The sequence below is a fragment of the Vanacampus margaritifer genome, chromosome 8 (assembly GCF_051991255.1).
Source record: "Vanacampus margaritifer isolate UIUO_Vmar chromosome 8, RoL_Vmar_1.0, whole genome shotgun sequence".
Taxonomy (NCBI): Eukaryota; Metazoa; Chordata; class Actinopteri; order Syngnathiformes; family Syngnathidae; genus Vanacampus; species Vanacampus margaritifer.
In genome coordinates, this window is record NC_135439.1 from 21,516,216 (window position 1) to 21,804,573 (window position 288,358).

At 39.4% G+C, this 288,358-nt stretch overlaps 5 protein-coding genes and 1 long non-coding RNA gene across 18 annotated transcripts; 3 read left to right on the forward strand and 3 right to left on the reverse strand.

Moving 5' to 3' along the window:
* Window positions 1-217: 217 nt before the first annotated feature.
* LOC144056894 (retinol dehydrogenase 12) lies at window positions 218-7,451 on the reverse strand. The gene is made up of 6 exons (XM_077574019.1): window positions 7,226-7,451; window positions 5,064-5,303; window positions 4,693-4,782; window positions 3,478-3,666; window positions 3,277-3,386; window positions 218-571 (listed from the first exon to the last, which is right to left on the reverse strand). Exons 1-6 carry the CDS (start codon window positions 7,380-7,382, stop codon window positions 392-394), a joined length of 966 nt encoding a protein of 321 aa, XP_077430145.1. The 5' UTR covers window positions 7,383-7,451; the 3' UTR covers window positions 218-391.
* A 4,262-nt stretch (window positions 7,452-11,713) lies between these two features.
* On the reverse strand, window positions 11,714-24,502 carry tpgs2 (tubulin polyglutamylase complex subunit 2). 5 transcript variants are annotated; one of them, XM_077572937.1, is made up of 9 exons: window positions 24,318-24,502; window positions 24,115-24,194; window positions 23,955-24,042; window positions 23,283-23,423; window positions 23,056-23,169; window positions 22,813-22,976; window positions 21,885-22,132; window positions 17,586-17,716; window positions 15,837-17,480 (listed from the first exon to the last, which is right to left on the reverse strand). In XM_077572937.1, the coding sequence occupies exons 1-7, from the start codon at window positions 24,391-24,393 to the stop codon at window positions 21,914-21,916; spliced, it is 882 nt and encodes a 293-aa protein (XP_077429063.1). In that variant the 5' UTR covers window positions 24,394-24,502; the 3' UTR covers window positions 15,837-17,480; window positions 17,586-17,716; window positions 21,885-21,913. The 5 variants fall into 5 exon arrangements, with proteins under 5 accessions (XP_077429059.1, XP_077429063.1, XP_077429062.1 ...); XM_077572936.1 differs by having other exon boundaries at window positions 17,586-17,644; window positions 23,056-23,172; XM_077572932.1 differs by having other exon boundaries at window positions 23,056-23,172.
* aqp7 (aquaporin 7) lies at window positions 13,408-21,865 on the forward strand. Its single transcript, XM_077572931.1, has 6 exons — window positions 13,408-13,770; window positions 14,403-14,529; window positions 14,692-14,829; window positions 14,909-15,027; window positions 18,463-18,680; window positions 20,527-21,865. Exons 1-6 carry the CDS (start codon window positions 13,603-13,605, stop codon window positions 20,720-20,722), a joined length of 966 nt encoding a protein of 321 aa, XP_077429057.1. The 5' UTR covers window positions 13,408-13,602; the 3' UTR covers window positions 20,723-21,865.
* Window positions 24,503-24,782: 280 nt separating the features above from the next.
* Window positions 24,783-47,560, forward strand: kiaa1328 (KIAA1328 ortholog). 5 transcript variants are annotated; one of them, XM_077573974.1, is made up of 12 exons: window positions 24,783-24,885; window positions 26,300-26,556; window positions 26,641-26,741; window positions 26,851-26,966; window positions 35,570-35,694; window positions 36,421-36,776; window positions 36,904-37,122; window positions 38,218-38,319; window positions 38,431-38,510; window positions 39,087-39,195; window positions 41,970-42,036; window positions 42,111-42,730. In XM_077573974.1, exons 1-12 carry the CDS (start codon window positions 24,831-24,833, stop codon window positions 42,126-42,128), a joined length of 1,605 nt encoding a protein of 534 aa, XP_077430100.1. In that variant the 5' UTR covers window positions 24,783-24,830; the 3' UTR covers window positions 42,129-42,730. The 5 variants fall into 5 exon arrangements, with proteins under 5 accessions (XP_077430100.1, XP_077430096.1, XP_077430099.1 ...); XM_077573971.1 differs by lacking the exons at window positions 41,970-42,036; window positions 42,111-42,730 and adding exons at window positions 26,186-26,220; window positions 47,225-47,560 and having other exon boundaries at window positions 24,823-24,885; XM_077573970.1 differs by lacking the exons at window positions 41,970-42,036; window positions 42,111-42,730 and adding an exon at window positions 47,225-47,560.
* LOC144056873 (uncharacterized) lies at window positions 26,979-28,919 on the forward strand. Its single transcript, XR_013295130.1, has 2 exons — window positions 26,979-27,799; window positions 27,896-28,919. It is a non-coding gene; the product is annotated as an uncharacterized LOC144056873 (long non-coding RNA).
* Window positions 47,561-49,358: 1,798 nt separating the features above from the next.
* celf4 (CUGBP, Elav-like family member 4) lies at window positions 49,359-178,444 on the reverse strand. 5 transcript variants are annotated; one of them, XM_077572719.1, is made up of 14 exons: window positions 177,652-178,444; window positions 143,709-143,791; window positions 80,055-80,103; window positions 73,358-73,483; window positions 72,181-72,260; window positions 71,654-71,794; window positions 70,013-70,151; window positions 69,409-69,561; window positions 67,533-67,643; window positions 65,255-65,317; window positions 64,855-64,935; window positions 61,697-61,840; window positions 58,758-58,952; window positions 49,359-54,578 (listed from the first exon to the last, which is right to left on the reverse strand). In XM_077572719.1, the coding sequence occupies exons 1-13, from the start codon at window positions 177,932-177,934 to the stop codon at window positions 58,825-58,827; spliced, it is 1,581 nt and encodes a 526-aa protein (XP_077428845.1). In that variant the 5' UTR covers window positions 177,935-178,444; the 3' UTR covers window positions 49,359-54,578; window positions 58,758-58,824. The 5 variants fall into 5 exon arrangements, with proteins under 5 accessions (XP_077428845.1, XP_077428844.1, XP_077428846.1 ...); XM_077572718.1 differs by having other exon boundaries at window positions 64,855-64,932; window positions 73,358-73,486; XM_077572720.1 differs by having other exon boundaries at window positions 61,757-61,840; window positions 73,358-73,486.
* Between the last annotated feature and the right edge of the window lie 109,914 nt (window positions 178,445-288,358).

Sequence of the window (288,358 nt, forward strand, 5' to 3'; positions counted from 1 at the left end):
CGTGTGAGTGTGTACTCATTGGTTAGAAACACCTATGAAAAAACCCACGGGTTACCAACCAGAGTCTTTCACTAACCCCAGAAACATCTAAATTCCAACAAATTAAGGAGACCTCAAGACCCCACCGGCCAACAGCCCCCGCTCCCCCCATGAACAAAGCCCCCCCACCCCCATCCACCCGCCACCCACCCCGCCACCCACCACAACCAAGCCCCAGACGCCCCCAAATCCCCAGTTGTGTGGTGCATTAAAATTGGAGGAGAGTTGTATTAATGTATTAATAAATTAAAAAATACAATTGATTGAACCTTATGGTTTAAATGTTACAGCAGTCACTTAACAGCAAGCATATTCAATTGGACCTCTTTCTGTTATCAGCAGGAACATTGTTTCACAGCTTGGACGTCAGTCTTTCACAGATCTCAAAGTCCTTGACGGCGAGGGCTGCGTCCCGGGCCAAGGGGGCGGGGAGGACAATGGAGCAGTCGCTGTCAAAATACTTTCCACTTATGCCTTCTGCTTCCTCTGATACGGCGCAGTAGATGGCGCTGATTGCCCCCTCCTCTGCGGACTGAGCAGATGTGAAAGTATGGTCAGCTAACAATTACACTCACCCATCAGTGGCTGTCGGTTTCCATACATAGAAAATGCATAATGTATATTTTTTCACGTTTCAGACAACACTAGGTATCGTAGATACATATCATATCATATGTTTAATAGATAGACAAACCCTATTATGCATACTTATTGCCCACCCTGTATAATTACAATACAACAATCCAACCCCAACAAATCAACTCAAACATACATTTAATTTCAGAGACATTTTAAATTTCATGTATATATAACTTTGAATGCTGACAACGGCAAGCGTAGTGGTTCTTAACCCTGCAGTTCTGTTTGTTTGAGAGGAACAACCATAATGGCCCTGTTTAGACATCCAAACGTGTCAGAAATGTGCATAATCCAAATTCAATTATTCATTTTAACCAGTGTGTTAGGCTCATTTCTCAGGAACAGCAATAATGTGTCTGGGTCAAAATGATCCGGAGGTATATTTAACTATGCAAAATTGTCGGAAACTCTTTTATTTTTACTAATAACAAATATAATACTTATTTTTTCAACTTAAGTGTTGCATTTGTTTCTCTGGGTTAGTAGTAACATCCTGGGTCAATTTGACCCAGGCTCATATGTAATTATCCAAAAGTATCAGAAGTTTTTGTGTGAGTGTGTAATCCTGCTTAACTAACAAAACCAATACTTAATTGTCATTCTTGTGATTCTCTCTCTTTTTTTTTAAGTAACACAAATGCTTTAACAAAAATGTGTACAAATTCAATTTTTATTGGATATGTTGATTATGCGTAAGCAGAAGTCTATGCCTAAAAACTGCTTTCAACATTTACTTTAACGTTCAAATGGGTCAGTAGCAGAAAGGTTAACTTTATTCGAGGTATTGGACCCTGCAAGTTTCATACATGTATTCACAGAACCCTTTGTAATCAGAAAATAAAACGGGATTTTTTTTCCAAAATTCAAAACACAGTAGATATGTATTTTATTAGTGCACAGAATGAAACCAACAAGACATGTATTTTACAAACACACACTTAACACCCCCCCCCCCCACCCAAATCAATGGAGCTTTTGCTGTTGCCTTACAGAGTCAAGATATGAAATATGTGGCTTGACCTTGGCAAATATCACTCTCATATCATTTCTGCAACAAAGTCTCTCTTTTCTTTTCTTTTTTTTTTTTTTTTTACATGTCTACCATCTTAAAAAAAGGTTGCTTGCAAAAAATACGTTGTATCAAACAATATGAGTATGTCAAGAGCTTTCCTAGCACTAAAAGATTACAGTACAATGTGGCAACACCAAATATTGTGGCCAGCAATGTGGCATGATCAGCTGCAGCCACTGATCGGCGCGTGACATCATGAATTATACAGGTGGTGTGAACAAAACAGACATGTGTCTTGAATCCACTGAACCCCTGAGAAAGACTCACCGAAACCAAGCTAAGAACACTCTAAAAACAGTTGGGTCAAAAGTAACCCAATTATGGATCAAAAATGGACGATCCACTTTATGGGTCAATTTAACCCAACTTTCTGGACTGTTTAATACAAAATGACCCAATTTTTGGACCCAAGTAAAGGATCTGACCGATATTAATGATTTGTTTTACACTAAAAGACCCATTTCTTGACACAAAGTTGGGTCAAATTGACCCAAGTAGAGGGTCGGTCCAATTTTTGACCCATTGCTGGGTTATTTTTGACCCACCTGTTTTTAGAGTAAACCATCGATCGAAATGGAAAAACAACTTTTTAAAAACGAAAACTAACTGAAACTACATTTTATGTTTACAAAACTAAGTAAAACTAACTATAATTATAGCAAAAATGTCCTTTGTTTTAGTATTTGGTAATTAATTTAATGCACCTTTGAGGAAGATTTTAAATGTGATTTTAAGTATATTTATTTAACCGGAATAAGGACGTTTGAAAGTGTCACACAGAAGTGATGTCATCTAGCAGCAGCCAATAGAAAAGCACCTTCAGATGACGTGCTCTGAGGCAACAACAAAATGCAACTCTAGGAATGAAATTAGTTACTTTTCTCATTTTACCATGGTAGTTATTAAATATTGTGCACAAGCAGAGGTAGCAAATCCAGGTCCGGAAAGTAAAAGCCCTAACACAGTTTGGCTTTAAACCACATGCTAGCTAGCTAATTCCCTGGCTAGCTCCCATGGTGCTCGTTTACCAGCTAGGGAGCTAGCTAGCTAACTAGCATCAATGGCTGAAGCCAAACGGTGGCAGGGTTTTTACTCTCTGAACCTGGATTTGCCACCACTGCACACAACTAATACAAAAAACTAAACGAAAGCTAATACTGAAACTAACTAAAAGTATGCATTTTTTTTTTTAAAAACTGATACTAATAAAAACTAACAACCACCCTGAAAACTAATTAAAACTAACTTAAATTAAAAAACAAAACTCAAAACAAAATAAAAACTAACTAAAATTAAAATTCCAAAACTATAATAACCCTGGTGTAAAGTCTGGGCCCATTTAGGTGAACACAATGCTATTAATCTGTCAAATTTATGTCAACAAATGCCATTTAGTTATTCTGCCTGACACAACTTTGTGCGAGGTTATTCCATAATTAGTTGATAAGCATTTGAGAACATTATTCATTATTCTTTCATGACATCAGTGTCAGTGTCAGTCCAAATAAAGTTGACAGTGCACTCACCTTGAAAAAGAACTGTCCAATGAGGCTGAAGATAAAACGAATCCTTAAGGGATAGTGCCTCATCATTCCCGTCATGACAATACCAGGGTGGACTGAGTTGGCGGTGACATCTACGTAATATCAACACACATGCATGCCAACAAAAATATAATGGCAAATTTGCAGGATTAATGCATGGAATTCAAAGAAATTTTAGCCTACCTGATCCTTGAAGCCTCCGTGCTAACTCATTAGTGCAGATGATGTTGTGCAGCTTAGTGTGGTTGTAAACTCGATCAAGATTGTGAGTAACATTTTCTCCATGAAAATGAGAGAAGTCTACTTCACCCTTTTTGTGGTTGACAGAGCTGACAGTGACAATACGTGCTGGAGCTGAACTTTTTATCAGGTCTGAAAGAAACAGTGGGGATCGGGTGGGGTATCGCAGAGTGGATGAGTACTTAATCATGAACAAACATTTTTTTGTGCATGTTTGCTCAGATTATAATCACAGAGATTTTCCACTGAAGTTTTTAAGTGGAAGTCAACCTTAAGCGGCCATTTTGCCACTTGCTGTCGACTGAAGATCAATGTTTGGTCAGGGCTCAGGCAACAACCAATCAGAGCTCACCTGTTTTCTGAAGCTGCGCTCTGATTGGTTGTTACCTGTGACCTGAGCAACATTGATGTCATCTTCAGTCGACAGCAAGTGGCAAAATTGCCGCCCCCTTAGATGGATAAAAATGGCAGGATTTTGCTGCTTAATAATAACTCATATTCCATTCACGCAATATTAACCAGAATGCCATATTTAGACAAACGGGGCCGCATAGAGCATATTAGTGTCAAAAATGTTTGTGGGGTTGACTTCCCCTTTAAGATGATGCATAGCACAGAATCTGTTAAGAGTTTTTAATGACATCTTGCTAGCTAATTACACTGGAGACAATGTGTCTTATCTGACTGCAGCATTCAATACAGTGGACCACAGTATTCTGAAGCACGTTCTCTGAAACAGGTGGGCTTTAGTGGTAGCGCTCTAGAGTGGTTTACTTTATTTGCCAGACAGAACCTTTTGTGTTAGCCTTGCTTGCTCTGAATCCTGCTCTGCCTCACTGTTGTATGGTGTTCCACAGGGTTCAATCATGAGGCCCCTGCTGCTTTTACTGTATTTGCCGCCCCTGGGTTCTATCTATTTAGAAAACTTTATTTCCTTCCATTGCTATATGGATGACAGTCTGATATATGCCATGCTGAGCAAAAAGGACTCTTTCTCATTTGGGCAACTTTTGTCCAGTTTGCTCCATGTAGGCACTTTGTATGCAATGTGCTCTATAAATAAAGTTGAGTTAAGGTTTTGTGGCTCATAGCCAGGTGGAAATGACAGTTATGTAATATTCAACCAATACAATATAAATAAGAGTTCTCTAACCCTACCGAGTAGCAGGTTTGTGAGGAGGAATGGCCCCAAGTGATTGGTTGCAAAAGAAATATCAAACCCATCTTTGGTAATCTGCCGGGGTAAACCTAATGGAAGAAAGGGATACATATTAGACTTGTACTTCCACCCCAAACCTTTGTTTTCTTCCCACAATGTAAACATAATGAATGGGTGTTGACTTATATTATTTATAATACTGCCATGGGAAAACAAAGTGGAATTAAAAAACAACACATGCGTATTGTGGATATGCACTTTATGCAGTATCGGTTTCATATAAAGATTTCCCTGCATTTGATGAATTCTGACACATTCTTATACAACTTACGAATACCACAAAACTAAACTTCAAAGTGAAGTGTATCACCTGACACTGCAGCATTGTTGACAAGGATGTGAAGAGCGCTTTCCTCCTCCAGAATTTTCTCCGTAAAATCTCTGATGGAGTCCATTGAGGAAAGGTCCACCTGATGCACATGGACGTCACTGTTTCCTGTTTTTGCTTGGATTTCTTCCGCTGCTGCTGCCCCACGAGACACACTTCGACAAGCCAGAATGACACGGGCACCCCGGCGTGCAAAGTCCATGGCGATGAACTTTCCGATCCCTAAGAGTAGAGTGGAAGAGAAAACACAGTAGCGCAGTGCGATCAGAAAGTGATATTGTGCAAGAGCTGAAAACAGAATTAGTCTATTGAGCTTGTTAATACAAATGCAAAAGCTCTTTCCTGAGAACTTAAATGATACATGCAATAAATACTGCAGCCTGTATTTAGTATGTCAGAATAACACCTTCCATTAGAGAAAACAAATAAAGTTGTCTTTACACATAGCATTGTCGCATAGTCGTCCTATCCAGCATGTGATAACATACTGAAGTTCCCTCACATCGATTGAATAGGGTGTCCGCAACAAAACAGGTAAGATGAGTGCATAGCAGTTCAATGTAAAATGAGACATTCTACTTTTCATGATATTTGTTGTTTGAGTTACTGGCAACACCAATGTAATATTTGTTAAGATAAAAAGATCTGGGTTTTGAAGTTTTGTCAACAATTCTGTTTGAGATTTAAAAAAAAACAACTCTTAACAGCAGTTTGAAAACAGAAATGGTATTTTGATTAATTTAAACTTGAAAAATGAAAGCAATCTGATTGAAGAATTCATGATTTCAAGAAAGAATACTTCTTAGGGATATTGTGTGGTCAGAATAGTTAATCATTAGATTCATTTGGGCAGAAGAGAAGTCTTACACTACCCACAAAATTATGTTCAATCACAATTTTATCACATGCTAATAACTTGCTAATTTATTATGCTATCATTGCTTAAAATGGTACGAACACGACGCCAGCACCAGCCGTCCACATCAAAAACTGCGGTCATGCTGAGGTCCCTGAACGTACAAAAAGACATTACTAATTCACAAAATCAAATGCCCGTGTTCTTTTTCAAAGATCTTAGAACCCGGAGCGATGTGATACACGAAATAGAAAGCCAACTAACCCCTGTCATGCAGATACAAATCTGCATGGAAAATTACCTCCATTGCTCGCAAGCTTCCTACTGCAACAAAGTATTCAATATATGCGACAGTTATGCTGCACAGTAACCAGAGAGTTAGGGAAGAAGTTATTATTTAAGTAGGGGCAGACCAAAATTATTGATTTGTTAAAAATAAAAAAATAAAAAATAATAAATAAAATAAAAATAGGACTTTGATTTGACAATATTTGGAGAGTGAATATATGTACCTATAATGTTATTTGATATTATTATGAAGTATGTATAAAGTATAAAAAGTATGAAGGAAGAGTTTGCAATTCTTTACACTGGTCAATAGTTATAGGCCTACAGAGTGCTTTTAGAATATTGTATAGAGGCTCCATTCAAAAAATTAATACTTTCAGAATCCAATTCCTACCGCTATCAATTCAAATTAACAATCACCTTGACTGTTTCTTATAGTAATTTCTCAGGACACTGTGGGTTATTGTTAACTGTATGTTATCAAAATGGTGAATGACAATGAAAATACAATCATGAAACTGATCTGAGTTTCACTTTTGGAACTGAACTGCCGAAGCAAATGAAGTTTTAAAGCATACTCAAATTCATTGAAATGCATTTGTAATGTTGACTGTATGATTTTAACAATTTGGCTGTATACTTAATAACATCCCAAATGAAAAAATACGACACATGCATTTACCGCACATGTGATACATATTAACTTTACAATTGTTTTATAGTGGCTATATCATCTTGACCATGACTGTATTATTAATGTCTCATGTTACCCAAATACATTTCTAACTTGGCATAAAATGATTTAAATTAATATTCAAAGCTAAAAATAATCACATTTGCATTTGTAAATATTTCTTGTTTAGTAAATAGTTAATTTTATACACAAGGGGAGACAGAATACAAAGCTTTCAGCTATAAGGGTTTCATTTCTGTGAAATAATTAAATGACATAGAAAAAAAAGCACTGCGATATTGCAGGAAACACAAGACTCAAGCAGACCTGAATTGGCCCCTGTCACTATCGCTGTCTTCCCTCTGAGCTGCGTGGGGCAGGCACGTGGGTCCCAGGACCCTCTCCGCTGCAAGCGCACCACCATCCACAGCAGCATCGTGGTTACCATCCACAGCGGGTGGGCGATCACATCCAGCCAACCCATTGTACTGCCAGTGTGCTTGGAGAACAAGCAGATGAGTCCCGCAGCTGCTAAGTTTGATGTATGACAATGTGAGGCAGTCCACGGCAAGTAGGCGTGACCACTGAGTGCTCATGACCATGTAACCATATATGGTTACTGATTCATCAAGGATGTCGTAATCTATTGCCTTAGACACTGACACTCAACGTGGTTAGTTTGCAAGCTTTTCTGGTCATTTTCATGCCTGTCATTGACCATTATCTTCCAGTACCTGTGGCAGGTCGTTGTTTGTTTATACGGCACCAGTAGTGGAACCTGTTCAGCAAAATGTTTGTTTATTGCTCGCCTGCATGCCACCCTGCCACCCTGCCTACTTGACAAGTTTGCATGATTACACTTTTAGCAACACAACTCTTGTATCATTAAGCAGCACAAAATTAGCCTTTAGTCTTTTTAAATTCTGAGCTAGGTGACTATTTAGAAGAAGAAAGCTACCATCTATGGCCTATGCGGTCTTGTTGTCTTCAATGAGGGCGATGGAGCTACTTTAAAGGTGACTGCATAGTGGGGAGGAATCCTGTCTGCCCCATCTTGCCTTTATCTGCGTTTTTTATCAACAAAGCTAAATATTTTCGCTAACGGGCGGAAATCCTGCAGGCTATGTCAATTTCATATTTTTTTCACAAATCGATTCTATTGGTCTGTCCCCACTCGTTCTGTTATTTTTACACAATATTAACCAATTTAAAGTGGTGAATGTAGCTTAAGAACGAATCAATTGACACTCTTCAAGACTCAAAATGTCTGAGAAACTTTGCATATTTCCTCAATCTGAGTAAAGGCGGAGGGTTTCATTCACGTGGGAGGACCTTGTGAGAGAAAAAGTCACTGGTATGCATACCGCCGCCGTTGGTATGGATGGGAATTACTTCTTGCGCATGCGCTGTGTCATGTCTGGGAAGATCTGGCTTTGGTTGAGGGCCCTGAGTGGGTTCCCGCCCTTCCGCGGGTTGACCAATCCGGGTCCTCAGCCACTTGTGCCTGGCCCCAGGTGTGGCTAATTACCAAATTAGTGTGGGTGTATTTAGTTCCCGGGTGGTGATCAGCCCGTGTGGAATCATTGCCGCTTGTCACGGTCACCCCCGGAGTTCTGGCTGTCATTTTGATTTTTGTACCTTTTCAGTTCCTTGTTTATTTTAATACTAACCAGTAGCCTGGTTAGTGTTTGTTTGTAAAATAAAGCACGCCAGTCTCGCCTGCACTCCTGCTGTGGTTCTCCTGCCTCCCTGCATTTTGGGTCCTCCACTCCACACGTCGACAGACACCATGCCGCTCCGTGACCACACCGTGACAGAATGATCCCACTATAAACGGACCCAGCGGACCAAGAGGCAGGTACCGTTCCAGTTGTGGCGGTTTGCATGCAGCGCCCGCTTCCAGTTTCCGGCGGAGCGTGTGGAGTGCCCGTGGCCAGTTCTGGCGGCGCTCGCGCAGCGCCCGTTGCCGATGTTCTGGCGGCGCTCGCGCAGCGCCCGTTGCCGATGTTCTGGCGGCGCTCGCGCAGCGCCCGTTGCCGGTGTTCTGGCGGCGCTCGCGCAGCGCCCGTTGCCGGTGTTTCTGGCGGCGCTCGCGCAGCGCCCGTTGCCGGTGTTTCTGGAGGCGCTCGCGCAGTGCCCGTTGCCGGTGTTTCTGGAGGCGCTCGCGCAGCGCCCGTTGCCGGTGTTTCCGGAGGCGCTCGCGCAGCGCCCGTTGCCGGTGTTTCCGGCGGCGCTCGCGCAGCGCCCGTTGCCGGTGTTTCCGGCGGCGCTCGCGCAGCGCCCGTTGCCGGTGTTTCCGGCGGCGCTCGCGCAGCGCCCGTTGCCGGTGTTTCCGGCGGCGCTCGCGCAGCGCCCGTTGCCGGTGTTTCCGGCGGCGCTCGCGCAGCGCCCGTTGCCGGTGTTTCCGGCGGCGCTCGCGCAGCGCCCGTTGCCGGTGTTTCCGGCGGCGCTCGCGCAGCGCCCGTTGCCGGTGTTTCCGGCGGCGCTCGCGCAGCGCCCGTTGCCAGTGTTTCCGGCGGCGCTCGCGCAGCGCCCGTTGCCAGTTCTGTCGGCTCCCGTACAGCGCCTGCTTCCAGTTCCGGCGTTGCACGTCCTGCGGCCGCCACCGGTTCCCGTTCCGGGCAGCAGCCCCTGGCATCCTCGCCTGTGCCGCTGCAGCCCCTGGCATCATCGCCGGAGCCTTCATCCGGGTCCCGCTACAGATGTTGACTTTTGTTTGGGACCCGTCCCTTAAGGGGGGGGTACTGTCATGTCTGGGAAGATCTGGCTTTGGTTGAGGGCCCTGAGTGGGTTCCCGCCCTTCCGCGGGTTGACCAATCCGGGTCCTCAGCCACTTGTGCCTGGCCCCAGGTGTGGCTAATTACCAAATTAGTGTGGGTATATTTAGTTCCCGGGTGGTGATCAGCCCGTGTGGGATCATTGCCGCTTGTCACGGTCACCCCCGGAGTTCTGTCTGTCATTTTGATTTTTGTACCTTTTCAGTTCCTTGTTTATTTTAATACTAACCAGTAGCCTGGTTAGTGTTTGTTTGTAAAATAAAGCACGCCAGTCTCGCCTGCACTCCTGCTGTGGTTCTCCTGCCTCCCTGCATTTTGGGTCCTCCACTCCACACGTCGACAGACACCATGCCGCTCCGTGACCACACCGTGACACGCTGAAGGTACGTAATATGGTTATGGAAAACAGGCTGGATACCGGTCCCTGAGGACCAGGGTTGGGGACCTCTGCCTTATGGCATATGTTACTTTCCCCTTTCCCCATTCGTTACAAAGATGGAAGTCAATTTGAATGTCGACGCATGATTACTGCTTTCATGGTTTTCTCTCAGGATACAAGAAAAAAGAAAAGGGAAGCTACCCGGATAAAAGGACAGTCAAGGATCCACATTGGTCCGGATTTCACTTGCTGGTGTGAGCTAAAAAATGATGCAATGCGTTTGTCCTCATGGGAAATGTGGTCTTCCTTCAGGCATAACATTACCGCTTTTGACCATATGGGGCTGCTATAATCAACGTAAACTGAAAGTTCCTTAGTGTTGCTTTAAGTAGACTATATTCAATTCAACTGCTTTAAAGTAAAAATGTACATTCTCTGAAATTTGAGTACAAACATGTTTTCTACTGTCATTTTTTGGGTAACTTCATTCAATGAAAAACAAAAAACAAGCAAAAAAAAAAAAAGTTTGCACACAAAAGAGTTTCCCTCTTGTATTAATGTGCTTGTATTGTGAAAATAAAAGGCTTTTATGCTGGCAAAACAAGGTGTTACCTTGCAAATGCTGTGAACTGACCTAAAAAGACTTACAAAATTAACTAAAAAAGTTGTCCCTCGCTATATTGTAGTTCACGTTTTGCGGATTCAATGCATCATGGATTTTAAAATTGTATTTATTGTGGATTATTTGTTTTAACGCAGGATTTTACAGCAATTAGTTCTCCTCATTTACTGTTTCACTGTTACTGCAGACTCATGAAGCAATAAACGTGAGCTAGGAGAAAAGTGCAAAATGATCATTTCACATTTAAAAAAAGAAGCTAAAGTGCAATGTACTCTTATCCTGTACTTCTGTCCTTATTCTGTGCAATTCCTTATGTAAAAATGACTTTGGTGAAAGTACTCATTCAAATAATTGCTCAAGCAGATGTAATAAAGCGCAGGCCCTAAAATGTAGTTGAGTAAAAGTAAAAAGTATATTTTTACTGGATGTTTCCTCCTCATCAAATAAATAAAGTAAAATACAGAACAGTATGGTAACAATGTATTTGTAAATTGTTCACTTTTTAGCACTGAATTTATTGGGTTATTAAAAGGATCTTTCATTTTTCTCTTTCTGAATTGTTAGATAGGATGACCTCTGCTGTGTTATAAAGCTACATACAGTATTCAACTCAATGCTGCTCCCTAGTGTCGACCACAGGGGCATAAAACTCATTTTATTATCAATTCAGTGGCCACATTTGCCCCACTTTGATCTCTAGTGGTCCAGACCACTACACTCATCTAATAAGCCATAAATAGTGACAAACCCAATTATTTAATTTTATGTGGTGCAAATAACTACAAGTAAATTTGGAAAATATTCACACTTATTGATTAATATAATGTTGCTTCAATTCATAAAACCAATCTTAATAAATTTCACGAGTGCAATTTCAACAATATGTGAAATGTCCTGCAATATATAGTCCTTGTGGGTCAACAAAATTAAAATTAGGGATTCATATATTTTAATGCTACACTAATTTCCCTTTAAATTTGTCACGAGTGGGTGGTGTTTGTTGGACCCCAAAAGAAAAGAGCAGACCCAGCCAGGGCGAAAGTCACTCAATTTTAATAAACCAACAAAAAGCGCACAGCACGTGGACAAAAGGTTGCTCAACAAAAGGCGACGACGACAAAAAGGTGTACGTCGTGGGCAAAAACACAAAATCACCCCGGAGGGCGGATAAACAGAGAGGAGTGTAGCATACAAAGTAGATTAAAGAAAAAAGCTACTAGTCTAATTACGAGTGGTGTCCACAACACCAAGAAAGATTGCCGCTAGAAAGGTAGCACTATCAAAACGTCAGGTATGGTGAGTAGCGTCACAGAGCAATAACCCGACACTCCTCTCTTTTGCTGCCAGGCTTTTATTTTGGCCTGATGACCTAATGGGCAGCAGGTCTGTTGGCAGGATCCGTCCTCCAGCTGTTTCCCCAGCAACTGCAAGGGAGAAATCAGAAACAGCTGAAAACCAAAGCATAACAAAAATAATAATACATGGGCATACCTCAAAAACTGCTGAAGTTAGAGCAAATTTAATGTTACCATGTTGAAATCACTGGCCACTTAAAGAAAATGTCAATATTCAACAGTTTTTTGCATTCAAGCAATATAACACTTATTATGCAAATTATGTTTTTCTCAGATTTTTATAAACAGTCTTTGCAAATGGAACACAGCATAATTTTCGAGTCACCAACTGTTGGAGAATAATTTTAAGATTTTTAAACAGACCTGACAATGAATGATAATGGTATTTTTTCAAAATTCAAAACGTAGTTTTTGTAACTTCAAATTATTATGCACTGCAGTGTTCCAGTAAAGAACTGAAAATAGTCATTTTGCAGCATTAGAAGTTTTGTTTTTGCTGAAAAGCTATTTCAATTAAAAACATCTTCTTAATAGGTCAAGCTATTTCAATTAAAAACATCTTCTTAATAGGTCAAGTTACATTTGAACAAAGCAGCACTTATTTGATAGCAGCTTTGCAATTTTCTCTCTTCATTGAACTCGTGAGTTTTTGGGACAGCTTCTGCTTGAATTTCTTTCCATGATGTCAGAACAGCCCCCTAATAAAGTCTATAATCAATAAAATCCTATATGCTGAGGCTGTGTGTAGTGAGGGATGTCATGAATGTGCAGATTGTAACTGAAGCATTTAATTTTATTTTTTTACATTGACACTAAAAAAATAGAAGTTAGAGCAACCATAAGAGACTTAGAGTCATTTAAATGTTTTAGTGTAATCAATGCAAAGCACTTCTTGTCCAATGATGTTAAACAGATGTTTTAAATAACACTTTCTTCATTGGTCAAATACTGTCTCACAAAGCAAAGCCATTGGAGGATGCAGCTGTCTGTGTGCCAGTTTTGCTCAGCGCCGGTGGGAGGGAGTTTATGTCCCCACTATAAATGTGGTCCTAACTGGAATGTGTAACAAAGAGAGCGAGAGATGAGAGAGAGAGACGAGAGAGAGGAGAAGAGAGAGAGAGAGAGAGAGATGAGAGAGATGAGAGAGAGAGAGAGAGAGAGAGAGAAGAGAGAGAGAGAGAGAGAGAGATGAGAGAGTGAGAGAGAGAGAGAGAGTGAGAGAGAGAGAGAGGAGAGAGAGAGAGAGAGAGAGAGAGAGAGAGAGAGAGAGAGAGAGGAGAGAGAGAGAGAGAGTGAGAGAGAGAGAGAGAGAGAGAGAGAGAGAGAGAGAGAGAGAGAGACAGAGACAGAGAGAGAGAGAGAGAGAGAGAGAGAGAGAGAGAGAGAGAGAGAGGAGCACACTGGAAGCGTGAAATTAGATTAGAGGACAAAGGTGCCTGTTGGAGAGACTAGCATTTGGATTTTTGGACTATGTGGGCAGCATGTTAGTTCTTCAAGCCTGAACTCAGGATCTATTTGCATTAGCTTTACTCTTAGTTGTTAAAAATAGCCTTGCAAGACAAAGAGGCCAAATGAGAGAAATTGTCAAACTCCAAGAAGAAGAAATGAAGGATTTAGCACAATCAGTAGATCAAGGGGTCTCTCTGCGAAAAGCACCTCTTGTAACCCGATCTTATCGATTAAGGAATGAAATTGTTCGTGTGGGACTTGCTGAAACTCTTTGCACATATGTAATGATGGTAGAATAATTTCTTGGTGATAAAATTGACATACTTTGGCAACAAAATTGAAAAACAAAATGGTCTGTCTGTGAACTTTGCTTATATTTAGGCTTATTAAAGCATTAAGGATGAATATTATTGCGCCTGTGTTCTTGATAAAATGCCTTCTACCCCAAACATGTTTGTTCTCACGTGTTTGTGGTAGTGGGAGAGGATTTAACCTGAAGAAGTGTCAGCCAGTGGGACACGTGGAGAGGGGTCGCGAGAGTCACATGTTTGTCTGCTGTTCCAATCGATCCCATATTTAGAACGGGAAGAGACAAACATACAGTGTATGCAATGCATGTAATAAATTGGAACAACACATCTTCCCATCTTAGACTTCAGACATTCTGCTTACTTTTTAACTTCTAGGGTACATGATTTGTGGAGGCGGAACTACCCATTTCTGTTTCCTGAATGAATAGTTCAGTGTAAGCCTTTTTTGCGAGTTTGCTTCAGAAATGAGACTTTCATTTGGAGCAATTCGAATGTGAGGAGTGTCTTTTTTTTCCGTTTACATATCCAGTCTGCTGAAGACTTAATCAGATGTTTTGTCTGTCTTTACTCATCACCCAGGCTGTGACGTTAGCAGTGTATTCTGTGTCCAGGTGTTTGGCCTTGGCTCCGTGGCACAGGTCGTGACTGGACAAGAAGCATTTGGACATTACATAAGCATCAATCTGGGCTTTGGGCTGGGTGTTGCAATCGGGAGTCATGTTGGAGGGAACGTTTCAGGTATAAGAGCTGGAATTGTTTTTAAATCATAAAAGATAAATGTTATCTGTGCTACGATCTGCTGTGTCAATGATCATAAACGATAAACGTTATCTGTGCTACGAACTGCTGCGTCAATTATCATAAAAGATAAATGCTACCTGTGCCACAATGTGCCACCAGGTGCTCATATGAACGCAGCGGTGTCCTTCGCCATGTGCGTGTTTGGCCGTCTTGCATGGAAGATGCTCCCCCTCTATTTTTTTTCACAGCTGTTGGGCTCCTTTTTGGCCGCAGGGTCAGTCTATGCTGTGTATTATGGTGAGGACACACTGCACAAACAATTTGCACAGTTTCTTCTTTCACACAAATATTATCATTGCATATTTTATGTTTTCAGAGGCAATACATGACTATTGTGGGGGGAATCTGACTGCAACTGGTGTAAAGGCAACTGCTAGTATTTTTGCCACGTATCCCGCCCCGTACCTCTCCTTAATGGGGGGATTCATTGACCAGGTACAGTATGCATTCGTTAAATACACTCGCCATAAAAATGTGTTGAACTTTTCACGTGTAGCATTCCGCACGCAGTAGGGTTAATTTTATCCACCATTTAAAAAAATTTTCTGTTTTACTCCAGTTTCAATCATGCTTGTTAGTTTTCATCAGTTAGTCAACCTCATCCCGTTTTTATTTAGTTAACTTTTAGTCGACTATAAATCTAGCATTTTAGTCTTTATTTTAGTCCAAGAAAACATAATTTTATTCGTCTAGTTTTAGTCAATAAAAACTGTCGACGTTTTAGTCAGGACAATCATTTTACCCCTGTATTTTTTTGCCAGCAGATTATGTTGAACAATTCAGATCTAAAACTATTTCACATCAAATTTCCTCTCATCTTTTTGTTGAAAAACAACTTCACACACAATTACAGTATATCAACAAGTGGCTACTATTGCGCCATGCTATGAACTAGTAAATTAGCCAGCATTAGTTAGCGGTCGGATTAACATTATTGTTGGAACGTCATAGCCGTTGGATCAATTTATATTTTTTATTAACTGTTCACCGTGAATCCACCTCCTGTCTGTCCCATGTGCTTGTGAATGTTGCACTCGCTAGCTGCAGATTTGAAAGGGGGGTGTATTACATGTCCCATCATGACAGTGTCACAGTGACAGATTCATACCTGTCAACCTCTGCCGATAACTGCCCTTATAAATGATTATGATTCCCCTTACAAACCCCCAAAAAACCTTACAAACACCGTACGACGCATGTTTACTCGCGGTAACCAGACAGTGTAATAGAAATAACAAAGGTAATTTGCATACAAAGTCTTTTATTCAATTTAAAAAGTTTACAATGCAATAAACTGTGCCTTCAGTGCTTCCTATTGTAAGCCAATGTGCATGATTTAGCAGACTTTATCTGCTCTAATGAGGGTCTCACTTGTGAGCAACACTTGTCACAGTTCAATTTCATCTGTAATAAAGAAGTAAGAGTGTCTGTTCCCATTGTCTTTCTGTACTCTGTATGAATTTTCCTCACATGGCTGAAAACCCGCTCGCTATCAGCATTACTGTGAGGAAGGCTGAGTAAAATTAGATACATCTTTCTCATCAGTGGAAAGCGATCCAGCCCCAAACCAGTTTTCATTTTGAACACATGAGGCCAAAATGTCTCTGGACAAATTGGTTGTCCATCCTGACTTTTCTGAGGGAGAAGATCATCAGGTATTAGTTGATAGTCTTCCCATTCATCTTTTAATTGTTCCTGATCAAAGTCTGGTGTAAACCTGTTTGCAAGCTTAACAATACTTGTGTAATCCAACATCTCTCTCTTTCTTGGGTCCAACACCACCAAGTCACTCAGTATTGTATTCTCAAATGGAAATTTTTGTATCATTTTAATTACAACAGCCTCGTAGAAGGAGCGAACAGAGGAAAAAAAAGTTGCTTGCATGGCTGGTGTGATGCTTTGCCTGATTTCATCCTCCTCATTGGTGTCTTGGAAGAGGGCCCTGGTGCCCAAGCCAACAGCAAGCCTGCTATCTTCATGCTGCAGGCATCTGTTTGTATAATCAACTGCCAGCAGGCTATCAGCAGATTTGACATGTTCCATTTGCACAAATTTCACCAAGAGTTTCTTTAAGAGTCTTTCCATTTCTGGTAGCAAATCTCCAATCATACATGCCTCTGTTTGGAACACAATATTGAATTGATTTATTTGAGGCAGGATGAAGCTGAGGAAGTGGAGTGTGAGGAGAGTAACAGGGTCTTGAAGTCGATCATGGATGCTTTTCACTTTACCTGCCCTTTCAACATCCGCATGGCTAGCAAAGTAGCTTTTGAGTGCTTCGTACTGAGACAATGTTCTTTCAACCACTTTTTGCAGAGACAACCATCGTGTCGGACAATGCTTTAGGATTTTTTCTTGCTCGGAATTTGTAAAGTCCTGAAACTCTTTAAAATCCTCAATTCGTTTGGAACTATTTTTAAAAAAATAAAATATATCCACCAGCAAGTCATCTATGTTTACTGGCAATGTCTTCAGTCCATCTTTGACACACAGATTGCCAAGATGACAAATGCATCCAACACTAAAAACAGCCCCATTTTTTTATTTTATCCTAGATAAGACAGAGTTTTTCTTTCCAACCATGGTGTTGCAATTGTCGCTTGCAATGGAATGTCATTTTCTTGTAAAATGTTGTCAATAACGGCAAAGATTGATGCTGCTGTGCCTGATGCCAACTCTGGTAAATCGAGGAGTCTGGTATTTGTGTTCTCCCCATCAAAGAAGTGAGCTAACACAACAAGTCGCTTTTTGGTAGCACGATCATTGCTTTCATCAATCATGAGGGTAAATGGGTGAGCTCTGCAGTACTGAATGACGTCTTGGGTGTAGCCACGTGCAAGGCTCTCCTTAACAATCATCGTAGCCTTGGTCCTCCGACATGCAAACTCCTGCAAAAATATAATATTAAAATATAAAATTTAAATTTTTGACACGGTGCCATAAATGCTGATTCATTGTAGATATGAATGATACTAATAATAATAAAAAATTACCTTAGCTGTCTGTGAATCCGGAAACATAACTTTCACCAAATCCGAGAAGTGGTCCGCAGCTGTGAAAGCAATGTTGTGCTCAGCAAGAAAATGGCAGAAGAGAATTTCCGCATTTGTCATTTTGTGGGATGCTGCAGGATTTGCGGTAGAGACGAAGTGCTTGGTTAATGGGACATGTGAATTGTTTTTTTTCACATTCTCCACGTGTCCAGCAGTTTTAAAGTGGCTCTTCAGATCGTAAAATCCACTCGCAGCAACTTTCACGTCTTTATTGCAAGGGACACAGAATGAGAATTGAGTGCCTCTTAACGATGCTTTAATCCAGCCAGCATATTCACCTTGAAGTAACTCCCATTCTTTCTGGTGTCGACCCGATCCTTGAGTTCTTCGTTTCTTACTAGGTGGCTCCTCCATGCTTGCTTCCACGATATTTACTCTATGTATATCTACGCATGCGCATGTCAGCGCATTTTTTTTCCCCGTACAAAAGTCGGTGTACGGCGTACATGATTTGAAATGGTAAAAAAACGTATAAAATACGTATAAAACGTACAAGTTGACAGGTATGCAGATTAGCAGAGACAAGATTTTACAAAATCATATAATATTCGTCTCGTTTTTGTTCATGAACTAAAATGTACATAGATTTCAGTCCAGTTTTTATTAAGTGAAATACTTTTTCGTCTCGTCTTCATTAGTCAACGAAAATGCATACTGATTTAGTCGCAATTATTGTTTATTAATAAGGGTTTTAGTCTAGTCTAGTTTTAGTCCGGTGAAAAATGCGTGTTGACCAAATGATTTTTGTTTAGTTTTCGTTGACGAAATTAACACTATTCTGCAGGCATTGTCATGACTTTAATTGTGTTGTTGCCAGGTTTTTGGTACTGCTATGCTCCTGCTGGGCCTAATGGCATTGTCCGACCAGAAAAACAAACCAGCCGCAGCAGGCAGTGAGCCGACCATCGTGGGTCTCTTGGTGTTGTTAATTGGCATTTCTCTGGGCAGCAACAGTGGCTACGCGATCAACCCCACCAGAGACATTGGACCAAGGCTCTTCACAGCCATTGCAGGCTGGGGGGTTGATGTGTTCAGGTATGGAGGAATTTGACACTACAAGGTCCTCAAGCTCTAATCCAATAATTCTTCATCTCTCTTGATGCCCTAGTGACATTCTGAAAAGAGATTTCAGAGTGAGGAGACTGCACACCTTTCTCACACAGAGATTCTGTAGAGTTGGCAAAACAGCAATAACAATAGATTGGGCAATTCTGTGCCTTTTGAGATCCAAGCAAATTGGAATATGGCCACATGGATGCGTGCTTTCATAGAGCTACACGACATTCTGCAATTAGCCAATTCGATACATGACAACGTCCGTGTAATGCGCTCCCATCCAAAACTCCTGGAACAGTGATGCGGCCAATTCCTTTATTTGTGGCTGTGGACCGAAATGATTTGGGTTTGACCGCCCCTTACTCGGAAAGCCTATACAACGCAGCAGACACGTTAATGTCAACATTTTGCAATAATAAATTTAATAATAATGCATATATTTGTGGAGACTGGGGTCAAGTTGTATTTGACTATTTTGAAACTGTGCAGAATTTCATAAGTTACGCCATCTAGTGGCAGAAAAATGACCTCAACACAAATCAATATCACACGTTTTTTTTTCTTTTCAATTTGAACTCAATTTTATGAAATATTATGAAATTACTGTATCAATGGCTAAAAGATGCAGCCATATTTCTATTAGTTTAACATTTTTTCCACTTTTATGTTAACAAGAATATGAAAACATATAAAAAATTCAAAATATTTTATTGTACATCTAGAACAGATATAAAATGTGCAATTAATCGTGAGTTAACTCTTGAAGTCATGCAATTAATTATGATTAAAAAATTTAATCACCTGACACCCCTAATTAATACATGCAATGTAGAGACCCCAATTACGCTTTGATCGGGAATCAAGTCGGCTGGGTTCATTCTCACAAACTCAAACGGCCATTCCTAACTACGAAAATACTGTACCACATAACACAATAGCATGGAAATAGGGGTCTTAATGTCCTGAGTTTCCAAATGCTTATTGACTGCAACAAAAAGGAAAAATGATGCAACACAGTGGTATTCCATGACCCCGTACTAGCTGTTTCGGAAAGTCATAAATAAATAAATGAATAATATAAAAAAAAAAAACTAATACAAAAATTAATAATAAATAATTCATGTATATATTTACATAGAGTATAATATATACACATATTGGCTTGAAGTTGGCGGCCAATGGAACTGGTTCCCTTGTACTTATTGATGATGTGACTGCTGAAAAGCATCAGCATCAGAATGAACTCTGAAAGTGTTTTGGGCAATATTATTTGCTATCATTCAGCTAAATGCTTCAGAACTCATTGAACAGCGCTTCATAGTGCAGATGGACAATGACTTGAAGTATATTGCGAAATCAACCAATCAGAGAGAAACGCAAAGGCCAAATAAATCCCCTGACCTGAATCTGCATGTATTTCACTTGCTGTTCATTCATCTCATTACTTTTTTTCCCTAGGAGATTCATGTACAAATGGTTATAAATTCTCATCTTGTTTGATTTCAAATCCATTGTGGTGGCGTTTAGAGCCAAACATATGACAATTGTGTCAATGCCCCCAATAATTATGAACTTCACCGTACATTTGTAACACAGCAACAACTGCTTTCAACCCAGCAGTATGGGAGAATGAAGTATCAGTTTGTACTCTACCCATACCCTGACACACAGCTGGTTTCCTGCCTCTAATAATACAGCTGAGGTTGGGCAATTTACGGCTTGTGTCCCAGAAGAGAGAAATAAAAACATGCTTGATGCTACCAGTACCATGTAAAAATTATTTGCTTGTTGACCTATCAGTTTTGTATTTTCTTTATCTGTGCAGGGCTGGAAATGGTTGGTGGTGGGTGCCCATTGTCGCCCCTATGATTGGAGGTGTACTTGGTGCGGGGCTCTACATGGTCTTGGTGGAACTTCACCATCCTTCACTGTCTGAAAATTGTGCTGGACTAAATCAAACATTAGAGAAGGAGACTGAACCACTGGAAAAACAGAACACTGACAACGATTTGTGTGTGTGAGAGGCCCCTAACTAATAAGATGTATGGAACATGCCGTGTTACACATGCGGAGTGGACACATTCCAAGATTGCTCTGATTGGATGATCCGCAAAGATGAGACTTGCGTGTATGTATCTTGATTACAATTTGCATCACTTGTTTAAGCTTCTTATTGTAACTGAAGGAAAAAGGGCACTCGGCTAAGGTTAAAGACATACTCTTATTATTTGCAAATGTTCAACACCCTGTGCGCTATACTAACTGTATAACAATCCTACCTCCTTTAAAGGGATACTTGACTCAGTGAGCCATTTTCAGAAGTAAAAAGTTAATATTTTGTCGAGAATGAATTTGCTAACTTCATGTACAATTAATACCTCTAAAAACTATTTTTTCCACTTGCTGTCAACTGAAGATGACATCACCTGTGCTGAGGAAATAGTTAACGACCGATCATGGCTCAGTTTGCTGAGCAAACCCAGAAAACAGGTGAGCCGTTACCTACTTCCTCAACACAGGTGATGTCATCTTCAATCGACAGCAAGTGTAAAATTGTATATGAAAAATAATGAAGTTATCAAATTCATTCTGAACAAAATATCAACTTTTTACTGCTGAAAATGGCTCGATGAGTCAAGTATCCCTTTATGAGCCTAAAGTAGTAACTTTAATATTATGCAGAGAAATAGGTGCTCATCTATTATTCATTCAGGCAGATGGCAAAAAGTGAAAATATGACCTTGATGTTAGAACAACTTGAAAACTACTTGAGCCTAAAGTTGAGCCACGAAGTCTAATCACGTGTATGCGGCCATACTCAATGGGCATTACACTTCAAAGTGAATCATCATCTTCGCCGGGAATCATTGGAGCATGAATTTATTGAAGGAAAGATGACTTTCTTTTTCTATGGAGTTATAAATAGGGGATACATTAGCAGCTGTAAAATTGAAAATCTGAAATTGTGAGATCCATGGTGTCGGGTGTCAACCATGTGATCAAGGAATAGCAGCCAAATTTTATTTTCAGTCTTCACAGTATATGCATATCTGTGTCACAATATATGCACATCTGTTATGTTGCATCATAATTGATAGAATACATTCAAAACTGTAATATTTACAACAACAACTTCACTCTTTGTAAAATAAATATGCAATAAGAAATTTAGTGATCACTTACACTACACTGGTTGAAAGAAGCGGATTGTTTTATCGCTTCACTACGCCAGGTCTTCCACTGCTGCCCGGGCTTTTGGCATTGCTCGCAAGGCTGCATGGTGCGGATGGCTTCTTCTTAGGCGTGGGCACCTTGGCTTTGGCTTTAAAAGCCTTTGTAGGATCTAACTTGTTGAGGTGGGAGTCTCCAGCAGAATGAGTCAGGCTGAGCTCACTTGTGAAGGTCAGCGGCTGGTACAGCGATGCCCACTGCTGTGGAATGAATATGTGTTAGAGAGTTACCACAAAAACAAAGGAGAACATGAAAACAAGCAACATTTAGATTTTTGAATGCAAATCATTTTTTTTTGGGTGTGTTCATGACTTTGAATGTTGTGGCTTACTTGAGTTTTAACTCATTCACTGCCATTGACGGTTATAGAGGTCAAAAATTAATTTGAACTATTTCTATTAGTTTAACTTTTTTTCACTTTTGTTAACAAGAGTATGAAAACCTAGAATTTATTTGTGCATTTAGAACACATATAAAATTTGTGATTAATCATGAGTTAACTAGTGAAGTCATGCGATTAATTACGATTAAAAAATGTAATCGCCTAACGCCCTTAATTTTTTGTAATCTTTTTTTAAATCGTGTCAGGCGATTTAAATTTTTGATTATGATTAACTGCATGACTTCAATAGTTAACTCATGATCAATCACACATTTTTATATCTGTTCTAAATGTACAGTATTTTTTTCTTCTAGGTTTTCATACTCTTGTTAACAAAAGTGGAAAAATGTTAAATAGAAATAGTTCAAATGAATTTTTGATGTCTATAGCCGTCAATGGCAGTGAATGAGTTAATATACAAACACTGCACGTATGCTATCAATTTATTTTTTACATCAAGCTGATATAAAGTATTTAGAGAAGAACTCTATTTGCTACCTTGGCTTGTGGACTGGGGCCATAAGGTGTAAAAGAATATTGCCACTCAGGCAGGCCCAGGTGAGTGATCATCAGGCGGTAGTAAGAGGAGAAAGTTGTTGTCAAGAAATGCCAGCAAAGCGAGCGATCGAGAAACCAAATTTCACTCTGCTGGGCTACCACACCTGGATTGAGAAAATAATGTAAGTAAATTGGTGGCAGTCAAATCTATTTTTCTTTTTTACAAAAGAACTCCTAAAGCACCTGGGGTGGAGTTTTTGTATGCCAAGCACACCTTGCCATTCCCACCACTTGAATCCAACTCAAAAATTCGGCTCCGAGAATCAAAATGTGGAGGAGTGGAAGCATTTGCCAACCCTGCTGGATCACAACGATGAATTTATCATATTTTTTTGTGAATTCTACACAACCCAGATAGCAACTGTTGATTTTGCTACAGATGTGTAAAGAATTTCAATGATGAGCTTTACCACATTCAGCACTGCTCTCCTCCCAGTCTAGGTCAGCCAGTGATGGTGCATTTGGCAGAGAGAAAACTCGTGTTGGCTGGAGAAGAGGCTGCAACCTTCCGACACTGTTAACTGTTATGCATCCTAAGGGAACAGATTCATCTGAGGGAGACACATACCAAAAAAAAAAATAACACATTGGAAAATATAGCTGTTTTCATTGCAAACGTTTAATGTTAATTCAGTACATGTTCTGCTACAGTGTTTCCCAACCAATAGCGACACCACCAAACAAAACATATCAAAAAGTGTACACTGTACTGCATACTAAAATAATGATGGGCTTGTTTTAATTACATAGGCCTACTCAGTGTGGAATCTAGCTCTATTTAGCAAAACACAAATTTATTACGGATTTCAAGAGATGAATGCACAAGTTAATTGGACCTTTTGTCATTAAAAATAGCTAGATAAAATAGCCTTTATTTGTTATAGAATGGAGACATCTGTACATTTGTCATCTCGCATTGCCAAATCATATTTCTTCACTGACATAGATAGATCAAGAGAGATAAATTATTAATAGTAAAAAATGAATTATTTTTTTGTTGGATAGTTTCCTACACACCGGGTTACTTCCCGTAGGAATGTTGGAAATCACTGTGTTAGAATATTAAAAATAGGTTCACTTGCTGTCTAGTTTGACGTTCCAAGTAAGTGTAAAGCCATCTGTTGTCAGATAAAAATCTCGTAGGTCCTCTGGTAAAATACAATTGTTTTTCTGAGGAGAGGAGGAAACAGATGGTTTGTTAATTGTGACATTTGATTATCAACAGGGATGGGTTTCCTTCACCTGTTCCCATGACAGCAGACTCATTTTCTCTGCAGGCTCCCTCTCTGCGAGCAGCACATCGACAACACCAGGCATGTTCTCTGGCACAAAAATATACGATTTTGAGTTTACTGTATTCAAGAAGTGCTACAAGATTAACATTTTATCTTGCTAAACTAATGTTGCATTTGTTGCAAGCTCCAACGCTGAATCAAAATACTCACCAAGGATTCGAGTGATGCCGAGTGTCAGTCTTTCAGGCACACATTTAAACGCCAGGCTGTCTTTTGTACCATCCATTCTTTTACGGATAAATTAGATTTTGTTTATCATCAGAAGAGCACCCCCTTCGGATTATGACTGTCAGTCGCCAAGGAAGCGGGTGGCAGCGCTTCTTCTTCGCGGATTGTTTATGATGTTACATCACTCTGCCACCTTGCGGTGTAACTTTACTTACACATTCACACATACCATGTTAGTCAAAAAAGTTGATCACAATTGTTTATTATGTCAAATTTTAATATCATCGTATTACTATGAAGTTATTACTCCAACTCCGTGCACGCGCTCCTGGAAGGGTGTGCGTCTATGGGGAAAAATACATAAAAAATGTTTAAGCCAATCGAAAGCTCTATTCTTGAAAATTTACCAATCAGATCTTCAGATTTGACTAAGAGGCGGAACTACAAGTTCTTAGCAAGGTTTGGTTCCTTGTCACTTAGGGCGGTTGTTTGAACATGGCGGCAGCTGAAAATGGGATTGTAAAATCTGGAATACTTTGGATGAACAGTGGTATGCTTTATTTATTTCTTTATTTACTTACTTACCTCACCAGTCCGTGTGGTCTCATCCAACATTTTTCCATGATGAAGTGTCTTTGCAGTACAGCGGCGACGTACTTCTTATTCAGTAGTCAAGTCAAGTATACAAAGAGCTAGCAAACAACTCGAGCTACAGTTTTGGAATACTGTACTTATTATTTTTAAGTATGTTTTTGCCTTTCTAACATTGTGTGGATCTTATTTACACTTGTCCCCTCAACACTAAAGAGGGTAAAATATCAAACACTTGTCATTGTAATGCTCTGGTTATTTATCTTGCCTTTTCTATTCAAAACTAAGCATTGTTGTTAAGACAGTTTTGGAATTAATATCTTGTATTGTATTGTATTGTGCAAGATACTATTGAATTTGGTAGCTTGCTGCTTGCTGCCATCAATTTATTACCACTGTGTTTTGAATGCACTTCATTTTATTTATTTTGTTGTTGTAATTACACTCATTTATTTGACACATTTGGACTTAAATCAATCACAGTAGCTAATCACACACCATAAGCGACACTTGAGAGCAGAGAAAAGGTTAGTCAGTGCACAGGGCGCAAATTTTGGTGTCAGGTGTTTTACTCTAGACTAGAGAAACTCAATCAGTCACGTGGTGACACAGGCGGGGTACACCTTGAACTGGTTGCCAGCCAATCGCAGGGTCCACACAGACGAACAATCATTCACATTCAACAATCACACCTAGGCACAATATAGTTTTTAATTAACCTACCATGCATGTTTTTCGGGGTGTGGGTGGAAACCAGAGTACCCGGAGAAAACCCACCCAGGAAGGCCGGAGCCTGGATTCGATCTCATGACCTATGCACTAAGAGGCGGACTTGTTAACCAGTCTGCACTGTGCCGCCCAAATGGATGATTATTTTAGAATAAATGCTAACTAATAAAATTACCACATAGCTCTTTTTACAACGCTTGGTCATCTGAGGCAATTAGCACAAATCCGGGACCTTTTTTTTTTTTTTGGTCGGTTTTGTAACATCACACGAGAGTGCTTCAAGCAAGGTAAGAGAACTTCTCTACACAAAGAAAGACATGCAAAATTCCACATCCCAATCCATCATATTACAATGTAGATAAGATAATACTTCAGTTTTTGAATTTGGACTACAGAGAAGAAACAGCATTTGAAGGGCGTTTTCGGATGCCTGTGTACATTGTACAGTTAAATTCGAGTGTGTGTTATTCAGGAAAAAAATGCGGATCTTTTTAAAAGTAATTCCACTGTCTCTGTTTACATCGTGGCAGATGAGGTATGGTGAGGTCTCTGGCATTTATTTCTGGTGAGCCAAAATGATACAGCCTGGAGAACATTTCTCAGACAACATTGTCAAACTTACTGTGTTTTGTCTCCCATCTCAGATGAAGACGAAGTGGTCTCTTGTAGGTCAGGTAACATAAATACCTCAAGTAAAAAAAGCACCAAGATGCAAGCCAGACGCACCTCTGACTGCAAGATTGACACACCATTAAGGAGAGGTGGCAAAAAACAGAGCTATGTGCAGAAGGATCAATATAGTTTTGATGTGAAGGAAAATGCGTCAGCCTTCGCCAGTGCATCTGTAACCACTGAGAACTCTCTTTTCCCAACGCTTGGTGCTATACCCTCTGTATCACAAGTAAGACTTTTGTCATTATTTTTTATCATATTTGTAAATCATATGGATGAAGAAGAGGATGTGAAATTAAATCATATTTCCTAGGTAATATCTGAACGTAGCAGTGCGCAGAGCCAAGTCAGTCTGAAAGACCTGTGTCCTGAAGATAAACGACGCATTGCAAACCTCATTGAAGAACTAGCCAGGTAGTTAGCTCACCAATCCCTGAAAGCCATTATGCCTTTTGCTTGCTTGCTTTGCTTTTTCGCTTCTTCCGCCCATTTGTATAAAAATGTTTTGTCCTTTTTTCCCTAGAGTGAGTGAGGAGAAAGACCAGTCGGTGAAGCTCCTTAAAGATGAACACGATAATTTTGAAAGCAAGATCCAACAACTCGAGCAACATAACTTGGTCATAGCACATGAAAGGGAAAGTATCCTTTCAGATATTGACAAAATATCAGTGCAATAGTAAATCTGAATTCTCCACATCCTCATTAACCAAAATAGTTCACACATGTCATAGAATGCATTGAATGAGGCAATTTTCTCATTTGCAGCAGGTTACACATCAGCTTTTATTGCATCTGATCTGATGTGAAAAAAAAATGTTAAGCCTTTTTGTGGCAACTGTCAATCTTAAACTACAGGTTTTCTATATTAGTTTCTAGTAATGAACTGTGGAACTGGTTTGGCAACGTAGTTTACACATCAGGACCATTTTGATTATGTTAATTAAAAAAAAAACAACTATAAACGGCTTGCCACTCGAGGAACGGAGGAATTGCCTATGGGCTCAAAACTTAAAGCGAGTTTTGACCAAAGGCTAATTAATTATTCCCAATTACTGTAACACATCCAGTTCAATCTGTATTATTATTTGAGGAGCATAATGTAGGCTAGCTGAGTGAAGTGATGCCTTGAGATATGAGTTTAATTCAGTGACTATGCTCAGAACTCCAAATACTTGTATCTCAATCTATCATCTTTCTCCATTGAAACAAATAGAAATACCATTAATCCGTGCCAGCCTCTCCCCAAAAACAACAAAAATATTTTTTTGATGAGGAACACAACACTTTATATAATTGTACTTTATAGAGAGTAATATCATAATCAAATAGAATGCCCACAAATTAACACTGTGTATTATGATTTAATACTTCAATTCATTTCATTGTGGTGTTCCCCGTGGTGTGCCCGCCTTGGCCACAGGGAGGCATGAAGACAGATGAAAAAGATTAGCCTTTTTCTACTGCTATTGCAGGTAACTCAGTAAAAGGCTGTAAGAATATACATATATATATATATATATATATATATATATATACATAACATGTAATTGTCTTTGTTTTATGTTTAGTTTGCCAGTAAACTTCAACGGGTGCTGGCATTGAACAGGTCAAAGCCTCTTTAGTAATTGTTCACTATTTACCAAACTTGTTTCTTGTGAAGTGAGTCAAATCAAGTTCACTGCCACCATACAGAGCTCAGCTCATATGTCAAGTTTGCCATTTGCAAGTTAAAGCACAAGCTCGGCAAAATGATGGGTGGTTTCTCAAAACTAGGGTTGTGTCACAAGGAGCCACTGTACATTATATTTGGACACTGCAATTGATATGTTACGGTATTCTTAAAGAAATGTAATACTGTCCTTGAAATCATCTCTTTATCATCATTAGATCCTATACTTCTACACAATCTAATGTGGACTGACACACAAGAAAATTACTATTTTTTTTGTGTGTGAATGCATAATTAATAGAGTCTACAGGCTTCTTGTCACATCACATTGTGCTGGTGTAGCTAATCATGGTGGATGGACCAGTCTCTGGCTGCTGTATGTGGCCATATAGAAGGAAGTCAACAGGGGGCACTGTTGTCTTAGGTAAGGTGGAATCTGGAATTCCTACTCGAGGCAGACAAATGGGGAGATTCATTTCAATTTTTTGACGCCTGCCACAGTTGTCTTTTGTAAATGCTTGCAGCTTATTTGCTTTTGTGCACAAAATCAATTTCACGGTTGGAGCAATGGCCCAAACTCGAAAGCATCTATTAAGTTTGGTATTTACTAAGAAGACTGTTGTGTGTCTTTTCAATATGTTTTTGTAACCTTTCCCTTTGCGCATTGGATGCTAGTTCCTCTCCACAAAGTGAAAACCAGAATATTCTTTATTCACTAATTTGAGGCTAACAATGTTATTATGTTTGTGTGCACCCTGTTGCCTTCTTTAAAATTCCACTCAGGTTAACCCACGGTAATCAGTTGAGCCTAAATTGCTGCAAAATATGAAGAGTAATTGACCCTGCTGGTAAATTGTATGATTGGAAATGGAAGTGCGTTAAATTAGGATGGCACAGCTCAATTAAATGTGCTCTGGCTTGCAGACTTGGCATTTACACCAAAGTTCTAAACTCCATTAAAAGGTATTTGAGAGAGAAAAATGTTAGGTTCCCAGCACCTCAGGGGGGATAACATAGTCTTTTAAAGTGTGAGCAAGAGTCACGAACGCACTTCTCGGGGATAAGGTTCCTGCACTTCACAGAAAGGTTAAGGAGACACCAAAGGCAAACACACTGAATGAGAGTCTTGTCAAATCTAATTCCATTACGCCTTAGCTTATCTTATCTAACCAAGGTTCAGGGTTGACAGGGTATAAGAAATGTTGGGCTATACTTTAGCTCTAAGCCACCAAGGATGAGGGAAAAAAAGTAACCTTGATATTTGGGTGTTCAGCTGACATTTCAAATTGAAATGAATTAGTTTCAGAAAGAAGCGATGGTTTTGTACATTTAAACGTGTTGTTAGGTGCGGAGGTCATCGTGGCGATAGCGCTCAACAAAGCCCAGCAGGAGCCACAACTGGAGGAAATTCACAGGCCATCGAAAGATGGGAGGCCTTGCTTGGATATGCCACTGTTCCCAATGAAAAAAACAGTTCATCAAGTTGTTTTACTTACAATATTCTATGGGAAGTCAAAAAGTAATTAATCCAATTTACTTTAACTTACTAATAATCAAACTGGTTTTCAGAAATGTTTACGGTTTGTAGTGTGAATACTTTTTTGAAGCTTTATATAAAAAGGTTTGTTTAAGCATGCCTTCTCACTGTCAGCCATTTTGTAAATCTGACAAAAGTAAAAACACATTTACACCCAAACACCCTTACTATCGCTAAAAAAACAATTCTTGTTAACTGGAAAAATAAACAAACTCTGAATATCGACCAATGGTCTAACCTCCTCATAAATCACATTTTAATGGAAAAAATATCTGCCTCAAATAAAAACCAAATATCAAAATTTATAGAAACATGGTCTACGTATATAGAATTTTTTAACCTAATTCCGGTTACTTAATTCTGTCTGTTAGCGAGAGCCACTACATCGTGATAACTTACATTGATGTTTCTGCATCTGGCAATTTATTATTATATTATATTATTAGTATGGGATTTTTTTTTAATGGGCTTTAGGTGAACTGATGAATACACACACGCTCGCACGCACGCACGCACATACACACACACACGCACATACACATACTCACCCACATACAAAAAAAAGGGTATATATATATATATATATATGTGTGTATATATATATATGTATATGTATTTAAAAAAAAAAAAAACATTTATTAAATTTTTTTTAATTGATTTGTTGGATTTTTAAAAAAAAAAGGAGAGCAATGATGATGTCAAATCGAATGAACAATACTGAGCTCTCCTGTGAAAAAAGAAAAAAAAAAGTAAAAACACATTGAAAAAAAATCATAAATTAACCAATGAAAATCAGATATTTCTTTTGAATTGCAGTACAACATAATTATTAAAAAAAAAAAAACTCATGAAATTAGCTTGAAAAAAAAAAAAGACTTAAAGACTTAATTTTTTTTTACACAACCTTTTGAGGCAATCGATTTTTGTGACTTTTACTGCGTCTGCACCTCTCAGCAGTTATTTTGGTCCACAGTTCATGAGGAAAGTGCTCCAGTTGTCTCAGGTTTGAAGGGTGCTTTCTCCAGATGTCATGTTTCAGCTTCTTCCTCAGATGTTCAATAAAATTTAGATCAGGTTTAGATTTCATTGTACCATGCACAGATTGAAAACACCCTGTGCCAGATGTAGCTAGGTAGCCCCAGAACATAACAGAACCTCCTCCATGTTTCACAGTAGGGGCAGTGTTCTTTTCTGGGTATGCTGAGTACATCTGTGAACATAGAGCTGATGGGCCTTTCTAAAAAGTTTCAGTTCTGCCTTGCCTGTCCATAGGACATTCTCCCAGAAGCTTTGTGGTTTGTCAACAGGCAGTTTGATAAATTCCAGTCTCGCTTTTATTGTTTTATTCTCAACAGTGCTTTCCCTCTTGGTTGTTTTGCATAAAGTTCACTTTGGCTCAAACGACAATGATGGTGCAATCTGACACTGATGTACTGTGCCACAATAACCTTTGAGCTGATCTTTAATTTCTTTATGGGATCTCTTGTTACTATTCGTGTTATGAGTCGCTTTAGTATGTCATGAATTCTCCTTCTTTTATTTGTGATATTTTAGGGGTTTTTCATTGTTTTGGTCAAATTAATGTTTTAGTCATTACAGTTGCTTTTTATTCGTTAGTTGTGTGTATGCCAAAGACTCTGAAGTCTTTTTTTTTTCTCAGTCCAGTTACATGTACAAAGGAAAAAGCCTTATTCCAATTTCCCATTTATTTAAACTTTAATGTCATATTCATGACTGAACTTAATATGACCCCAAATCAAATTGTTATGATATTTGGTGCACTTTAATGTATTGTTTTATGTGGCTTTAGTCTTGGACAGTGGTTCTTAATCGGGGTTTGATCGAACCTCAGTGGTTCAGTGAGTCAGTCTCAGGGGTTTGGTAAAGGTCAAGACACACACCCGACTCAAATGATTTGTGATGATACGCGCCACTTGGCCATCATTGGCTACAGTGCTTGGCCTATCTGTGCTGTGGGCATTCCGTCAATATTGACGGAAGGTCTGCCAATCCGTCAATGACGGACACCCATTTTGTTGACGATTGACAAGAAACTTAAAAAATTAACGCACTAAGCATTGACGGAAGGGGGGTTTTCATGCGTCAATGTAATCGCCAATTCGTCAATCTGTCAATGACGGCCGTACCATTTTGCTGACGATCGACGGATCATTGACTGATGACCACTTTGAATGATGCAAACATTGATGGACGCTCATTTTGCTGAGCAATCACCGAATGCCGGATTTGGCTTAATATTGACGGATTGACAATGACAAAAGGGTGTCCTGACTGTTGACGATTGCCGAATGACAGACTTTCAAAATGCATTGATGCGCCCACCCCTGGAATTTGGGGCGACTCAGTAGTCGACTTGTGACTTTTGTGATGGCACATCATGTGATTTCTTTATTATTGCAATCCCTTCATACTATGTCGAGCAAAAACCGAAAGTCGTCAGATGAATATGTGCAATATAAAATTCACATTTATAATGGAACGTATGGTGTTCCACAGGGTTCAATTCTGGTTCATTTGCAGTTTTCATTGTATATTCTGCCCCTGGGTTTGATTTTAAGAAAATGGTGGTGGTTGTTAAATGATGGGAGTCAGCATTCTAACTGCATGATTTTCAATGCCGAGCAATTCTAGTCCAGCACAACTCGCTATCTAGCAAAACGAAAGAATACAAGAACACAGCACTTGCTGAATTCAAGGTGAAGAGAGCCATATTTGATGGAAAGGCTACTCTCTGCTCTCTGTTTTTGTTCATTTGGAAACAATATACCCATATCTTGAATTTAGGGGGAAAATAATCTTATTTTTTTAAAATAAAGAAGGGTTCAGTGAATGTGCATAGGAAATTGGTGGGTTCAGTATCTTCAACAAGGTTAAGGACCACTAGTTTTGGGTGCTGACCGCAAAATAATTTAGATGCAGTGATTTTGGAAGGTTTCCACACTATTTATTGCTACTTTTTGCTTAGTTTTTGTTTGCGTGACTTTGATGCACCCATATTTTCTTTAGGTTCAGTTGCATTTGCAAGGTTATGCAAGCTGTCAGCTTCAATTAATTCACTATCATTGCCTCCTTACAAACACATTTCTAGGCATCAATCTCCGCCCCTTTTTGTCCTACACTCCTCTTCAGGCTCAATCTGTTTGATTCCGTGTGCTAAAGTGGCTTTAGAATTTTTCTCTCCCCCTCCTGTGCAAATTTGTTCCTCCTTGAAGTGGATTTCATAATTTCATTTGAGCCTCAGCCTGACAGGAAAGTGAATCATTTTGACAGGCCTCTTCAACCCAAGCCCTTGATTTTGAGTATTTTGGGAGCAGGGGGGAGGAGTAAGTCATTGTTGGCAATTTGCAACGCTGATGTTAAACCATGGGCTTGCCGAGTACTGTACTTGGCCCTTGGCTGATGTCCAGGGATGTGGAGAACGCCTGTTTTTTTTTGTAGCATCAAGCACAGAAGCGGAATCCTGTTAGTATTGCTCTTCTTGGATCAGATTGCCTACTATAGTGCTTGTTGTTCAGGGACCGCATGTCCCTGTCGCCATATTAGCATGCTTTACCTTCATGTACAGCGATAGGATTCTGGTGCACAGCAAGACATTCTTCATTGTGTACTTTTTTTGTGTGTTGTCTCTCACCCAACTATTGGTATTCAACGTGTCATACGGTATTGTATATTTATGTCACGGTCACGGGGGGCAATTTGTTTTAGGGTAAGAAATCACAGGAAATTATTTTTTATTGTAATGTTTTGACATATGAACAGCATGCATTTTGCAGCCCACAACACACTCAATCTTTGAACATGGTGAATGTCTCGCTGTGTACGCATATTCAGTATCTCCCCTCCAAGACCCTTCCTTATTCATGCTGCATAAATAGACCTCCCAGCAACGGTTTACATGATGTGATGTCCTTGTGATGTCCTTTCATCGAGCAAGACTTCCATAGACATTATCAGTGGGGGGGCAGGCGCCATAGTTAGATGAAGGGTTCAATCAACGTGTTTCCTCGCATTTCTCAATGTTTATGGAAGCTGCCGCATTGCATTTGTCTTGTGTCTGGTCCTCAATTCAAAGTTGTCCCCCCTCTCTTTCCTTCCCCTCCGTTTCATTTCCTCAACCTGATTGAAGTCCTCTAACAACCAAAGTGTTTCCTTATGGAGTGCTCTGCCAACTATTTCTTCAATACGACTCTACTTTGAACTTTGATTTCCTCTTAATATCTGGGCTTTTTTTTTTTAAACGGATGCTGAGAAACTCATCAGCTAGGGTAGCAGGGCCACCATCATAAAAATATATGGCCTGGAGGAAACACACTTTATGGTCAGCTTGGGTGGGAGTGTGTGTGCACGACTTACTTTTATTGTAGCGTTTGTGTGGGAGTGTTAGTGCAGGTGGGGAAATTGTGCTCTCGTGCCTCAGTGTGCTAGTGTGTGTGTCCTAGAAAGTCGGAGTAAGATGGAGGTTGATTATTGAATATGTATGAGTTTGTCTGTGTATCTCGTACTCATTATCTTTGTATGTGCTGGTGTGGTGCGATGGTGCTACTGTCATTAGTGGGCTCCTGGGGCGCAGCAGTAGTTCCGCTCCAGATTAGTTTTCTTGTATCTGCCAACTCTCTGTCTGGCAGCGAGCCGGGTATGGCGCTGCCCAGCTCAGCTCAGCGCAGCATAGATCGAACCAGATGGTGAAAATTCTGTGCTTTAACACAAACTCCGATTTTCTGGCCCCTTTTTCGATCTTTCTATACTTTTCTGGTCAAGCATGTAACTGTTTGCGGAAACAATGGTTTAATATCAGGTGTCCATTATATCTAGTATATCTTATTCCCCCAAAGAAAAGTTTTTCCGTACAAAAATGACTGATCTGCAAAGAGTGACCTTTTAAAGCAGACATTTTTTTTAAAGCAGCGTTGGCAAAGCGGTTAAACCGACTTTTTATGATAGCGTCCTTACTATTTCATCAGGATTGTAACAGCCTATGTTAGTTTTCGACTCTATTCTCACGTGCAAAATTTCATCTCAGTCCAGGGTTTTGGTAGACTGGCGCCCGTGTGCTTGGTGTTAAAACTGGCACAATAACTCTGAATCATTGTAGAAATCAAATCATTGAACGAATTGTAGTCATTACACTCATGCATAAAACAAAAAGCGTAAACAAAGTAGCCAACAGTTTCTAGTGCAGTTTAGGATGTAGAATCCAAATATCTCTTTAGGTTTACTCTATATGCTCCTGTTTTCTTGTAATTTGAGATAGGAAAAAAAGTAAAGTACAATAATAATCTAATACCATTTTTTTTTTTTGCTCAAAACAAAACAGAATTTTTTTTTTTATGCCAGCAGCTGTATTTCAAACCAAGAACGCTTGCCCACTAAAAAATATGCCTAGTAGCCTACCAAAATGCCCCCCATCCCCTCAAAAAAACATATAGCGCGTAACAAAAAAACTGTAGCATATGGGACAAATGAATGGTACCACTGTCTTCAGTGCAAAAAACTGATCTAAAAAAATTGTCGCCTACTGTCATCTTAAAAATATTTTAATAGTACCCTCGTGGTCACAAGGACGCACAGTTGTGGGTGCAAGGCGGTCTCCAATTGCCCATGTCACATGCACGGCCAACTTCATCATCCGCAAAGGGAGGTCTTGCAATTTACCAGTATAAACACGTTTTGCATACGCCAATTTGTTATGGCCAGATCAGTGAGTATACTTTGCTTTGTTAACGTTAAGTTGGCTTGCGCGTCAGCCATCAACTGTCCTGATTTTAATGCAAATGAGAAGAGCCGCTATGATTGGCCAGGACCCAGCTACTTTTTATCCAACAACGGCGCAACCACCCTGTTACGTCCAATTCTACCTGTGCAAAGTCTACAAAAATACCCCAAAAAATAAAACTCCACCCACGCAAACAGTTAGTCTGCGCTTTGCGCTAGACTTGGGCTGGGAATGGAAATAGGGCACCGGGGATCAATGTTATGTTTTATTATGCCAATTTTCCTTAATTAACGGTGTGCTAGGCCTCCAGCAGCAGTACAGAGAGTGTCAAGAGCTGCTTGGGCTCTACCAACAATACCTTACACAGCAACAAATCAAGCTCAACCAGTCCATCGCTGAGCTTAGCCAGGCACAAGCTCACTATAAGGTATGGTACAGATAGACTTGGTGTGCTTCTAAAGGGTTCATTGAGACCTCATGCAACAGCTCATTTATGGCTAAGTGCCAAAATAATGCATATCAATTGACTGTAGAAGTCCCCTGAAGTCACTTGGTCCGATATGATTACACCACAGTAAAACTCTCTCAAGGTCACACTTGAGAAGGGAAGACACTCTTCAGCCTGAGCATCTGGAGATAGAATAGATGACATGGCCAACCTCATTGTCCCTCCGTGGCTCTGAATAATGGGTGTTTGCCTGCTCCCTGACCCTTAGCAAATGAGTCACTCTCTCCCTTCCCCAGTCAACTATAAGATTAGGCTTTTCCTCCTTATGTTTATCTCATAATGTGCCTGACCTTGGTTTACCTGCCAGTAATGCTCAGTTGAAAATTGGCCTCTTAATCTTGCCGCCTCTGTCAGGTCTAAACAGGATATGGTAAGCGGAATAGTACGGTACACGCCATTGTAATTATGTGCAATAAAAGAAAACGACTCAAAGCAGACACGTGGGGAACATTTTTACCCGCACATCTGCGCAAATTGAGTGAATGGTGCATAATTCAACACGGACAAATTTCACTTTTGGCCAGCCCTATATTATGCTCTATTGGTTATAAAACAGCCTTGTCTGTTGGCTGAAATGCGGCATACATTTTTTAGAAGCCTCCTAAATTGGTTGAAAGACATTCATTACTTTGCTTGTGTGTCCAGGTGCTGAGCAGTGAAGAAGCCATTAGTGAAACTACTAGCCATGCGAATGGCCTACTGTTTGATGGCTCATACCTCAGTCTTGCTGCTACTCAAACACATCAACCTCAAGCGCACAGGAAAAGTAGTGAAAGAAGAGGAGCCTTGCATGCTGTCAATATTTCTAAACCTGCTTCCTATTTTAGTAAGAATCGTCCAGCTGATGCTGGTGAGCAAACCCGCGAGCATCAGGTTCAGACAGGAGAATCTGATATGAGGCACTATCTTGGGGATTTCCAAGACAGTGGCTATGGCACCCAGCAACGTAGAACAAATGGCCATTCCCTTGAGAACAGCTGTGAGAGAACCTTTAGCCAAAGGTACTGTTGTTCTGAAATTCTAAAACCCACACTATGTTCAGTTCTTCCAAATTTAATAGATGTCAAGATGACACTTTTTAAAAAATACATCTGTTATCAAACAAATAATACATACATTTTCATACAGACCGCATGTTGAGAATGACTTGGCCGCTGAGAATAAGGAAGCTATGACCATGCCGCTACTTGCTTGTGGGGACTGGGAGGAGAAGAGGCACCAGCTGCTGCTGCAGAAGATGCAGCTGGAGATGGAGAGAGAGAAGCTGCAGACACGTCTGGCTGAGCAGGAGGAGCGGCTCAGCAGACAGAATCAGCAGCTGTGCCAGTCACGTCTTGACTGCCAAAGGTAGATTCCAAAAACCTAAAAAAAAAAAAGTTTCTTCACACAGGATACAGTTACTAACTGTTTATTTAATTTGATAATCCCACTTTGCAAAAATATGAAAAGAATGGATAGATAAGGCCAAATTCCACTGAGGGGCCAACATTTGCTAGCCTGGAAATCAGGACTCTCCCGCAGAGTGAGTTTGGTCAACCGCCCTATCAGTCGCATTTCTGAGGCTGAGCAAAACTGAGCTAACAGACAGTGGAATGAACCAATGAGTGAAGAGCGGACGTGACGTCAGAAAAGCGACTCGTTGAAGTCTTTTTTTTTTTGCATAAAAATTCAACATTTTTGGGGGGGAAGAGAGACAGTAGTGAATGACATCCTTGTTGAATGTCGTTGCGGGAAAAACTTGAAGAGTGACGTTGCTCACGAAGACGACGTCACGCAAGTAGACGAATTTGATTGGCCCGGCCTGTTTTCGGCTGGTGCCGAATCACCGTCTATGGATGCCTGTCCAGACCCACTTTCTTTTTGAATAAAATGTGTGTGGCTTGTCAGGCTAAACATTTGCGACGCTAAAGCACGTATCCCACTGAGGGATGAATGTTTGCTACGCTAGCGAGTGTTTATTTCATGTTGGAGTTTGTTCAAGGGACTAGCGTTTCTCTATGGTTCTCTAAACAGTCTTAAAAAGTCTTAATCGTCTTTCATGTCGCAAGGAAATCATGAGAATGTTCAAATTTTTTTAAGACTCAAGACTGTTAAGAGAACCATTAAGACTGTAGAGAGAATGTTTAGGAAACGCTGCAACCTTGAACGAACCCTGACGTGAAATCAACATTCGTTAGTGTCACAAATGTTCGCCATCAGTGGGATACAGGTTTATTGAAGAATTTAAGTTTTTGTGACACTAAAGAATGTTGATTTCACACCAGGGTTTGTTCATGGTCACAGCGTTTCCTAAATGTTCTCTAAACAGTCTTACTGGTTCCCCAAACAGTTTTAAAGGTCTTTCTTGTTGCAAGGGTTGATATCAATATTCACAAATGTTAATCCCCCAGTGTGATATGTACTTCATTGTTGAAAAACTATTTATTTGCATGTTCATATTAGGTTTCAAGAAGCATGCCATGAAGCTGCTATACTCAGCAGCTCCTTTGTTAACAACGGAACGGCACAGGCAAACCCCCCTCATGGCCAAGATTTACCCCCCAGGTAAAACAAGTAGCTGAATAAGATACATCTGACCATGAACACCATTCAAATAATTAAATTATTGAGGCTTGTTCATGAAAATTGCTGATGTTTGTTGCATGTGTGTGACAGAGAGAATCATCCCACACGACAAAGCTTGCATGACAATGGTTCACAAACTGCCCCGTTGGATAAAAACTTAAATTTTTGTGGTGAGTTGATATTTTTTCCAGTTAAAAATAAACATAATATTGTTACTTGTCACAAACCTGAAATTCCACATTATGCCACATTTATTTTACCAATTTATCTGAGGTAGAGCTAATAGAAATTGTTTGGAAAAGGGTCAGCACAAGTACAACTTGGAAAGTGACTGAACAAATGTTCTGTCAGTTATGTTTTTAAGGGCCAATCAGATCAACAAATAGGTGGCACCACTGCCAAATAGTCATTTACATAGTGCTAGCTTGACAAGCAGCCAGCTATTTTGTGTTCATGCCAGTCAGGAAGAGTGAAAACATCCATGTCATCAAGAACAGCTTTCAGTACTCTTCTGTTAATAAAATGGTGTTTGCCAGTTCTGATTTAGAAGCGTGCAATTTTACTTTGCTGTCATCAAAGAACTAAAGTCGCTATCTTGTATCTCCTCATAGAACACAAAGTTGTAGGTTGAGCTTTGGCAAGAGTGATTTAAAAAAAAATGTATTTGTATATCTGAATGGTAACTTATCTCAGAGGTGAGCTCCTCAGGTGACGTTGTTGTCGCCATACTTTACATTTCTCACCAGATGCTAGAGAGCAATCAACAAAGGACACAGCCACATCCCCTGTAGAGTTCCCTACAAGCCCTGCCGAGCCCAATGTGGGACCTGTGACTCAAAAGACATCTGAAAATCGGTAACCTGTCTACTTGACTGTACAATTTGCACACAAACAAAGTGAAGAAACGTAAAAGTTAGTGCATACTCTGCTTGTGCATGTGTCTGACCTACGACAGGATCTACTGTATGTTCTGTATAAACATTCAGTGTTCTCCCAGGAACAATGCTACAGGAAATAATTGTATCACATTTTAAACAGGGTTTTGCAGAGTTTCCATTTTCCAGGGTAAATTTTGACACATCTTAGTTCAGCTAACTTTTCGGCTGTGAGATGCTAAAGGAATTTTTTACTAGGCTAGCTAGCACTGCGGCCAGCCTGTCAGGAGACATGCTGCGTTCCATTAGTCCGCCTGGCAGGGACCTTGCAGCAGGTGTAATTGAACAGACTTGTGGATGCACACACTGCCCTCCCTCCTTTCTCTGCAACAGTAATGAGACGGAGAAAGCAAGAGGCAGCGCTGTTAAAAGCAAGTTTGAAGGGGAGTTGAGGGTGAGCATTGTGCAAAGGGAAAATGCAAGGCACAAATTTGAAGCTGGTGTAGGACTCAAATGTGGTGATGCTCTAATATGGATATTGAGGGCAGGTGCCAATAATTTAAGCAACTTTTTCCCCTTCGAAATCATGCATGACTAAAATTTGTTTTTGTGTAGTCTATCTTTCTCTGCGAGAATATTGAAAGCAGTACTGCTGCTGGCATTTATAATCTTTAATTGGCATGCCTTGTGTTCCTCTGTACTATCAGATTTTCCTTTTTAGATTTTCAGAGTTTTAGATCTTAAGAGATACTCTTGCTCAGTGATTCTTAACTTTGTTGGAGGTACTGAACTCCACCAGTTTCCTATGCTCATTCATCAAACCCTTCTTTATTGAAAAATAGCTAGCTAGACTAGAATTGTTCAACATGGCATTGCAAATTATGCAGTTAGAACACTGACTCCCATCACTCAACTCGACTATATTTGTAGAGCACTTTAAAACAACCACCACTGTTTCTTAACCCCTTCAGACCCGCATTTTTTTCTGCTGGGCAATCTTTTTTTCTTTCTTTCTGATTTTGACTCCTTTCCCCACATAAGATCAATGATTTTTTTTGGGGGGTGTTATCTCATGTCTTTATTTGTTACAGTGGACGGCAGAAATATATGGCTGTAACGTGTTACTTACCAAGCTTATATGTAACAATTTTAACATGATCATCATCCAAATCAACTTGCCATTGTGAATGTTTAGCTAGGATCCAATCATGAACCAGAAGTGTTGACATCATCCAAATTATGTGTTTTATTGGTTTAGACACACAAATATGTCATGTCCACTGCAAACATTTATGGCCTCAGAATTGAACCCTGTGGAACACCATATGTTCTGTTATACATGTGAACTTATATTCCACATATTTTCCCGAACACTTTTCTTTTATGATCGACATAGTATGAAGGGATTACAATAATAAAGCAATCACACGACGTACCGTCAGAATTGCCACAAATTGACGACTGAGCGCACCAAAATCCCTGCAGCACAGATAGACCAAGCATTACAGCGGGATCACCTGCAGCCAATGATGGCCAAGCGTGGCATGTCATCACAAATCATATGAGTCGGTTGTGTGTCTTGACCTCCGCCAAACCCCTGAGACGGACTCACTGAATTCATGGGGTTCAGTCGAGCCCAGGTTAAGAACCACGGCTCTAGCTGCTATACTGTATAAGATGTTCTTTAAGACAAACAAGGATAGAGTTAGGACTCCTCACAAGACTTATTCATACCTTTCCAAGGACGTAGACTTCTAGGCCTTTTTGAGACTTTCCCATCTGTCTGTATCTCTCTTGCAACCTGCTGATGACACTGTGACACTCCCAAGCTCAGTGGCTACGTCCCTCTGAGAACATCCTGTTTGAAGCCTTGCACTGCCGAGGTACTCTTTATCATTTGTTCGCAGTCACCGTGGTCTCATGATATTGATATTTGAACAGCGTTATGGCAATTAATTTTACGAGTTACACAAAGCTATTTTACCCAGCAACAACGTGCCCCTATGGGCTGTCTGATCTTAAACCGTTCAATCTTGATGTGCAAATTGCCAAACAAAGCTCGGGTTAACATGAAGTGACCTTATTAATCCTTTCATGAATCCTGTGCCAGTTAGTAATGAGACAGTTCCATCTCATCTCCATCTTGCCTGCCATTACACGTGTGCTATTGATTGGTTGGGAAATTGACATGCGGGATATATGCTTTGGACGTTATAGTTTTTTTTTCCTTCTGTCTTACTGTTTGGACTGCAAATGAATAAGGGCACCCGGGTGAGACGGCTATCTTTAATGAAAGAGTGCAGTGAGAGTTACAAGCGAGGAGGCATGCAGAGGAGTGTGAACATATTTCAAACTAAATGGAAGGAGCACTGCATACATGTTTTGAAAGAATAAATCAGTTTTATTTGACCTAAAATATGTAAAAATAAATGAGTATTGGGCGACTGCAGCTTCATCCCACATTGCATAAACACTTTTCTTAGTTGAATTGATGACTCTAAATTGCCCTGAAGTATGAATATGCTTGTGAATGCTTCTTTGTAGAGATATTGGATAATACTTTTATTTTTCAGACTCCTATCAGTACTCAACTCTTATACCAAGTTTAAATACCGCTAGTACTTTTGATAGATAACATTTCCATTTAAAAACAATGACAGATAAGTTAAAATAAATACTTTATATATCGCAAAATAGCATTTTATTTAAAATTCCATGAAATTAATGACAATTTTCTATTATTCTAATTTGTAGTTCCTCATCGGAAAACGGCCACAAGAACATTGGCTGCCGACATGAGTACCGATACTTGAAAGGCCGGGTAATTTCACACATTGCGCATCCCTAATATATACATATTTGGGCATTATTACCTAACAAGTGATGACCTTTCAGTGTTTCCCACAGATTTGAAATCTACTTGGGGGGGGGGTATGCGTGGTGTTCTCAGCCCTGCTACTTGCGTCTCCTCTAACCTCATGATCCTCAAGTGAGCGACTGCAAACTAATGTTATATGCGGTATATCTGCTTGCGACACTTTTTTAAATATATATTTTTATTGCATTTTCTTGAAATCTACTTGGATGGTGGCCAATTTACTTGGGTGACATGCCCAACATGGTGTGGGAAACACTGCGTGTGTGTGTGTTTGACTGACATTCTTTCACATCTTTGCCTTTTAAAGTGGAATCTCCATGGTCGAACCCAATCAGTTTTCATAACCTGGCCAACCTCAGATTTTTACATGTCTTGAAATGATGTCACCACCAAAATAAATAAATGGAAGTTGAATGAATCTGTTCCAGGGTCAAACTTTTGTCATTAAAAAAAAAAAACATTCTAAATAACATTTTTACAATTGCAAACTTTAATACAAATGCAAAAAGAAGCCAACCAATGAATAATCAAATTAGAGATGTTTAGTACCTCTTTTTTCAAACCGATACACATACGTACGAAGTAGTTAATGATACTAATGACGTATACCACTAATACTTTTGATATATAAAATTTCCCCCCAAAATTATTTTAAAGAAATACCTATTTCCATAAAATTGCACGTAATTAATTGAAATAAGGCGATACATGATATTGATACTCGCCCATTCCTAAATGAAACTATATAAAACTAAACTACACTCTGGTTACATTCAAACTAGCACCCTTCAGTCTGTTTCAATCGAAATGGCCTTGTATTTTTTGTTTTTGTTTTCTGTTGCAGCTTGTGCGCAGTAATGTAACAACATTAGTCTCTGAGAGCATCACGTTTTCAGCGTGCAAATGAAGATGATGTGCTTAAAGTCATGTTTTTTCAGTGAGTGCATTCGGCTTTTTTTTGCTGGTGTATTGGAGCGCGATAATTGTCCATATAATAATTAGTTTTCCACAAACGGCAATTTTGCTAAATTTTGGGCCTATTTGTGTTGAATCATTTGCTGCTTTGTTCTGCTCAGCTGTACAGAAAAAGTTTAGTTTTTAATTTTAATTTTTTATTAAAAAATTTTTTTTTTAAATAACTTTTGTGACCACTAAGAAAAGTGGGCCATATCTGGTGTTTTGTTGTGTGAACACAAAAGAAACCAGAAGCTACACGGACATTTTTGCAACCCATCAACTGAATTATTGATGTGGTCGTTTAGCCAAATTGTGCTGAGCAGCCAGGACAGACACACGTGCTGTTTTTTTTGACTACATTGACTGACAGAACATCTGTTCCTGCCCATGCTGATTCTTTTTTTTTTTTCTTCCAAGAATACAGACTGCAATGACAGATTTTCAGGAAGTCCCTTGAAGTGTATTAATATCTGACTACACCTCAAAGTGTAAAGTCACAAAGTCTCTGTGCAATTGAATCTCTACTGGGATTCTTTTCTGCCGTATGCCACCCCTTTGCCCCACCCTCTCTCCCGCACCACTCTGACCAAACTGTACCCCCACCCCCCTTGTTATAGATTGTGACCGCCATTAAGTGCTGCATTATTCATTACCAGCATGTCGTTTGTTGATGGATGGCTGTTTGAGAGCCCTGTCCGTTAAATAAATCAACAAATAAAAATGCAAATTCTCACATTTCGCGAGACGGAACCTCGCCAAAGTCCCTCCCCCATGTTCCCTCTCTGCCTTTCTCTGTATCCACAAAGCTGCATTTGCTTTCCAGCTCTCAATTTCTCTCCCTCTCTTGGCCAGTCACTCTCACTTTTGCTCACTCTCTCCTGCGCCTGTTGACAGGCAGGAAACCAAATGAGGGAAATACATGAACTTAGTCTCTCGCTGTGTTTTTTAGAATGTATTTATTTTTATAGTTATCCTTGACCCTCGTAAGCTTTCACTTGAACTCAAACATGTTCACACTTTAGTTCAATTTTCAAGAAAAAGTTTCAAGGCTTTTTGGGTCCTTCCTAACCAAGTCAGGAAATGGCCTTCACAAATGAGTAGGAGCACAAATTGACCTTAGTAATACTGTAGAGAGAAGCTTAATTCATAAAACAAATAACAACGATAAAACAGATATAAACGTGACAACATTTATTGTGCAAATCTAGTCAAAATCCTTGGTGCAATATTGTGCAAACAAAAAATAATACTGCTGATAATTTAAATTAAAACAGTACAACTTGCTTTTTGTTAAAATATTGTTTTATTGTTAAATCAAATGTATGTGTCTATGTATTGATTAACCTTTACTGATTTTGTTTTCAACCATAGTAAAGAAGGCAAGTCGATTAAATTAGATTAATTAAATCTCAAACGTCAAAACTAACACTTGGCACTCAAATAACATTGCTGATAGATTGGATTGGATTTACTCATGGACAATAGTTCGGGTTTCCATTTGTATTTGGTAAGCATATATGTCCACTTTTATGTTAATTAACAAGTGTGTGAAAAGTTAGATCGAGAACAGATATAACGTTATATCTAGAACAGATATAACGTGTTAATTTGAAATTGTGATTAATTACCATTGTTGGGAACATTATTTAATAAAATAAATTAGTTATAGTTACTCATTACTTGCTTAAAAAGTAAGTGAGTTAGTAATTGAATTACTTCATAATAAAAGTAACTCGTTACCAGGCAAAACTATTTTCACTACTTTTTAAAAATATTGTTTTTGATCAAATAATTTGGATTTCTTTTTAATATTATTATTATTATTGTTATATTTTATACAAGGAATTAAAATTATGTCCAGGCTACATAGGGTGTTTTCATTTGTTTTTGTGAATATTTATTACACAAATGCTAATAATAAGAATAAGAATTCATTAGATTTGGAGTGGTGATGTATGTTCTACCAATGCCAGTTTCTACAGCAATCATAATAATAATAAAATAAACACTGGATATATGGTGATTTGTGGCACATATGTCATCTATAGGTAATTTGTAGACAGTCCTAGCCCATTTTTATGATTGTTGCAGGCTAAAATAATCAAAATCATTGTCATAACTACTACATTTCCTCCTCAAAATCATCAGCTTGCACTTAATTTTTTTGAAAAACATATTTTTGTACACTTTCAATTAAGAGAGTAGGGTGATTTATCTTCAGTTTATAATTCTACACATTTAAAGACATGTTTAATTATTGATTTACGTCAGAAAACTGCCCTAGTTTTGCATCATTCACATACAATTCTTTCAGTGCTCCCGACAGACTTCAACTCCATCATCTTCGTCAGTGTGATTTGCCAAGATTGGATATTTCTTTCAACACTTTTCACATGTTCAGCACTTGTGAAATAAGAGAAATACAATTGTTGGCGCTATTAATTACACGAGGCGAGTGTGTCGCTATGATGACTTACCGGTATCTCTTGTTTATCGCTGTTATGGTGCTTGTTGATTCACGATGTTAATGGTTCTTGGTGGAACAGAATTGTCAACAAATCGCTCCTCATGGCGTCTCTTTTTCTGCAAATCTCTACTGTTATTTTTTATTAATGTCACTCTTGTCAAAGTCGTCAAACCCGAATCAGTTCCACTTCCAGGCGAGGGACGTGGACGCTTGCTAAAATGCTAAGCCTTAAGCTCCAGAAGGAAGACGCGTACGTCTGCCACGTTGTGAAACGCTTTCCGCGGCACTTCCAAAATAAAAGTCACTATACATACACATACACTATACACGACTATACAAGACACTTTTATTGTAACGAGGTCCGACAACAACAGTGCCGTTAACTGTGCGCAAATTACATTTTGAGAGCACAACGCCATGTAAGCTTACTTCGAGCCTTGAAACTAATAAACGAATTGTAACGCAACACATTTCACATACAATAACAATAACGGCGTTTCAAATATGGGGAGAATAATTAGATAGATTAGTCAGTTTATGGAAAAAAAAGAACGGAGTTACCTAACGCCGTTGATTTAAATGCCAGCATTCCCAACACTGTTAATTCCGATAATTGTAATCGACTGAGAGCCCTTATGAATAAACAGTATATTATGCATATATGTATGCGACAGGGGCATTAAGTTAGTTTAAAACTGCATACAAATGGCATTAAAAGTGCTAAAATAATTTGTTTAAAAACCAAAGAAAAATAATGTAAAATGTTAAGACACACGTGATACACTCAACCTGTGACACGTATGGCAGCTTGCAAACAAGCATTTATTTTATTTGTGTTACTTTGTGGGCTACTGTTGCATGAAAAAGTAACACAGAAAGGTGAAGTGCGGGAATGACGTGGTAATTTTGTCTACGGATGAATGCAAACGAAATGGCAATAAAAAAAAAAAAGTTTTCTCCCTTCTCTGTGGCCCGGTACTAAATGATCCGCAGCACTTGTGTTTGGGGACGGCAGAACAAGCGCATGCCAAACGTGGACCTCACCTAGGGGAGCTGTGAGCAGCGCTGCATGTGATGCAAATGGATGCAGCTTTAAACGAGCTGAGAATTATGTTAGCAACCTCAGTGGAGCATGCTTTGAAGAATTCATGTTTTGTATTTGGAATGGTTGTCCTTCCAGTGTGTATACGTTGAATAATTTATCAAGCCAGACAGACTGAGGGATTGAATCTCTATTAGCCTAATCTTCTTTGTTTTGCTTTATTTATTTCACTGCACATTCCCTCATTTCTATTCCAGGCAACAAGGCAGCAGGTTCTCTTGCTCTTTGTCCCTCTCATACTTACAAGAAATTGTGTACAACTGTTGGAGCACACCAGTGGTTTTGGCTTGTTAAAGCTGTTTGTTAGGGATCAGACCGTAATTCAGCAAGCAATATAGTCATTTCCTTTTATATTAATGGTGTTAACAAGCAGCGCACACTCCACGTATAAGCTGGCCACTTGATTTCTGGTGCGAGTACGCCACTTCACTCACATTTTGCTTAAGTTTGAGCTTCGGGTCTGTCAGTTTGTTTCTTGTTGTTAGTGCAACCATTCCACAGTCAACTGGAACATGACGGGCTCTGTTTTAAATCAAGCCGTGCCCATGAAATGGCACTGAAGAAAGAAAGTGAATTAAACAACAGCAACATTTTTTTCCCCCCAGGTTTGACTTCTCTGCGGTTGATTTATTGGATAACTTTAGTCCCGTTGCGGCACATGAGCAACGAAAACCATCATCCTGGAGGCTCAAATCTTCACAACGTGGACCGGTCCTCACGACACCCAAACCAATCTGCACAAGTCTGCGTACCCCGGTGATGCCTTACCGTCTGAATTGCCTGCAGGACTTGGAAGAAAGCCAAATATTAGAAGATATTTTCTTTATTTGCTGACAAGAATTGTGAAACTTAGTTGTCTTAAATAGATTTTTTTAAATTAGAGATCAGTATGTTTTGGAGTGAAGTCATATTTTCAATACAAATAAACCATTCATAAGATACGCTTGTAGTCTTTTTTTTTTCCCCCTTAAAGGGATACTTGACTCATTGAGCCATTTTCAGCAGTAAAAAGTTAACATTTTGTCCAGAATTAATTATTTTTTTTATTAAAAAATTAATAACTTCATTATTTTTCTTGTACAATTAATAAGTTTAAAAAAAAAAATTTATTCTTGCTGTCGACTGAAGATGGACATCACCTGTGCTGAGGAAGTAGGTAATGACCATGACTCACCTGTTTTCTGGGTTTGGTCACAACGAAGCCATGATTGGTCGTTACCTTCTTCCTCAGGTGATGTCATCTTCAGTTGACAGCAAGTTACCAAATTCATTCTGGACAAAATATAAACTTTGCTACTGAAAATGGCTCAATAACCTACAAAGTAACATTATAGTGCTGCCTTGAGATTTTGTTGCTTTGATTTGGGAGCAAAACATTTAACTGTTCATCTAAAAAAAAAAAAAAACACCCTTTTTGTTTATGCTATGTTAATGCTAGCATACTTTACAAAACACTATGTAAGAGCTAGCAAATAGCATTGCCAGTTGCTGTTTTTAAAACAGATATTTGAACACAAATTGTCCATCAGCAGAGGTAGGCAAACAATATAATCATTTATTTCATCATCTGCTAACGACTAATATTACAATTTACTGAGTCACTTACAGTACTTAGTTGTGACAGTCGTTTTTGTGTGTTTATTCATAGCTATTATACTGCCCTCGGTGGCCAAGTCACATGCATCAGGTGGAGACACAATTAATCATAATGCATGAATGGTTCAATACTTTAAATTCTGTTTAGTTATGTTAACTTAATACTATATGTTTTATAAATGTAAACAGTGTTTTTGTTAATAAACACATAACAAAAATTTACGTTTTTTTTCGGGGGAGGCTGGAATGGATTAATGACATTTTCAGTCATCTCAATGGGGAGCAACAAATTAAACTCTTATTTCAAGTAGTGTTGTTCCGATACCGGTATCGGCAGAGGCTCCGATACTAACAAGTGGGTAAGTGAGTACTAACAAGTAACATGCCGATACCATTCATTCTGACGCTAATATAGGATTTTGGATGCAGCATCTTGTGTCTTGCTCATGCACGACATTCACTGATGTGTGACAGGTTCACTGCATGCCGAGCTAAGATATCCTATTGGCCCTTGAATGCTCTGAGCCAATGGCAGGACAGCTTTTTCATGTTGAGAAAAAAAGCGACTTGGGTATCGATATGGTATCGGCATCCGCTGATATTGCAAAGCTTTGTATTGGAATTGGTATCGGGGGCCAAAAAAACGAACTAATTTTAATGCCCCACTGTATATTGATTTTGAATGTTCAATACCACTTCCCCCCCAGACTGATACAGATTAGTATGTACCCTTGATGCATAACCCCCCTCCAAAATAAAAAAAGAAAAGGACCGATAATTTTAAAGAATAACCTTTAAATCACAATATAGAATTTGCCCTTAAAATTTCACGAAATTAATGTCAGTTTTCTGTTCTTGTAATTTCTAGTTCCTGATTGGCCACAAGAGGGCAGCCGATACTGGTATCGACCACCATCACGAGTATTGATACCTTGAAAATGAGGCTGGTTATCAGCTCAATACTGACACTTGATATCAGTACTCGCTCATTCCTAATATTGATTAAGGCTGTAACAATCTTTAAATGAACTGTTGAATACTTGTGAATCGCACTCAATAGCTCCTTGAGCCAACAAACACATTCTGTTTTTCAACCAACTTTTGTATACTTTTTACCCAATAATCATGACGCCACACAGGACATTTTATTCTAGACTGTGCTTTATTATTGGCCTAAGCTGAAACGCATCATTCATTTTAAAATTACAAAAAAGGAGTCAAGGGAACAAGAAATTGGTGCAGTCTTTCTTGAGAGTCAGGGGCAGGAGCCTAAAGCGCATTGGCCTATCAGAAGCTAGTTCTTCAGGAACCTGGCAAAGCTTAATTATGCTTAACATTCATTTCCCCACCCTCCATATGTGCTGAAATTGGGAAGTACATCACCATAGTAACTTTGAAACCACATGATGCCTTTCCAGTCACTGTAGAGTTTAGTATAATAATAATTTTAAAAAAGCATTAATCACAGCACATAAATTGACAGTAAATCAGTTTTGTTTTGATGGGATAGTGCAGATTTCATTGACTTTTGCTCTTGGTAAAACACAGTTGAACAAGATCAGAGCTCCGCCAAAAATACAAAGCAAGATGCAGAAAATGGAAGGAGGGGAGTGAAGTTTTTTTTTTTTTTTTAAACCAAATGACCAAAATGGTATATCACTGATTTTGTTTGTTTGTTTATTAAGAATTTCACTCTTTACATTGCAGAAGCTCACTTTGACCCCAAGGCAAACGTCTGATTGTACAGTTAGGTAATGAGGGAGCACTAAAGTAGAATTAAAAATCAAATCAAACCCATGAGAAGAATCTTTCAATTAATTTGCGTTTTCAAAAGGAATCTATTATACTTATTTCTGATTCTCAATTTTTTTTACTCTGATAAGATGGAAACCAGGTTTGATATGCACATTACTATTATATACAATATACTGCATAAGTATAATAAGTAGTCTAAAATCATCATAGCTTTAAACCGACCAAGCTATCTTCCATAAGTTATAAACAAAAATGTACATAAGGCTTTGAAACACAGTAGCTGACTGCATCGCGTTCAAATTTTCATCAGAAACAGAATAATCAATCAGTTGTTTTTGAGACTTGTGAAGAGGTAATGTGACGATGATACAAAGTGGCACTTTTAAGCAAGACCCCTCAGTGGCGACAATAGAGCTCAGATCTTGAGTCAAACAGCACAAACAAACAGAAGTAAATCAATACAACACAAATATTCAAATCTGTCTTTGACATCACTTGGTCAATAGGAGCCATTTTGTCCATCTTCTAAGAAGTGCTGAAGGCATGATCCTGAAGACAGGAACAATGATCATCTGCGGACCACAACAGTGGCCCATGCGTGTCATATAAAAACTATTTGGTCACATACCAACTCATAGAAAAATAATGCCATGAAAGCATGCATATCATCTCAGACATGACTTGTAAATAAATACAGAAATGAATAGAACCTATTAAAGTATTTCTGTTATAAAATAGGTCAACGTGTGTCTAAGCTCTAACTGAGATCAATGCTCTCCCTGACTGTTTTCTGGATAAATGCCTTGGTCAGGTCCTACATTTCGCACTGTATCCTAGCAACTTTTTTTTGTTTTTGTACCTGGTTTTAATGAGCATTACCATGTTTTCATTCATATATTTTTTTTTCCGAGTATTTAAAGTACTTTATCCAGTCCTTGTAGATAGAAGTAAAAGTCCTATAAAATATGCAAACCTATGTACAGAGGAGAACAGAGCAAAAAAAGAAACAATTTACAGTATATTCATCGGTTTATGTTTACATATCTATATATATATATTTATATTCAGACTTCTGCTCTGTCTGGCGTCGTTTTAAACAGTTACTTTTTTTTCCTGGTGTAAACTTGTAGCTTACAGTTGCGGGCGAATGAAGATGATGTGCTTGGCACTCTTCCACCTGTGGCTCACGCCAACACCCTTTTTTCTTTCTTGTTTTTGCATTGCAGTCAAAGCGGGCTCACCACACATTCAGTTGATTGAGTTGAAGCTGTTAGTGTTGCCATGCTCGCGCATCCAAGTCGTGCACAGGCATCCTCGGAAGTCATACGGAATATTTTTGCCTCACTGGTTTTGGCAGGTGAAACTTCAGTTATTCAATCATAGAATTTCTTGTGATGTGGAATAATGAAGCGTTTATAGGAAAACTAGTAACAACACCGGACAGGAAGCATCGTCTTCCAGTGCCACATAGCCTTATAAAAATTCACATGTATAAATATTCATTGAGTAATCTTCAGCAGCTGCATGGCCAATAACTCTGGTGACCTTTTGTACGTACTGTATATTTTGCCATTACCTTTAATTGTATTCCAAAGTAATACGAAAACTACTTTAGTGGTGCAGTCACTATGATGGATAAACGTTTTTTGTTTTTGTTTTGCACCACACACTTATTGCTACACTTTACCATTCTTATTTATTTATTTATTTATTTTTATTGAATTACTTGAGGACTTGGACCATAAGGCGGCATTTTCCCAAACAGGGGTCTCCAACCTTTTTCACTTTGTGAGCTGCTTCCCAAGTAAAATAAAAAAATAGGGCTTGACTGATTAAATCAATGGAGGATGTTAGGCGATTATTTTTACCTTTATGCGAAAATGCAGCAGTTGTACACAAGTGACACTGGCCTCATTATTTATCAAACATAAATCATAACTTTAACCGTGTATTCCTAAATACTGAATTTACAATGACATTTTTGATTAGATCATTTTTATGGGCTCTAAGAATTGTCATTTTTACGGAAGAGGATTAGGTGAGTCAGAATTCTGACTTTAGAGTGAGAATTAAAGTGAGAATTAAAGTGAGTTTTTAAGTGACAATTGTTACTTTAAATTCAGAATTCTGACTTTATTCTCAGAATTGTGACTTTAAAGCCAGAATTCTGACTTTAATCTCAAAACTCTGACTTTATTAGTGCTACTATTATTCTCACTTTAAAGTGAGAATTCTGAGATTAAAGTGAGAATTCTATTCTGAGATTAAAGTGAGAATTCTGACTTTAAAGTCACAATTCTGAGAATAAATTCAGAATCCTGCCAACCTTTTTTTTTTCTCTTCACTGACACTAATTCTCTTCTGTACATCTTGGTAAACCCTAGCAGAATGGATGTGAATTGATTGAATGGTCCAAATATTGTTTGAGACCAATCTGTTGGAGACCCCTGCTCTAAAAGATATGCTTCATGCCCAGAGATGTCACTGGTGAACTACTGCAAGCCAATTATTGCCTACAAACTTACATTAAGCCTAATTTTGAGTTTGTCACAGTCGCCTTTCCTGCAGCTTTGATAGTTTAGTAGGTAGCTGTGCTCTCGGGTTTGATAATGCCCACTTTTATCGGAAGCATAACGTGTGAGTATACGTATATTTGAAAAGCTCAAAGACATGGATGGATTAAGTGTGGACATGCATTGAACTTTCACTACACAGAGAACTGATATGGATCCGGTTGTAGTTTTGACATCATAATAGTGCGCTGGCTGCTTGCAGAGGTTTGTGTGTGTGTGTGTGTGTGTGTGTGTGTGAGAGATTTTTTAAAAATGTATTATTATTTGAATTTTAGCAAGAGCACAGTGTTGGATGGCAGACTGCAGGTGACAAGGCACACCTTGACATGGTGACAGCCCATTCGCTACATGCACTTTTTACCGAATGCGGGAGAGAGCAAGGGTTGTGAGACGTATTCATTTTGGTTCAAGTTTCAAAGACAAGTGTTTGTGTGTGTGCGTGTGCGTGTGCGTGTGTGCGCGTGCAAAGCATAAAAGATATGTTTGGAATAGAGTCGAAGATAATTGTCCTTTTCCTCTAAAATACTTGAGCCTGATTTTTCTTGAAGCCTGCTACTGAGATGTGGCTTTTTGCATTTTCAGACAATATGTACAGTGTCGTGTGCATTGACACACATGTATCCGTTAGCAGTGCCGTATACTGCCTGTCAGCATATCAGAAAAAGGAATGCCTGCAGTTTTTGGGAGCTGCCATATTTGCGAATCATCCCAAGCAGAGCAAAGTTTCAAACTCCAGCTATACCCCCCCACCCACACACACACTCCCCAAAATAAATAAAAATTACAGCTCAACATAGTCAGTAGCTGTTCTATATACAGACACACATATATCAAATATGTGCATATAAGTACATATGTATTTGTTTGCGATTAATATCAGTTTATCCATATATGCCGTATATATGAATACATTTTCTTGAATGCTCGATATACGTATACTGTGTATGTACTGCAAATATAAACAAGTTCATATAGATAATGATGTTACTCTATCAATGAGGTTAGGATGTTAAGTTAAAAAAGATAAGGCTGTGATGCGGAGCAGCCCCTCCCATGCACTCTCCGTCCCTCCCAAGACAAATCAAGAAGAACAAAAAAATAAAATAACATTTTGGAGTGATTGTAAACTAACAAAGTGAGAGACCCCTTTTGGTCGTCTGAAATAGTTTTGCCTGTATTCCAAAAGCATATTGGCAATATATACTGTATGTATATACACACGTTGTATGTATATACTGTATATTGGAAATGTACACTTTTTTTTTTTTAGTACAACTCTTGAGCCAGTTGGCTGAAAGAGATGCAGTGGTCCAAGTATATTAGCGCTACAAGTCCTCAGCAATAAAAACGTTTGGTCTTTTGGTCCCTAAAACAACTAAGGAATGACAGGTAAGACTCCCTGGAGACCGTTGCTATGGTTCTCCTTGGCAATGGTATCCCCTGGAAACGGACAGGCACTCCGAAGCTAAAGACACGTCATCCCAAATCCAAGCCAATTTTTGTCCTGACAATATCATACTTACAGTCTCTTTTCCGGAATTTGTTCCTTTGTGTGTCAAACTCAAACCAGACCAAAAATATCTCCTTCAGCAATCCGCTATTCAGTTTTTAAAAAGTTTATATTGTTCTTGTTGGACTTTGACAGCCGTTGTTCCCTTTAAGAGTTCATCGGGGTTGGTCACTGAAAGTGTTTTATGTCTTTTACTTCTTTCCCGCCATTGTTCAAGTAAAAGTCACTGTGGTCCAAAAAAGGTAGCTGTCATTCAAGCAGGGTTCTGAGTGGAAGGATGTGTTTGTTTGTGTGTCTGTGTGTATGCTGTTGTGTGCAGAAGAAAAGGTCCAGGGGCAAACCGAGGTGGTACAAATTCTCACTGAGTTCCAAAGTTTTTCGTACATCCAAAAGGAATTTTCCATGATTCTGACTCTCGCTGCCTCGATGTCCTCTCCTTGTGAAGCAGCCTCAGTGTTCCACATGTTGAGTTTGCATTCTACAGCGGGTAGCAAATAATCAACATATAATTCAGCTCTACAAAACCTGGAAAACACAATAGACAGAACATTTTACATCAATAAAGTTTGTTGAGCTTCGCCCTAATATAATAATGATCTATTATAAATATGACCCTGCCTTGTGAATAACTTGTGCTAAAAGATGTAGTCTGGTTTTAATTCTTATCTTAATACTGTGTCACACAGTATTGATAATTTTCAAGAATAAAAGGAACTATAGATGTTCTATGTTACTTTTTTCCAGACCTATCCCAGTACGAGTTCTCAACTCTTAAGTAGTCACTGATACCAATACCAAATAAAAGTACCTAAGGCTGTGCACGAATTTATGGAGCCCCTCTGGTGCCAGGGTATGATTTTTTTGGTATTTTTTTTGTGCTAATATGTACCCACAGTTTACTAATCTGTTCCCACAGTTTACAAATCTGTACCCATAGTTTAGTAATCTGTACCCATAGTTTACTAATCTGTTCCCACAGTTTAGTAATCTGTTCCTACAGTTTAGTAATCTGTTCCCACAATTTAGTAATCTGTTCCCACAGTTTACTAATCTGTACCCACAGTTTAGCATGTCAATAACAAACAAAGAAGAACACTCGAATATATAGATACAAGTTTGATTTATTTGAAAACTGGAGTAGTGTTGAGTGTGAAACAGGTGAGAAACTCCATTCCATTTTGATTGTGTGGAAATGAGAGCAGGTAAAAATAGGTGTTGTTTAAGACTCTAGGCAACGAGAAAACCAGCATCTTCACCAACGCAAAACAGTGAAAACAATGCCATCTTCAGGCCAGAAAATGCAATTGCAGTTTAGGTTTTGATAATATAGGCTGATAGACTGGAGCGCAACGGTAGAGCCAACTGCAGTGTCGCTGCTCATTTAAGTAAACCATCATTTGTAGAATATATAACTAACCCTCACATCAAGTTTACCATTTTCTCCCATCAGACAAAGCGCTTGTGGAAGCTAAACTGAATACTGTGTATAGGTTTGCCGATATTGGAGGATCTATGGTGAGAGCCTGAGTGCTTCACGGCTCATAATTTTCCCTTTCGAGTCAGGATGCGTCACTGCATATCGTCAGAGAGGTGGGGATTGCACATGGGCGGAGGTGACATATGCTGCGTAACCCCTTTGTAGTTAGTGTGTGTGTGTGTGTGTGTGTGTGTGTGTGTGTGTGTATCTGTGTGTGTTGGCCTTTCTGTAACAAACGAAAGTGAATTTATAAAGGTGGGCGCTGGCTGCCTCTCATACCTTCTTATCTTAGATGAACTATCTTAGCATTAGCGAGCGTACTAGATTAGTATTAGCGAGCATAGCATTAGCGACGACAAAGCTACTAGCGTAGCATTATCGAAAATAGCATTAACAAGGGCGATGCTACTAGCATAGCATTAGCGAGTTTAGCAAATGCGAGGATATAGCTACATGATGTGTAGCATTAGCGAGCTTAGCATTAGCAAAAACAAAGCTAAAGCAAAACAACATTCTTGGTTCTCCCATTGGCAAAGGTACACAGTGTGATGTGCTCGTGCTTAAAATAAGTTACTTCTTTCCTGCCGTTCAAGTAAAAGTCACTGTGGTCCAAAAAATATGAACATCCTTCAAGTACCTTACCATTCCAAAAAACTGTGAACCCTTAACAAGCATTATATTCCTATTTCATAAATAATTGTTTTTGCTTTAGTTTTGAAGTCCCCAAAAAACAATGCATTTGACCATTTGGACATAGTCATAGTAAAACTGAGAATGACAAAAACCTTAATGTGTTGAAATGTCAACTTCATTATAAACTGTTTGAGCCGTGGAATATTTTTGTGTATGGGAAGGAATGGTGACACATTCATTTGAATTTGCCATATTTTTCCTGCAGTGCTTTGCCTCGGGACACGGTCTTTATATGGATCAGTTAGTTTGTGAGTGGGTGATAAGTTGCCCTTGAATTAAGTCATCAGCAGTGAATGAACCACGACACAGTCTGAACTCTCCATCATGCAGATGAAGGGAGGAGACAAAGAGGAACGGCACAATTACTCGCCTTCCAAGTAATAAGTGCCTCTTTCTTTGGAGGCAATTCTTTCTCTACAACATGCTGAATGAATCATTTACCTACTATCTGTTACCTACAGTGGAACACACTAGGTCACTCTTTGTAATATTGTTGCACCAAATGTCAAAAAGCATTGTTTGCTAACATAAAAATGACATAGCCAGTAATGGCCAATCATGGCTCACTTGTTTTCCGGGTTTGGTCAGTAAACTAAGCCATGATTGGTCGTTACCTACTTCCTCAGCACAGATGATGTCATCTTCAGTCAACAGCAAGTGGAAAAAAATGTTTTTAAAGGTATTAATTGAAAATATTGAAGTTATCATATTAATCATAAACAAAATATTAACTTTTTACTGCTGAAAATGGCTCAATGAGTCAAGTATCCCATCAAGCTTACTGGCATGTGGTACACTAGTGAGATGTGAGGTTATTCAGGTGACCTCATTCACTGTTCATTAGAGCTTGGACTCGCACCCAAAAAGCACTTTGGCTATTAGTTTACTTTCTATTCAGCGAGTCCCAAATGAACTAGAATTGGTTACTAATTGAATTGTGCTTTTTCCAAAAAGCGCGTCATAGTCCAAAAAATGAAAAAGCCAAGTGGATCATATTGGTAGATGCAGTGCAATTACTGTATATAGTACTTTATATACACCGTATGTTGTCCAAAGCTCTTTACCAAGCCTTATATTCCTTTTTTTGAAAAAAAATTCCCACTTTTTTTTTTTCAATCAACTGCTAGCTAGTGCTAATCTAACTTTGGTGTTTTCGTATTTCGTGTCGCTTGCTAGGACAGTATGAGAGGCCGAAAGTGAGTAAACAAAAGTGTGAGAGAGGACGTTGGAGGGTGGAGGAGAGGGAAGGGAGAAATGACACTGTAAACTACGCACTGGCTGACGTTATGGTTTTTATGTGACCCGTTAAGACTCAAATCCGAAAATTTGGATTCGGCATTCGTTTTTAATGGCCAATTTGCTTCTCTAATTGAGTCACCACTGCCTACTGTTCATAAAGTCATTGGTGGTAATGCTTTTGTTTTTCTTCTGTTTTTATTATTATTATTATTATTATTATTAATATTATTATTATTATGTACACACTTAGCAACTAACATTTTTAATTTACAGTACAGTTCATAATGTATGTGGATGAAAAATTGCAATACAAGTAGTAAGATTATTTGACTATAAAGTATTTGCTCTTTCGACATTGTTGCCTTCAGGTAGTGTAGTCAAGACGACACCAACCAAGACATTATTGAGACTTGAGCGTATTGAGACCGAGACAAGACCAAGACCGTATATATCAGAGAAAAAAACTGAACAGAACGACCAGTATCTTTTTTGTCCATTACGTTGGCATCAAAAAAGAACTCAAACAAAAACAACATTCAACAAAGACAAATTATTTTGGAAAAAAAACAATGAAACAAATCTCAAATGTAATAACATTTCTTGTTTCACTTCTGATCACATTAGTACTAGCCTGGTCTTGACTGGGCTTCATCAAAAATCCAGAGTCTATCCTGTCCGAGACCAAGTCAAGACATGCCTTTGATTCCGAGATGAAAAAAAAAGTGGTCTCGAAAACTATAACACTAAATTCAGGATATTTGCACTGTTACACAGTCATGATGGTGGAACCATAAAAGGACCAAAAAGCACAAAACATGTAAAACATGACTTGGTAAGTGCAAGAATTAAAATATTAGGAGGAACTGATTAGTGTAGTTCAACTTCTGATTGAAAGAAAGGACGTGTCTCGATATTTTTGTCCACATAGTGTACGATGCGTGCTTCTTTTTCACGTACGGATACAGCTGCCAGATGTAGCTTATCAGGGGACTACTGTAGCTTACACAGTCATCAGTCCAAACGACGATGCTGAAATTAACATTTAAAAACGGCTGCTTGAACTCTCAGTGATGCTACATCACTGTTCTTTACAAGCAATTTGCAGATGATCCGCTTTTTATTAGGCATCTGCAAATGTTTTATGACATTTCGAAAAGGTTAGTGAAACCACATCAGGCACATTCATAAACGGCTTTGCCATTTCAGCATCCGTCAATACGATGTGGGTCAGCGTGTGTATGCAACGGCTCGGTTAATCACCCATCAGACTAGCAAATGTGAGCTCAAGGTCTGACCTGTCTTCCCCTGTGTGCGACAGCTACCCCGGCCACCATGGATGGCAGCGGCTGGCTGGGGCCGGGGCTAGTAGGGGCGGTTTGCATCCTTTGGCCTCTTCAGCTGCACCTTGAGTCTTTTCATGCCGATCTGGAAGCCGTTCATTGACTGGATGGCAGCTTGGGCACTGCCTGGGTTATCGAAGCTTACAAAGCCTGGTGAGAGGGTAAATACAGAGAGGAGCACAGGTTAGTGTCCAGTTAAAAGAGGAATGCTTACAAAAGTGAGTACGAGATTCATTGATGAAGCACTTTAACACATTCACTCCCAGCCATTTTCATTGAAGAAACCCCCTTCGCTCCCAGCTGTTTTACTGGTTTTGACTGATTTTGCAAGGCCCACAGAATATTGTGTTCTATTGTTATAAAAACATGGAACCTACCAAAAGAAAGATTAGAGTCTCTTCTTTCATCAGAAAAAATATATATTTCTACCAGTTTTCGTTTTGCAGCAATTAGCATTAGAATAAAGGTAAGTTTCATCATTATTCACAAATCTGTTTAAAACAGTGGGGAACATATCTCTTTGCAACATGGCCCTTGTTGAGCTCTTATACTCTGCTGCCACCTGATGGCCGTTTTTCTAATAACTACCATTGCTGCAAGCATTTTCTTCAGTTCAGAGGCTGCATCAAAGCCTTCTGCACGCTTGAGCATAAAATAAACAAAACGTTTTTGGGACACTGGTAATATTTAAAATACAACGTATTTATACGTTTTTGGGAGCAAATGAGTTAATTGAATAGTAGCTGTAGGAAGACATCTTTAAATGTTACAAATCAACACAAGTTTCCCATAATGCTACAAGGAGTAAAATATATTACAATCATATTTGAACAACAACAACAAAAACAACAACAGGATCACAAAAATAAGAGTAGCATGCAACCAAAATCACAATATGAAATGATGGCGTTAACAATAAAACCAAAAATATTGACTCAGTTGTGCTGTAGTTCAATGTAATTGTTTTTGGCTTCCACATCTCAAATTCAAGCTGCATGTTCATATTTGCAGTCCGCACACTGGACACTTCATTAGGTACACCCATACAATCTTAATGAGAACCAGTCCAAGAGCTTTATCAAACATTTTTCCTTTGAAAAGGCAATAATGCTCTAGTATTTTTATTAGGGGTGTCAGGCGATTAACATTTTTGATAGCAATTAATCGCATGATTTCAATAGTAAACTCGCGCTTAATCGCAAATTTGATATCTGTTCTAAATGTACGATATGTACAATAAAATATTTTTTTCTTAGTTTTCATACTCTTACTAACATAAAAATTGGGAAAAAATGCTAAACTAATAGAAGATACCCAATAATCATGACGCCACACAGGACATTTTATTCTAGACTGTGCTTTATTATTGGCCTAAGGTGAAACGCATCATTCATTTTAAAATTACAAAAAAGGAGTCAAGGGAACAAGAAATTGGTGCAGTCTTTCTTGAGAGTCAGGGGCAGGAGCCTAAAGCGCATTGGCCTATCAGAAGCTAGTTCTTCAGGAACCTGGCAAAGCTTAATTATGCTTAACATTCATTTCCCCACCCTCCATATGTGCTGAAATTGGGAAGTACATCACCATAGTAACTTTGAAACCACATGATGCCTTTCCAGTCACTGTAGAGTTTAGTATAATAATAATTTTAAAAAAGCATTAATCACAGCACATAAATTGACAGTAAATCAGTTTTGTTTTGATGGGATAGTGCAGATTTCATTGACTTTTGCTCTTGGTAAAACACAGTTGAACAAGTTCAGAGCTCCGCCAAAAATACAAAGCAAGATGCAGAAAATGGAAGGAGGGGAGTGAAGTTTTTTTTTTTTTTTTTTAAACCAAATGACCAAAATGGTATATCACTGATTTTGTTTGTTTGTTTATTAAGAATTACTAACATAAAAATTGGGAAAAAATGCTAAACTAATAGAAATATGGCTGCATCTTTGAGTCATTGATACAGTAATTTCATAATAATTCATAACACTGAGTTAAAACTTAAAACATGTACTGTAAAAAACAAGTGCGATATTGATTTGTGTTGAGGTAATTTTTCTGCCACTAGATGGCATAATTGCATCTGTAAGACGTTGGTGACAGCTCAGGGCATTTCTTTTTCCATATTAAGAGCTATCTAATCTTTAACCGGAAGTAATTAGTGAAATTCTGCACATTTTTAAAATTGTAAAATACAACTTGACCCCAGTCTCCACAAATATATGCATTATTATTACATTTATTCATTACTGCTAAATTTTGACGTGGACATGTCTGCTGCTTTGCGACTGGAATTCCCCCAGTACAGGCTTTCCATTAACCGCACATTAAAAAAATGACTGGCGTTATAGGAACCTTAAATAACCTAAAAATTAACACACTAACTTTGAGACCCCTAATTTTGTATCATATCAAGTAACTAAATATTAGAAACTCAGCTTGATGCAGTGTTGTTCTTCACCACTGCAAACCACAACAATAAAAAATAAACATGAAAAATGACTACTTGTAAAAACTGAACATTATTCTCTTTGTCAAGGCAGAATGTTTGACAACATTTTTGTACTGGATGTCATAGAGTGTACCGAACGAGGATGTATGCTCATTAGGCACTGATGTGTTCATTCAAAGGTTACTTTAAGATAGAAGTCGAAAGTTGCATTTGCCGTCCTTCACAAAGCAAGCCAGAATTTAATAATTCAATTTCAAATGTCAAGTCATCAAATCAATCACAATTTAGTTGTTGCACAACTCTACATAAATCTCTCTTTTTTCATTTGGTTCGAAACAGGGAGGTGCTGGGAGGTTAGCAAGGGGCTGCAGTAAAGAAGGTGATTAGTAAAAAAGAATAATCAGAATAAATAATCAATAATCTTCTGGTTCTGTTAATTTTTACCCACCAAAGCATTTACTTTGGTTTGTCGCTCGATCCACAAACACTTTGGAGGAGATGACATTACCGAATGGCAGGAACATCTGCATCAGTTCGCCATCCCCAAACTCCTGAGGGAGGTGGTAGATGAAGAGGTTGCAACCTTCTGGACCTGTGCATGGGACAAAGAGACAGACAGAGAAACGTCGGGAGACGCAAACAGTGAGAGAGGGCGGCAAAACAGGTCATGAGAATGATATACTGTACTGGACGCTTCCTTAGGTAGGGAGACCAGGGCTAGTTGTATCACTTTTTTATACTTTTATATATTTGTTGGAATCATCCTATATAAACAAAATGTATACCAGATGAAAGACCAAAGTTTTAGGCATATTTTTTGTATTCATGTCATTTTCATACCTTGCGTCAGTGCAGCGTTATAAGCCATCAAATAGAGGGGTGTGAACATGTGACATGTTGTCCCACTAATGAGTAAGTTGTCACACTATATGGAGTAAGATGTCACACTGGACAAAATGATCCTTATTCTCCTGTTTTTTATTTTGTTTTGTTTTTTACAGTCAGATAAATTGTTTATCATTGATCTTAAAAAAATACCACAGTCATTGAACAAACTTTAACATAAATACAATATTAAATAGATTAAAGTTCTTAGGAACTGCTGGTATGTTATAGCTCTCAGCCTCAAATGCCCGTTTTGCTTCCCTTAAACTGGAAATTTGAGATTAAATTGAATATATATATATATTTTTTAAATAAAGCATTTCAGTTGGATAGGTGGATGGATGGTTCATCATGAATCTTAAACCAGTCCTGACGTGGGCATACTGTAGTTCCAACAACTGGAAAATCAATTTTTAAACTATGAAACACAATCTGGCAAACTAATTTCCTGACTCTTCAGACTCATCATCAGAAAAACAATTCTGGCATACGTAGACAGAGTTATCAGAGGTGCATTTTTCATTGGCCCATTCTTTGCATATGTGACAACAAACCCCAAAATGACTGAGACAAGTTGGCCCAAACTACCATGTTGGCTAATTGCTCTATAGTTTAAAGTTAGCTAAAAACAGAGCCGTGACTGAGGCATGACAAGATGCCTGAATCGCTCCTCTAACAAGTTCACATGATCTGCTGCGAGAATTTGTCTACGTTTCAAAATATATAAAGTTTTAAAAAATTACTTTGGGTTGTGCAAAACAGATAACTGGCACTCATGTCAGCTCACAATGTGCTGTTCTCAGATAGTACACAAACCCTGATTTATACGAAGAAAACTAGTACTGTATTCCACTTTTTCGTTGCGCCCTCTGGTGGAGAAGATAATTATGTGTGGCAACTTACCCGTGTTACAACTAGCCCCGGTCTCCCCCTACATCAAATGAGAATCAATAAACAGTTGAGTTGAAATAATTGCTTTGAGCTGGAAACATCTTGACAATTCTGGTTGTTGTCAGGATAACGCTGGAGGCTATTGAAGAAACTTTTGGACACAGCTTTTTTGTTGTTGTTGTTGTTGATGATTGATCTGGTCTTATTTTGAAAACAAGCTTGTGTCTAATAACAAAATCCAAAATAGCGCACGCTCCCAAACTGCTCGGGCTACTTTATAAGGCTGGAGAATGAATAGCTGATGTTACTTCTTAATGAATATGCAAAAGTCCGCCCATCAATCTTCTCTTTGTAGCTCCGCCAGACCAAGACACCAGAGATTGACCTGCAGCGTGATCACATACAGCCAATGTTGGCCAAGCGGGACATATCATCACGAATCATATGAGTCGGGTATGTGTTGTCACCTCCCCCTAACCTCTGAAACTGACTCACCAAACCTCTGGGGTTCAATCGAACCCAGGTTAAGAACCGCTGACTTAGTTAAAGAGAATTGCTAGTACAATATTAAATAAGGACAGTAACATTTATAGACACAACATAGATAGCCTTCACAAAGAGGAATTTGTGTATGTTTCTGTCACTTGCACTGCCAAACATGCGTCTGGGAATCATGGTCAAAAAGTTCAACCTAGGTTTCAGTGGACTATAACACATTTCCCCACATGTGTAGTTAGTGAGTCCCAACCAGGACACTGTAAGAGATAAACAGGTGTGCTGCCAGAAATGATCCACTTTCACTTAATTGATCCCAAAATTATTCATGTCCTACATATATCTTTGATGTATATGCCAGCGATGTACAGTATAATGACGTGCTGTGAATTTTTCCAAATGTAAAATGCACACTAAATTTTACTCTGAAAAAGACTATATTCGGTCTCAGTCTTAACAGAGTAAATTTTACACTCGGAAGAGAGTAAAATATTATATAAAAAATTTAATGAAAAATCACTCAAGGGTTCAGGAACAATCAATATGGGAGATCTCTTGAGCTATGCCATTCCTACTGTTGGATAACATTGCTGGTGTGTCCAAAAGGAGGCCAAAAATGGTCAGAGGTCAGGGGTGGACTGGCCATCTGGCATTAAGGGCAGATGCCCGGTGGGCTGGCCTCTTTTAGGGCCCATGCAGTTTTTAAAAGATTATTATTTTCCTACATTTTACCCCAAGAGACTAGCCCACAATTTAGATGAATCAATCCGTTAATCAATTTCATATGTAGATAACAAACTTAAACATCACTAAGCATTAGTGGCAGAACTACATGACTAATTAAAAATGCCAGGGCCGTTTTTTTGTGTGCCAGCCTCAAAAGTCGTTCCTCAACCCTTGAGTGATAACCCTGTTTTTTATTTATTTTTTGAATATTTTACTCTCTTCCAAATGTAAAATTTTCTCTAGTTTAGACTGGGACCAAATATAGTCTTTTTAAAGTAAAAATTAAAGTAATACAATAAAAAAAAAAATGTTTACTACATGGTAGTGTATTGTTTTGTTGGTAAACCACAAGAGGGCAGCAAGGTCACAGTCCTGTGTCATTATGCTCCCATGTTGCATCTACCAAACACTTGTAGGATTGTATGGTCAGCGAACTCACAGCCTCGAATCATCTCTACTTTTATAAACAATCTGACCTTTGCATTTCACCCCTCACACACTCTTGGTGTATAAGTAAATACGCACATATTGTATGTACATGTTTGTGAGTCAAGCGTGTCAAACAAGTGTTAAATATTTGACTCGTAATTCAAATATTGCATATTTTACCTTCTCGTTGCTGCTGCGGGATGATGGTTGTAGGGTGGGGGAAGGCCTGGCTGATCTGGCCGTATGCAGCAGGGTAGGCTGCTGAGGCACACACACAAACGCACACACACCGATCAGATAACAGTTGTGATGAGAGCACGTTGCCGCACACACTTACACACACACACACACAAACAACATGATATACACCGGGGCACAGCAAGCAATCGATCAGATAACAGACAATAGAGTGTGCATGTTTCACACTCACACATATGCTATAAAGAGCAGAGAATAAATTGATGTCGGACAGGCGTGACACTACATGGTGAAAATTCCAAAATGAAAATGCAAAAAAAAGAAAATCTTTATCTCCTTCACTTGTTCCGTCCGTCTTATACACACACGCACATGAACACACCTGCATACTGCTGGACTCCCGTGTAAGCCTGCTGGAGAGGATCAGCTGCAGTGGGACTTTGAGCTGCTCCAGAAGAGATGAAGAAGAAGGTGGAGGCCAAAGGATGGATGGATGGATGGATGGAGTGGGTGTGTACCAGGGTATAGAAAGAGAAAGGATATAAAGCAGCAGTGAGACGGAGCAGGAATGTAGATAACGGGGAGGAGAGGAGCACACAGAGGCAGGGGCGAGTAATATGTAATAACAGCGGGAGGGAGTGGGGTTACAACATGAGGAATCGGAGGAAAGAGACAAAAGAGGCCAGAGGTTAGTTCTCAGTGTGAGGTGCTGATCTCTCCCAATGTGCACAAGCTTAATTGTTTCCTTAAATGAAGGGAAAGTTGCCAGATGTTAAGAAAGAAAATGTCCTGAAGCTATCATTCAGTCATCGTTGTAAAGCTCTGGAAAATATTAGGGGAACAGAATAACACTCGACCTTAGTTATGTTTTCTATGGAGTTTATAGAATAAACAAAAGTAATCCATTTAGTGAAACATTAATTTTCTTTACCACTTATCCTCACTTGGGTTGTGGGTGAGAAGCAGGTTACAACCTGGCCTGGTTGCTAGCCAATCACACTTTCTCAAAAGTATGGGTCATATCAATATAGTTTGATCAGTAATGGTAAAAAAAGCACTTGCAATTTTTTGTGTGGCCGCCCTGGTTTTATATGGTTATACGTAGTGCTGTGACTATCGAACATTTTAAGAATCGATCTATCAATTATTCACTCGATTAATCTGATTCATTTTGCATTAAAGTATATTAGAAAATCGTTTTTTTTTTTCTTTGTTTTTTACTGTATATTAACCAGCGATTGATGTTTATTTCGTACTTTGTATTCGTATAGTAATTGAAAATGGGGATTGATGTTGTACTAGGTGTTATCGGTTCAGTCATTGTTTTCCAAAGTAAAAACAGATGTTTGCAAATGTCTTATTTTGATTAAACACAGAAGATTCAAGGACTACAGAAATCAGTGAACAATTACTGTTGATATGCTGAAATCAGAGGATTTGGACATTTTTAAATGAAATAATGGCTCCAAACGATTACTCCATTTTTAAAATATTTGTCGATTACTTTAATAATCGATTAATTTTGACATCTCTATACGGAAGAAAGGAACTACCAATGTGGAGTAAACATTTTTGACTGGTTATTATGTTTACGAGTATGTTTGAACGTACTCACAAATATGTTTACCGGTAATTTAAACAACATACTCGCAAGTACGTTTGAACGTGCAAATTCATTGGAACATATTCACAAATACGTTCAAAAGTACTTATCAGCTAAATGCTACAAATATAGGATATTATTTTGCCATAATGCAACGGGGTATTACTTGAGCACCCGCAAGTCAATACCCCATTGCATTATGGGTAAAAAATTTACCCTAAATCTTCATAGTTGGAGTTTTCGTATATTATGTGATGTTAATTTTTATTCTATAGACACGGATATGAAGAGGCAACGACTTAAGAACGTCCATAAAATCCAAAATATTGGGACAATCGTTCGAATATTTTCACAGTATCAAATTGGTACGAGTAGCGTGCACATACATTTTGGTGATAATCGATCACGGTTTTTGGAAATTAATCCACGTTGAGCTTTTTTACATAATTTTTTTGACTCTTGGAGGCTATTTTTTTTTGGGGGGGGGAGGGGTCATGGTTAGGCGTGTCTCTATCTAAAAGATGGCAACAGTTGAAGATGGTGGCACTACGCAATGCATGTTATTATTTTGATACCTAATCGACTTCAACTTTTTTTTGTTTCAGGAGTCGAATGCCATTGATATTTGCACTATTATTATTTATACACACAGCCTAATCGAATGATGGACAATGAATTTCCAGTGGTGTATTGCTAGTCCTATTTATTGATGATCACAGTAAAGGCAATCAGGGAGCAAAAAGCCAAATGTTGAAAAAAAAAATCTGTAGGTGCCGAACTGGGAGTATGCGGTGGTTTACTATGGTATGTGTTTTGTAATATTAAGGTATTACATCCTAATGATCTGCTCCCATGCATGCATCCATCCATCCATCCATCCATTTTCTTAACCGCTTATTCTTCACATTATCAGTAAATATAAGAACTGTACAAGAAAGCATAGTAAAAACTAAAAAAAAAAAAACACAGCAAAGAAAAGGCATGCACCACCGATATAACACTGATATTAACACTAAAGGATGAAGGTGTGGAGAAGATAAGCAGTTGATGAGACTACCTTCAGATAGCGAAGAGAGAAAGCAGCCACCCTGAACTCCAAAGCAACTCCTTGGAGCTACACCCAAGCCATTTTTCTCGGAGTCCTCCCTAAAAACCACTTCTTGCAACACTGGGAAGACAAAAACAAAAAAGGAACCCCATTTAATACGGTAGTTTCCTTCCTTCTCTTCTTAAACAGAAAATAACCAAGTTAAATAGTTCAACATAACAATGTTTATGATTCAGAGAGAGAATACATTTTCATTATATTAATTGGATTTGTTTGGATTCACATAGCTTCTGCTTAAGAATTGGGTAGGAATTTGTGTTAATTTACTCTATTTAGTAAGTATTTTTTTGTCATTATTTATGAATGTAATGAAAATAATGTGCCTTAAACCCAACTCACTAACTGCATTGAAATTATGGCAAAATATCAGCCGCTGTGTGTACACTGCAATAAATGGACTTCCCCCGGAGTAAATTTGCATCGTAGCTCATCATAATGGTGTATCTAATGTATAAAGACCAACCTTCCTATACCTCAGAGAGTGGAAGAAAACAAATAACCTCTATTCAGTGAAACAAATAACTTTTTCAAGTATTTGATGAAGATTTTTTTTTAATTAATCAGTGTTACAGGATAAAATAATAGGCCTGATCCGGCTTCCACGACCACTTAGAAATTATCGTCTGCTGCATGCAAATTGTACTTTTGTTACGAATAATGTTATTAATGAAGTAAACATACATTGTAGGTAGTGGTGCAATGGATTAACATTGATCCGTGGTCGATTCCGTGGTCAAGCCCCACGGTTCGGATCGCGGAAGCTGAAACATACTCAACGTAACATGCCGCCTAAGGCTAACTTAAAAAATAAAGTTGATCAAATACAGTTGACGGCAATGCAAATAGCCTTAGTAGACTTTTACTTTGAAGTTTGCCCACGTCGTGGCATGATGGCTAGTTTGACTTCCCTTTTAGACGTTTCTGTATCATAGTTGATTGACATTGTAGTTGCGACCAACATCAACACAATGCATCAACTCATATTCAATCACTAATTTAGGACGCTAAGAAACCGCTAATTAATTATGCAGTCATTGTATGATACGTCAGAAGTCTCTGACGTAAGTGGCTGTCAGCTAGCTGTTAGCATTACGAACAAGTGCCTGGCTGGCAGTTGTAAATGAGTTGACAAGGTGACACCTGGCTTACTTGAATTCTTTTTCAATATTCTGGACCAAGGCTACTTTGTAATTCACTTTCCACTTTGAGGTCTTTTCATTATTTAAAAAAAAAATGAAAAGAAAGAAAAATTAAAAAAAGATTAACAGAACGTCTTCATTTATTTTATAAAACACTTTTTGCCCACACAAAAAAAGAAAAAACATTCAACTTAAAATGCCAAACGTAGCCGTTGAGATTTTAGGAACACAACTGTAATCCATTAATACTTTGTTATTTTACGCATTGACCATGTATAAAATAAGAATGTTTCTGGCTCATATTGCACTTAAAGTTGTGTTCCTAAATCTTTAACAGCTATATTAGAGAGGTAAAAGGGTAATACAAAATAAATGAAGACAAAGTACAATTTTTTTTTGTTAATGCAAAAAACAATCCGTGACTCAAATCTGTGATCCGACCCGAACCGTGACTTTTGTGATCCGTTGTACCACTAATTGTAGGTCAGCATACGGCATATAATTGGATGTTAAATCTATCTTCTTGTATGAAAGCATTGCACTCTGTTCAGTACAAAGATTTAACACTTTTTCAGTGAAGCCTTTACACATCACATCCAATATTATAGATGTAGTGTGTGGTTGAATGCAACAATGCTGAGATTTTTGTACATTATAAAGTGTTTTTTTTTTGTTTATGGCTTTACCAGGGTAATGATGTATCCCATTGGTGAAGACGGCCTCTGCAGGTGGCTGTCCATTTGCTTGAGGGGGCGGCATGCCAGTAAAACCATTGACACTAATGGGGGAAGGGATGCTGGTCACTGTGGGGGCGCTGATGCCTGGAGGAGTGCTACCGCCTGCAACCAGGAAGGAGTAAAATCAGAGAGGGTAACAGTGAGTAATTGTCTATATTTCCCCCATGAGACATTATGGAAAGTTTTACTTTGACTAGCCAGCAAGTAACTCTTGCAAATGTCAGAGGGGGCGGTCCAGTGGTCCAGTAAAGACATTAAATGTCAAGGCTGATTTCCTAGCTCCCTATAATCCTTTGTGTGATACAAGTGGATGCAGATAAAAGTAAACAGTTTATGATAACAGTCACTAACACTGTATAATTTCAGATTTTTTTAATAAGCATTATAATAATCTCACAAAATGTGCCTAAATCCAGTATTAAACCAGGAAGTAATGTTGAAACTCGCTGTTTATTATTCATCACACTGCATTGCAGCTGTTCCCATTTTTAAAGCATATCACATTTTTAGCTGCTTTAGATGAAATGATAGATATAGCTTTTACTGCCGTTACCTGACGTGGGCGTTAGCGGTGCTCCAGGGAGGCCATTGATGGTGGCCATGTGCTGCATCTGGGCAGCAGCAAAGGCGGCCATCGGACTGAGGTAGCCCCCCTGGCCTACAGATGCCATCAATGCGGCCTGCTGCTGCACCTACAGGGAGGAGGAGGTTACATTTAAAATGACTATAAAACCAACTAAAAGCAAATGTTAGTAAGTTAAAGGGTAGTATGACAATTTTTCAGCGACCCACAGTGAAAAGTGTAATTTTTCGCTTCGATATAAACGTCGGTTCACACTTGCCATAATGAGAATCATTCATAATGTTTAACAATGGGATAAATCTAGTGGATTAGGCCAGCTCAGTGGTATAGTATAGTATAGTTTGGCATAGTATAGTATAGTGCAGGGTTTTGCAACCTGCAGTTCTGGAGCCTCTTTAGTCCCTCTCCCGTGGCTCCCTGTGGATCTCTAAAAAAAATTGTAGAAATTAATATTTTTAAAATATATATATATATATATACATATATATATATTTTAGATAAAATCTTCTTTAATGAATTAATGATCTAGATTAAAAAAGAATAATTAAATATTCAAAAAATGTCAGAAAAAGAGAGACGAAAGGTAGATTAAAAAGTTTTAAAAGATTACCTAAAAATGTCCAAAAAGTGACCATAAAATGTCCAAAAAGTTTTAGGAAAGGCAGAAAATAACCATAGAATGTCCATGAAATTGCAAAAAATGTCACAGAATTGAATAAAAAAGGCAGTTAAGAAAATGTTTAAAAAGTAACAATATACTTTTCAAAAATGTAAAAAATGTCAGAATGTGCTGTAAAAAAATGTCAAAACAAAACAAACCATAACATGTCCAAAAAAGGAAGAAGAAAGGCAAAAAAATACCATCAAATGTCCCTAAAATTGCCCAAAATGTCAAAAATTTGACAGAGAGGAAGGTGATCTAAAAATGCATGAAAAATTAAAGCATTTGGGCCCTCAGTATATTAGCCTAAACTAACCCCGTTTACTTCATCACAATGTTCAAATGTTTTGCGGCTCCAGACAGATTTTTGTGTGTGTTATAAATTTGGCCTAAAATGTTTTTTTTTGACAGGGAAGGTTGTTGACCCCTTGTATAGTACTGTATATGTTCATATGGCAATGTCTTCACCTTAGTGCATATTAAAATATTTATCTTATCAATACAGACATTTTACATAATATCTTGGAGAATGTACACAACTGTGGTTGGAGTTTGATCATTTTTCTTGCAAAAAGTTTGAAGCTTTTGTCCAGTATTCAGTCTCTGTGGATTAAGTTTCTGATGGCATGCCAATGATCCAGGCACCACAATTCCTTGTTCTCCTGCTTTACAGTATAGTTGGGTTTAAAATCTGAACACAGTAGTGGTATATGGTAAATGTACAACCTACTGGAGGAGGTGTCAAACTATTTTTCGAGAGAAGCAGTAACCATTTTCAGTTGAAAGTGTGTTTAAAAAAGCATTGGTTTGGAAAAAAAAACATCCACTATGGGACATGTTCTTACATCTTTTCCCCATTCAGCTCTAAAACAGCATATTGTCAGTTCAAAATGGTGCTATGTAAATGGCTCCTAAATGTGTTGCAAAAATGTGCTTTGTGAGGGTCTTGCCTGAGCGTAGGCTCCGTAGGCTCCAAACTGCAGGGCCATAGGGTTGAAAATGCCCATCTGACCAGCCATCTGCTGCATGCGGCGAATGGTGCGCTCCTTATCCGTGTCTGCGAACTTTACCACCAGACTGGATGAAGCACCCTGTGCATTCACAAACACACACAAATACCAGACAGTAGGTTAGTATGTACAGATGGACGAATGACATCACCTTGTGTCCCCCGTTGTACACAAAGCACATATTTTACTCCTCCCATGAACAGCAATACAAAGCCATGAAAAGTAGAGAGAGTAGTAAGTCTCTCTCTAAGCATGAATTTTGCTCTGCCAAGCCAAGTAGCTTCAAAGCTCGACTTTGCCCCTGTTGTAGTTGGCATGGGTCAAAGGCAGGGGACACTTTTCCACAGAGGGATTAATAAAGTATAACTTTATAACTTTTAGGAGGTAATTAAGCTCGTTGCGATTCACCTCTGCAGTGACTCTTGCCACTCACATAAATCTACAAGCTCTCACGCATAGCTACTCACAGGCATCGTCTGGCTGCCGTGTAGTGAACTGATGGCCGCCTGAGCTTCGGCGTGAGACGAGTATTTTACAAATGCGCAGCCTAAAGAGAGAGAAAGAACAGTGAGCAACAGAACTGAGGACAAACATACGGAAAAGGATTAGGGCCAGTGAAGAGAAAAAAAAAAGGTTGGCAGAATTCTGACTTCATTCTTAGAATTCTGACCTTAAAGAATTCTGACTTTAATCTCAGAATTCTGACTTTTAAGTGAGAATTCTCACTTTAATCTCAGAATTCTTTTCTGGCTAAAGTCAGAATTCTGTGATTAAGGTGAGAATTAGAATAAAGTCAGAATTCTCACTTTAAAGTCAGAATTCTGAGATTTAAGTGAGAATTCTGACTTTAAAATAAGAATTCCGACTTTAAAGTGAAAATTCTGAGACTAAAGTGAGAATCCTGCCAAACAGTTTTTTCTCTCTTCACTGGCCCTAATCCTCTTCCGTACAAACATGATGCAATGTTTCTACGGAAGACCACCAATCACGAGGCTCGACGTTGAATTGCACAAAAACAGGAAGGCTAAACAAGGCACTTTGACATCATTAACAACTTTGAGATCCTCTGATGGGGCTTAAAATACCACAGCAACGGGACGTGGCTTCGTATTGACAAGGCCTGTTGATGAATTTGAATGATCAAGTTGCCAGTCATTATTGAGCTCAAGCCCATTTAGCTGCGCACGCTGGCTGATGGACTCTTGTTAATGGAGCTTCATGGAGGCATCAGAATGATCAAGCCCACTGTAATCATCAGGCTTAGTTATCGACAGGCCGCAGAGTTGGCTGCTAAGCCCCGTGATAACTTCAAGCACTGTGACAACACAGTGAAAGGGCATTTCACTGGCATGATACCAGGCTTGATGGTTTATAAGCAGCTTGACTTACTTTGTCTTTTTCTCCATGTAGGTTGACAAATAAGGTTAATTGATTAATACCAAGTGGACAAAGCAATCTAATGACGGCTACATTTGAAATTTACGGAATCTACGGTATTCATCCACTCATTGACCAATAACTTTGCTTGGACGTGGTTAAGGAGAACTTTGCAAAGTCATCAACTCTGGAAGGCCGAATCATTTCTGTGCAGTAGCCTTTGACAAAACTCTGCTGACCCAAAGTCATAAATAGCAGGAAGCTCACCTTTGCTGTTGCCATCAGGACCTCTCAGGATGGTGCACTCCTCGATGCCGCCGAAGGACTCGAAAAGGCGCCGCACGTCATCTTCAGACTGTTGTTTATTGAGCATGCCCACAAAGAGCTTTCTGTCTTCTAAAAGGTAGGAGTAGTAGTTTACAACACAGATCCTCTTAAAACTTTCTTTATCTTCTATACACCCCCACTAGTCCAAAAACAGCATTCTGATTAATATTGCCCTTGTGGAATATGAATTAAGTAGCATAAGCCACCCATATTTAGCCCCCTCAGGGGGCAGCCATTTTGCCACTTCCTGACGACTGAAAATAACATCACAGTAGTTCAGGAAATGACCAATCACAGCTGAGCTCAGAAAACAGGTGATCCCTGAGTGTTCATTTTCAGTCGACAGCAAGTGGCAAAATGGCCGCCCCTTGAGGAAGGAAAAAATCTGGTGTTTTTTGCTGCTTAGTTCATGTTCCACAAATGCAATATTAATCAGAATGCCTTGTTTACACTAATGGGGGCGCACAGAACATATTAATGTAAAGAACATTTTTGAGTTTGCTTCCTCTTAAATGGCCATAAAATATCACAACAAAATCGTCTCATTCGAACCCATCGGTTGAGATACCAGTCACATAGTGCAGTGTGGTTCACGATAGGATTCAAACATGATACCAATCAATGATTGGTTGTCCAAAAATCTTCAAGTTCGAGTGGGACATGGCGGGAAATTTACACTGGTCAACACATACAGTATTTTTAAAATAAATATCATTTTTTTAGAGGGTGGGGGCAATATTCCGAGAAAAAAACTTGCAAATTTGCGAATTTATGACGTGGCAAATTTGCGACTTTATAAAGTGGCAGATTTGCGAGAAAAAAACTCAGAAACTTACGAGAAATACACGTAGCGTAGCTATAGTCTAATCATGTGAGGATTTGTTGATGGTTAATTGGACACTATTTCTAAAATGAAAAGGCAGGTTGGAGACAGATTAATTTTTTTATTAAAATTTTACTCGTCATTTACCGCAGCTAGAGCGACAACACTTCCTGATCCTCTATCAGCTGACTAACACTAACTAATCAGATGCTAGCATACTTTAGGTAAAGGCTGGTGAATGACGGAGAGCAGCAGATTCGACACATCAACTTAGATACTTGTACAGCAACAACAAAAATACCAAAATTTATGAACGTATAAATAATAATTCTGGAAACATAAATGTACAAGTAAATATACATTTTAACTAATTAACTTAAATGCTTGATCGTACGGGTGTGGACCTTTCGCGAAGCGTCTTTGTCGCTGGCCAGTGGTCGTACACAACGGTTCAAAGGGCGAATGCTTAAAATGATATGGTTAATCTATGCTAAAGCAATTAGGCTCCTTATTTGGAAACCCGACCGAAAAGTATTGGTACAAACAGTCAAATATTATGCTACGTGTAAGTTTTCGAGTTTTTTTTTCTCGCAACTCTGCCATTATATAAAGTGGCAAATTTGCGAGTTTATAAAGTGGCAAATTTGGGAGTTTTTTTCTCTAAATATTGCCCCCGCCCTCAAAAAAAAAAAAAAAAAATATATATATACATGGCCCTAATACACCTTCGTAGTATTTACTTTAAAAAGGATTTGCGCTGATTCCGAATCTGCCCTCATTTTTTCTCTAGCATGTCAAGTTTTAATAATAATAATAATAATAATAATAATAATGAAAAAAATCAAATGGGTAGTATGTAATACAGGGAGCAAGTATTCAATCTGGTCAGGTTTTACATACAATGGAGCACTGTAGCTGAAAACAGCTGCCTGCTGCGTGTGGGGATTGTGATGGCACCAAATCAATGATGAGGTTGAACCAAATAGATGCTATGGTGGCATTCTTTAACACACAAAACAAACAGCACCATGTGTGTCAATGCACCACGTGTAGGCATTAGGATGACCAGATGTGTTTGTCCTCAGGTCTGGATGCAATTAACATTTAATTGAAATTCAAGTTACATTCCAAATTAGCCTTTCCAGGGGAATAATTTATATTGAGCAACACATTATGGTTGTCAAATGTGCATAGACAGGATGCCAGCACCGTTAAAATAAATGAGAGGTCAAGTTTCGCTGAGAAACAAAGACATTGAAAAATGCTGTATGCAAAACCTTTGTAAAGTCGAACACAGCGATGAGCAAGTAAAACGCTGGAGGGGACAATTTTTTTTTTATCAGTAGGTCTACTATTGGGGGGGCCACTTACGACCATGTACTTCCAACCAAAATGTTATTTTAAATTTGGACAAAATATGTGTATACGTGCATAATGCGTGCTCTTAATTAATATATTTCATTTTTCATAATACATTTCTCATGCATGAATAAAAGATCCAATATCCTAACCCAACAGCAATGAGTTTAAAGCAAACAACAAAATAACCGCATACTGTTTTTTGTTTGTTTGTTTTCCTGGGCAAAAGGCTCTTTTGCTGAAAAATTGCCATTTAAGGCGGCACAAAACTGCTGAAAAAGACAAAAAAAAAGTAGGTGTGCAAGAACTCATTTTGTACATTTTTTTAATTTGATTTTACTTTTTATTACTCACCCAAAATCATATTATTGAGGTAATTTTTGTCCTGCACATCATTCCAAATCCACCAAAAAATTATTAGGCCTACTCATGTTGTACAAAGTAGTAAAGGGCAGGGCACAACCCATTGTACACGCTACTAAAAACATGGCTGCCATCTAGTGGTGAATGGTGATATTACAATTTAAATTACAATTTCACAGTTGTCTTTCTTTTTTTTCAACATTTTTTTCATATTTTGTCTTGGTATTTTCTAGATTTTCCCCCCTGCTGTTTTTCATGGAAAACGTGTACTGAAAAATATTTGCTGGTAGAAACTAAATTATGAGATTGATAACCGCTTGCAGAATGTCTCGTCCAGGTGAGGCATTGATCAGACCAGCTTCTCTCTTTCTGTTGTTTAATTGGGGGGTGGGGGTGTATGTATGTGGTTTCTGTAAAGCAAATACAATGCAACACAAATTAAACAGGAGCGATTGTATGGCTATATACTTAGAAATACTGATACGTTACATTGAGGCACCTAGCCGCTAACGCACGCACACATTGAGAAATGAGAATTTGTAGCAAAGCTTGAACGTGTAGCGACCAACTTCATCAGTCTATCGATTAGCGTGGGTCCTAACAACAAGCATAGGTGGGCCAAGAACTTGCCTAACTATAATTGAAATGGTGCCAATAAATTGACCAACAGAGGGCGCTGCAACCTCACAAACACAGTTCAACCTGGCCTTTTTAACGTGTACTTAATGTCTGTGTTTTTTTCTGAATTTTGAGGGTTTGTTAAAAAAAAGTGTGCGGCCTAGTCTAACATCTTCATGGTAAAAGGGAAGTACCTTTTTGTGAAAGGTTCTTGTTTATTAGGGATGAGCAAATACCAATACCATTTATTGTTATTGGTGGCGATACAGCCTTATTTTAAAGTAGCAATACTCACGACAGTACTAGTTTCGGCCGCTCTGTTGTGGCAGTTTTATGATCAGGAACTAGTAATAAAAAATTATAAAGAGTTAAAGATTGTTATTATTATTTTTATTTTTATTTTTTATTTTTATACAATTTTAAGCAAAAGATCTGTATTGGGATATGTGGGTCTTTCTTTAAAATGATCTGTCATTGTTTTTTGTTTTTTTTGTGTGTGGTGGTGGGGGGGTTAAGTATAATAAGTACTTGTGGTATATGTACATTGTATCAGTGATTACTAATGAGTTGAGTACTCAGTTGATAACGCTAATTCTTCTTCTGTAATTGTGGTAAAATCACCATTTGACAGCATTTAGCAAAAAGTGTCAGTTGGCTAAAGGCAGCTCATATTTAAAGCTTCTATTGATTTGTTGTTGGACAAATAAAATGCGAAGCTTGTGTGTTTTTGTCTTTGGCGGGATGTACACAAGCAACGTGAACGAGTCAACGAATGCGTGTTTGAGGGAAGTCATGAGGCAGACGTGTGTTAGTACACAACAACAGCAGATGGGTTGTGTGTCGGCCAGTCTGTTCCAATGTTACATTCTCCAATCCGAGCTTTGTGGAAATTGATGTATACGTTGGGAAATTAATGAGCCTTGGTGCAATTGCCTCGGAGTGCGCCCCGCAAATTAACGTGCGTGTAGGTGTGCGCGTGTTTGTGTGTGCGTGCCAACGTGCTCACGGTCCGTTCCCCACAGCCTGTGCCTGACAGGGTGTCCTTGCCGAGTCAACAAGACTAATCTGAGCTCTGGCCTTGCACCGGGGGGAGGACGGGGGGTGTTTACAAGAGTGGGGTGTGCAAGATGCACGTCCTATGCGCATGTATCCTGAAATTCACCCCCCAACACGCACTCACACAGACACACACATCCATTGATGGCCAAAGCCGTCGGTTCCCGAGGGAAGGCACCAATAAACATTACATCTTTCTTTGGGAAAGGGCTGTTAACACACGCTCACACACATTTACGCACACATTTTCGGCCGGAGAGCAAATCAATATACACCAGGAAGACTTAAGAGTCTCCATGCAAAGCTCTCGCTCTCTCTTTTTGGAGCACACCCACTCAGTAGGGCATGACAAAAACTCTCATTTATTTCCTTCTTTGTTACACCCGACAGGAGCATTACCAATATCACCAAACAGCCATAAAAGAGTTTAATCTACATAACACAAGCTACAACTTGACATCTTCAATTGCCTTCTTTCCATTCCTTACTTTATACCTCCATACATCCATATTTTAGATGGGAAATTGTGCCTTTTATCAATATGAACACCTTTATTAGACACCTTTTTGCTTGTTGCTATTTAATGAATCTTGATTGAGAATGTGCAAGACTCTCTGAGAAGAAAACACCGGGATACTAAACAAGACAGATAAATAAGGGAAGTCGATTTAGAGGATTCAGAGGGGCTGAAGATGAGCAGTTGGGGAAGATTCAAAACAAAGGTGTAGAATAGGGTGAGCAGACGTCCCGTTTTTTTGCTGAGACAGTCCCGTTTTAGTACAGTCAGCAAACCAATCATTTGGGCCATGTGTATGTCAATCACACAGTTGTCATAGTGATTCATAAGATAAACCAATTAACTCTTTTACTGCCAAACGTTATCCAAAACAACAACCCCTAGAGTGTCATCCAATTTCAAACATTTTCACTCATCTTTCAAAGCAAACTGAATATTGTGTGCTATGACTACATAAACATGGTATGAATACCATAAGAAAGATTGGATTCCATTCTCTCATTAGAAGAAAAAAAGTATGATTCTACCTTATTCCGTTCTCATTCTCGGATTCCCGTACACACTTCCTGGTTTGAAAAGTCAGACTTCCGACCATCCTCGAATGCAGCATTAGACCCAACACAAGTGGAGCTTTTCTGGCGTCATATTTCCAATGTTACGATGCGTTCTGCATCCTATGCGAAGTAAACGACACAGCCACCTTCCAAAAGCTATCAGGACCAGGCAAAAAAAGGTTGTATATTCGGTGAGTGAAACGACTTGATTAGCACTGTTGAACTGTTAACCAAGCTAGCGTTTAGCAATAGCTAAAGTAATAAGTAAAGTAACACCAGTCATCAGATTGACTAGCCATTAAATGTATGAACAGTTCCTAGTGAGTATTTATTGTATATTTGATTTTCAGTAAAATTGTAGTGTCCTGTTTATTAATTTAAAAAAATCTGGTCACCAAGCAGTATCTTTCTTTTTCATTGTGCTGTTGTCTGTTTTCTTGTCTTTTATTGTTTGCCCTTATTGCTCCATTATTTTGGTCAGCAAGTTTTTTTTCAAAGGAGGAAAAGTTTGAGCTTCTCTGCCAAGCCATTATATCCTAGCCACAGGATCGGGGTCCTGATAGCAGACATCTGGTGGCGTGTTTAATTTCATAATTAGTTAGTAATTTTACTTTCGATATCCACAATTATCGCTATTGATTTGTATCAGTTGAAATTCAGTTAAACTGAGCTTTACTAAACCCGCGATTCATTTAAACTAGTTTTTACTTCTTCTTTTCTTTTTCTTTTTTCAAAATAAAAAGCTAATGCAAACGCTAAAATATGCTCTAATTGTCCATGTTTGTCTCCTTGTTTTGTTCGATATGAAATAATTTATCTACAACAACTACACGTTTTCCAAAGCTGTCTGCTCTTGTTTGATATCAAGTGCAGGTCGCTGCATTTCCAAATGTAGAAAATGTCACCAAATACCAAATCAAAAGTTCATTGGCTTAATGCAAAGAAACAATATTTTGAAAATGGGATTTGCAAACAGCACCATTAAAGGACAAAAATAAATGACCTGTGCCCCCTCCTCCAAGCACAACAAGGCGTGTGCGTGTATGTCTACATGTACATACTTGACTGCATATGTGTTTGTGAATGCATCCTTGCATGTGATGAAACTCAGAGCGAGGAGCTGAAGGCCACGCTGGCCAACATTGGTGAGGACAAGCTCTGTTTACATAATGCGTTGTGAATTCTAGAGGGTCTGGCCAGGCTGCACTGTCAGCCTGCGTTGAGGTACAGGCCATTGTGTAATGGGACAAATAATGGTGAGGCTGATATGCACAGGCAGCATGTTTGCGGGGTCACAATAAAAGCAGAAAGTCAAAAAGAAAGGAAGGGAAGCAAAATGCGCCGTACCTCCTCGACTCTCGCTGTCTGCTGGCTTCACCTGGATCGGTCTGTTCATCTGTGTGAAAAAAGCGGGACAGACAGGAAATACAGTTAGTAGTATGAACCGGTGTACTGGCACACACTTTTCCCCATCCCGCATGAAAATAACTTCCATCCGTCCGATCCATCCATCCATTTTCTTAACCGCTTGTCCTTTAATTCATTTTTTTTTATTTTTTAAAGAATCACTCAGCCAAATTGCAGGTAAAGTGTATTAAAAATCTCCAAAGCTGTAGCACTTATAGCCATTGGGGGAATAGTTGGTTGGAAATATGGTGTGCGAATATTATTTGATCTGAGATGAAAGGCAGGGGAGGGTTGGAAAGAGAAATGAGGAGAGGGATGAAGGACGGCGAGAAGGATAGTAGAGAGGTAACTCTTGGTCAGCAGATTTGCACCAACTTCTGCCAATATGGACTTTGTACACTCACCGGCCACAATATTAGATATACAGCACCTGCACAATCTAATGAGATACAACACATCCAAAATTCCACTATTTGAATAACACTCCATTTTGATTCCATGAATCGCCTCTTCCATAGAGGTTATCGCTAAGTTTTTATCACTGTCAGTTTGTCTTCTGCAGAATTGCACAAAACCATCCAAACCAATTTCTTTGCAGAGAAGTAGGCCATGAAATAACCTCTTAGATTGTGATGTAGATCCTGGTATAGCCACGGAATTTTTTATGACATTATTTCAAAGTTCTTTATGAATAATGCATCAGTCTTAACGACAAAATTGAGGCAAATGCAGGTAGAGATCACTCAAGTTGTACATTTTTTCAACTTTATACCATTTTGCCCTCTCATGTATAGATGCTGCTGCAACAGCAACAACAAAATCCCTACGCAGGTAATGTTTAGAGATAAAGTTTTGTTTGGTTGAAGAATATAATTTAGACAAAGATTGATCATTAAAAAATGGTATTTTCTTAAACCTCATGCCTAAATTTAGTTATAGTTACTATTGTTATAGTGTAGCCAATTGTTCATGGTTAATTAGAAAGCTGTAGATCAGGTGAGAGTAGCCTAAAAAAATATATAAAATAGTTCACCAGTAACGGGATATTGTTATTTTCTAGGAATGCTGTACAAGTGATCATTTGAAAATGTAAACTGGCAGAGATTCATAGAAAAAAAGTAGAGATGTTCGACACCTGTACGAGTACTCAACTCTTGAGTAGTCACCGATACCAAGTACCGAAACCACTAGTAAAATTTCCCCCAAAAAGCAGTAACGGATAATACTGAATAAAAACCAATATATCCCAATATAGCATGTTTCCTTAAAATTCTATTAAATCAATGCCAATTTCCTATTCTTTGAATTTGTAATTTATAGTTCCTGATTGTAAATTGTCCACGAGAGGGTGGCCAATACTGTTATCGGCCACCGTCGCGAGTACCGATACCTGGAAATAAGACCGACCCTGATACCGATACCCTGATACACAAATGGACATTTATATATTATTGTGTAAAATCACCAACATGATCCATGTCTTCAGAGTAGTGAAGATCATACTCATGACACAACAACAAAACTACTACTACTACTAATGTTTAAATTGAATTTGAGCATATTGTTATTTCAAATGTGTGTATTAAATTGGTAGCCAAGAAGTAGCTCGAAGTTTAAAAAAAGGTTGGTGACCTGTACTCTAGATTAGGTTAGAAAGGGCTGTAATCCTTTGTGTGTGGCAAAAATATATAGTTTCTTAGAAATCGTGTGATAAGATCAAGCTTGTGAATAATTCTTAAAATGTCAAAAAACGAAAATGGTGCATGATTTTCATGAATATCTATTCTCACAGTTTTTCTTCCGTTATATTGTCCCATTAGAACCAGAAGATAATTATTCAAAATAGAAATTCACTTTTCATAATAATTTTGGGTTTAACTGGACATTCAGGTAAAAGGTTACGACTGCATAAAGTAAGTACGTATTGTACACACAGGAGCATCACAGCACGCCTCTCGCCTGTTTACAATTAACACACACACACGTGTGCATATGCGCACACACAAATTGCACACACAAACACACACACGTCCCCCAGTGAGACCTTTCCACAGTGTCGGTCCTCCTGTCATTTCATTCGCGCCTGTCAGACATTCCCTCCGCCTCAGCACCCAGCTAAATGCTCGCCTCCAATCAATTTTTAATAATGCCAATCGCTATGCTGCCAGGAGGAATGGGGAGACGTGGGGTGAGAAGAGAGCAGAGCAGAGGATGCGGAAAGGGAGAAATGGGCTGGTATGGGAGAGGGGGGGGGGGGGTGTTGAAACGTTGGGAGGGAAAGGTCAAGGTTTTGTGTGATGCAGCATCAGTGTTTTGTTAAATGTCATTAAATCCTTTCTTTTGAGTTTGCTGATACACTCATCATTGTAATGAATGGTTCAGATGATTCAACAAAGCCGACGCCTCGGGGTAAGGAGGACACGGTGTCACGACGCAACACAATTAATGCTCGGACCTCCAGCACTTCCTTTCGTCATTCTCTGACTAATATTAAATCATATCATTCAGCGTAACGTTTATTTAAAATAGAGTTAGCCATTCCATCTTCGCCCTCATCTCCTCCCTCTGTTTGACAGCCAAGAGAGCCCTATTAATGTTTTTAATGTGCTGTGATGCATTATTTATCAGACTGGCTGTTGATATGGAAAAAAGAACGAGAGGGGGTAAAGAGAACTGGGAATGCGGTGAGCAAGTTAAAAATGTGTAAAAGAGCTTGATGGCAAAGGTGATAATAAGAGGAGTGATGGGAGACAGAAATAAAACTAATTTTAAACAAAGCTGGGGTGATGGAAGGGGGAGGAGAAACATTTGGGCGAATAAGGAAAGAGAACAAAGGGGAGCTATGAGGACATAGATCAGAGTATGGGACAAGGTCAGCATGAAGCTCCCAGGGGGGCCATAAGCCTGCATACATATGAGTGCTTTTACCGTGACCCATACTAATGGTCTGGCCTCAATCTGACCTAATTGTGTTGCGCCGCCATTGCTTTTAAATACAAGCGCTGGTCTAAACACAACACACTATATAGGCTGAATGCTTTCTGTTTTTGTACTCAAACTGAAATTCATTTGAAGCTCTAGAAATGTAAAAAATACATCAACAATTTATCGATTATCAAATTAAGCGACAATTATTTTAATAATCTTGCTATCTTTAGAAGGCCAGTCAAGAAAAAAAAAAGGTGGACAGGATTTTATTCTCAGCATTCTGACTTTAAAGTCAGAATTCTCACTTTTTTCCTCATATTTCTGACTTTAAAGAGTGAATTCTGACTTTATTCTCAGAATTCTGACTTTAAAATCAGAATTCTGACTTTAATTTCAGAATTCTGATTTTAAAGTGAGAATTCTGCCTTTATTCTCAGAATTCTGACTTTAAAGTGAGAATTCTCACTTTATTCTCAGAATTCTGACTTCCCCCCACAATTCATAGCTCTACATCACAAAGTCAGAATTCTCACTTTAAAGTTAGTGTTGTTCCGATACCGTTTTTTGGCCCCCGATACCGATTCCGATACTAAGCTTTGCAGTATCGGCCAATCCCGATACCATACCGATATGTAAGTCTTTTTTTTTTCTCAACATGAAAAAGCTGTCCTGCCATTGGTTCAGAGCATTCAAGGACCATTAGGATATCTTCGCTCGGCATGCAGTGAACATGTCACATCAGTGAATGTCACACAAGATGCTGCATCCAAAGTCCTATATTAGCGTCAGAATGAATGGTATTGGCATGTTACTTGTTAGTACTCACCGATACCACTGTTTTAAAACAGTATCGGGGTCTCTGCCGATACCAGTATCGGTATCGGAACAACACTACTTTAAAGTCAGAATTCTGATATTAAAGTGATAAAGTGAGAATTCTAAGATTAAAGTCAGAATTCTGATATTAAAGTTATAAAGTGAGAATTCTGAGATTAAAGTCAGAATTCTTACTTAATAGTTAAAATTCTGAGATTAAAGTCAGCATTCTAAAAATAAAGTAAGAATCCTGCCAATCCTTTTTTTCCTCTTCACTAGCATTAATCCTCTTGCGTAATTTAGCCTAAAATAGTCCTTTTATTTCACCCTCTTAACAATAATTATTCTATATCAAGATTTATTTTACCCCTAATTTGAACCCATAATTTAGTAATCCAAGCATGATCACTGAATCAGTTTAATTTATCCTTGCTACTTATTTGAGCTGCAACACTTACAATCTCCGCTCATAAACTTTTACATACAGTTCAAAACAATGTTAAGTGGTTCAACTATTATTTTCTTTTGCCACTGAGAGCTGAGTGCTGTTTCATGGGCTTGCTGCCATTATCTCAGCAACATAAACTGCTTCAAGGTCAGTTTTATCATCCAGCCCATAATGCCGGGTGAATTAGCACCAGCCCACTGGACAACTGATCCCAAAACAGTTGTTAAAAGTGGACGCTGACTAGCACTGATTGTTCCCAGAAGAGGATTGCAGTGATGCTTGCCAAAGCCAGATGGCGCCATTGAGCAGCAGAACCGACTAGAAACGTGCAATCCTAAAGCTTGTGTGAATACTGTACATGCACAAACATATGTGCGCATGCAAAAGTAGCTTACGTGACATGCATGCTTATAGCCTATGCCAAGAGTGGAAAATCACAATAGGCTCGTACCTCCAAGCATCCATGTAAACATTCAATATGTAAATATTTCTATATGTGGAAGAAAATTGCCTCATCTCTCAGGCAGCATGCCTCATACCTCACACGCATTCTCTCGTCTCGCCTTATATACTTATTGTATGACCTATTCATTCATGCATGGCGCTCACATGGAAGTGCACATGCTGGCAGGCAGGCTGAGCTGAGCTCCATTGTTGCTGAAAGTCCAACTCAGCAGCCTTGTGTTCGAGCGGCCTTGGAGCGGCGCTTGATCGACAGCTCAAAAAGAACCGCGGCTCCGCGAACGCGCGTACACACGCACACGCGCTCACCCCATTCCTCTGTTGATTATGTAACTCAATGACAGTGCTCTGCCTCGCCGCTGCCACAGATTCCATGCTAACTAGAAGCTGAGGGAATACATGGTGTGCATGCAGTCTGCACTGTATCAAACTGGTGAGTCATTCTTCTGAATCAGCCTAGTAGGGCCAGCGAGGCCCGGATGATTAACTCCAAACAATGCAGGATTATAGACTATGTGTTCTGCCTTGAAATAGGGAGCAATTATTCGAAGTCCTTGAGTTTTGCCGCTGTATCGACTTCAGCGCGTTCAAACCACAATTATGTGAAAACACGGAAACAAACGACAACATTGTTGAATTTTCTAGAAAGTAATTTGTTGTGTTATGCTCAAAATTTGATAGAGCTCGGACCTGCATCCAAAATATCCATTGGCTGTTTGTATACTAGTCTTGTCCTAGTTAGCGCTAAGCTATGTCATGACTGCTTAACAGTTGAATTTAATGCTCATTAGCTGGTCAAATATTCACATACACACACGACTACTTCTGGGCATTCGCTCGAATGTAGCATGTATGTAGCTTTCTGGAATGTGCCCTCCACATGTAGATACATCACACATATGACCCTGAACATTTCTGTGTGAAATATGGACAGGTTTAATTGAACACAAAGCTGACAAGGCTGGAGGAAGCCATTAAATATTCATTTGTATGAATGGCAACAGGTGGATACACACATTAATTGTACCTTCTGTCTTCCAGTGGAAGAACATTTAATGACATAGATGGATGAACAGATACATTATTTGTCGTAGATAGACCTAATAAAATCCTGACAAATGAAGTTAAATTGGAGCATTTCACATGGCACTTCTGATGATCTCTCACAGAACCCTGATTAGGAATGACTGCACCCAGGCACCAGAGTGCACAGTTACACACTCCCTTCCCGAGGAAAGAATATGAAAGTAAGCTTTTACGAAGCTCTGGACAGGTGGTGGGATTTTCGAGAAGATTGTTTCGTGTGTGTGAGAGTGGGAGGAAGAGAGCGAGAGAGAGAAAGCGAGAGAGAGAGAGAGAGAGAGAGAGAGAGAGAGAGAGAGAGAGAGAGAGAGAGAGAGAGAGAGAGAGAGAGAGAGAGAGAGAGAGAGAGAGAGAGAGAGAGAGCGAGAGAGAGAGCAGTGCAGGCCAGGTCATTTCATTATTTCATTATCACGGTGAGAAAGCACTCCATGGAAATCTCCGGGGAAGCAAGTAGGGCTGCCTTCATGATATCCCTCCTCTGCTATTGTCACAACTTGCTCTGTTTTACATGCTACAACTGACTGCTGCTGATCCCCCTTTTTAAGCAGTATATATGACGTGTAAGAGGATTAGATGCAATATGATGTATATAAGAGGGGGGTTCTCCAGACCCACATTTTTAATCTAGCAAATGTTTATTCATTTACTTTTCTTAACTTAGTCTATTTCCTTTTTTTCTTTTCTTTTTTTTAATCATTATTTTATTCTCACTCAGCTTTTACATTTTAAGTCTGTTATTACTGTATGTGGACGGCACGGTGGCTGACTGATTAGGATGTCCACCTCCCAGTCCAGAGGACGTGAGATCAAGTCCGGGCTTGGGCCTTCCTGGGTGTAGTTTGCATGTTCTCCCCGTGTTTGTGTGGGTTTTCTCTGGGTACTCTGGTTTCCTCCCATTTTCAAAGACATGCATGGGAGGTTAATTCTACAATCAAAATTGGCCATAGGTGTGATTGTGAGTGTGGATGGTTGTTCGTGTACCCCGCCTACTGCCCAAAGCCTGCTGGGATAGGCTCCACCCCCCGCACCCCCTGTGAGGACAAGCGGTTAAGAAAATGGATGGATGGTTATTACTGTATGTTTTAAAATAATTTCATTCTATAGCATTTTAGGTCTGCATATAATAAAAATTAGATTTATTGGCAGAGTATGTAAAAGCACAAGGAATTTGTCTTTACAGTCACAACCCGTCCGAGAAACACGAAGAATAAGAATGACCAATAGAGGCAGCCTGGTGGTTCGCTATTCAGTGTTCCAAGATTCATAGATGTAAAAAATGAGACATGAGGAAGGCTGGACACTTTTGTGACCAAGTTTACATATGTTTTATTATTATTATTATTATTATTATTATTATTATTATTATTATTATTATTATTGTTGTTAATCTGCTACTTTTTATTTACATAATTTAAAAAATATATATTTTAGCAATAATTTACAATTCTCACTTTATTCAGAAGATGCATGCAATGGAACATTTTACAATAGCTACACAATATAATCAGTCACTATGCAACCCTGTTTGCTATGCATGGCAGGATAAAACAAATGCAGTTGGTGGCATAAGCAAGAAAAAAAAGTTTTTGTGGAGTTTTTATAAAAGTACAAAGCTGTGCTGCAACCAATCAAGTCACAGAAGTATTTTGCGTATTTTTCTGCATTTCTTTTGAGAATACATTCAGTACAAGGACCTCCCTTGTCAGAGACCCTTGTGTTGCAAATCGGGACTTGGACTCTTGCCGTATTTAGTCAGCTATGACTTGAACTGAACTGTAAAGAAAACTTTTAGTGGAGTCTGTCAATCTGGCCTTGAACAGTGATGAATGTATCGCCATCAGGTTTTATTTGTACAAATGTTTACACCTTTCAGAATTTCTCTTCTTTGCTTCCACCGGGCCAAACACTAGAGCTCTCTTGTGATGAAAAAGTGGACAGAACAGCACAGATCAGTGTCAATATGACAGATGACTATGAAGCAAAATGTCACTATGAATTAGAAAGAAAAATACAGGCAAACAAAGGTGGACGTTTTATGTCACGATATATAAAGAGGATGAAAATAATTTCTTAACATTATCACATGGGAAAACCGTGAGATGGTTGTGATGGTTGCATGCCACACTTTGAATGAGTCGACATGATCCCGATAAATACTTAAACATATCCAGATGCATTATGAATTGACCCAGGAAGAAATGTCTGCAACAAAGCATCACTGAAGGGGCTTGTAGGACAGCAGTGTGATGTGACGGCCGTGTAGTTTGTATTACAGCAGCGGCCCCTAAATGTTATGTTGGCTAGTAGATCACAGGGATCTTACAATTCACTGCCAAGTTGTAGTGCCATTAGCTGCCTCTTAAATGCAGCAGTGAGTAACATTTGACAACGCTTGAATATTTTTCAGCCATGGTCTTCCCAAACACATGTACTACATGGAACAAAACTAATAATTAACAAATAATAAAATACAGGCGGAGACCTCATTCTTAGATAAAGACACAGCAAACTTTAGAGTACATAAGAAATAGGAACTATAATGTTTAGAGCTTGAAGTGACGCTTTCTGAGACTTCAAAATTACGTTTTGACCATGTGAAAAATAATGCAGGAAGAAGAGAAAATTGTGTTTAAATCTAAAAACCCAGTCACTGTTTTTAGTATTAGCAAAAAATAAAATAACAAACAAATAAAATAAAATAAATTAAGTTGCAGACTTTGTGCTATTGAAAAACTGTTATCTAGCTTCTAAAACAATCAGTAGGCCTACATCAAATTAAAAACATAAAACAAAAACATAGTTTAACAAATTTAATCATTACAGTTACAAGCAATGCACATTCTAAATGTCAAGTTTTGCAATGACAATATTAACTGTTAAATATGCCAAGGCAAAACAGAAAATATTTATTCATTATTATTATAATTACAAATAGTTTATGATGCCAGCCAATCGCACGGCACACAGAGACGAACAACCATCAACCTAGGGACAATTTAGAGTGTTCAATTAACCTGCCATACATGTCTTTGGAATGTGGGAGGAAACCAGAGTACCTGGAGAAAAGCCACGCAGGCACGGGGAGAACATGCAAACTCAACCCAAGAAGGCCAAAGCCTGGACTCGATCTCACATCCTCAGCACTGGAAGGTGGACGTTCTAACCAGTGCCGATGGAATAAAGACTCATTTTTAAATGAAAATAATGCCTTATGTTAAGTAAAAAAAAAAGAAAAGAAGAAGCTTGTCTTTATTTTATTTTTAATTAAAGGTCACTGTTAAAAATGCCTTTCCAATTAAGTATTGGTTCAATGTCTCATGGGGTTGTTTGGCATCTATCGAATGTAACTAACTAATAAAGTCAGGTCTACACTAACGTACTGTAATTACTTTTTTGTGTGTGTTTTATTTTGTTTATATTTTATTTCGAACATGTAGGCCATATTAAAAAAAAAAAAAGAATTACAAAAAAAGTCTGGTAATTAAAGTACACTTGTGAAGACAAAATGTACAAAACAACACAGTAGCAAAGCAACGAAAGCAACATAAAGAAAGTTTCGCAGTAGTCAACTCACTTTTTTTTTTTTTTAAATCATGTAATCAATAAAGTAACGGGTTTTTTTCCAGGTAGCTGTAGCAACACTTTTGGCAAATGAGGCAAAGAAGACTTTTATGAATACTCTACCTTGTTTCCGCTTCTAACAGCCTATTTTCATGAAGGAAACAAGTACACACCTACACACTTCAATATCTTCAGTCAGGTGCTGTTTTACTTATGCAAGATACTTTCTCTGGCTGGGTTATCCTAGTGTGTTAAATTAATACCCCCAAAAAACAGATATCCTCCTAAAGCATTGCATATTCATAAGACGCCTCTCTTCATGTTCTAACCCTGAGAATGTGCTCAGGGCGACTGTGTGAATGAAAAAGGCAGCCATCACTATTGTGGGCCTGTTTGTAGATGCTGCTGCTCGCTCTGTGCTGCTTCTCCCACATCAGCGTGTCTCCACAAAGGCGGATGAAAAGGAAACACCGCCAGATCACAAAAGGAGGCAACTCTGTCTGTCCGACTCTCTGATCACTGCTTATTCCTTCATCAACATGGCTTTTAGAAGCAGTTAAACAACACATGGGAGGAGAGAATGATTGACACATTTGCGCAAGAACAACAGGGAAATATTTAGAGGTGGTGAATCCAAGTCCAGAAAGTAAAAACCCTGCCACAGTTTGGCTTTAGCCCCTGATGCTAGCTAGGGAGCTAGCTCCCACGGTGCTCATTTACCTGCTAGAGAGTTAGCTAGTGTTGTAATGAAGGATTCTTACCATTTGCGTGTTCATGCCGTTGATTAATAAAACATACAATGAGATCAGTGAATTCAGGCATTTTCTCTACATTTATTCACAAAATCGCGGACAGGAGATGAGATGAGCCTCCTTCCGCCATCTTGGATTCTCAACTGTCCCGTCTCCTCGCCCCGCCCGTTGGTAATAACCTTTAACCTCCAACGTTACCTCCCAGAGTCACATGACTACGCCCCCATTGGTCACAATGATGTCTCAATACATTTGGCCAACCATGCTAGTAGGAATTTAAAGTGAAGGAGAATTGTCATACAAAACTATACTGAGTAAATCAAAGCAATTGTGTCCAATTCGAAATAGTTATAACTAAATCAAAACAGTTATAATTAAATTGAAACAGAATATTTCTTTCACTATCATCGGGGGCTAAAGCCAAACTGCGCTGGTGCTCGTTTACCAGCTAGGGAGCTAGCTAGCTAGCTAGCATCAGGGGCTAAGGCCAAACTGTGGCAGGGTTTTTACTTTTTGGACCTGGATTCGCCACCTCTGGAAATATTAGACTGTATATGCCAAGAATCAATCTTAAAACCTTTTTTGGGGGAATTCATGGAAATATTTTGAATACATAGAATCCAGCAGAAAGTCATTTTACTGTCATGACAGTAGCTAAGCAGCAAGGCTGAATTTGATATTGATGGAGCAACGATGACTGTTCCCTTGTTTTGACTCTTGATTCAAATATTTATTTTCTCTCAATAATGTTTTTATCGTTTGGAAGACCTGCTTACAAAACACAGTCATTTGAAAAGCTGCAACTTATCACCCCCCCCCCGCTTCACCTCCGCTTCTTTTTCATTTGCTTGCAGTTGGTTTAGAACAGCAATGATTTTCTCTCATCCATTGTTTGATCCATTTCACACTGGCCCACTGCTTCTTTATCTCCTTCTGCTTCCACCTTATTTCACTGCCAAGCTGCCTTCGCCAGTACCTCGTCGACAAGTGGGATGCTCTCGAGCAGTTTTGAATGAAAGGTTAAAATGCAAATCTAATGCTCTTTCTGTTTTTCTTTCTATTCTTGTTCCACATCTGATTATTCTCTCTGCTTCCTACTCTTTCTCTGTGAAACTTGCTGTTGAATAGTGTAAATGAGTGTGTGAATAGTTGTATATTTTTATTTTATTTTTACATTTTTTTTTTTTTACATCAGGCTGATGCATAAAACAGTGCTTTGCCTGCTTCCTTTATCTTTTCACAGTCAGGATGGAAAGAAAACTGAGGAAAGAATATTGTCACACTGTATGTGGATAGAAAACATCAAAAACAACCCCAGGATGATTATACAGTGACAAAACTAAAATGTTAATTCTCTAGCATATGCCTTGGACTGCACCATCATAACGGACTGCGTTTGCCTTATACAACAATACATTCCCTGACGTGAATTACTGTGCAAATAAACAATAATTAAAAACCGTAGAGTAAAATCTGGTTAGTTTGATGTTGAATATAGCACATACACTTCACTCCAAAAGTATTGGAACTGAGGCCAATACCTTTACGTCTGTTATAGACTGAAAATGAAATAACATGAGACAAGATGGCTATTTCAGATTTTATTTCCAGTTATTTACATTTGGATCTTTTGAATGATGCATTTGAACACTTCCATTTTTTATGTGTGCAGAAATATTGTTAAGTTGTAGCATGTGACTGACTGGTGAGTTTTGATGCCCAGTTGTGTGTATGATATTATTGAGCCAAACAATAAATAGCACTAAGTGTTCATTTTCGAAATGCTAAGAGCAACAAAAAGGTTAGACGGGGAAAGATTTGCAAGGCTTTAAAGTGGTCAAGTCAAACTCTAGACTGAAACCCTATTGAGCACGTTAATCTGCCAAAGAGGAGACTGAAGCAAAACAAACAATAAAAAAGTCCCAAAAAGAAGAATGCAAACATTGGTTGATGTCAATGACTCACAGGCTTGATTCAGTTAGTCCAAGAAAAGGATGAAGAAATTGAAATATGTTCCAATAGTTGCACACGCGCTTATACAATACTGCACATGAACAAGAAAAAAAGATACAAATTCCCATTTTTGTATAAGCGTTATGGGGTATATGCCACAGAGGAGATGGGGCTTCCGACTTCCTGGTTTTCACACATCAACTTTGTTTCCGTTTCCTGTTTGCGACGTGTGGGCTGCGTGCCAGTTCGCGCGCTTCCGGCTTTGTTCCCCTCGGTTGAGCGTTCCCGTCAACGGGTGTGAGTGTGTCTGTCTCAGTTGTCCGAAGCATTTCAGAGTGTCCCGATGGGCGGGAGTGCGGGGTTGTGGGGGACGAGTGCCATCAGTGGCCGAAAATTACGCTGATGTGTGAAACCCGGAAGTCGGAAGTCCGTGGCATCTACTCCATTGACTGAACACTGTTCATTATTTTGACTGTAGTTTCCCATAGTGTGGAATTGCATTGCATCATACTGAGAGCTGTTTCTAATATTTTCGTTAGGGATGGGCGAGTATCGATACCATGCCTTATTTTAACCCATTAAGGCCGGGAGCACATTATCACTCTTTTAACATTAGAGCCGGGAGCGCTGTAGCACTAGCCAGGAGAGTGGATACGTCATTCTGTTTTGACCAATTCTTGATATCTTAGACAATGAAATGCTTCAGAATATACATGTGAGAGTGACGTGGGCCTCGTAGCATGTCTTGGGATATTATTTGAGTATTTATGGCTGATGCAGATTGCGGGAGTTATGAAATAAATGCGATTGACAACGGCGCGGGAGGACTTCGAATGAATACAGAAAAACAGCCGACAGTGTCATATTGTTAAGAAATGTTTCTAGACAATGAGGATGTTGAAAATTTTGACGGCTTTGTAAAGGAATGGACGACGAATAATTACCACTTGATCCCCAGAGGTTATTACATCTTCGCTCCACAGTTGTTTGTTGATTTAAAAAAATATATCTATTAAAGGTTTATAATAATAAACTTAGGTTTATGTGACCGCCACAGGTGCAAGCTCCGAAATGTTGTTCGAATTATGTTTCTATCTGCTTCAGGAACTGAGATTACTTAGTAGGCATTGACAATATTGATGAATTTCCAGGAAATTTTCAGGTTTTCCAGGGTGATTCTAAAGTCACCCATAGGTTTTAGAGGCATGTTTTGGCAGGCGTTTTAGGCCTTTATAGGTTAAAGTATCAGAACTCGCAATATCGGTTGCCCTCTTGTGGCCATTTTATGATCAGGAACTACAAATTAGAAGAATAGAAAATTGCCATTCAATTTGTGCAATTTCAAGGAAAACGCTATATTGGGATATATATGTCTTTAAAAAATATATGTTTAATTTGAATTAAATTAAATTAAAATTGTCTGTATTTTCTGAAGCAGTTTTGAGCTGAATTGTTTAATTAACTACTTTCAATTTAAAAGCATGAAATGGTTTACCTCAGACTGCAACATTACAGCTGAAAACAGAACAAAGGTGGACTTTCTCACCATAGCTTGATCCCTGCTGCCCTTAAAGAGACTCAGCTAATGGAGGACAGTGGCGGGGTGAGAAACAAATCGGCCGCGGAGCAAACACGCTCACTCTCACAAACACGCTCACTCTCACAAACAATACAACCCATTGCGAAGGTTACATAATTAGACACGCGGCACCTTGCAATCAACAACACCGCCGGCCTATAGCTTGGACTATAAAAAGAAAAGATCTATGTGTGGAGGCGGATGAGGGCGGAGGTGCCGAGCGAGGCGGTGAGAGAAAGAAAGAGGCGAAGACGCAGAGAATGAAAAAGTGTGAGAAAATTGGTGTGAGAATGAAGGTGTCGCTGAGGGGCTCAGCAACTCGCGCTTTGTGTCTGTGTGTGTGTGTAAAGCGCACCTGCATGTGTGTGATTACAGGAGTAGACACCTTCAGGGTGTGCACCTCAGTGAGTGTATGTAGTGGTGCTGGGGCGTATGTACACTTGCAAGGGAACAAACTACAAGGACGAAATGTGATAGAGTTGGCTAGTAATTGAGAGGAAGAGAAAGAAAAAAGAAAAGCTAACTAGAGAAAGAGAGCAGAGGACAATTTTCAGCCTCTAAGCTCACTGCATCGCTACGGCTTTGCAGAATATAGTGAAGATTAGACCAGATGAGAAAGCCATAAATTCTACTTTTCTCTTTCCAGCACAGAACATAAATCATAGCTGTTACTGGCATTCCATCACTGGCTTTTTGCTTTTCACTTATCTAATGAATAAAAAAAAAGAAAGAAAGAAAGAAAAACAAGTTCAAGGCTGTCATTCTGAACCGTGCAACCCGCTTTTACTTTTGTTCTCTGCAGCCATCAATGGGGTAGCACAGATGATGAGAGGCTTTCCCATAATTCCTGGTAGAGTATTCATGAGATGCTTGACTGTACATGCGTTACAGTACAAGACATTAAAGGCTGACTTGAAAGGCATGTGCTTTAGGAAAGTTTCCTTAATATATACACATGCAAATAAAGGGGAAGGAAACACGATCTTAAGCATACCCACACATTCGTAATTGCATTCCCAAAGGCACACAATACAAACACTCTCTTGGCTGTGTTGTTGCCAAATGTGGGCATTCTGTCAATCAATCCGTCGATGGCGGATGCCTGTTTTGTTGACGAATAACAAAATAACCTAAACGGGGATATTATATACAGGTAGTTAGTTTTTATTTCATTTTGTGTTTTTTTAAAAAAAAAATATTTAGTTAGTTTTAGTTATTTCAAATATGTTTACTTTTAGTTCAGTTTTAGCCTTTTAGGTTTTGTTTTGTTGTGTATTACTTGTGTTTCATAAAGGTAAAATGAAAAACGTAACACACTTCTTAACCAGCGTTGCATTTGGGCTGAATTAAATGAAAAAGCAGGCAAGGCGAGACATTGGAACCAAAAGTCAAGCAAGCAAAATTGACGGGCTAAACATGGATGGAAGTCAATCAACGTAATTGTCAATAACCGGGTCAGTGCCGATTGACGGACTCTCGTTTTGCTGACGACAGAACTGTGAAATGTAAGAGAATCTCATTTTTATTCCTTATTTAAGCTGGTCACGTTACTGAATAAAGTTTGTAATTTATTATTATTTTGTATTCTACTCGTTGGTTACCCTCGTTGCCTCATAGATACAAAACAGGATGTCACTTTATGACCAAAAAACATGACTGATTTTCACCAAAAGCATTATGAATGTGGCAATGCTTCCAACTATCCAAAATCTTGCTACTTTTGTTCTATTTTTCCCCCCAGACTATGATTATCACATATCTACAACATGCACTCATCAATTTTGGTGATAATTAGTCTTATTTTTGGCCATAAAGTGACGTAATGTTTTTATACGAGGCAAGGAAGGACGTGAGTAGAACAAAAACTATTGCGAGTTTCATTTGAATATTTTCACACTATGATTAACACATGTGTGCACATATACTCATAAATTTTGATGACACAGTCACAGTTTTTGGATATATGCCACCGAAATGGACTAATGGACGTCTTTTTTTTTCTTTCATGAAGGAAGAATATGAAACCTGAGGTGGTTAGAAGTGGCACCTAAATTATGGCAATATTTGACGACACCATATGACATTTTAAAGCACAATAGACCAGGAAACAAGTCGAAAATGGACAGTAGACATATGCAGACAGGACAAAAATGTCCAATGTAGCAGTATTTTGATTGTTTTGATACTTGATCATCTTAAACCTTCTTTCAGCGAATCAGATGGCATTGATATTTGCACTTTTAATGTTCATGCACACTGCTTCATAGAATGAAGGAAAAGGAACATTGAGACGTGTGTCCCTTTAAGACAGGGGTGGTCAAGTTCGGTCCTCGAGAGCCACTATCCAGCCTGTTTTCCATGTTTCTCTCCACTAACACACCTGATTCATGATCAGGATCGTTGTCAGGCTTCTGCAAAGCTTGCTGATGAGCTGATCATTAGAATCAGCTGCGCTGAAGGAGGAAGACATGGAAAACAGGCTGGATAGTGGCTCTCGAGGACCAAACTTGGCCACCCCTGCTTTAAGAGGACAACTTGGTAGCTGCCAGTCCCTACTACAGACATGCACATCTCTGTTCGTAAGGCCCCGGAAATCCAAGCCAAAGCTAGTGTGGCGTGAAAACAGAGCAGAACCTCAAAAAAAGAAAAGACACCCCTCCTAAACGTCATATTGCACATTGAGTGAAGAAGGCGCACAGCAGCGTGACAAGATCACACAGCAGCATAAATCTGCAGCCAGGGGGGGCGATAGGGGGACTTTCTTAACAGCTGATTTGATTATAAAAAAATAAATGGGTTAAGCAGTTTATATGATAGCATCAATCTGACTTACGGCACAATGTGACTGCTTTGCATGCTGTAAATGTTAACTTGGTTTAATACAAGCACATAACTGTGATTCCACCACATTTACATTCAGCAAACTTTATTGTCACTCTCAGAATATACAAAGCAGTAAAACAGTATGTAATTTAATGTTTTAATAAACTTTAATTATTTGTGTTTATGCCTGTATATCCCATTTGTTACTGTACATGATGTACAGTGTCTCACAAATGTGAGTACAACCCTCGCATTTCTGCAGATATTTAATTATATCTTTCATATTTCTATTCTTTGCACCAGAATTATAATACAATAACATAGTGGAGCTGAGTGTTCTTAAAAATGAGGCAGAGGATTTATTCCTAAAATAAACTAGTATTTATTATTGTAGGCCACTGCAACAAACACTAACACTGTGCTTGAATGTAATAAAATAGAAGTGTTATGTGTGATGATTACATTCGAATGTATTGAAAAATATTGAAGGGAAATCATACTCAAATGTTCAAAAAACAACATTGCCTAAGCATTAACGAACCTTAAAATAAGGCTGCTATTGGCACAGATACCTGGTACTCGCCCATCAATACTTACAAGTGTTGCATTTTATTAGGCAGATGCATGTTAAAATAGCATTTTAAAAGACTGATACTTACTAATTTGGTCTGTTACATGTCAGAGCATTACATATGCAAAAATGTTGATTACTGTTTTCCAAAATAAAAGCAGATGTTTGCAAATGTACGAATTATGAGATTTAGATAATTTAAATTAAACAAGATATTCAAACGATTTATGGAGTATCAAAATAATTATAATTGAACTTGGCAATTGACTAGTTGTCGAGTAATCAAATAATCGTTGCACCAAATCGAACTGAATTGTAATACTACTGAATCGAACCGAACCAAATCGTTCCATTTTAAAATCGAACCGTCCTTGTAACGGATCGCACCCCATGTATCGATATATATATATATATATATATATATATATATATACTGTATATATATTACAAGATTTTGGGGTGGTCAAGATCCTATACCGCCTCAGAAAATATCAGCCCCTGTGCTGAACAGCAGCCGAATCCCATCTTGACATTCAGAAGCAAAGGAGGTAAGATGTCCGTTTTTAAAGCAGTTACTTTGAAATATTTAATGTGATATTTTCATAATTTGGATCTTTAGACAGAGCAGAAAGTGGAGGAAACTATTTTTTGCTTGTAAAAATTCCCTTTTTTTTTATTAGCTTTAGAGGATACAGTATAAAACAAATGTAGATCATGGGCTGCTTAAAATTAGAAAACAAGCCATAAATAGCCCTCAGGCTGTAGGTTGGACACCACTAGCATAGGCTATAAGAAGATTGCCAACAGTTACAAATCTATTCAGTCTAAGCGATTTCTTCAGAACATTTGGCATTTTGTTGTCATGATTGCAAGGTAAACATCTGAAGCTAAGACAAGATTTCTGTCTCTTGCTTTGGCAGAATCTTCTCCACAGACACGCCGCTGAGTCAACACTGTACTCCTATTCAAAGTCTTTGTGTGTGTGTGTGATGAAGAGCTAAATCTGTTGTGAACTAGATGAGGAGGATTGACATTAAAGCAAGAGTGATGCAAACATGAAGAAAGAGTGGCTAAGAGGTAATAGTGCAAGAATGCCATGCAATGGCTTTTCTGCAAAAAAACCCCCATCACCTTCAAACTTTTCTGCTTTCTCTAGTCTGACTTGAAAAGAAAAAAAGCGTGTCATGTAGAAGGGACAACATGACACACTTGCAAACGCAGCCACCCTCTCGAGAGGCCTGCCTATTTCCATACCATCATCACTACTTCTACACTGCCTACTTGATTCAATAGATATATGATAGGAGAGGAGAGAAAGATGATGGGGCAATTCAAAACAAAAGAGAGGAAGAAGAGCAAGGAGGACAGGGTTTGAAGTAAAAAATGACAGCTTGTGCTAAAGAAACAACAGCTAGAGGACAGTTGGCAGCTGTGAAAAGTTACTCTCGTCAACACGTGTTAAAGACAAAAAAATAAAACAACAAAATCAAAACGCAATGTAGTGTATATAAGTACTGTAACCTTGGTCCCTATTATCCCTATATTTGTTGCTTTCCATGTGCCTTCCTGTCATCTTTTTTCCAGCCTTGCTGCATTTCTCCTCCAAAGTGGAATGTTTGGTTGAGGATAAGAGGAACACTGAGAAGAGTGGAGAAAGAGTTTGATGTTGCGGCTCTACGAGGTTCATTCCAGGGGGAAGTGAACAGAGAGGAGAGGGCAGAGGAAGAGGGGGAAATTTGATTTCATTATTAATGAAAGAAAACATTCAAATTTAAACTGCTGAGTTGAATTTCAAAGGAGAACCTGGGAAATGTATGAGACAAAAATAATAAACTAAATAAAAAAAAACTGATTAAATGCAATGTCAAACAAAATGTTTATGATGGGAGCTATGTCTCATGAAACGGCTCTCTGTATGATTCAGTACCACTTCAAACTACAATCACTGCAATAAATTAACACGTCTCTGACAGTGACACTGAAAATTATGATCTTTAGAAGGGCAGAATTTTGATACAACTCTGGAATTGGACATTTCAAGCTATATGAGGGAGCCAAACCGGCAGATACCAGAAGCTAAGCATAATTTATCAACCCTCCTTTTATGTATTTTTCATCAACTGTATGGTCCTGTAACCCTGTGCGTTGATTCTAGTTCGATATGCTTTGGTGCCAAAACTAAACAGACCTTCATGGAAATCGTATCCTTGCGTAACTCACTTGAAAGAGTCATGTTAACTCCCATAAATGTGGTTACGGATATGCATCCAATGAGTTCAAGAGGACTTGTTCGAACATGCCGAACCACCTTTAAAATGGCCACAATTAGTTAATACAGCATTGCACACGGTCAAAGGGGTGTCAGAGTCAATGTATGTCCCTCATCTTCGCTAATGTACCCTATAGGGTTAATTAATGGACTCCAAGGTAACACTTTGTATCGTTTCCTGGGTCAAACATTTATATGCTGTAAAAGTCAAGTGTCAAGGGTGCAAAATCATTATCATGACAAGTCTTAAAGGTAAAAGCTATGTAACTTTCAAACATAAAGTTAATAAAGTTGTCATACATATTCCTTGATATGAATGAAATGTAACAGTAGTTTCCTCATAGAGTCTAAATAATTATTATAAAGAATAAATAAAAAGAGCAAGCACAATAACTACTTTCCACGTTTGAATGATTGTGTGCTTTCTCGAGGGAGAACTTGTCAGGCGGGATTCGTATTCCCGTTTTCTCCGAGGGGAGAGCGGATCGATTCAGTGCGGATCACTGATGCTCTGAAATGAAATGCACAGTAACATATCTATATGAAGGTGCCACATAATGCAAGAGTTCAATTTGTTTAATGAGAACTGGGGTATCAATCATTGAATATTTTTTTCAGGAGGAGTATCAATAAATAAGAAAGTTTGACTTAAAAAAATTCATACGGAGTTATCAAAAGAAATGCTTCCCTTTGCTGAATATTGACAGTGACTGACATTTGGCCCAACTAATCATTTAATGGTATGTATAAATCACTAGAAACTGTAATGTCTAAGGTTTAGTTTAACAAGAATGAAAATAAAACATTTCTTTGGACGACAGGAAATGTTCAATATACATATACAGGGTTTCTGCAGGTATCAGCAACTCTAATTTAATGCTTTTTAATACTATTTTTAATGCAGTTTAAAACTAATTTAATGCCTACATCGTACTGCATATACACACACACGCGCACACACACACACGCACACACACACACACACGCACGCTCACACACACACACACACACACACACACACACACACACACACACGCACACACACACGCACACACACGCGCACGCACACACATATACATACTGTACATATATGCATATACTGTTGAAATATTATGGTTGTCAGACAATTTTAATTTTTCACCATAATTAATCACATGGTTTCTATTGTTAACTCCTGACCAATCACAAATCAATCGCACGTTATATCTGTTCTAAATGTACAATGATTTTTTTTTTTTAAGTTTTCATACACTTTTTAATTAACATTAAAGTGGACAAATGTGTTTTTATATTTTAGTTAATTGTATTAGTAGTTCATAATGTTATGTGAAGTTAAAAAGATATACTAAACAGTCGAAAGAGTGTGAAACATTGAGTCATTGATTTGTGTTAAGGTAACTTTCTGCCACTAGGTGGTATTTGTGTTTCATTTTGTGTTTCATTTGTGACAGGAACAGTACTTTTTCTTTTCAAATTCAGAGCAATTGGTGAATGAAGCAACTTGTGGACTCCAAGCCATTTTGATCATTGTAAACCAAAACTAATCACCAGTCCCCACAAATACACATATATTTTTTATCACATTTATTATTGCTAAATTGTGTTATAGTGATTCACTTGCACGACATATGTAAAATAAAGAATGAAAAACAATGCTTTTACATGAATTGTATTTCCATTTTTAATACCTTTGGACATAGTATTTTATGCTTTTTTAATGCCATTTAAGGGCTTCATTTGAGCAAAAATCCATTTATCCAGTCCTTTTAAGGCTTGGTAATGACCTGGTGAAAATCTGAGACAGGAATAATGTTAACTATACCCCAGGCCATTCGGGAGTTGCATGCAGGTTCACTTTCACTTCCAAATGTCACTCCCCTTAAACATCCTACTACCCTGAAATCTTCGCACATGCAGGATATCCTGCACGTCAGGGCCAATATTTTAGACTCTACGGCAACGTTACACCGCTTATGCAACTCAGCAGTGGCGCTGCCTTTATTTTCATTACCTGTCAGGATCGGTATTATGTCATTCTTATGACAGCGCTAGCCAATATGTCAGCCTCTTTAGGCTGAGTGCATCCATCTGTGTTACGATATATCTGGCTGTAATATCTTACTGGCTGTTGGCCAGCTGAGAATTGGCCAGCGAGAGTTGCTACTGTATCGCACCATATCTTTGCTTCTCCCTTCCTTGACCTTCTCCGCCCCCACATACCTAAAAGTCATCGACATAGTGGCTATAAGAACTGACCATTTTTATACTCTTGCGATAATTTAAAATTCTCTCCATCTGCCAAGACCGGGAGGAGGGAAAAAATCTATAGCTATCTAAGTTGAGAGACTCCCCAAGTGGCTGAGGAATACTGAGGCAAAATGACTGATTTCTACTGATATCTCCTCCAGTGCAGAGTTAAGAGCACCTAGTGGCCCTTGGGACCAGCCTGTCACAACTAGAGAAACTCCTCTGTTGAGGTTTTCAGCCAGTTCCCAGGGGGTTTGCACCACCACTTACCAGTTGAAACAAAAATCAATGGCTTAATGATCCAAAACAGGAAATAGAATGAGAGAGAGGGGGAAAAAAAGCAAGTCCCTAAAACAACAAAAATGTCTTTTGGCAAGGGACATTCTGTCCTGGGCTTTCATTTGTTTGTTTGTATGTGTGTGTTGAGAGAAATCTGCTGGTAAGTGATTGCGTGTGTGCGTGTGTGTGCACCAGCAGCTTTGAGAGAGTGAGCTTACCCTAGTTTAGTGGCGCAAAACATATTGATTTATTGATTGCCTGTTTCACCCCCTCGCCATCTCGCTCTCTTTCTCTCTCTTTTGCTCGCTCCCAGCCTGTTATAAAGCCTTGGCGGACCGGAGGCTGCGGCGGGAACTTAAAAAGGGATGCAGAGGAGAGAGACGGAAAGCAAGGGAAGTGTGTCCCATCTTCGAGTTGATCCAGCAGCCTTTTAACCAAGGACCCTACATCATTCAGATTTATGGACGAAGGTCATGACCAAATCAAAACCTTGACCTATCTGTGAGGGCGTCGATTTATAAGCACCCCGTAGTGGGGAGCGGTGGCCACTTGGCAGGGGCTAGTATTCTTCTCCTTGGCCCAGCTTCCCTGTGGAGAGAAGTGGATCAGGGCCTAGGAGAGGCTGGCTGTAATTTGTGATTAGCGGACAGGTTGTGCTGAATGATATACAACCTCCGGCTGGTTGAACTCCCAGTTCAAAAGAATGTCACCGTCCCGTGCCACATAAAGCTTCCTGTCTCACTAAAGTGGACTAGAGGAGGTCAACTTCCAATCTGTACAGTAAGGCCTTTTGAAGATCTGCCAAGTCATAATAGCTCTAGTTGAGTGCATAAGATCAAGCTACGTACGGTAAGTATCCTCAAAGACTATGCAGTCAATATTCCGGTTAAAGTCAAAATTCCGTTTTTTAAAACATTCGGGATAACCCGTTTACGTATCCCGATCTAAACTGCGACGCATGAACATCATTACGCAAATAAAATAGCCATTAATTTCCGTTACTTTCTACAGTTAATTAAATACATTACATTCATGTCACTAACCACACTAATAAATTAGTCCATTTCCTCCTTGTTCTTTGCTGTGTCGCCGTGTTTGTTTACCTCAGTTTGAGTAGTTCCGTTGGGATGCGCGCTAAATTGACGGATTTATATACACAACCACACTGAGACATTTTTTCCATAAAGACAGGAAATACGGTGAGTCCTCGAGTTACGTTGTTTCGACTTTACGGCGCCTGTGCCTCATCTTTCTTTTTCGTTAATTTCCCACAGTAATCAGGCCATTTTAAAGTTATTTAAAGTTGTGTTGTTACCTCCAGCAACGGACGTCCATTGCACAGGTCGGCCCGTCATCAGGCACGTCACATATCCGTGTTTAAGTTTGAATTATCTCCGCTCTGCCGTCCGTCAACAATGAATGTCTGTGCAGAAACACGAAATATTGGTTCCGGCTCTTACGGGTCTCGCAATTATGTTTTTTTTAAATGACTGTACAAAGTATTTTGATGTAAATATCGACTTTAATGGTGAAATCAGACTTAAGTCGAAATTCGGGTTACAATGCCAGCATAGGAACAGAACTCGGTCGTAACTCGAGGACTCCCTGTAACATGAAAACAAGAAAAGAGAACAAATCGATGTATTCAAGTTAGGCTCTCTTAGCGAGTGGCAATGTAAGATGGCCGCCAAACATACAAGTGGTTCCTGTGCTCAAAAGACCAAGATTCTTTGCGGATAGAGCATGTGCAGAACACAAAAGCAATGCCCCCGTTCAATGGAGCGTTTATATGACCAAGTTGGTCTATTCGGGTTATAAAAGGGTTTTTGCGTGTGTTTACCGAATATTGCTAATATTAGGGTTTTGAAAAGGTTATTGACTGCAAGTAAACATAGTCAAAGAGGCTGAAACAAATGCCATGAAGCGCATTACAAGATATAGGTGACACTTAATAGATGCTTATCTGCAAATGCATAAAGACAGTTGTATTGGCAAAGGGTGGATTTCGTCGCGAAAAAGAAACACGGCTCAGCATTGACTTGTACCCTGTCCACTTGCTTATGTCTCATGGGGGATGTTTATGAGAAGCATGTTAGTGTGTTCCCCTCCGTGAGTCATCACCTTATCGTGGTGGAGGGGTTTGCGTGTCCCAATGAGCCTGGGAGCTATGTTGTCCGGGGCTTCATGCCCCTGGTAGGGCCACCCAAGGCAAACAGGTCCTAGGTGAGGGACCAGACAAAGCATGGCTCAAACGACCCCAATGATGAGTACAAACATTGGATTTTCGTTTCCCTTGCCCGGACGCGGGTCACCGGGGCCCCCCTCTGGAGCTAGGCCTGGAGGTGGGGCTCGAAGGCGAGCGTCTGGTGGCCGGGCCTATACCCATGGGGACCGGCCGGGCACAGCCCGAAAAGGCAACGTGGGTCCCCCTTCCCATGGGCTCACCACCGATGGAAGGGGCCAAAGGGGTCGGGTGCGCAGTGAGTTGGGTGGCAGCCAAAGGCGGGGGCCTTGGCGGTCTGACCCCCGGCTACTGAAGCTAGCTCTGGGGACATGGAATGTCACCTCTCTGACAGGGAAGGAGCTCGAACTGGTGTGCGAGGCTGAGAAGTTCCGACTAGATATAGCCGGACTCACCTCCACACACGGCTTGGGTTCTGGTACCAATCCTCTCGAGAGGGGCTGGACCCTCTTCCACTCTGGAGTTGCCCACGGTGAGAGGCGCAGAGCAGGTGTGGGCATACTCATTGCCCCCCAGCTAGCCGCCTGTACGTTGGGGTTTACCCCGGTGAATGAGAGGGTAGCCTCCCTCCGCCTTCGGGTGGGGGGACGGGTCATGACTGTTGTTTGTGCTTATGCACCGAACAGCAGCTCAGAGTACCCACCCTTTCTGGAGTCCTTGGAGGGTGTGCTGGAGAGCGCACCCCCTGGAGACTCCCTCGTTCTACTGGGGGACTTCAACGCTCACGTGGGTAATGACAGTGAGACCTGGAGGGGCGTGATTGGGAGGAATGGCCCCCCCGATCGAAACCCGAGTGGTGTTTTGTTACTGGACTTCTGTGCTCGCCACGGACTGTCCATAACGAACACCATGTTCAAGCACAAGAGTGTCCATATGTGCACCTGGCACCAGGACACCCTAGGCCGTAGTTCGATGATCGACTTTGTAGTCGTGTCATCGGACTTGCGGCCGTATGTGTTGGACACTCGGGTTAAGAGAGGGGCGGAGCTGTCAACTGATCACCACCTGGTGGTGTGTTGGCTCCGATGGCGGGGTAAGATGCCGGTCCGACCAGGCAGGCCCAAACGTACTGTGAGGGTCTGCTGGGAACGTCTGGCAGAATCCCGTCAGAAAGAGTTTCAACGCCCATCTCCGGCAGAGCTTCTCCATTGTCCCGGGGGAGGCGGGGGACATTGAGTCCGAGTGGACCATGTTCCGCGCTTCAATTGTTGAGGCGGCCGATCGGAGCTGTGGCCGTAAGGTGGTTGGTGCCTGTCGTGGCGGCAATCCTCGAACCCGCTGGTGGACACCAGCGGTAAGGGATGCCGTCAAGCTGAAGAAGGAGTCCTATCGGGCCTTTTTGGCCTGTGGGACTCCGGAGGCTGCTGACGGGTACCGGCTGGCCAAGCGGAATGCGGCTTTGGCGGTCGCTGAGGCAAAAACTCGGGCATGGGAGGAGTTCGGTGAGGCCATGGAAAACGACTTCCGGACGGCTTCGAGGAAATTCTGGTCCACCATCCGGCGTCTCAGGAGAGGAAAGCAGTGCACCGTTAACACTGTGTATAGTGGAGACGGAGTGCTGTTGACCTCGACTCGGGACGTCGTGAACCGGTGGGGAGAGTACTTCGAAGACCTCCTCAATTCCACCAACACGCCTTCCTTTGAGGAAGCAGGGTCTGGGGACTCTGAAGTGGGCTCCCCTATCTCTGGGGTCGAAGTCGCCGAGGTGGTTAGAAAGCTTCTCGGTGGCAGGGCCTCGGGGGTGGATGAGATCCGCCCGGAGTTCCTGAAGGCTCTGGATGTTGTGGGGCTGTCGTGGTTGACACGTCTCTGCAGCATCGCGTGGACATCGGGGACGGTGCCTCTGGATTGGCAGACCGGGGTGGTGGTTCCCCTTTTTAAGAAGGGGGACCGGAGGGTGTGTTCCAACTTTAGAGGGATCACACTCCTCAGCCTCCCAGGTAAGGTCTATTCAGGGGTGCTGGAGAGGAGGGTCCGTCGGGAGGTCGAATCTCGGATCCAGGAGGAGCAGTGTGGTTTTCGTCCCGGCCGTGGAACAGTGGACCAGCTCTACACCCTCAGCAGGATCCTCGAGGGTGCGTGGGAATTCGCCCAACCAGTCCACATGTGCTTTGTGGACTTGGAGAAGGCGTTTGACCGTGTACCTCGGGGAGTTCTGTGGGGGGTGCTTCGGGAGTATGGGTTACCGAGCCCCCTGATACGGGCCATTCGGTCCCTGTACGACCGATGTCAGAGTCTGGTCCGCATTGCCGGCAGTAAGTCGAATTTGTTTCCGGTGAGGGTTGGACTCCGCCAAGGTTGCCCTTTGTCACCGATTCTGTTCATAACTTTTATGGACAGAATTTCTAGGCGTAGCCGAGGCGTTGAGGGGGTCCGGTTTGGTGGCCTCAGCATTGCATCTCTGCTTTTTGCAGATGATGTGGTGCTGTTGGCTTCTTCAAGCCGTGACCTCCAGCTCTCACTGGAGCGGTTCGCAGCCGAGTGTGAAGCGGTTGGGATGAGGATCAGCACCTCCAAATCCGAGACCATGGTCCTCAGTCGGAAAAGGGTGGAGTGCCCTCTCCGGGTCGGGGAGGAGGTCCTGCCCCAAGTGGAGGAGTTCAAGTATCTTGGGGTCTTGTTCACGAGTGAGGGTAGGTTAGAGCGGGAGATCGACAGGCGGATCGGTGCAGCGTCTGCAGTGATGCGGACGCTGTATCGGTCCGTTGTGGTGAAGAAGGAGCTGAGCCGAAAGGCGAAGCTCTCGATTTACCGGTCGATCTACGTTCCTACCCTCACCTATGGTCACGAGCTGTGGGTCGTGACCGAAAGAACAAGATCCCGGATACAAGCGGCCGAAATGAGTTTCCTCCGCAGGGTAGCCGGGCTCTCCCTTAGAGATAGGGTGAGAAGCTCGGTCATCCGAGAGGGACTCAGCGTCGAGTCGCTGCTCCTCCACGTTGAGAGGAACCAGTTGAGGTGGCTCGGGCATCTGGTTCGGATGCCTCCTGGACGCCTCCCTGGGGAGGTGTTCCGGGCATGTCCTACCGGCAGGAGGCCCCGGGGACGACCCAGGACACGCTGGAGAGACTATGTCTCTCGGCTGTCCTGGGAACGCCTTGGGGTCCCGTCGGATGAGCTGGCTGAAGTGGCTGGGGAGAGGGAAGTCTGGGCTTCCCTGCTAAAGCTGCTGCCCCCGCGACCCGACCCCGGATAAGCGGAAGAAGACGGACGGACGGACGGACGGACGGATGTTAGTGTGTTGTCCATTCCTAAACCTTGTCTCTCCATATATTATGGACAGGATGAAACACGAGTCTCACTAGACAGCATTTCATCACTCACCTTTCCAAGGAGACCCAAGCAGGTGAGTTTTTTGTTTTTTTCTCAAAACAAAAAATAACAAAATTCAAAGTAATAACCTAGAATGAGTTGAAGACGAAGAAACAACGCATAACAAAGAAACTCCACAGTAAAAAGGAGCAAAGTCCATTTCCATTTTCTCCTTAACGGTTACCTCCTTGCTGTCAAGTCAACTTTTTATCCTAGAGCTGAGGCTGCTGGGAAATTAGGCAGAGATGGGTGGGCCCGGGACCAAGCCTGATCTATTCTTAAATGTGCAGCATTGGGCAAATGCAGTTACAAACCAGAGGCGGCACAGAGTCTAATCTAATAAAGTTGAGGTGGCCCATGTGGTGAAAGCCTGCTATTCCCCAGAGGAGGCACGTCTGGGCACAAAAGCACTGCGGCGCCCCCTGTGGCACTGACTGACCCCCACTGGCTTTAGTTGCAGTGCAGGCGATGTGCTGTATCACATTTATATAGAAGCCAGCCAGCACAGTCGTTTTATCTTTAGCTCCCAGCTTGTGATTGAAACAGTTTGAGTGACTGAATATGACTAAGCAACATAACACAGTAGCTACTGGCTTGACAACTACAGTATATAACTTTTAGTATTTGCATACAGCGCATAGGAGGGCATACCATGTGATTGCCGACCAATCCAAGGTGTAGTTCTCTCCTGAAGTCAGATAGAAATAATAACAATCATGATTATTTTGATTTAGATTGAAATCACGATTACTGGAACGAGTATTTCAATACACTTCAAAACATAGTATTTATTCAACTACTAAAACTCAACTACTCAAAACCATCTATGCACATTGAACACTTTATTCTTAAACTATTCTTTTGGTCAAGTACAACATGACTTTGTAATTTTCATGTAAAAATCTAGATTTCCATTTTCATGCTGCTACATCCACACCTCTGACACCTTCCATCTTTGTACATATTCAAACTGTGAATAAGCATCTCCCCTAATGTTATTGTTCATTTTTATTTTCTCAAGTCTTGGGACTTACTGGGCTAACCTGGGACCTTGGATATCATATTTTGTGCCATATCATGTGGACAATTGTGTTGGTATAACAAAAAAAATACTTGGATATTTGTATTCATGAATTATGAAGTAAAATTCATTGAATCAATGAAAACTCAACTTTAACTATAACTTGAAAGGACGACGGAAATAAATTAGTAAGATTGTAAAATAAGAATATACTAAAATAACATGTTGCTGTTGTGCACGCTTTGGCCTCTTGGGGCAGTGTGGTGCCGTGCATGCATGGAGCACACACTTACAATGAGATAAGAAGAAAGTTGCGATTAAACACTATTAATATACTGTAACTAATTCTTCACAGATTGGGAAGAATTTGTGTGTTTGAGTATTGTTACGTAACCCGTGTGTAAGTGTTTCTACAGCGTTTGTGTGTGAATATTTGTTATTTGAAGGAATATCACTTGAAGTCAATTCTGCATTTAAATAAGATTTTTCATTGACTTTAGCATTAGCGATATTTTTGAAATGAAGCATGTGTTGTATTTAAATATAGAATGTGTGTATTTCGTTTTTGTTGTGTGTTTTTACGGTAAACTCCAACTCAGGTGTAAGGAGGACTTTCATCACGACACATAATGAATTTCAAGAGGTTTGGATGAAAACTCTGACACCTTGAACCGCAAAACATATTTACAATATTGTAGTCTCGTGTAACATTCCTTCAAGGATTTTTTTGGTCTGAGATGTTAAATCCAACCAGATCTGTCTACCCTGAGGGGCTATAGAGTCTGATCGGGTGCCGGCCAACTCAATCAGATTACAAATGAGAAGATCTACCCGTGTACACAGAAGCCACATTTTTCTAATTCTAATTAAAATCACAATAATTGGAAAAGGTGCATCAATGCCTTGTCTTTGCTGTGGGCTGCCGACTTTGCTGATATCGAAGGAAACAGAGATGTGGGGTTAATAGCTGGGTGACACCAGGACAGGTATAATCCTATTAAGTGGAGTACATACTACAGCTGTGGGCTGTGATTTATAAACTGTATATATTACATATGTGATAATATTACAACTCTGCCGTATACTTTTATGCTATGTTTTTCCTGTGATGCCAGAAAAAAAAACTGTCTATCTCAGTTGTTCTGCTTTAAGTAAATGGTGCAGGAGATTTATGTTCTTCCCAGCGCTCGATAAAACCAAAGAGCTGGGAATACTCCTTCCTGTAGTAAGACACATTTTCTGCAATTTCTCATCCAAATGGCGGTAGTCAGTGCCCGTTAATGTCACTGGCCGGGCTGATAATTCATTATGATGGAAATAAATCATTACGTGGTGTTAAGTGGTAATTAATGAGTTATTTACCTCAAGTTTTATATCAGAAAGGAGGGATGACTGCTGAAATGAGCGCAAGGTCCAAGTCAACTAATATTCCTACATACTGATGTTTTAACATTTAAAATGGATTGTTAACACTAAATGAACATGATATTATATCGGGATTATTTAATGAAACACACAGAACAAATTATCTGATTCAGTTAAGATAAAATTAATTCAAATGCTAACCAAATTTTTAGTTAAAGTGAACTTTTATAAGAAATGACAATATACCATTGTGGTAGAATTATTATTCCAATCCATGTTGGTAATTACTAGTATAATCTAGAACCTAGAAAACATTTAATCTAGAATATTGTATTATATATAAATTTAAAAAAAAAGGAAAATAGGCATTAAAAATTAAACAACATCTTGAGATGACTTATATGATTTTGACACTATTTTGTGTTATTTACAGCTAAATAAAATACCTATATCACGTTAAAATGCTTTATATTCAAAATATGACCAGAGTATAGTTAATTGTGGTCTTTATTTTCCTTCACTGGGTAAATTGTCAGACATGCTTGAAAGTTTACATACCGGTATTCTCGGGGTATGTAAACTTATGAGTGCATGGTATGGTGAGAAAAAGGCTTAATGTGGAAGTCAACCTTAAATATTTCTTGACAATAATATGTTATATGTGACCTCACTTGTCTAAACATGACATTCTGATTAATATTACATTTGTAGAATATGAGTTATGAAGCAAAATCCAGCCGTTTTTATCCATCTCATGGGGCGGCCATTTTGCCACTTGCTGTCGACTGAAAATGACATCAATCACAGCGCACCTGTTTTCTGAAGCTGCGTTGTGATTGGTTATTATCTCAGACCTGAGCAACATTGATGACATTTTCAGTGGACAGCAAGTGGCAAAATGGCTGCCCCCTGATACTGATAAAAACTGCAGAATTTTGCTGCTTAACACATATTCCACTCACACAATAATAACCAGAATACCATATTTACACTAGTTGGGCTGCATAGAACATATTATTGTCGAATTTTTTTGGGGGGGAGGGTGACTTCCTCTTTAATGCCCATAATATCTAGAATACTGGAGCATTTTTTTGATATGTTCTGAGGTTGAAGTTAACGTGAGCAGAGATGTGCATGTGAATTTTGGTGACGATTCACACCATTCTTGTGTCATTAAGCAATATTTAGTAGCTTTTGTACATTTACTGTCGTGTTCGTACATACCACAAGGCTATGAAAACTTTCAAGCACAACTGTATCTATTGTGCATTCCATGCAGGGTTTCAGCATGGTAAATTTATATTTTGCCAGGTCCCCTTGAGGACGATAGACCACAAATTGCCAAGTTGTCGAGTGTTGGCGTATGTAAACTCAACAAGAGGAGAAAAAGTTTGCTTGTACTAAAGTTCACTTGCACACATTTTTGTTGTTTTGCTTTCTTTCTTGCATGAAAGCGGTCATGCAGTTTATGCTTGTAAAAGCCAAGCAAAGTTGATAAGTTATTTTGTTCACAAAACAGACCAACTACTTTGCAGGCTGCTTTAGCCAGATAAAAGGCAGAAGGTTTGAGCCAATCAGCAGCTTTTCCACACCAGATGGTTGATGTTTAGGTCATGTAGGATTGTGTGGGTCATACCAGGGGCAATTCTAGGCTCAAATTCCCACATTTATGAAAGAAAAACACAATTTTTTTTGTCAATATCTGTGACATCCAACCTGATAAAGATCCACAGCAAAAGAGGATATTGTAACTAATTCTGGGGTAAGACCACTCTTTTTTATTCAGCAAATATAATATTAACACATGACACATAACACATAGGCTATATTGAAAGCTGTTCTTATTCCAATTCAAACAGAGGACTGTGGGGCTGCCTCTGGCCACCTGAAATATTTGCTAGCTAGAAAACAAATGCATTCACTAAAATGTTCAGTTTTTATTGTGGGACAAATAGAAGGCGGAGTGCATCGTGTTGTTACTGCGACTGGGTCGACTGCGGACTGCTCCCAAGTCGATTGCGAGGGCTGTAAGGAATGGAGAGAAAAAAAGGCGGGTTTTGCGTGTGAGTATGTGTTAAAATTGTTATATTTGCTTTTAAAATCAGTAAAACTGAAAACAGTAGACCAGATTATTATGTACCTCACTCCCTGAGCATTCAATTGAGGTTCAAAACTGTGTCAGTGACCAATAATTTTAGCTCACTGGTAGTGTTTTGCACAAACCGGAGACGTGTTTGTGACGCGAGTTCGATCCCCCTCCCCTCCTCCATTAAAAAAAAAAAGTCAATTGAAAGTGAGTCAAAAGAGGTTGGTCTTATAACATTATGTCTTCTTTATTCATTAATTTGTCAAGTAAGACTTCAAAAGAGATTTATGTTGTTGTTTTGTTTTATTTTCTACTCATACAGAGGAGGCATACGTTAAAACAGCTAGGCTGTAATGTTTGGCATCTTTGAGTAAACTGAGTATTATCAACGTATATCCAATCCGAGTGTTCTCTTTTTGGGAAATCATAATATGGTCACCCTAATAAACAGGAGACATTATTATTTGTATTTAGTCATTGATGTAACTCGCCTGAGAATAGTGTACAGCATGTATACAATTGGGCAGCAACAGCTCATCTGTAAGGACTTCGGAACCTCACTGTTGAGCAACTGTTCAATTCCAACTGCAGATATTTTTTCTTCCACTCATTGAGCATTCTGTGCTGTGCTCTTAGGGTCATCTTTACTGGACGGCTAGTCCTGAGGACACTAGCAACAGTGCTGAACCTCCTGCATTTATAGGCAGTCTGTTTTACCATCAAATGATGATCATCAATGCTTTTAGAGATACTTCCAGTTTGACACAAGTCAACAATTCTTCATTGTAGGTCTTTTGAGATCTTTTTCACACAAAGCAATGCTTCTTGAGAGTAGCAAACCCAAAACTGGTGGGTGTTTTTTTATAGGGCAGGGCAGCTTTAACTAACACCTCCAATCGTGTCATATTGATTGCACTCCTGGTTGGCTGACTCTTGACTGATTAGCTCTCTGAGAAGTCATTAGCCTCGGGCTCACATCCTCCCCCCATCCCCCCCTGCACAGGATATTACGGAGCCCCTCTGGTAACAGTGTATGAAAAAAATACATTGTTTTTGCTAATCTGTGCCCACAGTTTAGTAATCTGTACCCACAGTTGAGTAATCTGTTCCCATAGTTAACTAATCTGTACCCACAGTTTACTAATCTCTTCCCACAGTTTACTAATCTGTTCCTACAGTTTACTAATATGTACCTAGAGTTTAGCAATATGTGCCCACAGTTTAGTAATCTGTACCCACAGTTTACTAATCTCTTCCCACAGTTTACTAATCTGTTCCTACAGTTTACAAATCTGTATCTAGAGTTTAGCAATCTGTGCCCACAGTTTAGTAATCTGTACCCACATTTTAGTAATATGTTCCCACAATTTACTAATCTGTACCCACAGTTTACTAATCTGTTCCCACAGTTTACTAATCTGTTCCCACAGTTTACTAATCTGTACCCACAATTTAGTAATCTGTACCCACAGTTAACTAATCTCTTCCCATAGTTTACTGATCTGTTCCTACAGTTTACTAATCTGTACCCACAGTTAAGCAATCTGTGCCCACAGTTTAGTAATCTGTTCCCACAGTTTAGTAATCTGTACCCAATTTACTAATCTGTTCCTACAATTTACTAATCTGTACCCACAGTTTATTAATCTGTTCCCACAGTTTACTAATATGTACCCACAGTTTATCATTATGTACCCACAGTTTAGCAATCTGTACTCACAGTTTAGCAATCTGTACCCACAGTTTTTTAATCTGTTCCTGCAGTTTACTAATTTGTACCCACAGTTTAGTAATCTGTACCTACAGTTTATTAATTTGTACCCACAGTTTAGCAATCTGTACCCACAGTTTAATAATCTTTTTTTTCTTCTTTTTTTGTGAGAGAGCTCCGTATTGTTCATTTGGTAATCTTACCGTTTCGACATGTCGTCATCATCATTGCTCTCTCTCTTTTTTTCTTTTTTTTTTGCGTGAGTATTCTGTGCCCACAGTTTAGCACATCAATAAGAAACAAAGAACACCCGAAGAAGAAACGGTATGGTGACGTCATGTTGGTAAGGATACTGTTTAATAGCTATCTTTGCTAAAATTGCCATGAAGTGAATAAAATAATACAAGGTGATTCTTTGAGTATACCACACCGATTGGTCGAGACAGGAAGCCCTGCGGCAGCCGGCACGTTGACAATTTGTGACATTTGTTTCAGCTTGTACAACAAAGATAGCTTCTAATGCTAACATGTAATGTATAGTGCACACAAGTCGTAAAGTACTCTGGCTCTCGCCAAATGTCCTCCAATATCAGCAAACCTCTACAGTATTCAGTTTAGCTTCCACAAGCGCTTTGTCTGACGGGAGAAATTTGTAAATTTGATGTGAGGATTAGGTATGTATTCTACAAACGATGGATAAATCAAATGAGCAGCGACACTGAAATTGGCTCTACCGTTGCACTCCCATCAATCAGCCTATATTATAAAAACCTAAACCACAATCGCAGTTTCTGGCCTGAAGATGGCAGTGTTTTCAGCTTTGCATTGGTGAAGACGCTGGTTTCCTCATTGCCAAAAAACACATATTTTAACCTGCTCTCATTTCCACAAAATCAAAATGGCATGGAGTTTCTCGCCTGTTTCACACTCAACACTACTCCAGTTTTCAAATAAATCAAACTTGTATCTATATATTTGAGTGTTCTTCTTTGTTTCTTATTGACGTGCTGAACTGTGGGTACAGATTAGTAAACTGTGGGTACAGATTAGTAAACTGTAGGTACAGATTACTAAACTGTTGGAACAGATTACTAAACTGTGGGAACAGATTACTAAACTGTAGGTAGAAATTAGCACAAAAAAAAAAAATTCATACCCTGGCACCAGAGGGTAGTATATTTACTGTACACAGTACGTCCAATGAAATCATGGAAATATATAGATGTTTATGTGTAATAGTTTGTGTTTTTACATTGTTTACAGTTCTGTATTTTTCCATCCGTGTCACTAAAATAAAGTGAACGATCATAATGAGAAGTCAAAATGTTCAAACAATGAAAAAGAAAGAAAATATGAGGCAATGTGAGCCATACAGCCCGCGGGGGGCCAAGCGGCCAAAGAGCTGTCGCCACGTGAAGCTGCTCTCTTGGACCCTTGCCTGAGCAAGCTTGTAAGGTGTGTGCATCAGCACACTTGACACCAGCCAGGACTACATGTGCATTTGGCAAGCCATGTGCAAACGCAACATCGCATGATATTGAGGCTGTCCTACTTTTGCACACGTGCACCTCTCATTCCAAACGCAACGCTCGGCACTCGCCTCTTTCTCTACAAGCACTCATTAACAACGCTTAAGTGTCAACAAACAGCAAGTACCTGAAGGATTAAACAGTCTATTCACAGGGGAGCAGATCAGCACTGAATCATCCCCACCTGCCACCGCGACATTTTCCCTGAGAAATTAGAGAGCTGAAATTGTGCTTGTGTGTTCCATAAGCAAGACAAACTCATTACGCAAAGAAACTAATAATCTTATCTCAAAAGATAACCTTGTGTCGTGTAGCTTGCAGCACGCCAGGATGTAAAACTACTTTTACTTACTATTTCTGCGTCTGCAGTCTTAAATGAACACTTTTTCCCATGAGATTCACTCATCCAGTCTCATGATGTGACAAGTTTTTGATGACGATGAATTGACTTGCAATTTTTTTGTTTTTGAAAGGCCAAAAAGTAGTTATTTTGCATGCAATTTATAATGGCAAGTGGTTTATCGAATAGCAATTTGACTTAGAATATAGATTGTAAATCCCAGCACATTGTAAAGATTTTTTTCCAGTAAGATCAATGAAAGATTACAGTCACCAAAGGAGGCTCGCCCAGATACCAGGTAAGTGTATTTTGTACAAACACAGTGACTTCACATGAAGATTACCAATCTAAGTCATTTGTTTTACAGGTTTAAATTAGACATATATTTTTTAAAGTTCAGTGTACAAAATTACCCACTCACTTTTCTTTCTTTCTTTGCGGTGCAGTTTTGCTAATCAATGACTTCATTTGAGAACCAATGTTCTAATTTTGAGGAGCAATTTTATGCAGGTTAATACCAGAGACCTGAAGCAAGGGTTTTATTAAATAATAATAATAATAATAATAATATTTAGCAGCAAACTATATTCAGTTCAATTTCAGTTTAAACTCAATATTTTTGAACGAGATAAATGTTGTTTTGACAAAGTGCAATTGATTTAGAAAAAAGAAAAAAGATCATATCTACTGCAATGTAATTTTGAGAACATTTGCTGTGCATGCCTCACAAGTCAAAAGCAAAACTCAGGACTCCATTATGAAAACAAACAAATAACATTAGTGATATTCAAAATATATTATACTATATTATTACAAGGGCTGTCAAAATTAAAGTGTTAACTCTAGAATTTATTTTAATTATTTAAAGCGTTTAAAAAAAATAACTCAGTTAACTCAGTTCTATTTACTTCCTGTTATGGCCTATAACAACTAAGTCAAAATATTTGCGAGGATATCAATACTTTTGGGTCACTGTTGGTTTCTATTTGCATAAAAATACATCCTAAAAAGCAAGTTGTCTCACTCCCTTGTAGACTAATTACACAAAACCTTCTCGAAATTGACAGTCTGACTTCAGCGACAACTCCCCAGTCATTCACTCAGCCTCAATGTGAACATCCACTGTTAGATGATCCTCCAACCTTCTCACCTGTCCTCCCCAAATTCCCTTGTTTGTTCCCCCGCTCCCTCCCCTCCTCCCTCCACCCGTCTTCCCTCTGCTAATGAGCATGGTAATTATGGCTGGCCCAGGCCAAAGGGAGGCGAAGGGAAAAAAAACAGGAGAGAGGACAAGAATCTATACTGGCTGCTCTGCTTGCTCTAGATAGCAACTTTCTCTCTTTTGCGCTCTCTCTCTCTTTTGCTCTCTCACTGACACATAGCCCTACGCTTAATTAAACATGCCTCAGAGGGACAGAGAGGGAGAGGGAGAGAGAGAGAGAGAGAGCAAAAGAGAGGGGTAATTTCATGTCAGTAAAGAGTTCGAGAGAGGGAAAAGTGAGAATGATGCAAATGCAGAAAGCGAGAACGATAAGAAGCTGTTGATGGGATGCAGTGTGGTAGGGTACAGTAACTTGGAGGGATGAAGGGGAAAGGTGGGGAGATATGATGTGCGTGGGGTGGACACTTGAATATTTAGTGAGATAGAGGAAGACCATCCAAGTGTTGAGTAAGTGCAGCAAGGTAGGGGAAGACATTTTTAGAGGGGAAAAAAAGAGCAAGGTCTGATGGAAACAAGAAGGAATTAAACACTGTGGAAGCGCGGATGAGATGGGATTACTATAATGTATGAAAATTATAGCAAAATAACTCCCAGGAGGTGATGGAGTAATAGCTCTGAAGAAAATTAAGTAGCAAAAATTGTGTCTCGAAATGATATGAATAGTAATGTAGTACATCCTCAATTTGCAAAAGAAAATGAAAGTGAAACAGGACTGCATGTAAGAATGCATTAAGAATGCAAGAATGTGTTTTACGTAACAAGTAGTGGTAAAGTTATGAAATCAAACATTGGCCAATTGTCCGTCCATCCATCCAATAGGACAATTCTGAGGTCAGAGGCTAGTGCACTGATGTTGGCTCATGAGCTCCGTTATAGTCCATCTCAAGGTGTTTGATGAGCTTGATGTCAGAGCTGGCAAGTTTTTCCAAACCAAATGCATCCAAGTATGCCTGGAATTGACATTTCTGGGGCACAATCATGCTCCGACAGAGTCTCTTCCCCAAATGTTTCTACAAATTTAATAGCATAGAATTGTTCCAAATATCTTAGGAAAAGGAAAAATTAAGATTTAGGTGGTCTAAATCAGTAGTGTCCAAACTATGGCCCGGGGGCCATTTATGGCTCACCATCCATTTTTCAGTTGCCCATGGCATATACTAAAAATGACATTTGACACAGCCTTAATAGAAAATAAGGTTGGAAGGAAAAAAATAGGTGCCTAGCTCCAAATAAATGAGGTTTTATATTGTAGTTTTTCTAGCTATGCAACAATAACAATCAATTGCTTGTGACTATAATTAAAATAAGATCAAATAATTCCAATTATAAATTTGTGAATACAAATAATTGTTTCTTCCACTTTCTGTTCTTTATCAAGGTTTGATTTATGAACATTAAGCATTCTTAAAAATGGACATCTTACTATACAGCTTGCTCTTGTTGTGGTTCTGAATGTGAAGATGTGATTTGGTTGCTGTTCAGTGCAGGGGTGGATTTAATCTAGTGGGACAGAGGGTCGAGTCCACCCCAAAATCTTGAACATCCTAAACCTTTAAGAAAAATATGTTATGTAGCAGTTTAAAAAAAGAAAAACATGTATACAATAAATGCTGGATTTATTGATTTCAGTGTGGTGAATAAATTAAAGTCCTTCCGTTTTTCTATATGTAGCCCTCAAATGAAAAAAATTGCACACCAGAAGGCGGAAGTATTTAGTCTAAGCGTCATTATTTGTTCAGTGTAACGTTGGTATAATCCAGTATTATAACTTGGAATGTATTATGAGTGCCTTACATCTAATATTTCAAAATTAAAATATTAAACCTGTTTTTGAAAAGTAGATTCCTCTAATGTAAAGCAAAAATATACCTTTAAGAAAGTGGTTAAATGACAACACGGTGCGGTTCTGTGCCAATTAGAGTCTATCTGTTGTGAATAATTAAGCAGGCTAATAACAGGACAATTAGGGATGTGTAATTACATTAAGGGAACATGGGGACTAGTTTCAACGTGGTAATGATGGCATGCAATTAGAGGGCGAATGTTATCTCCAGGATCATATCAATAATTCATCACCACACCTATTTGTGTTGCCTAAAGATGACGTACGATGACTTATAACTGGATAAGTGTGCGTTTATTTGCTGTGTAGTCAGCTTCCGTTTTAACAAAGGTAAGTGAAAATGGACAAAAATGTATTTGCAATCTTTGCAAACTGTGTTGGTTTCATAAAGGAATTCTTTCTAGTAAATTACTGGTGAAAGTGAATTTTGTAGTGCGCTAATAGTAGGGTGATTCTGTGTATAATACGTTTTGGACGATTTTGCCTTATTCATGAGATTTTACGGTAAATCCGGGAGTAAAACCACATTTCAAATGCTAATACAGTGGTACCTTGGAGTTTGAACATAATTCGTTCCTGCGAAGTGTTCAAAGTCCGAATTGTTCAACCTCCGAAACATTTTTTCCCATAGGAAATAATGTAAATGCAATTAATCCGTTCCCAAGCTCCAAAAACAGAAAATTCCTTTTTTGAATTTCTATTTATGTTTTTTTACATTTACAGTACAGTACAGTATTTAAACAATAAAAATACCTTACCCTACCTGTTATGGTGTGATGGCATCAGTGGCTAGCTTTAGTTCAGTGCTGAGTTTGTGTATTTTACATTGGGCATATTGTTAGACTACTAAGCGGTCCTTGCGTGCATTGTTTAATGTCAGGCACGAACAGCTAAGAGGAGTCCTCGTGCCAGTATTTACAAAAGTAGTCACGGTAGTTACAACTGCGCGATAATCTCCTAATTCCACTGTGGTTCGTTGCACTGTAGGTTTTTCTTTGCTGCCACTGGCACTGTTGTCTTTCTTTGGGCCCATGGCAAAGAAAATTGTCGTGGAAAAATATAAATGCACTCGTGAGTATGGAGCACCTCCGGGATTATTCAAGATCTGACTGGAAATGAGCAGTGCATCGTCTCAACTACCGCAATGCGAGCATTTGGCATCGCTTGGCTTCACTCGGCTACCTGTTTTCAAGGTACATTCGGCTTCGCTTGCTTTGCTTGGGTGTCCGAACTCCGAAAATGAGTTCAAACGCTGAGGCATTTTTTACTCAGATTTTTTGGTTGAAGTCCGAATTGTACGAGTTCTGAGACGTTTACACTCCGAGGTTCCACTGTACAGTAAACCCAGTGGGTGGTGAATGGTGAGACCTCGACCTTCAGCGGTGACTTAAGTGACCGAAGAATATTTTAAAATGCTATATAACTACGTGTGGCATTAAAGAAGAGACATTTTGCATATTTGAGGATGAATGCCATTATTACAATGGCATGAAGCACAGTTGCTTTTATCTTCTCATACATCACCTCCAAACAAGTCCAAAGCGTTATACTCAACTTGCTAGTTCTCAACCAATATGTATCTAATAACAAGCTAAAAGAATAAAAACTTCAAATACAATACGTCAAATTCACCGGAGCTACTGATGCAGACCTCCTTTATTTGCCCCTGCTTGTATTTAAGCTAGCTATAGTGCTCATTCACGCTGCTCTGAAAATGCACAAAAAAAGTGGTGTTGGTTGATCTATTCTCACAATGTTTAGCTTTATTTTAGATGTTGAAAATGTATTTTTAATTATGACCAATATCGTGCTGCGCTCAATCTTTGATGTGCATATTTAGCTCATCCGATCAAAGGACGAAAAAATGCCAACGTCACAATGTGGCTTTGTGAAGACGCAGCGTAGTGAATATAAAATCTGATTGGTTAAACAAACAAACAAACAAACAAACAAACAAAAGAAAACAGCCAGCAATTTGGGATTCTGGAACTTGCCTGTTCAATGTAAAATAACAAACACCTAAACATAATAAATAAGAAAATAAATACATTTGTGAGATGGTGGGTTTACAAACTACCGATAATTTGACCCCCCCAACACACACACATTTTTGCTGACAATAATATGTTCTATGCAGCACCACTAGTCTAAATATGGCATTGTGGTTAATATAGCATTAGTGGAAGATGAATTACGCAGCAAAATCCAGCCGTTTTTATCCATCTCAGGGGCGGCCATTTTGACACTGGCTGTCGACTGAAGATGACATTAATGTTGCTCTGGTCTCAGGTAACAACCAATTACAGCACAGCTTCAGAAAACAGGTGAGCTGTGATTGGCCATTTGACATGACTCTAATATAACATGTACTGTATATACTGTATTCATCATATTATGCCATGTTATGTATTTTTCTTTCTAAATAATAATAATAACAATTGTAATAATACCCTCCAGTTGATGAGTCAAATTCTGTCATTTTTCACAGTCACATGATATTTCCAAGACTCAAGGAAGAAAAACTGTTTCTGACTCTTCTCTGACTCACAGAGAGTGAAAAACTAAACAACTTTCCAAAGTTTTAATTAAAGACAAGAGCACATTTATCAAGAGTCAAGCACAACTCTCAACATCTGGGCCGCGTGAAAATACAACAGTCTAGTGCTTGAAACACTGGCAGATTTTCTCAGCGGTCCATCTTGTGAGAAAGGAAGAAACACATTTGCATGTCCCCAGCATGCCATGCATGGATACGGGAGACGACAAAGATACAGAGATGACAGGAGCAAGCGGCCGGGACCAAAAAAATGTCTTGTTCACTGCAGTTCACTTTAAGTGCATTGTGTACTTTGAAACTTTAACTGCACCATTTAATTCTTCATTGGGTGAGATTAAGAGAAGAAAACTAATACAGTGCACGTTTGGAGATATAGGTATACTGTCATAATTTATGCCTACACTCATTCAGTAAATACTGTATCTGTACTTGCCCCGCAATACAAAAATGACAAGCCAAATCATTAGATACAACTGCACTTGAGATTCAACACAATACATGTATTGAAAATTATATTAGATATTTTTTTTCTCAGAGAGGAATTACTACAACTGTGCTGTGTCATAAAGAGAACCATTTCCAATATTTTGCTAACCTTTTTGTAATATTGGTGGTGCAGTATAATAGGGATAAACTGATCATTGGCCGTAAGATGGTATCTCACTGAGCGGTGAATGCTTGCGAACGTAGCAAATGTAGGGTTTTCATCAGGATTTGTAAGTTGTTCACAGACAGTTTTTACTTATCGCAAAGCCATTTCAAACATATTCAGACAATTTTTCACTGTCTGCGATGATCTTTTGAAATCGTTTACGAACCCTGAAAAAAAGAAAAACAAATTTGCTACATTAACATGAATTTGTCGCTCAGTGAGATACAGGGAACTTTTCATTTATGGATTTTTTTTAAATTTCCACTTAAAAAATAAAAATAATGCTACACTGGGAACTCCCTACACATTTTTTTTTTAAATAAATGATAAAAAAAAAATAGTTAAGAAATTATGTTGAAATTTTGGGAAAATTTATTTACAGTAGAAAACTTGAATGAACTATTTACTTGCTTAGTTTATAGCTTAACACATTCTGATGACCCTGGAAGCTCCCTGCAATTTTATAGTTTTTAAACAAAGCTGTCAATTCTTTATATATTTAAAATTAAAAGATAAAGTTATTTATTTTGACGTTAATATTTTCTCTTTTACTGCAAAATGAATAAAATAAAACCATTTCGGTCTATCACTACAGTATAATGCAGAGCAGTTAGTTGTACACCATTCCAAATTAAAGCTATACATTCTGAAATGTTTGTTCAGAAAACATCAGAAGCAGGTGCAAACCAGCCAAATGTTTACTTGTCTTCCCTCCTGGTGTGTAAAACATGTGACTGGTTATCATAATTAGCATGGGAGCATTCATTTATGAACATATTTGTTTTGTGAACATCTGTTTTTCTGACTAAGCTCGCTCTAGCAGAGATGGCCACAGCGAGGATATATCAGTGGATGATCTACAGTAAGTCTCCCGCCGTCTCTGTCGCCCACATGGAATGTTATCTATTGTTGTTTTTAATAGACTGCAACACATGCATCGCAAATTACCTGACGATTATTTGAATGGGTTGTTACTTCTTGGAAAATAATGTTCTGGTGCACACTTGATGATGGCAACAAATAAAAGACCAACTGTGTAGATTGCGTGAGTTGCGACAGTCACCGAGACAGAACACATAAAAAAACAGAGGGCCATCTGCAGGCAAAGCTTACTTAAAGTATAGGAAGACATTATCCATAGGGAGACAATTATACTTGTTGGAAAAGCAGATGTCTTTGAGATCAGGGACAATTTAACAAGCCTTTTCCAACTGCATTAATGACTGAGCAATGCAGATGTTTCACACTTGGTCTGCGTGTCCACATAGGGCCTCGTTTTATTTGCATTTTAAAGCACTTTATGTGACAAACCCTATTTAAGGCAGATTTACAAGTGAGAGGACAAATACTGTACGAACCTCAGGTTTAGTTGTGTGTATATTTGTGTCCCTGGTTGCATGACTCTGATATTTTATTCGGGATTAAGGTTTCATCCAGCCAGAGCACTGAGGACAAATTCAAAGGGATCGATAGGAAACCCACTCCAAAAATAAAAAAACATTTACTTCCATTCTATTAAAAATGTCCCCTGAATCAATAGTAAAATAAACAGGAATTGTGGAGATTAGAATTTAAGAATGTACCAAGGTGAAGAAGCAGATATTTTAATTATTAGTGTGCAGAGGGAGAGCTATTCACAGCAGCCATTAAAAGAGAAAATATACACAACTTATGTTTCCACTAAGTGGCCCTGCAAGAGCTCTGCTGAACTTTTAAGTCATTTACTGCTCAGGAAGATGTGTAACCGTAAATGAATTATTGGTCGGCATGGATCCCCGCCAAAGACAACCTTGCTGTGGAACATGGTTGCTAATTGGGATTGAATGCGCTTAAGGGCTAACACAACCGCACATGCATCACATCTCCAGCATCCTACTGAGAATACGATACTACTACATCCTTGTCTTTGCTTACTTGAGTAACTTTACAGGCCCCAACCTCTGACTAACTCACTCAAAAGACTCTGACCAATACTAAACTGGATTGTTTTCTACTCTTTCCATTGCCCAATGAAAATTTAGAATCACGATCAAAAAGGATTTTGACTTTTTAACAGAATTCAACTCTCTGTATTATACTGCATGTTCTGTTAAAAAAGTATGTAAAATCCACGATTAGTGCTCATTTTAATGAAAAAAAAAGGGGGGGGGGCTTATAGTATTGTACAAGAGGCTTGATAAGAAACAAGAATATTTCACATCTTTTAGACGTTTACCAGTATCATAGAATAACAGCTCATACCAACAACAACAAAAATCGTTAACATTAGCATGGTATACTCCACAACGCACCTTTAATCAAAAGTATGGCGGAAAAAGCAGTTTTTCACCCGGATTTAAAAGCATTTACACTTTATTGGTATGTTTTGAATCATTCAGATTATCCATTCTGATAATAAAGTAGACAAGCAAATTGTATTATATACATGTACCGTACAGAAAAAACGACGGTACTTTTGAAGTGTCATTTTGGAAGGGGCATATTATACACAGGTGTGTGTTATTTACAGGATTTTACAATAAGTTAATCAAGACACAAAATTGTCCATAGGTGTGAACGTGAGTGTGAACAGTTGTTTGTTTATATGTGCCCTGTGATTAGCTGGGAACTTTTTTCAGACAAGGTTTCCAAGCCACATGAAAGAGAGAGATAAAGACACACCGTTTATATTTGTAGCTGATTTTAACATCCCAAATTGGTGGAAACTCAAAGCTACAAAGTGTGTATTCATGCATCTCTGGTCATCAATCATTTGGTAAATACAATTAAAACCGGATACAAAACACTTAGTCATGGCTGTAACAGAGGATCTTGTTACAATCCCGTCCAAAAACATTATTAAAGGTTGTTTCAAAATAGGTATAATCCATCAAAGGTGCCCCCCACCCCCCCAATTTCTTTCCCCCATCAACTCCTGTTCTGCCCCCTCACAACCGTCTACTTTGCAGATGTAATCATTTTCTACTCCCAAGTGTAACATTCATAAAGATGCTTGTGCAGGTCTACTGCCAAAGACAATCTTTAGATAAACTACCAAAAGTGAGTTAAGACGTTCCTCAGACACCTGGCCCATTGGCTTGACTGGGTGACTTTTATTAAATTTTTTTGAACTCTCATTTCTGGATTTATATAACAAAAATGCCTTTTAACACATACAGTAGTTCTTGAGTGTGGCCATGAGCTAACAACTTTCCTCATTTACCTAGAAGATTCAATTTACTGAAGTAGGTCTGTCTTCCGAAATAAATTTTCATCGAAACTGGCAGAATTCAGACTATAGATCTCATATGGCAGTTGAAGTCGCCTGAATTCTTATATGGAATAAACAACAATGCTAAGCGTGCGTGAGTTTTGGCAGCATTTTCCAATAGTATTTAGTTCTCATATTTAATAAGTTAATTAATTAACTGGATCATTTCTTAAGTGAGTGTGGACTTCTTGAAATAATGACATACAGCAGCAGTTGCCAACTTTTTTTTTTTTAAACTATGAGCTACTTCTTGGGTACAAATAAATGTGAAGGGCTAACTATGGAGGTAAATATGGTGCAAAACTAACTTGTAAAAAAAGTGTACAAATTTTTATTACAGGTACAAATCACGACTTTTACAGAAACAAATTTAGACTTTTTTCTACAGGTACAATTTTTTTTTACAAGTTAGTTTTGCACCATATTTACCTCCATAGCTTACCAGTTTGTTATAGACACATCTGAAATAACAGATCTGCTGAAATGACCTTTTTATAATATTAGAGTACCTGATTAATAATAATTTCAATTTCACTTTTACAATGATCATTCTTCAACATTCCAAGGAAATCCCAATTGCCCATCAATGGTGAGCTATTTTTAGAACAGGACCACGGTTACGCATGTATGTAGTCCTTGGGGCCGACCTGGTGACCCCTAACAAAAAAGAGAGAGACTATGAATGTATATTAACTATAACAACAACAACAACAACAACAAAAAACAGTTAAATACAGGAAACATGCTCTTATTTAGAATGAGGTGAATAGTCAGGATATTGCTGTTAGCTAATTGTTATGAACGTTCCCAGGCAAATGGTTGTTGAGAGTAATGTTTGTTTTTTGGGCGCAGCTGTTCACTCATCTGAACACCTTTGGTTGTCAGCAAAGTATCCTTTTTTTTCAAAGTTTCTGGGGAGCCTCGGTGGAAATACTGTTGACTTGCTGCCTTCACAAGTATGCTAACAAGCTGTCTGAGCATACAAATGTTATCACCACACAACCCAGCTGACAAACTTTGCCTGCCGCTCCATGTCCTCCCTAGATACTATTTTAATAATGAAGCTGCACATTTTCATTCGAGACGTGGAAGTGCACCGTGTGTCACTGGCCCTTGTCAAATATGGAGGAAGCGTTAGAACACACACGCATGCTGAAAACAGAAATAGGCAGGGGCGGGGAAAACAAAAACAGAACATTATTTGACTTTTTTTTGTGGTAGTTTTGGCTTAGACAGGGTGATTCCCTGTGGATCAGGGTGAGTGCTGGCAGGGAGAGGCAGTGTGAGAGAGAGAGAGAGAGAGAGGGGGAGAGAAAGAGAGAGAGAGGGAGGGAGATAGAGTGAATGCTGTCAGAGCGATTGTTCTTTCATGTGTAAAGGTGACAAAAGAAATGAGTGGAAAGGTGCATGACAGGAGGACATTATGCAAGAGTGAGAAGAGGCAAAGTGAAAAGGGAAAACTGTAGCAAGACAGGCTCCATGCAAAAGAATCAGACAGGAAGTTACTGATTCAGCATACTTGTAAATCTAATGTTATAGTCCTTAGTGCAATCATAAAATTAGCTGGGATGTGGCTGAGATCATTTTATACCTTCAACAAGATCTGCCCTTGTATGTTAAAAGATTGTGTTATTGAGCTCTAGCTGCTTGTGAAGATAGTTCAGTTCAGTATGGTTATAATATTTCGCAGAATACCATTATTTTATTTATCAATGTTGTTACACAACACATTCTTGAACATATTCAGACTCTGACTTTCACGTTTGCCGCTGTTGTTGTCAGTAGATATTGTTTATAGTTCGCCTTTTTGTTTAGCAGTGAAAACAGATTTCAGACAGCAAACACAATTCTGTAAAGGTAATTTGCTAATTTAACATTTTTAGACTTTATCAATTCATCAGAATTCCATTACATTTATCACTTGTATGTATAGGGATAATTCCTACCTTACAAGGAACATTTATTAAGATTTTGGTTAAAAAACAACAACAACAAAAACCACAAAAAAAAGACGCACACAAACTCTTCTGTGTTGGAGGTAATGTCATGGCTCAGACTTGCGTGGCTGCTTCTGGAACGTGCCGACATTCTTTATTGATGATGAAACTTGTGATGGTTGTAGCACACCGGTCCAGCAATAAGACCACGATTTAGACTGATGTCCAGATTTTCCTTTTATTTTCTCTTTCGCTACCAATAGAACATGCAGTGAAGTCAATGTGTCGAAGGCTTGATGCAGTAATTGCAAGTAAGGATTATGCCACCGAATATTAAATGTGTCATTCACTCTATGTTAATTTAAAAATGGTCTGTTTTAAGTCTTTTGCTCACTTGAAAAGTGGGTGGGTTCAAGCAAAAGGGGCTCTGTCCTGAGTTAACACATGTAGATGTAAACAGTCAAGTCAAGAGTTTACACTTGTGTTTAGTTATGTTGTCTCTTCAGGTGGCTAACACAGATAATGGATGCAATTTATTACATAACAAAATTGTAAACTCTGACCTTCTCAAAAGTACTGCCTGAATAAAAAGACAGACGCTGTATTAAAAAAGGGAGGCAAAAGAAGTCATTACATTGAAGATGTAACAAACTGACAGTTGTTATGCATTGACTTCTTCGACAGGTGAATAACAAAAGAATGGAGGCCAGAATCATGAGGCCAGTGAAGATTCACAAGCAGAGGACTCTCCGTGGCACACGTGCGCACACGCTGGAGGGTGAGTCAGAGCAACACTCCTCCTGTGTCTCACACACACATAAACAGTCTCCCAGCAGAGCCCCTGCCAGGTTATATGGAGGGATGGAGTGTTCTGAGTTACAGCCTGCACAGTGCAGCCACTCGCCACAGCAGCACCATACAGAGTCCATAAAGCATGATGGATGATCTATCATCATTTACCACTTTGGTGACTTCTCAATGCTGTCACACCCCGCCAAGCCCATGCAAAAGAGGCCACGCATACGGCAAAAGAGACGGGCACACAAAGGCGGAACATTGCGGTGAGAACCGGAAAAGGCAACGCAGACAAAGAAACGCTAAAAGCCGTATTAGAGAGTGCGGAGCAGGAAAGAGAGAGAGAGAGAGAGAGAGCATGTGGAAGAGAGCGTTTGATGAAGGAGCATTTTTCCATGTTTGCCTCAACGAATCCACACTGGGTTACGTATAGCACGTGCATACACATTCATGATCTGGCACAAAAGAAGAGAACACTTCGCTCTCTTTTTTCTCTTTGGATGACAGCAGCCCACACACATTCAGGCTGTATTTGGAGCATGTAAAATCTACTGTCTCCTCGGCTCTCCTCTCCTCCTCTACCATACCACACCAGAGGGAGGAGGCAAAAGAAATGAAAAGTGGGAAAGAGAGCAGATGCAGCAGGTGAGAGTTTAGATGCCGATGCAGGTGTGATATGAAATGTAGTGGAACATTCACAGTGGAAAAAAAAAGTGGTACAATTCAGAAGTCAGGGAGGGAAAACTCCATCGCGTTTGTCACGTGATAAATCATGAGTCCACTGTTGAAACAGCATCAGAGGATGAACTCTGTGCTTACTGTGGCATCTTGACCACATTTTCAAAATTATAAGACACCATAATTTTGCTGAAAATCAAATATACAATAAATTCTCACCAGGAACTATTTATTAAAACAATCTAATCACTAGTCAGTCATTAATTAGGCAATTAAATAAACATATACGATATGCCACCAGAATTGTGCTGTCAGGACCCCGATCCTGTTTCAACAGGTCCTTGTTCAGTTAAACGCTACATTGTGGCTAGCTAGCAAAAACTAGGGTACCAGATTTTCAAAATTAAAACCTGGGACACTACAATTTTGCTGAAAGTCAAATACACAATAAATTCTCACCAGGAAAAACTGTATATATATATATATATATATATATATATATATATATATATATATATATATAAACTAAGTGCTAGTCAATCTATTGACCGGTGGTTGTGTTATTAATTTAGCTAATGCTAAATGCTATCTTTGTTGAATGTTCAACAGTGCTAAGCAACACAATGCACTGACCATTATCCAACCTTTTTTTTTGCTCTGCCCAGGGTCTCGCACCGTAACATTGGAATAAAAATTTGCCACCAGAAAAGGTCAACCACAGGATTAGGCTAGTTGGACGACATTTCCCATGATTCTTAGGCATGGAAGCAGGAAGTTTGTTCTGGTTGCGGTATGATGAGAACAAACACACCTGCTAGCGATTAGATGTGGACCACAATGAGAACGCAAACTTGAATGTGAAAGTAATTATTAAGGAATTTAACTGTTAAATTCCTTTTTCTAATTTGTTTATCCTATGAATCGTTATGACTTCAGTTTGATTGACTTCCATGTGGCCCAAACAATTTGGTTTGATGATTGGACTGGAAAAAAAAACAGACAGGACCTGCGTAAAAACAGGACTGTCTCAGTTAAAACGTGACTGTCCCGGATACACCGCAGTGTCTGGTTATCCTAATCATGTTTGCCAGCAAACTATGTTGAAGTGAGGTGAGGATACTCATTGGACAGGTCATCGCCCTATACTGTACTTTAGTTGAGAAAATATGACATTTCTACAAAGTACTGTATGGTTTTACTTTTAACACTTCTCCATCGGACATACATTAATTAAAATCTTATGAGCTCTCAATTTTTGGAGGCGTTTGGATTTACTTTAAGAATAAAAAATGAGCTATACACACCCCTTATTATGAAAGGTTTGCTTTTTTCACGTTTTATAATGGTTAGCTTATAACCATCCCAGTGCAAAATAAGAGACAATGTAACTTATAACTTTGTCATTTAAATTCAACTTATTTTTATGTCTTAATATAAGATAGCAACATAACATAGAAGAGTGGTGAGAGAATAAGAGCGGAAAGACACTATCTCTGGACAGTGCCTATCGATCGCCACCAAGCACACATCAGCACAACTTTCCCAAATTGCTATTGAGAAGTGACCTGTAATGCAATTACTGGCCAATGCGGGGCCTTGGTTGCCATCAATTATTAAAAGCTGCCCCGAATCGTTGCCCGCTAGCTCGGCTTTTGCTGGCGTGTTGTGTCATTATCACATCTGCCGGCCACAAGCTCACCAGCTGCTACTACTGTGTCTGGAAAAGGATTCTCCAGCAACATCTCCTTCTCGATTCAGCTAATTACTTGAAATGGCCAAATGAAGACAATGGGTTTGCAGCATCTCTAGTGTGATGGAGAAGGTCGTGTTTTACAACATGAAACAATTTTGGGTGTGTATTGAACGGAAGATCAACATGAGTACAACATTGTCCCTTCTCCATTTTTCAAACATCCAATACTGCATTTCAAGTCAACAAATGAGAGATCGTTCTACAATGGCACCGCACCTGCTATAGTGCCATAAACTTTCACCTCAGGTTTCTTAGGGTTTGTTAAATACCCTAACAATAGATCCACACCATTTTTAGAACTAACCGCAGTCCTAATTAATTTGTTTTTGGTTGCACAAGTATGATATAACACTGTTTATGTAACTACAGTGCTAGGATGATGACTAAGCTGTAGAATAAATGACAAGTAGACAAATCAAAGCAAACTTGACCACTTGGTAGAAACGTGGCTTTTGAGTTCCTCTGCCTCCTCTGAAGCAGCTCCTTTTACGATCTTGCATTGCCTCAGCTTTTTTGGTGAGATTTTGAGTGTATGAATTTCTCTTTTACCATGTTAGATAACTGAGTCAAATTTATAAAGGGGTTGGTCAGTTTCGTGTGCTTCTTGCCAAAGTTTTAGTATTTATCATCTTAGGAAGAAACAGAAGAAAACAAAGTGGCTTAACTGTTGTTCTAATGTATACCGTGTTTGGTTCATTGACTCTTGTCTTCATTTTCCCGGAGGTGAAGGGAATGTGGGCCAGGAGACAAGGGCTGAATTCTCCTGCATTTTACTGTAGGTGTAAAGCCACGGTTGGTTTCTGTTTCAGCGCAAGATAAGCCTCTTCCAAAGGAGTGTGGCTCACTACTCCTATAGCTGTGTTCACACAGCATGACAAGTTTGGGTGTCTGTAATTGGAAGATTGTCTGCCATGACTGTTACGGTAAAAGAAGACAGGAAGAAAAAAAAACAGTGCAATAGATGATAATTGCCATTTTTCTTTAAGCTGACAAATCATTTTTCTTTCTGCTGCTCTCATTATTGAAGTCCTTGCTCAAACTGGAACAGTTTTTTTTTTACATTCACTGTCTAGCATAGCACTTAAAAAGCACTGCAATATACTTTGAATGTCTAACCAAAGCAATTGTGGTAGAAAGCAACATTATCATGCGATTAAAAACACTTGATCTGCTTTATTCTAAAAGTCTATAAAGTACTTTTGGTAAACAAGAGATACCTAAAGTTAATTGTCTCAATAAGGTACATTAAAGAGAATTGCATTTTAATTATTTATGCTATTGTTAAGGAAAAAAAGCCAATAGTCAACAACTCTCAGTGAACTTTAATTTCGCACTAATAATAGCACCATTCTCTTTCAATCGCTCATTTGTAAACTCGAGAAAAAACCTCACTGGAGGGTAATAAGGCTAATAAAGAGAGATGGGGATGCAAAGGACAGCAGCATGTTAAACTGCAAAGAAACAACGGCATACATGAACTTTCCCAGCTCTGCATTGATGACAAGATGTGAATCACAACCCCTGAAGAAAATGGTGGACTCTAAATAGTGCTTGGAGAACAACTTGAATAGATATTATTTTGAGTGTGATATATGAGTTTTTATTGTTTACTGTTTTCCATTTTTTCTTCTTTACAGTAAATGAAAAACTAGACACACTATAAACATACTCCTTCACTGTTGTCAAGACACACTGTATTAAAAGTGTATAGGGATCTTTAGAGCATTGAAAACTAGCTAGTATGATATTATAGAGTACATACATGTGGGAGTCGGAACAAAGCCCAGCACTAACCTCTTCATTCCTACTACGCTAGCTTTGTGTTTGCAGATATTGATGTACTGACGTATTGGGAGCTTACATACTTTCTCAACTGTGACTGCACAAGCAAGTTGTCACGTAACTGTTGATGAGTCCAATCGTAATAAGCTCTTCTTACTATAGTCTTACTACAGCTAATCAGTGGGATTTTTCCTCATATGGAGGGTAAGCTGTGAAGAAAAAAAAACTTGACGTGCTAAAAAAAATATGACTGTAAATTTGGAACCAGCATTGCAATTTTACTTTCAATCAGCTTAAAAATACAACTCAACAGCTTTTTTTCCCCTATAGCTAAGTTCTTAGGGTTTATGAGAAAACCCTAACAATATGTCAAAAATAATGTTGGTTTTCTAAATTTACATACCAAAATTGCCACAGTAAATAAAAAGCCAAATTTCCCAATTATGTGTCAGGAAAAAAAAACAGTAAGTGTGAAGACTAATTACGAGAGCACAGAAGAACACATTTATTTAGGCATTTGACCATTATCCTACCTAAATTTCAGAGTTCCTCTGTCATGGAAATATTTGTTCATTTATGAAAAGCACATTTGTGACATTCATTCGGAGCAGAGCCTACCCCATGTGTGTATACCAGACACAATGTGTGGAATATGTACATTATTGAAAAATAATCCTTGGTTCCTGAATTGATAAAAAAAAACATGCAACTGCAGTAGACGTGTCCCCACAGAAGAAAGAGTGAATAAATTGTTCATTTAGAATTGACGCTGGGGACTCCATGCCCACACTGCACATTTTCCTCTCCTAATGAGATTAAACAAACTGTCTACATGATATCATTACACATACTGTAATATGGCCCAGTAGTGTAAAGGTGTATAATGTCGCATTTGGGTCATCAATCTATAGGCCTAAAGGGTACAATGCACCACTTTTGAAATTAGTTGTAGGGCTGGACTACTGTAAAGAGAACCGTTGCCTCTAGATGGATGACTCTTTCTTCATTTTTCTCATTACAATCTGCTCAAACTCCACTTGGTAATGGGAGGTTGCAACATCAGGCCTAAAGCCCAACCATAATGAGGCCATTCAGACGCTAAATGACAGAAGATGGCGTCTACTGTACAACTGCAGTCATCTTTGGCGATATGATTGCATCACTTCTACCGCCCCCTCCTGCATCGAAAGGTTGAACGAAAAAGAAACCACTGTATACGCTGTATGGTGGAGATTTGCGGGGGAGCAACAAAGCAACAGAAACTGAAAAAAAGTTTGAAAACAATCCAAAACTAATGAATAAATACAACAATGAGAAAAAAACAAAACATGATACATCAACAGCATTCATTTTATTTATTTATTTATTTCTCCAGGTGCAAGTTTGAAGCATGATTTACTTTTCAGCAATAATGGATTCAATTCCAGATTAACAACAGTGTTGACAGATTGACCATGCAGCAATCTAGACCACATACTGTCGATTTGTTTTTTGTTTTGTTTTTTTAACTCTACTTTCGGGGTTAATTTTACTTTATTCAGCATAAATCCGATATTTTAAATTTAGGGCTGTGACTAGATAAAAAAAAAACACCTGCAAGCCCAAAAGTAATTAATTGTGATTAATTCCACAATATGTGAACTTGCAATTAACATATACAATTTAATACAAGGAAACCGTGTTCATTTCTATTATCCATCCATCCATTTTCTTAACCACTAGTCCTCACAAGGGTCGCGGGGGGGGGGTGCTGGAGTCTATTCCAGCAGTCTTTGGGCAGCAGGCGGGATACACCCTGAACTGGTTGCCAGCCAATCGCAGCATTTCTATTATAACATATTCAATTTTAACTTAAGTGGAAGATGTGAATTGTAGTACTGGGATTAGATTAAGATACAATCAATTTCAAGCTTCAACATACGCATCAGTGCAATTCTATTTTAACCAAGTACAATTATAGGAATATGATTTCAAACTACATTTTCAGTAATCACAGGGACTATGTATGCATTTAAAAGGCTTTAAAAAAAATACATATATTTAAACTCAAGCACTTTAATGGCAAAAAATGTTCCTGCGACATATAGGCCATAACAGTGTGACAAACATTTTAGTGTGATTTCATAACAATAAACCCCTTTGGCCCGATAGCATCTCCAAGTCAATCATGTTCTGCTCTTTCACAGAGAGACAAACAAGCCTCAAAAGAACAGTTGAAGCTAATGTTTGTCTGATTTTAAATCATCATGGAAATCAGCAAAAGTTGGACTTCTTAAATCTTGATGATAGACCACCCTTCATCCAAAACATTCCTCTGCAGTATTTATTTATTTATTTTTTACTCCCATTTATTATTTTTCTGGTGGAGGTATCGCCAGGGGAGTGCTCACATGGGAGTTCCACTTTCTCTAGACTATTCTGAAATGCTTTTGCTAGTCAGTCATGGAAGAAGTTTCTTATTTTGCACATCATTGATTATTAAACACAAGAACACCAAGGAGTGACAAAACCAAAACTTCACTTCTGTTAGACTTACCCACCAAGTCTCGACAAATACCCAACCGAGCCAAGAAAGCTCGTCTGCCATCATCAAAGAAAGATGGATAAAGAATTGATCCAACATAATTCTCACACAGAGCAAGACATGTTTGCCAAGGGACTTCACACCAGAACAACTCCCCATCGCGTAAACCTAATTACAGCAACAGAGTGGCCTATCATGAACAACCCCGTACCTGAAGCTGGAACAGAAGGTGTTGGCAGCTCTCTCTCCTCTAGAAGGCACCTCCCTCCAATCTTAAATAAACAAAAGCGTTGACGTTCCTAAAGATGGACGACAACATCCCAATTTTACCAATTGACTAGGGATTATCCCCAACACTGACAACAAGGCAAAGATGACTGCTCGACTAGATGATAACAAGACATGAAAGGCTAAAGAGAGATTCCACCAGTGGATACAAGAGGAAAATCAAAGGCTGCTTTCAGAAGTTGGAAATGGAGGAAGGAATTGACAGCAGCACGGACTATTGCCTATACTCCGGGGAAGCAACATCTAAAAATCATTAGCAAGAAGCTCCACTCAGGCAGCATTAACTCTACCACCTACAACATTGCCAGACATCTCGGCACTATTTTTACAATCTGGGTCGGAAATCCCACCAACTACAACAATGAATTTCAGAACCTTACTTAATTTTCAGATAAATCATGAAACCATGCAATTATTCAACATACAATGTCAGTTCCCTGTTCACATGTTATACCTCTATTGCAGAGGATGCTGGGAGGGGATGACTACTAACCTTGCTCTGCAAGCGGAATTTTTGCGGTATTTGTCATTTCACAAACTCCCGAAAATACATCCGCTGACCTTCACCGATCCGTACACTTTTGGTACGAACCAATCACAAAGCGGTATTTTGTTTGCGCATGGAATATGCACCTGTGACAAAACCAGGAAGCACCGACACTGAGGGAAACAAACAAACAAACCTTTTAACATGGACGATGGGATGCTGCAAAAATTCCTCTTCCATGATAGTTTATGGATGCATTGAAACACATCGCTGCATAGTGCTCCTCTTAAAACGCAGATTTTATTTAGACACTGGATATTGTTTATTTAGTCCCTCTTGGCAGCGTTCTTAGCTGTTGACTGGTAATAAATTGCCCATCAGGCCTTTGGCTGTAAAATGATCTGTGTTCTTAATAAAGTGCACAGTCTTATGGATGCCAAAAAGGCGGTGCTGTGTTTTTGGCTGTGTGCTTGTCTTCTATCACTCCTACCGCCGTTCTGTCAAGGACCAGATTCATTAATTGGACCGTTCCGTGTGGCAAACGGTTTTCTTTTGAAGAAGGGTGATTAAAATAGTTGATGGGATGATGGCTGGGAGAGAGCGTGGGGATGATTTAGCTCTGAGGCCTGTGGCATTTTTCATGTAGACATGCCGCTATGACCCTTGCACACTGCGCCACAAATCTACATTGACAATAGGGAGTGTGTAACTTGTGCATACTTGGTTGGAGGAAAACCTCAATCCAAAACCAACAAAACTCCCCTCTGACCCGTTCACCCGAGGAGCCTGGCAGGTATCGACCAAAGGGGGCGACTTATTGAGACAAGGTTGCCACGAAATTGGGTCACAAGACCCAATCAGTGTCATAGATTTCTTTCCCTGGCGTTATCTTCAGGAGAAAGGCTGCTTCTGGTGGTGCTGTTGGAGGAGTTGCGTTGTAGGAATAAGAAACAAATCAGTGGTTACATAGGCACCTCACCAACTTCTCTCTTCCCACTCCTTCCCACTTGGCTTCATCAACCTTTTCCTCTAGCCTGCTATTCATTTGCTTTCCCATCTTTTTCTGGTATTTGTTTGTCCCTGGGCTGAAAACGGGAATGTGTGTGTGCTCTACTGCATGTGTGTTGATTGCATGTGGGTGTGTGTGTGGGTGTTTTGAAATGACACATTGATTTACAGTGTTCCATATTTTTTCCCATCAGCCTCACTATTATAGCATGAGTCAATCGACGCTGTATTACTCTCTCTCTGCACTCTCTTTCCATGAGTATCAGGTTGTTCAATGAAAGTGTTTGTGAAGAGATTTGTATTACCGTTACAAGAGAAGTCTTTGCGGTGTGAGTGAGTGCATGTGTTGTTATCAGCGGTCTGCATTGTTTCAATGTACAAAGTGCATCACAAGCAAGCACCTCTTGTGTACAATGTGTCGGTTTGTGGTTAGGGTGTATGTTATTGTCCATCCATCCATTTTTCAGAGGTGGGCGCGTCAATGAATTTTGAAAGTCCGTTATTCTGCAATCATCAACAGTCCGGACACACTTTCATCATCGTCAATTTTTCAAGCAGAACCACATTTTAATCATCAATCCGTCATTCGTCATTGTTCAGCAAAATGAGCGCCCGTCAATGTTTCTGTCATTCGCAGTTGTTGTCCATCAATGCTCCTTTATCGGTCATCTGTCAATCCGTCAGCAAAATGGGACGGCTGTCTTTGACGGATTGCTGATTATATTAACGGATTGACGATTACATTGACGGACGAAACCCCCTTCTATCAATTTTTTGAAGTTTCCCGTCAATCGTCAACAAAAAATGCGCTTGTCATTGACGGATTGATGAACCTTTCGCCAATATTGATGGAATGCCCACCTCTGACATTTTCTATACCTCTTAAGGCCTCTCTGATGTTGGAAGTCAGGAAGTGTCTGAGTGTCATCTGATTAATGTATAAAGCACCATTATAATATCGGGTCCCGTCTTTTGGCAGATTCCACATGTTGAATCGCCGGCGGACTTTTATGACATTTGATCACACTGATTGGCTGTTAGGTATCGGCGCATGGGAGAGGAACAGGAAGTAACGAATGTGGATAAACAGTATTGCATGGCATTGTATGGCATTACCGTGAAAGGGTATGTTGATAGAGTGATGAAAGTCAAACTAGGGTAAGACATGGATTCGATACTTTTATATTACACAATACTCTGTAAAGAGTCTGATGGTGTGCTTCGCGTGAGAGTACATCGTCAGTGAAAAACATAGCAGTATGCCTTGTTTACCTCTTTATATCCCACCCCCATAAAGGGCTTTCCGGTTGTATTTTTCTGACTACCGCCGCCGATGGTATGGAATTGTATAACTTCTCACACATACGCAGAATGTACGTCATAGACAGCATCGGTGTCTGTATGTTGCTGTGTGTATTAACGTCATTTATACGTGACAAACACTTTGATCAATCACAAGTTGCTTGTTATTGTCGAATTTCCAAAGATCTTCCATGTTCATGAGCTGTTGTTTCATACGCGGCGATCTCATCCAAAAGAAATCCAAAGATGCCATCTGCTGGCCATCGTAATTGTTTGTTTTCACTTCAGCTTAATGATCAGACCAGGGCTGGCCAAGCCGCTCGTTCTCATAGAACAATGAAATTGATGACAAATTCCATCCCTGGTGCTCACTCTTTATGGCTCCTGTTGACGACAGTGCTCAAAGAGGGTAGATTTTGGACTCTATAGCCGCGTTTCCACCGCAGGAACTTCGGGGTAAATTTGCTCCATATGTGTGCGTCTCCACTGCAGGAACCTTCCCAACCGGGCCGCATTTACAGGAACTTACGGGGACGAGCGGAGGTCCTACTAGAGGGTAGGTACTCCGCCGGCCCGATAAAATCCCGATCGGGCTTTCGTGCTGATTGGCTAAAAATGATTTCGTATAAAAAATTATCTTACCTTCATGCGCGACGATGATGCATTTTCGGCTTAAGTCTCTTCCAACAAAATAATTCTCTTAATAATCCTTTGCTTATTTTCGTTCCACTCTACTGTTAGCCTTTTAAAATTCTTCATCTAGACGCCATCTCCTCGCACTCAAACCATCCATCCACACCAAGTACATAAAAAAAGCAGAAAAAAAGAGTTTTTCTCTTTCCTCGTTCTGATTGGGTGACGTCACAGAAACCGTTGCAAGGCGATTACGTGTCGATCTAAACTCGTGACTTGCAAGTCAGCCTTTTCAAATTCTTCATCTAAACGCCGTCCCCTCTCACTCAAACCATCCATCCACGGCAAATACATTTTTAAAAAAAAGCAGAAAAAACGGCAACCGCCACAAGTTTTTCTCTTTCCTCGTTGTTGTGTTTTTCGTTGCGCGGTGCTTGGGTGACGTCACGGAAGCAACCGTCGCACGGCGTTTATGTGTCGATCAAAACTCGTGACGTCGCGAAATGGGTCGTACTCCGCAGTGGAGACACAGCCACAAGCGGGCCGGCCGAGAGGACGGTTCCTGTGAAAGTCCCTACCCACCTCCCCATACCCGAACGTCCTACGGTGGAAACGCGGCTCATTTTGTTTGCCCACCTTCTTTTATTGCACTGGTTTAGCAAACAATGATACAAAAAAAAAAAACATTTTCCAAAATATATGTGAAAGCTCTCTTTTATTAAAATCCTCAATACGCCTGTGTTCTTCGTTCAAACTAAATAATTGAAATTCCAATGGAATGAAATTCAAACCTGGTAGCAAGGTGGACTAGTGATTAGCACTTGCGATTCTTTATTTGTGTCTGCGTACTCTTGAGAGGAGCATAAGGCCGGTGTGCCCTGCCTCCCACCCAAAGTCAGCAGGGATAGTCTTCAGTTCACTGGTGACTAATGAGGACAAACACTATATAAACTGGATGAAGGGATTTCGAACCCGTATCTGTCATTAGAAGTTCAGTGACTGTTTGTTTTTTACTTATTTACCTTCAGTCACAACTGGCGCACACACTGAGCCTTCAGTACTTTGTGCTGCGCTACACCAACAGCCTACAGCCGTGCTTACAGGCCATTTCCACTAGGTAGTCTAATCCCCTCTACTCTCGGCTCACCTGGCAGCCACAGAAAGAAGACTCCGGAAAACTTTTTAAATATAAGGGTTGGGAAAGCAACTTTGATGATAAAAAGCGCATCAGGACGCGAAGTGAAGGGGAAAGAAGCTTTAAGGGGCCAAAGGGATTTCTTTTGCAGGATTTTGGTTATGTTGGCTTGAGAAGAGGGGATTGATGGAGGCGAGAGGGACAGAGAAAACAAACAAGGTGGAAAAAACAAAACCGGGTTAGAGCGAGTGTCGTAAAATTTTCTACCTCTCTTTGACTAAATCCTAATTACAAATTTCATTACTTTCACCAAGGCGGAAATATTTTAGTTTTTTTGCTGTGAGTATTTTTTCTCTACATCTGTTTCTTTACAACTGTAAGTGTCAAAATTGCCTGCAAGTCCAGGATTGTGAAGTTTTCCTGAGACATGAATTCCATAGGGATCCATTTGGAATACATTTCATACTTTGAAATGGAAAATTGACTTATGTATGGATCCAGAAGTTACTGATCATCACCAGTGAGTGTGTGTATTTGCTTTCTGTATTTAATACATACAATTAATACAAGTAATTTAATCAGAGTACTGTGCTCATCACTGAATGTATTTTCGGAGCTTTTCTATTCATTGAAAACCGAGTGAGCCGGCCGTTGTTTAAGCGTTGCCAAGCAATGCCGGACACGCCAGCACAGCTCTTTTGTAGCTTTCCCGACCGGCATATGTCAAATAAAACCAAATGTTTCAACATCTAACTCACAATTTTTAGAATGACTGTAGTTGTTGTGAGCTGTGCTTTCAGACAAACTCTAAGCCATCAGCATGAGTCAGCAGCTGCTCGCTGTGACGCGGCCTTCAACACCAGAGCACAGAAGCGGTTAATTGAATCAAAAGGTGCAATAAATGTTTCACCTTCATGAGGCGCTAGTCCTTAGTACAGCCTCCTGAGCGCGCAAGTCTCTGCGGGAATACGTGCACTGCTAGATTTGACATGGGATGCTCTCATTTAAACGGTGTCCCACCCAGAGTGCGTACATTTAATGAAGGTGCGTAATTGACAACATTGTGTCTATGGGATAATATGCACAGCCAAAAAAGTGAGCAGCAGTGCACCTTTGCTTTTTTTTTTTTTCCGTAGTATTGTTCGTTCTGTAATTTTACCGATTTGACATGTCCTCATCATTTCTCTCTCTTTTTTTTTTATTTTTTTTATTTAAATATATATATGTATTATTAATTTTAATTTTATCTGTGGGTGAGTATGTGTATGCGTGTGTGCATGCGTGTGAGTGTGTATTCATTAGTTCACCTAAAACCTATTAAAAAATCCCATACCGTTCACCTAAACCGAACACTTCAGAACACAGCCAGAGCCGTGAGGCCGTCAGGAGACCCGAGGAAGGACCAAAGAAAAGAAAGGAAAGTGAAATCCAGCACCGACCAGATACCACCCACCACCCACCGGGCCACCAACCAGAGTCATTCACCAACCCCAGAAACATCCAAATTCCAACAAATCAGGGAGGCCTCAAGAGACCAAAGGAGAGACTGAGGAAAGGAAGGAAGGACAGACGAAGCAGAGTGAGATCCACAGACACCAGCCTTCACCGATTGAACGACCAGAGGAAGAAGCAGATTGTGTCTGAGTTTCGATAGATGCTGATGTGGTGGATCTGGCATGCATGAAAATCTCCACCAAAGAGGGGAGCCGTCGACCCCTGCCAGGACAGAACAAGCGCAACACCTCAGGGCCCCCCATGCCACGGCAGCGCCAAGGGACAACCCCCGGGCCCCGCAGCAGTGCACATTTGCTGACCTTAGCATATGGGAGAATATTCCCCGTAATGCCTAACCGTTTTTTTACACTTGACAATAAGTTTAGAATGTCCATTACTGCCACCTACAGGACTGGAGTGTACAGGTATTGATGGCAATTTAAAACACCATACAACTACTAGACTGATTTTTTCTTTTTTAGAAACAACTGAGCCATTTAACCAAAGTCTCCGAAGTCTTCAGCATACTGAGCGGCTTCCGGCTCCATTCCCCTTGGAATATCCACAGTGTGTCTCTCTTAAGGCATTCACTTGTTTACTTTAAGCTCACCCTCGATCAATTGTAAAATTGAGAGTGTCCTTTTAATAACTAAAGCGTTGCTAGTTAGCATTTGCCTCTGAAGCCAAGTTGATTTCAAATGTCTGTACAGGTGACTTATATGCTGTGTAGTATGCCACCAAATCTATGAATTGCTCGATGTTGGTATGCAGTAAAATACAAACACATTTTTCCTCAAATAATAATGCCAAAACATCATTCACAGCAGATGCGTGAACACAAAATCACATTTTGGTTTTGACCAAATATTTAATCTCGTTCTGTATTTGTCGGTTTCTCCCTCCCTGTTTCTTTCTGAAAAATATGCCAGTGAGAAGTGGGAGAAAAAAAAACTGAAAGCACGGATCCCCACTCCTCCGCTCTTCTCGCTGCACGTCTGTGATGTCATAATCACTCACATCAAAGGCTATGCGCTCAACACGGCGACTGTCAGCTTCCCTGGAGGCGTCATTAAAAACGAACACAGCAAAGCAAGCCAGGCCTGACAGAGACACATCAAAACTTCCTGACACACACGTGTGAAAGTGTGCACGCTCACAGATGAACTTGGCTTGCATTTGTACACATAAAATGCATGTGCATTAGTCCCCATGCACATACTGTACATTCTGACAAATGAATTGCAAAGATAAATGCATGCAAAAACTGCTACAAAACTGCACATATTAAAATCAGTGCAACAAGGATGTTCGATACAACTTTTTTTCAGACCGATACCAGTACGAGTATTCAACTCTCGAGTAGTCACTGAAACCAATACCACTAGTACATTTTTTCCACAGACATTTTCACCCCAAATTAACAATGACAGATCATTTTACACTTCTATATCACAATAGAGTTTTTTCCCTTTTAAAAAAAAATAAAAAAAATTATATTCTTCTCATTTGCAGTTCCTGATCGTAAAACACATTGATACCACTAGTACATTTTATCACATAACCCCCCAAATAACAATAATTTTAAAGACCTCTGTATCGCAATATAGTTTTTTTCCTTCTTTTTTAAAAAGAATATTCTCAATTTTCTATTCTTTTAATTTCCACTTCCTGATTGTAAAATGTCCAAAAGTGGGCGTTGCGAGTTGTAATAGCTTGAAATAAGGCGGGGTGTCGGACTGATACTAGGCCATATTTCAAGGTATATGTACTCGTGACTGTGATCAGTACTCACCCATCTCTATTTGTGGCTGTTTTATGATCAGGAACTAAACATTAGAAATGAGAACAATAGAAAATTGCCATTATTTTCATGCAATTTAAAGGAAAAAAGCTATATTGGGAACATATGGTACGCAAAGCATTTTTACAAATTTTTACTTTCACCCAGCAGATAAAAGTACTATATAAGCACACTTAATACAATACATATACCAAATGATCTGTCATTGTTATTTTTTATTTTTTATTAATAATTGTATGCATCAAAAGTACTACTGGTATCGGCACTTGGTATTGGTATCGATGACTACTCAAGAGTTTAGTACTCGTACTGGTATCGGCTTGAACGTATTGAACGTCCCTAACCGATACTCAACCTAATATATATTATTTACAGTATATAATTCCCCCATTCACATATTAAATTGAACATGTACCTCCTCCCTTGACTGTGTAAAAAAAACCTAAAAAAACCTCATTCTGTCACGCACCACTGACAGCTCAGCATTCATAAGAGCTGGCTTTCATGTGCGTCGTACATGACTGCTAACATCTGCAGCGCATGAACATCTGTCCAGGAGACGTGCTACATCCATGATGCACATGATGCAGAGCGTGCACTTAAATGTACAAATAGCCGTCATCTACGCAGCCACTGGCTTCTCATCCCTCCCTGTCTTTCTCTCACACACTCGCCCACACACGGCTGCTTCGAACCAACACACACGGGCGCACACTCATTTACACAAACTGGAGGAAGGACTATAAATAGTATGCCTATGATGTGATGCTGTGTGTGGCTTCTCCCTGTGGGTTTATATGTGTGTGTGACTGTCAGAGTGACGAGAGAGGGAGAGCGAGAGGACGGTAAGCGAAAGGAAGGCTCTGCTCGTGTCTGGTGCACCGCCAGTGATAAACACAAAGTGACAGGCATGGCAAAGATGGTGATTCCCCTTTGATTTGAAATAAATGTCAGGCATTTGTATGTGAAAAATGAATACATAAGTGCCACCATGAATGTAGCAGTTCTTGTGTATGTGTTGTCTGCGACTTTGCTGGCAGGCCAACATTGTGCTGCACATGTTGTGTATGACTTACCCCTGGAAGGGTCTTCTGCTCGTGCAATGCATTCTGGGCTTTCAGGGCTGACTCCCTGGCACAGTAGGTGAGGAAGGCACAGCCTGAAACACAGCAAAAGAAAGACATCATTATAAAATGTGAGCTGGGGACAAAGAGAAAGAGACAAGACGTAGGAGGGTGCTGCAGCAACCTTCAGCAAATAGCTACGGGAAACACAACAGAAAACTATGGAACTGTGTGCTTATCTGGCAATGCGCATGCGCATAATTGGCTTACTTGGCTTGTTCTCCGGTAAACAGTCAGTGGTTGAGAAGAAGGCCGGCAAACGCCGGACTTTTACCCGGGATGGGAACCATTGCCGGCGGGGTAAATTTTTGAAAATCCTCAGTGTCCTGGAGGTCTTTGAGCGGCCATATCTCCCAAACCCTAGGTCCTACCGGGGACACACGGTGATCCCCGGATTCATCTCGACGAGACCTTTCCAGTGGTGAATGGCCTGTTGGCGTCCACGGCCTTGCGTCCCGGAGATAGAGGGCTGACTTCACTTCTGTTGGCAGCTTATTTCATTTGTGTGCAGCATAACAAACAGCTAAATGCAGCTTCACCATGTTTACTTTGAACTTTGGGTTCCACTAGGCAAATTCTCTCGTACACACTAAAAATACTTTAAGTAAAAGTGATTTTGAATATTTTACTCTCTTTCAAGAGTAAATTTTACTGTTTAGAGTGGGACCAAATAGACACTGTTTAGAGTAAATTTTACTACTGCCCCAAAATAAATACGTTCAAACGTATTTTAAAATATGTTTCAAGGTATTTGCACGTATGTTCAAAAAGTAAACGTTCAAATGTATTTGCCAGTCAAATCTCAAAAATGTTTTATCCACATTTGCAGTTCCACACTTCCGTAGATAACAACACAAAGCGCCTGCCTGTCGCCAATCAGGAACATAAAATTCTCTGTGCACGACGAGCAACACATCAGCAACTGAACAAAGGGAACATTCATATTCGCGTGAGCGCAGTCGAGTCTGCACTGAGAAATTAAGAAGGCCAATATCTGCTGCCTTGCAGATTTGTGCAATATGCTGCGTGAGAGCTCCTCCGCCTAAGAAGCGCGTCAGATGTGACGGAGCTTCCCAGCTGCCAGTTATCCATTCACCCATCGCACTCTTCTGGCTGCTGTGACACAGATAGACATTTTCCCTGACAAGCCACTCCTTTTCTCTTCCACTTTTCATTTGTCCAACTCTGGGCTCCATATGTTGTTCCAAGACTACTCACAACCCTCGGGTTTGTTGCCACCTGGGCTGACATGTGGGGGTGGAAGGAAGATGGAGAAGAAGAAGCAGCCGTGGGGAATGTGGAAGCCTCTCCCTCGCCATCCCATGATGACAGTGAGGAACACGCTACTATCAAGAAGGCTGACAGCCTGTCAATCTTCACATCGAGGGAAATGATTTATGCGGATGACAAATAAATAAAACATGTCCACACGCAACATCACCATGGACAATAGTGACATGATTCAATAAGACACTAAAAATCCTTCAAAAGAAACATTCTGTTCTCCGTCTCCATCCTGGTCGCACGCATGTTTTCTGTTGTCGTGGGCAACTCCATAAAGTGCATGCGGAAGTTGCGGCCACCCCTCCGGAGGCTTCGTCTTTAACCTCAGGTCTTACTGATGGTAATGCACAAGGCAGCTGCTCTTGTTGGTGTTTTTAATTAACAGGCCTCTCACTCATTAGGCCAAATGGGAGCTGGCCACTGACAGCTCGGCTATCTCCTTGTCCTCTGTGGGCCTGTCGTGTTCAATCTAACATACATGTGCCATCCCCCGATGTCCTTTTCACACGGATTACACTTAACTCACTTGAATGTACTCTACCTTAATGTTTATTATGTTCAGTAGATGTGGAATGTAAAGTAAAATATAATGGGAATTAAATGTATTCTCATTGCACATGTCACAATTACAGAGCAATGAAATGCATTTAACAGATTTTAACCTGTCCAAGAATCATGGCAGTGACAGCAATAGATGGGGACAGAACAGGAAGTCTGAAGGCTCACCAGGCGGTGCACCGATTTCTCAGATGTGAAAGGGAAAACAATGAGTAGGGAAATGGGAACAAAGTAACCAAGGTTATTTTAGTTAACTAAAACTAACGAAAATGCTTTTAAATAAATGAAAACTAACTGAAACTACATTTTATGTTTACAAAACTAAGCTAAAATTAACTCTAATTATAGCAAAAATCCTTCATATTAGTCTTTGGTAATAAATTTAATGCGTGAGCCTTTGTGGATGATTTTAAATGTGATTTATGTAGATTTATTTTGATATTATTGATATTGATAAAAAAATCTTTTAGAGAGAGTAAGTAAAAATTAACAACAGAGGTACTATCAAGAAGGGGAAGTTGTGTGCAGACTCTCATCATTGAACCAATCACATTCAATGATGACTGTCATCATTGAATGTGATTGGAATGTGAATGCACACAACTTCCACCATTTAAAGCACCTCTGATTAACACTACGGTAAGCTGTTCCAGTAGGCTTTTTCTGGAATTTTTGTAGTCACATCTTACAGCACAAGCCAAGGTCCATGGACAGCTTCCACAGCAAGAGGGAGATCTCGTTGTTCAAAGGCGTCCGTCAAGAGAATAATTTACAAGCTATTTTACATGCTATGAACATAGTGAAGACAGTCATCAACAGTATTCCGTCTTCATGTCTGGGCTTAAGCAAGCAAAATGGAATCCTTAGCTCACAAAGAAAAACATCAAAGCACAGTAATATTTAGTAAAAACATACTTGAAATCTCCCCGATGCCTCAAAAAAAATGTGCAGTATTTTGGTCTGATGAAACCAAATGATGTTTGGCGCAAACACAGCACTGCTCATCACCAAAATAACAGCATAGATACAGTGAAGCATAGTGGCAGTAGCATTACGCTGCCCCCCCACCAGATGGCCTTAGTCAATATAGAGAAAATTATCAGCATCCAACCAACAATTGTAGTGCGATCTGAAGCGGCCTCTACACAGGTGATACCCTCACAAGTTGACACAATTGGAACATTTTCACAAAAAAGATTAGGAAAATGTTGCCGCATCAAGATAAGCCACCCTGACAGAATCCTACCCAAAAGCACTGAGTGCAGTAAAAAGCCAAAGGTGCTACTACAAAGTATGAGTTTTGGGCTGAGCATATTCAGGCACCCAAGTTATATATTTTTGTCCCTTTTAAATAAAGATTTGAGTCAATCGTAAAAAGAGTTTAGGGTGTGTAGACTTCTTATATCCACTGTAGGTTCGATTTTGATATTTAGATTTTTTAACTAGGTGTCTCCTTTCGGTCGTGGCTTCGTCCACCACCTTTTGTTATTATCTGATCATAACCGTTGGTTATTAAATTCAGTTTGATTGTACTCGTGTATTGAGTTTGCGTTAGGGACCTCCTGTACGACGATCCGCATGAACTGACAAATATGCTTTGAAATGAGATACAGAATGTCAATATGTGGCTGTAAGAGTATGTGTAGGCTCATGCTACTGAAAATACATCCACTTTGAATGTTAAGATGAGATTTTTAATAATTCTCTTACAGCAGTCATGAATATGTAGTCTGATTCAAGCTTCTCACAAGGTCCAATTTTGGTTTTTATAGAGACAGAATTTATTGATTGAAAATGTGCAGTAATTACAGTACTGTGCAATATTTGAGCAATGTTATAATGACCTATTTGAATATATCCATTACAACACACACAAAAATAGAAAAAATAATAGAATACTCCCTCACTTAAATTGAAAGGCAATCTAAATTTACCTGTATTTTTCCTAGTTTACTATATTAATATGAATAGTTTTACAAGGAACAGTTTAATTAAAATAAAGCCAGTGGGGATACAACGCTTTAGCACAGCTTTGTACGCATGGTACATATAAAAAAGACTTGAAGGTAAACCATAAATATTTACACAACTATATAAAAAAAAAACATTCCGCCTCTCACTGTATTCCCATGTACATTGAGGTCTTCAAATGAGAAACTGCTCGTCGAGTCTCGTATATACAATGTGTGACAGTCAACAAACATTCAATTCATCATCATTGTCACAAGTCCGATGTTGGCAGGGGTTTTAGTATCTGACTAAGACCAATATTGGCCCAGGAGGGAGAGATAAGCTGTTTGTTTCTGATGTCAATGCTGCCAATTTGTTTTCCCATCACTTCAAATTCAAATCAAGGGGATCTGAGAGGGGCTCTGAGAGGATGTGTATTGTGTGCGTGCGTGAGTGTGTGTGCGTGAGTGTGTGTGCATCCGTGCGTGCGTGCCTGTATGTCTACGAGAGAAACAGACGGTAGCAAACAGAAAGAGAGGGGAAGACAGCGGGACAGAGAAAGGGAAGTGCGAGGGATACTCAGTATGGGAGAGAAGGGGAGAGTGGAGATAAGATCACCTAGCTTCTGTGAACACCATCCCCCTGTGTCCTACACTTGCCGCTTATCTCAACTGGCACAGACACCCCAAAGGGACACATACCCACCGAGGGGGTGAGACAGCGAGGGACGGGAAAGACACGATGAAAGAGAGGAGTAAGGGAATGTTGGATACTATGAAACCTTACTGATTAGAAAAGTTGGGGGGGGGGGGTTGTTGCGCTTCTGTGGTGAAAGCCAGAAAATTATGGAAGACCACGATGAGGTCGGACTTGCAGCTTCAAAGGATTTGCTTTTCCTAACAAGCTGAGATTCAAAAATGCTTTGTTTCCAACTAAGCCACTCCTCGTGGCTGATGTACGGTGTAGCTTACAATTCATTTTCTGTTTCGGTTCTGTTTCTCTACAGAGTGTTACCTGTTATTTTGATGTTCAAAGTTGGGTGCTTTGACGCGGTTCCAGCCAATTGTCTGAGAAAGGTGGACTCGATCACACCAAGCACTTCATTCTGATGTTAAAGAAATACGCAAGCCATGTGGTTAGCTTAGCAATTAGCATGGCTTTTCATGGTCTTTCCTCATTACCCTTCATGAGAATGATTCTTGTCAGAACAGAAGTGTAGCTTGTTCACCAGCATGGAGGTGACGATTACTGACTTGGCAAAGTATTTATTCACAGCAGCAGCCAGCTGAAGCTATTGCTAGTTATAGCTAGCTGGTTCGGCGTATCGTAGCACTGAGCTACTGGAGACTCGACCTCCGACTGGTGTCTTGCTCCACTTTAACGCGGGTGCGTACAGCGCAGCAAAGCTTTTTGGGCAGTTGATTGATTCTCAGTTTTGCAGTTCAATGTGTTTTAATGTGGCGCAAAATGCTAATTTTGCTTTGCAAACTGCGATACAAAACCACTTATTTCAAGCCTTGTGTTGATGTATTAATAATGAACTTAAGATAAGTTGTTAGGAATAGGTAAACTGTCTCCTGCTCATTTTTGACCATGTCAGTATCTGTCAATGTTTGTGTATTATAGTTTTTTAAATATGTTGCTTTTTATTTTTATATACGTTTGATATAATTGGGGGAAAAAAAGAGTGTCACCAGAAGTTTCATTCAGTCAACGTTAATATGAGTGTCAGCGCAATGCTCATTGTGAGTGTTTTTATATTCTATTTGGATGTTTGTGTTTCCCTTTCAATAAACTGCTGAAAATTCATTAGTGGTCGTTCTACCCCTTTTGTTTCACTTCCTTCAAGCGACAGCGTAGCCGAAGCTCATTTGTAGCTGAAATTAAAAACGAAAGAGAAAACAGCTTGTGAAAAACTATGCTAATAAAATCATGCTTTACTAATGGCGATATTATATGGGGGGAAAAGAGCTCAGTAACCTCTACATACAACAAAAACAGTCTTTTATCATCAAATATTATTTTTTTAAATTGTAATTATTATAGACCAAACACAGAAAACAATCATTTACTATTCTAAAATAATATATTAACAATCAAGTAGAGTGTGAGGCAGGGCAGTGGTTCTGTGGCATTTACTGTATCACGTTCTGCTATGCTTGTATGGGTTTTCACGTCCCCAAAACATGCTTCTTAAGTTAATTAAAAAACATGTCTGCCATCTAAATTTCCCATAATGTGTATGTTAATGGTTGTCTATATGTGTGTATAATTGACTGGCATTCCATGGTGTATTGCTACCTGCGACCCGAATAAGAACAAGCACACAAAAAAAGGATAGATGCATAGGAGAGTTAATGTGCTCAAATATAAATCAACAGAACTGCATGATTATTGCACTTACAGTGTATCATCGGACTTGATTAAAATTTCTCATAATGTCATACACCATCCACAGGCACTACATTTTTTAATCAGGAATTGAATTGGACCGAAAGAAAACAGCTTCTGTTAGGGCGCTATCACCTCGTATCACTAGGGAGACTAGCTGCAAAGTATCACCTACCAACAGAGAATATGTCACACTCTACCGACAAGTGCCTGTATCTGTTGAGATGAAATGAGGTGATATTAAAGTTTGCTTCATACTTTTATTTGAACATACAGTATGTCCATTCAAATGATAGAACGCTGATAAAATCAGTTTTACGGTGCAGATTTCAGCCCTGGAATGACAATTGCCTTATAAGCCATATGAATCCCTGTGCATCCCTGCCTGAATTAATGCTTCACACTGTTACTGGACTCATGAATTACTTTTTGCCGGCAGGATCCGCCTCTGTGCCACCCAAGACTAGAAAGCTAAGGGACAAGTTATTGCTGAGAATTCTCTAATTATCTGGCGCCCATTAATTCAGGGATTGTAAAAAGGCTGACATAAAAAGTTCCCTCCTCGCGCTCTATCCTTTTATGCCCAGCTACAGATGGGGAGAAACTCCCAGTGATCATTTAAATATTTCAGAACATCTTGGTAAAAGCCTCAAAAGAGTCAATAGCATTAAACTCTTTATCCGCGGCACAGCTGAACCTCCTCGATGCACGGCCATGGATCCCTGCCTTGAAAAACTTTGGCATGGAACTTTGTTTGATGTTGTTCAATTTCAGGCTGTCAATGCAGATATCGACATTGTATGTCACTTTTGTTTTATTTCTTCAAAGAGTTGATCAAAGATTACTTACAGTATGCTCAGCGAATACGAGAAACAAGAGTGTGTTTGTCATACAATAAAACCAAATGGGAAAGAAATAGCACTGCAAAAGATAAGTTGCTAGAAACTGTAGGTAATTTAATATCTATAACTAGGTCACACACACACACACACACACACACACACACACACACACACACACACACACACACGCACGCACGCACGCACGCACGCACGCACGCACGCACGCACGCACGCACACACACACAGAACAGACTAATTGCTTTAATGCAGAAACTGCTAAGGTTACATTTTTAATTAAAAGTGCATACATATTTGAGATGAATATCCTTGCTTGAATCTGATATCAGCCTGAAAACAAAACAAGTGCCTCTGTGAGAAATAGTAATTCAATAAAGTGAAGAGCAATTCCTCATATCCCCTTCACCTACACTGACCCCTCCGATCATTACTCAAAATGGTGAATAGATATCAAGGATGGAGGCTATTCCAGGGAACAAAAATCTTCCTACTTTCTCCCCGTATCATCTGAAAATCTTAAATTGCCAGCTGTAAAGGCCGATTCAATAAACCCTAACTTTAAAGCCCACAATATGAACTTGGGAATGAGCAGTGCACTACGGTATGTGTGAATAGGGAGGCCAAATAAAGAAAACTTCAATTACAGCTCAGAGCACATTACTTTTTTTTTTTATTGTGTAAAACTTGGCTTGATATTCAGGAGCTGTTCCCATGACTAATGAACGTTGGTCCTCAGTATGATATGATTTCAGCTTGGGCAGGCAGAACTAAGGGGCAGTATTATGAACAATGAGGTGAATTCATTTATAGTAAAGTGGAATAGCAGTCTTAACTCACCAACAGGCGACTATATGCAGATTGCTCCAAGAAAGAATTGTGTCACCGAGGGAAAAAGACAGAAACTTATTATGAAGATGATGGATGAAACTCCAAGGCAGAGTGCTTGCATATCTCCTAATTTGCAGACATACAGTATACCAGTACGAGTAATTAGTCACCGATAACATATACCAACAGCACTAGTACTTTTGATACATTAAAAATAGAAAGGTAATGTAAAAAAAAAGACCTATATGGCCCATTGTAGCAATTTTCATTAAAATTATCTTTTTGTTTTTTTTGTTCACGCACTTTCTACCGTAACTACAAATAGTATCATTTTTAAGTACATCTGTGCAGAGGAGCTAATATACCTTACACGCTCTTTGAAAATGAGAGCGCCACTGCCACCTACTGTCGTGGATGTGTGTCGTGGACACTTCATTCTAGTATCGACCCGATACCGATATCTGGTACTAACCCGTCTCCAATAGCTGTTTTATATACCGTAAGTGGGCTTTTCATGTAAAACAATGAGTACATAATTTTATAATTTTTGTGGGCTACCGGAGTCTTTCCTGTTAATTCGGACCCATAGATGATTGCAGTGGACATGACATGTTTGCGTGTCTAAACCAATAAAAACGCATACTTTGTATGATGTCAGCACTTCTGGTTCATCTCTGGATCCTAGCCAATCACAATTTGCACGTTCATTTGAACTCATTTGCTCCCAAAAACGTATAAAAACTTTACATTTTTAATATTGCCATGGTCCCCAAAAAGTATGTACAGACGCTCCCCTACTTACGAACATTCGAGTTACGAACAACGGTACATACGAACATTTCTGCGCGTACAGTATGTCGAAAAATGTTCGGAAAGAGATGCTGTAAGTTAGATTTTGTATTGCGCGTAGTGCTTCTTTCCGCCGCTAATACCGACGCTTGGCGCTGTGAGAGCTCATTGGAGGCTCAGCAACGTGTCGAGGAGGAGGAGGAAGAAACGCCGGTCCCCATGAAGGAGGAAATAACTTTTGAAGCCGATTCCAGTGACGACGAAGAATCTCTCATGATATAAAATCCTCCTCTTCCTCCTCCTCCATCATCTCCTTAAGCATCGAGTACATCTTCCAAAAGTAAGTTAAACTTCATGTACATACTGTGTGTGTCTCTCTCTCTCTCTCTCTCTAACATACGTAGTACAGTACAGTACTGTACGTATTCTCTCCATTTTATTAAAAGTTTTTTTCAGTACAAACCAATGCAGGTCACTTGTACAAGCCTTAACATACTTGTACAGCCTTACTTGTACAGCCTTGTACATACTTATATAAACCTTCAATATACTTATATAGGCTTTAAACATAAATTATAATACAAAATATAGCACTGAAGCAACTTACGAACAAATTCACCTTACGAACGATCGTCCGGAACGTAACTCGTTTGTAAGGTGAGGAGCGTCTGTATACGTTTTTTATTTTATTATTATTATTCTTTTAATGCTAGAGCATACAGAAGGCTTTGATGCACCCTCTGACCTGAAGAGATCGCTTAAAGCAATGGTAGTTATTACAAAAACGGCCAGCAGGTGGTAGCAGAGTATAAGAGATCAGCCACGGTCATGTTGCAACAAGCTTTTTTCGCCAGTGTTTTCAACCGGTTTGTGAATAATAATGAAACGTAGCTACATTCTAAGGGTAATTGCTGCAAAACGGAAACAGATAGAAATATACTTTTTTTCTGATGAAAGAAGAGACTCTAATCTTTCTTCATTTCTATCCATGTTTTTATAGCAGTAGAAACCCAATATTCGGTGGGCCTTTCAAAATCAGTCAAAATCCAGGAAAATTGCTGGGAGCGAAGGGGGTAGCTTCAGTGAAAATGGCTGGGAGTGAATGAGTTAAAATTTTTAGGTATAAGCTTGGTAAGTTTACAAAATGTTACAGCCATACTATCCTGGCATCCACTATAACAAATAAAAATATAATACCCCCCACCCCCCGAAAAAAATAAATAAATAAATAAATACTTTTTTTTTTAAAAAATGTTGTTCTTATGTGGGAAAAGTCAAAATCGGTAATAAATAAATAAATAATTGCCCTCTGTCTGAAGGGGTTAAAAAAACAAAAACAAAATCATTAAAAAAAGAGAAGAGATGTATCATTAAAATGATATCCTTTCTGTTTGTGAAATCCAAGATCAAAGAATACAGATTAGTATGAAATAAATCATACAGATTAATTCTTCAATCTCCATTTCACCATTCCTTCAAGAATGATACAATTTTGTATGCAATTCTACTTCTTCTATTTGGTCTGATGGTTTTAAAGGTCGAGATTCTCCTTATAAATATCACTGTGAAATGGCTATTTAATTAGCCTAAAGGTAGCTATCAGCAGATTAATATGAAGTAATAGTTTGTCCAAGGATCTGATGTCCCATTGAGTGCATTTAAGTCTCTGTAATCCTTCACAGAAATGGCCTACTTCTCCTGTGTGAGAGTATTATTTGTGAATGCATGCTAATGTGTAAAAATTTAAGAGCGGTAGAACAGAGATAAGCAACTGACTTGTAAACAACATAAAAGAGACCTTTTGTATGTAGGGCCCATTTTCATTTGATCCCGGCTGAACATACAGACATTGGCAAACTCTACAGTGAAGCTTATATTAAAAGCTATACCGTGCTAATCCAACATACAGGTACTTTAACAGATTGCTTCTAATTCGCAGTCATTCAACCCAGCTAACTTTGTGGGAAACTTAAACCCTGGACTGACTGCCAGGCAATCACAAGGCAGTTGAGAATGTGGCATTGGGTTAGAATAGATTTGGGAACTGCCACACTAACAATGAACATTACTATAATAATACTGCATATGTACATTAGAATAAGATGTTATTGAGTGCACTTCAATCTAGTGTGTTATCGTTCCAAATCATTTCTGATTAGATTTTGCAATGCCATGTTAAATTTAAATGCCCGTCAAGCACACATTTTGGAACTGTATTCATTTTTCGTCATTACAACTTGTTAACGCTGATAATACATTTCACAACAACTTTGGTGTGGATGGATTTTCATCAAATTTTTATGGCATCATCCTTGAAAATATGCCATTAAAATCCAGGTTGCTATATCAAAAACTGTAGACAGAAAGTTGCACGTAAATAAACCAACCCAACTCACACTGACAGAATAAGACCCTTGAAATGGTACGTGTATCCGTGCGCGTCCCTGAAGATAACAAGTGGCATCTCTCGCCCTGCTTCCCAGCGAGGCTGTCTCTAAGCTGTGCTAATCGATTGGCGAAGGAGGAAAAAGGGCGAGCTTTAATGTGTTGCATGTGAAGGATTTACTGGAGAGCAGAGCCTCGGAATCAATGGACTAGAAAATGCATCATTAGGACAGTGTCAAACACACGCACACACACACCGCCAACCTAAACCCATTCACTCCCCCTTTCTCCTCTGCTGCTCGTCCAGTGAGGGTCGGAAACAGAAAACACACAAAACGGACATGAGTGTATGTGAGGTTTGAACCCTCGCGTTGTAAAGTCCAACAATGCACTCGAAGCTCTTTAAAACAAAAAAAGTCTCCTGGCCAGTGTTCTAAGCTTTCTTTGTGACAATGTCCATCGGTGTGTCTGTCGTAAACATCGAGACCAGACACATTGTCATATCTTACCTCAGTGATTTTGTCGGGAAATGTTTGAGTGACCCATTTTTAGCTTTCCATGCTATGAATAATGAAATTCCGAATGACTCCTAAGGTGAACTCCTCACCTTGTTCTACGTGGCCACAACTGAATGGTAAAAAAAATTGTAGTGCAGATTGTACTGTAAATGGAGATTGGTGGGCTTTTATCATTTGCTGCCAAACTCATTAAAGCTGTTTAGTATTTCCCAAAGGAACATTTTACTGATCACATCTGTCTTTGCCTTCTCAGAAATAAATCATCTTCCTACTTGGAGATGATTTCTCCAATAGGCCTGCTGGGACAGAAAAGGACCAAAATAGCACGGTATAAACACACAACAATGAACGACATTGTTTTAATGTTGACTCGTGCATGATTTAGAGCTCAAACAACTTAAGAACACACTCTGTATTTTTATTTATTTTTTGTTTTTGTTTTTTTTGTGTCAGGCAATGGGGCACAAGACTTAAAGGGGAAGTCATCCCCCCAAAAAAATTCTTGACAATAATAGGCCAACGTTCTATTCAGCCCCGCTAGTCTAAATACGGTATTCTGGTATTGTGGAATATAAGTTACACAGTTTGCTGTGAACCAGCAACTTTTTATCAATATAAGAAGGCAGCCATTTTGCCACTTGCTGTCGAGTGAAAATGACATCTTAGTTGCTTAGGCTCAGGTAACAACCAATCACAGCTCAGCTTCATAAAACAGGTGAACTGTGATTGGTCGTAGCCAGAGCCCTGAGCAACTGTGATGCCATCTTCAAAATGGCCGCCCCCCTGAGATGGATTAAAAAAAGGCTGGATTTTGCTGCATAACTCATATTCCACAAATGTAAAATTAATCAAAATGTCATGTTTAAACTAATGAGGTCACATATAAAATACTATTGTCAAGGTTGACTTCCCTTTTAACATACAGCAGAAAATTAAAAATTACTAATATAAATAAAGCAATAGTTTCATGGTAGAAAGTTAAAATCAGATGTGTGAGGAAGACATTTTGCGTCTCCATTGGAAGTTTACTCAAAATGATGCTTTTGCACACTTTACTAGGGGTGGGAATCTAATTAAATGTCTCACAATTCGATTCCATTCCGATTTTTGGGTCTGCGATTCGATTCAGAATCGATTTTCGATTAATACAGATTTTTCATTCAAAATAATTTTATTGACAATGATTTTTGCTTCAATCTATAGATGTGCAAGGAATTGTAATGATCTACTCCAGTCTGACTCGCTAATGCTAATTAGCGTGCAACTTTTATCACTCAAAAGAACGGCTCCACACTGCAAAAAAAAACAACTTTTATTGGAATAACTTGATCGTGACTTTTTCCTTCTACTCTCTAATGTGTCTACAACTTAACAGTGTATCAGACCGCGTGGAACCACACTGCCCCTAAGTGGCCAAATGGTTACAACATGAACAGCGCTCCAAATAAAGGCACACACAGACAAAGGACAGTATAAAATAATTTTAATAAAATCGATTTTGGGACATTTAAAATCGATTCTGAATCGTACTAAATGAGAATCGCGATTCTTATAAGAATCGATTTTTTGGCACACCCCTCCACTATACACAGGATTCTTATAAGCCAGGGAGGGAGTGTGAAAGGTGTGTTCTTATTATAAATTCACTTATGAAGTTGTATGGCATGTATTTATGTAAAATAACTGCATTACATCAAACTGTTCTATTACTTTTAACTAACTGTTGCTCATAGAGTATATCGTGGAAATTCATGAAAGGATAGTTGCTATATGCCTCCAGTGTTTGCCTGATAAAGCTGCTTTTCTCAATGTGTCTTCCAAGCTTTTTCTTTCTTTCTTTTGAATGGTCCCAATTGTCTCATTCAAGAAACTGCTTATCTAAAAAGATGACTCAGCAGCCACCTGGACTTGACACTTTCTATGGTGCCATATTTTGCCCCCCCCCCCATGGCCTAAATCTGCAAAAATGAGATGATAATAGGTCAATTGCAGCACATAATAGTTATGGTGCAAAATCAGTTCAAAGCACAATTTTATCCTTATAAAATCTTGGTGCATTTCATTACAGTAGATACACCTCTGCAAACTGATGTGATTCAATGAAAGAGCAACAAATAGAAACCCTTGATATGATAATACTGCTCCGTTATGTGCATCACTTAAAAAATACAATAAACTATGCTAATAGTATAAAAATGTTTGCACCATTGTGGGCCCTTTTAACTAATTTGCGCCTAAAAACGTTCTATTTAAAATGTTTTGCGTGTCCCAAAGACGTATTTACACATTTTTTAAATGTTTTTTTTAATGCTAGAGCATACAGAAGGCTTTGATGCAGCCTCTGAACTGCAGAGAACGGGTGAAGCAATGGTAGTAATTACAAAAACGACCAGCAAGTGGCAGCAGAGTATAAGAGATCAACCAGGGCCATGTTGAAAACAAGCTCATTTACCCACAGTTCTAAACAGATTTGTGAATAATGATGAAACTTAGCTATAGTCTAATGTTAATTGCTGCTAAACGGAAACATACAGAAATATACTTTGAGACTCTAATCTTTCTTTTGGTAGGTTCCATATTGATATAGCAATAGAACACAATAGTCTGTGGGCCTTGCAAAATCAGTCAAAATCCATTAAAACAGCCGGGAGTGAAGGGGGTTGCTTCAGTGAAAACGGCTGGAAGTGAATGAGTTAAATGTGGCACACTCACATCTTGCATGGAGACATCTCTGTGCAGAAAAGGACCCATGCGTGACTAGAGCATTGTGACTGCTTTTGGCAGATGTGGCAACAGACCACATCATTAAATTCTGTACAGAATGAACGGGTGATAACCGCTGGCGACGTACAGTAAATGCGTCCTCGGACCTCGTGTATGTCTGCCCTCCACCCAATTGTTTCTGTGAAATATGACAGGTCTACACACATGTCTGAGAGCTCAGACGCTTTGTGCTTGTGCCCTGATCAAATTGACTAAAATTGCGTTTAAGCATCAGCATCACTATTTAGACACGGTCCAAACAGGCAAAACCGTAGACCGCCTTTCTGCCACCAATTTGTCATTCCGCCGGGCGTAGCTTCCTGAATGCTTAGCATGGCACAAAATAGGGTTGATTTTGTTAACGAAAACTAAACAAAAATATTATTATCAACACACATTTTTCACTGAATGAAAACTAGACTAGACTAGACTAAAATACTCATTAATAAACAACAAGTGGGACTAAATCGGTATTTATTTTTGGCGACTAATGAAGACAAGATGAAAAACTGAACTAAAATTTATGGACATTTTTAGTACACGAACAAAGTCGAGATGAAAATTATATGATTTTGTAAAAACATGTCTCTGCTAATCTATCACTGTGACACACACCCTTTTAAATCTGCAGATAGCGAGTGCAACATGCACAAACACAAGGGACAGACAGGAGGGGGATTCATGGTGAAAGGCAAAAAAAAGAAGTTAATTAAGTTAAAAAAGCAAATTATAGATATAATGTAACATTAATCCAACAGCTATAATGTTCCAACAATAATGTTAGTCTGACCACTAACTAATGCTGGCTAACTTACTAGCTCATAGCATGGAGCCAAAGTAGCCACTGTAATTGTGTGTGAAGTTGTTTTTCATCAAAAAGATAAGAGAATATTTTTGGATCCGAAATATTTAACATTATCTGCTGACCAAAAAAATATATGAGTAAAACTAGACTAAAACGTTGACAGTTTTTGTTGACTAAAATTAGTCGAATACAATTATGTTTCGTGGACTTAAATAAAGACTAAAATGCTAGATTTATAGTTGACTAAAAATTGACTAACTAAGATAAAAACTTACAAGTGTGATTGAAACTGGACTAAAACAGACTAAATTTCAAAATGCCTGATAAAATTAACACTAGCACAGAGTGATCCGCCAAATTGTCAAATAAGCAGCTTTACGAACTTAGAAGTTGTATCAAGAACAAAAACTTTCCTCTAAAAGCGCAGCACCTTTAATGCAAATGTTATTTCTGCCTTTATGATCTTTGAAAGCACATAATATAATCTGGAAGAAAAATGCTGTGCTGAATTTACTCAATTTTATTTCATCAAGTGTTTGCACACAATAAAATCATTTGGATCCAAAAACATTTTTAAGCAGATGTACAATTTGTATCTGGAGCCAGGTGATTTTATTTTGTGGAACCACTTGACAAAATACAATTGATCACAGATCATCATGAATTCGTCCAAGTGTGTTGGTACTCCAATAAACCAATTCTTGAATGTGAGCAAAGCAGTGTTGCTATTGAACATCATATTGGGTATTTTTGGGTCTGAGACAGAACTGTAGTAGAGTCAATCCTATCAGGTCTTATCTATCCATACATTAATTTTCTCTATCTAATCTCATCTTTTTATGGTCATAGGCTACTGGAGCCAATCCCACCTGGCTTTGGACGAGAGGAGGGGTACCGGGTCAGTCATTGCAGGGCACATTTAGACAACCAAAAATTGCACTCACATCCTCATCTATGGGCATTTCCATTTTCATTTAAGATAAGAAACATGTTTGGGATATGGGAGGGAACCCAATTACCCGATTCCCAGACTTGGATCCCCTGATTGTGAGGCAGATGTACCAACCACGAATCCCTCGTATGGCATGTAACCACCCAGCCCTTTGAAACAATACAAACAAGAGTGATAAAATAAGTTTCCTTCCTAGCTCCCTTCATAAACCAACATTACAATGCAAATGTCCATCTCTGACCCAATTAGAAGCAGATGAACAGATGGATGTACGGTATATGTCAGGAACACATGTCGAGGGTCGAGCCCATTACTCAAAAGTGTGTCTGCGGACGAATCAGATGTTGTCAGGGAGAACACAAAGTCTGGGGCACGGGAGCGCTCCCATGTCTCGTCCCCTGGGTAAAACACTTACAGGATAAACACTCCCATTAATATTCCTCTGTGCGCCTCTCCACTCCGCTTGCCTGTCTTCTCCTTCCCTTTCCCCGTCCTATTATCCTGCCTCGGCGGACATCCCGTCCTGTCCCGTCCTCCTTGCCAACGTGCAAGATGGAGATGAGAGGACGATCTGAACGCAAGAGGGGGAACATGAATCATTACACTTCCTGTTGTTACATGCCGTCCGGCGGTGGAAGAGAGACGATGCCTCCGGGGCCCCGATTGATTCCAGCGATCTAATTGGGTTTATTAGCCAAGATGTTGGGCCCCGCGAGGAGGCTCCCAAAGGCCACCGGCTTCCTCTCTCCCTCCCTGCCCCGTTCCCTCTCTTCTGAAGGAGAAATCCTGCGTAATTGTTTTCCCTCCATCTTCTGTGTCATTGTCAGATGGGTCCTGCGGGATTATTAGCAACCCCAGGTCCCTCAATAATTCATCCAGAGCTATTTATACACAGATGGAGAGTCCTCTAAAGTCTCCCCCAGTGAGCTTATCTGACGCTGAGACAGACAGAGGGAGAGAGAGAGAGAGCGATGGTGAGAAACAGGGCTACAAAGGGAATGCAGGCGAGCGATAGACAGAGAGAAAATGGGAGTGACACACAAAGACAGTAAGAAGGATGGAGAGAGGCAATCACAAAAAGAAATGCAAAGAGGAGCAAAGCGAGTGTGACAGTGAATAAAAGAGCAAGAGCCAGCGACAGCAACAACGTTTTAGGTAGACACAATGACAACGTTTGTGGGGTTTCAAGGAGAAACTCTGCCTTGCCAAAGTGAACAAAAGCACCATCCCGGGAATAGCATACCCTCACAGAAGACTTTAATGGATTTTAATCTTCCCCCCTCCCTTTTTCCCCATTTAACACAATTAGGATGTTTGCAAAGCTAACATGGACCAGTAGTCACTCGCCATACAGGAAGGACACATGAAAGACATTCAGGCATTTCCATACCTAGAGTAAACATGCTTATCCGTCCTCTACAATGTGGCAATGACTAAAACTAACAAAGTGGCAGCCGTTTCTGAAATCACTCTACCAAGTTCATTTATTAACGTTACACAGCATATTAAATAGCTTCTAGTCCTGGATCAGGAAGATCATGGCAGAGCTGCAGAAGACCGTTCAGTTTTTGCTGTCAAAACAATTCAAACTTTTGGGTATATAACGGTTTATATTGGTTTGCCGGCCACAGAAAATAGCACACAGTACATTCACAATATTTTTTGTCAAACTAGAAAAATTAGGGCATTAGGAGACACCGAAATCAAAATGTGGCATGACATACTTTTACAACTGCTACTATAAAAAATGATGTGGTTTTGGTTGGTTAATCCAGATAATCTTAATAAAATTGTTAAATTTACTTATTAAATCATTTGAATCAATGTACCATTCAATACCTTTTGGATGGTATGCGGAATTGCATCTTGACAAACTATATCCTTCTATGGTGAACTTTTGTGAGTGCTAACAATCAACATGTTACTTTTCTCTGCAATGCTTAGATAAACTTTCCCAATTTAGGTTTTAATTTATAGTGAACCTCTATAGCATCAAACCAAGCCTTTGTCAGTTAGATCAAGTCAATTATATTATTTAGTTCAATTCACAACCGAAAAGCTACCTCAAAGGAAGAAACCTCGAAAAGAACCCAGGGAGAATGGGAAAAGATATAAAATAAATAAATTAACAAATGCTAATGTTAATAATGTCCATTTGTAGATGTTTTTTTAACCACTTAACTAAAAGCAATAACTGATAGCCCTGGTGCCAAAACGTACAAAATATTATATTGAGATGCTATCAAAAAAACTTTGTATCACATGACTTCATTATATTGTCCAACTTTCAGCATCTTGTTCCTTATCTTGTGGTGCATTTGATCTGTTAGTTGATGGTGTAAACCATCTCTTTTTCAATTTGAGCGGTTGTGGTAGTAATATTTTGAAACATGATGCTGGAAGCCATCTTTATCGTTTTTCTTGTGGTGCTTGATGAGAGTGTGTCTACATATTATTGATGAATAAGCTGTAAAGGAATCTCTCTCTCCCTGGCGCTCTCCTTCACACGCACGCACACACATACACACAAATTGTGCTCCAGGGGAAGCCATATTTATCAAATAATGAATGTTCACAGAATGACGTGTATGCAAACACATGCACGCACACACACATAGTTCTATCTCTATCTATAAACTCCATGAACTCCACACCCAGCGAAGCACTGCAAGTGTATGACCAGGATTCCCATTTCCTGTCCTGTGATTAAAGAACCAAACTAATAGACTTTGTCCCGCTGGGAACCTGTGCGGACAAAAGGCCGAGATCTCAGAAACCATTAAATTGCAAATCTCCAATAATTTGCTGATGGCTTTCCGTCCAGATCTTTTCCGACTGAGTTGTGCATTGCCGAAGCACTCTGAATGGTCAAGCTCTAACCCAGCTGAGCCCACCCACCAGCCAACCAAGTAAGACCAGCAGAGGGAGAATGAGACCTTGTTTATTTTCATGCAAATTTGCACAATGAAATGTCATATCATTTCCTTTCAGCTGGGACCCAATGCAAATAAGCATGGATTGAAATCACTCAACAAAAACCCATAAGATGACAATTACCGTAAAATCCCATGAATAATACGCCCTCTAGAATCCCCGTTAAAAAGCATTTTTTTCTCTCTGTGCTTTGGTATAATATGTAGGAATGTAACAATATCCAAACGGCACGATATGAACCTCACGATATTATAATTATCACAATATTGTGGGGAAGGTGGTGATATATAAAAAAAGCTCATGGTACCGTATACAAAAAATCCCGATATTGAAAAAAAAAAACACAATGGGGAAAACAATTTCAATATTGTGATTTTGTACTTAATAGCAGCAGAAAATAGAAAAAAAACATTGTCATTGTCATGCGATCCAATTGGCTCAGCAGCGCAAAGTATCATGGTCTATGTAGTTTACAATGCTTGTGTTCAGATGAAGCGGGCGAAAAGTCATCTTTTTTTACACAAATGTTAAAAAATATTTGCTGGTATGACTGACTTATTTGAGTGACAACCGCCACAGTGGCCAAAACATCCCTAATTAAAATTAAACTGCATTAATAAACTAGCCACAGGAGGGTGATAGAACTACACAAATGGAATACAACCTTGCCTTTTTAACAGACATACTGATTTTAATATTGTGACGTGACAACGACGATATTGTGGCAATTTTAATATCGCAATGTCACAGCTGTTATTGTTACGTCGCTAAAAATTTGTGGCGCAGCGGATCATTATTGATCCGTGGGTTGTTCGGGTCAGGCCCGATACGTGGATTGTTTGGTGGGGTGGGGTGGGGGTGGGGGTGCACATTCACAGTCCATTTTGACATGTCAAGGAAGCTGAAACATACGCAACGGAGTATACACGCTACGTCTAACTTCACAATAAAGTTTACCAAATACAGTACAGTAACACATTGACGGCAAAGCAAATAGCCTTAGTAGACTTTTACTTCACCCATGTTATGGCATGATGGCTAGCTTGACTTCCCTTTTAGACGTTACTTTATCGTAGTTGATTGACATTGTAGTTGCGACCAACATCAACACAACGCTATCCAGAACTCATATTCAATCGCTAATTTAGGACGAAAAGAAACCGCTAATTAATTACGCTGTCATTGTATGACATTGCAGAAGTCTCTGACGTAAGTGGCTAGCGGCTACCTGTTAGCATGACCAACGACTGTTTGAGCTTGTGACGAAATTCACAAGGCTGAGTGTCCGGCTACCGGCTGATTAGTAAGTTTGACAGCTTGCTTGAATTATTTTTCAATATTCTGGACCAAGGCTACTTTGTAATTCACTCTCCATGTATAAAGGAAGGGAAGTGTCTTAAATTGCACATTGAGGTCTTTTCATTACATTAAAAAAAAATAGAACTTTGTCTTCATTTACTTTATAAAACTCTTTTGCCCATCAAAAAGAAAAAACATTCAACTCAAAATGTAAAATGTAGCTGTTTAGATTATAGGAACACAACTTTAAGCCATTAATACCTTGTTATTTTACACATGAAATAAGAATGTTTCTGCCTCATATTGCATTTAAAAGTTGTGTTCCTAAATTTTGAATGGCTATATTGGACATTTTGTATTAATTAATTTTTTTCTATTGAATGGAAAAAGCGCTTTACAAAATAAAGACAAAGTACTATTTATCTTTTTTTGTGTGGCTGATCCGAAAAACGATCCGATCCGTTACTCAAATCCGTGATTCAATCCAAACCGTGACTTTTGTGATCCGTTGCACCACTGCTAATAATATGTTCCCCCGATTTGCTGGTGTCCTTTATTATCAAGGTGAATAATATGAATGAATAAAGAGTCAAAACATGCTAATAAAGTTTAATGTTTTTTAAATTCAGGTTAAAAACGATGCTCTCTTTTGATAACTATGATATAGGAAAATCTTGTTCTTCCACTGTACTCTTTTTTTTAGTCATTTTAGTAAACTATTGTTATTTGTTTTACTTGCTTTTCAATTTCTATAATCTCTGTTGTTAACTGCTTTTAAATGTTACACTTTTAATTATTGTGTGTGAAACATATTGAATGCATGATTGTGCATGAAATAGGCTATAAATGAGTGATTCTATGTATTTTTATTTTTTTTTTACAACCCCTAGGTACTGCCTAGGTCCTAGTCAATGGGAAAACATTTTTGTTTCTTATTAAGCCGCCTGTGTAATACCCCCTGGATTTGGGATCATGTGTTATTCACTGGATTTTACAGCACATTGTGTGACCACCATCAAAGAATTAGAAATCAAAATGTGGTTTATAGACAGTGTTTAAATGCAATTCATTTAAGAAAAATAATTGCAAAAAATAACTGCATTTTTTCCCAATATTTTAGAGTCTGTAGTCCTCGAGACATTATCATTCCCTTAAATTCTGTCGTTTATGAACATATTTTTTTGCTGAAGTTGAATCCCAAGACAGAGCTTCAGGACCTAAAACAAAAACAAAAAAAGACCAAAGTGTGTCGCTTAATGAGTTGTGTAAGATCGTGCTAATATGGAGGGCACACTTTGCTCCTGGGGTGTCTGAGAGCAGTGGGGGTCTAATTCAGCTCTCATCCAACGAAGGTCATTCTCCTTTCTCGGCCCATGATGGCCAGAGAGTGTAGCACTTAAATCTGGCAAAACTCGCCCTATAAATTACAGCAGAGGGCAGAGAGGTCAGAGCCTGGCATGAAAGTAGGCCAGAAGCTATCAATCAGCTGGGGCCAGCGAGGGCCACATCTGTCTCTGGGACTCCCTCAATCTTCTAACTTCTCGTCCTCGTAGCTTTTTCCTCCTCCACGATCTGGTTTGGGCTGCACCTCTTCTCACAATATCCTTCTCTTTCTTTTGTCTTCTGATATTCTTTCTTTGTGTGCACCCCTCCTCTCCCTAACTCTTTTCCGTGGATCTCCCTCACCTCTTTCACGCATTCTCTTACATCACCCTGTTTCAACATCTTCCTCCGATTCGAGCTCTGTGTCGTTTTACGCGCTCTTGCACCATCTCTCTCTGCAACGATATGTTTTGCTCTATCTGCTCTCCAACCAGCATAATAGGATAAAGCCTTGATGTATCTTCCCTGAATGGGATGCCAATATGGTTGGAAGGATAATATCTGATCTGCAATATGCCCAATTTTGGAGGAGAACGATGTAGTTGCGAAACAGAACATTTAAAATAAGCATTCAAAGCTCTTCTCATTCCTTATGACGCTTAGCTACGTGCCAAACATCACACATTTCTTGTGAGGAAATTTACAGTCGTTATGAAAGGAAAGAATTAGAAAGCCGTTCTGAGTTGCTAACGTCAGATGTTCTTCGTGCATCTCCTGAAGAGAAGTCATATTTTAAACGAAGGATGCTGACTCTGGGAGTCCAAATATGCAACATGTTCTCACTTTCAGTGAGTAGAGCAGCTCATAAAAAATAACTATATTTTGTTAAGAAGCTAATACATTTCTAGCACCAGGCAACGTTGAATTCTGGAACACACGTGCCCGACAAAGTTGCTCTTACTACTGATCACCATCAAACCAGGTTTATTCAAATGTGCTGTTTTAGTCTGCAAATTCTCTTCTGTGACGCCACTTTGTCTCATAGACCAAAATCGTTGTAGAGATTTGTCCAACATCTTTCTAATCTTTCTAGAGAGTAAAATAGTGTTCATCTTAGCACAGTTTAAATTTCAGTTAAAAAAGGTTGATTATCTAAAAATGAAAACCAGTTGTTCATTATGAAGTGCAAATGTGTGTTTTGTCTTCTGCATTTAATTATTCTTTAAATCTGCACTTTGTAACAATTTGCTCACAAATGTCATATTAGCTCACATTAGCTTTTCTAATTGACCTTTAATGACTGAAATATTTTTTAATTAGTAGATTAACACATTAGCTGTTTTTAATGGGAACTCCTGCAAGCCTCTGGTCAATAGTTTTCGGATTGGATTCAGGTTCGAATTTCCCTCCCTCTGTCTGCGGATATAACGTCATATGCGCGTTGTGTATGGGATGAAGGGAAAAGGCAGTTTCATTTTTGGGCCACAGGTAGCAGTAGCGATTGTAATTTCAATTTTCTGCATTCAGCAGCTTTAACCAAGTATCCCTGGATGCAGATTGCAGTTTGATGCGTGTCGCCACATGGGGTGGACTTAAATATTTGACTCCACCCACACAGATTTTTCAAAATGGTTTAAACACATTTTTTTCCCCAACCAACAAAATTTGCAGATTTAATGATGCGCTATTTTATGACGTTAAGTTTTTTTTTTAACACATTTTGGAGCATCGAAAATTACAAACACTCAACCCTCAGCTAGGTGGGGCGGAGCAAACTAAACGGTTTGATGGAAGAGGTCGAAGTGTAGTACTACCTGTCCCCAGCAGATGGCGCATCCCTGGACGGTTGAGGTTCGTATATGGGTTTCGTGACTTTTTAATTTTCATTGTTTAATAAATTGTTCAAACAATACTGTAAGCGTGATGTCATAAGATGTGACACAAAGTCACCAGGGCAATAATTTAACAAAAAAGAAAGAAAGAAAGAAAGAAAGAAAGAAAGAAAGAAAGAAAGAAAGAAAGAAAGAAAGAAAGAAGGAAGAAGTTGCTTCGAGGTTGAAAATCCGTGTGGGCGGAGTCAAATGTTTAAATCCACCCCACTTGGCGGCATGCATAGAACTGCGCTCTGCATCCAGGGTTTACTCACTCTAACCAAACAAAAATATATATTTTTTTATTTTTATCCAAATACTCGCTTATTCAAGATAATTTTCAGGACGATATCAGAATAAGAAATTACTTTATAGCAACAGCACTAGTACATAATTAAATTAATTAATTTAGAGAATAGGGTCAAAGCTGACCCACCTTATGTCAAACTAAGGCATCCACTGGTTTCACCAGAAGATCTTTTATGATATTTGAAACCTAAACCCTCCAAAACTTCTGCATGACTTATTATTCACCTACCATTTTCCGAATCGCCCTTGCTTTTGAATAATTGAGTGGGATCTTTGGAAAGCCCTAACCCTCATCCCCACCTTCCTCTTACAAGTCAGTGTGGTACATTTTTAATTGGTGACATGAAATAAGCATGAAGCGAGCTGGTAGAGAAGAGAGAAGATTGAATCCATGAGTCTCAAATCTGACAGCTTTTGCGTTACATAGCCATAGAGGATCGGAGATGCAAACTGTAAATCCACAGAGGGCGAAATATAAATCTGGACCAACGCATTGCACATGCACGGAGATCACTGACATGAATTCTGTCCAGGATAAAGAATACAAGCCTCATGTAATCCCTGTTTTTGTGTATCCAGCCGACAGAGCCCGGATATGTCACTCTGAGTTACAATTAGCCGTTTTGTGGAGAACAAACTTTCTGGGAATGATCACTCTTCAGTTGATTGCTCTTGTACGAACGCTAGAAAAGAAAATCAGGGTTTGTTCTGAAAATAATACCAGAAAAAATGCATAAAATCGTAAAAAGGACCTGTTTTAGAATAAAGACAGTTAAAAATGGAAATACATTAGATACAGTTCTAAACAAATGGATGACATGTGGGGCAAGAAGTACAACTAGAATTATTTTGCAGTGGACGTGAATGAATGGGCCACTGACACTGTTAGCGGTGACAAAATTAAGGTCTATTTTTCATATTACTGCTGTGTCATGCTGCTATTTCCTCATGCAAAGCTTCTGCAGTGCAGGGCTGCAGCAAGAGCTGAATTCATGTGCATGGTGAGGGCTCCATCTGTGCTCGCACGTTAAATATTAATATTACTATTAAACATAGACAATTGAGCATTCTTCCTTAAATAGGAGGCCTGCACAGTTATATTGTCTGTGATATAATTACACATACATTTGGAGCATAAACATGAAAAAAGATGGAGGGAGACATACAGTATATGATAAATGTTCAGGGAAAGTCTATAATTCAATAAAAACACACATGGGTGACACATTCCATACTATTTGCTATTATAGAACCCGCAGAATGTATTTTGATTAAAAAAAAATAAACACAAATGCTCATATAGATTAAGCATTACACAAAACACACTTCGTAGGGGCTGCCAGTATAAAATGTGAATATTACATATAGAATATTATACTTAAGCTATCATGCTACATTATGTGCAAACCATGCTAAACAGGAAGTGTGCACTCAAAACAAAAGTGAGTAGCCTCAAACCAGAAGTCACAATATACAATGCCAATTTCACAATGTTATGGGTATTTAGTAAATTACAACTAGGGGTGTCAACCGATTACATTTTTTTATCGTAATTAATCGCATGACTTCAGTAGTAACTCACGATTAATCATACATTTTATATCTGTTCTAAATGCACAACAAAATCTACAATATTTTTTATTTTTTCTAATTTTTAATATTCTTGTTAACATAATAAAGGAGAAAAATGTAAACTAATAGAGATATGGTTTCATCTTTTAGTCATTGATACAGTATTTTCATAATAATTCATTAAATGGAGTTAAAATTAAAAAGATGTACTGTACTGTAAAAAACGAGTGTGATGTTGACTTGTGCCGAGGTCATTATTCTGCCACTAGATGAAATAATTGCATTTGTAAGAAGTTGATGACAGCTCAGTGCATTTTTGTTGTCATATTAAGAGCTATATAATCTTTAACATAAAGTCACTTGTAAAATCTCCACATACAACTTGACCCCAGTCCCCACAAATATATGGACGATTATTAAATTTATTATTGCTTCATATTGACGTGGATGTGCCTGCTGCGTGGCGACTGGAATTCCCCCAGTACAGTCATTATCACACGTAAAAAAAAAAAAGTGGCGTTAAAGGAACTTTAAAATAATTCAAAATTAACACACTAATTTTGACACCCCTAATTACAACCATGTTTTGGTTGTTCTCATCTAATGTTCTTTAATTGCTCTGAGAGTTTTGACCGTCCTCGACACATTAGCATGGCATTTGCAAAACAGACTTTCACACTGAACAAAGGTTATAAACAACAAGACTTTCACACATTTCAGGAGTATTACACACACCATTTGAACCACCGGCCACAGGTACTGCAGACAAGCGGAGCACAATCATGATTAAGAATCACTATGGAGAGAGACAGAGAGAGAGAGAGAGAGAGAGAGAGAGAGAGAGAGAGAGAGAGAGAGAGAGAGAGAGAGAGAGAGAGAGAGAGAGAGAGAGAGATCCAGGGTGTCAAATTATTAGAACTTGAAACAAAAGTAAAATAGAACCCATTTAAATGCCGAAGGAGCATTTATTTTTTTAAAAGCTGTGGAGAAAAAAAATCCCATCTACTAAAATGTTCAAACGAGGCAACAAACACAACAATAGGAACGCAAGACTAGGAACCATATGGAATACTAAAGGCCAAATGTTGATGAAACTCTGATTTCATTTTAAAACCGCTCTGGGCTATTGGTTGAGCAGTTTAGGTGAGCATAAAAATAACAGTATGCACAGTGGGCTATATAAAACTAATAAACCAGTAAAAAAAAAGCTCTGTCTATCAGCATCTGCTCTTCTCTACGGGTCAGAGCAGCCATCCACCGAGAGCCGTGCCTTTGCCAAGTAGAGACATTAAGTACACACTAATGCACAAGTATCCACTCGGACACTGTGTGATCTCTGAACTATTAACATTAAATGTTTTCTGTGGGTGAATTAAGTGGCTTCCCAGGATAATGTAATTCTGAAAAATGGAGTTCTCAAGCAGCCACACTTTCAAAAGCAACAACATGTGGCCATTCAGTCTTCATCGTGCCTCAGCAGTGGGAAGGTTTTCGGGGGCGAGATAACCAAAGCAATGTTAACACCAAGATTTGTTAGCTTCCCATTGACTGGTTTGGATCAGTGATTCTCAAAGAGTGGTACTCAGGCTCACTGTAGTGGTACTTGAAAGAATCACTGCCAAGTACAATTCAGTTGTATTTAACTTGTTAGGACAATCTTCCTATATTTAGGCAGCGTTTGTGTTCAGACTGTGCATAATGTTACAGTGGCTTGCAATAATAACACTTAGACCTACTACGCTGTTGTATTTAAATTAGGGGTGTCAAAATGAGTGCGTTAATTTTATTTTATTTTTTTAATTTTTTTTTTCATGGAGAGCTCAGTATTGTTCATTCGATTTGACATGTCATCATTGCTCTCCTTTTTATTTTTTCTTATTTATATATATATATACAGTATATATATATATATATATATATATATATATATATATATTTATATATTTTTTTTTTGTATGTGGGTGAGTATGTGTATGTGCATGTGTGTGTGCGTGCGTGCGTGCGTGCGAGCATGTGTGTATTCATTAGTTCACCTAAAACCTATTAAAAAAAATCCCATACTAATAATATAATATAATAATAAATTGCCAAATGCAGAAACATCAATGTAAGTTATCACGATGTAGTGGCTCTCGCTAACCGACAGAATTAAGTAACCAGAATTAGGTTAAAAAATTCTATATACGTAGACCATGTTTCTATAAATTTTGATATTTGGTTTTTATTTGAGGCAGATATTTTTTCCATTAAAATGTGATTTATGAGGAGGTTAGACCATTGGTCGATATTCAGAGTTTGTTTATTTTTCCAGTTAACAAGAATAGTTTTTTTTGCGATAGTAAGGGCTACAAGTGTAGATTGAAATTGCTTATGTGGTAAGTCAATTGTTGTTAGGTCACCTAGCAAACACAAGTTTGGAGATAAAGGTATCCTACAGTCCAAAATAGCGGAAAGTTTTTCTAAGACTTTAGTCCAGAAATACATAACCGGAGTACATAACCATAAAGCATGAACATAAGTGTCTGTAGTGTTTTGTAAACATTGGAGACAAATGTCGGAGTCTGAGAGTCCCATTTTCTTCATCATATATTGAGTAATGTATGTTCTGTGAATAATTTTATATTGGATAAGTTGTAAATTTGTGTGTTTTGTCATTTTAAATGCGTTTTCTCAAACTTGAATCCAAAAGTCAGATTCCGGTGCTATAGACAAGTCTGTCTCCCATTTCGAGATGGGCAAAGACATTTTATCAGTATATGAAAGTAACTTATATATTTTTGAAAGTTTTTTTGTTGTTATCGGAGAAAGCTTGTTAATGTCTTTAGCTAAAACAGGCAGTTGGAGCGTACCCCGAAGTGTTGGAATTTTTTTCTTTATCATATTTTTAACTTGTAGAAAATTTCCGTTTTTTATTTTGTATTTTTGGAGCAAGGATGTATATGATATAAACATATTATCTGAGAAGAGATGATGGAGATGTGTAATTCCTTTCTGCTCCCACACACCTAAATAAAACGGTTGGTTGTTAAGTTGAAAGTCGGGGTTATGCCAGTGCGTTAATTTTGAGTTAATTGAAAGTTTCTTTAACACCACAATTTTTTCTAATGCACAATTAATGACCGCTCCTTACTTGGAAAGCCTGTACTGGGGGAATTCCAGTCGCAACGCAGCAGACACGTCCACGTCAAATTTTAGCAGTAATAAATGCAATAATAACGCATATAATTGTGGAGACTGGGGTTAAGTTAGTACATCCTTTTAAATTTAACTAAATGTTATGAATTATGAAATTATTGTGTCAATGACTAAATGATGCAGCCATATTTCTATTAGTTTAACATTTTTTTCCCACTTTTATGTTAACAAGAGTCTGAAAATTTAGAAAAAAAAATATTTTATTGTACATTTTATTGTAAATTTATTGTACTAATATTTCTATTAGTTAAATTTTTTTCCACTTTTCTGTTAACAAGAGTATGAAAACTTCAGAATAGATATAAAATTAGCGATTAATCTATTGAAGTATTGAACAATTGAAGTTATGCAATTAATTGCAATAAAACAATTTAATTTTATTGTTTCATGTATTTTAATGAGGCACTTCTCTTCCTTACAAATTAGCTTCACTGTATTTCCTCCCCGCCCTTTTTTTTTTTTTTTTGACACTTCTAAGCTGTTCCACGGTGAGCCTGGCGAGAGCAGGGTGGCGCTGCTGGCTAAGTGTACTTTTGGTAAGTAGCGACGTCCTCTGTGACACATGTTGCAGTCCTCCCGACAAAAACAAGCTCAATCGATAGTGATGCATCTTGATAGAAACAGGACACATAGTGGAGTCTGAGCGTGCATTTGTAAGAGAAGCCGAGTGTAGTATTCTGGGAGGAGTCCACACACACACACACACACACACGCACCCACGGATCGCAAAGCAAGTGCAAGAGGAGATAGAAAAAGATCCCACAAAGAGGATGATGCAACTGGAGTGAAATTTTTTGTCCGGAACGCATGCTGCATTAACGGAGACCTGCAGGACAAAAAAACACACACACGCTCACAGTTTTTGTTCGAAGGCAAATTTGGTTTTATCCTCCTTTCTGCAGATGGTACTTCTCGAATGGTAGCCTGTAACATCTAATTGCCTGCAATAAAACACAGCATGAGTCTTTCATGTTTTTGGCGTCATGACTTTCTGATCTCACCAAACATGATACGCCCCATAATCTGTTGTGAGTATTCTTCTGTGACATATTCATTTCAAAGGGGAAAACCTTTCCAAATATAGTCAATCAAAGAGAGAGATGCAATTCCCTTTATGAGCAGCTTGCTGTATCATAAGGCATCTGCAGTAAGACAACTGTCAATTATTACACTGTATATCCATTAGGCATTTATGTTAGGCTACAAAATATGGGCATCATCTTTGAGTCGAAAGATGCTAACAAACTGTGACACTTGGTTGACATAATTCAGCAGGTCAATACTGGCCCAAAAATAATGAAGTCTTGTCAGCGTTTAGCTTGATTTTCAGGCTTTGCAACACCAACTGACTGAGCCCATGAAACAGCAGTTGTTCATCCGTTCAGAACAAGGGTGCCAAACTCATTTTTGCCGCGGGTCACATTGTAATTAAGTTTCCCCTCTGAGGTGTCTGTGAACCCATATTATATCATCATCTCATATTACTAAACCCGTAAAACTGCTGGGTCAAAAATAACCCACTTTTAGTAAAAAACAAACAAACAAAACAAAAAATTACCGACCTGCTGTCAATTTGACCCAACTCTGAGATGTTTTCTAACAAAACAAAAACATTATTGGGTTAGGGTTCTTGGCTTGTAAGAAACACAAAGATGTCTTCGGTAGGGCTCTAACCCAAGAAATCGGTTTGTTTTGTACAAAAAAAAAAAAAAAGTTGCATCAAATTGACCCAATTGGTCCATTGACCTTTTTATTTTATTTTTTTACATTTTTTTCTTCAAAATTGTAAATTGTCTTCACTTTTAATGACATTGATATATTGCAAGCATATTTACAGTCTCACTTTTAAAATAAAGTTCATTTGTTGAACTTTTTTTATTTTATTTTTTTAACTGGCATCTGATTTTAGAACTAGTTTTCCATCAGTTCGTTGTTTACAGAATATACCCTCTTAAAACTGCTGGGTCAAAAATAACCTAATTTTGGTCAAATAATGGACCAACCCCTACCCGCTACTTGGGTCAATTTGACCCAACTCTGGGATGTTTTTTAACAAACCAAACCAATTTTATTGGGTTAGGGCTCTTGGGCTCCTTGGGTTGTAAGAAACCCAAGAACCCTAATTTGACCTCAATACCTATCAATTTGATCCAACTCTGGGTTGTTTTGTAGCAAACCAAAGCAACTTTATGGGTTTCTTCCAACCCAAGAAACCCAAACGCCCTAACCTAAGAACCTTAACCCAAGAAATTGGTTTATTTGTTGGGTCAAATCAACCCAAGTAACGGGTTGCCCCCCCCTTTTTTTTTTAAAAACAAACAAAATTGTGTTATTTTTGACCAATTTTTGCAACCTATTTTTTTAACAAAACAACTTGGTTTTGGAATGAAACAACTTGAACAATGAAACAATTTTTGGGCCAAAATTGGGTTATTTTTGACCTAGCAGTTTAAAAGTGTATATATACTGTGAACACAACAAATTAATGGATAATTAGTTCTGAAATCAGATGGCAACTTGTCAAGTAAAAAAAAAAAAGTTGAACGATTACGATATTAAATGTGATATTGTTAAAAAAAAAAGTTTGCAATACAGTATATCAATGTTATTAAAAGTGAAGACATTTTAGCAAGAAACATGCACAACATGATTTTCCTTCGCGGGCCACATAAAATGATGTGGCGGTCAGGATCTGGCCCCCGGTCATTGAGTTTAACACCTGTGCTTTTAAGCATACTAGGCCCAAAAAGTCAATAATTGAAAAACATACTTACTGACAGTTGCGTTTACAAAAAAAAAACGAAGATGCTTATAGAACGATACGGCAAAACTTCACTGTAGACGCATCATCACAGCTAATTGGCGACACATTTTTAAATAAAATCCTATTGAATGGTCATTGCAATTACATCCCTACATTCTCTTGTTGAATCCAAGAGAGGCGCAAGCTTGAAGGCAGCCTCTGTGTGCTAACTGTGTGCTTCATAGCTGCAGCAGTAGCAGCCGGTGACCATTATAAATGGCCTCTATTAGCATGGCTCGGTCACAGAGGGGAGAGAAATAAAATCATTGAGAGAATGTAGGCCTGCACTGGTGTCCCAGCGCCCACTCCCAGACTCTGCAGACCTCTGTCCCCCGCACCCCTCCTCCTAGCTCCCCCCTCCTCCCAGCCCTCTGTTCCAAGGGGACAGAATCCTAAAGACTAGATTACCAGTGATACATGGAGTCATTATGGGGAGGGTTATGGCAATAGTATCACAGCCACAGCTGACAATGGCTATAATAGGGGTCTCTTTCTTCAGAGGCAGCATTACCATAGGGAAGGCTGCTTCTTTGGGCTTGTTGATACTGTAGAATAGGATAAGCAACATTTATTACCTGCGGTAGCAGAAAGAAGCTGTGGATCAGTGAGCTGAAACGAGCTTATTTCTTTGTAAAAGTGCCACCTTGTTAAGTTAAATGGGGCCAACAGTGTCCCAATGTAAGGCACTACATTGTTAGTCATGACAACCACTAAATATAGACTTTCTTTTTTCTTTTTATACTGGAAACACTCGACATGTATATACAGTTTCTGGTTCATACTGAATAGTATAACGTACACTTAGGAGCACAACCATGAGGGACAAACATGATGTAAGGTAGGGAGGACAACTATGTAAAAGCTTGGCTGAGAAACAATACCACAAATCGGTATTGGGCTGATATCTGTCTTTATTTCAAGGTATCAGTACTTGTGACGGCAGCTGACATCAGCATCTTTTGGCCATTGTACGATCAGGAAGATAAGGCACACATATCCGACAGATGCCAATTTAGAATATAGTAATTTATTTAAATTCAAATATGGAGATTTTGCGTATCAAAATTACTATGCGCATGGTATCAATGACTATACTCAAGAGTTAGTACTTGTACTGGAATCGGTCTGAAAAAAGTGATATCGAATGTCCTTTTAAGAGACAAAATAGTTTCAAGGGCAGTTCCACAAACTTTTTAGAAGCTGAAAATGCTTCTAATAGTGAAATGTAAACTGCAATTGCATGCGATCTACCAAAACAAACAGATTTCACACGAGTGATTCGGTGAGACTGAAAACGTCTTGAGATTAAAAAAGGGAACTTTAAAACACATATATAAAAAAAACTATCTTTGTTGTCCGACTCCCGCCTACCTCATAGTCACTTATTTGGGACATCTGCACTCTTGCTTTCTGCTAATTTGGAACACTTCTTCTATAGAACGTGACTGGAAGGCGTTTGAGGTCTGTGCAGGGAATGTGAGTGAGTAAGGCAGTAGCTAGTGCCTCCAGCTAGTTAAAATATGAGCACAGCGGGGACTCGCTAATGAAAGCGGGAAGCAGGGCCGTATATCGCAGTGAGGAGACAGTTCTTAGAATCAGCTGGCGAGCCATGCCTATAGTTGGGGCCACTGGTGATTAACTGTACAACAGGGGTGCTACTACAGCTGTGCTATTAATAAAATATACTCCCCAACACAAAATGTCATCCTCTATTTCGTTCTTTTCTCCCGTGCTTACAGCCCATCTAAAATCATTTGTATATATTTTTAAATTCCTATACATTCAGCGTGCAACCCAATGTTTACAGGACAGTTTTAAGACAGCTTATAGAAAGTGATTTTTTTTTTTCCTAATGTACTTTGCTCCCCTGGGAGATGTCCTGCAGGTACAGTGGATCAATTACTGACCTCTCATTAAATGCTGATTTGCCTTCCCTTGAGAGAAGAAAATAAAGTACAAGTGGGAAGTATCATCATTCCTGTTGCACCTAAACAAAGACTGCTCATTAATATTACACCTTAAAGGCCATGTCCAACCAGTTGGAGGCATTAGACATCATTTAATGAGCCATTAAGTTAAGCCATTCTAATTAATTGCCACTGTAAGTGAATCCATGCACTATTTTATTGCAATAAAAAAGTTTTAAAGGATTTTTTTTTTAAGTGTAAAGCACGTAATTAATTATGGACTTAGTCGCTCACAAGCGCACGCACACCATACACAATGCCGTGGGCAATCAAACACAGCCTCGAGCTATTGCAACATGAAAACGTGAGTTTAATGGCCTGGATTTACTGGAGTGAATGAAAGCAGTCTTACAAACGCAAATGCAAGCTGTCGTGATTCCCGTTTTGTGACACTCTTAATGCTGGAATATTAGGATTTAGGACATTGACATAGTCTTTATTTTATTTTTATTTTATTTTATTTTTTGACAAGTCATCCTGTTAGAGTGTCGCTCTTGTCGCCCTCAAAACGTGTGACAGATGCCGGGAGCGTTACCCACCTTTGTGCATGCCCGTGAAGCGGTCCTTGAGCACGGTGAGCTCGTAGATCTTGCCAAACTCCTCGAAGAGGGGCCGCAGGTCCTTCTCGTCCAGGTTGCGGGGGATCTGACCGATGAAGAGTTTAATGGCATCGTGGTCTTTCATGGGGATGGTGGCCGGGCAGCCCCCTGGGCTGTGGTTGTGGCTTAATCCGTTCACTAGCCCGTTGGTGCTGGCGGAGACCATCCCGACCCCGACGCCGTGCATCGCGGCGTCCACTTGCCCGTTGGTTAAAGTTGCCATCTTCGTTCGGACCGGCCAGCGAGTTGAGGGGTGGCTAGCGACAGCGGCAGATGGCGATGAGAGTGGTGGCGAATCAAAAAGGCAAAGGAGCAAGTCTTGGTCAAAATTCGCGTCCGAAAGCGAGCCGCGCCAGAGCTGATTGGGCTCTCGTCCTATCAAAGCCAATATTTACATTGATGTGAAAACACATGTAGCGTGCGCTCAAGTCGCATAGCAGAACCGCGTGATGCCGTTTTTGGTCCCGATGGAGGCTTTTTGATTCCTTGTGTTTAAGTCCTACTCAGAAAGTCGTTCATTGATATAATAAAAGAGAGGAAACAGAGATATGGGAGTTGAGAGTGAGAGAGAGAGAGAGAGGGGGGGTAGAAGAGAGAGAGGGGGAGGTAGAAAGACAGAGGGACAGAGAGAGAGAGAGAGAGAGAGAGAGAGAGAGAGAGAGAGAGAGCGAGAGAGAGAGAGAGAGAGAGAGAGAGAGAGACCAAGCGTGTACACTGCCTATTTACACCCACGTTCCCTCGTCCCAGCTTCTTGGCACCCTTTTATTTTTGTTTTGCATTCGAGTCGCTATGGGTGTCTTCTCGGTTTAAACGAGCAGGACTGACTCAACCTCTACCACGTTGGTGGGGTGGTTTCAGTAAAGACAACTCGCTGGAAACTTGTCTTATATCAAACACAGCTTCTCTGCTCCCCCCTATTTTCTTCTGGGAAGACCCAATGGTACATTCCACCGAGGAGAGAGGGTCTATAAATAGAGAAATATAGAGAAAAACGCTCCTTTGTGCTTCTGCTCAGCAAGTGAAAAACGACACAATCACAAGAATATGGCATGCTCACTAATGGTGTATCAACAATGCTATGTTCAATTAAACAGACAATCTGGATGGTTTTTAAATCTCATTTCAGAACCTTTTATTTGGTCGCATTCATCCTGCCTGCATGCGCCAGGATCTCGGACAGCTCCGTGGTGCTGAAACGAACAAGATACAATCCAGAAGGCTTTTATTTTAGTTCCTTTAGTTTTTTCTGTCTTTATTTGTTATTGTTCATAACAGTCGAACGTGGGCACGTCGATATGTAAGTTGAATGTGTGATTTCTGTAGCTTTGTGCAGTGGATGCAAGAGCTCCCAGAAAGGGAAAGTCTGTGAGCACCGCCGAGTGGCGTTCAGAGGGGGCACATAAGGGAGGGTCGGAATATAAAAGATATTGTCTTTCTATTATAGCATTTAAAAAAATGTTTTAGTCATATCAGGCATTAGGCACTAGCTTTTCATTGATTTGTGAAAATCTTTATTTGTATTAATGCTTTACTAATATAAATGGGGAAGCAATGACTATAAACTAATTAGTGAAATTTATAATATTGACAAGTGGATGAGCAAATGCAGACAGAACTGTTTCAGAAAAGATCATGAATTGTCAGACAAGAGAAAGAATACATCAACAGTGTGAACATACACTGCACGGTCAGAGAACTTTATCCAAAATTCTCACTTTCAACAATGTATTATATTTAATCATTCAGTTTGAAATGTGTAAAACTACACCGTGTCATGAACTATACCTAATATTTTGACTCTAAAAGCTAATACTAATTATGCACGTGTGAGTCTACACCACACACACACAACAAATTGTCTGACAGTGACAGTCAATACAAAATGAGCATTAGCTTATCGATTGATTACTCAAATGGTGATAATCCTGGCTAGTCAATACTACTATGCATTCTGTGATATAATGTAATGTTGTATTCCAATACATACAAATCTTACAATTAAATCAACCGTGTACAGTATAAATTTAACAGCCCTAAAAGTTTGAAAAATATACAGTTTTCAAGAAAATGTGCAGTTTTATAGTTTAGAAAAATGTGAATGTCAAAGGCCCTCTATTAAGATACAATGCATCTCCTGTATATTTATGCAATGGTACACAGTGTAATAGTCCAGACACATTGATACATTGTTCAATTATTAGCAAAGTGAACATGTGCTATACTTTTATAATGTTCTTTATATCACAAGAACCCCTTTCCTCTCTCTACTGATACATTAGCCAAGCATTATATTACAAAAGCGATACACTAGGTGCCTCTCTCACCTATTTCTTTCTGCTCTTCTGCCAGCTAAATGGCCCGGTAATGTCATCTCGTTTTCATGGCATGACCGGGCCCCAGTGGGGCGGGGGGAACTTTGCTTTCTTTGGCATGACACCGTGCTCCGTTCTCAAAGCTTTCCCTCGGGGCCTCGACCCATTCACCATGCACTGCCTACTGGTCTGCACTCATGCTTGACTTACCATTGGCAATATTTTACATACAATGTGGCATAATGGGAGGACACCTCATTTAATGAACGCTCAGTCCTGATTATTACGTAAGTAGTGTTTGGTCACAGAACACATTTGAAAATCTGAAATTAAACTGAAATAGTAAGCCCATCATCTATATAAACACATATAGATTTTGAGATTATTATATATATTTTTTATTTATGTACAGCTGCCAAATTTGAACTTAATATGGAAGGAATTTTAACAGATTCTTTAACATCTTCCTGTTATCCAAAACCTGCAGATGAGCTAATACAGAAACTTAGAAGCGGTTATGAAATCTAAATCGTTGTCTGTCCCTATGTGTGACTGATTGACTGCTGTCTGTCCAGGCTGTACCACACTTCTCACTCAATCTCAGCTGCAGTCTCCAAAATGCATTTCTTTTAACACTACTTGAGTACACTCAAATGTATTTCATGCAACTCTTGGGGAACACAAATCCGAAGGTGAGTTGAAAGCAGTACACAATCAGAAAAGAAAATGGATCGATGGATACATTTGAAAGGTATATTTGATGTGCTGTAAACTGTTACAGTTTACAATGAAACAGTTGCTATGCTAGGTGCTAATTCTTTTTATTTAATTGATCAATTTATGAAACAGTCAATCACTCTGATGTAGAAATTGTTTCAATTTCCACAGTACAATGATTCAATCAACAGACTTGAAGAACAAGAACATGAACAGGCATTCTAAATAAAAATCGCATTGAATGCGGCGATCGATTATTACCAACGGCCTCTTAAAATGTTCACACTCTCTCTTCCTTGACATTCGCACCGCGTTTTTATGATTCAATAAAAAATAACAGTGAAGCATAGTGTGTGTGATTGTGGAGCAAGAAAACCTGATACCAGGTTGTAGTTTTTCCATTGCAGTTCTTCAGTCGATGCAGATTTATTTTACTTGCAACATTTACTGTAATGTTAAGCTAAGGAGCGCAATGTGAATGATGATAAGCAGGATAAGGTAAATAATTTTCATGCCTTGAACGAGCCCTTCTTGATGCAAGAACCAGCGCATATCTCTGTCCATGTTACCAGTTTTTCTGTCCGTGGTGCTGGAATGAAGAGCCCATGTTCCTCTGTCCATGGTTCTTGAATAAGGTGCACATAAATTCTTCTGTCCGTGGTTCTGAAACAAATACAATGTTCAGCTATTCATAGTGCTGAAACAAAACGCACTCTGTCCGGGGTTCTGAATTTAGCCTGAGAATACTTTTGTGTTTCTGGCTCTAATGGCAATGGATAGACAAGGTGAAGCTGACCATATGTAGTCCATTTCGTCAAATGTAATGGTCAATAAAGGTGACTATTTAACATGAATAATTATATTTTGAGCAAATTTTTTATACACTCACTGATCATATTATTAAATACACCAACACAATTGCAAGAAATGATAGAAGTAGCAATGTATTTATGATTGTGGTTGAAATTTAGTGGTGCTGAACTGCGTTGTAAAAGTACAATGGGCTTCTAATCTTCAACGAGTTAGATGAGAAAATAAAATTGTTAGAATCATTTACCAGTATGATAAATAAAAAACAACTACAATTGTCAGAGTTACATGCATCTTACAGTGTCAGTTAAAATAAAATATTGTATTATAAAAAGCCAGTGGATTGGATTCAGGGCTTTTTATCGTATCAGATTAGACAGTGCAGGTGTATTCTATCATATCTGTTACACATTAATAATTAAATTAATCACCATTCAGAAAGCCGTACTCAAACTGCGTGGACACTGAATATGTAATTGTTTAATTTCCTGGGCTAAAATATGCTTAAACTGGTCATGCAGACTTAACTCCCAATAAGCCCACATGAGATCAAATATATTTTCTCTCTTATAAGAAAAAAGAAAATATGTAGTAAAGTAAACACATTGGAGCCTTTAGAGTAATTAGTAATGCATCTTCCTAAAAAAAAAAATCTACATAGAAGATTAAATTAGTACACATGCATGGAAAACAAGAAGAAAAGACGAAGATATGCTTCATTTTTACAAAGACAAGCAAGAGGTGATGTCAAACCAATTCTGAGATGAAGTTACGGATCTCCTCTAAAGAAAGCTTGTAGGTTTGGGATGGCAGACTCTCCTGGGCAGCTCATGGTACGACGCAATGAGCTGTGTCTGTCTCTGGCCCCCGCGGTTATAGCAGCGCTGCATTGGAAAGAGATTAGTGCGGTGACATTTGACATGGGTGGGCGTCTGCGCTTGTGCCGAGCACCGGCTGTACAGATCAGCTGTGCTGACAGCTCCTCTCCTTCACTGACTCTCTGGCCCCAAAACACGGGCGGGCCTCTTGAAAAACACAAGCTTCTGTACAACGTTGCCCAGAGATCAAGTCACAAAAACAAACATGCATGTGTCTTAAAAGGAAAGCTGATTACGCTAAACAGGCTGCAGTTCCTTTGCGCTTCCTATGTCATGAGCTGTGCGGCCTCTCACACGGGTCTGACAAGGAAAAAAAAGTGTCTGGCTGCTGTCTAAATCGTGCAGCTCAAAAAACCTATTTCCACTACAACAGATCAATTCCAGAGAGAGATCACAAGGTGAGATGACCTCTGACTCCTGGCTTTGTTGGAGCACACTGATGATACTCGCAGGGCTTGACCCGGTTGTCAGGGTGATGTGACACCTCCATTCTAGATGGGCAGCCATTTTGAGGCCAAAGTGTCTGACTCCAAAGAGCTATTAATTGCTCCAGGGAGGAAATAAGGGCTCACAAGAGAATGTGACAACACCTGGTTCTCTGCCGGATATGCCCCTGGGCAGACTAAAGTCTAGAGGTGTTGATGTCATTTTGTGTGGTCTATTTTTTTTTTTTACATGACTTTTTTCAAGCTATCTAGAAATTGTTGATAATGTTTCTTGATGTTTCCTTTTATTCAATGCCTTGATATAATATAATTAGTCTCCCCGTCAATTCCATTGTGTAAAATTAGCAGCAGTGATATTGTTTCACACTATTCAGATTGTATTTTCTTTCCTTTTGCCATAATGTGGTCGTAAATGTAGAATTCAACATGTTTTCTGTGCTGTGCCTTAGGAGGTTTTGGTTTGGCCGGTAACTAGTCTTCTCACAGTCAATCTTTGTTGGCACACTGCAAGAAGTGATGAAATGACTCATACTTTTTTATTGCCTATGTGTGGTTCCACTGTGTTTTCCTGTTGTGCGATGGTGCTGATGGTATTGGTTTGCCAGAAGTCTCAGCTCCATTGTCCAATGTCGACCCAACAATAGTGGCTTCAACCTCGGCTTAACTACTCAGTGATGCCGCTGTGGCAGATGCTATCAGCTGCAAACACATCGAATGTCGCAACAATGGTGCCTTCAACCTCAGCTTTCCCGCTCAATGCCCCCAGGCAGCCACCACTATGGCCCCGTATTCTTCATCATATTTTCTGAACAAAACAATGTACAGCTTATTATGTGATCAAACAACAGATAAATTGTGGGGGGGTCGGTTATATAAAATTAGCCAGCATAATTTCAATTTGATCTAACTTCTGGCCTTGAAACTCAGTTAATCATTGTTTTTCCAGCACCAACAAAGCTCTGCTGACCTTGTCAAGCATATGACGCGAGAATTGAGCATTAAAGAGGTTCTTTTATTAGTTAAAACTGAGAAATCACTGAAATATCGTTTGCTCTTAGTGGTTGGACAGTTACAAATAAAAATGGACGTCTACCAGCAGCACATAAAATTTCATTTTTAGTTAATTACATCTACTAAATTATTAAAGGGATTACATCACAGAATTTTAAGCCCTTCCACACTCAACTATAGGTATATAATGATTAAATCCAACCTTTGACACCATGGCGATGTCATTTTTTATGAAATATTAGGTATTTTGCTGGCTATTTTTCTAATGTAAGTAAAACGCCCGGTTCAGTAAAACTCCGCCTTTCCCCGTGTGATTGCCGCGCCCCCTCGCTCGAGCCGGCTGGTGCCAAGGAGCGCTGTGTGGCCACGCCAGACATTGTAGTACAACTGCGTCTTCTTTACATGTGGAAATTGGATGGATGTTCAATTCTTCAATAAAGATTTGAAACAAAACGGCAGGAAATCGTCTTGGAAGAAGAGGGAAGAAAGAACAACCCACCCATATATATATATATATATATATATATATATATATATATATATATATATATATATATATATATATATATATATATATATATATATATATATATATATATATGTGTGTGTGTGTGTGTGGAATAAGTACATTATATGGTAACTACAGTATATGGTATAGAATAAGTTACTTATTTTCCACTGATGACAATAGAGACAAAAGGATGACAGATTGATGCTAAGGGATTACAAGATTAAGCGACAGGAGGAGTAATAAATAGTTAGCCCCACTCAGTATACTGTTTGTTCACTGGCAGTGAAGTTTAAATGTTCTTAGCAGGATGTCTTTCAATGTGTTCAGGGGATGTCAAGGTGTGAGCAGCGTGAATAGAACGGTGAGCATGAATGAGCACATTTGAGTTTGATTGTTCCGACTCACAAACACAGGCATGAAAATGCACCGTATGCATGGTTGGTCTTCAAGTTCGATTAGCATGAGAATGCCTTGTGATGAGATGGCGAAGAGAGCGTTGAATACAAGATGAGTGAGAGGAAGAGGGAGGGCGCTCTGTGTGCCAGTCTGCCTGTCTTCCTCCCTGCCAGGTAGTGACAGACAATGTAAATAGCACAACAGCAATCTTCCCTGTCTGACCCCTAATTTGTTTCCAGCGTGCTTCTCTGAACTTTAACTCCATGCCCACATATGTTCCTACTATTCTTTGCTCAGCATGTAGACTCAGCAGGACAAATTAAACAGTGTGTTTGAAAAAGACACATACCGAGTGAAGAAATCCATCAGGCAACAAGTCGGAACAAGGTTGGAGCGCCTGTCCCAACCCAGCCACTGGTTGACTCCAACACAAACGGACTTCCCTGGCTACACCTTAGCTCAGGTAGGGAAAGGTCATTAATAATGAATACCAAATCAGCATCTGAAAAAGGTTACCGTTTTCAAACACAGCACTCTCTTCCTTGTACCTCCCTCATAGCCTTTATTATAGCCTTTTCACTTTCCCTTCACTGTCACCCCTTTTGTCAGAGAAAATGTGAGCCGCGGCTTCGTTCTGCTTCTGTCGCCACCAAGAAGGTAGACGAGAGGGAAAAATGCTCGCCTGGTGTGATTCATTCACACGGCCATCAAGTGTGATGGCTCTGGGAAGTGCTGCTGTTATTTGCTTGTCTGGGACCCAATGTCATCTTGTGAGTGGTTCATGAAATGTAAAACAAACCCAAAAACAGGCAAAATACTGCTATAGACACATTTCATGAAAGACTTGAGAAAGATGTTGTTGGGAAATTTACAGTAGAGCTTTTAAACACGCATGCATACATACACACACATATTCCCTGCAAACGCTAATAAAGCACCATTGTGTTGTCCAATGAGGGGAGCAGAAACGCAGTAAGGAGTTACAAATAGACTGTCATAGAGGCATTTGAGCAGAAGGAAGAAGAATCACTGACGAGAGTGAGCTTTCAAAAGGCATTCGGTACATTCCCTCTTCCCTTTGTCTTGTCTTTGCCTATTTGTGCTTTTGCAACACACAGAAAAACAAAACAAAACATTTTTTTTTTCTACAGTTCATCTTCTCTAATGTATTCCCGTTCGCTTAATATGCTGGACACTTGCTCATAACTTCTCAGGATTCTCGTGGAGGACTCGTGGAGGACGTGGGGGATGTCATGCTGTGTGGTTGTGACCACATATGTGTGCACCACATGGTTGCCTTCAGGGAAGCATTTGATTGGATATGGGTGCTGGATCCTGTCGCCTATCTGTGAACTCTCCTTTAATCTGGATATAGTAAGCCCAAAGGGAAAGACACATAAGGGTCTGAGTTCAGTATTTGCCTTCCCTCTCCTCATTTCAAACTCATTCCTTTACAAGATGAACATGAAACTAGATCCAAATAATCCCAATTTGAAAGTATACTAAGTTATCAATATGGAAGCAAATTATTTATTGTTATTTTTATTATATATTATTCCATCCATCCATTTTCTTAACCGCTTATATATTATTATTTCTTAAGAAGAAATGCTCATTTCAAGGACTGCAGTTAATATACGACTATGACATATATGTATATTAGGAATGCGCACAAAACAGTGGTGACTCGAATTGAGATGTGAATTGTCGGTTAAAAACGAATGCCATATCAGAATGGTTAGCCAGCTAATGAGCATTATATTAAACTGTTAATCAATCCATCTAGGCAGTGTATCAAGGCCTTGGTCATTACTTTGCTGTTGGCCTCTGACGCCATCCTAGCACAAAGGGAGTTTGCATACTTGGATGCTGGAGCATAGAGGAAGGTTAGCGCGAGCTAGGTAGCACAAAAGAAAAGATGGATGACATGGATGGATTTCAAACTTCCCTAAAAGAGAAGGGGAAAAAACACCCTGGGTTCTGCCATTGGCCAGTGTACGGAGAGGGACCCTGGATGTTAAAGGGGAAGTCAACCATGACAAAATCCAGCAGTTTTAGCAATATCACTTGCATTCGAGTGAAAAGGCCATCAGAATAGCGCAGGTCTCAGGTAACAACCAATCACAGCTCAGCTTCAGAAAACAGGTGCGCTGTGTTTGGTCGTTGCCTGAGCATTGTGCTGCATAACTCATATTCCACAAATGTAATGTTATAATCAGAATGTAATGTTTAGACTGGTGAGGTCACATATATTATTGTCCCAAAAATTTTAAGGTTAACTTTAAATTAAGTTATTTTAAACGTATGCAGATTTTGTACGCTGTTGCATTAGCGTGTCGGCTGCATACAGCCTTGATAAACTCTCATATGTTTTCAGAAAAGTGAATATGAGGCTTGATAATGTGCTTTGCACAACACATTGTGGGCATAAAGTGCTATATAAGTGCACCATTTACCACTATGATTAAATTGGATTATTCGTTTTTTGGACTGACGTGTTTTTCGGTTGTATTAAGGTACAATGAGTAAGCAATTCAATTTGATTAGTGAATCGGTGTTTAAATGGTCCAAAATATGGATTCAAATTCTGGTGGGCTAAAACCAACACAATTAAGTAAATTAAAAAAATAAAATCAAAAATCTATCTTATTGGTCAGTCCACATGCGTGGTTGTTATTTTTGCTAATTAATCACCAATCTAAAGTTTTGGCCTGAAGCCAGCCAACTGTAAATTTTGATTAGGTGCCAGAAATGTCCAGATTGTGAGGATGAGGACCATTGTGAATCTTGCATGTGCATGTGCACACATCACTGCACTTAAATGGACACAGGTGTCGGGCCACTCTAGCCGGGCGACCTCTTCCTTTATGCTAGAACCTCATGTCATGCAGAAGCAGAGACAACACTTCCCAGGGTGCATCGATCTCCTCGACTCTGCACTACTTGGCTCCCCTGTCTCAAACACAAAGGCAATACACCTGCCTGGAAGTGCAGCTCTGACACAAAGCCTGCAGGGAACAGATGTCTCCAAAGCGTGTGCTGGAATTGATGCTTCCGTTCCCATTCATTTATATCCGGCAGGAAAAAAAAAGAATAGGTCCATTTCTTGCAGATACATGTGGAAATTCCACTCATAAATCTTGCTTTGTGAAGATGGAAATATGCTGATGTTAAATGTGCCATGTCATAATGACGATAGTTCATATCTGCAACTCTTTTTGAAAACATCTTTATGGTAGAACTGACTTCAATGAAAAGAAAGCAAGTGGATGAAAAAAAATGTCATCTCAAACATATTGTCTGCCAAATGTTGGAATCGGAGCATATGATAATTTTCTTTCTTTCCTTATCCAAATCTTCCGTTCACCCGGTGCTGGTGTAACCAGAGCAACACCACACAGAGAACATCACGTGCCAAATTTCTCTCAAATGTGGCAAATGTGGTTTCTGCTAATCAAACATTCTTTCACAATTCTGTGAAGCTTCGGCAACTTTAACCCTATAAAGCCAAACGTATCATTTTAAATACAAGACATTTTGAACCCTCTATTTGATGAGTATAATATTTTTCCCCCATTAAAAACCCTGACGTATATGATCTGACACATATATACATTGCACGGATAATCTATTAGAGGGGAGTATCACCCATCCGATGGCTTTTCCAGCGACCTTGCAAGATTGCCCCAATTGAGAAAGTAGAGACACCCATGCTAATTAATAGTGAGAAATGTTCTTTCTGATTTTTGGAAATACTGATAAGTTTGATATGTCTGTTTATTATTATATTTTTGGAAGTTATAGTTAGAGACGTCCCGATTTTTTGGACCCGAGGCCAAGTGCGAGTCACCTCAATTTGAAATCGGCTGATTCCGAGTCCCGATATGATACCTCGGCATTTTATTAAGGAGGGAGGGAAAAAAAGTATATAAAAAAGTATATACTGTGTATATATATATATATATATTATAAATAATAAATCTACTCCAACACCTTTTATATGGTTAGTGGAGCAGTGGTTAAACTAAATTACTACATTTAAACCCCCTTTTGTTTTGGCACATCTATGAGTTACTCAAAGGGCTATTCTTAACCAGTATATTAAATTTTTACTCTGTGCCACTGCGCATCTCCAGATCTAATAAAAAGTTATATAAAAAAAACCCCTCATATATTCATCCGAGCCTTGATCGGGGGAACCCGTCTGATTCCAATCGAGTCAGCAACCACGTGACCAGGCCCGATTTTCGATCACGTGATCGGATCGGGACATCCCTAGTTATAATGTACACATTCAAAGCATTTTGACCGGATGTATCAAATCTGACACAAATCAAAAGTCATATGTGGAAGTTGATCCCCCCCCCCCAATTTTTTTTTCAAAAGGAACAATAAATACTCTATTTACAAAGAATCAGAATGTTCTCTCATATATTTCATGGTTCAGGCTTTATAGGGTTACTAAATCCTCACAGTTATAATGTGATGGACTATCTTGAAATTTTAAACTGAACTGACTTCAGAATGACCCGCTTAATGTCACCTTCTCATGTCACAAGAATTGTAATGAACATGCCCTGACTGAGCTCATTATGCGTTAAAAATTAACATTGCGTTTGCTTTAATATTTCAAGTGAAAGCAAAATTAGGCAAGCTAATGCAGTCGTCAACAAAACATCATTAGCTAAGTGAAAAGCTGTCACGTGGAATGTTTAGATGTATTTATATTAATCTCAATCAGCATTGCTAAATGAAGTGAAACTAGGGGAGCGCAGGTATTAGGGATCACTGTTTTTAGTGAGAAATGATGTGAATGACCTTCATCACGGAGATAAACAGACACATTGAGACAAGGTAATTCTGTCCTTCCCTCATCCCACACAATCCCGCAGACACGCAGGAGAAAGAAGATGATGAATGTATCTTAAAGTTTAACATTCGGAGACTGAAAGAAAGAAAGAAAACAAAGGCTTGTAAATCACCACGGAATAACTGATCCATTGCCAGTCTGATGATTTACTGTAGGTTCTCTAAATTGATAAAATCACAACGAACGGGAACAGATATCATGTCCCTGCGGAACGGCCCTGTAACTGGACTGTTTTATGTCCACCTTCTCTCCATCGCTTCCATCATTTTTCTAATCTAAACCCAAACGTCAATAGTCATTCCAGCCAGTTGGAGAGACATCCAAAGTGTTTGCATCTTGGTGTGCGCGTTAATGTGTGCGAGTGAGTGGAGTGGGCTACTTGCAGCATGACGAACATTGTGGAACTACAAATCAACAGCGCCACCAGCAACATCAAAGGGGTCGATGGGTGGAGGTTTGATGGCGTGTTGGAGGAGATGTTGATTATTTCGCAAGTCAATAGTTAACACAATGATGCTCTTGGGCATTTCTCTCTCTCCTCTGTCTTACTCTTTTTTCCTTGTCATATTCTGATGAGTTTCAAGGTGATCATCAACATCTTTCAATGTATTTGATGTCTCAATTATTAATGATGTACAAGTGTGATACAATGGAAAGTGTAGGTTACATTCAAAATATTGTACATACAACAATTTTTTTTTAAGGTTTTTATTGAAAAACAAAAACAAATGGATTGGAGCTTCTGAATGATATAAGGGAATGACTTGGAAACAATCAGAAGAAGGTGTCATGCCATATAACCTAGTTCAAAACTTTGCATTTTCTTGCATCTCGTCAGTGCACTGTTAAATTGGTACTGGCCTCTTTCAGCGCAGTTTTTCAGTCGTGGTGTTAAGCAATGTTACACTGGATGTACACTCACATGCAATATCCATGCACTCAGGGCAAATTAAATAGGACAAACATGGCTCTGATGTGCTTCCTGGCTCCCCCAAATTATCAAAGCGATATATATTTTTCCCTTTAACTCAGTATTGCATGCATTTAGCCACAACCTGGAATGAATTGCAGAAATCATTATAACTACAATCCCTGGTCTCCAAGTCGGCCTTTAAAGCCATTATCACTGATTTGTTTCATGACAAGTGCAGATGTTTCCAAGGCAGTAAGCAAATTGGTTTTCTTCACTCCTTGCACATGATTCACCCGTGTGTATGTTTTGAGCTGTCTTGTGGTCATGCTTATTGTCTTACTTGTATTTGCTTGTTATTATTTATTTTATTAGGTGTTTTAATTGCTTAATCCCTGTCTTTTCCCACTTTCCTTCAAGAGGTTTTCCCTCTTGTCAGGCCACAGTTGTAGATAAGTATTTTGTTCTTAACACGTTTTGTCTGGCTAAATTAAGGTGCAATAAAATAAAACACAATATTTTTTTTCCACTAACACTTCCAATTCCACCACTTCAAAATGTATTTTGTCTTTGCAATGATTTCCCAAATGTTTGATGGTGTAAACTGGCTACATAACTAGAAGCACTCTTTTAAATTAGGTGGTCTTCACCGCTATTACACGTTGCCAACAGTTCATGCTAGCGTGAACACAATTTCAGAGACACTGTTCAGAGACCTTAGTAAATGTGACCACAAGTGTTTTTACAGTGTTGCATCAGTCACCCAATAATTATGGCAGATTGTGCTTAAAAAATAGACTCCAGGTAGAGCAGTTGAGCTCTATTTAATAAATGAAGTCTTCTGCTGCTTTTGTCAACCGCTTGGTAACAATAGTTCACAGTCAACATTGTGATTAGCAGAACACATTGTCAAACAATAAATAGGTTTGTTAATTCAAACTGTCAAAATAAAAGTGTCACAATAAGTCTAAGATACAGAACATTAGATACAGCTAGACTAAGTGCAATTTCTGGAGAAATTGTGTGGGAGTGCTGAAAGCTGAATGGCTGAGTTAAGATTTGCATGCATGTAGAATGCTTATGAAGTAAATTGAAAGATAAATTATGTGAAAATGTCAAATTATTAATTGTAGTTGAATGACAAATTAATAAAAAGAAAACAAACTGCAATCTGTCTAAAGTGGGATTTAAATCATCACCTCTTGTTTACTGGTCAAAGCTCCGCCACACTACCCACTAAACCAGAGGTGGGCATCGAGGGCCGCAGTCCTGCAGGTTTTGCGTGTTGCCCTTCTCCAACACAGCTGATATATGATCAGCTCATCAGCAAGCTCTGCATAAGCCTGATAATGATCCTGTTGATTGGAATCAGCTTGTGTTGGAAGTGAGAAACCTACAAAACCTGCAGGACTCCGGCCCTCGAGGACCGAGATTGCCCACCTCTGCACTAAACCATAGTGGATGAATGCTAATATCTGAATGCATATGGAATGCTTATGAAGTAAATTGAAAGATAAATTGTGTAAAAAGTTTATAATTATTAATTGTAGTTGAATGATAAATGAAAAAAAAAAAAAGTTGAACTGCAATCAGTCTAAGCGGGATTTGGACCCAGGTTCTCCATAGTGGCAGGCAAAAGCACAAACCATTGAGCTAAGTGACTTGCTGGTGCTCTTGGCATATTTATATTTAGAAATTGTTGATTGAAGCTGAATGGGTATATTACACATTTAATCATTTCAGTGAAATTATATTATATTTCTCCAGATGATAGTCAGTTGGTATACATGAATATCATTTAACAGCCATATATTTGCAATGTACAGTACTAGATGGGACTTGAACCTTCGACCTCCTGCGTACTGGACAATGTACTTCACCAACAGCGCCACTGAGTAATATCAGACAGATGGTAATGATGACAAGTTGTATGCATGGAAGTAGGTGTGAAAAGTTGAATGCCTGTCCCGTTGAAAATGAATGGGAAAAAAGCTTATATTTAATGTTAAATGTGCAAATCCTGTAAGTAACTAGGTTAAAAATTGAAAAATAAATATAAAGTCAGAAAGCACATGATGTAACTGCTTATAAGATTGATTATTATAATTTAAATGCATCATTAGCGGTTCAGAAAATGGATGGATGGATCTTACACATAGACATACACACAAAGGGTAAGCCCAGCAGCAATAGTGGACAGGCAGACACAGAAGAGAGCCTGCGCAGAAGATAAAATTCCAGGGTGGCTTCACTATGGGCTTCAGCACACACCGGCCTGGGGTAGAGGGAGGAGTAAAGGGAGGTTGCAGAAGAAAAAATGGAAGGGTGTGACGGAGTGGCAATGGCGTTATCAATCTAGTCCAGGGGACAATTTGGGAATAACATGTCCCACTCTTGTGATTTAGCTGCAATCATGAGACTGAGGTAGATAGAAAGGATTAAAACATTGAAAGAAACTAGGGCAGGAAACCAATGCACGACTGATTTACTATTGATTTGCACATGCAAAAACAGTTACAAACTTGATTGCTCATGCAAGCAAATGTGGAAGCTGATCTACTAACCGAGCGCAACCAGGATTGTGTCTGCCCAACAGGCAAAATTGTGGCAGTTAATTATGCCTTTCTAGGAGCAGAACATGAAAGTACATTAATTTAACACTCGTGATGTGATTTACTAAACCTGAGCCAAATTCTAGTGGCTGGTTTTGCATATCTAATAGTGCGTCTGAAAGGCAATTGCAAAGTGGCACGCACAGTTGTACCAGCATAGTGCAGGCACAAAAAAAAAAAGAAAAACTTTTCTGCTTGTGTAAAAAAAATTTAAATCACGACACATCGTCTATTTGGAGCTTCTGAATGATGTTAGGTCTGACTTAGAGCCAGTCACAAGAAGGAGTCATGCCATAGCACCTGTTCATCATGCATTTCAACTCTTCATTTTATTTCAGGTGTGCTGTCCCAAGTTTTAAATGCAATTTAACGGAAGATAGGCACACATGCTATTTTCATGTACTTATGTGATTGTTGGCCTCCCCAAAATTATCAAAACGATCATCTGCATCGACGACAGAGAGTCAGGGAGGTATTTATTGGTTGATACATTCATAATAACCCATTGGAAATGTTCTTTATTTTTAAGGTTTGTGCAGACACATGACAGGTGCTAGTCATACATATTGTAATGAATGAAATATGCATCTTTTTCAAAATAAAATATTTCTGATGTTGTCAATGAGAATTGAGGATTAATGTCTGTGTAGAGACAAAGACTTGGGGAAAAAAAACATTGTCTAAGGTAGCATGTGAATATGTAAAATACACACATACATCATAAATAATGTAGAGTACAAATTCAGTTAATTTGATCAACTGTAATCTTAAATAAAACATGATTTGTTTTCATCTAAGCTTAGCACGCTTATTTTATATGAAAAAATGCATTAACTTAATATTCTACTTGACATAAATATTTATTTTCTCAAGGTTTCCAATGCAAAGAACCATAATTAGTTGCGAAGTATTTCTATTGACCTAAATTAGCTCACGTTGACAGACGGTTGGTTCGTTTTCTATACAATGTCAAATGAAAGCCTCCTGTTGTAAATATTGTGTAATCTTAAAAATAAATATTATGTGTATTAACATTGCTCAAGGTTACAAAGACTGCCTTAATTTTTTAAATCCTTTTCCACTATGTGTTAATGTCGCAGCACTGAAGGAGCGCTTCCTCTGCCAGGCACATGCCCCAAAACAAATTAGCCAGTTTGTTGGGGGGAAATCGTAATCAGGCGTCAAGAGGTGGAGGCCCTTGAAGATTAATTGGAAATGGGCCCCCAGTAAATGTCAATGGCAATCAAGGGTTTGTACAGCTCTGATTGACTCTATACACAGATCCTTGTGCCTAGGATAACCTTTCTCTTGCAATGACATTGCTGGGACTGCTTCTGTAATGTCTCCCTTGCAACAAAGACTGAGGAGGTGCTGGTTAAATAAAGGACATTTAACTCATTTTACAACCTCCGGATGTGTTGAGGTTCAGAATATATATTATATATAATTTTGTATTAGGATTTTTACATTATAAACCTTTGTCTTGAATATTCATGCATAATATAATACATAATATTAATATATTTAACATCATGCTGGCAAATAAGAATAGCATTACTGTATGTGGAAATGGATTGTCAAAACAAAATCTTCAACAATTCTGGGTGTTTAATGAGTACTGTTTATGTGCTGCAGGGGTTTTCAGTGCACAGAGGTCCGTTTCAAACCTGTTTTGTGTCTGCTTTGAACAAAACCGATGATGGATGTGCACACGATTCAATGACTTTAGTGTAGAACTGGCCAGAAAGCTCATGTGGTGACCAATTCCAGACTTACCGGTACTTTCTTCCATACTTACTTTCATCCTCTCGACGGAATCTCAGGGTGACTTCCTAATCACACTTTGGGTGACCCAGAAAGCTTGTTGACTCAAATTACTCTAAAAATAACTTTATTGTGTCTTGTTTTTTTTTAGGGAATGCTTTAAATTTTAAGGTAAATATGGTCAATTCTTACTTAAATAAATAAACATTATTTTTTAGACTAAACAGTTTTTAGGCTAAACACTCGCTGTAACCAAAACTTTTGTTTCTTTGTTTTTAAATTGGTTAGTTATGGTTAGTTTTGGTAATCATTTTATTTTATTTTGTTGGTGTGTTGCTTGATTTTAGTTTTTTTTCTTAGGTTTAGTATTCATCTTCCCCCCAAAAAATATATGGATTATTTTCCAAGCACAGGTTTGATTTGATAATAATAATAATAATAATAATAATAATAATAATAATAATAATAATAATAATAATAATAATAATACGACTGTTTGAACTTCCTTTGTTCATATGGGCAAACAGCAATACCAAAATAAATAGATTTAAAATATTTCTTAAAAGCTCATGATATTAGCTGGCAAAGATGAAAACTAAGGGAATTTTCCATATATGTATATATATATATATATATATATATATATATATATATACATACATACATACATACATACCTGTATATATATTTTTTTAATTTTGAAAGGTGTTGTGCTGCTTCCAAATTTGCCGTTTTTTATTTCCTCTAACATATCAGATTATAATTTAATACACAGGGAGTCCTCGAGTTACGACGTGCTCGACCTATGGCCTTTCGACTTTACACCTGTGCCTCATTCGTAGCACCTTCTTTTTCCGTAACATTTTCCATTTTAATCACTGATTTAAAGTTGTGTTGTCATACATTCAGTAACAGCCGTCCAACGAGCAGGTCGCCTCGCCGTCATGCACGTCATCTTTCCGTGTTTAAATTTCAAAGCTCCGCTTTGCCGTCCGTCAGCAATAATTATGTAACACGAATATTGGTTCCGGCAACTTCCGGGTGTCACAAATATGTTTTTTAAAATTACTGTACAAAGTAATTTGACGTAAATTTTGACTTTAGCAGTGAAATCTGATTTATGCATAAATTCGGGCTACGTTGCCAGTGTTGGAATAGAATTCCTTCGTAGCTCGAGGACTAATATAATTAGTAATATTTATGAATTAAGGGTTACATTACGCAATGGGTAAAATGTCATGGCTATAAATTACAACGCATGATGAAATCTGTATTGTGTAAGCTTTTTTAGGTCAAATGTAAAATGAAAATATTTCAAAAACTTGATGTGCTAGGTATAATTCAAAGACTTTTTTTTTTTTAATTAGCGTCAAAAACAAGTTTTGGGACAAATAAAGTCATCTCTGATGAAAATTGGCTGTTGATCAGTGTTTTATAATTAACTTTTTAAACATAAAAATAGTTTGAATTAGTTGTCATTTTTTAAAAGCATTTTCTATTTAATTGTTTTTCGTTCATAAAAATGTTTTTCCAATTTTAGTTTTAGTTTTTGTGAGTTATAATAATCTTGGCAGTAACTCAAGTTTTCAGGCACATATTTAATCTGAAAGCATCCGAAAGGTTCAAAGGAACATTTTAAAGTGCTTGCAACAGCTAAGAGGATGTCTGTTGCTATTCTTCTTTCAGGCTTTAGGATTTTCACCTGCCCAAATCCACTGTGACAGTGAATCGAAGCATGACAGGTCACCTGGCTTGGATGGCATCGCACTTGCTGCGCCAAAGCAGCGCTGTAGTGACAAACACTATCAATATATTGACTGGATGTCAAAAAGTGGGAAAACACATTATCTTACACAAGCCTTGTCACACATAATCTCTACAGCGCATTTAATTCCACGGCTGTTTCCCCATAGGCCTGCAAATTTCTGTTACTGAGGCAGAAAACATCCACTTCACAACGATTAGACGCCTCAACTGACAGCACGCACAAAGTCAACTGAGCATCGAGGCAAGATGACTAATGAAGAGGGAGTGACAGAGGAGGAGACTAAGAGCTACTTCAATTATTTCATAGATGTCGTGGCTGTTTATCAACCCGAAAATCATTCGGCAATATCAAAGAAGATTTTAGGGTGGCGAGAGTGGAACACACAGTGAAAAGGAATGCACTCCTGTTGTAAATGCTTTTGGATTTCTCTTTGGGTATATCATCAGCCATTTCTTTGTTGTCATGCCATTTGCAATAATGACTGTAGCTGTACAGAAACAGAAAAAATAACATGTTAAATGTTGGGGGGAAAATGTCCTGAGTGAAGTTGTCTGTCCTGTATTTATACTTGCATACTTCTTGTAGCATGAGAATTCAAATAGAATTAAACTACTGTCCAAAAAGCAGTATAGAGAAAAGTGCATGCGCATGAACTGTGTTGAAATGCATCAAGTGAACCACAAAGGAACAATGTGCCATAAAAATCAATATGCTGCTCTTGTGGAATTTTTTTTTTTTTTTTACTAACAGTGAAATGAATAACATTTTCCTACTTTCTTTGGGCTACACATTTGTATCCACATCACAAAAATTACCTTCACTTTCTATGAGGTATTTATGAAAACTGGTTGATCTCATGCTTCACACATTTCCCTTCATTAGAAAAAGTCAAGTTTTGCATTGGCTTCCGGTTTACTTGAGATGCGATTTTAAGGTTCTGTTACTTACATATAAAATATTACACGGCTTAGTGCCTTTCTATCTCGTTGATTTAATAGTACCGTATGTTCCGACACAACACCTTCGTTCGCAACACGCTGGTCTTTTGGTGATTCCAAGAGCCAAAAAGAAGTCTGCGGGTTTTAGAGCGTTTTCGATTTGAGCTCCAGTGCTTTGGAATTCCCTACCCTGAAAGGTCAGAGACGCTACCTCTGTAGAAATGTTTAAATTGCGTCTTAAGACTCATTTCTATACTCTTGCATTTGTCTAAATGATGCCTGGTGACTGCCGCTGCTTTCTTTCCCTCCCTTCTCCACAGCTTGGAGAGGGAGTTAGGTGTTAATGACCGTTTTGGATGCTGGATTACAGGTTCTGTGCTGGTTGACCGGGATGCGATCCGGGGAGGACCATCACCTTGAAGTTGCCGCCATGGAGATAGCTGCTCCGACCAACCGGGCTGGATTTGGATGAGGACCCACTTCCCTGACGTCAAACTATGTCCATTTTTGCCCATTCGGCATCCATTGCAGCCTGATCATACTGGAAGGGGAATTACCACAGTTGGGGTCCCTTCTCAAGGTTTATCATTTTTTGCCATTTTTTTCTTTTTTTTCTGGTGGTTCGATTAGGGGAAGTCGTTGATATTTGTCAACTGCGGGCTTGTAAAGCCCTTGTGACTGTGTAATTAAGGTCTATATAAATAAACTTGACTTGAAAAGAAGTCCAATGGAAATGTACAGAAATATGCTTGACATATTTTTGTTCAACCATTTTGCATGTAAAGACTCTAACTAATGCCAAAATATTATGGGGTGAGACAGAGACTCATTATAATACATGACATGAGCAACTGATGTCGGAAACAGCAGAGAATTGTGCATAATGAATTGCACAGATGTACAATAATTTGCAACGTTTCCAATAAATGAGAAACTGCTTTTTGATGTGCACAATGACACAATGTGAAAATTAAACAAGGAATTTCGAAAAATTCAATTCTGATCTGAGAAATTATTATTATTATTATTATTTTTATTATTATTATTATTATTATTATTTACTTACATTCAATATCTGCCGATGACAAAAATACATCGTATTCGAAGTGTACAGGAAAACTAACTGCTAAACCTTTAAAATATGATTATTGCACAAACTTATCAACTATATGCCGTACCAACCACATAGTATGAGCTTGATGCTTTCCTGTCAACCACAGCTATATTTCCTTCTAAACACAAAAAACAAATAGGACCTGAACCAAACTTGTACAACACAAAAAGTAGGGACTAATCAACATGACTAAACTCAAAAGCAGATAGTAAACAAAGAAAGGACTTAGAAGCTATTTTTCCTTTGATATACCAGATGGAGCTTCACCGTCACATTTGTGAGCCGGTGCCAGCAACATCTGCATTTTAGAAACGCTGCCAGATATATTACAAGGAGAACTGGAGCAGAACAGCTCTCTGGCGATGCACCACGGACATTATGCAAATACCATAAGAGAACATATTAGCTAGTCTATCGGCTACCCTCAGAGATGCTCCCACCAAATTGTCTCAGAAGCTCAGCGTGAGCCGCCACTGAGCTGTGGGATGAGTGAATATAAATCAGGGTGACATAGCAGTCTTTTTGACATGAAGTGCTCTTCCCACTTTCTAAACATACAGGATCCTTAGACTTGTATAACATCTAACATTATCTGTGCACATTTTGGCACGGTGATTGCAAGGAGACACTTGAGCGTCACAAATATGTCGAAATGAAGATGCATTCATTGCGAATAAGCCAGAGCAGTTCATCGGAACATTCGCTCTAATGTCCCATTACACTTGACGCACATAAAAAGAGCATTGGAGCACAAGTCAGAATGGTTGAGGTAACAATGTTGACGACAGCATATATTCCCAGTAATAGCCTTGTTGTTTGTTTTTAAAGAGGCTTTGCTTCTGCATGCCATTACGGAGGCTAATGATATACGATTGTCATCTCACACATTGCAGAGCTAATTGGGCCTCTGTGATCACGCCTAATGGCTTTACCAGGGAATTATTGACACAATGATGTGGGCTGACATGCTACAGGTAGGTGAATAAATAAATAAGCATCCTCCCAACCCAACCCCGCCGCCGCTCCCTCCCTCCTCTACCCAGATGCGAGGCTCGTCAATCTTGGCAACCGCCTCTGGAACAACCCAGTCAGTTAACATTTTAGAAAAAGGCTTCCCATTAATAATAAAGGCATATTAACATAAGTTAATTCTGCTGTGGTGTGGGACTCAGTGGAACAGTTATTAAAGTCCAATTTGGCCCCATTAATAATGCATCCACCTTTGACTTTCTGATATCCAGATTATGTGGTATTACTCGGGCTATACATTATTTATAAACCACTTTCCATTGGGGACCTTGATGACTTCTAATTGGTTGATGACCGTGCCATTAAGTTATCCCTGATGAGACTTGTCAATCAAGGTGTATTCTGTCTACCTCAGTTTCCAAAACAGACACGCACCGAAGCGTGCCAACTGTGCCAACAGTTCCACAATTTGGGGGGGGGGGGGGGGGGGGAATGGGTGTAGGGTTGCCTTGACTGCTGCCCATCACAGCTTTTTGAAGTGTCACAGACGTGGAGGCTAAACGACATGGGGCTTGCTGTTAGCGAGGACCGGCTTTAAAACTTAATGGCTCCTGTACTATGCTGAATGACACTGGAAGGGTGAGCACTTGTCATCCTTTCATCATCTGGGGGCCTTTTGTCAGCCAGTCAGTCACTCAGACAGACAAACGGTGGCACGGGAACAGGATATACTTAGGAGCGTGCAGTAAGCACACGCCAAACAAATGTTTGTGCATATGTAAGCACATTATGGAGAGACAACAAGGCCTTCATCTTGTAGGGCAACTTTTCTGATGACGCATGATGAGGTGTACAAACAGTAAGGACTCTCATGTCCCTCACAGCGTCAGGCTGCTCCAGTCAAGCTGAAAAGCACGTCATTCTGTTCCAGCATGGAAAGACTCTCACTCTCAACATGACGGTAAGGTCATAATGAGAAATGACTGAGGCTGCTGCAATGAAAACTGTCATATATTCACATATATTTTTGCATCACATCCTTGGGAACTAAGACTTGATTTAATCTATTAAACTTTACATTGAGCTCCATGGAATGGGAATTTGGCAGATAAAAAGGGACCTCATGTTGAAGTTGGCAAGCTCCGCATCCCATGAGCAGCAGTGGCAGCAGCTGTGCATGGCTGAGGGATATTCAGTTGCTCTGTTAACAAGCAAGTACCTGCACTTGGAATTTACAATGTGTGCAAATGGTCATCGAGGTCTGTGCTAGGCTTGAAATCGTGGTGACACATTACATAACATTACATCATTACATCTGATGGATTTTGTGAAGAAATATTACAATAACAATTATGTGGTTACAAAAAAATCACATTTAAGAATTGGTTTCAAGCCAATCGAAATGAAGTGAATAAAAGCTTAGCTGATTAAATTATATTTATATATCTTTACTTTTTCATTACATCTTATTAGAAAATACATTGTCAACAATAAGAAATGTATTAGTCAGCAAAAATATATAACATATCTTGTTCTACATCTTGTTTCCACATCATGTTTATATGTCATGTTTCCACATCTTTTTCCACATGCTGTATGGCACCTTTTCATATTATAATAACAAAACCAAACATACATTAATTTTTCACATTAATTTGCATCCCGGTAAGAAGAACACAGGAGTCAAACTTATTTTTTTAGTTGGGAGTTGGTATGTGTCCGAATGTCAATCGACAAGTGTCCAGGTGACTGTAATTGGTCTGCAATTGAGTAGTTTAGTCGAATTTGACTGAGGCCCCGTCCACACGAAAGCCAGTTTCAATGTATCCTGTTTCTTATTGGTAAGGCCGTTCGTCTACACGATGGCGTGGTTTCGGACCTTGAAACCGATCACTTTTGCAACTGTGCTCAAGAGTGGAAAGATTTCAAAACGCGCCCCGTACACGTCTGTCTGGACACCTTATGCAGGATACTCCTCTAGCGATGACGTAATGGTTGTAGCTCAATGACGACACATTGTCGCACATTGATGACGTATGCGCCAATTCTCGCGTGACTACGCGCGAACCGCCAGTCCGTCAACAACAATGGCGGATAGCTGTGTCGTAGTCATTTTGCGCAGCCTCCTTAGCTTGCTTATGCTTTTCCAGCAAAATATTTTGCTTTTTTATTCCCACTTTCAACAAGCGGTGTTGTACTTGAATCACCCGCCATTGTCACTTCTTGTTCTGTAGATTGCAATAAAGTTAGAAAAAAAGAGTGATCGTCTTCTTTGCTGATTCTTTTTCTACGCTTTCCGTTAACTCCCTGTAGCTGCGCTACAGCGCCACTCCAAACTTGGCATATACATTACAGCCGTTAAACGTCCTCTTTTGGACACACGCAAGTCTTGAAATGCTTCTGTGTGTACGAGATTTGTTTGAGGAACGAAGCCGACTTTGCTTCCGTCTGGACGGGGCCTAAATACACCAAACATTCAGCCCTTTGGGCGAGAAATAACTTAAGAAGCATCCTTTTTGGATAGCAATAATAAATAGGGATGGGCGAGTACCAATGCCAGCTATCGGTAGTTCAAGGTATCTGTACTCGTGACAGAGGCCAATAACAGTAAGATGGGTAATTTTATGATCAGGACCTAGAAATGAGAAATTCTAAGAATAGAAAACTGCCATTAATTTCATGCAATATATATATACTGTAGGTCTACTTTTAAAAATGATCCATCCTTGTTTTTTTAAAATTTTATTTAATTTTGTAAACATTTTGATTATTAAAAGTACTACTACTAATGGTATCAGTACTTGCTTGAGTTGAATAATCGTACTGGGATCAGTCTGGAAAAAAAAGTGGCATCCCTAATAATAATATTGGAATATTGCACATGTAAGGCTAACTTTTGCATGAATACAAACAGTATAAGACATACACTATGAATTAATGATTCCCTATATATATTTTGTATGATTAATGCTTATTTCTCATATTGAATCAATCACTAATAGTTTGTTATGATCTCTTTGGTGCCACTCTGATAAAATGTTAGCATCAATATTCATATGCGCTGAATATTCATGTCCATCCTTGCCCATCAGTATGCCTGCTAGGCTGCATTAGAAGGCCAGCACTTATAATTGGCAATCTTTCCCTGTTGGTTGACAGTACAGACGAGTCATTTCCTTGCATTCAAATCTGCGAGTCGCACAAAGCCAGCTTGTCAACTTTCCACTTCATTACAGGTCAAGCAATAGACTCATTTCTCTCAGGCGCGTCGCTCCCATAATTGTTTTCCACCTCTCCTTTCATAGCCAATTTACATTTGCTTCCTTGCCGAGTGTAAAAGAGACAGAGGAAGGGGAGATGAAAATGCTCCTGCTTTTCACTTCCACTCATTGTCCATTAACGACTTGACACATGGAACGCAAAAAGTAATATGAATTTTGCTCCCCGTGCAGTAGCATTTGCTTTGAGGCATATGATACAGTATGTTGTAACCGGGGCGGGAATTCGATAGGAAATTATGGTGTAGAACAGACTAGAACGTAGAATGAAAGCTGCAGAGGAAAATATAAAAAGCCTGCATGGGCCCATAATCCAAGTGTGATGGAATTTACAACTATATAAAACTCTATAGAATGTTCATATTAAACTGATGGAACGCATGATGAATAGAATAATGGGTATTTGTAGATATAATAAAGAAGCTGTGATTTATGTTTAGCATACTTCAATTTAATTGTATGAAACCTGTAAAGATGATACTAGTCACCATGCATTGTATTAAAAGTTTCCATTTCTAAATGTCAAAACTGTGCTCAAGTAATCCGAGAAATATGCAAAAGCAGGCGTGCATTAGGTTTCTTCAGGTCCTTTAAGAGGATCATTGAAAATTTGATGTAAAAACATACAAATAAAAACTGTATGTATATTATGTAAAAAAAAAAGAAAGATATTAACTGAAGTATTAATATCAAACAAATTGATGTGCATGAATTGCGAAATTTTTTCCCATATCAACAGTAGACTGTATACACTTTTGAGAATTTAATATTACCATGATGCAGTGCAGTTCTACATCACTTCAAACTACAACCACAAATATGACTACATTTGAATAAAATTAGTCAACAATAAAATTATTTAAATAAAAATATAAAAGGTTTAAAGAAGGCGTATGCAATTAATTTTGTAAAGCGTTCACATGGGCAACTGGAACGCTTCCTGAGGGCCAAGCCAACATGCTAAGCTCAACTTCACCTATATTATTTTTCATATATTTAAAAAAAAGCATATTTTGCTTCAATAAATTGTTACGGGTGTGGATATGGTTTGCATTGTTATAATTAGGAAATGCACATTTTAAGCAAAATTATCAATTGTCATTAAAATGACATCTTTACCCTTTTGTGCACCAACCGCCATTTCATATTAGCTTCTCCTAGTCAGGGCTCCCTATACGTATAATATTGTTGACCATGATGTATAATGACTTCTAATAAACACATTACGTACAAAATGTGAAATATATAAAACTGTAGATTTACAAATCTTTTGGCCCTCGTCCCTCCATGGTGTAATAAAAACACTTCTATTTTCCAGAGTTATACAATTTACAACATTTTGCTGGTCCGTTATTCGCCTCACATTTCCATCATCGTCAGTCTGTCATTTTTTCAAGCCAAAGCCCGTCAGTACTTGACCTGGTCAATGATGATTACACTGATGGATGAAAAAACACTTCTGTCAGTGCTTTGTCTGTATTTATTTATTTTATAAAATAAATATAAGTTTCTCGTCATTCACTCGAAAAACGTCTGCTATAATTAAGACTATTGCCTGAATGTCGTAAAATTCACTAAATATAGCTAAAATGTCACTTAGTTGGCAACGCTTCAGACACGTCACCCTCGCCCTCACTTGCTACTGTGGCGTCTTATAAATGATCATTTAAAAATTTATAAATTGGGTATACCTAAAAAAAGCTAAATTGATAATGACAATTAATTTAATTAATTCATTTGTTTCCATATAGAATCTTATTTGTGTGTTTGTAAAATTATTCGTTTGATATACCTTTAAGAGACACACATAGTGACTTCTGGGAATGTGAGTCCAGACTGCTTTGAGAGAGAGCGAAAAAAGAATAGAAAAATTGTTTGACGCCCCTGAACCGAGGATTGGAATAAAAGTTGCCCACAATGAAGAAAGCGAGTCTTGTTGCTCATTTCAGGGGGGAAACACAACCTCACTCGTACTAGCATCCACACCACACGTGTACATAAAAAGCACACATTTCAAAATAAAACCACCTCATATTTTAAATTTTACTTTGACTTCATGGTCCGTGAGGGCCAGTCAAAGACTGTGGGTGGGCCTGATGTGGCCCCCGGGCCGTATTTTGCTTAAGTCTGGTTTAAACATGGATGAAATTTAACAGACTGAATAGAAGATAGCACTGCAGTAATGCTTGTGGAGTCACAAAAATATTCAGGAAATTAGCATTTATCATAAGAATTTACTAATCAGTGCACATATTTGTAATATTTTTTCTTGCTCCAAATCTTTATCATATTACGAGTAGTCTTTTGATGCTTTCGTCTAGGCATTCTTCAATAACTCTTTCATCAAACTCTGTGAACTTATTTTTTAACGCCAACTGGCAACTGCAAGCATGTTTAAACCAATGCTATACTGTAAATGGTATTTGCAATTCACACAATTCAGCATTCAGTAATTTGGTTATTTATGACTGCAGCAAAGCACACAGTCAGTTGCTGGTGTTCTGAGATGTATGTGACTCTTTTTGCTGTAGCTGACATGTGCAAACATGTTAACCAAACAGAGCGACACCCAAGGTGAGCACGTTTACATGCGGGAAGGAGCTGACAAGCTCAATTGCAATGTGGACGAGCGTTGCCCGGGATTGCATCAGCAGCACAGATTTAACTGCAGAGGGCCTCTTAAACCAAACCTGGCAAAGCACAGCCAGCGTTCCAAGCAGCAGAACGTCTGCTTTTAAAAGATTCCCCTTGCCAAAATGATTGCTAGAAGGTGCACAAGGATTTCATGTGTTGGGATTGCAGAGTTATTCTTCATGTTGCATAAAGTGTTACTAGCAAAACTCAATTTTCCAAAGAGTTTTTTATGTTGAAGATTTGCATTTGTTTTATAAATATTCATGTGAGAGAGCCCCTTACTGAAATTGATTGCCATGCTGGTTAACTTGTGAAAAACTGTGTTCATCAAACCACTGTTGGAAGCTTTTCCTTTTACCATCATGGCCGACCACATGGCTGTTTTTCTGGTTGCACTGCTGAGAGACCTTCACAAGGCCGAGCATTTAATTGCTTCTTTGCAGGGGGCTCGTCTTAACTGTGCCTCCGCCTTGCACCCTTTCTTTCGTGGAAGAAAGAGAGAAATCTTACAGACAGCGGCAAAAAGGATTTCTGCTTATGCTTGATCTCCCCTGCCGAGTTTGTCAAACAAAAGAAGATCCTTTAATTTGGCAACAACAGGGGCCTTCCACTATATTCAGCATCTTAAAAATTCTGGTATGAAAAGTGATTTCCCCCCAAATGTCCCAAATAAGTTGCATGACCTCACTTAGCATTGGATTTTTAACTGCACAGCGACCTTCATTATGGGCCTCAGTTACAAGACTTGCGTCACGGCATACGGACAAATCCAGGAAATGTCACACTTACAAAAAAAATCCAGATGAATCTGTGCGCACGCATGAATCCAAGCACATTTTTTCTGTATGTCTCAATCAATGCAAAAATGTTGGAGTATCAGGCACCTCCCTCTCCACGCCACCATATAAATATTCAAATTCATATACAGTAAACGTGGCCTGCCGGTGAGAATAATCATGATTAGGAAATCAACAAAGCCATAAGTCACAGTTGATAAACCAAAACATTTTTTATTTATTTATTTATTTATTTATTTTTTTCAGAAAAGCTACACCCACAAGACCTGAGTAGGGTAACAATTTCAGTTTCATCTTTTCATTGATCTTTTTTGCAGTTGATGTAACATAAAAAAAAAATCACAGATAAATACACTGGAAATGTTTTTGGTGTATAATTAAACATGCCATCCGATTCACCACAAAAAAAAACTGTACTTTTGGAGTGGCGTGGCTCAGTGGTAGAGTGGTCATCAACCCAGAGGTTGTGCGTTGGATCCCATGCTGGATATTGAACCCCCACTTGCTCCTGATGCTTCGTCGTCAGTAAGTGAATGAGTAGTCAAATGTAAAGCGCTTTGAGAGCCTTGTAAGTATGGAGGACCAAAACTGCCAAAAATAAAAATACATAAATGACTAAATAAATAAATGAATACAAGTGAAAGTAAAAATAAAAGCCCAACCCAAGACCACCCAATCATTTGAATAGCATTTCGAGCTGACAGAGCGTCTGCCGCATGAAATAAATAAATGTGAGAGGAGAGCGTTTTTTTTATTGATTGATATTGAATTATAATTCTATATTTATTTTTGTATTTATTTCAACATTTATATTTATTTTTATTTTTTGAGTCTCGTTTTTTACATTTGTATTTGTTTTTACTTTTTTTTAATTTATTTTATGATATAGTTGCTTTTTTTCATTTATATTTATTTTTTGTATTTAATTGAATTATATTTTTGTATCCATTTTTTATTTTCACTTTTATTCATTCATTTATTTATTTGGTCATTTATTCATCTTTAATTTTGACAGTTTTGGTCCTCCATATGTAAGTTGGAAAAGTGCTAAATAAATGAAGTACCATTTACCATTTAAAATGGGACACAAATGTCATAACCTATCGGTAGATTTTTGTTGACATTGTTTCGATCATATTTAGTTTTATTTCATGTTTTGTCATGTTTTCCCTTTTCATGTAATGTCTTGCTTGTTAGTTTTTTTTTCCCATTTGTTTTCGTCGACCAATCAATTTCTTTCATGAACTTGATGATTATGATCTAACAGCCAGCTTCTACTCAGCCACCTACTCTATCTGTATCTTTCAGCCCTGCATTGTTCAAAACCTGCTCTTTTTTGAAGGGCTTTTCGAAAGTTTTGGAGGTGGATCGTCCCCGATGGGTAATATGTTCCTGATGGATATGTAGAATGAGGAGTGATATCGCCATGCAGAAAAAGGGGTCAGACACAACCATATACATTTTTCAGAATTTGAAATAAATTGACTTTTTGAATGCTCAATAATGAGGCAAGATGATATGAGCAAACTTGCCCAGCAGGAGCTGATACTCAGTGGGGAGTTGGAGGTCTCAATGTCTCTGGAGGATCTTGTTTCCCTCTCATCCATCTCCACTTGCACACATAAGCTCACTCATTCAAAGCCCCTACCCAACTGTGCTGAAAGCCAAGTGGATCCTGGTTATTTCTACCCCGGGACACGCCTTTGCCATGTGAATCTTAGAGGTTTGGTGTAATGTTGACAGAATATAATTTGACAAGTTTCCACATTGGTGACAAAGCATTTGTGAGATGTTCATAAGTGGACCCTGGACACTCACCGCAGTCTAGTCAGAGCACCACAGAAAAAAATATCTGTTTTTTACTGAATTTGTATAAACAACAAGTCTTTTGTACAAACGGAGAGAATAAAAATAGCAATAGGCATGTTTTGTTTTTGTCTTTCCTGCAAGAAAACTTCCCCTACAGTTGAGTAATTAATGTCCAAATCACTGTGGTTAGTCTAAATTGACCATCCTATAACCACAAACTGTTTCCCACAAACTGACACAATTAGAATTATGTATGCCCAGTATAAAACTCTAACCCGTCCGAGAAACATGAAAATACTGTACCAATGACCAACAGAGGAAGACTGAACAGCAAGCCTGGCGGTTCGCTAATTAGTGCCCCAAATTTCTTGGATGGAAAAAGGGTACATGAGGAAAGGTGGTGGGGAAAAAAACAAACATAGACTGAGCTTTAACCCATTAAGGCCGGGAGAGCGTGACCGCGCTTCTCCCTTTAAACCCGGGAGAGCGGACATGTCATTTTGTTATGTTTTGACCAATTCTTGATCTCTTAGCCGATTAAATTCATCAGAATATGCACAAGAGGGTGACGTGGGCCTCAGCATGTCCTGGAATTTTATTCGAGCATTTATGGTCGACGCATATTCGCGGTAGTTATGAAATAAATGGCAGCGATGGACGACGGCGCGGGAGGAATTCGAATCAGTGTAACATGTCGACAGTGACATATTGTTAAGAAATGTTTGTAGATAAGGAGGATGTTGAAAATGTTAACGGCTTTGTAACGGAATAGACGACGAATAATTACCACTCGATTCCCCGAGATTATTACAACTGCGCTTCAGTGTTGAAGGTGAATATTTTTGTTGATTTTTTTTAACTATATATTGAAGGTTTATAATAATAAACTAAATAAAATAAATAATAAAGTTAGATTTGCGTGAACGCCAAGATGTAAGCTCTGAAAAGCTTTTGGAATTATGTTTCTATCTGCTTCAGGAGCCGAGATATCAATTATGTTTTAATATAGTTGAACTTCCAGGAAAACGTCAGGTTTTTGGGAGTTACTCAAAAGATTTTAGGTTTTAGAGGCCTGTTTTGCCAGGTGCTTTAGGCCTTAATGGGTTAAAAGGGAGCACAGTACAGATCTAGTGGGAAAAAAGTAGGAAGCAAGTTATTGATATTGATATATAAGATATTGTAAATAACCAGACGGTTACTGTCACACCAAAGCATAATCTGTTTCTGTTTGCTGTTGTTTAGCTAAACTAAAACAAGACCTGCAGTTATTGCTAAGGACAAGTGTTTCTCTGTACTCTCTTTATGCAATCAGCATTTGATATTTCATTGTTAGACATAAAAGCTTGGATTACACTCTCCAAAGCATATTCTCATTCTCAATAAAGAAACATTTTACATTTTCTCTTATCCTATGGCCTGTATCAAGTAATACAAATGTGAGACTGCGGTCTAGAACAAAAACCTTAGTTGGCCTGTGTTTTTTTCAGAAACAGCTAAGGGGATTTTGGTCTTTCTTACAATGACAAGGTGTGAAGATGGAATGTGTCATCTGATTTCCTGTGCGTTCATACTGTAGTTAAAAGGCAATTTGCTTGAGCTGTAAGACAAACAGAGACAAATGATGTCTGCCTGTTGATTTCTGCCGGTTGCTCACAGGAAGACGACTCATTTTGATGTGAATGCATGTCGGATATTATGCTTGATCATTTCTCAAGGGTGATGAATATACAGTACGTACACCGGATGGACTTAAGTCAACACTAAAATGTCATCTTCGTAGACTGATTTTAATCTGTTTCCAATATAAACATGTAGGCAGGGTTTGGCTTTAGCTACGGGTGCTTCTACTCAACCGGCAGGTAAATGGGTTCCGGGGACTAATTGGCCATAAAATGGCTTTACATATGTATTACAGAGCCACCTGTTGTGCTGGTGTATGCTTTAAAGCCTGCAGTTGCATTGTTGTACTTGTTCAATACACTAAAGGTGAAGGCAGATTTCCTTTTTTCACACTGAACATGTGAAAACAAATTGACAATTACCATATGCTGTATGTATGATACAACCCCCCACCCCCTTCAACATCTCATACTATGTTTCATCCTCTTGATTTTCTTTATTTTCTTTTTCTCTGTTCACCTGATGAATATGATTTGTCATGGTGGCTGAGACAGGAGATAGAATAAAATGTTTACTTCGGGGGAAAAAAGTCTTAACGTATTCTTTTAAAAGAATTGATGCAGTGGCACAGGAAAATATTAATTTATCACGCCATCAAGCACAGGAACAGCTGCACAGAAGCACGAGTGTAAATTGCAAGTCGCTGACAATGCCTATGTTACAGATGGATTTCTCTGTCTGCGTCTCATATTGAGATGTGGCGTGTGAGAGAAGTTGGCGGGAGGGGGAGAGAAAAAAGCTTGGTGGGGGGAAAAAAGCAATTTCAGTCAGCTCTCGTCCAAACTTTGTGACAGGGGTAATTTTGATCCATTAGCTCTCGGCTGCTCGCCTTGGCCAATTTTCCATCATTCGCAGGATCCGCCCCAGGGAGAAATTCCTTTGGTCCTAATGGAATCTATTATCATTGTGACATAAGGAAACATACTTGTTGGACATCCCACAAACCTATCTTGCATGCAGTTGGCCAGAGAACATAGGAGTAGTGTTTATTCTTTTTCTGTAAGTTTTAAGCACTGCTTCCTCTGGTTGTGACTAGAATAGTCAGGAACATGAGCGAGAGGCCAAGAAGGCGCCCGATGTAAACTTGGATGCTGACAGGCAGGATGAAAGGAAAGAGCATGAAGGGATATGAAATGTTGGAGTGATGCACCTTGCCAGTCACATCACTGGCTGAAGAAGCACCCACAAAAAACACAAGTGCTGCTATTTTGATTGCGCCAATGTGAAAATGAATGAACTCACAAAATTAAATGAAAATTACATGTGGTTTAGAATTGTATTTTTCCCATTGATTGTTTAAAAGGGATGAGGGGGCAATAAATTAATACCTTTCAAGGGTTTATGTCATTAAATAAATCTTCCAAGCTAAACCTTTTTAGATGTAGGTGATTATATGGCAGGGATTGTAGATTTTACTTTTTAACAGACCCCAAAAAATTCCACGGAAAATGGGGGAAGGAATCCCATAAAAAATGGGGGTGGGGGGTCTAAAATATGAAAAAATTTGCGGGTACTGAACTGTGAATATGAATGGCTTGACTAGTTTTAATTTGTAATATCACCAATCACCACTAAATGGCAGACATGGCTTAGTTGCACTTACCTGCCTTATACAGTACTGCCGTTTACTACAACATGAAGATGGCAATATATATATATATATATATATATATATATATATATAGGGTGTCAAAATTAGTGCATTCATTTTAAGTTAATTTAAAGTTCCTTTAACGCCACAATTTTTTTTAGCACGCGATTAATGACCACCCTTTACTTGGAAAGCATGTAGTGGGGGAAATCCAGTCGCAGCAGACACGTCCATGTCAAAATTTTGCAGTAATACATTTAATAATAATACATATATTAATGAAGACTGGGGTCTTAGAGTCTTATATAAAAGCATTGGAAAATGTATAATGAAATTTTAAATATATTTCGTCCATATTTAAAATAGCATTTTTGTACTGGTTTATACAACTGGTTAGGAAGAGCGTGGTCCTATGATGCCTGTCACTAGCACAAATGCAAAATTGTGTTCCCCTTGATTATTTAAGGCATCCATCTATGTAATAAAGGCTTTGTGCATTTAACCATCATCTGAAGGCTAACTTGGCATTACATCTTCTCGCAAGAACTCTTTTCAGGTCTGTCGTCCTCCACTTCTTTCCTGAGTTCCCCTTACTGCTGACCACCTACATGGCGCACAACTGATCTCCACTGCCGCCCTGTTGCTGATTCCTCCAGACAGATTAGAAATGGCAATTATGCCTTATCAAGATAGAGGGTCAATAAAATATTGAAGCAACAATGTTTACGGAGATTACGCCTCCAAGTGCCAGATGGAGATTATGGCCCAGTTCAAATTCTAGTCTGGCCCGAAATAGGGGCACTGTTGAATTATGGATCACACGTTGAGCTTGTGGGAATGCAACAAAAGATAGCGAGGTAATCCCAGAATGCTGACGGCCCCGAGAGGGAAGGGGTGGTTGTGGGGGGTGGGGGAGCAAGCTGATAGGACAAGGAGGGAAAATCTGTTGATGGATGAGAGTTTGGCCTCTTGGCTAGTGTACTTTTTGGTATCACCGAATGATCTGTAAAAAGAACCATTTTAGACATCTTGCTCTCACATAAGTATTTTAACTACACAATGTGTTTGCTTTCTGATAAGTGATGTTCACTTTCAGTTTACATACAGTAGCAGAGAAAGTAGCATTACTTATTTAGCACACAATCTCATCACAAAAAAGCACTGGCTCTGGGCAGAGTGTCAAACACGACTTTGTAAGGGGATTAGTTTCATGTAGCCTAAAAAAGAAAGGTAAACAGCAAAGAAGCTGATTCAATAAATAACACATATTGTCAGCAGAGAATCTTTCCTAGTTATCGCATAATTTTTAATTAAATTTGTTTATATATTTTTTTGAAAGTATTGTAGGTGATGGACCTCAATTACAATATACTAATTAAAACAGCAGGAGTAAATAATCTATTGTACTTAAAAATGTGAAGCTCATGAAGCTCTTATCATTCCCATTAAAAGAAGGGAGAGCATCTCAAATTGAAAATGATGGTGCAGTCTTTAGGAGGCAGCCTGCGATTTCCAAATTATCATATTTTCCGAGTCAATAATAAAAAGCTTATGATCGTGCTAGCTATGCTGACAGCGTTTAATAAGATAGGGTTGCTGGAGCGCAGCCGACCAAGGGCCCACGCTGTTTGATGCCTTTGCACACGGATGAATGTGAATGCGTGTGTTTGTGTATGTGTGCACCTACCTAAAATTATGTAGAAAAGTATGTGCTTTGTGTGTACTTGCATGTTGTGTGTTACACAAATCACATAACAGCATTTATTGTCCACACAGATGGATGGCATGATCTAAAGGTCAATATAATAAACATTTAGCTGTGTCATTCAAACAATCAAATGTTTTGTCAAGTCAACTCAAGTTTATTTATATAGAGTAATGAAAGTCATTGACCGTTTCTAATGAAAGCAGCTTTTCAAAATAGCCATTGCTGTGTCACATGCAGAGGAATTTTATATACTTCCATTGATTCATGAAAATCTGTTTCAGGATAATTCCGCATACTGTCTGATCCATGAACACAACAGTCTGGGGGACTTTAGGTCCATTGGACACAAGTGAAATTCCTTCATTATGACACTGTTCATTGAGTTCTCCCTTCGTGATCTCACAGAGATGAATTGAGTGGGCGCATAAAAACATGGCCCAGTAATATTCTTGAACCTACAACTACTGTCAGCAAGCATCAAGGCTGAGAGGTGATTGTGAGGTGTCACTGACAGAGCATCGTTAAATATCAGAAGCTTAAATGAGGTATTCCCACCCATTTAATGCACATAGCAGTCAGTGTTATATCAGTTATATCAGTTCATCCACATTAACAACTTTATAACCCCCATTGCCCCAACTTCCCAAGGTGTTCCCCAAGGGTCTGTTCTTGGTCCCGTCTCCTTTATCGTGTGCCCCTGCCAAGGACTTCAAGTCACCGTTTTGCGTACTCTTACTCAGAATTTAACTCTTTCTTATTCTACCTTCAAAAACTTTGGGTGTCAAGAAAAGTTCAACATAAAAGTAATATATGTATTACCATCATCAGGTCTAAGAGGATTTAGACGATGTCTATAGCAAATTAGGATACAATTTTTAAACTAATGAGAGGTTCTATACAAGATACAATTTCAGTTTTCACATTACCTCAAAGCTGCCAGACATTTTAGATGGTTTGTTGATCATATGTCATTGTTGCTGTCTCACAAACTAATTCATATGATTGAAGCACTATTAATGGACCTGCCACTCTGTGACAGTACCACGTTATGAAAAGTAGCTGCTGCCCTGTTTGTTCAGATGGAAGAGTGAAAAAGGGCCAAAATCAGAAAGATTATTATTTTTTTAGTCAGTGTGGAAGTTGGCTGAGAGAGAATATTTGGAAACGGTCGGTGGCATTATCTTCTTCAAGGCTGACAGGAAGGTCTGAGTCTAAAGCCCCTCTCATTAGATATGCGCGCACATTAGCGGCTACGGCTGTCTTGCTAAAGGTCAGGGTTGGTGGATGCTGGGACGACAGCGAATCGCGAAGCTCTGAGCGTCCAACCTTTGGGCTCACCTCTTTGAACTTCAATCATTTTGGCCGGGGCTTAATAGGTCCCTGGGGAGGATCAGAAGCAGAAAAGGTGCAGGGAGGGTGGGAGTATGGGGGAACCTTAAATGGGACATCACGCCACCTTGACATTTTAATTAAGACTCTCAACCATTAGCATGCCAGAAGTTGAACTGTTGAGCTTATGGAAAAGCAAATGACGAGATGTGTTTTTTTTCTTGAGTTCATGCGACAGTTTTAACAGAAACTGACATAATTGCTTGCTGAGATGCGTGCATGCTTGATAAATTTTGCTCCTGAGACATATATTGCTAATTTTCTTTTTCTTAACTGAGCAACAATATGTGTTTTCCCTTTTGATTTTTAGGACTAAACTGAATTTTGTTGATGAAGATTTGATTAAAACATGTTAGCTGCAGCTTCTGGGTATGATTGTCAATGTGGACGTTACAACATTGTTTTAGCCAATTAATTTTAGCTTCTCAAACAGGTATGATATAACTACAGTATATATTTGTTCAGTTAAAAGGTTGACTTCCAATATGCTCTGCAAACCCTGGTTGAAATTGTATTTTTTCCAAGTAGTTCAATAAAAGGCACGCACAAGTATTGAAACAAGAAAGCAATAAAAAAGACATTTTCCAAAAAGATCACTACAATTGTGTTGTAATTAATGGTACAACAATGCAAAGTGTTGACACTTAAAAAAAGATGACCATAAAAAACAACTTGATCACAAGATACTCTAACATCTATTTTCCATAGCAAAATTATTTGTCCTGAGTGATTTCTATTTGAGAGGCTAAAAATGTGACCTAGATTGAAGAGGAGTGATGGATGCACAGGGACTCTTAACCTGACTTGTGGTTTCCCACAAACCTACCGAGTGTTTCACTGCCATGCAGCTCAATGGTTTGATTTTACAACCTTCAATTTTATGTTTTGGATCAGCCTGACCAGTCAGTCAGACCAATCACTTCTGCGAGAGAAACATTCATGCATACTGTAGTGCAATATTGGTAAAACCTCTTCTCCCCTTGGATATATTAAAACACAGTTAAAAAAATATATTATACTCCAGTATATAAATTAAAATATGGACATAAATGACTTTTTCAGGTTTCAGGTGATTTTGTGAAGGAATTATCTTCAGTGTTTTTACATTCACCCATTGATATGGACTCAGAGGACTACTTTCTCGCCCTGAATTTGACAAATCTAATAGTGAAGAAAAAAAATAAGCATTATTGATCTGCAGGGCCACCTGATTTATCACAGTGCCCGAAGTTCAGAAAGAAAAAGAACAATATCTGACCCAAGGGGTTATTCAGCGCCATTTTCCTTCTGAACGTGCTATTCTTCGAAACGATGACAGCTGACAGGTGAGGGTGAGTTGTTACAAAATCTCTCCCTTTTGTTACCTTTTGCTTCTGCAAGTTAACTGGCAGGATGGATGCTCTCTGGGCTCTCTAACCACTGATTTACAGACCAGAACAGTCGTTTGCTCCTAGTTACCGTCTGCAATTAAACACAGTACTCAATGTAGGTGTCACTCCTGCTGAACACAAGCAGGACTTAATCTCTGAGCACAGAACTCTGTCGAATGCATCTTCTATTACCTTAAAAGGAACCCCGACTGTCATGACAAGTTTGCTCTATAATATTTATTTGGTTGTTATTAGCATAACTGTGAGATTCATTTTTCAAAAATAATTTCCAGTTTAATAAATTTTGTAGAAACTTTATTCTTATTTACGTCGCAACGCATTCACCGCATACTTAGAATGGCGGCTGGCTCTCTGCCGAGCAAAGTGAAACTCCTTTAAAGAAATCAAGGTAAGCCTCGTAGCGTTCCTAAAAAAAAACAGCATGCGATCAGGAGAGTCACCCTGTGTCCTCGTCATTCACCAGACACATTCAAGAGTTTTGATTGTTCCTTTAGGTACGCTATGGAGGTTTACCTTGCTTTCTTCATAGATGTTTATAGATGAACGGCCCGCAAATTGGAGTCACGTTCCGCAAAATCGGTGCTTGTACTACGACTACTACTACTACTACTATTAACTACTACTACTACTATTATTACTACTACTACTACAGCAACTACTACTACTACTACTACTAATAATAATAATAATAATACTAATAATAAACTTTAATGCAAGTTTGGCGGGATACTGTCAGCCGAAACCATGACAACAACAAGGCGTAGCCACGGACTTTCCGTAGTAGTCAGTCTGTGAGTCGCTCACAAAAAGTTCTCTTCACGGCCGCACCACAGAACCGCTGAACCCAAATAACCAAATATGGACTGACTTACAAAATACAAAAATACAGTTAGACGATATGCTAACTAAAAAGACAGAGTTTATAATACAACAATTGAGATACAATAACTTTGAATATAATAACAAATCAGGTAAATTTCTTGCAAACCAACTTCAACGCAATCGGAAAAATCTCTTATAACGGCTATTAAAGGGACAACTGGTGAATGCACACAATCACCAGAAGAAATTAATCAAATTTTTTATAACTATTATCGTAACCTATACTCAGAAACTAACAAGCCTAAACCTGAGCATATTGAGGCATTCCTCAGTAGCTTAAATATACCTCAGTTAACTACTGAATATAAAGATATGTTAGATGCGCCACTCACTGTAAACGAATTGTACAGTGCTCTAGATAGTATGCCTAATGGCAAAGCACCTGGCCCGGATGGTTATCAGGCTATATTTTTTAAACACTTCTGGTTAATGCTTGCTCCACTATTCTTAAGAGTAGTAACATAAATCAAAACGAATGGTTATATACGCCCACACATGAATACAGCAGCAATTAAACTTTTATTAAAGCCAGAAAAAGACCCCACCCTTCCATCAAGTTACCGTCCGATTTCACTAATTAACACTGATATTAAAATTATCACTAAGGCTTTCACATCTAGACTAGAAACAGTAATCTCGACAATCATTCATAGCGACCAAACAGGCTTTATTAAAGATCGTCACTCTACTAATAATATTAGGAGGCTCTTTAACCTTATTAGCATGTCACAGCGGCATGATAAAAAGGCAGTTATTATATCATTGGATGTAGAAAAAGCTTTCGACAAAGTTAACTGGTCCTTCCTCTTTGCTGTTTTAAATAAATTTGACTTTGGGGAATCATTTATCCACTGGGTGTCAGTATTATATGATTCTCCTAAAGCTACAGTTACTACTAATGGGATTATATCTCAGAGTTTTACTCTACAGAGAGGCACAAGACAGGGATGCCCACTGTCCCCTTTATTATTTGCAATATTTATTGAGCCACTTGCATTAGCCATACGCCAGGAAAGAAGGATTCAAGGAATTCACTCTGGGGTAACAGAACATAAAATTAATCTATATGCCGATGATATTTTACTTTATTTAGAAAAGCCTGCTATTTCGTTAGGGGAAGTATTTAACTTAATAACTAAATTCTCACAGTTATCAGATTATTCTATTAACTGGACAAAATCAACACTTCTACCTATTACAGAAAATTCATGGAACCCTGCAAACCAGGACCCACACTACTCATTTCCGGTAGGTAATTTAAAATACTTAGGCATAAAAACCTCACCTAAATTAACAGATTTAATTCATTTAAACTTTTCTCCACTTCTGGATAACATTTATAGTGACTTGGAGCGCTGGAATAATCTTCCTATTTCTCTAATAGGACGAATAGCCACCATTACAATGAAAGTTTTACCCAAAATAAACTCTTTTTTCTCAATGATTCCATTTAAACCTACGGCTAACTGGTTCCAGTTGTTGGACTCAGCCATTACAAAATGTTACTGGAATAAAAAAAAAGCAAAGATTAGTCTATCTACTCTTCAGAAAAGTAAACCCAAAGGTGGTCTAGAGGCACCAAACTTTATGTACTACTATATAGCTAACCAGCTACAATATATCATTCTATGGTCACAACCCAACAGAGATACTTACTGTTGGCTGGAACTAGAACAGAAGGATTGTAATAACCTGACTTCTAGATTTACTCTTTATTACAACATCGATTAAGCGACATAATTGTTTTAAAAACCCAATGATTTCCACCACCCTGACTGCCTGGTGGAAGGCACGAGAAATTACAAAAGCCCTGTGGGCTTTCTCTCCTATGGCATAACCCCGACTTTCAATTTAACAAGCAATCGTTTTATTTAGGTGTGTGGGAGCAGAAAGGAATTACACATCTCCACCATCTCTTCTCAGATAATATGTTTATATCATATACATCCTTGCTCCAAAAATATAAAATAAAAAACTGAATTTTTTTACATTATCTACAAGTTAAAAATATGATAAAGAAACAAATTCCAACACTTCGGGGTACGCTCCAACTGCCTGTTTTAGCTAAAGATATTACCAAGAGCTTTCTCCGACAACAACAAAAAAACTTATGATCTTTACCCATCTCAAAATGGGAGACAGACTTGTCTATAGCTCCGGAATCTGACTTTTGGATTCAAGTTTGTGAAAACGCATTTAAAATGACAAAACAGACAAATTTACAACTTATCCAATATAAAATTATTCATAGAACATACATTACTCAATATATGATGAAGAAAATGGGACTCTCAGACTCCGACATTTGTCTCCAGTGTTTACAAAACACTACAGACACTTATTTTCATGCTTTATGGTTATGTACTCCGGTTATGTATTTTTGGACTAAAATCTTAGAAAAACTTACTTACTATCTTGGACTGTAGGATACCTTTATCTCCAAACTTGTGTTTGCTAGGCGACCTAACAACAACTGACTTACCCCATAAACAATTTCAATCTACACTTGTAGCCCTTACTATCGCAAAAAAAACAATCCTTGTTAACTGGAAAAATAAACAAACTCTGAATATCGACCAATGGTCTAACCTCCTCATAAATCACATTTTAATGGAAAAAATATCTGCCTCAAATAAAAACCAAATATCAAAATTTATAGTAACATGGTCTACGTATATAGAATATTTTAACCTAATTCTGGTTCCTTAATTCTGCCTGTTATCGAGAGCCACCAAATCGTGATAACTTACATTGATGTTTCTGTATTTGGCAATTTGTAACTAATGGTTGTGTTTTTATAGTCAGGAAACCAGTTGCTGCCAACAGGATCGAGCAGATTCACCTCCAATGGGCACTAAGGGTTAATATTCGGATTCACTGCATGCCAGGGGGTTAATTCTAGTGCTGCCCCCCCCCCCCCCCCCCTGGCTGGGCATGGGCGGGTCTGCCCCTCTGTTGGCTGCTGGGTGGCGGCTGCGTCTTGGCCATTCCCTGGGTCTCTTGGGGGGTGCTGCGTTGCGGGGCTCTCCCTGGTGTCCGGGGCGGCGCCGCCCCGGTGTGGTCCGTCGCTCTGGGCCCGGCGGCGCGGTTTGGGGCTTGTGGGCCGCCGGGGTGCCCTGTGGTCCCCTCTCCCCTCCTTGCCTCTCCCCGCTCGTCCTCCACTTCCCTGTCCCTTCTTCCTCGTCACCCTTCCTCCTCCTCACCCCCTCTCTCTGCGGCCCTGCCGCTGCCTCCTGCCCTTCTTGTCGTCTCCTTCCCCCGTCCCTTCCCCCTCCCCTGTCCGCCTTCCTCCCCCTCCCCTGTGCCGGGGGCTCCATCCGTGGCCCGGGTCTCGGCACTCCGGGAGGGCGGGTGGTTTGGTGTTGTGCCCGCCCCGCTCCGGTGGACCTCCTGGCACCTTGGGCGGGCCCAGTATGCGGGGGGCGAGCCCTATCTCCCCGCCGGGCTGGTCCCACATGCCTGCCGGGGTCCCGGTGGGGTGGATGGGGGTTTGGTGGGCGGGTGCGCCTTCCGCTCCCGTCCGGTTGGGGGGGGGGATGGGGGCCCCGCTAGTCGCTCCTCTTAACTCACTGCACTAGTTTTGCACAATACACTTTTGTAGACATATAGGGCACATAACACACTTGGAGGGGGGGGGGGGGTTGGGTCGCCCTACAACTCCCCTCCAATTTTAATGCACCACACAACTGTGTGTGTGGGGGGGGGGGGGGGGCATTGGTTGGGGCAGACCTCAGTATAGAGCAGTGCTGCGGTCCCCTGTCCCTGTCCCCACCCCCCCATTTATTTTGTTTTAATGCACCACATACACTCACTGACATGCCTGGGAGGTGGGTGGATCGGAGCATGGGGATATCATTCCCCTCTGCTCCGGTTCACCTGCTCCCAATTTTAATGCACCACACACACACACACACACACACACACACACACACTTGTATATACATTGGGTGGGGTCACATTCATGATGGAATGGGGTTTGGGGGTCTGGGGGCGGCTGGGGCTGGGTTGGGGTGGATGGGGGTGGGGGGAGCGGGGGATGTGGGCCGGTGGGGTTCCTGGCGGGCCTGCAGTTCCCCGTCCTGCTGCGTTGGGTTGGGGGCGCGGGCCGCGTTGGGGTGGGGGGCGCTCCTGCTCCTGGGTTTGCTCTCCGACCGGTGGCCCCTGCGGGGCCCGGGGGTCGTCCTTTGGCGCTGCCGCGGCCTGGGGGGCCCTGAGGTGTTGCGCTTGCTCTGTCCTGGTGGGGGTCGACGGCTCCCCTCTTTGGTGGAGATTTTCATGCACGCCAGATCCACCACACCAGCATCTATCGAAACTCAGACACAATCTTCCTCAGGTCATTGAATCGGTGGAGGCTGGTGTCTGTGGATCTCACTCGGCTTCGTCTGTCCTTCCTTCCTTTCCTCAGTCTCTCCTTTGGTCTATTGAGGTCTCCCTGATTTGTTGAAATTTAGATGTCTCTGGGGTTGGTGAAGGACTCTGGTTGGTGGCCTGGTGGGTGGTGTCTGGTCGGTGCTGGATTTCACTTTCTTTTCTTTTCTTTGGTCCTTTCTCGGGTTTTCTGACGGCCTCACGACTCTGGCTGGAAGTGTTCGGTTTAGGGAAACGGTATGGGATTTTTATTTTTTTAATAGGTTTTAGGTGAACTAATGAATTCACGCACGCACGCACGCACATACACATATTCACCCACATACAATATATATATATATATATATATATAAAAAGGAGAGCAATGATGATGACATGTCAAATCGGTAAAATTACCGAATGAACAATACTGAGCTCTCCAGAAAAAAAAAGAACCGCTGAACCACCATAGTTGCTTTTTCGTTGTTGACCCACTTCTGCTCAACACTTAGAATCAAAAGACTTTTCTCATTGAAGCTAAGCCGGCATAACTAGGATGTTGTGATAACGCAAAAAAAGAAAGAAAGAAAAACCGCGACAATCACACGGGATTGTTTGTTAGCTTCAAGTTGCTATCTTCAGCTAGCCCGTCCAATAAATCACGGGCAACAACTGCGTGCTAAAGATGAGTCGTAGCTTGTCTGAGGACAACGAACAGCAACATCTCAAAACACTGTTACCTTTCTAAACATTTCACTTGTGATATGGCATCCCAAGTCATGTTCAAGTGGTGAGTGATATATTTGTAATCTGGCAAACTGTGTCTTCACACTATCAGTGCACTGTTTGGGGACGGCAATATGTAAACAAAACATTCTAAATGAGCTAGTGCGTTGCATGAATGTCAGTACAGTGTATATATTGTAATAATTTTGTTATCCTTTAAAGCATTAATATTAATGTGTTCAAATTTAATGAGTTGGTTTTAATGATTTTAGTATGAATCATAGCCATGAATGCAATTGTACAAAATGCTTAGTATGAAATCATAACAAAACTTAGGGACCGCTACTGCACATTCTTTTGTTGATACACACAAACATGTGCAGAGTGTGAAATGTTCTGATAATACTTGCACTTCTGGTCTAAACATCAACTTGACATTTTTAGTATTTAAGATGTAAATTTATATTTATGGTGTATGATGTGTAGGCACTGTAGTGCTTATCAGTAACATAGTGAAAATGCTGTAAAATGTGTCAATTTACGTGTGCGGCCCTAAAATTTTCAAGTTAGGGGCTACCGCGCTCCTTGCAATTTGTTTTTACTCTGCAGCCCTGATATATGTGTTGGAAATGGGTAAACCACCATCAGTGAGTCTGCCCACAGGGAGGGGCCGCTGCATCGCTGAGGAGTGTCCCACATTGTCTCTCAGAAACATACCCCTTGTCCCCCCATGGGCCTATTAGCATTTGGTCACCCTACTACGCACTGAATGTATTGCCACGTAAATAACAATGGCGGCTTACATCCAAATAAAGTTTCTACAAAATGTATCAAACTGGAAATGATTTTTGAAAAATTAATCTCATAGTTGAGTTAGAAACAACCAAATAAATAATATAGAGCAAACTTGTCATTACAGTCGGGGTTCCTTTTAAAAAACAGCTCATCTGGACACAAACTAGGTTAGCCAGTTAGTGCACAAAATTTTGATGTTTTGGAGTCATAAGTCTAAATGAGGTAGGGAATGCGAAACTGTCCGATGTTAAGGAAAACCGTACGTAAAAAATTGCACAAAACGTATACAACTTCCGTATATATGCATATGTGTATATTCGCAATTGGTACCTGAGCACTCAAGTTAAAATAAATGAATGAATAAATAAATGAATGAATGTATTAATAAATAAATAAATACTTTTTAAAAAATTACACTGGAACAGCTTTATTACCTTCATACAGTGATATTCACTTAGAAAACTGGTACAAATTATATGAAAAAAAATGACCTCTGAATGGTGAACAATAGCAGTCATATTTGGTTGTTACATTCGAGGATCACGTGGACGCCACAATTTATTATTAGCTACATCTCAAAATGTGAAATGACTTCACCTAAACTGTACACCTTTTAAATCCTCCCAACTCATGCGCAAGAATTAACTTTCCATTAGTGCATTTAGTGAATGCCACAAATGCAGTTCTTCTCAAATAGGGGTGCACTTATGAAGAGTAAGATTATAGACAGATTACACTATTTGTAGTTGTACTGGAGAGTTGAGGGGGCACAAAATATTTTCTTCCTCCACAAAATAATTGAGAAGCACAAAAAAAGAGATCAATCCATTTTATTTGTTCGGTCATTACCAATAGAACTGAACACCATGCTCGTTATGTTGCTCTGATGGAAGTACAGTTGTATACTCTACAGTACATTTGGAAATCAGCATGGTACCTCATGGATGCAAGATGAAACAATTAAAAAAAAATAAAAAATGCCAATGTCAGAGATGGAAGTAACGAAGTACAGAATCATGACAGTGCTTAGTTTTTTTTCCAGTACTTTGTACAATTCCTGAGTATTTAATTTTTAGATTGCTTTTCACTTTTATCCGTTACATTTTAACATGAGAATCTGTACTTTTTTTCTCTCGATACAAGTTAGTTACATTTGTTTAGAAGAAAAAGCGGCCGTCAATGTCTACTGGCCAATCATATGAAGCGTTACACACGGTCCCCTACATGCCAGCTTGTGATTGGCTCCACATTACGCAATGACATGATGTGCAATTGGCTAAATTAGAACAGGTCCAACCAGTAAATATCAGGGCAATGTGTGCAGCCACTACAGAAGATGATTTGAACTTGATGAGAAGAACATTACAGACTGCCAGTTAACAATCTGAAAGAAGGTTCAATCATGTCATCGAGGAGTGGACCAGCAACATGAGCGAATGATACTCAACACTGTCGACTCGACGCTGGGCAAGTCTGGGTCAACTGGCCGATGTCTAATCATGCCAAAAAAATGGCAGGTCTTGCTCCATTAGCGGCTAGTATCGTTCAAATTGATGTTAATTTTACTCGTCAAGTACATTTCAGAGCCTGTACTTTACTTGTACTAGTAAGTAATTATTTATTTAGCAAAGCTGTTTTTTCAAGTATTTGCACTTTTACTCAAGTAGAGAATGTGAGTACTTTTCCCCATCTCCGGCCAAAGTCTTGTTTCATTATGGACTCGATTAAATTATGTTCTTTTTTTATTTACATTCTGCCAGTTTATTGGTAACAACTGTTTTTGATAGGGACACATTTCAAGTAAGTCTAGAAACAAAAAGACACACAAAGAGTGGAAAGCTCCACGCAAGTGACAAGAAAACAACATCAAACAAGAGGAGGGTTTCGTCCCGGTATTGGAATAATGATCAGACCACAGCAGCTTATACTTGTACGGTTGTACCTTAAGTTGGCCAAATTGCTATTATTTACCACGTTTGTTTACAATCCTGGGTCTGCTCAGTGGGCTGCATTAGTCCTTTGGATATACTCTTCTTCTGGCATCAGTGGATGGATGTACACCAGTGGGAGTCTACTTTGTTTCCTTACTTTGTTTCCTGAGTGATAAGCTATCAGATAATGATGAACCTGTGAGAGAAGTGGCAGCCAACCGCCTATGTGCAGAGAGTTATGATGCCAGCCATTAACCGGATCAGCAACACGGTGCAGGAGATAATTCCCTGGGGTCAGGTCCTGTGGCACACTTTTCTGTTGCCATCTCTGCCTTTCTATTTTTTGCCTCGCCGTAGCCTAAAGCACAAACAAACACTCTTTGTATGCAGAGGTTTTATGTTACCACTGAGAAATAGAGCACTTCATTTCTTTTGGCCCTGTAATTCAAAGCAACGTCCTGCCCTCTGCCCTCTTGTACACGGCAGTACAGCGAGCTCTCTGAATCCTCGCATCAAACTGCATATTGCATCTCATAGTATGCTCTACTGCAGAGCTTATACTGTATAGGACATTCTTTAGGTTAAAAGTGAGGCACATTAGTGAGCTCTAGCCATGTTTTCAACAAATGCTGCAGTTCAGTTCAGCTCTCTATGTGGACTTTGGAATGTTAATGTTGGTCTTGGGTGCATGTATTCAATAGACTTTGTAGGCAGGACGGTAATCCTATTCCTGTCAAACATTGACAATATTTTTTATAAATCTATTTTAATTGTGGTATTGATAATAGCATGTCTAAACCCAGGGTTTGCCAAAATAGTGTCGGCAGGCACCCAAGGACCACATAAGAAATAGCTCACCAGTGAAGGGAAATTGTGTTATCTTAGGAAAGTTGTAGTAGTGATCAATTTAAAACACTTGCAGATTTTTTTCTTTTTGAAACATTGTTGCATATTGTTATTTATCTGTTTCCTACATTGTTGAATCATTGTTGATAATCATTGTGAAAAGTCATTCACGTGATTACCGTCGGCACATCGATGAATATCGTTGATTATAACTAATAACATAATTTCAAATCCCTGAACTAATGAACATCCACACTCTAGTGAAGTCTATTTACTTATTTGTTGTAACTTACTCGTTTTTCAATAAAGAGCTTGTAAACATTTCTAAAATGTTTCGAGAAATGATAATGTAAACATGTGAGCATAATAATAATGATGTAATATACGGCAATCTATCACTTCATTCCTCATACAACTGATTTGTAAACCCACCTCAAGCATAGAGAAAAAATAATTCATAATCCAATGCATCGGAGCTGAACGTCGGAACTAGCTTGGGCTCCGTGTAAATGGGCTTAATCAAATGCTTTACATCTGCTGGTGTCATAATTCCAATGAAAGGTCATTACTAGTTTGGGGAGCAGCTTAGCAAATCCCCATCAAAAATGAGAAAGTAATTAGTTTGCACAACAAAAAAACAAAAAGGCTGAAACATGGCTGCACTGCGGGCTATCTGCGAGATAACTCTTTTAGCCAGGCACATTTCGTAATTAGTTTTTCCCGTCTGCTGGGATATTCAATAACCTGCAGTTGGAATGATGAAAGAAGAGATAGTGACTTATCGCAAATGTTTTCTTGCTGAAAAAAAAAACATAAAATAAAAATATATGTCTATTTAGAAGGAGAGGATTAAAAGTAGAATGATTGCTTGTGTTTTTGCAGGTAAACAAGTTATGAGATTGGAACATTCCCTGTTGGATTTATCTGAGAAGCCTATTTATTCCACTTCATTTCATTTCCCCTGAAGTTCATTTTCATATTTTGGCTTGCATGAAGGAAACCTAAATAACTTTGAGGGAATACAATAATGAACAGAAAGGAAAAAGGTATTTACAAGCGTCTAAGGGAGATCATCCCAAATTTTTTTTATTTTTTTTTTTAATCAAGAAACATTACATAAACTCATGTTTATACAGGATTTAGTTATACTTATCATTGGCCATTTAGATTTTTTCTATTGTATATATATAAAAGTGGATGTTTTCAACAGATCCACCTGTTTGGTCTTTTTTCCTTGTATCTGGAGTGTATTGTATTAGTACTGAGAACAGTAGATCTTTCTGTCTGTTTGGCCTGTTCAGTCAATAAAACAACCGCAGTCAGAATCAGAGCCAACATTTGTGTCTGGATGTGTTGTTTGTGGCTCTGGATGGAGCAAGACAATGGATCTTGCGAAGCTGATGGACAGATATGTTGGGGCATTCTTATGTCCACAGTCTGTGAGATGAGATTACATTTGACAGCTTGTTTGTTCTCATTCCACCTGGCTGGAGCCATCCCCCGGGCCACCACATGACGGATTTGAGGACACATACACCTTCATAAAACGAGGTGGAACACCTTTAAATGACACGCATTAATTCAACTCGTTTAATCAAAGAAATCGTGTTCTCCCACTTTTCGTGGGTGATACGTTCCATGATCCACGATAGATGAATTTCTGTGAAGTAGATGTTGACTTTTTTTTTTTTTATTATTTTTTAAAATGTATGCCTCTAAGCCATTACGAAGCCATTACAAACCCCTCCACACAGTTTCCATTCTTCTAAATACTTTTCACACTAAATACATTTAACTTTTAAAATGCAAAATGATGAATTAATACCGGCGCGGTAAACTGTAAGATAGTTACCGACTACTATTCTTCGAGACTTCCGTACTTTTGAGAGAAGTTCTTCTTCTTTGTCTGCATTTAGAAGAAAAAGAAAAAGAAGAGGAAGAATGAGTATTTTGAATTCATAAAGAAAGCAAAAGGGGAAAAAAAGTGGGAAAAAAAGAGAATGAGAAGAAGAGGAAGAAGAAGTATCGTAGCCACGACAACCAGCTCTCGGCCTCTACAACAAAGACCCACTGCGCCAAAAAATTTGTGCACCAGGATTGTACCTTTGACTACAATGTGATGTGGAATTCCGGTTAAGAGAAGCCTTTTTAAACTAAAAAGACAAACATTAACACAGTTATGAAGCAGATGTTTTGTCGTGCGAGAGGCAGAGCATACACAATTTCTGAACACAGGCTGTAATCAGAAGCTCATGCTTCATGAGTACTGCCAGACACACTAGGCTCCTGTACTCCGTTTTTTGGGGTACTCTAAATAACCGATTGTATATTTGAAAAATAAAGCCATTAGTAGCCGAGCACCTGGCAACAAAAAGTGAGTACAACTAGGTGAAAATGGCCAAAATTGAGTTGGCTATTAATGGCTGTTCAGAACGTGGAAAATGAACTGTGCGGCAGTTCATTCTGTTTTGTAGATGCAATCTTGGGTGCGTTAGTAGACCACCTTCCACATCTGTTTGAGTGAGCAATCTCGTGTACAAGCACAAACATTTAGTAAGTCAGGCCCATAGAGACAGGCAACTTGGGGCATACACTCGGCAAGTCTTTCGTGTTCGGAATTTAACTGCATCTGCTGTCATCTTATGTGCAAACAACTTTGCATGATATCTGATTGCTTTTCCTTTAATCTTTCATACTTCTTCACTTGTTTTATAAGCACATAGATATTTAAAACCATCCTTGTGGTTAACACGCAATCTGATATCCTCCGTCTTTCCAAGCCAAACAGGATGAAAATCTTGTAGAACCACAAGCTCTAGTGATTTTAATATTTTCTTTGGAAGACGTAATGTGATTGTTAAAGGTTTGTGGGGGTGAGATTGTAAACACAAATTCAACTAAGCTCTCAAGCACTCCTGCCACTCAAGTACAATATGTAACTGAAATATTAACGTGATTATCACGTCACCTGCTCTCTCTGACAGCCCACTTTCCTTTCCAATTGTAAGGTGTCCAAAGCCTTCCACTTTGACAGTACGTCTTCTAAAAGGAGCTTTTTCAAAGCTTGCCTTAGTACTGAGCATGGGTGCTGCTTTGGATTTGGGGCCCTGTGGAAACCGATTTACCATTCCTAACTATTTTCTGAAAAATCCACCTAGTTGTGCTTTTTTTTGTCCTTCTCTTCCAAAAGCCCAATGTATGCAGATGAGTAGCTAGCATTGGCCACAGGCTGATAGCCGGCTGGCTTGACAGGGAACAACAGCGTGATGCAGGGGCGTGCAGTGACCTTTGGAGGGGCAGGTGCTCAAAGCAAAAAAAGGGGCACATGATAACGTCCCTGCACTATCCACCGACTTGGGGTTCGAACCCATGTCACCACCGAGCCCCCATGTGTGGAGAGTTGGTGGTTGCTTAAAGTAAAAGAATGGCTCAGGAAATTGTTAGAGGGTGTGTATGTAGATATGTGCGTGCGTACGTGTGTGTGTGGGGGGGAGGGGGGTACGGGGGTGGCATTATCCATTGTAAAATTCTTAATTGAAATAATGGCTAAACAATAAATCACACATAATGAAACTGCTGTTTGTCTGCAATGCCAATGCCAATCACCATAAAAAACTTTTTGACATTTGTGTATGAAAAATCATTTATGAACAACACATTTACATAAATAAAAATGGTTATATAAAATATACATGAAATTTACTTTTTAAATAACACAATTGGGATTTTCCTATAGTGCAAGTAGCATAGAAAATGTCTTACTTTACATTTAGATTGATTCAGATAAGCGCAAATGCCTTCTATTATTTTTTTGCAGGTGCAGATGTTAATATTTTATTATTGGGTCTGTACACAACAATTAACTGCCACATTGCTACATTGTTTGTTTTTAATAAAACTCTGTAATTGTTGTTGTTTTTCCTTCTTTTTTGGGGGGGCTTCTTCATTGTCCCCCCCTAATTTCTGGATCTCTGAAATCCAGACTCACTCGCAGCTTTGCCGGAGAGTGAGTCTGGTCAACCGTCCTATCAGTCGCATTTCTGAGACTGGGCAAACCTGAGCTAACAGACAGTGGAATGAACCATTGGACGAAGAGCGGAATGACGTCAGAAAAGCGACTCATTGAAGTCTTTTTTTTTTCCTGTGGAGACGGAGCAAAAAATCCAACATCAAGCCGAAGAGAGACAGTAGAGAATGACTTATGTCGTTGTTGAGGGAAAAACTTAAAGAGTGAGAGTGACGTTGCTCACAAAGACGTCTTCAGACAAACAGACAAATTTGATTGGCCAGCCTGTTTTTGTCCGGAGCCGAATCGCTGTCTATGAATGCCTGTCCAGACCCATTGTCTCTTTCAAGAAACTGGGTGTGGCTTTCCAGGTTAATTTCTTATTAGGATCTTACTCTGACTGCAAACTCCCCAAAACGACCTGTTAGTTAAAAAAAAAATGTTTTAATCATCATCAATTTCCACATTTATTTTGAAGTATATTTCAATTTAGCTATCATTGAGTATGTTACGGGTACCGGACTGCAGCACCCGATGGCAGTTATAGATGTACCTGTAAAACCGGTTAAAGTGTGAAAATAATGCAGACCACGACACTGTCGTCTGTCATTCACCACTTCTCGTTGGCTCTGATTTATTTACATTTCACAAATAAAGATAGTTTAGGGGAAAAAATAAAGCACAACATTGTGATCACATTTTGTGGGCATCACAAGTACATGCTACAAGTTGGAGTCTTCAGGAAGAGTTTATTGAAATTATCAGTTACATATTCCAACCTATTCTGTGTACCTTAAACGCATCAGCAGTTGGAGCAGAAGCTGCACACACTACACAAGCTCCATGCCCGTCCCAACTGAAGAGGAACGTTAGTCTTACCGGAGACTTTTGCCATGGTGAAAGTGGATGAGAAAGATTGTGGTCTTTATGAAACTGAGGGAGAAAATCTTCCCCACGTCTTCAGAGCCAACTGCGCCCAAATGTCAGACTTTATCGCGGTTGCTAGGCTCATTACAACTTGTGTCACAACATTTCAATTGAAACTAGGCTAGCACGCAGCATGCTCTGTGATCATGGCTACAAGATCTATCAAAAAAAAGGCATTGATTCAGTTTTCTGCATTCTATGACCTTGGCTTTTGTTTACTGTGAGTAGCCTAATGCTACGTTCAGACCAACAGTCGGGGAGGCGTTTCCAGTCGCACAATTGCATTTTAGTCAATGGAGTTCGCTCGGTGGGTGGGTGATGGCCCGGGACCAAGCCAAAAAGTAGATTGCTTGGGAGAAGAAGCGCAGAGGTTGGCTTATCTGGTGAGTTTGTTTGTTTAATTGTCAAAGTGTGAAGCAAGCTAGCAATGCTACACTAAAGTTAGCACCACCTACCCAAGTGAAAAGGTAGGGGAAAAATAAAGCACAACATTGCAACACTTCTTCCTCTGTTGAGACCCGTTGTAATATTTTCGGTTCGGTCTGAACGTAGCATGAAACTACATAAATACAAACGGTGAGACCAACTTGCAGGTGTAGTGGCGAGCGACCTGGCAGAATGGGGCGCGTCTCGTAGAATGACGTCATCCAAGGATAACGTAATAAAAATAATTTGTTTTAAGTAAATTTTATTGCTGAATTTCAGTTTTGAAAGTCAACAAAACTACTTTCACAAACTATTTTTTTTATATAAAAGAAACAAATAAATAAATGGGTAAAGGGGCACTTTGGGCATCAGTGCCACCCATAGCCCCCCCACCCCCACGCCCTTTGCACAATGCCTGGCGTGATGGTAGAGTCAAGTTGAGGTCTGACAGGCAGACCATGGTTTTTGTGGGGTTGACAGAAGAGAAGGCAAATTAGTAAACTTTTCAAAATGATTCAGAGAATGGCCCAAATTACTCTTAGAGATGGTGGAAGTTAAGAACAGATCAGGTGGTAATGGTAATTTGTTGATCTAAAGATAAAGGGCCATAGTATTGGACCTAGTGAAAGTATAGTGCAATACGCGTTTTTTTTTCTTTTGGTATTTTCGTAGACATGCACAGTTAGAAACAAGTGCCAATTTAGGTGAATACAGCCAACTTTCTTCCCAGCCAGTGGAGCCTTTCAATCCCTTTCAAATCAGAGCACCAGAGGAAATAGACTCGCTGGAGTCCATGTGGAAGATGGAAGTGCACAAAGTAAGTTTATAAGGAATTGCAAGCATACATCCATGGATGGGTTAATGTAAAGTTGGCCAGTTTGATCACAGATCACTGCTGTGAAGTGCATACGTGATCAAGGGTGATTTTAAGGAAGATAATAATAATAATAATAATAAAAATACATTAGTACATTCAATGGATTGATTTCTACATTGACTCATATTGTTTGATGCACACTGTTTTGCCATATTTATGAATGAAATACGATTACATCCACCAAATACATCCGCGGACCTCAGAATCCGTCTGCCTGCTCCTCGATTAAAATCGCCACAACATGGACCTGCTCTGAGCTGGTTTAAAGTCTTTCAACTTTCAACCATCAAATTGTCTGGTGTGCCAGGTGTGTACTGTCTGAGAAAATAAAGCCCAAAGAGTTGTATGTATTTAAAATAAATAAAAAAAAATTTAAAAAAAATTAAATCAGAATAGCTACCCGCTACTGGTCTATTAACATATAAAATGCCTGTTAGTAAAATAGTACACGTTATTTTAAGGGTTGTAAAGTGAGGACATACATTCAAATATAGCGAAGTTTCACTGTACAATTTAGATCTATCTACATTATTGTGTGGATGGAAATAAAATAAAATCATCATTGCGAAATAGAAAGCAAATAGGTTATTTTTATAGTCACCATCTGATATTTATCTGCATGTTCAAAACAGTATTTGTTATTTCCCAAATAAATGTGTGACGCTAACATCATATCGAGTTTTGTCGGTTACACGATGAATCTTTGGGAAATTGTGATCACTTTCACCTGAAATTATTGATTGACTTTGACATTTGGAGGATTGCTTGTATGAGCATACGAGTGATGGAATAAGGATGATGAGCGCAATGACTAATGTGTTTGTTTCTATCACCCTGCCAAGTATGCATCTCCACAAAGAGACATCAAACCGAATCAATAGGCTCTGAATAGACAGGTCATTAAACACTCCCTCCCTCATTAAGTCACACCGCTCAGATTGTAGACACACACGACCACACTGCAAATGCAAGAAACATACGATCCATACAAAAGATGCCACCAACTGTTTTCACCTTTCCTCACCACATCACAACATGGGCAGCCGTGACGAATGGAATGTACCACCAAGTAAATAATGTTTCACTGGCATGTTTATGTAAGGAAAGAATTTGTGAATCCTACACAAAAGAGGCAAAGTAGATCAGCGTGATGATAAAAAACACACATACGCGTAAAAAACATCAAAGCCCAACCTGGGCCTTTCTTAAAATATTTTAAAAGGGATTTTTTGGAGGTTAAGATTAGCCCGATTAAATGCGTACATTTTTGTAGACTCTCTCTCTCTTCCTTTAGAGGGAAATAGAAGCGTTTCAAACCATTTCGTCTCAAAAACGCACATAAAAAAAAAAATAGTCTCACACACAGATGCACACTTTTACTGTTCAAATCCAGCATAGAGAGTCTAGGCAGTCTTTAGAAGATGCCCAGAGTTGCTGGCCACTCTGCACTCATGCACATTCACAAAGCATATCATTAAACATAATAGGGTTTTTATCACCGACTGTCAAGAAATACCGCTGCATTTGCATTCAAATTTAATTTGCCATACCAAAGCGCATGCATCCAAGAAATCTTCCTCTCTGCACCTCTTTTCTTTCCCTCTCCCTCTCACACACCGCATATGCGTATTATTTTTAATAGTATGAAAGCACAGGAGCATAAATTGTCGATAGCTTTGCAGCTCTATGGTGGTGGCTTGTTAATTCATGGTACAGTGTGATAGCATTATCACATAAAATTAGTCAACACGATTTTGCTTTTCAAAACTTGCTGACATCCTCTTATTTGCTTTGCACCATTTGGATGACGCTTTTAATAAAACTGCATACTATCACAACTTTCTGGCCGATCACTGATCTTTTAAAAAATCTGACCTGCCGATCATGATTTTTTCATAACCTTCAATGATCCATTCATATTTTATGTTAAAATATGTTGAGTTAAGATAGTGGATCTTTTATCTTTTATCTTACACTCATTGAAATATGTATTTTAAAAACTGAATATATATTACTTTACTTTCTACATGATTATGCAATTCCAACAACTACAAAGAAAAGTGCTACTGTGAAATGCTAAGGCCACATGCTTCTCTGCCTCTGTCTGTTTTCACACAACTCCAATTCACAGACAAAAAAAAAAAAAAACTGTAAAAGCTGTCAAAATGTTTACCCAGAGGCCTTGAGGTCTCTATCTGAGGCCTGGCATCTAATAAAGCAAACTGGCCTGCAGCAAGCAGCACCTTTCCTGCCAAATGCCCCCAATGAGATTAAGAAGAAAAGTGGGGTGACAGGTCTCAAAAGGGTGCAAACTCATGAGGCGAATGGGGTGAAGGTTAATGAGCAGGATGTAACACAAGACCAATTAGAAGGCAGAGAATATAAGAATAGTACATTTTACTTACTTAATAATGTTGTCAGAAAATGTTGTAGGCTATATAATTTATTGATTATCCATGCATTTGTTTACCTTTTTCTTTACCTTTCTTCGACTTTTCTGACATTCTGACAAAATGACCAGAATGAGTTAGAAAATGAGAATAATGCTAATATACTGCGCAATAGCAGTAACATGCTAAACGGTTTGCCAATACTTTTGTCCAGTGTCATAGTTCTGTTTTTTTTTTTTTTTTTTTTTAATTCAGATATGGGTGGTGGAAGCATATTAAAATCACTTGAAAAAAGAATGAAAACGAAAAGAAAAAATCCTCTTTTTCTGAGATATCTATTGGGGGGTTTAATTTTCTTTTTACGTACTACAGTATTTTGTTTTTGTTTTTTTGGAATATTTTTTTCTATCATTAAAAACATGAAACAAAAATTCCAAAAACTGAAAAAATATTCAGAAAAGCAGGGGAAAAAATCTATACAACACAACAAAACTTTTGAAAAACAGATAATAATAAAAATAATGACCCCCCCAAAAAAGTGGTCGAAAAATTAAACTACACGCTGCCCTCTTCACAATACGCACATAATGTTACATCCGCAGATAGATAGCGGACTTTCCCAGTCCGAAAACTATTGACCAGAGGGTTTCAGGAGTACCCAATGTAGACCGCTAAGGTGTTAATCTACTAATTAGAAGATGCTTTATTCATAAATGGTCAAATTAAAAGGCTATCGTAAAGATATTTTTGCCACATTGTTACATACAGCAACTTCAAGTAAAATATCTCCATGATAATTGTGACAGTCTGATGCTGGAATCCATTTCACAATGATATTTTACATACAAAAAAATGTGACAAAACTGTAATAATTGAAATAAAAGAGTAATGTTATCGTACCTTGTATCTTTACAGAATAAGCGAGTTGTGGAGGGAAGTCACATATTTTACAACTTATAAGATATTTGTATTAAAAAAGAGCTGGCTCTTGAGGACCATCAAATTTATTTCAAATGCACAATGTTCGCCAGTTTTCAACCAAATGCTCGTCTTCTCAAACCTCAAACACGCAGACAGAAAAACATAAATAATGCAGACAAATGCGTACCCGTCTACTATACGCACACACACGCACACACACTGCACAGCGGGGACCTCAATCCAATTAACGTGATTATTAATTAAAGTGTGCGCCCGGAGGAAAACTGAGGCTGATGGAGGCGGCCCAAAGGGGGCGTCTGCTGAGAGGGTTCTGGACTCACTGTGGCAGCAGGTGATTAGGCTGCACACCTAACTGCATTCCCTGCATGTGCACACGCACACACACGTACCAATTTGCACCTTATGCACAGTGCATCAGTACATATTTGCATTCACTTTCTTTTCTCCTCACTGTTGCTGTGCGACACAAGCAAACAGGCATCACTTGTATGCTCATATAAGCACAATGCTGAAAGACCAGTATCTATTGAAAGAAAGATTGGAAGATATGACTGTGGAGGGAAATAAAGAGGAAAAAGTAGAGCACTAACTGAGACAGGCATCGTCAGTAATGAGTAGTGGCAACTGCTTTTGGGAAATTTGCATTGACATGATGAGGCTATGTGCTGCTTTCCTTTGAGTAATGCCACTTGTGTTTGTGTCATATTTCAAATTATGGGAAGAGACTTTTGAAACAAAGTGTCTTTTGGAGATTTATCTGTCCCAACGTTACCAAAAGACATTAAAAAGAAGAAGAAGAAAGTTAAGGTGCAGAATTATGATTGGGAATTTGAACCCTGTAGCTTCAGTATTTCCTCTGTCATGCTTTTCAAGATATGCACATGTGATGCTAAAGTGTAAAGTTATCTTTTAACAATTCTTACACATATCAGAGAAAGTATGTCATTGAGTGATTATTATTATGTTATTATTTAGGAGTGGGTCTATACGGGTAACTCACGATTTCAAACTATGACGATATGTGGCCCACGATACTGATAATATCACGATACACGATATCTACAATATTCGATTTATTGTCAGAAATCTTCTCCACACTATGTCACGATATTCAGCATGTGAGTTCTTCTTCGCAAATAGTGTCTAGACACCAGTACTTTGCCACTGCTTCTACTTCTTTACCACCATTTAGGGTTTAGCGCCCCGACAAACAGGACAGGAGAGATTAAGTACTGACGGTGACAGCAAATAATCATGGATTTGAGTCACAGATTGAAACAGTTTTTGGATAACAAAACAAAACAAGAAAAATGTATCTATTTTATGAAACACTTTTTCCCATTAAATAAAAAAAAATCAACTCAAAATGTCTAACATAGACATTTAGGATTTAGCAACACAATTTTAAGGGCATTAAGAGGTAGATACATTCTTATTTTATACATGGTCCATGTAGAAAATAACAAGTTATTAATGGCTTAAAGATGTGTTCCTAAAATCTAAACAGCAATGTTCGACATTTTGAGTCAAATGTTGTTTTTATTTATTGGCAAAGGTGTTTTATAAAATAAATGAAGACAAAGTTATTTTATCTTTATATATATATATATATATATATATAAATAAAATAAAAATAGACCAAGTGCAAATTAAGGCACATTCTCTTCCTTTAAACATGGAGAGTGAATTACAAAGTAGCCTAGGCCCAGGATATTGAAAAAGAAGTAAAGAAAGCAAGCTAGGTTGCTGTCACTCATTACTGTTGCCAGTTCTTTTTTGCGTTTAGCGCTTTAGGGCCACCGTACTAGGCAGGCACTAATGCTAACACTAGCAGCTAGCCACTAACATCGGAGACTTGTGCCATATCATACAATGATGGCGTAATTAACTAGCAATTTCCTAGCGTCCTAAGTTAGCGATTAAATATACTTTCGGGATGGCATTGTGATAATGTTGGTAGAAAATAATGTAATTTAAAAAAAACTTAGATATGTAAGCCTACATGTCGAAAACGGAAATCAAGATGGTGTTCACGTCGCCGCGCAGGCTGACTTCAAAGTAAAAGCCCACCAAGGCTATTGTACTGGCGTCAATCTATTGTTTGGTAAAACTAATTTTTTTTTAAGTTAGGCTTAGTGTAGGCGGCGTGTTACATTGAGTATGTTTTCAGCTTCATTGACATGTCTGAGTGGCGGGGTACATCCATTATATACGTCACGTTGGTGTGCTGTCATAAAATATCAATACTGCCGTCAGCATATCGATATTTATTGCAACAGAGAGTGCAATAATATATTGCAATATCATTTTTTTTCTCCAGCCCTATCGTTATTACAGTTGAGAAAAAAATATTGGCTAACTCGACTAAGTAAAACACCAAAATTGGTTGACACAATAATTTCTGGCTTAAAACGGGCGATTAACTGAGTAATCAATGGAAAAATCAATAGAATAATCCATCCATCAGTTCTAAAAATATTTGTTAGTGACAACCCTCGTTTTTATTATTAATAATGAAATACAATCATTTATGTTACAACACTAACCATGTCGATGATTTATCACAATAAGTAGGAAACAGATAAATACCAATGTGGAACAGTTTATTTCTATCACTTATACAACATTCCGAGAAATTCACATTGTCCATTACTGGTGAGCTATTTTTGGAACTACTACTTGCTACTCATGTGGTCCTTTGGGGCTACTTAGTGACCCCAGTTATAGAATGAGTAAGCTTTATGAATTCACCACCTCCCTTAAGTTCGATTGAACCTCAAAGGTTTGTTGAGACAGTCTCAGGGGTTAGACAGAGGTCAAGACACACACCCTACTAAAATGATTCTTGATAATACACCCCGGTTGGCCATCATTAGCTGCAGGTGATCACGCTACATTGCTTGGCCGGCCTATCTGTGCTGCAGGGAATTCGGTGCAGTCAGTAGTTGACTTGTGGCTGTTGTGATGGTATGTCGTGTGATTTCGTTATTATTGTAATCCCTTTATACTATCTATGTCGAGCAAAAAGGAAAGTGGTCGGACGAATATTTGCAGTATGAATTCATATACTGTATATAATGAAACATATGGTGTTCCACAGGGTTCAATTCTGGGGCCTCTGCTGTTTTCATTGTGTCTGCTGCTCCTGGGTTACATCTTAAGAAAACAGCGGTGGTTCTTTTAAAGTGCTCTATAAATATACAGTTGAGTTGAGTGAATGGAGTCAGCGTACTAACTGCATGATTTGCAATGCCAAATTGTTGTCCAGCACAACTAGTTATCTAACAAATATAAAAGAACACTTCCTATAACCCTATTCCGGCTATTAGGAAAAACCTACCGGTACGTTACACGTTTTTTGGTGTCCAATGGAACCTGAGTGTATTTGGCTGTTTAGTGCTTTACATTAAATCTGTTATATATATATATATTGCTGTAGGAGGAATATTGCATGAAGTTTCCCACTTAAGTTAGGAGCTGTTCGGGGTCAGCTATTCACTTAAAAACATTGTATTTGTTAAGGAAAAACACCATTATTTTAATTTCCAACAAAATATGAACAAAACATTTTTGATTACATGCTGTGACTGTTGACCTGAATACTCTTCATTATCTGACACATAAAATAAATGAGTTATTATTGTATATGGTAGCATAATTTGGAAATATCTGAGATTCAATGTAGCTAAAACTAAACTGTAATCGCCTTCACACTTGGCGTCTCTTTTCACAATGCATATGATTATGTCTTGACAATGGATGTATGCATAATTTCAATAACCTTTCAGTGAGATATGAATGTGAGATCCAATGATCTAGGCGGCCGTGGCTCAGGGTGTAGAGACGGTCTTTCAGTAACCAGAAGGTCGGCTGTTTGATCCCCGCCCTCCCCAAGTCATGTGTCGTTGTGTCCTTGGGCAAGGCACTTCACACACATTGCCTCCAGTGCTATTCACACTGGTGTATGTAAGGTGCAAATGTTTGGTGGTGTTGGAGGGGCCGTAGGCACACACTGGCAGTCACGCTTCCGTTAGCCTGCCTCAGGGCAGCTGTGGCTACTTAAGTAGCTTACCACCACCACAGTGTGAATGTGTTAGGGCATGAATAATGTTTCCATTGTGAAGTGTCTTTGAGTTTCAAGAAAGAAAAGCGCTATAAAAGTCTGATGCATCATCACGTCTTTCTGTCACAATTGCAAATGTTTCTGTATAGGTTTCCTTTCAATCGGTTCTTTTACTCCTTGTATCAGTGCCTACAAACATTCATCACCCAGAATGCTTGATGTTGGATGATCAGCATGATGATCAGCATGTTTTTGTTTTTCTGTCTTGATCTTGGAGACAGAGGTAGCACCTTTTCATTTAAGCAGACTGCCCCCTATGTGCCTCCTCATGAGGTTTCAGATAGCAACTTTAGAGTGTTTGCATAGTATTCCTAGCTTTTGGACTCTCCTGGTTTATTCTTCAACAAGGTTTATTCCGAGCTCCACAAGGAATTGTCTTCTCCTGAATGTATGGCGCCAAACACTGCCAGTCTGCAAAGTTTGCAATCCTATATTGTGACTTGATCGGTACCAGGGATGAACCATACCATGAACTACATGTTTTCCTTGGCTGACCTCCCTAGCTGCATCAGGCTGCTTCCCAAGACATATTCTTAGGGCATTCCTAGGTCAATTATAGTTTCAAAATCTATTTTGTAAATTGGGGTCCAATGAAACTCGAAAGGTTTTCTATATTTAAATGAGAAACCATTATCCGAAATTAAATTCTAAGCAAGCCCATGTGTTCCTATTAGGTTGGGTAAGGATTACATAAAATATGGACTTGATATCTCAAATAAGAAGAAAGATATATAAAAAAGAAACTTCCCGGTCCATTGGACCAAAAAAAAACAGGAATGGGGTTAAGCTGCATGAAAGTGGGGAATACAAGAACATAATGCAAAAATGAATTCAAGGTGAAGAGAACCAGATTCGATGAAAAGGCCTTGTTGATTTTGTTCACCAGGAAACCTCATACTTATGTCTTAAATTTGGAAAAAGGGGGGATCCCTTTTTTTTCAATAAAGAAAGAAGGGTTGGTTGAATGTGTATAGGAAACTGGTGGGTGTGAGTACCTCCAACAAGGTTACAGTTTTAGTATCTTGTATGGAAAGCCTTTAATTGGATGCACGCTTTAATTATGTACAACAACTAAAACAATTAATCAGCATGATGACACCAAATGAGAAAGTGCTGCAACCCTACAACGCCATTGTTTTAGTTGTTTTAAATGCCACACCATATTAGCTGTGATTTACCATCACACATACAGTGTAATATTTGAGATGAGCTTTACTTTACTTTCTTTAAAAGTCCTAGTCTGGCATTAGACATGATTGCATGTGATGAGGACGGAGATAATGAGACACAGATTCAACATCTTTTTATCCACAGCGCTGAATTAATGTGTTTGACGACCCCCTGACCTGCTGATTTACATTGCATTACAAAGAACATGGGTCGTAATAAAACGTTGACCAACGTCTCGGCTCCCCTGACTAACCAGCTAATGTGATACGCAGTATGCAGGTCTCCTACTGGGGCATTTAATGAAAATGAGAATGTGAAGAGAAAATTGGAGAAAACCTCTCTGAAATTAATCGGGGAGCGCTTTTAAGGAAACAACAGTGGAGGGTGGAAAGGGCATAATTGAAATCCCACACAGAAGTACTTTTACTTTATAATTCTAAAGCAAATCTTTAGCTGTTAACTTTTTAAATGATCATCACAAGGCAGGGATTTCTGTTTCAAAAAAGGTTGCAACTTCTGATTTTCATTCTAGTCTATTTCTGCCTTCTTTTAAAAAATAAATTACATCCATGCATTTTACATATGGTGTCCTCATCATTGCCCCAGCTGACTCTGGGTACCGTAAGTGGCAGGGTACACCATAGACCAGGGGTGGGCAAACTTTTTGACTTGCGGGCCACAATGGGTTTGAAATTTTGACAGATGGGCCGGACCAGGAGCATTTGGACCTCATAGCACAGTAAAAACACACAGATAAATGTACAACCCAATTTACTTATAGTGTGCACTTAGGACTGCGTTTTTCAAATGTGCAAAATCCACATATTTAAAACAGCTTTTCCAATAGCTTAATTTTTATTGTTTTAGCTCAACTTTTGCTGTGTTTTTATGCTTTGTAAAGTGACCTTGGGTGTTCTGAAAGGTGCTGTTTTTAAATGAAATGTATTATTATTATTATGATTATTATAAAATAGCCCTAATCCAGGTAGTACGTTTGCCTCAATGAATATGCAAGATGCGGCATTTACACACTATTTGGCAAAGTGGGAGGAGAAGTGTAAATAGATTATAATAGCACATACACTGTGATCTGTCAAACCTGGTGATTGCATCTATTTTTAATAGAGTTCAATTCAAGGCGTAAAGTTAAAGAAATCAAGATTTATTGAAAAAAGATGATCACTTTCAACATTCAAAACATATTATTACCCAACGAAATACTCAATGTCAATCATTTCTGCTCCACTGCTGTGCATAAAGGCACACTCAATGAAAAGACGCACTTTCAAACTTTTTTTTCATAACAGAACATAAGTAGAAAAACTCACAAATTTCAATGGGAACAGTGTTGTTGGTCTCTCTTTTTTGCCAGTACATCAAAGTCTGGAGTTAGTTTTGTTGTGGCAATTCTCAGGATAGATCTGAGGTGTTGGTCAGTTAACTTGGATCTGTGACGGCCTTTATTGATGTTCATGATGCTGAACGTCTGCTCACACACGTAGGTCGAGCCAAACAACACATGCGGCTGCATGATAGCCGCTGCTGCCTGTCACGCGCTGAGGACAAAGCGCGTACATCCAATCCGTCTCTGACCACTTTTCCATCTCCGTGGGGGACGCAGAGCACACGGTGTTTGTGCAGCAGCTCAAAAAGAAGCCAAAAGCCAACGAGGAAACGCTCATAGAAGTGCTCGACGCACGCCCCGGGGATGTATTCACCAATATGAACAGTCTCCTGCATGCGCGCTCCTCACCTCACCCATGACAACATGTAGAAAGACTATCTTCAGCTGTCAAAAGGATCAAAACACGCAACAGTGCCACAATGTTGACTGATAGACTGAACTCTTTGTCCCTGCTTTCTTTCAAAAAAGAATTGATCGATTCTCTGGACTATCAGGACATTATTGCTGTGTTCAACACAAAACCCTGCCGTCTCCTGCTGTAAATGTCCAAATCCAGGAAGAATTGTATTTTATGAATCAGTTATCTTGAGTTAAGCTTACTGCCATTCTCCCGTTTATTTTAATAAATTGCAAACGTTGTTAAGAATGTGCCCTGCGTATCTTTCTGTCCCCTTTCTGTGCGTAAAAGAGCAATTTCTGTGCGTAAACGAGCTTATCAGTGAGACCCCAACCCAGTGATCATATTTTCCGGGTGTATAGAAGTTACACAGCAGTGACTCTGGTGTAAAACATAATCTGCACAGGAGTCTGAGGGAAGTGGATCCCAACACCAGTCATCCACTGCTCGTACTGCTGCAGCTAGAGAGCGCGTTCTCCAGCTGCACCCGTCACTCACAGCAGTCCTTCACTTTACGTGAGACCGCGCCAGCGATTTTATTTTCTGCGCCCTCGCAATTAAAGAAGCGAAATAACGCCATAATATGTGTATGTTAAGAGCGGCAACTTAATCGCTGTCCTTGGTACCCGCGGTAAAGCACTATTAGGGACGTGAAGGGAATTTTTTTTTTTTGCATATTTTCTCTGGCCCACCCATTTTTCCTCAGGCCCACCCACAATAAAAATCCTGGTGTCACCTATTGGTGAAACGCGGGCATTGCAGGGACAAAATTAAATGAATGATTTTGAATTTTTTTCTAGCCTTATTGGATAAGATCAGCGGGCCGGATTAAAAAGCATGACGGGCCGTATTTGGCCCGCGGGCCGGGGTTTGCTCATGTCTGCCATAGACTGAGTGCCAACCAATCGCTGGACAGACATAAAAAAAAAGCAAAAGTCTAGTGCCTAAAAAAAGAAGAAAGAAACCAACAACAACACAATGAGACAGGTGCCCCAGATACGAACCACAAACCTCATAGCAGTGAGGCTGATGTGCTAACCACTAGGTTACCATGCTCCCTGGGTTGAAAACCTTTAAATAAAGTTATATTGGCATTAATAAACCTTACATGTATTAGTTTGAAAAACACACTCTTTTAACCATTTCAATAATTTCCTGAACATATCAAATAACTCAGAATTAGCACAGGGATTCACTGTACCACACAAAATCAGCAAATGGATAAAGCACATCGTAAACTAAGCTAAGTTTGCACTTTTGGCTTTTGGTCATTACATGTTACAGGCCATAAAGCCTAATTAGCGTTGAAAAGCTAGCATTAGTGGTTTAGAATTAGCAATTTAGCATTAACATCTTAAGCTAATATATTAGCTTATAGGCAGAGTGACAGCAAAAAAAACCTGGAAAAATTAAGAAATATAGGTTTCACAGTTTTTCAAGTTAACGTCATTTGTTCAACTGTGTATGTAAACAGTTCTATCCTAAACAATGGTAAACAACTGTCATGGGAATCTAATATTCCCTTATCTGGGAGTCAGTTGTTGATCGTAAGTAAAATATCTTGTTGATATTATTCTGACTTATTGAGAACCTGAAATTGAAGTTGTCAGATAGAGCACTGTTTGGAAGAAACTTAAGCTTAACAGAGTTCACATAAGGACATCAGAAGATGAGCGTACAAGTGCGGCGGGAAATGTGTTGTAAGATTAGCAACTATCTAAGACAAAAGAAAATGCAAAAGCAGCACAGGGTTGTTTGTTGACCCAAACACCCCCAACACTGAAATAAAAAAAACTTAAAAAGAACATGAAAAGAGGAAATGCTTTTATGGCTACAGTGCAACTCACCGGAGAGAGCTATTATATGCACTGTGAAGGACACAAACAGGAAAAGACAAGTAGGTGAGAGCTTTTATATTTAGAAAAAAAGTATCCCCACAAAAAAATAATTATCAACGGTTGTTTGCAATAACCTCTAAATTAGTATAGTACAGTCATTGAAAATTTAATAATTTTTCAACATACTGTATTCAACATACAGTATGACATATAACCTTTCTAAATAGCATATTATTCAGACTGTAAGTTGCTCTGAGATACAAGCTGCTGATTGGTTTATAACATATGGTAGGCTACGTTCAGAAATTAATGGAAGGGGCGCACGCTCTGCCTCACACAATCTCAGAAAGTGATATTTTGAGTGAATTTTAAAAAAAAAATGGCGTTGACAGCTGCAAACTTCCTCTTCAAACTAGGGAAAAAATGTTCTTTTGTGTTTAAAATGGCTTACATTAACCAGAATTTTGCGTCACATTGTGGTCAAAGGTAGAATCCTGGTTATTGCGCCGTTTGGTGCTGTAAATCCTTGTTGTGAAGTAAGAAAGCTGAATGCTAAACTAGCGATACTTCCCGCCAGGGCTAGCCCAGGTCATTTGGTGCCCTAGGCGAAAGTGTAGATCCTAGCGCCCGTGGCAAAAAGTAAATAAATTAATATATTATATTATTAACAATTACAAAATGTTTGCAAACTATGTATAATATATTTGTGTAAGATACATATGAAAAAGTAATAAAAGGTGGGCCTTCCGTCAATATTGACGGACGCACTTTTTGTTGACAATTGACAGGAAACTTCGAAAAATTTATGAACTTGATGACAGAAGGGGGACGAAAGGGGGTTTTCATCCATCGACGTAATCGTCAATGACGGACGTCCCGTTTTGGTGACGGATTGACGATGACGTAACAGTGACGGATGCCCACCTCGAATACCAGAAACATTGACTAACGCTCATTTTGCTGAGCAATCGATAAATGACGGATTGACGGTTCATCTTGAAATATTGATGGATTGACGATGACGGAAGGGTGTCCTGACTGTTGCCGATTGCAAGTAAAACTTTGGTGGTAACAAGATGATTCACAGATAACTTCAGTATGCTTTTATGAAGTATTTATTTAAATTAAACCAGCACACAATTCTTATTTTGCATAAATTAACATGGTTATGTGAAACAATGATTGATGCAAATCTATTTGCAGGTATCTGGACTGGATTGACTGCTTTATTTTAAAGCCAGCAAGCTTTGCCCCACTCTGATGCGCAGAGTAGCATGGATGTAAACAAGTTATAAGCAAGCTAACAAGCTAACGCTATTTTCATGTTTATTTTTATAGACAATAATGATACATGCCTCTACTCTGGGCCTGTTTTTCCCTCCTCTTCCTTTCGCCGCTTTCTTAATGCAGCACCTGAGGGCTTGGACCTTTTCATTGTAAAAGTTTTTGACAACACAAGCGTGCCATCCCTCCATCAATAGCGCTAACACTCGGAGATAATGTGCGACCCCTCCCCCTACCTTTCTCTGTAAACAGCAGCAGCGGGTCAGGTTCAGGGTGCCAGGTCATGATCTCATAGTCATTTATTTGAACTAGAAGTTATGCTGTACGTGCTCATGTATGTACAACAAATCATTTTTGGAAAATTATCATATTGTGATTAGATTAATTAAATATTTAGGGCTTCATTTTATCTTTTACTTGTTTTAGAGTAAGCAATGGAGTAAGACAGAATAGAGTAAGGGTTTATGACTTACACTAATATCTGTGCATTTAAGAAAAGTGCAAGTTGTGTTTATTTTCCATTGTTTTTTTTTCTTCTTCATTTGCTTTCTTTTCCATTTTAATGATGTATTATTAAATATAATAACTTATTGTACATGATATAAGTTAGTGGGGGTAGGATTAGATAAGTTCTTGTACTTCTTCCTACTCCCTTTGAACATGTAAATTCTGACTTTACTAATAATTATTTTCCTTTTTAACTTTTATTTTCTTTTATTCACTTTAATTTTTTATTGCATTTATATGTTAAATAAACCACATCAAAACAAACCAAAAAAACAACTATTATATAGAATATGTATGCTGCCGGCACAGTTAGCACGTCCGCCTCCCAGTGCAAAGGACGTGAGATCGAGTCCGGGCTTCGGCCTTCCTGGGTGGAGTTTGCATGTTCTCCCCGTTCTTGCGTGGTTTGTCTCAGGGTACTCTGTTTTCCTCCCATATTCCAAAGACATGCATGGCAGGTTAATTGAACACTCCAAAATTGTCCATAGGTGTGGATGGTTGTTTGTCTCTGTGTGCCCTGCGATTGGCTGGTAACCAGTTCAGGGTGTACCCCGCCTACTGCCCGAAGCCAGCTGGGATAGGCTCCAGCACCCCACCACACCCCTTGTGAGGACAAGCGGTTAAGAAAATGGATGAATGATTATATATGCTGTATAACATATTTTATTTTTGAAAACCTTAGTTTTTTGTTTGTTTTGTTTTTTGCCCTGCAATTGCGCCCACACCACTAGATGGTGCCATAGGCGACCACCTAGTTTGCCTATGCCCGGCCCTACTTCACGCATTCGTTGCCATGACTACTCATCATCTTCTGCGTCCATTTCTTCTACTTTCTTTTAGTGGTTGGCAAATACTTTTGATCCATTACTGCCACCTTTTGCCACTGCTGGTAATGCAAGCATATTTGCCAACAGCCAAAAGTCAACACAATTAGGGAACTGGGATTATGGGTGCCAGTCCAAAATCAAATTTTAATATACATTATATATATATATATATATATATCGCAGGACCAAACTCAAAAGTGAGACCTATAATTCGAAAAATACAGTATTTACCAGAGTTGGAATGAAGTGCAGATCCGTTAAGGTCAATGTGTCATTAGCCATGAATCATTCGTGCTTTTCTTAAAAACAAGGAGAAATAAAGAACAGTGAGCAAACTGAGTGTGTGGCTAAGTTGGAGAGTAAATAAGACTGGATAACAGCTTCTGTCTGTGTGTCTCTTTCACTTTGTAAACAATGTGACTGAGGTTTGGGCGGGACCCTGTATCCCAAGGTTGAGGGGGTGTCTACTGATTGTTGTGGACGTTTCCTATAGAGGGGCCACCACCTGCTCCAATTCCGCGCGCGCACACACACACACACACAAACACACACAAACACACACACACACACACACACACACACACACACACACACACACACACACACACACACACTCCTCTGGGAGCAGGTGGCACACCATACATGGGTGATGCAGTAACCACAAAAGTGATTCTTTACTGCCACCCACCATCCTATCTGATTCAACAAGATAACCTTCGCAGAGCAAGGACACAGAAACTGTCTGACCACATCAACTTCTCCTGGATGGCTGAGGTCGGTCGAGGAAGCTTTAACAGAACTTGTGTCTTAACAATAATTCCAAGAGCTGCACTAAGTGTCGTTTACAATCCGACTGTGATTAAATTGTGTCTAATTTCATCATTATGGTAATGGAAGAAAAATTAGTGCAGCGTTCTCACAAGGAAGATTTCTTAAGAAAACGAGACGTATTTTGGATTTTTTTTTAATTAAATTTCCTAATGAAAGAATCTAATGAACATTATATTCAATTAAGTGTCTGTACTTCCAAACTCTTACTGCTAAGAAATTATGACACACCATTTTAAGTGCATCTATATATTGGCACAGTACAAAGCTCATAAGAGAAATAAAAGTAGTAATTTAGCGCTTTTTAACTTTTGGTTCTCTGCTAAAGAGCAGAAGGGTAGACTAGTGGTTAGATGTCTGCCTCACAGTTGTGAGGTTTTGGGCTTAAATCTATGGCTATGACCTTCCTGTGTGGAGTTGGCATCACTACTCCAGCTTCCTCCCATATTAGCATGTTAGGTTAATACGTGTGACACACTCTTCAAGAGCGACACCCAGGAGTGTTTGTTTGCACATGTATGGGGAATGTTTAGCCAGCTAATGAGCATGAGCATTATATTAAACTAAGCAATCAGTCAATAGAGACCATTATGAATTCAAATTCAATAAAGCCCAGTCATAAAGCCATTTAGCTATTTTGCAAACTTTTATCTGACAACCATCCAAGGTTAGCCTAGCAATAGCTAGCTAGGAGTACGAGACACACGACACAGATATTTTTAAAACTTATGTGAATGCCAACAAACACCCTGGGTTCTGCCGTTGGCCAGTGGGATCTGAAGTAAGTTATTTTCAACATTAAAGGAAAACCATTCCGAAGATTGACGCGGCGGCGATAGCATGTTGCCGCATTCAATCTAGGTATTCTGATACGTTTTCAAAAAAGTGAATATGAGGCTTGGTCAAGTGTTTTGGACAATAAATGATATTGATAAAACGCAAGTGCACTTTACCATTTACCATTCTAATTAACATGTTTTTTTCTTTCTTTTTTTCCACTGACGTGTTTTTCAGCAAAAGTACAGTTAGTAATCCACTAGAATGTATTTGATGGTTAAATGGTAAACAAATATGCAAACATGGAATCTTGGCTATATCTCTATATGTGCCCTGCATTTGACTTGCGACCTGTCCATTGTGTACCCCACCTCTGGCCCAAGGTCATTTGGGACAGGCTCCAGCTCAGCCACGACCTTAATAAAAAAACACTGTACAAAATGGATAAATGCAACCACATTATTGTAAGAAGACAATTGCTGATGCAAAGCACTGTCACAAAACTCAGACTAGACTCGTCTCCTGACACAGTCTTGTGTAAAGGGTAACACCAAGTAAATTTTTGACGAGTAAGTCTGATAAAACAAGCATAATATAGATTTGTTTGGGAGGAATAGGAAGGGAAATGTCACATGTGATCTGACATTCAAATAAAACTTGAATACATTATGGAACTTCTGATTTAGCTCCAACTTAGAATAAAGGGCATGCCCTCAAGTGAACCCAAACTCCCCACTCAGTTCTTATTCATAGTCAAAACTCGCCTGACGTTACTGTATACTTTTTTTTTTAGAACAAATATGAAAAAACAAATACATTTCAGGGAATATATATTATTTAAACAGATCCCCAGAAATTCTACTGACATTTCCTTTTACAATATCTGTATTTTTTTTATTGCTGCCGTCTCACTTCAGATTGAACAATATACATTGCAGTATATTGAAAAACCTAGTCTTCGAGAAGAAACATTGAACACTCTGATAATGGAATTGAATGAAAAGAAAAATACAAGTCTTTATGATGATTGCAGAAGTAGTGCACGAGCGTGTGCTGCATGGTGACAATAACACATAATAGAACTGCCAGTGGCATTTATTTCATGCTGTGTTTAATTCTGCAGGAATAATGATAAAAGGAAACAATCAAAATGTGTGAACACAATAAAGACAGCTACAGAATGGGCTATTGGGCCCCCACAGGGAATGATTGAGCCCTAACTGAGACTTCGCTGAATAAATCACTCCACCATCTACAATCGGTTTTGACCTTTGGTGAACCCAAACAGCTCTTCCAACCTTACAGTTTTTCCTGTTTACAATAGGCTGCGAGAGCAGAGGTGTGATTTTGACATACATTTCAGTATTTAAAAGGGTCTATACAAGGGGATATTTTGTTGTCAACTCATATTTTCATGTGTAGGTGTTTGCTTTGTACATATGCATTAGTATTAATGCTCAAATTCTCTGAAAAGCAGCAAGTTAATATATTTGCCTTGTTTTGACTGCATTCAATCAACTGTGTGCATAATTACCTCAGTGCATGGGAATCTATTGGGACCAAAATATTGCGGTTTGACAAATCCTTCATTTGTATTCAGTTGATACTCAAAGCATCAATCGTGCTTTTGCACACATGCTGCCCACCAACTACCCCCCCCCCCCCCCCCCACACACACACACACATACACACACAAGCAAACACAAAAAAAAACACCTCTCAACCCTCCTCATGGCGCTACACAGAAGTAAAATCTGTTTGATTAGGAGAGCAGGGATGCAGGGATCTGGGATTGTTCGCCAATGGAAAGTTATCACCACTAAAGCCTGGCACAGTACACAAAGATTTATAACATTTTAACCCATTTTTGTTTTAAACGTGAAAAAAAATTACATAATATAAAAAATAGAAAAGTGTTCTACTGGTCATACTGTAGTGTGTGGTATGCATGAGATTGCCAACATAGCACACCACACAAAATTTAGACTCAAGTGTCGCACGCACCCCCATCCAAACCAGGAGTAAAACACGAATGAGGCTTGGGATCATATTACTCTTTGAAACAATTAACTATTTATCATCAACTATTTATTACTGATGTGTGAGTACCAATATTAGGTATCATTTCAAGGTATTGGTATTTGTTACGGACGCCGATATCGGTATCATTCACTCTCTTGTGGCCCTTATAGACAGGAAATTGTCATTAATGTATGTCATTAAATGTTATACTGGGATACATAGGTTTTTATTCAATTTTTTTGTTATTATTTTTTGGGGAAATTTTATGGAACAAATGTAGGGATAGGCGAGTATCGTTACCAGGTATCGTATCAGGCCTTATGCCAAGGTATCGGTACTCGGGCTGTTTTTACGATCAGAAACTAAAAGCATACATGTCTGACAGATGCCCATTATGATATACAACTACTTATTTTGATTGGGACTTTTTCTGGCCCCAAAATGATTTGTTTTGTTTTATTTACATATTCATCAAAATTCATTTCATTGAGTGTTGTATTCAAAATAGGCATTTTATGTAAAAATGGATGAAAAAAATGATAGCAAACTTCCATTAGTTTTACGCAATGTTTGGAAAATGCTATAATGGGATATATAGGTTTTTCTTTATAATTTTTCAATTTTATGTATCAAGTGGAGTATCAAGTTGAATGCTCACACTGGTATCAGTCTGAAAAAAAAACCGTTTTATCCACCATTCCTACAACTGTATTTACTAACATTTCATTGTTTGAGATGCTATATGAAAGCTACTCTTTCAAAAACAATTGTGACTGTTTTAACGAGACAGAAAACAATGTCATCAGTGCATTTGACAGTGAGGGTTGTTTCTATTTGTTTCCACCATTAAAAAAAATTGGATATCCACCAAACCTCAAGGGACTTCCTACTTTACCTCCCTCCCAAAATTATGAGCACATCTCATCATTGCTCACCCACCAGTATACAAATCCCACAATGCTCCACTGCCAGAGGGCAACTGTTTGAACCAGTGACATTTTGAGCCTTATTACATGCTCACAAGACGGCACAACAAACAAGACGACCAATTTTGTGTTTGTTTTTTTTTCTCTCCCCTACTTCTGCCTCTTTGCTGTCTTGCCCCCCCTCCCCCCTCATTGTGTTTAGGATTGAAAATGAAGGTTGGTGAGGAAGGCTGCTATATACAAGGAGATTAGCGCCATCTAATAATCTCCCTTTTCAACGGGGCCAGTTTCATATTTCCAAATTAAAGTGGAGTGCAGGGGGAAAAAAACGGGTTTATAAAACAACCTCTGGCTCCATCACGGTGTGCACATCCTACTCCTCTGCCCTGCTCCCGGGGGCCTGCAGAGTACTGTGGGATTTGCAGTGCTGGAGTAAACTAAAGCAATACATCACCCAGCGGATCACGCCCAGGAAGAGGGGCCTGGGCCAATCATTTTGAGGTTAAACAATGTAATTTGGATCTTGTAAGTGCAATTTATTTTGCCTGTCAGACAGAGGCAATGAAACATTTTTGTTTTTTCCCTCTTTCCTGGCTGGATAAAAAGTGGATGCTATTTGGGAGTGAGATAGCAGATGTGAGATGTCTATGACTATTTGCTTGCTTGGGACAAAATTGGGAGTGGTTAAAAAATATCCGGAGTTCATGTTGTATGGATTAGAAAAGATATTAAAGGGGAAGTCAACCTTAAACATTTCTTTACAATAATATGTTATATGTGACTTCTCTAGTCTAAACATGACATTCTGATTAATATTTAATTGGTGGAATGAGAGTTATGAAGCAAAATCCAGCCGTTTTTATGTCTGTAAGGGGGTGGTCATTTTGTCACTTGCTGTCGACTTAAGATGACATCACAGTTGCTCAGGCAACGACCAATCACAGCTCACCTGTTTTCTGAAGCTGAGCTGTGATTGATTGTTACCTGAGCAACTGTAATGCCATTTTTATTCAACAGTAAGTGGCAAAATGGCCGCCTTCATAAAACGTAGGCCTATTATTGTCAAGATGTTTTCGTGGTTTGATTTCCCCTTTAAAAGTTGTGAGGGAGAAAGATTACATTACTATTTGGCAAAGGTGTGCACGTCAATGAGTTTTGACCATGCGTTATTTAGCTATCGTCAACAGTCGGGACACCCTTCCGTCATTGTCAATCTGTCAAAATTCCAAGCCGAACTGCATTGCGATCGTCAACCCGTCATTCATCATTCCTCAACGAAATGGGCGTTTGTCAATGTTTCTGTCATTCGAAGTGGGCATCCGTCAATGTTACCAGTCAGATACGGTTATTGATGATTAAATTAGAGCTCCTCATCCACACGAACAATCAAGTCAAAGAGCGTGGTCGAATACAGCAGAAGGAACAATGCAGCTTTAAGCTCTCAGTGGGCTTGACAATGTTTGTTGTGTTACTATCCTCTTCCTCACTAATGTTGAGAATGGTGTGCAAGGAAGTCAAGTTAGCTTACCTGGTAAGTGTATATTTACTTGTTTACTGGAGGACAAAAAGAGGGACTCGGCCCAGTCCCAGGAAAGAAGTGGAAGTACTGTAACAAACGAGGTTGTGTGTGTTGCTGTCAGGGCATGTTCTGTTTGGTTGGTTTATCTCTGACTGTTTGTGAACGCACCACGTGACTCACGGGAAGGGAGGAGGTAGTGCGAGCGGAGTAGTTGAAGCTAACATTGGAGAAGTTGTTGCTTGTGAGATGTCGGTACTTTCGGATAACGCTGTTCTTTCATCGGCGTCGGCTATGGCCAACAGCAGCTGTTTGCGTGCTTAATGCTTATATTAAAGAAAGTGAGAACCAACCAACCTCTGCCGTCAACGTACAGTACTTGAGAGACATTACAGTACTCTGCGTCATTTGTCAGCAAAATGGGCATTCCGTTATTGATGCAATTGGAAAGTCAAGATTTGCTAGTACTGACCCAATTATTAATGATTACATGGACAAACAAAATCCCACTTCTGTCAGTGCTTGTCGTTAAGTTTCTTGCCTTCTTGTCAATGTTGACAGACTGACCACCTACGCAAATTGGTCAATCAGTGTCCTTTGCGGTTCCAATGTAACGCTTTGGTGAATCCTCTATAAATTCATAGTCAAGTCAAGTGAATGGCGGCATAATTCTATATGAATAAAATGTACGACTGGATCTATAAATGATTGTCATGCAAACAAATTCAAACCATCTTTTTAAAAGGTAATGATAAAAAAGACATTTTTTTTCAATAACTCTCAGATGATTTAGGCTAAATAGATTTTAGTCTTGAGTTCTTTAGTAAGAACAATACTTTTCACTTGAATCTTTTTTAAACCCATGTTTTTTGTTTTTTAAACCAGTCCTACAACCTCATCCAATTTAATCTCTTCTTACATTAAATATAACATTCCCACTAAAAGGAATTTGCCTTAGTGACCACACCAAGCTAAAGAAAAACTATCCCCCATTATCTCTACAGAAACATTACTGGTAGTCTCAAAAAGAATGAGATTAAATACCCTCTGAATCACTGTGGGAGATATGCTGACTGCAGGAAACAAAGCCATTTTAATGTTCCCTCCAATAGGAGCTGATATCCTCTTGAACATACATTTTGGTTATGTCTCTTAATGTTCTGCTGGGGTTGCTACCGGTCAGGAAATCTCCTACAGTTTAGAGGATTAGAAGATACAAAGTGCTGGTGGTGGAAAGAAAGAGCCAGTCATTTTTGCGCGATACAAGTGAATTAAGAGATTAAAACGCTTTAGAAAGACTGATTATAATACCAGAGGGGGTTGAAAATGGAAAGACAAACCTTGAGATTGTATAAATCCCTTGTACTTTTATCTTGTGTGACGTCTATTACGTAAAAGAAACACTCATTCGACCACTCGCAGTGAAGGTTACACACCTTTTACATTAAACTTAAGTAAATGTCATTAAATGAGTTATTATGAATTTACATATTTGTGACATATATTAAGTAGAAAGTAGATAGTGTTCCTCAAATTAAACTTGATAAAATTGAATTATTATTAAAATATGTGTGACACCCTCCCCGTCCAGAAAAAACACTTAAACATGTTGATTATTTTAAACATAGATAAGTAAAAAAATAAAACATTAATAAAAAAAAGTTACTTATTCTTCAGTGTCATTCTTAAAAGTAAACTTTTATATACTTTGTGTAGTCTTTGTCTCGCTTATCTGAAGGTCACTGTGAAGATTGTTGGGGAAGATTACAGCATACAACTAAAAGATACGGGCTCTTTGATGTATAGCATTATTTTGATATGCAGGAATTTGAAATCAATGTAAAAAGTGTTGCTATCCTATTGTCTTCTTTCCTTCTGCATATGATCTCTTCTTCCTCTAATAAGTGCTCCCCAACCATCAATCCCAACAAGTCCTTCAACAAATACGACCATATTGGTCCTTTTACCATGCACGAAAATACGACCACATAGAGCGTATTCCACGACAGCTCCCCCCAGAGGAACAAGACATCCAATTAATACGACCATCCTTCTACCTATTTTCTTAACCGCTTAATCCTCACAAGGGTCGTGGGGGTATTGGTCATTTTTACCATGCATGAAAATATGACCAAATAGAGCGTAGGCTATTCCACGACAGGTCTCCCATGTCACGTCGCAAGACGAACAAGACGTTGGTAAGTTCTGCGCATATTCCTCCTTGATGTCAATTAATCGTCACTTTTGGGAATTTGTCGTCACTTCTGGAAAGGGTTACTAATAGTTGGGGTTAGTATTAGGCTTTTAGTGATGTTGTACATGTTAGGTCTTCGTATGGGACACTAATAGTTGAGGTCAGGAACAGGTTGCATTTGTAGTATGGTTGACATTACAAATCATGTAGTCAAGACTAAAATGATCATCTGGCCTGTTAGCTCAGTCAAATAGACGCTCGTCTTGTGACCAGATGACCTGGGTTTGAGTCCTAGTAACTCCCATTATGGTTAAGGCCAATAGTGGTCGCTAAACTACAATACGTAACACTTGTTCGTAATTTGGCACATTTCAAAAGGACCACATAGGTCGTATTCATTGGAGGACTGTCTCATCAATCCACGGTTCAGTGCCAAGGTATGTTTGTCAATCGAGGCAGACCATGTTAGAAAATTAAAACTAAGTTAACATACAGCTTTTGTTGATGCATTGATTGATATTTCGTAACTGGGAATGAACTGTGACTTAAGTTTGTGATAAAAAAAATAATAATCCAGACTTAGACAAAAACTGTTGTTAGAATTTATGGATAACATTTTCGATGTGTCATCCAATGGCGGAGGTAAGCAAATACCCCCACCCAGACACACCCCACCTTCCCCCCTCCCTGGCACCCCTCGCGCCCCCCGGCGGCCACCCCTGGATCCTGGATATTCAACAATATTGTCAATGCCTACTAAATAATTGATATCGCTCCTGAAGTAGATACATACATACAAACACACATAATTTCGAAAACATTTCAGAGCTTACACATGTGGCGTTCGCACAAACCTAAAATTATTATTATGAACCTTCAATATTTAAAAATATATAAATAAACAAACAACTGTGTCGCATCTGCGGGTGTGTTTTTAGACACGGTTGTCATGTTGCCCATGTGAATGTCAGCCTATGTTAGTGCTATGTTAGTCCATGAAAAGGTATACCGGTAATTTACTAGTTTTTGTTATTTATTTGTATGTTTAATGTTCAGTGTTTTGAACAAATAAATGTGTGTAAAATTAGACACAAAAAGAAGAAATTTGATGTATCAATCTTGTATAGTAGGAACAAGCTGATATTTTAAAAAGACACAATAAAACAATTAATAAATAAGAACGACAGAAAATAATATAATAAAAACAAACCAAGGGTTCTTTTTAACCTGTATGTCTTGTATGTGTAAAATGGTCCATTCAAATATTATGATTGTATTCAATTAAAAAATTAAATACACTTATAAAATGCTGTAACAATATAAAAATAACATGAAACAATGTGATCATCAAAAAGACATTTATTAATGAGTGAACTTTGACATCCAACAAGATGCCAAACAGGCAAAGAATTCCTGCATCAAATTAAGTTCTGAGTCTTGAGTCCTGTTTACTAACACAAAAATAACTACAGGTAATAGATTTTACCACAGGAAAAACTATGGGGATTTTTCCCCATAGTTTTTCCTGTGGTAAGTCGTCTTTTGGTGAGGTAAGGCATCAACATACTGTAGTTTTTTGTTTTTAATACTTAGTCGTGAATTTCGCTGTTCGGTTTCCTTTTCTACTTATTGTGTACAGGTCAGTAACTGACATTTGCCTTATCGCCGCCAAGTGGCAGAAAGCTCTATTGTAACTGAGCAACTCATTGACAATTGTAACAGCTCCAACGCATTGAATTCATAACATATTATTTTATGCAGCCCACTCATCGGCGCACGCAGCCCAAGGTCAACATGCGAACGGTATGGCTGCATCGTTGAGAAACACTTATTTAGACATTTCAGGTATGAACTTATATGAGTCATGGTTTCACCCTGGCCACCCCAATGAAAAATTTCTGGCTACGCCCCTGGTGTCATCCTTAGAACGTCTCAGTAGATGGGCTTCAGTTCCTTTTCAAATCCTCACATTTATAATATACAATCATCATAATTGAAAAGCTGAATCTGAAAAGAAGGAAGAATATAAGATATAGAAGATATAGAATTTTTTAACCTAATTCCGGTTACTTAATTCTGTCTGTTAGAGAGAGCCACTACATCGTGATAACTTACATTGATGTTTCTGCATTTGGCAATTTATTATTATATTATATTATTAGTATGGGATTTTTTTTTAATGGGCTTTAGGTGAACTGATGAATACACACACGCTCGCACGCACGCACGCACACACACACGCACATACACATACTCACCCACATACAAAAAAAAAAAAGTATATATATGTATATATATATATATATATATATATATGTGTGTGTATATGTATATATATATGTATATGTATTTAAAAAAAAAAAAAAAAACATTTATTAAAATTTTTTTAATTGATTTGTTGTTTTTTAAAAAAAAAAAAAAAAAAAAGAGGAGAGCAATGATGATGTCAAATCGAATGAACAATACTGAGCTCTTCTGTAAAAAAAAAAAAAAAAAAAAAAAAAAAAAAAAAAGAAAAGAAGGAAGAACCTCTTTAGTTGTCAAGGGACCAAAATGCTCGGATATAAGCTGAAGAAATCCTGAGAATGAAACTTCCCACTCCAGGGGAAGACAACTTTCTGCCCGACTTACCTCAAGGAAAGGATCCTGCAAGTCTTGACCTTTTGAGGCAAGCTATTGTTGACGAAGTAAAGGGAAGAGGAAAACTTTCTTTTGTTAGTAGAATTGTGCAGCCTACATACAGGCACATGCTAGCCTAAAGTCTGGCATCTGAAATAATCCATCCGTCCGTCCGTCTTCTTCCGCTTATCCGGGGTCGGGTCGCGGGGGCAGCAGCTTTAGCAGGGAAGCCCAGACTTCCCTCTCCCCAGCCACTTCAGCCAGCTCCTCCGACGGGAACCCCAAGGCGTTCCCAGGACAGCCGAGAGACATAGTCTCTCCAGCGTGTCCTGGGTCGTCCCCGGGGCCTCCTGCCGGTAGGACATGCCCGGAACACCTCCCCAGGGAGGCGTCCAGGAGGCATCCGAACCAGATGCCCGAGCCACCTCAACTGGTTCCTCTCAACGTGGAGGAGCAGCGACTCGACGCTGAGTCCCTCTCGGATGACCGAGCTTCTCACCCAATCTCTAAGGGAGAGCCCAGCTACCCTGCGGAGGAAACTCATTTCGGCCGCTTGTATCCGGGATCTTGTTCTTTCGGTCACGACCCACAGCTCGTGACCATAGGTGAGGGCAGGAACGTAGATCGACCGGTAAATCGAGAGCTTTGCCTTTCGGCTCAGCTCCTTCTTCACCACAACGGACCGATACAGCGTCCGCATCACTGCAGACGCTGCACCGATCCGCCTGTCGATCTCCCGCTCTAACCTACCCTCACTCGTGAACAAGACCCCAAGATACTTGAACTCCTCCACTTGGGGCAGGACCTCCTCCCCGACCCGGAGAGGGCACTCCACCCTTTTCCGACTGAGGACCATGGTCTCGGATTTGGAGGTGCTGATCCTCATCCCAACCACTTCACACTCGGCTGCGTACCGCTCCAGTGAGAGCTGGAGGTCACGGCTTGAAGAAGCCAACAGCACCACATCATCTGCAAAAAGCAGAGATGCAATGCTGAGGCCACCAAACCGGACCCCCTCAACGCCTCGGCTACGCTTAGAAATTCTGTCCATAAAAGTTATGAACAGAATCGGTGACAAAGGGCAACCTTGGCGGAGTCCAACCCTCACAGGAAACAAATTCGACTTACTGCCGGCAATGCGGACCAGACTCTGACATCGGTCGTACAGGGACCGAATAGCCCGTATCAGGGGGCTCGGTAACCCCACAGAACTCCCCGAGGGACACGGTCAAACGCCTTCTCCAAGTCCACAAAGCACATGTGGACTGGTTGGGCGAATTCCCATGCACCCTCGAGGACCCTGCTGAGGGTGTAGAGCTGGTCCACTGTTCCACGGCTGGGACGAAAACCACACTGCTCCTCCTGGATCCGAGATTCGACCTCCCGACGGACCCTCCTCTCCAGCACCCCTGAATAGACCTTACCTGGGAGGCTGAGGAGTGTGATCCCTCTAAAGTTGGAACACACCCTCCGGTCCCCCTTCTTAAAAAGGGGAACCACCACCCCGGCCTGCCAATCCAGAGGCACCGTCCCCGATGTCCACGCGATGCTGCAGAGACGTGTCAACCACGACAGCCCCACAACATCCAGAGCCTTTAGGAACTCCGGGCGGATCTCATCCACCCCTGAGGCCCTGCCACCGAGAAGCTTTCCAACCACCTCGGCGACTTCGACCCCAGAGATAGGGGAGCCCACCTCAGAGTCCCCAGACCCTGCTTCCTCAAAGGAAGGCGTGTTGGTGGAATTGAGGAGGTCTTCGAAGTACTCTCCCCACCGGTTCACGACGTCCCGAGTCGAGGTCAACAGCACCCCGTCTCCACTATACACAGTGTTAACGGTGCACTGCTTTCCCCTCCTGAGATGCCGGATGGTGGACCAGAATTTCCTCGAAGCCGTCCGGAAGTCGTTTTCCATGGCCTCACCGAACTCCTCCCATGTCCGAGTTTTTGCCTCAGCGACCGCCAAAGCCGCATTCCGCTTGGCCAGCCGGTACCCGTCAGCAGCCTCCGGAGTCCCACAGGCCAAAAAGGCCCGATAGGACTCCTTCTTCAGCTTGACGGCATCCCTTACCGCTGGTGTCCACCAGCGGGTTCGAGGATTGCCGCCACGACAGGCACCAACCACCTTACGGCCACAGCTCCGATCGGCCGCCTCAACAATTGAAGCACGGAACATGGTCCACTCGGACTCAATGTCCCCCGCCTCCCCCGGGACAATGGAGAAGCTCTGCCGGAGATGGGCGTTGAAACTCTTTCTGACAGGGGATTCTGCCAGACGTTCCCAGCAGACCCTCACAGTACGTTTGGGCCTGCTTGGTCGGACCGGCATCTTACCCCGCCATCGGAGCCAACACACCACCAGGTGGTGATCAGTTGACAGCTCCGCCCCTCTCTTAACCCGAGTGTCCAACACATACGGCCGCAAGTCCGATGACACGACTACAAAGTCGATCATCGAACTACGGCCTAGGGTGTCCTGGTGCTAGGTGCACATATGGACACTCTTGTGCTTGAACATGGTGTTCGTTATGGACAGTCCGTGGCGAGCACAGAAGTCCAATAACAAAACACCGCTCGGGTTTCGTTCGGGGGGGCCATTCCTCCCAATCACGCCCCTCCAGGTCTCACTGTCATTAACCACGTGAGCGTTGAAGTCCCCCAGCAGAACGAGGGAGTCCCCAGGGGGTGCGCTCTCCAGCACACCCTCCAAGGACTCCAGGAAGGGTGGGTACTCTGAGCTGCTGTTCGGTGCACAAGCACAAACAACAGTCATGACCCGTCCCCCCACCCGAAGGCGGAGGGAGGCTACCCTCTCATTCACCGGGGTGAACCCCAACGTACAGGCGGCTAGCTGGGGGGCAATGAGTATGCCCACACCTGCTCTGCGACTCTCACCATGGGCAACTCCAGAGTGGAAGAGGTTCCAGCCCCTCTCGAGAGGATTGGTACCAGAACCCAAGCCGTGTGTAGAGGTGAGTCCGACTATATCTAGTCGGAACTTCTCAGCCTCGCACACCAGCTCGAGCTCCTTCCCTGTCAGAGAGGTGGCATTCCATGTCCCCAGAGCTAGCTTCAGTAGCCGGGGCTCAGACCGCCAAGGCCCCCGCCTTTGGCTGCCACCCAACTCACTGCGCACCCGACCCCTTTGGCCCCTTCCACCGGTGGTGAGCCCATGGGAAGGGGGACCCACGTTGCCTTTTCGGGCTGTGCCCGGCCGGTCCCCATGGGTATAGGCCCGGCCACCAGACGCTCGCCTTCGAGCCCCACCTCTAGGCCTAGCTCCAGAGGGGGGCCCCGGTGACCCGCGTCCAGGCAAGGGAAACGAAGATCCAAGGTTTGTGTTCATCATTGGGGTCGTTTGAGCCATGCTTTGTCTGGTCCCTCACCTAGGACCTGTTTGCCTTGGGTGGCCCTACCAGGGGCATGAAGCCCCGGACAACATAGCTCCCAGCCTCATTGGGACACGCAAACCCCTCCACCACGATAAGGTGATGACTCACGGAGGGGCATCTGAAATAATGCTGATCAAATATTTTGTCTGCTTTATCTTTGCCAGTATTTTATGTCAAATTGTGTGTAGTATTGTTAAACAAAATAATTGCTGCTACATGTATGTCTCTCCCTCAATGCAGAGTAACATAACAAACACTTTCTATACTGAACTGATTGCCACACTCCTCATTTGACGGCCTGATTTCTAACAAAAGCTTCCTAAACTGGAACATTTTTAGATGCCTTGGCTGACAATTTCAAAATACATGATAAGCAGGTGATTATATATTTCGCAGGTGAAATCTTGTAGTATTGTTGGGAGTTTCAATAAGCTTAAATTTTAATCTTCTGGAATTACATCATGTCCACACAATGCGTACTAATGTTGTCCATGCCCTTCCTGTGTATCCGTGTGAGCATGCTTCCGAATTTTCAGACTTAACATGTTGGCTAAGACCCAGTAAAAGAAATGTCAGGCCTATTGTGTTCTCTCTCTCTCTCTCTCTGTCTCTCTGTCTCTCTCTCTTTCTCTCTCTCTCTCTTTCTCTCGGTATCTCTCTCTCTCTCTGTCTCTTTTTCTTTCTCTCTTTCTCTCTCTCTGTCTCTCTCAATCTGTCTCTCTATCACCCTCTCACTTTCTCTCTCTCTCAATATGGCTGTCAATGTCTCACCCCCCGCTCTCTTTCTCTCTTGCTCTCTTTCTTAGTCTCAGTGACTCTTCTGTTTCTCTCTCTCGCTCTCTCTCACTCTTACTCTCTCTCTCTCAATCTGGCTGTCAATCTCTCTCTGCCTCTGCCAGTCTCTCTCCCCCTCTTTCTCTCTCTCTTTGTCTCTCTCTCTCTTTCTTTCGGTCGCTCCCTCGGTCTCTATCTCTCTCTCTCAATCTGTCTCTCTATCACCCTCTCACTTTCTCTCTCTCTCTCTCTCAATATGGCTGTCAATGTCTCTCTTTCTCCCCCCGCTTTCTTTCTCTCCCTCTCTCTCGCTCTCTCTCTTGGTCTCTGTGACTCTTCTGCTTGTTTCTCTCGCCCTTCTCTCTCTCTCTCTCTCTCGCTCTTACTCTCTCTCAATCTGGCTGTCAATCTCTCTCTGTCTGTCTGTCTGTCTCTCTCTCTCTCTCTCTCTCTCTCTCAATCTGGGTGTCAATCTTTCTCTGTCTCTGCTAGTCTCTGTGACTCTTCTATGTATTTTTCTCTGTCTTTCAGTCTCTTAATTTTTCTCAGTCTCTGTCTATCTGTATGTCTGTCTGTCTGTCTCTCTCTCTCTCTCTCTCTCAGTATTTCAGTCTCTCAATCTGTCTCAGTATTTCAGTCTCTCAATCTATCTCAGCATTTCAGTCTCTCAATCTATCTCAGTTGGTCTCTCTCAGTCTCTGTCAAAAATAAATGTGAAAACCATAATCCTCAATAAAAGAAAATCTTTGCGGGGGAAGAAAATACATCGTTTCTTTTCCATATTAAAATGAATAGCTGAAGCACTCACACCCTGTGTGCTCTAAAAAAATAATGATTAATTGATCGATGATCGATGAACCCACATAGTCAAGGCATGTTGTCGATGGACTCTTATAGCAGGCAATCTTTTGCTTGCTTCCTTGCATAGCCCAATTTCCTGTAGTGCTAAAATGAGAAGCAACTTTAGGCAAAGTTTCAGTGGCAGAGATTATTCTGTAACAAATTGATCCAAAAGTAGCTTGCTAGGCGTTGCCATGAGAACAAACGGAATGAAGAAGAAAATGAAGAAAAGAAATGGAGAACAGATAGGGGGATGGAAAGTGCTAGCCACTGCAAAGTCTCCAAACAAAGAGGACATGTGAGGCATGTACCTCAAGCCTTTTTTCCTTACAAGAAGGGCCAGTAAGCACTTTTCTCTGCGCTGAAAAGCTAGCTCTCCCTCTTCCAGTCACATCAGCACTTTTTAGCGATGCTCCCAAGCACCATATCCAGGTGAGGGGTATACGTTCAGGATTTCTTTCTTTTCCCTATCAGTCTCATTCATTCCTTCCTCATACACGCTCCTCCTCACCCTGCCCCGGCTTTACGGTCCCTCTCATCCTCGGCCAATGTCTCTCCCTCATTCTTCTCCTCCTTCACTCGTACTTAACAATTCTCTTTTTGACTCACTGAAGATATTTCCTCTATCTTCATTATTTTCAACACAAACCCATGCTGGTTGTTCTCCAAGTTGTTTCAACATTATCATAATCTTCCCATAGAAATAATGGAAAATGTCGCAACCATAAACTTGATTAACTTTACAGGCAATGTTCAAGTGCCTAACTGCCATTCAAGTATAAAGGGAAGTTCAAACTAAAATCTAGAAAACTACTGTTACCTGCCACTAGTGGTGTGCAATACTGCATATTTTGGCATCAATCCGATACCAAGTAAATACAGGACCAGTTTCGCCGTTAAAGTGTTTTTTTTTTTGAGAGAGAGACCTCAGTATTGTTTATTCGGTAATCTTACCGATTCGACACGTCATCATCATTGCTCTCTCTCCTTTTTTTTGTGTATGTGCGTGAATATATATATGCGTGTGCGGGTGTGTGTGTGCATATGTGCGTGCGTGTGAGTGTGTGCTCATTAATTCATCTAAAACCTATTAAAAATCCAATACCGTTCACCAAAACCGAATACTTCAGAATCCCGCTACAGTCGTGAAGTTGTCAGGAGACCCGAGGAAGGATCAAAGAAAAGAAAAAAAAGTGAAATCCAGCACCGACAAGACATCATCTACTAACCCACCGGGTTACCAACCAGAATCTTTCACCAACCCCAGAAACATCTAAATTCCAACAAATTAGGGAGACCTCAAGAGACCCAAGGAAAGTCTGATGAAAGGAAGGAGGGATACATGAAGCAGAGTGAGATCCACAGACATCAGCCTCCACCGATTCAACGACCAGAGGAAGATGCAGATTGTGTTTGAATTTCGGTAGATGCTGGTGTGGTGGATCTGGCATGCATGAAAATCTGGCATGCCGTTAAAGTTGATGCATTATCAAATTGCTCAATCTCAATTCCTGTTCATGACCTTCAAGTGTTTTTGTGTGTAATTTATTCCTTTTTTTTTTATTTATTTTTGTATTATTATTATTATTATTGAACAGGACATGATTAGGGCAATGTTTAATGGTAAATAAAAAACATGGCATTTTCACCACACGTTGACAATGTCTGCATTTCTTAAATAATAAAAGTGCACAAAGTAATGTAATGTATTTAAGTTGAGAACGTATATCTTCGCAGACAGTGCCTGCTCGGTGCCACAAGCGGCAGTGGTGGAGCGAAACTACTCTATTGATATCATTACACTAGTAACGATCCAATATTGATACTGACTTGGTATCAATATTATTGATTTTTGGATCGATCTGTCCACCACTACGTGCCACACACATATTGGAAAGGAACAGAAAGCTATACTATCAGCTAGAGGCAGTTTATGGGTATTGTTGTAATTAATAAATGTTGGTAGCATAGCGTAGGAGCATGTCTTGTGCTTTGTGGTTGTTTTGTCTATATGTAATTTTTTTTTTTACATTAACATGGTAAAATGTTCTTTTAATGTGTTTTTTGTTGGTCTGTTTTCTTCTTTGAGCAAAGTGAAATGTGAGTTTTTAAACAACTTCAAGCTTTTTTATATAATTATTTACAATAAGTGGCATGCTCATTGTCAGAGAGTGTGATTAGCTCCACTGCAGAGGTGTACTTAACAATTTTATCGTCAAATTATACTATATATAGTCTCGGCAGAGAGTTGGAGGGGTTCAAAATATTCTCTTCTACCTTGTATAACAAATAATAATTGAGAAGTACTGCTTTAACGACTTAACGACTATTAGTCCATTAAATCTACGTATAAATGTGTAGCTCATGACTGGGTGAACCACTGTGAAACTTTCTTATGTTGCTTTTGTTGCTTTAATGTGTTTGTTGTTTTATATGTTTTGTATATTTTGTCTTTACATATGTACTTTTATAACCAGTCTGTGTTTTATATACAGGTTCGAAATAAAATAAAGAAATTGAGTTTTTAATTTTTTATTTTTATTTTTTATTTTTGTTAAATCTGTCTAAAAATAATGAAAAGCAATTTCTTACTCTTAATTGGCTGTTTGTGAATTTATGTTCACTTCACCACCACCACTACCACCATTTCCATAAAACCTATCGACGACCTTGTTCTATTTAGTCAAAGGCTTGGCGTGTCAAAATAATTTTGGTCACAAGCCACATTGTAGTTATTGTTTCCATCTGGGGTGCTATTACTGTGAAACTGTGTAAATGTATAATTGCATTATTATATTATTACATACACAAATGAATGGATAGCTGGTTGTAAAATCAGTTTGAACCCCCCCAATTTGTTTTAAAAAGGTGTTCGCTAACCTGACAGATGGTTACAATATATTATAAGTGAAGACCATTTGCACACACTTGTATTATGGTGTGATGTGCAGAATGAGTTGATTTTTGTGTACTTCAATTATGCTTCTACAGGGAACGTTTCCATAAGTCGACATTTGCAGTGCTTGAGTGAAAAGGCAAACTGAATGCAAGTGAACACACTCCCTGAATGGCTCCACAGCAGGCCCATTCATGCGACTGAAACACCCCCGACTGTGAACACCACTTTCCTTGGAAAGTGAGGCTGGGGCACAAATCACATTTTCTGCACAATTAAAGCAGGGCTGTGGCTAAGTGTATCAGAGCCTGCCTCTCTGCAGGGGTCCGGGGAGTCAGCAGCCCTGTCCCCTCTCCATTGCCGCGATGACAAAGTGATGAGATGGTTTCGCCATCATCATTTTTGGAAAGTTCTCACAGTGAGTGAGCCTAAAATGTCAGCGAGAGGGCCACTATGCTCTGCCAGCCTTCACTTAAAGTGCCAACCTTCTTCAACAGGAAATTGATGCCAGCTCAAAGTGCATAGTTGCTTAAGACAACAATACAGTACAATACACCTCTCATTACTGCTTAAAAGCTTATGGAATTCTTAGGGAAATAGGCCTATGTCCAAAAAGCTACTGGCACTTTCCACAATTTTGTGGTTAATCTCATGTGACACAATAAATCCAGATAAGGCCCCAAGTATAACTCAACACAATCAGTTGCAGCATCTGTACACAACAGCTAAGTGTTAATATTTATATTAACACCTAATTACATAAGCAGTGGCTTTTTCACTTGTTACTTTAAGTGTGGTAAACATTACACTTCATTAAAGGTTTGAGTTTAACAATATAATGCAAGCCAAGATAATTACTTTATGCTGCCCTGTTTAAACATTTCTTGTAATGAGAATCCGTTCATATGCTTGATGTTTCTATGACAATTTGTACAAACGTTGGTGGTGCAATTATGGAGAGCAGCCCATCATCAATCAACAGAAGGTCCATTTTCTAAATTGAGGCATGATGCCTTTTGTTTTGTTGGAAATGCTGAGGTGACATTTGTCAGGATTCCAGAGACAATGTGATCAATGGCTGGTTAATTACAGTAAATGAATGAATAAATGAATCAGGATATTCAAATAGCTCCTTGAACAACAGTGGACAGTGACATGAAAAAGCCCTCTTCTCAAATACTTTTTTTTGGAGGGGGGGATATTTTTCCCACTTTAAAGTAACAGTGTGTAGAATTTAGTACCATCTAGTGATGAACAAATAGAATGCAACAATTTTGAAGTACACACATTACAGTGCCTCAGAAACACTACACTACACCAATTACTATCAATTATTATTTGAAGTGAGTGACTGACTCAGCAGCTCGGCAAGCAAAACCTTGCAGCAGCTGTGAGCTAAAGTGACTAGCAAGAACACGCTAGAGTGGTTAACAAGAGCAACTAGCAAGACCTAGCTGAAGTGGCTAACGAGCGACAAGCGGGAGAGCTAGCAAAAGCTATGAGACCATAGCAGAGGGAGACAAACTGTGTGAGTCTGACGCACGGGACTCAGCGATGACCACCTGCAGGCCCCAACTGTGGAAGGTAAGCGGCGGACAACCCATTGGGTCCGACACTAGCTACAAGCACCACCAGGGGCTAACTATGTTCACAAAGTTCTTCTACTTTGAGTATCTTTAGAAGAAAGATGGCGGCGAAATATTCCAGCCTCCTGTAAGGCGCAGCGTGACCTATGTAATATAATTAGCAATTATCAGACCTCCTATTATATTTAAAAAAAATTACATTGGTGTGATATGACATGTTTTTTTTCATGTTTTTGAAATATATATTTTTTTTTTTTAATGAATGATTAGTTCACCACTTGATGGCAGTAAATCTTCTTTTTAATGTTTGATACCACGTAACAAATGCAAATATCAGACAAATATAACCCGGCCAAACATAAAATACAATTTTTAAATGGTGATTTTATTCATTAAAGCGGAAAAAATATTCAAAGCTACCAGTGTGGGAAAAAGTACTTCCCCCATTGTAAAATCAGGAATTAACCATGGCTAAATCTCATATTTTGAAAAGCTGAGTTCATTTGCGCTAACCACACTTAAGCCTGATTACCTCCAGCCATCACTTACGTAAATAAATAGAATCTGTCTGACAAAATGAGTTGGCCAAAACATCCCAAAAAGCTGCATCAAAATGACACAATCCAAAGAAATTCAAGCACAGATGAGAAATCAAGTAATCAATCAGTCTGGAAAGGGTGACAAAATCATTCCTAAGACTTTAGTGAAAACGAACCACAGTGAGAGGCATTATCCACAAATGGAGATAACAAGAACCCAGGACAACATCTATAGAACTGTAGGCTTACCTTGACTCAGCTAAGGTCAGTGTTCATGATTCAACAATAAGAAAGAGACTAGGAAAAAATGACATTTATAGCAAAAAAAAACCACTTCCGAACAAAAAGAACGTCTTCTGAAAAAATATGACATAAAAAATCTATTCTGAATGATTCCCTTAGACTTTTGGAAGAATATTCTATTGACTGCCAAAATGAAAGTTAAACTTTTTGGAAGGTGTGTGTCTTGTTATATCCGGGATAAATGCAACAATTCAGAAAAAGAACATCAAACTTGGTTTGTGGTAGTGTGATGGTCTGGGGCTGCTTCATTATTTCAGGACCCGGATAGCTTGATGTGATTGATGCAGCCATGAATTCTGCTCTTTACCCCCCAAAAAATAATAAAAAATCCTGAGAAAGAATGTTTGGGCTTCAGTTTGTGTGCTCTATCTGAAGCACATCTGAGTTCTACAGCAGGATAACAATACAAAATCACACCAGCAAATAAAATATTGGGCTTGCTCCCAAACAATTTTGCAAAATTAAGGTTTTGTATTAAGATTTTGCTGTGGCCTAGTCAAAGTCCGGACTTGAAACCGACTGCAATGCTGTGGCCTCACATTAAAAAGGTTCTTCATGTTTCAAAACTCTCCAGTGTTGCTGAATTAAAGCAATTCTGCAAGGAAGAGTTGGCCAAAAGTGTTTTTTTTTGAGGTGGTACTTGGCGTAAAAAGTTTAAGAAGCAATATTTTAGAATGTTCATAATGAGAGCATAAGCCGAGCTTTTGTTTGAGAAGGTGATATACGACATCTGCCTTGTGTTTTCACTGAGAGCTGATTTGGTACCAAAACTGCAACAATAAATTCAATCAGCTTTGTGAGTTGTAAAAATGGGAGAGAAAAAAGCTCAGCCAATTTGCAGCATTGATGGTAATTTGAAGCTTTTTTACTTTTACGACAAGAGCTTTTTGTACAAGTTGAATGCATGAAAAATATGCATTGGTAAAAAAAAAAAGCTTCCTTAATGTGTTTGAGTACGGTGTTCAATATGACATCTGTAAAGGGGGAGATTAGAGCATGAATCACAAGCACGTCTCAGTGCCGCCTGGGATAGCCCTGAAGAAAATGCATGTGACCCAAGCATGAAGATTTCTCGGGAGCTGTCAGCCGAGATCAAATTCATTTGCAGACCACAAGTTTGGCGTGCAAACACTCTGCTGACATGAACACGGCGGCTGAGATTGGATTGTTACTACCGCCTCTCTTCCTCTTATCAGCACAGCTCAGTGTAGATCCATGATTCAGTCTTGTCGGCAACAACAACTCTGCATATCAAATCAAGAACAGAACGGACATGAACAAACCTTCATTATGTTTTCTTCTTGTTGCCGAACTCATTTCAGAGAAATGTTTTGCAGAGTGGCATGAGTTCAAGGAGAAAAATGAGATGCAGAAGATCCAGGATTAGTTTTTTTCCCTTGCTCTTGGTAATACTGCAAGAATTATTATTATTATGTCATTATTTTAACTATTACCAGTAACACTGTGATTGGCTGGCCACCAGTTCAATGTGTAACCCACCTATTGCTCGAAGCCAGCTGGGATAGGCCACAGCGCCCCCCGCGACCCTTGTGAGGACAAGCGGTTAAGAAGATGGACGGGTATTACCAGTAACATATTTTTGCACCTATATCTCCTATCTGTACTAAACATACTAGGTGTGTTTGATAGCAGTTTTTTTTCAGACCAATACCAGTACGAGGACGCAACTCTTGAGTAGTCATTGATACCGATAAAAAGTACCGATACCACTAATACTTTTTATACATAATGTTAAAAAAGCAAGTATAGATCATTTTAAAGAAAGACCTATACAGTATATATCCCAGAATAGCATTTTTCCTGCAGGAAATGAATGCCAATTGTATTCTTCTTTATTTTTGTATTTTCAAAAAATACACATACAGTATATTGTTTTGAACACACAATAAAATCAATTTTAATAAACACATAAATGAAATAACACTAAGAATCCAGTGGCGAGAAAAAGTCCCAATCTAAATATGGTGGTATCTGCCGCAGTCGCGCGTACCGATACCTTGAAATAAGTCCAGGTATCAGCCCGATAACAATACCTGGTATCAGTACTCGCACATCCCTAAAAAGGTACTCCTAAAAAAGTCCTGACTTTGTTGCTCTTGAATCAAATCAATATTCTCCATTGAATTGAAATGTCATTAATCTATTTAAGCTTCCCAACAAACAACAGGAGCACCATATTTGTTACATGAATAATAAGACAAATGGGTAAAATGATTTCCAAAGATATTCCATGAAGTGATTTTGTTTACATTCTGAAGGCCCACTTTCTACTGTTTCCAGGTAAACCACATGTTTAGGCGCATGTGATCATACTGCGCTGTAACTGTGCCCTCATTAAGAACATTCAAAGTATAAATAATGCACACAAAAAAAAGGGAGGGACAACTTGGCATTTGTTAAGATGGACTCCACGTTCATTAAAACCACACCTCTACCCCATTAGCTGTAACTGCATTGACCTATTGTTGTGTTACATAAACATGTATACGCACACATTCTTCAAGGACAAAAAGCAAGTGTATGAATTTACATACATTTGTGTGTCTTGTGTATGGCTCCTCTCCATCTCTGACAGTGAGAGTCCACGGGATGAACCACTCCCAGGGACATCACAGCGTCTAACCTATTTACTTTGTAATATTCTCCCATCTTTAGTGGGCTAAATCCTGTCTTATTCCACCAACTCTAAGTGCACATGGTAGCAAGAGAGCAGCTTGTGCCCAGAGAGGATCCACAGCACACAGGCATGATGGACAGTGTCATAAAGTTGTGAGTGAGGCTTCTTTATTTGTAACCAGGCCTGGAGTGGAGGGACAAGGCAAATGTATGTGTGTGACTTGTGAAACCAAAGATGGTCACATGTTGAAAGAGATGGAGAGCGGTGAAAGTGTGGTACGGGTAGAGCCCGCGGCAGGCCAATAATCTCAACATGCGATGGGCCCAGAGAGCCGTGCCGGCTGCCGTCGGTTTGCGCGGCTACGGCTGTCATGTTTCCACCACCTCCCAGCAAAAATAACTAGCGCTGGCAGAGTTGGTGGCCGGATGCAAGGAGGTGCCAGTGGCTATAACAGCAGATATATCGCTTATGAGATCAGATGTCTGCAGGGCTGGAGGAGCCATGAGAGAATGTGATGGAGAGAGAGAGAGAGAGAGAGAGAGAGAGAGAGAGAGAGAGAGAGAGAGAGAGAGAGAGAGAGAGAGAGAGAGAGAGAGATACAGCAGTCACATCAGGAGGAAATTGCTTTGCTGCCACTAGCCCTTCGGTGGTAAACACAGCAAGTTAGTGTGTGTGGCAGAAAGTGGATATAATTGTCCTGACATGGACATTGTTTCGATGGACAGAGGGAGTGAGGAGGGAAGAAAGAGGGGTGAGGCGGGGGCTTGAATTGGTAGCTGTGAAGTATGGATTCAGGAAATTGGCATGGCGTTCACACAGTGCCTGGGTAAAAGTGGCTCAACGGCAAGTAGAGAAAATTGTTTATGAAGCTTTCCATCCCTGAATCTAAACTCAACACAGGCGGCTGCAGTGTTGCTGGTGGCGGGGGTTGGTAAAAAGCAGTCGATGGGAGAGAAAATTGGATGGGAAACTGTCTTGGGGAAATTGAGTTGAATAGGAAAGCAGCCAGTTGAATATATGGAGTGGAAATCAGATCCAGCACGCAGCAATGGCTGACTGCAGCCTATAGACTAATTCTTCACAGGTGGGAGACAGTCCTCTTAACTGGCACTTCAACACCAACAGTACATTCTCATAATAATTACCAGTATAATTCAAACACTCAAGCAATCAAGCGCGAATGTGTATCACTTATAATAACACTGTATAAATAGGCAGTTGTGCAGTACGGGGGTTATTTTGTGTGAGCCATATTGCTTTGGTGACAAACAATATGGCATGGTTGATAAACTGGAAAGACAATATAGCAATCAAGCATCATCGTAAAACAATACTGGAGGGGCTATTAGGTACGAAGATTGTTTCCTTGAGGGTCTTCATTATCTTCCACCTCTTAGATACTGACTTTTCAAATCATTATTTCAGGTGCATTCTAGGATCGTATAACACTTAAGGGTTGACTGAGGTTTAGGCGAAGTGCCGAGTTGCATTATGACTGGGGAATATGTTGTGTCGCAAACCTTCATCACTGTCATCTATCATTATCATCATCATCATCATCATTCCTAAACAGTTTTTACAGGAGTCCCCTCCACCCCTTACTTGTGTAGGACATTTATTAACTGTCCAGCATAAATGTAACATACATTTTGCATACGTAACATTTCAAAACATATTTTATGGTTCGACTTTTTGAAGCACACAATTTCTGAGGAATATTATTATTGATTTAATTGGATTTAATATTTAAGTAATTTTATTTACTTTTGCAATGTTTCTCCAAAAAATCATCACAGTTTATAAAATGAAACAATTCACTATGTAACTGACGGACATGTTGCATGACAATAGTGTTTAAGAAAGACACAAATTTGTTCACACTAAGTGGTCTCTGTTAAGAAGACATTTGTATTTGTTTAAAAAAAATACACTAAGTACTCACTGTGAAGAAGATACCAATTTTGTTTCGGTGATGGTACAAAAAGAAACAATTTTTTCATTGAAAATACATCAATTTATGCCTTGAGTAGTTTTATCGTAGATTATCGTGGATTTATTATCTGACCAACATATCGGCAATCACGGTAATGTCATATTGTGAGATAATCGTTATCGTGAGCCTTGTATCGCTAATCGTATCGTGTCGTGAGGTACCCAGAGGTTCCCACCCCATAGTTGTGGGTGTAAACACAACTAACTAGTTTTGCCTGCAATATAAGTGGCTTCAAGTTCTCTCATTTCCTTCAAATGCCACACGGGAGACGCTCTGATAGCCTTTGACATGGCGGAAGAAGACACTGGCTGAGTGTATGATATGAAGTGGGCTTGGGAGATTACAGATCTATGAAGGGGGCCAGGGGCACTTCCAGGATAACAGGTTTGTGGGTGCTGAACTCCTTGGCCAGGTAAGGCATATATTTTATTTTTGTGTACATTTTATCACATATTCATGTGTACATTTCTGAAAGAAGAGCATAACACTCTTTAGTGAAGTCTGCATTATTCGGTTACATCTGATAAAGGCTATTTATTTAAATGTTGAGCCACAGCAAAAGAGGAATGGATTAAAATAATCAAATATGCATGTTGTCTTTGGTATTAAGTGGTTGAAGTTGAGAATTGTGCCACATATCCTGGTTTAAGCCGTACATATGGTACATATGACTGGAAGGCAGTGTATTTGTATGTGCAGGTAGAACGCTCGGAGCACAGTTTGGGAGAGGTGGGAGGGATAGCGTAGAGAAAACCATTTTTGAGGCAATGGAGGTTGCAGTATTTTTGTTGTTTACATATTACATTATAACCAAGTACTATATAGTATTACACTTTTGTTGGTTGTTTAAAAAGGACATGCAGGGTTGTTGTTTTCTTAATCTCTCAAATTTTGGGGGTGCTGAGATTCATTTTAGGGGTGCTTCAGCATCCTCAAAATAGATTATAAATGTCTATGAAGGGGCACTTGCAGACTGTAGACCATAGCTACGTCAAAGACAGTAAGATGATTTAAAAAATTATATACCAAAGATCAGATTAATAATATGTTCAAAGGAATGATTTTTACAGTACGATGATTCAGAGGGTTGGATGCACGCTGTTGTCACATTTATGAATGAAACACGATGACAGTCACCACGCATGTCCGCGGAGCTCAGAATCTGCCTGCCTGCACCTCAATCGAAGTCACCAAAATAATGTTACACTACCTGTGCCAATACATAGACGTGGTCCCAGCAGGAGTAGTGTACTTTCAACCACCAAATTGTCAGGTCCACCAGACGCATGTCGAAGGAAAGAAAGAAAAAACAAATAGCAAAACAAGCACATAAATGCTTGCATAAGTCTGAAACTCAGGATACGGCAGCTTTTACACTTGAGCACAGCTAAGTATACTACCCACAGATTTAAACTGAGAACTTGCTTGCTGTGAAGCATTAGTGCGAACCACTGGGTCAATGTGTCCCTCTAAGCAAGAGCAGTGGCCTTTTTCACAGCAAATACAAACAAGAAATGCAAGGACTACATGCTCACAGTGTAACCCACCAGGCAAACTCTGGTTTTATGATGCTGAATAACAGAGGTCACCAACACAGTGCCCCCAAAGATCACATGACTAGCCAATGGGCCTGTTTTAACATTGTGATTACCTAGGAATGTTGTAGAAAGGATCATCCATTTCTTACCTTCATTAAATCATTGTTGATAATTACTTTGAGAAGTCATTAGTGATAAGTAGTGTCTTCAAATAAATGAACAAAATTAATTATTAAATAAGAACACTGTCAAAAGGTTGTTAGCATTATTTGCTACTTTCAATTTCAAAAAGGTTGGTGACCCCTGCTGCATATGCAAATGTACTATTAAAAGTTGATCAACAACAAAAAAAAAATCACATTTAAATAATGAGTATGCACATGAAAATGATGTAATATATTTTGTGTGTTTCTTTGTATGAAGGTATGACCTCCATAAACACTTAAAGGTTAAAAAAATAAATAATAATAACAATAAAAAAAATAAAAAAGGATCCAGGATCCAGGATCCTGACAGTTGGACAAGTGACTTCAAAGTACAAGTGCCAATTCTTGTTTTTTAAGTACTCATTTTCATAGCAGCACCAGATTGATGAGAACATCAAGGTGTGAAATAATAACATGATGAGAAATGCGTAAATACGGAATTCTGTCTGTGCTTGCCACAATACACACACACACACTTGCACACACACTCGTGCACAGCATGTCCCCAGGATGAAAGCGGTAACTGGCATCAGAGATAAGCAAATGCCTCTGAGCGGCGTCCCTCACATCCACACTGATGCATTATTGATCGTGACTCCTCATAGTATGGGAATTTTACCTCAGCTATATCCTCAATGCCCCTGGGTGAGCATCATCAGATGAGCTACTGCTTGTGTTACATTTTAAGCCCCTCCCTCTTTTACGTTTTTTGGGGGGATTGATCTAGGAATTACTTAATAAAGCAAGGTTGGTAAGAGTAGACAACAGCTTGAACCTTAAAGACATTCAGTTTCCCACAGATCAAAGATAAACGAAGAGAAAAGTCACCATTGTTTGGTCCGTATCCCATAGTCCAGATGTGAAGTGACACAATAGTGCAGGATTAAAAACCTTCACAAACAGTGATGCTTTTTTTTGATGCGGGTAAAGGCCCAGCGGGAAGCCTACGGTAGAGCACATCATAAGGTCTCTTTGATTGAAATAACTTCTTCAAACAATGCAGTTTTCGGATTTTGCTGAATTTGCAGGTTCCAAAAGCCTCCCAAATTATTACTTAGCATAAATGCATTGCAACGACAAATTTGAAACTAGTTTAAACTGATTCCATTAAATACATATTTTTATCATAACTTTTAGCAAATCACACAATCATAAAAAATGCGAATGCCCTTGACAAGCCGCTATAGAGCTGATGGTTGTATCTCAGGCTCACGCTTTCATTATGAAATAATGAAAACGGCTCAGTTCCACCGTGCACAGGATAAACTGCATAACATTAGAAGGCTGGGAGTGACAGTAGCACTGAAATGTGCAGTAGGTGCAGACCAAAGACAGAAAAAAATGACTCATATGAATACCAGTCCAATAAGTAAATATTTCTCATAGGTTGCAAAGGACATTTGAGGACATGATCGATTGTCTATAAATGAGATATATGCGTCCCTATTTTCATAGATTGGCAGCCAAACACTCGGCGTAAAAACATCTTAAGTCAAGTCAAGTTATCTTTTATTTATATAGCGCTTTCAAACAGCCTTAGCTGTCACAAAGCGCTGTTTATTCTACCGTATTTGGGTCCGTGTTACGGCTCTCTGAGTGTTCCGGTGCACACAGCTGCCACACCCCCAATGTACCTGATAATTTTCTCACAGAAAGTAGACTGCCATTGGCGTAAAAACGGCACATCTTAATTTTCATGCAAAGGCATGTCTAGTTTAGTTTAGTTTGTTAATTTAGTGCAGTAGGTGTCCCGCGGACATGGGACATGTTTTATATTAGACGCCCCCATGAGCATCTCGCAATTTTGAAACAGTAAACAGTAAGAATGTAACAAAGAGTAGACGAGATTTTAGACTCGGCAAAACCATGTCTAACTCCTGGCGCAGGTGGTGTAATGTGATTTTTGGTGGATTAGATGGAGGAGCAGGCAGACAGACTTTGACTCTGCGGACACGTGTGATGGATGTCAGTGTATTTCATTCATAAATATAACAACAGTGAGAGATAATCCCAATAGAGCATTGTAGAAAACAATGACTTGAGTAATGATCATTTTTTAAATGTTGTAATAGCACCCAACTCACCGCCCGTCACAAATTGGGGGTCGGGGGGTTAGACATTTTGGGTGCATGGCAGTCTCCAATTGTTCACGTCATATGCGCAGCTTGACCACATCAACATCAAGAGGAAAAAAAAAAAACATCAAGAGGAAATCTTGCAGCTTGCGCCAATCTCGTCTCTTGGAACCCTGCGAGTCAATTTGCTTCTGCAATGTAAGGCACAGTATGCACCCTGATTGTAATGCAAATGAGGGAGGCCACTACCGGTTAGGGTTAGCTATGTTACATCAAACAACAGCGCCCCCTTACGCCCAAGTCTACCTACGCAAAGTCTAGGAAAATAGCAAAAGAAAGAAAACTCTACCCAAGTCCAGTTAGAAGGTGCATGGTGCTACACTTGTGCTGGGCACGAAAATAGCATTCATTGTGTTTTTAATAAAAGACTGCTGATATCTGTCGTTTAAGATACGCACAAATATTTACAATGAAGTACGCTTAGCAAGCCATTTATCCTCAAACAGCCCAGTGATTGAAAAGACAAAAGTGAGTTCCCACAAAGTAAAAGCATAATTTATATTTTCATTCATGGGGGAAGCACTTCGCCAAGCCATACCGTTACACTTCGGGATGGTGTAGGGTGGAAATGAGACATCAAAAATGTAAAATGGCTTACTGACAGAGAATGTTTTGGGGAAAAAGGCGATCAACAAATGATTTACTTGGTGGCTGGGTGCCAACTATTTGTAATAGTATACAAGAAATTTAAAAGTATGTCATTTATAATACACCATGTTATCATATCTCTGAAAAATAACTCCAAGGGAAGAAAGAGTGTTTGATGACATGCCAACCTTGACAAGCGAGACAGAAATATCTGTGGTTGCAGTTGAATTCTTTGTAGTCCACTGACACAATATAATTAGTACAATTTAATATCAGAAAGGTTTATAACCAGCTCTGCTGAAAGCAGGTCCGGGCAATTAGTGTTGGCTATCAACATACAACGTGTTCCTAATAGAATTTACTTTTATAATTGCATATCTGTCCGTAAACATGAGCATTATTGTGCATTCATGAGCTGCAGCTTCACACTCCCCCAAAATTGGGTTCAAACAAACTTACTGTACATGATGCAATGTCAAAAACCCATTGGTAACCATTTTCATGCCATTAAATCATATTAGTAAACTTATTTCAAAAAATGTGCCATAAAATTGAGCTTCAAAGAAAGCTTTAAAGCTTTAAAGAAAAGACACTTATGTTTCACTTTATTTTGTCATGATTTTTATACTGTATAGCAATTACTTCTATTTATAAGTTTGTATTATTCTTATTATTCTTATTATTCTTATTATCATCTGTACTACTTTTACTACAGTACTAATATTACTTATTGTGGTTCGAATTATCAGCAGTATAATGCTGCCGTCAGGTTGAAACCCCGTCAGTCACAATTTGGTCAGTCCACGGGTGTAGGTGTCATTTTTGCGAATTATTGACCAATCAAAAATGTTAAAAATGGCTTGTTCTCTTTGATGGTGCAATGTTAATGGTTGAAAATACATAGTTTTTGGGGTCTCCTGAAAAGTGTCGATTTTGGGGGTACAAGGTTGTGGCCCGACACTGGCATGTAGTATCTGTAATATATTGTGGCATCGTGTTTCTGCATATACTGTAATTATACAGGTTGAACAGGAGCCTTGTAATATATAACTGTTGGGTGTCCGACAAAATACAAACCACTGTAATAATACCACTATGACGCATTATGCTAGTGCTGATAAATTCTCTGTAAACAAGCAGGGGCAGCATAATGGTGGACTCATTGCTCAGTGGTTGTATATAAGAGGATTATGACAAACACATTTTCTTAAGCCTCTAAATTGAGTACATCCACTGTAAGGCTTATCATTCAATAGAGAAACATTTTCTGCAGGGGAGGGCGCAACATTGTCAATAGTTGATTTTATTATTTTGTTGATCGCAAAAAAAAGAAGACTACACAGGCCTATATGCTGTTCTGTCCTCACTAGATGTGTGACTGTTCTATCCAGCTAGACAGACAGTTAACAGACGAGATGTTGCTTGTATCTTTTATCTCTTTTATGTAAAACTCAAATAAACTAAAATACAATACAGCACTACATTAGTACAACGCTGAAAATGTCTGACTAACATTGTTTTCTAACTAAATTAGCATACACCAATCACAAAATGTAAATAAAGAACAATTTTCACACCAATAAGTGTACTTTTAGAGTAGATAACACAACCAAGGTACGCTAACATAGTTAGCTTATAAAACCCAGTTCAGAACCCACATCACTGCTAGGTTCGTAGGAGCTGAGAGTTAAAACAATAACACAGTGACACAGGTTTAACGTTGCGAAATTATAACTTTTAGTTTAAACAGCATATGCAAAATTTTACAACATATGCACAATCCTAGGCATAATAACTAAAGTAATAAAATAAAAATAAAATGTCCTTTTCAAAATGTTTCTTGTGGAAATTGTTCCGTGATGATCCAATTTGATGATCCTACCACAAGGCCGTTAGTTAGGAGGTGTGGTAATCGTTTCTTGTTCGTCGTGGGTAGCTTGCCATCAATGGATCACTGATGCAACTTGTAGGAAGACTGGAGCTTCACCACTCTTTCTTCCATCACAAAAAAAACTGACCAAAAAGCCTGGGCAGTAAAAGGCCTCCTTGTTAGTTCTTGAACGTCCTTTCCCTTGGTTTACATCCACAGTTCCAACGGAAGAAATCAGAAGGCAGTGCTCGGGTGTATTTGCGATGTTAAGCTAGAGTAAGTATTTCACTACTTCTGGTTTGTTTACAAAATAAACTTTCAGTTTTCAAAATATATACGACTCAAAAGTAAAATACAGTATGTGGAAATGATTGGAAATAAATAAAGATGATTTGTTAATGTCATGTCTGTTTTTCCTTGTGTGTCTCCCTTGGCCTTGTTAAGTGTAATGCCGCGGCCTCAAGTCCCCGAACCACGTCTGCCGCGGCCTCAAGTCCCCGAACCACGTCTGCCGCGGCAAGTCCCCGAATCACATCTGCCGCGGCAGCCTCAAGTCCCCGTGCCGGCTCCACGGCAGCCTCAAGTCCCCGTGCCCGGCTCCACGGCAGCCTCAAGTCCCCGTGCCGGCTCCACGGCAGCCTCATTCTCGAGCCTTTTCGCCTGTGCCGCTGCCGCCCCTGGCCTCTTCTATGGCGGCTTCAAGCCCATGAGTGTGGACAGGCGGCGCGCGTCCTGCTGCTGTCCTATGCTCCTCGTCTGGCGGCGCACGTCCTGAGCCCGCCTTCTGCTCCAGTGTGGCATCTGGGACGCCCTGCGGACCGGCGCCGCCGGGCTCCCTTCGTCTGGCGTCCGGGACACCCTCCGGACTAGCCCGGACTGTGGGCCAGGTTCCCGCTTCCATGCCCCCTTCCGCCCACCCTGTTTTTGGACTTTTTGTTTTGTTTTAGGGACGTCTGGGAGCCGTCCCTTGAGGGAGGGGTACTGTCCTGTTTGGGTTCTGTTTTTCCTTGTCTCCCTTGGTCTTGTTAAATGTAATCCTGCCCTTCCTCGTGTCATCCAATCAGTGCCCTCAGCCACTTGTGTCTTGCCCCAGGTGTGTCTTGTGTCATTAGCATGTTTGTGTATTTAGTCTCCTGTCTCCCCTCTGTCTCTGTGTCATTTCATTGTCGTTTTCCTCCCGTCATGCTGCCAGTTTTTTGCCTAGTTGTTCTCCCCACGTTTTGTGTTACTGCCATTTGAAGTTTGCTTTTGTTTTGAATAATTAAATTCCTTTTTTGTCCATCACCTCTGCCTTCTTGCCCTGCTTCCCTGCGTTTGGATCCTCCACCAAACTTTACCCCTTGACGGTTAACTCCTTTTTAGGTGGCATAAGAGGTTAACGGATGCTAACATCTTCAATGACTTGTTCTTTTGGTGTATTACAGTTTTTCTCCATAGGTTTGGCACATTTTTTGAAACTGAGATGACATTTTCAAAACTGCAAGCTCATTTGGCCAAACAGACTTACATTTGTGCATTTACATTTATTAGCAAAAGCACATATCTATTCCAAAACTGGTCACACATGCTTCATTCCAATTTCCTTTCCCAAACAAAGAGTTGGGACAGTCACAACTGCAAAGATCCTTCTAAAATGCTTTGGCTCATCTTCATTCACTTACAGTAGTTATTTTGCCAAAAAGAACTTGGATGATTTTGCAAAACTCTTTGGATCATCTGCAAAAGCTCATATCTCCCAAAAACAGCTCACCTATGTGTCAAAATCTAATTTCTATGTCATACAAGTAGTCAGTGCCCCCAAAATGCACCGTCCCTTTGGCATTCTGTGAGTCAATCAAAATAATTTTTCGTTTTCTCACAACAGTTAACAAAATACAATTATGTATAAAACTGAGGGGAAAAAATGATTTTACAAGAGCAGTGTCACGGTGTAGTCACGGAGCGGCGTGATGTCTGTCGGCGTGTGGAGTAGAGGACCCAAAATGCAGGGAGGCAGGAGAACCACGGCAGGAGTGCGGGTTAGACTGACGTATTTTATTGTCCAAAATCAAATCAAAATGACAGAACGATCTCCGGGGGTGACCGTGACAAACGGCAATGATCCCACACGGACTGATCACCACCCAGGAACTAAATACACCCACACTAATTTGGTAACTAGCCACACCTGGGGCCAGGCACAAGTGGCTGAGGGCCCGGATTGGTCAACCCGCGGAAGGGCGGGAACCCACTCAGGGCCCTCAACCAAAGCCAGATCTCCCCAGACATGACAGTACTCCCCCCTTAAGGGACGGATCCCAGACATCCCAAACAAAAGTCAACGTCGGTAGCGGGACCCGGATGAAGGCTCCGGCGATGATGCCAGGGGCTGCAGCGGCACAGGCGATGATGCCAGGGGCTGCAGCGGCACAGGCGAGGATGCCAGGGGCTGCTGCCCGGAACGGGAACCGGTGGCGGCCGCAGGACGTGCGCCGCCGGAACTGGAAGCAGGCGCTGTACGGGAGCCGCCAGAACTGGCAACGGGTGCTCAACTAGCGCCGCCGGAAACACTGGCAACGGGTGCTCAACTAGCGCCGCCGGAAACACTGGCAACGGGCGCTACACGAGCGCCGCCAGAACATCGGCAACGGGCGCTACACGAGCGTCGCCAGAACATCGGCAACGGGCGCTGCACGAGCGCCGCCAGAACATCGGCAACGGGCGCTGCACGAGCGCCGCCAGAACATCGGCAACGGGCGCTGCACGAGCGCCGCCAGAACTGGCCACGGGCGTTCCACACGCGCCGCCGGAAACTGGAAGCGGGCGCTGCATGCGCACCGCCGAAACTGGAACGGTACCTGCCTCTTGGTCCGTTTATGGTGGGATCATTCTGTCACGGTGTAGTCACGGAGCGGCGTGATGTCTGTCGGCGTGTGGAGTAGAGGACCCAAAATGCAGGGAGGCAGGAGAACCACGGCAGGAGTGCGGGTTAGACTGACGTATTTTACTGTCCAAAATCAAATCAAAATGACAGAACGAACTCCGGGGGTGACCGTGACAAACGGCAATGATCCCACACGGACTGATCACCACCCGGGAACTAAATACACCCACACTAATTTGGTAACTAGCCACACCTGGGGCCAGGCAAAAGTGGCTGAGGGCCCGGATTGGTCAACCCGCGGAAGGGCGGGAACCCACTCAGGGCCCTCAACCAAAGCCAGATCTCCCCAGACATGACAAGCAGTTTTCAAAGTTTGCGCTTTGACGTACTCCACTAACAGTCAAGGAAATGGCAACATTTTTTGACACAAAGTTACTTACACATTAGAGTGCAACAAAATAACTAACTAATAACTAAAATGATACCTAGCGCACAGCGTAAATGAAGAACAAACTACTGTAACACTTTCACTACACAGTAAATTCTGTCGAGTAAATTTGACTATTTAGTGTGGGACCAAATACTCAGTTTTAGAGTAATATTGACACTTGGAAGAGTGTAAAATATAGAAGTGACAAATAAATAAGTCACTCAACGGTTGAGGAACAAACTCACGATCTTCAGCTTGGGAGACAGCCAATCGACGCCCTGAGCAATAGAGCTCCTACTGTAGTATGTATATCGCTCGTGTCAGCTGGAATCTTCATAACTCCGAGACCAAAAACATCTTGGAGCTAAGCAAATGGTAGAAGTGGCGTAGCTCAGGTAGTACTGCGGCCGTTTCCCAACGTGAAGGTTCCTCAACCCTTCAGTGACTTTTTTTTTTGTCAATTCTTTATTTTACTCTCTTCCAAGTGTAAATATTACTCTAAAACTGAGTTTATTTGGTCCACTCAAAATTGAGTCAGATTTACTCGAAATAGAGTCAAATTAACTCTCCAGAATTCACTGTGTAGTCACTATCATCACCTTCCCCCTCTTGGCTATCCATACGCTGCTCTTTGTTTGGCCAAAGGTTTTCATCCACGTCGCAGCCGATATTTTCCCTTGCAATGCTGCGAGAGAAAAAAAACGGTGTGAATGTCTCAACCATCCTCTACACTGATCCCCTGTCATATGCTTGACTAATTTTCACAATTGAACAGATGATTTTGCATATTATGACTTACACACTGAAATCCTGCTGACATGTTTTGGAGAGGACAGCCATTAGACTGAAAAAACATTGAATCCAGTTTGTTCATTTGGAAAATGTGCTAAATGTGGGCACATTGTGCTAACTGTAGGCTAAATGTAAACAACCATTTGCCCAGATCCACTGAGGCAATTGAGACATGTACTAAGACATTGGCAATTTGATGAAAGCAATGATAAATGCCATTCAGTTGAGACCAATTGTAAGGTAGTTTTGGGATTTGTCCATGGTATTTTGAAAATGTCATCTCGGTTTCAAGAAATGTGCCAAACCTACGGATAAAAACTGTAACAAACCTATAATATTACATATATGCCCAAAAACTTGCTCCATAATTAAGTGCTTTACTATTTATTTTATCTAAGCAATTTATCACTATGAAAACAGGTCATATTAAATATCACCCACTTCTTGCTTTCAACCTCAACATTGGTCTTATATTGTCCATCCAACAGCTTTACCATTCAGGGTAATCCACCACTCTGGTGTGATGTCTGCTTCACTCAGTCAAATCAAGATTATCTAGCAACAGCCCTTAGAGGCAACCCAATGTTAAGGCTGGTTAGCGTCAGATTCCCCCAAGACAGTTGGCATGGTTAGTTTTGTCTGCTCTGTGTGTGTTTGTGTGAGTGTGTTTTGTCCTTTCAGGAAACAATCTACTTGTGAGGTCCAACTTTCCATGAGTCAACTTTTGGTGTGCATACAGGCAATCACATATTCACTCAGTGTGTATAGAATTTGCTATCTACTGTATGTCATCGTATGAATAGCAAGCTGGTAAGAGTGATAATGTGTGTTGGGCATTGAGCTGTGTTCTGGGTAAAATTGTGTATGTGAATGTGAGGAGATAGCAGAAGTATGGCACAATATGCTGCTCTATTAGGTCATGATTGATGAGAAATGACATATCTGCTTCGCATTAAATCCATCACCACTGCTGCAGCATATGTGTACTCCAGGAAATTAACAAATCAACATAAATTGAATGGCGCCATTTGGCCAGCCAAGGTCTTTTACTTTAAAAGTTAATTTAGGTTGTTGGCATATGTTTGTTTTACGCAATATCTATTGATCTTTGATATTTTGATCCCATTTTGGGGTGTTTAATGTGATTCTAACACTGTATTGTCTGCCCCTAAATGGTAAGACAGTAAAACTAAATTTTTCATCTAATCCCGCATGTGTGACAAATAAATTAGCTGATTTTCTTTTTCTTTTTGATTATTAAAATGTTTTGATGGTCCTAAACACTGAACCTACCTTCTACTTAACAATTGTAATTTCTTTGTTATAAAAAAAAAATTGGAATAAGTCTCACATAGAGTATTATGAAAACAAATTATTGTTAAACATTTACATAATTAACACTTTGCAGTACATACGAATGTAGCTCTAACTGTATGGAACGCTCTCATCGCCTCACCGTCACGGGGCTTTTGTAACGTGAGTGAAAAGTTTAGACAGAGTCCTCCTCCATGAAGTGTGCACGAAAAGGGCTGCGTATCGATTCAAATTTCATCAATCGATTGAATTTCAATTCACAATGGTGCAGGTCAATTCGATCTCGATTTTTTTCTCCCGATTCGATACAATTCACTTCAATTCAATTCAATATTGATTAATTATGGAACATCAATTCTTCTTAAATATCAAAGATATGATAAAAACTCCACAAACATTCAATTCCACGGAGGCAGTAATTGGCTAAATCATAATTATTAATGAAACTAACGTGTTATAATCACTTAAGTGTTACATAAACATTGACATCAGCAAGGATGAGATGAAGTCAAATTCAATAATTGAAAATATAAATGAAAAAGATTCTGTATTGTCTTAAAGTGCAATAAATCTGGTGACAGGTCTTTCATAAATATAAGAAAATACGTTTGAATTCATGTCAACAATACATTTCAAGAAAACATTACAATACAAAAAAAATTGGCCTTTAAAATTCTATTATTTTATTTCTATAAAGATATATTAAAATAATCGATCCATGGTTTTATGAATCAATTTCAGGCTGGGAAAGGAAAATAGAATTGATATCAATTATTCCATTTATTTGAAGCCAGTCCTATGCACAAACACTGCCCAATTCGGATTTTGAAATGCTTAGTAGTTTCTCCAAGAATAAATTGAATCAGTTTATTCCTCAAAGTTGGCAGCTGATGCAGATTTAGTTTTGGTGCATTGTCGCCATCAGTCATCCTGTGTTGAATGGGCCTGTAGCAGCCGCAAAGTGGGCATGTGCTTGAATAATGAGTCACAAATCTGTCACAACGATGCTGAATTCATTTCTGCTCGTTTTGCATGCCTTTTGCCTTTCAAAGCTAAATGACAAACCACAATGTTGTCAAACTTCAGCTATGTCTCATTTTGACCTACGTTGTGCATAACAGAGTGTGAGGGGAAAAAGGAATCTGATGGACCTTTAAAGGAGTGTCATCATTGTAAGCAGGCTTACAGGGAGAGTCATAATAAAGTACAGTGGAGAATAACATTTGTTGGCACCTGCAACTCATTTGTGTGCATTCACTTTCAATCTCAGACAATCTTTGAAATGAACACAATAAATTAGATGGTAGCTGACAAACACATGAAAAAAGGAGAAAGTAGGCTGATATAAATTATTCAGCAGCATTTCAAAATCTGTACAGTACTTTTGAACAAATATGCTAATTGTGCTCCCTTGCCAGACCATAATGATTTGGTTTACATTTTTGTCAACTAATAAATGTGGTTTGGCAGACTATAGTTGAAGGTTCATCTGTTTTTGAACAAGTGTCTTGCATTCAGCCTCCTTGTATAAACAGTGTGTTTATATGGGCGGATTTAAAGCATTGTTAATTGCTTTGTATAATGCTGTGCACTGCTCCCAGGCACTATATAAGTGCACTCCATTAACCATTTACTTGGTGGAAGTGTCCACCAATCATTGTAATCTAAAGCGTAGCTAAGGCCAATGTGAGCTACATAAAGAGCTGATAAGAAATGTTCATCAAATGTATGGATCACTTCTTTATCTCTCCTGTCAAAGAAACAATATGTCTGGGATGCATAGCAGAGGGATATTCGTTAATCAAGTATTGATTAGTTGGTGTCCACCACTGATGGACAAATGAACATACGTAAGAGTTTTGCTCCATCTGTAAATTTGTTTTACCAATGCCAAATTTCTCTGATTCATGCAAGCCGTACGTGAAAAACAATTCTGCTGACTATTTAGTGTGTTTACTAGTCAAGTTCTACAGTGAAAGAGTAAAATTAATCCTACATCTGTTAGTAATAAAGTACATTTCTCTTCTCATATGGTTGGGTTTGCAAGCAATAACTGTTCGCTTACTCAACTCTTAAGTAGTCACCAAAACCTGTACCAATAGTACTTTTGATACATAAAATTTTCCCCAAAACAATGAGCAATTTTCTATTATGTTTTTTTTTATTTGTTTGTAAAATACATATTTTGTAGATGTTCCTGATGGTAAAATGGCCACAAGAGAGGGGCTGATAATCGTATTGTCTCCAGAAAAAAATAAGTATTGTTTGCCAACGTGCGTACCAATACCCTGAAATAAGGCAGGATATTGGCACAATACCGATACCTATCATTTTGTGATACAACCCTTTGACACATGGGCCATTGGCAGAAAAATGTGTCAGACGATGCCCATTTTATGAATCATTATGTGGTGCGACAATGAAGAAAAAAATAATTTGAGACTTTTATTTTTTAAATACATTTAAAGACAGGAGTTTGTATCATCCACATGACAATCAGAAACCCATGGGAGAAGCTATCAGGTTAGATCTCACAACTAGGCTTTATACAATCAGGATTTTTTTGACCAATCAGCAATCAATGAGTTAAAAAAAAAGATAATCGGTCATCAGAAGATGGAACAAAATATCTATTTTTTTTTTTTAACTTTTGTATGTTTTCTACAGTCTGGCCCAACCCACGAATAGCGAAATCCCATATATAATTTATGTCAATTGAAATGTATAGGGGGTAAAAGAAAATCTTCAAAAAATGCTGTTAACATTAAATACAACATATGGAGCCGATCATTAATCGATTGGACATATTTAAGACGTTACAGCTGATTACCGATTTTGCATAAAATGCTAATCAGATTGGTGTAAAGTCTACTCATATTTATGTAAACAAAAAATAAAAAAAATAGCCTTTTAGCAACTGGTATGCAGTGGTCATATTTGGACATCATGTGGTTTGACCAGAATAAATGTAATATTAATTTTGTCCAACAAAAGTTTGCCAAAAGTTTGGACACGCCTTCTCTGTCAGTAAGGTGGGGGCTTTAGGACCCAGATGCGGGAAGGCAGGGCAAGGAGGCAGAGGTGCAGTCCAAAAGACGTTTTAATATCTAATCAAAAAAAAACTAACTTCCAAAATACAAAATAAACTGAACTAACAAAACATGAAGCTAAACATGACAAAACAACTAAGGCGAGACTAACAACATGACATGGATCCTGATCAGGCGAAGAGGTCAGCGTGACGTGGCGAAAGACTTACGACAGTTGTAACAGCAAAAATGAACCGACACAGACAGGGGGGAGACAACCGACTAAATACACCAACACTAATGACATGACAAGACACACCTGGCTGAGGGCACTGATTGGATGACACATGAGGGTAATGGGGAAAGGTGGACACAATCAGGGTTGACACGGACACCACACGAGGAAGGGCAAGTGACCAGAAACGAGAGGAGTCAGACTTTTCACAATAAAACAGGAAATGACAAGACAAGGGGAAAACACAAGGAAAACATGACAGGGAGTAAACAAGACTGAAAATAAACATGACATTCTCATGTAATGCATGTTCTTTATTCTCATGACTATTTACATTATAAATTCTCACTGAAGCCATCAAAACTATGAATGAACACATGTGGAGTAATATACTTAAAAAAAAAGAGATGAAATAATTGAAAACACGTTTTATATTCTAGTTTCTTCAAAATAATCACTCTGTGCTCTGAAGATTTTTTTTCACACTCTTGGCATTCCCTCGACGAGCTTCAAGAGGAGTCACCTGAAATGGTTTTCCAACAGTATTGAAGGAGTTCCCAGAGATGAGAATGCCAAGAGTGTGCAAAGCAGTAATCAGAGCAAAACATCGCTATTTTGAAGAAACTAGAATATAAAACGTTTTCAGTTATTTCACCTTTTTTTTTGTTAAGTACACATCTTCACATGTTCATTCTTAGTTATGATGCCTTCAGTGCGAATCTACAATGTAAATAGTAATGAAGATAAAGCAATTGACACATTGAATGAGGTGTGTCTAAACTTTGACATGTACTGTATATTTTCATTATAATTTATTACCGTAATGAAGAAATATTTTCCCATTTTATATACACAC

Excerpts from the sequence above, each read along its gene's own strand:
- celf4 (XM_077572717.1), bottom strand. The coding sequence starts at position 177,934 with ATGGCAACTTTAACCAACGGGCAAGTGGACGCCGCGATGCACGGCGTC. Across the intron at positions 143,792-177,651 it reads CTTCACGGGCATGCACAAAG|GCTGTGCCTTCCTCACCTAC; the intron begins GTGGGTAACGCT and ends GCTGTGTTTCAG. Across the intron at positions 73,487-80,054 it reads AGACAGCGAGAGTCGAGGAG|AAGACAGAAAGCTCTTTGTG; the intron begins GTACGGCGCATT and ends CCTACCTTTTAG.
- aqp7 (XM_077572931.1), top strand. The coding sequence starts at position 13,603 with ATGAGAGAAATTGTCAAACTCCAAGAAGAAGAAATGAAGGATTTAGCA. Across the intron at positions 14,530-14,691 it reads TGTTGGAGGGAACGTTTCAG|GTGCTCATATGAACGCAGCG; the intron begins GTATAAGAGCTG and ends ATGTGCCACCAG. Across the intron at positions 15,028-18,462 it reads TGGGGGGATTCATTGACCAG|GTTTTTGGTACTGCTATGCT; the intron begins GTACAGTATGCA and ends TGTTGTTGCCAG.
- LOC144056894 (XM_077574019.1), bottom strand. The coding sequence starts at position 7,382 with ATGGGTTGGCTGGATGTGATCGCCCACCCGCTGTGGATGGTAACCACG. Across the intron at positions 3,667-4,692 it reads CCTCACAAACCTGCTACTCG|ACCTGATAAAAAGTTCAGCT; the intron begins GTAGGGTTAGAG and ends TGTTTCTTTCAG. Across the intron at positions 3,387-3,477 it reads ACGGAGGCTTCAAGGATCAG|ATGTCACCGCCAACTCAGTC; the intron begins GTAGGCTAAAAT and ends GATATTACGTAG.
- kiaa1328 (XM_077573970.1), top strand. The coding sequence starts at position 24,831 with ATGGCGGCAGCTGAAAATGGGATTGTAAAATCTGGAATACTTTGGATG. Across the intron at positions 26,557-26,640 it reads CTATACCCTCTGTATCACAA|GTAATATCTGAACGTAGCAG; the intron begins GTAAGACTTTTG and ends CATATTTCCTAG. Across the intron at positions 26,742-26,850 it reads CTCATTGAAGAACTAGCCAG|AGTGAGTGAGGAGAAAGACC; the intron begins GTAGTTAGCTCA and ends TTTTTTCCCTAG.
- tpgs2 (XM_077572933.1), bottom strand. The coding sequence starts at position 24,393 with ATGGATGGTACAAAAGACAGCCTGGCGTTTAAATGTGTGCCTGAAAGA. Across the intron at positions 24,043-24,114 it reads GTCTGCTGTCATGGGAACAG|AAAAACAATTGTATTTTACC; the intron begins GTGAAGGAAACC and ends TCCTCTCCTCAG. Across the intron at positions 23,173-23,282 it reads GGAGAGCAGTGCTGAATGTG|CAGGGTTGGCAAATGCTTCC; the intron begins GTAAAGCTCATC and ends GTTGTGATCCAG.